Source organism: Pogona vitticeps, chromosome 2, assembly GCF_051106095.1.
Source record: "Pogona vitticeps strain Pit_001003342236 chromosome 2, PviZW2.1, whole genome shotgun sequence".
NCBI lineage: Eukaryota > Metazoa > Chordata > Lepidosauria > Squamata > Agamidae > Pogona > Pogona vitticeps.
The window spans coordinates 123149194-123428191 of NC_135784.1; the positions used below are offsets into that span (position 1 = coordinate 123149194).

The following is a 278998-nucleotide window of genomic DNA, read 5'->3' on the forward strand; positions in this document are numbered from 1 at the left end:
TACCTCCATGTTTCAAACAAGTGACCCCCAACACAAGACACACACACAAAAATACAATTTTAAACAAAGCAGTGAACTTTTCTTGGTGATGAAGTGGCCAAGAGAGGAGAGGCATGTTAAAGTCATCCAAGTTCTCTCTGGTGTGTCTGCTGAATTTATACACCTGTAGCAAACACAGGGAAGAATCATATTTTATTTCAGTATATTAACAGCTTTCCCAATTGGTGTCCTCTAGATTTTTTTTAAACTACTGTATAACTCTTGTCATTCCAGATCAGAATGGCCAATGGTTAGTGATTTTGGGAATTGTAGTATAAAAAAATCTGGAGGGTGCCAAGTAGCAGAAAACTAATATATATCTCTTAATGTCATGGATGTATGATTTGAGGTATCTGAGAGTTTATTTGGAGAAGTATGTGTGTTTAGATCCTACTTACTTCATCAAACTTCATTCTCCCCTCACTACCTCAATAATAATCTCAGATGGGAAGTGCCAGTAGCTCTTTAGTCATGACAGTGCCACTGAAAACCAAAAGGGAAGTGTCAATGTGCTTGTGGGTCCCAGGGTTTCTACAGCACAAAAGATATTTTTAAAAAAACTGATAAACACCTTGCAGAAATGACAGAATGTTGAATATTGGTTGGAAATGAAAAATAGAAAATTAGTGGATGTCGGAAGGACGTGGGATGTCCTGGGGAAGGGCATGTCTGGTCTGCAACATGGGAGAAAAGTAGACGTATTAGGAGGTGAAGGAAGACTATAACATTTTATTACATGCAGGAAATCAAATAGGTTGAATCGAATAGGAGAAGCTAGGAAAATTTGACACCATTTTAACCTCATAAAATATTACTGGGAATCACATTTTATGTTAGTATGTTTTTAAAGTCTCCTTTATGTTTTGTTCTTGTGAAGAACATAGGATTCATTAGAAGACCCAGCAAACTATGGTGATACTATGGTGTAAAGAAAATCATCTCACACTTAACATCAAAAAAACTAAAGAACTCATAATTGATTTTAGGAGGAAGAGAAATGTACATTTACCACTGTACATAAACGGTGAGGAAGTGGAGAGAGTTGGTAGTTTTAAATTTCTGGGTACTTACATCTCAGAGGACCTCTCATGGACTATAAATGCCAACATGCTAATAAAGAAGGCACAGAAGAGGCTGTATTTCCTGAGAATGCTCGGGAAGTTAAATTTATCACAGCATTTACTTCTGTCCTACTACCGTAGCGCCATTGAGAGTGTCCTAACTTATGGCATTCTGGCATGGTTTGGGAGTAGCTCTGTAGCGGACAAAAAAGCTCTACAGAGAACCATTAAAATTGCCCAGAATATCATCGGGCTCCAGCTACCAACCCTGGATGACATCTTCACATCCCGCTGTCTGAGGAAGTCACACAGCATCCTGAGAGACTCTTCCCATCCTGCTTATAACTTTTTTGAACTGTTACCGTCTGGCAGAAGATATAGAACAATTAAGACTCGGACCACACGTTTTCTAAATAGTTTTTATCCTAGAGCTATAATTGCAATTAATAATGAGCTTAAAGACCACCAGTAGTGAATAATTAGTTGGACTGTGTTACTTGGCCTGAGGTGTAGATGTTTGTATTTTTATTGGGGGACTTCTAGTGGGTGGGGAGTGTTTGGGGAATGTTATGTGTGTGCATGTGTCTGGTCTCTGGGTGTCTGTGAATTTCGTTGTATGGTATACTGTGTATATACTTACAATGACAATAAATTATATTATTATATTATTATTATTATTATTATTATTAAAACATTCTGTATACTGAACAGAACACAGGTTTGGGAGCCAACAGAGTTGGACTCTTGTTCCCTGGATCTTAACCTTCCCTCTTTAAAATATGATCTTTAATCAGCACATGATGAGATAACATAGGCACCAAAGTAAATAGTTACTCGCCAGCTTTTATTAGTGGTCTTTAGCAGGTTATTACATCAGAGATGAACCAGAAAATCATCAGAGATGAAACAGAGGCACATGTTTCGATCCTTTTTATATATGTGTGCCCCCTAGATGTATGTAGCAAAAGCTATTATACAAATGGACCCAGGAGAAAAATCACAATCCTTGTAGAATCCTACTGTCTTCCCATCTGGAAAGCAAAATGAACAGAATGCTACTGCCAGTTTATACATGCCTAAGGGAAGTCATGTACTGTAAGTCTTGGTGGCAAGTTCATGAGATCAGACCTGTGCCCAGGAATATACGAAGAGCACCTCTTCAGTAAGCAATAGTTTGCTGCCATGATTTCTGCAGTTTCTCATATAGAAGTGTAAAGCAGAATTAGGATTCTGGCTAATGCTTTCTTAAAAGCATTAGCCAGATTCCTAATGCTACCTTAATTTAATTTTAGTCTAATAGTTTTCAGTCAAGACTACTGACTCTTCTACTGTATTCTAGTCTGTCTAATTCTAGGAGCATAGTTTGGGTCTTTTTAATTGTGTCTGCATTAGAGTCAAGCCTTAAAATTGCATCACAAAGTAATTTACCTATAATCAAATTCTAGAAAATATTTAATTTGCTGTCACTTTCTTTCTACTATTTTAATCTCTTCTGATTAAATTCCACCTTCTGTCCTGTTTGTTGGAGCATAATACTATCCTTAGATCTGATCCCACTGTTAACTTCACCATTATGAATGGGTGATTACTGTCTTTCCTCGTGTTAACTGTTCTGTCAGAGAATAAATGAACCTTCCGTCTAGAAACATCCACATAGTTGTGAGCACTACTTGAATATGCAGAAAATAAAAGGGTATACTGTGTTAAATTTATTGGAACCTATAATCTGCAGATCAAACATATATTATCCTAAATAAGATTAAAGTAGTGTTATTCATGTTTTTACGTCTGGATTTCCAAATCTAGGGAACTCTTCAAAAATACCACATGGCTCAGAGATTTTAATGGTAATGATGACGACCCATCCTGGCATTAATATTGCCTAACAATATGATGAGAGTACTTGGAAACCTCAAACCCAACTCCTCGAAATAATAGTTCCACTGTAGCCGTATGTCTGCATTATAATACTGGGAAGAAGTTGCAGGTACATGAACATTTGTCATAATTATCACTGTGCCACTGGTAATAAGCTTTACCACCAGAGAGTTAGAAGATCATAGTAAACTATCAATCAGTCCACCACCCCATCCCAGCTCCAACTTAAACAAAATGGTAAAACCTTCTGTGGCTAAACCTCCTCTGCTCCTATTTTTTGTTCTCTGTGCTAGCTCGGCCTATGTTGTAAATCCTGGTAGTATATCTTTTTATTTACCATAAACCATGGTTCTTGCAATGATATCACTTCATGTTTTCTATCCATTTTCGTGTACTTTGGACTTCCATCCAGATATACAGTACTCCATGAAAGAATATCAACAGCGCTATTAATGTCTTTTTAATGTCACTACCATGTTTTGTCCACAAGTGAGCACTCTTCAAAATTCCCTCTGCTGGTGCAAAGGGTCAAAGCAGGTTGGAATCCTGCTGGTTAAACTGTCAACTCATGTGACTCAGAGTTAACCTTTGTCTCCCCAGATGACTCCAATACTTTCACCAATATTGTGAGCCCAGCCTAAAGACATTTGACACCAATTAAAATGGGTGTTTGTTGATACTGGAAGGACAGCATTATCTGAAAAAGTAATGTAGAAGGTAACTGTGTTAGTCTGTTGTAACAATTTACTGTATACTAGCAATAGTAATTAGTCTTATAGGTGCTAGATAGCTATATCCGGTATAAAGCACTAGCTGAGCAGCAGGCAAGGTTAACTAGCCTTTCTGATAATCCTTTCTCATAATCTTCCAGATAACACATGGCAAGCCAGGAAACTGGGGACCTTGCACTAGATGTTCTGTTTGTTAACTCCTTCCTAGAAGTTCTCTATTTGGTTTAGCTAATGAGTAGATTGATCTCTGCTGTGACATTTACTGTAGCCTTGCCAAGCAATCTGTCCTCCTGCTCCTATAAAGTTTCCTGAGCGTCTTGTTCCTTGCTCTGCATGTTATCGGCTGTTGGGCTAAACCAAGATTGCCCACAATCCTCTTTTTGCTTTTATTGTGTTTTAAAGGGTGTGGACTGTGCACATTTGGCAGAAAGCAATGTTAACTCCACCCTCTCCATTGCCTCTTTAATCACAGAAACATGACTGTCTGAAGATGGGAAGGCTGTTAAACTTGGCTACCCTATCCATGTTGAACCAACATTCCGATCAGGCTTCTAGCTGATGTGGAGAGGACACCTGGTTATAGCACTCAGTAATCCAGACAGTTATGTTTCCATAATTAAAGATACAGTGGAGTAATGGGTTGAGCATGGTTCCTGAATTCATATGGGCTCCACACACTTTAAAACACAACTGAATAGGGCTTCTGTGTAACTTTGGCTACAGTGAAGCATGTCTTGGTTTCAACCAAAATATTTTGACAATGTTGGTTTTTCCTTGAAAATGCAAGCTAGAGCAAGCTAAGTTTCCAGGTGGGAATAATATTTCCTGTGTTCTTGGTTCAGTGACAGTAAACCTTTCAATTTATATGACATACATCATTATATATCTGTAAAATATGGGACTTTGTCTTGGGTTTTTTTGTTTTTTGGTATTGGGAACTCTAGTAAAAAGAAGGAATTTTCCCAAGCTTTGCCTGTTAACAAATGCTTTTGATAAATTGTAGTGATTTTCCATCCTTGGCTTTTCTTCTTGCAGTTAAAAACATCCCTCTTCCCTATCTCGGTGTTTCGGTTACCCATCTCATATATCTTTCCCTTTCCTATCATAAAATCTTTAAAAGCTTCAACCCATTTCTAAGATGGGGAGGAAAGGGAGATGGAGGAGACAGAATTTTCATTTGAACTTTCGGGTAGGTCTGGATGTCCTGTTTCTGCTTTCTCAGAGACTGCTACCACAGTAGTATGTTTGAAATTTGAAAAGGATTAAAGGGTATAAAGTTAAATTCCTTTTTTCTGATGTGCTTATGTGTTTATTTTGTGACCAGGGCCTGAAAATTCTGCCCAGTCTTCCATTCCCAATTCAGAGTGAAAACTCACATCTAGGAAACAGCTCTCACTCATAGCTGAGAGGAAAATGGAAAGTCGCCATGAGTATAGTTGGTCACACTGGTCTGCCATATGCAACAGGAAAGCAAAATCATTGTAGACATCTGGGATGTCAAGGAAGCAATGGTCTGCTCGCACTTGCTTAAAAGAATACTTGTGCAGTGGTTGCCGCATCAGCCACAAGAGGGGGTAAGCCCCTACTACCCCATAGAGTATTACCAAAAACAGATAAGTCGTCATCAACTTCTGCAGAATGAAAGCCAGGCTATGGGTACAGAGGAAAGTAGAGTAGCCAGTGAGGTTCTCTGTGTTCAACCAGCAAACATGCTTGAAGGAGATGGACCCTACGCAGTTGGAGGTATAGCCCAGCACAGTTAGAATTTTTATCACTTTGAAGATTGTTTGTCCCATGTAAACCATGTAAATCAGACTAGCGCCTTCAGTATGCACTCTGAATCTGCGGATTTTCTCAAAGAGTGCCCGTCCCTGTTCCCTGTCCTTCCGGTCCAGAATGGGAGAGGATGAAGGGGAAATCAGTTGTTCTTGACACCCTCCAGCATCAGTGGTTTTGGGTAGCCCTTGGAAATGCTGGCAAGCCATTTCAGAAAGAGCCTTGGTCGTCCAAGGTGACTCAAAACATTTCATGAGGATGGATAAGAAATGTTCAATCTTTGATGAGGTCTTAGGGTACCGGAACCAGAAGTTGCTGCTTGCCATTAACAGAAGTGAGTTGCCAAGTGCAAGATAAGGAAAGTACTTAGAAAGCCAAGGCAAAGTTTTCTGATAGCAGACATGGTTGATGTACAGGTACTGCTGGTAATCAAGGTTGATTGAACGGCCACTGTTTGCAGCAGGAAACACTTCTTTGATGGCATGATCTCGAGCTCCAACCTTGGATGTAGCTGCTGTGGACTCATTTAATTTGTCATTCAGAGGCAAGCATGTCATTTGGTCAACAGAGATGAGCAGGGTTCCTGAGAGAAGAGAAACCATCAGCATTGCCAGTACTAAGTAATCCATCAGGACATCCCACCAAGGTTTTAGCGTTTGGAACCGGGCATGGCTGTTATTATGGAAGGTCACTTCTGTCAAGGTAAACATATCTAGGAGAAATAATAAGAATTCATAAATCCATTAATCTCTCTCCATTTCCCAGTAATAAAAGAGCCTGGGTGCTTCACTCAGGATCAAGACAGCTCTGGATTTGCAGCTGCATGTTATATTATCAAAAATGGAGAATCAAGCATTTTTGCTTTTCTTGTTACTGGCATCGCAAGAGGTTCCTGCAGGCAAAGCATGCTGGAAACTCATTTGAATGTCCCCAGACCCTTTCCTCTTTCACTCCATCTGAGGAATAGAGATGGAAAAGTTAGTTTTCAACTTCTTCTTTTTTTCAAGTTCTAGCCAGTAAAAGAGATTTTTCCAAACTCTGCTTTTGTAATGTCTTGCCTGATGAAAATCCTTCATAAGAGAGAGAGAGAGAGAGAGAGAGAGAGCGAGAGCGTGTGTGCGTGCGCGCGCGCGCGCATTTTTATTTATTTATTTATTCATTCATTTATACTTGGTCTGCTTTTGGTTGAACTAGTAAACTAGTCAAATCCCAAAGAACTGGCTGCCTAGAGTAGTCCACCACGACTAGATAGGCGGGATATAAATTAATTAAATAAATAAATAAATAAATAAATAAATAAATAAATAAAACTTTTAATGAGCTGCCTGTTATGCCAGAAAAGGCCAAGCCAGTGGAACCTCTTGGAAAATAGTAGTTACGTTTTTGATTTGGGATCTTAGAACTCTTAAGATCCCAAATCAAAAACGTAACTACTATAGTTTGGCTTGTCAGTATAATATAGGCAGTGTTTTCACCTTCTGGATTATAAGTGTTTGCTTAACTTTATCTTTCACACAGAAAGCAAACATGGAGCTGTTACAACAAGAATATATGCAACTATTTTTCACATATTGGCATAATTAATTGTCCTTTATTCCACATATTTCCTCATAAGCCGCCCAGAGACCTTCGGGTAGTGTGGGCGGCATATAAGTTAAATAAACAAATAAACAAATAAACAAATAATAATAATAATAATAATAATAATAATAATAATAATAATAATAATAATAATAATAATAATAATAATAATAATAATAATAATAATAATAATAATAATAATAATAATACCGACAACCTACTTCACCCTGCAGTTTGTGCCAACTTAACCATATAGGGTTAAATATAACATTATACAACTGAAACTTGCTCACATACAGTAATGTGAACTTCCCTTCCCTTCCTCTCCCCCGCAACCCTCTGTGTTCCCCTAAAGTGTCTGAGAGAGTTCCCCAAGTCTCTGGAATAGGCAAAAGGTAAAGGAGAAGTGAAATCTGATTGTCCAGTGATGATGTTCCACTGGCAGAAGGAAGTCACTGCATATAAACCATAATTTTTATATGCACTATTATAGTGTTGTGTCATATTTTAATAATACTTTTAAATATTTAAATAATAAAAGTTCTCCATGCCTCAGTACAGTATTATTTTAAATTCTAGCAACCTTCTCAACTGCTGGTTTATTCTGTCATAGCCCTTCTATGATAACCCTTTATAAGTGGAATCACATTTTAAAATATTCAGGTCACTGGTTCTTTTTGCCATTTTATTTCTCCTGTAAATGTGAACAACATAATATAATGCTTGACAGTTAAAATATTCGTATCTTAAGAACTTCTTCCCCCTAGATTTTAACACATAAATTCATGCCTTAATCTAATCACTGATTTTAAAGATAAATATATACATAAAATCCCTGAAATTCATCACCAGACTTGTATTTTTTTTATTCTATGTAATGCTTTTGGCACAGAAAAGGAAGATATCAATGCCCAAATTAATAATATTTATGAGAGATGGAAGGCCATGATAGATTGTGGAATTGTTCAATATACTTGAAAATCTCTAGAAATAATACAGAGGTGTTAATCAAGACAAATCAATCTTTAAGTCAATGGGTCAGGAATGGAGCAATTTGTGGTCTTCCAGATGTGGCTGGAATATAATTTCCAAGCCCTCACCATCAGTCATGCTGCCTCAAGTTGACAAAAGCTGGGACATCTATAGAACCACAGTTTCCCCACTGTTACTGTAGCTAAATAGCAACAATTCTCTCTTATTTCATACAGATTCTCATTATATCCCTGTTACTCTGAGGTAATTAAGCTCGGTGGGGCTGAAGGCCATCTGTCAAATTTGCCAGGAGCCCAAGGGCTGTACTCCCAAGGGGCAGAGCTAAAGGGGCTAAATTTGTGTATTCAGATTCTTTCTTTCTAGAATAATTAATACAGTGGCTAAGCACTGTAAAGTTTGCTACAATCGTTGTTTGTTACCTGAAAAATTAGTTTCACTAAACAAAACATTTTTAATTCAACAACCCCACCCCATGTCCAATTTTTTACATTAATGAAAGGATTTGAAAGGTCCTCAAAACATGGCAGTACCTTCATATCCTCCAAAAGGACACAAGTAACTTTTGAGGCAATTTTGCTTCCCCCATCCTTGAGGGATGGGGCCTCAGAATGCAGGGGCCCACCAAAATGGCCCTAAGGGCTGCATGAAGCCCACAGGTCACATGTTGCCCAGTCTTACTATGACAAGACTTTACCACACAAGAAGATGAAGTGGAGAATGTGTGATTTTTAGAAAATGTTCCCACTTGCTATTTTTCTTTCCCAGCTTTTTGTATACCCCTCTCATTTTTCAAGGATGGCTTGTTGTGTCCACAGACACCTCTAAGAGGGGTTTCAGAGTATTGTCTTCTCTCCAGGGCTTAGTGTGTGGTCCAAATCATAAATAGATAGGTTCAGAACAGGTAGAAACATGGCAGGCATGGGACCTATGGTCTTCCAGTCTCCCTTAGGGGGCTGATAAAGCCTCTCAACCCCCCCTCCCCCAAGATGACACACATCTGTTTCCTTTAGTGAATCAAGCACACATTTAGTTGGTGTATGTGAAAGCTGTGATAAAATCCTAGTCTGAATAGAAGTAAAAACGACAGTTACTTCAAGTATACAGATAAAAAGTAAAGGTACCACTGAGCATTAATGACCTGACGAGAGCAGGATACAAATAAGTATATGCTGTATAATAAATTAGTGGAGTAGTTTGTACTGAGTTTGTATAGAGACAGGAAAAACTTGTGATCTCTACAGCTCAGCCTTCCCCAATATTTTGACTATCAGCTCCTGCCCACATGGAATGGAAGTCGAAATCATCCAAAATGACTTCTGAGGGGAAAGCTGCTCTGGTGGTAGCACTTGCTTCAGCCTTGGTCCCCTCTTTCATCTACTGCTAATAGGAATCAGCCTTTAGGCCTGTGCCATACAGATAGTGAAGACGCTCTCTCCTTCCTGTCCAAATAGACCAAGCTAATGTCGTCAGTTGCTCACAATAGTATGGTAGTTTGCTCAGATTGGTGCCAAGTAACAGATAGCTTTTAACCGAGCAGTCCTAATCCTGCCTGAGCTCCTTGAAGCAGGAAAAGAGGTAGCACTTTACTACCACTACCAAGATGTGTCAGAGGCTTTTCTTAAACATAAATTGGAAGTATGGTTTTAGCATATACATGCTCAGGACACACATATATCCAGGAGTTGTGTGCTTGAGCCTGTCCTCCCTCAGGTCTCTCCCAGGCCCTGTAGATCCTTCAGGTGACCCTGCCCATCGTCTCTGACTTCCTTCCTTCTCCAGCCTGGCATTAGTTTCTCACCTGCAAGCCGTCTAGTACCTCCCCTGCACACAGTCTTCGCTCTTCAGGAATATCACCATCTCTGGGTTTCTCCATTGGTTGTGATTTTAGCTTGCACACCACACTTCACTGTGGCTGTTAGTGCATGAGGCTTTCGTCTGTTTCCATGGCAGCTTCATACAAAAGAGAAAAATCGAGAGGGGGTGGATGGAGGGAGTGAAGTGTTTGCTTGTTAGCCAGGACTCATTTGCTTTCAAAGCCCTTGCTACCAAATGTGACAAATTTCCTCAGAATCCCTTCACCTTTCCTTTTGCCCCTCAGGCACATACAAAGTAAGCAAGGAATAAAAGAATCTGCTAATATCATTTAGCAAGTTAATCACGGACATTACATTTGCTTCATTTACTCCCATCTCCCTAGGAGCTTAGGGAAGCATATGCTGGGTTGCCTTATCCTACTTTTATTCCCACAGTCCTGTGAGACAGACTCACTCCTCTGAGCATGTAGATTTAATGACTTCAACATCAAATCAGAGGGTAACTACATGGACATTTCTCCCACTGTTTGGTCCATTGTGGGTACAGGCTGGTTTGCTCCTTTTGCTGGTGATCAGATGATGTAATTGCTAGAATGAAACAATGTCCCTACACACACTTTCTGGGACCCTGTCAGGGGCTACTCTTATTTAGATGCGGGTAGTATTCCTCCATTTTGGGTTCATTTCCAGGATATGTAATCACTGGCATCGAACCAAAGCAGATGTTCCTGCTTTTAATTTCCAGCTGGTTTCAATTTCCCAATATCATTAGTGACTTCCACAGACAGCTTAAGCACGTAATGATATTGGGAAATTGAGAAATTAAAAACTTAATCTGTCTGTTCCTACATGGAGCAGAGGGAGGAAGCAAAGGTGGTGTGTGTTTTTTTAAGTCAGTTAGGGCAGTGTGGATGTGCTGTACCTTTTAGAGAATTTTTTTTTTTTAAAAAAAAAGCTTATTCCAGAAGCAGGGGGGATTTTAGGCAACTAAAATGTAATGGTTAGAGACTGGTTTTCTCAAGTCTGGAGGATGTCAACTGCAAGTCAGAGCGGACACCAACTGCTGAGAAGAATCATGAGAGGAAGTGAGTGGAGGGGCAAAATGAAGGTGGTTTTTCTTTGCTTTTAAGGAGGTTGATCAAATATGAAATGCACATGCCATGTGGATGCAAAGATCGTGGTGCATTGCTTAACACCAGGTAGAGGAATAGAGGAACAGATGAATCACGGAGCAAACAACCCACCCACCCCACAAAATTGGCAAAAGTCCACACACAAATGGATGTAGTTGTGGTCCAGAAATCTCTGTCCTGAGAATAGACTTGATTCCACATTTTAAAAAAATGGGAAGTAGCAGCTTCTTGATTCCCTGCAGTTTACAATACCCTTACCTTTCTTGTCAAAAGGAAGCCCACAACTAATAGACAGCATAGAGGTGCAATCCCAAGATAGTCACAGTCTCTCTCTAATGTGCCGTGAAGAATTGGCTATTTTCATTATACTTCAAAATCATGCCTTGTACAACCTCAACAGATTTTATTTTTATCTTGATTTTATCAAATTCATCTTGCAGCACCTCAAATAGTGTCAGCCGCTAGGTGGCAATAAGAGGCAACAGAAGACTTCAGAACTGTCTTAGTGATAAAATATCAGGTGTTTGAGGGGGATACAGGCACAAAAGAAAGCAACTTGAGCTGCCCCACTTTACCCCTCAAGCAGAAATGTAAATCCAGCAGTCATCCAACATCCAATCAGTGGTGGAAATCAGCCAGTATGCATGTCGTCCTTCAATTTCATCAGCTTGACCCTTTTAAGTCTGCAACAGTATCCGTATGACAGATATAACAGAATGACTCCCAGAAAGGATTCCAGTAGTTTTACTAGACCACTTTGTGCTGCAATCACTGTTTCACCTCACCTGAAAGCCAGTTCGGTATCTTCTGCAAGCTTCTTCAACTGTTAACTCCAATCAGTGGTCATAAATGAGGCTATTTAAAGGCATTTAGAAGTTTCTGAAGTACTTTGCACAGAATGTGGTCTGCAGTTGAGTGTTACTGCATGGAATAAGTACATAGGGCAACTGTTGCAGGGGGGCCACCGAGCCTGAAAATGTTTCCCACCCTTGATGTAGTTAGTGGTCAGTGTAGGATTCACACTTGTGGGGGAGGGGCTGAATTCAAATCTCTACTCAGCCACAATACTTTCTGGGTGACCTTGAGAAAGTCACGGTCTCTCCACTCCAAAACTAATCTCCTGGGGATTATGAAGCCAAAAGGTGAGAACCAACTATGTTGCACTGTGTCCTCTGGAGACAGGGTACAATACAAATGTAATGTAAGGAAATATGGGAACCACATACGTATGTTGCATTTCGAAGGAGAGGCAAAAATGTATTGCCTCTCCTTCGAAACAACCCTTAGGCTAAGGCAGGGCTAGGAATATGCGATTCTTCAGATACTGTTGTCCTGCAACAGCTGATGACAGTTGCAGATTAATTACACTCTGAGGGCCACGCATTCACTGCCTCTGTGTCAGGTGAATAGACATTTTTGTGTCTATTTGGCTTACAAAAATGGGTCCACAGTTACAAAACTGAGAAATAAGTTCCCATTACTTAGTGCATACTGCTGCTAATACTGAAGGTAATATATAGCCCATGTGGCTAGGAGCTGTTGATCTCCTTCATGAATTTGTTTAATCCCTTTTAAATCTGTCCAGATGGATGCCCATCACTACATCTTGTGGCATTGAAATCCATGAGGTATTTATGTGTTATGAAGTACTTCCTTCTGCCTATTCTGAACCTACCATTTTGCTTCATCCATATTCTACTATCATATGAGGACAAAAAAACTCCTATACCTTTTTTCCATGCCTAATTTTACAACTTTTTCATGTCACTCTTTACTTAGAAGAAAATATTGCAGTGAGGTGTGGGTGAAGATTGCTTCTCACATCCTCTTCTACCAGAGAAGCACCCCATAGCCAAGACTCTGCTGTAGGAACATGCCCATCAATGCAGCATTAGCTGGGACTCAAGCAACAAATGCACCAGAACATTTCAATAAAAAGCACAAGTACACACACACATGCATATATAAAAATAACTATAATAATGGACTTCTCTGGTGCAGGCAATTCTTTCTCATAAACGAACATTCTTGCAACTCGTCAGTTCTGAAAACTAGTTGTTATTACTAACAGTGCCACTTGCTGCTTTTTTTGTATTGTTTTGTTTACTTCGTTGAGACTTTGCTCCACCTGAATATCAGGTTTTCAATTCCTAGCAGTCTCCATTCCTTCCTAGTATGAAAGTTTTCCATCCCTGCCTTGGTTCCAGCCTGAGATGGATCATTGTACTAGGGCCACCCAGTGGCATGAAGAAAAAAGGTGGGACGTTTTATAAGATTTAGTCAGTCAGACACAGCCAGATCCCTCTATGCACTGTATCTGGGTGATCAACACTTGAGAAGGTCCCTTAGCCCTGCTCTGAATCTCCTCATCAATCGTCCTCCATTCTCTCCCTGACTTCTAAAGGCAATGCCTCATACAGATTGCTTTCCACCATGAGGCCACTGCGCTTCAGGGCTGGGCACTTGCCAATCTCTGAGGGCAGGGCATCAAGTTGGTTCCCTTGCAGCTCTAGCTTAGTGAGCAAAGACAGCCAGCCTACACGGTCAGAGAGATGGCGCAGTTTGTTGTGTCCCACTTTGAGGACCTTGAGTCTCTTGCAGAAGAAGATTTCAGTAGGCAACTCCTCTATGGAGTTGTGAGAAACAGCAAAGTAACTGAGGTTTTGGAGAACCCCCAACCCAGGAGGAATAACCTGGATGTTGTTGTGAGAAAGATCCAAATAATTCAGCTTAGTGCATAGGAATAATTGGGTAGGGAGGGTCTCAATGCGGTTGTGGCTGAGGTCAAGCTCCTCTAAGGTCTTAATCTTGCGGATATGGTCGGGGATGTTGGTAATGTGGTTGTGCCAAAGTCTGAGGCACACTAGCTTGCGGCAATGCTGGAAGCTGATGATCTCTTCAATGGAATACAGCTGGTTATCTCTCAGGTCTAACTCCTGCAAACTCACAAGGCTGAAGACAGCATGGGGAATACGGTCCAAGTTGCAATTTATCAGCTTCAGTTCTTGCACACAGAAGAGCTTCTTCAGGGTGTTGAGACTCATCAGCTTAATCCCATCATTATGGATCCGGAGCCTCTGTAAATGAGTGGCAAGATCAGCCACGCTGGCTGGCAGTTTGGACATGTTGCTATGCAGCGTCAGCACCTTCAGGTTCCTCAGCTCACGCATGCATTCCAGACTTCCTGCTCGGTTTGTCTCCTGGTTGAACTGCCCCACAATGTACAACTCTTCCAAGCCTCTCAAGTTGTAGGTCCATAGTGGTATGTCTTTTATATCATCAAACTTCACAAGCATCACCTTCAGGTGTTCACGGAAGAACATAAGAGATGTAAAATTCAGCTTAACAGGGGTGTTGATCAGTGCTAGCTCTTGGAGGTTGACCAACTGAGTCACTGAGTTTGGGAAAGTAACATCCTTGAGGAGCTCCAGTTTCAGGGCCTGCAACTCAGTCAGCTCAAAGGTGGTGTCAGGCAATCCAGACAGCATGAAGAGATGGAGTTCCAGCCGGTCATGAGCATTTTTTTGCAGCTTCTGTCGCAGCTTTTCCACCGTCCACTCATAACTGAGATTGAGCTGCTTGAGCTTGAACTCACTGACCTCAGAGAGGAAGACAGCAAAGCGCTTGGAATAGAGAGAGTCATACTGGTCTATGAGGTGGAGCATAAAAGCAAAGTCATTCTTGACATCAGGGATGTCCCAGATGCCTGTCTCCTCACGGGCAAAGTCAAAGGAGTACTCTTTGAGGGGTCTGTGAAAGAGCCAGTAGAGTGTATAGAGACAGGTCATGCCATAGATGCCAAGGAAGCAGATGTAGCAAATGGCCAGCTTGGAGAACAGGTGGGCTTTAGTGTGATTGCAGCAAAAGTGATCGTAGCCTGTCATGTCCTCCATCTTGATACTGCATGGCACTATGAAGCTAATGTTGGGAATCAGGATGGCATTATAGGTAGTAATTATGAGAAACTTGCAGACTTTGAGGATAGTTTGACGGATGTACATGGTATAGAGAATGTCTCCTTTTTCGACATGGAGCCGAAACTTCTTCACTTTTTCAAAGAGAGCCTTTGCCTGCTCACCTTCCTTTTTGTCCAACAGGCTCAAGGAGGAGGGGGAACCTGTAACCTTCTTCTCTGCAACCGATCCCCTTAAGGGAGAGAGTTCCATTGTCTCATTACCAGGAGCACTACTTTTCCATCTCCGATCCATTTTCTCTGAGCTTACATTTTCCTCTTCAGATACTTCTGAGATGGCTCGGGTAGTCCAGGGTGAATCAAAGCACTTGCTCAGGATTGAGATAAAATGTTCAATCTTGGAACTGGTCCCAGGAAATTTAAACCAAAAGGAGGCACACACCATGAAGATGAGGGTGTGGATGACAACCAGGTAGGGAAAGTATTTGGCATACCAATGAAGAGCTGTCTCGTAGCACATCTGATTGATGTAATTGTACTGCTGGATGTCTAGGTTGTTCTGTCGGCCACTCATTTCCTGGTAGGCAGAAGAATGAATTGGCTCTGAAGCACTGACTCGTCTTTTGGTGAAATCTTCGCAGGTTACATCACTGAAGGCTGTACCATTCGCAATGTGATTGGGAAGGCAAATAATCCTGTCCTGTATGACCTATAAAGTCAAGTAGGAGAAGACGAGGAACATGACATATTACAAAGTAAAATACAATGATTACGATAAGGTGGAAATAAATGGAAGAGCCCCAGTATGGTTGAACAGAGTTTGCTACTTCAAGCAATAGGTGGAAGATCACATTTTTAATACATCAACATCGCCAATGATAGAAATCTAGCACAACAGGGAGAGAACCTCTTTCTCTCTGATGCATCAAGTTGTTATTGTTTTTACATATAAGTTTTGATTATTTTTAAAAAACTGGGGATCATTACAAATGGAATTAGCCTCAACTGCAGTCTGACCTGATATTATCCAGCGTTACCACCTCATTATGCTGCACTTGTAATCAGAATAAGCCTTATTTATCCTTGCCAACAATGCCATCTTTTGGGCCTCCAGCTCCCAAAGAGTTGACTGCAAAGGACCACGAGCACCTGAAAAGGATGCTGCCAGTCCAGTGGTCTTTTCTGCACCCACCCAGAGTGTCCTCAACAGCTTTTTCTCCCACACTTGGTTCAGCGTCTACTCCAACATTCCACTGGGAAATGCAACTTAGGCTCCCGCATATTCACTTACCTGCAGAGTACAGCCGAAAACTCCTATCATCAGCATTGCAATGGTGAGGTACTCTGACAACACATCCCACCATGGCTTGAGTACCTTGAAGGCAGGCTGCTGGTCTGTGAACTGCTTGAATTCGGCTACCGGGATCATACTGCCTACCAAAAAACGCCAATTGGTTAGAATTGTTCATATCTCTTCTTCCAAAACTGCAGATTTAATCTGAAATTGCTGGCTTATTTCTGGCCGCAGGACCTATATTATTTCCTTGTTTCCTCCCCTATGCATCAACAGGTAAGATACTAGCTCTGCAAAACACATATGAAAGATTTGGCCTGATCTTCAACCTAATACCTTCTACAGTATATGTGCTAGATTACAATGTCCATTATCCCACCTGTATGGCCAGTGATGATGCTGGTTTGCGATAACAGGAGATGCAGGCCAACGTTACTGAAGAGATGGCTATCCATGAGAACTAAGGCTATTGAACTGGGAGTACACAAAGAGGAAAATAACTTCTAAATCAAGGCCTGCCCTAAGACACTTTCACAGCTGGTATGTCTATGAGGATTCATCATCCAGGTGAAGTTATCTAGAAGCTGAGCCATGGCAATTGGACTTCGTTCTTATTAGGATGAAACATTTCCCTACTCATCCAAGGAGCTTCTTCAGTCTGAGGAGAGTTGGTAGGAGATCCCTGATATATCCTCCACTTGGTCTCCCTGGTTTGAATAGGCTTATTAGATGGACAAAGAACACTCATTTGATGACCAAGATGTACTGAGAGAGGGGTCAGGGAGACCATACATGTAGAAAATCCCTCAGTCAACAAGGGTGGAGGCCTTAGATACAATCTGTCTCCTATTTATCACACTACCCTTTCATCCATTCCCAGAAAGATCAGGACCAAACACACCAGAAAGGCCACTATTGACAACTGTTAAGGACCCATGACAATGGGTGGAGAAGGACAGCAGCGTGGCATTTTCACTCACATACCCCCCCTCCTTTGTCCATCTAAGGAGCCTATTCAGACCAGGGGGAAGTGAAACCAACATATATCAGAGACCTACCAACTCTTCTCAGACTGAAGAAGTCACTTGGATGAGTAGTGAAATATTTCAGTAAGAAAGAAGTCCAGTTGCCATGGCTCATCTTCCAGTTTCACATCTGAGACAGAAATGAAACTAACAAAAGGACTCTCTTTGTCTCTGTTCATTCACTCACCCATCCACTCATTCAATTTGTATCCCACTCCCATTAATGTCACGGCACTACTCTGTGGGTTACAACTCATATACAGTAATATAAAAAAAAATGAGAGATGGGCAGCTGTGATCTTGGACAACAACTATCATTGATCTTAGTAGGCTAACCTACAGTAAGGTATCATGGGGGTTAAAGTGAAGATCATCATTCCTTGGTATAAGGATCCTCTGAACATTTTTTACATTAACTGCTATCTTTTTGTTGGGCTTGTTCTTAGATCCGCCAAAGAGGTAAGTTTATCTCAGTACTGGGAAAAGTTTGTTCATATGCCGCTCCCGCTAGCACTTAAAACACAAATAATTCTTCCAAGGACCAGCTTCGGGACAAGCTTCCTAGTAGGTCAGTAAGAGTGCTACAGAAGAAATCTCCCAGGCTGTTACCTCTCCCTGAGGAGGAAAAAAACAACCCTACTATTACTGGCTCATATTTACAAATGTCTTTAAAAACAGCAGTGGTGAAAGCCCGGCTTCCTCCAAATGTTGTTAGAACCACATCTCCTCTCAGCCATGACCATCAGTCATGCTGATGGGATTGGTGGGAATTTGGAGTCAAGCCATGCCAGGAGAGCATCAGGTTTGCCAGTCCAAAAGTATAGAAAAATAAGATGTGCCAACTCTGGTTCTGGGAGGCTTTGCTTTAGACAAAACAAAAGACAACCTGGTAAGTACTTCTCAACTTTTCTAGCAACCCTTCAATTTATTTATTTATTTATTTATTTATTTATTTATTGTCCCCAAATGAACCGATGCTGCTTATAAGTTTGATTTTGAAAAATTACAAGCATATGTCAGTGCTACATAGTAGCCAAACTTAGGGACTGCAGATTGATGTAAGCAGGAAACATATGTGGACACCGTCATTTGGCTCGCCCCAACAGCGATCCATATACCCATCTATACGCTTGTGTGGACAGGCCCACGGCCTCCTATAAAAACTTATCATAGATGTAAATGTACAATCAGGTTTTCTTCTAGGACAGTAAGAATTACTCACAATATAGAATTCATGTTGACCGTTGGTTTGTTTTCAAACACTGCCAACAAAAAAAATATAATCCTTGGATGGACTGAAGTAGATATATTGATTTTGTTTGCTGTAGGTCACACCAAGTTTCCTCATCCTTTTTTCTTTTGGTCAGTGACCAGATGGCACTGAGCCTGAGTAAACATTACATGTATATCTGGGCTATGGTTGAAGCCTCTGCAGGGATCCCCAAAGAGGAAGACCCACAATGATTCAGTTACTGTACATTTGTGCCCAAGAAACACCAATAGAATGGAGTGGTCTTTGAAATTCTGGTTGCTATAGTAGCTCTTCTCCCACAACACTGATGGGTAAGAGTTCGCAGATGTCAGACCAGCAACAAGAATGTGCCAAAAGTATCTAAGTCCAACATCACCTTTGTCCTACAATCCAGAAAGATCTTTTGGGGATAGTAATAACAGAGGATACAGCTTCTTCTACTTCCTTTTCTGCAAATCTAATGTCCTCAACAGTGGCTTCTCTTGAACTTTTAGAACCAGAGAGTAGCATGGCAACACACCAGATACCCACTGAATCCTGCCCCTACACTTTCAATATAGGATGCTTTACTGGTTTTCATGGACCTATATTACATGTATACAGCTCTGATTTCTAAACACAACCTTGTCAGCAAAGGTACAACCCGTTAAACGTGTGTAAGATTGAGAGACTTGTCACATATTTTCTTATGCATTATTGTTGCTTTCAACTTACAGGTTTTCAAGGTATGTTAGAGGTTCAAGGAGTAATTTGCCACTGCCACACACACCCAGTGAAATTCATGGCCACACAGGGATTTAAACCCAGGTCTCCTGAGTCCTAGGATGGCATTCTAGTCACATCACATTGTATCTCTAGCTGTTGTTACCCACACAAATTACAGAGGGAAGGTTTTACATATCCAAACTGTGGTTAACAGATTAAGGTTTGGGGGGTGGTAAGTGTGCAAAATGTAGGCTAACAAGTAAATGTGCCTGTATTTCTCTAGACTCATTATTCTAAACAGGATTGTCAGTACTGTGATTTAAAAGATGTAGAGTGCAGTAATCAAAATATGACTCAAAATGGTTTGAGTCATATGGTCCCCATAGCTGGGTTATTAAAATGGTGTTCCCTATTCCTTACATTCACAATATACATGGGTACTGAGCTAATCCTTATCCTGAGGACTGTTATTCCAAATGGCTTTTTAAAAAAAGAACAGAGAAGAACAACTGTGGCACAAGTTTTTCTATTTTTCTTTCCTTTCAGGAGCAGTAGAATATGGTTTTTGTTATTGGCAAGATCCAATACAGCCACTGGTCATCAGGATATTACCAATAACTAGGTGGCAGCTATACACATTACTGTACCCAGCTGGTAGGCTTGGGTTGTTCAAGGCCCAGCACAGGAATAACCCTCAAGAGGAACTTCTTTCACTTTGCTAAGAACCTGCATGTGATTTTCTTTAGAGCAGCTCAAGACATTTCTGCTATCTGTGCCCCAGGCAAAGCTGTGAGTGGCACCCTCCCCCAGTCAAGGCATAAACATCTCACAAGGGATTCCTCCCTCTCCAGATAGAATAACAAAGGGAATGACTAACAATCGGCTGCCTTTTTATGACACCAAAAGCTTCCTGAGGTCACTACTTTGTTCTGACTGATGGTTGGCCTGGCCTGGCCTGGCCTTAGGTTCTTGCATAAGAATGTGTCTGAACAGCTGCAACAGTCATTGTCTTCCATAAAGTTGGGGTTTGTGTGAATGCTAAAGCAGCTATTTACATACCTCTGCAGATTACAATTAAGAAAGAGCAGCCAAAACAGAAGGGCTGAGAAGCAGGGCAATTTTCACCAATTAAGCTAATCCAGGTCTTGATGGGGCTTGTAAAAAGTTAAGACTTTTTAAAAACTTGTGGTGCAATTTTCCATGGCAAGATATCTCAGAACTGGAAGAATTTCAAGGAATCCTATCTACTAAATCTCCCAACACAAAGGGAAAGGGGTTTTAATAATATGTGTTTTGGTTCCCAACCTGTCCTCCTTGTAAAGGCAAAATAATACACCCCTGCCAAAAGGGAAGAGAGTAGTAACCAGATATCTGATCTTGCCTCACACATATACACCAGACCTGGCCCTTCCTATGGTTCTGTCTGTCCATCTCTCTCAAAAGCTGAAAACAAAACCCAGGAGTCTGTTCTGACTCCAATCCAACTCTTCCTTTCCATTCAGTTCTTAGAAGGAATTAAAGATTTCTGAAATAGTAAAAGTGAAATGCTCACCATCGAAGGTCACCAGCTAATTTTGAGAGTCAGACAAACCTAACCTTCCCCCTGCAGACAAAGGTTTGATTCTAAGGGGCCTTTTGAAAATAGCTCAGTAGTAAAAGGAAGGAAGTTTTATCCGTTTTCCCCCACCCCCAGGATTTTGCCTGTTGCTGCAAAAAGTAGGTTAATACAAATTACGGTACACTTGTTAGCTTTTAAAGTGCCAGGACTCCCGTGTTATTTGTTGCCACTTCTCATTAGCTACTGCAAAAAAAATTAAAAAATATAAAAAATATAAAACACCAGGCTCGCTTCCTACCCCTCGGAGCGAAAACCCGCCTTCTCTCACCACAAGATTCAGCTCTTTCGGCGGAGTGGGCGGGGCCCCACGAGCACTGAAGCTCCTCCCACCATTCAACTCAGGTGTAAACCTCGCCCGGCGCACGCTGCTCGCGGCGGACGAGAAGCTACGGGCACATGTGCAAACCCTCCAAGAAAATAGCTCGCATTTGTCGCAAGCGGGAGGGAAAAAAACGACTGGGAGAGAAGAAAACACTTTCCACTTGGCTGGAATTTTTTAAGCTTTCTGGAGAAATGGGAAGATCTTTGCGCCTGACCGCTTCTGCGGCAGTGGCTCCCGATAAGAGCAACAGAAAAAGCGGAGAGCCGTTTCTGAAGCAGGGATGCGGAATACATTTTTAACAAATAAATTGAGTATCTAATTCGTTCCGGCATGACGTCTCGCATGCCATTTCTAGCTATAGAGGGCAGCAACACGATTAGGACTCTTCGATCCAAGAATTTGTTCGCGTACACTCAAATCCGAGTAATCAGGTGACAGACAAGAAAGATTGTCAGAGTAAAAAAGGTACATTAGGCAAAGGGAGGGTTTTCGATCCAACTGGCTGTAAAGGCCCTTAGCATATCTAGCTCCGCTTTGTTCCCGCCAGAATAACTACAGTAAACACATTCAACTTTAGCTTATCTCCAGTGATTGCGTAAACAAAGGAAAGGGTAAATCAAGGTGCTCGAGTTTCGTGGCATAGACATGAAAGGACCTCTCCCAGTCCCAGGTTCTGCCTGCTGGGAATTTTGAAGCTCACCCCAAGAATAGGTAGATGCTGAAGGGACCACAGACAGACAAAAGTGGGAGACGGACACCGTTGGCTGCCTTGCTCTCCAGATTATCTACTCCCCTTCTTTCTAGATTTACGAGCTATTTTTCTATGCCACACCCACCCTCAACAACCTCTAAGGAAAGTAAGTCTCTAAACAGAAAGAAAAGCAGAGCCAATCCACGTTTGTCTGCTATGGAAATCTCTAGCCGGACAGTGGCGGGAAAGGGCTACTGGTCACACAGCAAGAGGGCACCGATGAGCCAGGCTAGGTTAGATAGCCTCTGTAGCATCCAGTTTACCCATGTTATAGTGGACCAGACAATTCTTCCACGTATTGTTTTGAGTTTACCTTCTCTAAACTGTTGTTAATCCCACAGCTTCTCCGGCCACCTGGCCTGACCGAGCACCTGATCTCTCTGCCTCACAAGATATGCCAAGCGTGGTCCCTGGGGAAGCCAGGTTAGTATCAGCTGGAATCGAAACGCTCAAGCGAGCTTTAATGGCCTTCTCTTCACCTCTCCCTGTACTGTGAACGCGCCCACAACGCGTCAGGGCCGCCGCCGGCGCGCCACCGCACTTCACGCGGCTGCCAGGGTCCTTTCGAAAAGTTGCGGCTTTGCTCCATTCGCGGCCTTAAGGCTCGCTCAACCTGTTTTCAGGGAGCATCCCTGGAAGACGGGCGGTAGTAATCCAGAGCGGCCCTCTGAGCATGCGCGAGTCTTCTGCGAGTTTTTGGCGAAAGGGCTTCCAAGAGCGCAAAGGGACCGAAAAGTTTAATTTTGGACGACAACTCCCAGAATTCCTCAGCTCACACGGCCGCCCTGTCGGGCTAAAGGGGATTCTGGGGATTGTGGTAACAAAAAAAAAGTAACTTCGCACGTCTCCTCAGGTTACGCTGCAAACTCCGAGAAGCCCAACATTAAGCCTGAGGAGGGCATTCCTATGCCAAGGAACAAATACTGGGCAAGGGGAGAGGAATCCCTTCAGCTGATTGTTTCAATTTTGCCCCCGGTCTTGAAGACTCTCATCGCCGTTCCGACCACCTGCGAAAGAGAGGTTTACCCTCCGCCACGCTTTTCGACTGACGTGCGCTAGAGTCGTCACCGCGCCCTTGGCCGGGACAAAGCCGCACCCGCACTTTCGGGGGCGGCCGCTCCCTCGGCGCCGGCAGGAGCTGCCTCCAGGGACAAAGGCGGGCGGCGCCGACAGCCCCAAGTATGATCGAGGGGAAGGGGTCCGTCTCCGCGAGGCGCCTTCCACGTGAACACCGCGGCTCCGGCTTCCCCGTCCAGGCGAACTTTGCCTCTCCTCTGCCGCCTTCTCGTTTGCACGCCGCTGAAGAAGCGAAGCCAACCGGGCGGGCGGCTTCCTCTCTTCCTCCCTTCTCCCCGCCCGCCCCGTCCTGATGGAGAAGCAGCGAGCGCTTCAGGAACCGCCCCCGCGAACACCTTCACACGCCCGTCGAGCGGCTCCTGCTGCCCCCCACCCCGTCCCTTCCCTGGGTTTCCCCCCCAACCGCTTGCCTGGCGTTTACGGCCTCTCCGTCCGGGCGGGACTCAGCCACCTGGCCGGGCTCTCCTGTTCCGGCCACCTGAACCGAGCGATGGAGGCCCCGGCCCCCCGCGTTGGCTTCCCCGGGAGCGGTGTTGTCGTGTGCTAGTCGCTGCGCCCGCCTCCGCTGGCAGGCCTCTCCCTCCCCGAGCGCCTGGCACTCCCGCCTTCCTCCCCATCGCCGCCGTGGGAAGGGAGGGAACCTCACGAGGAGCCGCGACACCCGCGAGGAGCCCGCCCCGGCGGCCCACGCAACGCGAGGAGGACCAGCCCGAGAGGGGCCCGGGCGGGAAACCGCCCGCTAGTGACGGAGGATCGTGAAACTGTTGCTTGGAGACTTTTGCCTGCCGGTGGGTCACGTCTGAATCAGGCGCAAGGGTGGGATTCGAATTGGGTCGATTCTTACGACGGAGTTTTAAAGCGCCGCCTAGTGGCGGCGCCCGTTGGTAGGAAATGTGCCCAAATGTAGCTCAAACAGCCGACAGGTCGAGAAAAGGGCAGCCGCGTCCCCACCCGTAGAGTCACCGGGAGGGTTCTGAGGCCTCTTGGGGAAGCGGGCTGAGTTGGCCGGTGGCTGGCACCGCAACCAGAAAGGAGGGTCTCCATCGCCCACAGGGAGTACAGAGGAGAACGCAGATTTGTACGACATGTACAATACAATGTGAATTTGTCAGTGCAGCTGCAGAAGTGGACATGAGTCTTTATTTATTTATTTATTTATTTGAAATAGTTTTCTCCCTTGTTTTTTTTCTTTAAAAGATCCAAAGCAGCTTACATAATTAAAAAAAAAACAGTATTTAAAAGCTAAAGGTGCTAAGTATATAAGTACAGTATTTAAATAGAATTAAACCAGTATTATATTAAAATGGTGAATAGAATCAATATTAAAGCACATTTAAAACAGCAGAGCACAACAATCCATTCAGAACCCCTCTCAGACCACCAGTCATTAAGGAAAAGCCTGCCTGAAGAGAAAGGTCTTTGCCTGCTTGAGGAAGGACATCAAAGACGGGGCCAGCCTGGCTTCCCATGGGAGTTAGTTCCAGAGTCTGAGGACAGCAACAGGGAAGGCCCTCTCCCACCAAGTGCACCTGAGAAGATGGTGGGACCAAACAGAAAGGCCTCCCCTGATTATCTTAATGCCTGGGCAAGCACATAGAGGGAAATGTGGTATTTTAGATAGCTTGGATCCAAGCTGTTTAGAGCTTTATAGGTTAAAACCAGCACTTTAAATTGTGCCCAGAAACAATGAAGCTGCTGTGATGGGAACTATATGTTCGCTATAACCACTCTTTGTGGCCCTCATAGATCTTTCAAAGGCCTTTGATTCAAAGGCCTTTTAAAAATACTTCCCAAGATTGGATGTCCACCCCGGCTCCTTATCATCATCAGGTCCTTTCATGAGGAAATGAAGGGCACTGTAGTTTTTGATGGCTCAAAATCAGATCCCTTTGACATCCGAAGCGGAGTGAAACGGCTGTGTCCTCGCGCTGACCCTTTTTGGGATCTTTTTTGCTGTCGCTGAAGCACACCTTTGGAACTGCAACAGAAGGTGTCTATCTCCAGACTAGATCAGATGGAAAGCTCTTTAATCTCTCTAGATTGAGAGCAAAGACCAAAGTCCAAGTGAAAAGCATGTGGAACGTCCTCTTTGCAGATGATGCAGCCATTGTTGCCCACTGCTGAAGACCTCCAACAACCCACAAATCGTTTCAGCAAGGCCTGCCAAGACTTTGGACTAACAATCAGCGTGATGAAAACATAAGTCATGGGCCAGGGCGTAGACTCACCTCCCTCTATTACCATCTCCACGCAAGAATTGGAGGTTGTTCATGACTTTGTGTACCTTGGCTCAACAATCTCTGACACTCTCTCCCTAAATGTCGAGCTGGATAAACGCATTGGGAAAGCAGCTACCATGTTCTCTAGACTCACAAAGAAAGTATGGCTGAATAAGAAGTTGACGGCATATACCAAGATCCAGGTCTATAGAGCCTGTGTCCTGAGCACACTCCTGTACTGTAGTGAGTCCTGGACCCTTTGTGCATGGCAGGAGAGGAAGCTGAACACGTTCCATATGTGTTCTCTCTGATGCATTTTTGGTATCACCTGGCAGGACAAAGTTCCAAATAGAGTACAAGTCCTAGAACAAGCTGGAATTTTTAGCATGTATACATTACTGAAACCACAATGTCTACGATGGTTTGGACGTGTCGTGAGAATGGCTGATGGTCAGATTCCAAAATATGTCCTGGATGGAGAATTAGTGCAGGGAAATCGTCCCAGAGGGAGACCGCAGCTGCGATACCAGGATATCTGCAAGTGGGATCTGAGGGCCTTAGGAATGGACCTCAACAGATGGGAAACCTTGACATCTGAGCATTGAGCCTGGAGGCAGGTGGTGCATCACGGCCTCTCCCATTTTGAAGAGACACTTTTTCAGCAGGCCGAGACAAAGAGGCAGTCCTGAAACCAGCAAAATCAGGCAGCTGGACGGGGGACAGATTGAATTTGTCTTCCGTTTGGGAGGGATTGTCGCTCTCAAATTGGCCTTCTAAGCCATACTAGATGCTGTTCCAAGACCTCCAAGAGCACGTTACCATAGTCTCTCGAGACTGAAGGGTGCCTACAACCAGTTCACCCGGTTAACAGTCTGGTTGTGGCATTTTGGACCCTTTGGAGTTTCGGAACACTTTTCAAAGGCAGCCCCTCATAGAGAATGTTACAGTAATCCAACAGAGAGGTAACTAGGGCATGTGTCACTGTGGCCAGATCAGACCTCTGAAGAAATGCCTGCAGCTGGCTCACTAGTTTTAACTGCGCAAAGGCACTCCTGGCCACCTCCAAAACCAGGGCATCCAGGCTCAGAGACGAATTCAGGAATACTCCTAAGCTGCAGACCTGTTTTTCAGAGGGAGTGTAACCCCGTCTAGCACAGGCTGCAGCCCTATTCCTTGATCTAGTTTTCGACTGACCAGGAGCACCTCTGTTTTGTCTGTTCTTGTTCATTATTTTAAAGTCATGCATGGAGTGGGCAGCCTTTCAAAGCAGTAACACCTTTGAAAGAAAAGTTTTCTTGGTGCAGTCCTTGGGTGTGGCCAGTCACAACCAACCAGTGCTTGATGATAGATGTGACGTGCAGCATGCCTTATTAGCTTCAGTGGCCTCCATATGTGGCAGTAGCAGCTTTGCTTTTCATCTGCATTCATCTTCAGTATGCAATCCAAGGGAGTTACTAGGGAGTAAATCCCACTGAAGGCAGTAGTACTTATTTCAGAGTAAACATGCACAGGATTGTTCTGCACTTAACACACCAGAAAGTATGCTTTCCAACTATTCTTTGCTGAGTGACTGACTCATCCTTGAACATGTGAGTTTGGAAGTTGAGCAACTCAAAAATTCTGCAAAATAAGGAAGAAGAATTGCAACTTCTCTGATTTCAGATGAAACAGCAACTATCTGTGGTGTTTGGCCTGGCATAATAAATTTACCCACTAAAGTGTTCAGCCTCATAGGCCAGGTTAATCAACCAACTGATGAACTCTGTGCCAGTGCATCCCCAGTGAATTAAGTTTTTCAGCCATCCAGCTGTTCTAGATGGCACTGGATGTCAGTGGAGCCCAATCCATGAGGTCATTGCTCTCCCCATGCCTGGTGGCTAAAAAGGGCAGTTGAGGCCAAATTTTCTGTCTAGCACAGAATCAACTGCAATAGTGCAGAAACGTGCTCTAACAGCCTAAGAGGCTATTCTTCAATTGAGTTGTATTTGAGGTGTGAAATGTTCAGAAGTTGTATTGTGCTGCCACTGCATGGGATGAGGATGTGAACAAATCAGAATTAAAGGTGGGGGTCGGAGTTGAAATAGACTCAGGGCAACTGCACAATGGGAAAAGTACAAATGGATCTGCTGTTTTCCTGGGTGAATATCTTTTAGTAAACCACACAGGAATCAGTAGAGACAAGGGAAGAAACTGGCAATTAACCTTGTTTGCAGCTTGTTAAGGTAGCACTGTTGTGGCTGTTCAGATATGTAGGAGACACAATTACAGCAGAATTACCATAACAAGCCGCAAGGCTGACTTCATACTCTCTTCCCCCCCCCCATCTCCTAGGGCATCAGAAAGAGGAAGAGAGGGGAGGGGGAAACAAGCAAACTCGGGTGGGAGGAGAGAATTCAAACAGCAACCAGTTTCTCCACTGCCTTGCTTTTCTCAGTGTTGCTGTTGTGAAGTAGAATGGCTTGAAACAGCCACATACCCCTCCCTTTTGGCTCAGGCAGGCACACAATCTGAGCTGATGCAAATGCATTCACTAAACAAAAGTAGAAGGCCCAGCAGTGGAGGTAAAACATTTTGATTGAGAGGAAAACCTACATACTAATTCACATTGGCTTTTGTGTCATGTAATTGACAGAAAATAATACAAATCTGACCATCTCAATCCTGGAGCATTTCTTGTATTATTTGCCATTGTAGCCACCCTATAACATGGCTAGGCTATCTTTTTGGAAGCCAGCATCTCTATTGTTGATGTCAGCTTTTCTTCTTCCATTGGCCACATTGCCTTACCAGTCCCAGTGGGCACCAGCCACCACTGCTAGATCCTATGGAAGGTCAGACTAGTGTGTCTTTGTATTGTGAGCGAGTGGAATCTTTGGCCTCCCAAACATTTTGGAGTTCAGCTGTCATCAAACTCACCAGGTCATCCTATGATAAAGGTTTATATGAGGCATCAGGTGTGGGGACAAAAGCTCTCTCTCCCCTGTTTTAGATTTCAGGGATGCTAAGTCATTTCCAGGGGTGGGGACCCATGATTTTCTCCCCATTTCTGCAGGCATTGCTGGGTGAAATCTGATACCCGCTCACCTACCAGTGACTCTGCAAGCCTGGATTCTCCATTTTAGGCCTGACTTTAACTACAGATCTTGGGGCTAAAGCGTCTGGTTCAATTGTTGGACTTCTGTGGTTCCCCTCACCCTCTTTTTGAACTGCCTAGCTTGAGAACTCAAAAGGGTGCACATTAGTATTGAATTGTGGTTGGTTCTAATAAATCGCAGTTGCCCGTGTGTTGATTTTCTTTTGCTCTGCTTGCCTAAATCACATTAGTCCCATCAGGCTGACAGAACTGGGTGAGTCTGGGAGCATATGTGGTGCTAGATCTATTCCATAAGCCATGTCCACTTTGTGTAGTGTTTCATTTCCAAAGCCAAAGTGGTTGAGGCCCATTTTAGGTTGGAATTTAGAGCTGCTAATGTGAAAGCTCTACCTCTTAATCTTGGGGAAAGATAAGTGGACTGATATTATACAGAGACTATGGAAATCTCTTCTGTATGTGCTCTGAAATATACTCTTTATTGCTACTTCATGTGCTCCAGAGCCATCCTTTTGCACTGAAAACATATTTTCAGGCTACGCCTTAGAAAACCCAGAGTTTCAGGTGAATTGGAAAGATGCAGCATCATATTTCGTGTACTAAGATTGTGGTTGCAGGGAACTCTCTGTGCGTATTTTAGGGCAATCATAGTTACCAGCTGTCTGGTAACTCTGACTGTTTTGCCCCATAGGTTTGTTGCACATTCCAACATTTTACATCAAGTTACTACAGGAGGAAACAATGGCAGCAGCATGATGGATATAGTTTCACACTGGGTGTGCAGGAGTCTTTTATTCCCCTACTATGGGATGATGCTTTTCAGGAATTCCACTGTAACAGAGATCCATTCCATGGTTGCTGCCATGAAAAGGTAGATATGACTCTGATCCCACAAATAAAATGTAGACCCATAGCTGGGTTGAAAAGTTTTGGGTGCCAAAATTCCCTTGCTTTTGTAGAAATAAATAATTGAATAAAATTTACAGTACAACATAATTTATGCTGTATAAATCTGATGATATCATCAGATGCAGTGATTTCTCAGAAATTAAACATTTCCAATACCCTCTCTCCCACAAAGTCCTAAGGCACTCTTAGATCCCTTCTATCAAGGGGAAGCCATTGGTGGTTGTGGGACAGGCAGCGTCTTTAGATTTTGAAAATTGCTGCCAATGGGATGATTAAACCGTTGATGGCAAATTGTGGAAATTAAGGAAACACCGCCACCACCCCCCAATCCTACAGCTTCCCACAATGAAAAGGATCCCTAGTGAGCCTCAGGACTTGTGGGGGCAGGCTCAGAAATTTTTAATTTCTGGAAAACTGCTGCAGCTGATGATATCATTAGCTTTATGGAGCGTCAAGTTACATTGCTGGATTTCAGCCACTGTGTAATCTATCTTCAGATTCCTTTCCATGAGGAACACATAACAAAGGCCTCAACTATTACGCTGGCATCATATCCACTCCAATCTGGATTGTCAGTAGTTCTGAAAGCCAACTCCTTGTAATCTTTCAGGAGCTCTTCTCCCCAGGTGAGAGATGCTTTTACATAGTTTCAGTGATAAGGATCTCACTCTCGTATCTCTGCGGCATTTTTGTGCCAACACAGAAACCCCAAACAAAACCCCTTTTCATTCAGTGCCAGCAGCAGTCCACTTCCCCGGAGTGGTGTGTGGTCCCTGGGCACTGGTGTACAATGGTGCCAGCTGTCTTATAGTGGCTGTGAGTCATTCAGGGTACCGTTGGTGGCAGATGTACCCAGAGATCATTCAGTCCCCCTGAGATGCAGCTGCTTCTGGGTTCAGGCTCCACACTGCTGCTGGCTACCCTCGCCTAGGGCAAAGGGAGAGGAAAATAATCCCCTCTCTAGCCATTACGTAAAATGTTTGCAGCAAGCTTGTATAGACAAACCCTGTGCTAAATTTTGCACTTGCTTACTGGAGGCAAAGTGACTTATAAAAGGTACTTATTATGTTCTTGAGAAAACTGATCTTTAGTGCCCAGAATGGGCTCAAAACCTTTCATTGTCTGGAATAAATTTTCCTGACCCTGATCTACCTCTAAACAGACACACTCAGATCGTCTGTGGCATTTTGCAGTTCCCTCAGTGGGAAAAGACCATTTTCCCTTGACAGCAATGGGTTTGTGGGCCAGGGAGCTGGAGTCTGTGCTGCCACCAATTTTCCCCTCACAAGAGTCTGAACAGTGCAGCCGTGTGCGCCAAGGCCTGGATCTCAGTCCCTGGAAGGAGCTGGTGAATGACAAGAGCCTAAATGGACGCCAGAGCATTGAGAAATGTGGCTACTTTATTCCCTTTAGTCTGGCTTCATAACTGTTCGCCCTCTTGTATTAATGCTTTTCCCAATAAAGTTGTCTAGCTCTTGGCACTTCACGCATTTATTAATACACTGATTGTGACAAATCCCTAACCTTGGCATAAATCACCATCCTAGATTTATGATGTGTAGCCTAGTCCTATGAACTGTTCAAAAGTAAATCCCAATGACAGAGAAATTCTACACGTGCTTTACTTAGAGTAGCACTTGTTAGGTTCAGGGGGATTTATTCCCAGATAAGTATGCGCAGGGTTGCAGCCTGAGTTATTGGCAAGATGATACACAGCAAACCTGTGCAAGTTTATTCAGACTGAATATTATATGTTTTCAGGGGTGCTTATTTCCCAGAAAATGGGGACTGGACTTTCACATTATTTTAAAATGTGATTAATGTTTATTCAACCCTGAAGAGACAAACCTAGTGTTGAAGCTGGTCCTCTTGGGGTACCAATCTCACTCTCTAGGGTCCCCCAAATGGCAAAGCTCCTTCCCAATCATTTATTGGTTTTTCAAAATCTCATACAGATTTCTCCCCATTTTAAAAGTCTGAAATGGTTGTTCTAAGACTTAAACAAAACAGTAAACACATTGAGATAAAATAGATGGTGCTTTTCGTCATAGCCTTTGCCTCCATGCGCCACTGGCATGCAACTTCTCTCCTAGGTGTCTGAAACAGAATTTGGTCCCTGTTTGAAAAATATTCCCTACCTTCAGTACTCCCTGATCTACTCTAGGATACCATCTTGGTTTCTTAAAATTGTCTGGCAAATCTCTGGTCCACAGCCCTGCACATACCAAATGACTCTGCTTACGCTGAAGATCCATGCGCTTCCATGGGGCATAGGCTGTCCTTCATCTGCTCTGACCTAGGCTGATCGCACTTCTGTGGAGGCTGGTACTCGTAGGGTTACTGATGCCACTTCCACTCCTTCTCACATTCTCTCATGGGCCCCGTTGTGGAGAGATGTTTTTCCTTTGTTTCTGAGATGCAAGAAGCAGCCATGGCCCCCTGCACCTTCACCTTCATTGGTTAGAACTACAATCCTATAATCTTCCATATTTCAATGTAATTCTCCAGTGAGCACCACCTTTCTTATTTTCTCAGGATTCTGAATGTGATTTCATTCCAAAAATGAGGTATCCTTAGCTAACCATTCTGATATTCTGATATAACTTGGCTTCTATTCACTCTGCTAGCATAACATCTCAATACGCCATTCACACCCGAGCTTCTGCGCTCATCAGTTTTAGTATAGCCAAGAGGATCTTTATTAATGCAGCATGAGTGTAGTGGAGACTAAAAACTGAAGCTTGGAAGCAGCAGCACCAGCACGATGAATCATGTAATGAGTGATAGTTAATCGTAGTCAAACTATGCCTTGCAGTACCAAAAGCACCACTGATGAAAATGGATGGGTGACACGAGGCAGGCACAAGCTCACCCCTTCCAGATGTTCACTACTTTCTAATAACAAGCATCTGCCAAGATTTACCTATCTACCTGCCACCAGTAATGATTTCCTTGCTGGGCAGGCTGAAGGAGATTCAGGAACAGCATTATCAGTGTGTGGCTTACTTTGGAGATGAGATCACTGTATATCCATGATGTAGTGCTTGCTTTATTTACAAATACAGTATTCAAGTAAAGCATGCATAAAGGCAAACAACGTAAGCACTTCCACCAAACAGCACTGCTACATTTTAAGCCAGAGAAAGTTAGATGTGTTACAAGGTATTTTTAGACTTCATAGCTAGCTAGTGCTCTCTCTCTCTCTCTCTCTCCCTCTCTCTCCTGATTCCCTTTGGATGATGGCTGTAACTCAGTGGTAGAGCACAGCTATGCATGAAAAATGATCAGCCAGGCTATCAATGATTTAAACCTATGATAATTATATATTATGCTCAGTGGCAGAGATAGGATACTGAGGAACACAAACCACACAGGAAGATGCCATTCCACCCCAGTCTGGTGTGTGGGCTTCTCATATGTGGCCACTGTGGAAACATAACACTGGACTAGGTAGGCCTTTAGTTCTATCCAAGCACAGCTCTTCTGCTCTTATCTCCAGGGAGGATGGGCAAAGCCTTATCTGAAACGCTAGAAAACTGTTGTCAATCACTACAGAGCAGCCTGCTTCAACAGAATTACTGTAAGCCATTTTGATTGATTAGATCATTCGGTATCTCAGGCTCTAGTGAATGATTTCACATGGTGACCATTGCTTTGTGGTATCAGCACCTTCTTCCACTATCATGAGCTTATTCCTTCATGCTAGACATGGGGAACCCTGACCAGGATGTGTCTGAAAAGAATTACTTCTGGAACAGCTTTTTCCAGCAATAAACAAAAGTACAAGACTGGGTGTTTTCTCCAATTCCTAAAACCTGACTATTCACACGATATCTAGAGGGAATCTCCCATGTCTGCACTTTTTATCCATGATGTACTGGGAAGAGGGCAATGTGGCAGACGCCATGGATATTAGACTCTGAACTCTCAAGTTTGCTGGTATTGCTTTGAACCACCGTGGCTGCAGGCTAGAGGGTGGCATTATAGCCATTCGTTCTTGCTCAGCGATACAGAAGAGGGTGGTGATTGTCCAGTCAAATGATAGAGCTGGCCTTATCAGTGAGCAGAGTGAGGCAGCCACTTCAGACTAGTAAAAGACAGCAACTTGTTAGCTGCTTACTTTGGCTAAAACCCTCTTTAATTTAACTGCACGTGTGACAGTCTTCTGCACACATGATTGCTCCTTCCTCGTTGTTTACTACTCCCTTATGCAAGCAGATACTCCCATTGATTTGAACGGGTTGATCTCAGGTGTACACAATGGCAAGCTAGAGACGGAGTGTGGTGCAGAGTGCTTGGCACTAATAGATAACAGTATTTGTTAATACAGTATTTGTTAATACTGTATTATATTTTTCCAGTCTGAAATTGGGAAATGCTCCTAGGATTTATTCCATGGCCAGCTTTGGGTTCCGTGCAGCTTGACTTGGGTAGGAAGCACCACCAGCCACTCTGAATCTAGCAACACATTGCTGACAGGCTTTCCCATATCTACACATGTGACTATAGATCCCCTGCACTCCTTCAGGCTTTCTTCATATGCACACTGCAGGCAATGAAATCTTCACCCTTTGTCTGCCTTGCATATCTTCCGCCTGCCCCAACTGCAGACTGCCAGTTGAAGTCCAAAGAGATAAAAGTATCTAAAATAGAATATTAAGGTTTTCCAACATTTCCATTCTGTCTAAAAGAAGCTGCAGGTAGGTCCAAATTGGCTTGGAGCAATGATACTGACGTGGGAAACTTAACCCCCCTCGTTCAGTGTCCTTGATCTGTATCCTTGAGGCGTAACATTTTCTTCCCAATAAAACTTGCTATTGGTGATAATTAGCTCCACAGTGGAAAATGGACAAGTAGCATCATCATCATCATCTTAGAACTGTAGAGCTGGAAGGGGCCCTATGGATCATCAAGTCCAGCTCTTCTCCAGAAAGCACTGTGGGGAATTGAACTCCCAACCTCTGGCTCCACAGCCACAGGCCTAAACCACTAGACAAATAGCTGTCTATTTATTTATGGAAGGATTTGGGACAGGGAAATGGTATTGCAGGATTTGCCTTCCACAATACCTGATGGAAACTCGTAGGTAATAATGAAGATTTGGGGATACACAGTCATGGAACTCTTGCATCTCCGTTTGTTTGGTTTGATCTTGCCTCTTCCTTCAGCCGCCCTGCCCTTGAGCATGGTTACGTTAAAGACAATCTTATCAACAGTCCTTGCCCTGGTGAGGTATTATCTGTCTGTGTTTAGGCTGCAGATTACACCTTCCTGCTCCAAGTAGTAATTTTGAAACTTCTGCATTCCAGGAACTGGCACCACGACAAGGAATGTACCATTGTGGACCTTCATGGGATATTGCAGATGAAATTCCAATGCAAAGCGGCCCCACTCAGCTAATTCTTCGAAATAAAACCTACACAGGCTGCTGCTGGCCTGCATCACATCACTCGGGGTGGGGGGTGGGGTGGGGTCATAGTACCACACTCTAATTCTCACTTAAATCCATTCCAGAGTCATTGATGGGTTGTTATTTTAGGCCAGTAAATTGTTTTGACTTATGGCAATGCTGTGAACAAATGACTCACCTCCCAAAGGTCCCAGCATTAAAAGCCTTGTTTGCATCTTGCAAACTAAAAAAACTAATCCATCACATGCTTGGTCTTCCCCTTCTCCTACTTCATTCAGTTCCCCCCCCCCCCAATATTCCTGCCTTTTCTGATGTGTTTTACCATCTCATGATATATCTAAGTATAATACCTCTCAGTTTAGCAGTTTTGATGAAACAGAGCCATTGTTTATGGGGGTTTTTTTTACCAGAGTGGAAATGTTTCTTGCCCCATCTTTAGCTCCAGAATCTCCCATGGCTTTCCCCAATCTTTCATTTTCTTGTTTTTTTTCCTGCGCACTGCTAGGACGTTGTCAGGGATAAGGAGTACCCTGGACACTGTGTTTCAAAACCCAACAACATAAACAGTTGTTGTTTTTTAAATAATAGTTTGGCCTTAAGGTGATATTTGTTCAAAATCAAGGTTTTCACCAAAGAATGTGAATGTGTCTCAATGGTCAAGAATGGTTAGCCCCCACTTTCTTTGGGGTGTGTTTGTGTGTCATCCACAAGGGCTCTTGACACAAAGATCTGTTTGGAATGTTTGGCACAGGGTTGCTCTCAGAGCATGGGCAAAGTGGCAGCAGGAGAGGGAAGATACAGCCGTGTGTGTGTGTGTGTGTGAGAGAGAGGGGGGGGGGAGGGACAGGCAAACAAATGGAGATAGCAGCCAAGCAATGCCCCTTGCTTTAGGGACTCTGTTGCTATATCTGTACATGAGCCGAATACTCTGAAAATGCCATAGGCCTCCAGTTCCCCCTTCTCCAAAGGAAACCAGCCCTCAGATAGCCCTGCCCGCAGACCTCTCACTGTTTTAGGGAAGTGGGAAACATACATACATACATACATACATACATACATACATACATACATACATACATACATACATACATACATACATACATACATACATACATACATACATACATGTTTGTTTGTTTGTTTGTTTGTTTGTTTGTTTGTTTGTTTGTTTGTTTGTTTGTTGAATTTCTGCCCAGCACTATCTGGCAACTAGGCCTCTCTGGGTGGCTAACAACAGTATAAACAACAATATCCCTTCACTTTGAAGTACACCCAGTCACCAGGCTCAACAGTGACTATAAGGATACAACATCCTTGCTCAAGGGACCAGCACTTTTAAAATACAGCCTGCACCATGTTATTATACACAGGGGAGGCAGGCTAGTCAGAAAAATACTTCTGTGTCCCACCAGGCTCAGCAGTTCTGGAATCTTACAAAAAAAAGAAAGCGCTCATCTGTGAAATAGTTTTCACCCAGGGCCGTTAACCTGCATTTAACTACTGTACATCCATTGACCCATAAATTAGTAGAGTCATCATGAGTCTTAATGGCTAGCAAATACAGTATCTGAACTGAAAAATGTGTTAGACTGCAATACCCATCATCCACACTATTTGTAGACACAGAGTGAGGAAAGTGCCCTAAGGTATGTTCTAGGTCAGTGATTGAAAAGATTTTTTTTTAATGGAGTGCAGTTCAGGTCCATTTATCAAAATACGGGGGCAAGTGTGTATTTCCTGCTGTGAGCACACTTACAGTATATTCCAAAAATGAGATTTATTTAGAGCAATGTGCACGTATAATCTGATGTGCAAATTAAGCCCATTTTGACAATTTTTCATGATGACCAATCATGGAACAAAGCAAGCTAATTTGCAATATAGGGAGGTGAAAAGGCATTGTGCTAAAACAAACATATTTTACCAATTTAAAAATAATGGTTTCTAAGCAAGAGCTGAATGTTTCACCTGCCTGAGATAGCAGCCAAGGTACATTTGCAATATAATCTATCACGCTTCTTTCATTTTCTGAATCTAGCTTGAACATCTGTTATTTCTCGCTTCATACATGGTAAAAGGTCTTTGTTATAAAATCTTGAGCATTTTTTTTGCAAAGGAAGTTAATGGACTGGTCTGATAGGCATCTCCATCCTTACTCTTCCCAGTTTGGGGGCCATTGTTTTGTTTTCCATCATGGTGTATTCTTGTTAGCAGTTTGATAATACCTAACTCCAAGCCTTCCTTTTTTTTCTTATTTCAACAGGTGAGGGGACATCTTTTGGAAAACATGCACACAATGTGTCCATAGAGTTTTCAGTCCAAAATAGCTTTTCTTCCTCAAGTTGCCTACCCTAAGGGAAAGGTTTGGGAATTGGAGAATAACTTTCTAGTCTGCATTCTGCAGAGCTGGCATGGCAACATTAGTTTACCTGAGAGGTTAAAAATGTGTAAGTTTTTCCATTGTATGTGTTGCACTTATTCACACCTTTACTTCAACATTTCATTCACTCTAAAACAGCCCTTCAAAATATTTTGGCAAAAGGGACTCCAGCCACATCCTAGCTGTCCTTATTTCTGTCCTCCCCAGGGACCACAGTACTGTACAGATCATGTATCCTCTAGCACTGGGCGATTTTACATGAGGGATGTTTCTGTTGGAATTTATGTATAGTATATGTATACTTAAGCTTCCATTTTAAAAGCCCAGAAATTCAATTCCTTACAAAATCTCCATTTTATGAATGTGGGATATTGTGCTTCTATACCTACAATTCAAAATGCCAGAAAATGACCCAGTATTGCTGCATTATATCATGCCTGCATTGCCAACAGTGTGTGGCAGCACTCAAGATGGTCTGCAGTAGGGGTCCACAACCCCTGGTCTGCAACCCATCACTGGTCCATGGCCTAGGCAGGACTGGGCCGTAGACACAGATCCCCTGCCCCCCCACGAGCACCCCCCCATTAAATGAGCACTCCTCCCCCGCGTGAGCGTGCAACACCCACCCACAAGCGCCCTGCCCCACTCGAGTGTGCCACACCCCTGCGTGAGCATACCACTCCCCCATGCGCACAGACCCCCCTGTGTGAGTGTGCCACACCTGCCACAAGCGTGCCATGCCCATCCATGCATGGACGCCGGTCTCCCAACCAGTCAATGGTTGGGAAAAGGTTCAGAACCACTGTTCTACAGGATACCCTCTTGTGCTCATTACTATTCACAAAGAGACTCAAAGCAAGGGAAAATCCTAGAAGCTGACTCCTTTTTTCACAAATTGACCACTTCTCACCCAAACACAAAGCAACGCTCATGGCTATTTTTTGACAAAAAAATATCTATTGCCTGGGGAACTAAGTATTCCAAATGCCTAGAATAAATCTGTCTTTCAGATCAACTCTGTGCACTGAAATACTCCTTTGTACATCTGGAGGGTACTGGATTGTTAATTCCCATGGAATTTTTGTGAATGTGTAATGCCTCTTTCCCATGCATCCCAGCACATAGCACTCCCAGACATCTGTATTGAAAACAAAATCTCTTCCAGAGTCCTTCTTGTACTATTCAGGGCCAATGTTCTTTTATGTTCAACAGCTGAGCACAGCATATCCAAATTTAAATATAAGGCTGAAGAAAAGGCATAGATACTTGTTGCAAAAATCTATTTTTAAATCACTCTTAGGTCTGTGCACTGTGGGTCTTTCTTTGCAAAATGGTGCTTACTGGGGATTTTGGAAAGTAAGTGAAAAATCTTGAATTATGGCATCTGTATCTAATCTAGTTATTTCATTTTGATTTCTTGGATCTTGTGGAACATAGGTTCTTAACCTCCGTCCACAATGTCCTCAAATGGGGTCTGTGAAGGCTTAAAGAAATGTTTTGCAGTCAAGAGAAAGAGAGAGAGAGAGAGAGAGAGAGAGAATGAAATGTACAATGAAGTCTTAATTTCCCTTGCTTGTTTGTGTAAAACTTGGCTTTGTATGGAATCATTCCAATTAAAAAATATTATAATAGGATTGTGTGCCTTAACAGATTAACTAATTTCTCACTTGTCTCTAAATTTGAAGACCCTTCAGGAGAAATGTTAAATAAATATTTGATGCACTTTAGGGTTTTAAATCTTAAGTCTTTGTGGACCATGGCAACAAAAGAAATTTAAAGGGGATCCGTGGTAAAGAAAAGCTAAGAATCACTGTTATGGAAGATATCTCTCTTCTCTCCTTTTTGTTGTTCATTTGCATTTCTTTACAAAGATAGTTATGATAATATGCTTTATTCTCACATGCAACATGCTGCATTTAGGTTTTTGACCATATTTCTCTCAGTTTTCACTTTTGTTTCTTGCCTTTCATTAGCCATCTTAAGAGTTTCATTGGGAACCCATTAAGGCTTTTCTCCTCTTCTGACTATAGGATAATCTTTTTGCATTATGTATTTCATGGTGGGTTCAATCTACAGATGTTCTAATCTAAGGTCAATTGAGTTTAGTAATGTAATTCTGTTCCTGGATCCATTCCAATCGGGCTTCAGGCCGCGCCATGGAACAGAAACGGCATTGGTCGCCCTGTGTGATGACCTATTGAGGGAGGCCGACAGGGGCAAAGTGTCTCTGCTGGTCCTCCTCGATATCTCAGCGGCCTTTGATACCATTGACCACGGTATCCTCTTGGGGAGGCTCTCCGAGTTGGGAATAGGTGGCTTGGCATTGGCCTGGCTCCGTTCCTTCTTGGAGGACCGTCCCCAGAGAGTACAGCTTGGGGAGAATGTCTCGGCCCCTTGGAGCCTCAATTGCGGGGTCCCACAGGGGTCGATCATCTCCCCAATGCTGTTTAACATCTATATGAGGCCGCTGGGGGGGGGGGGGTCATCAGGAGATGTGGAGCACAGTGCCATCAATATGCCGATGACACACAGATCTACATCTCCTTTTTTCCAACTGCAGGAGATGCCGTTCTGTCCCTTCGGCGTTGCCTGGAGACTGTATTGGAATGGATGCTGGAGAACGGGCTGAGGCTGAACCCGGACAAGACGGAGGTAGTGAGGGTGGGCGCCCCCACACCTGGGGATATGGGAAGCTCCCTCATTTTGGGGGGGGTGACTCTGCCCACCAGGGATGGGGTCCGCAGCTTGGGGATCCATCTGGACCCGGCGCTCACTATGGAGACCCAGGTGGCATCCGTGGTCCGTTCCGCTTTCTTCCATCTTAGGCGGATAGCCCAGCTGCAGCCCTACCTTGATGTGGGGTCTCTCACCACTCTGGTGCATGCGCTTGTAGTCTCAAGATTAGACCACTGTAATGCGCTCTACGTGGGGCTACCTTTGAGACTGCTGCGGAAACTACAGGTGGTGCAGAATGCGGCGGCCAGACTACTCAGTGGACTGAGAAGTTACCAACATATCTCACCCACTCTGGCCGCATTGCATTGGCTGCCCATCCCATTCCGCATCAATTTCAAAGTGTTAATGCTTACCTATAAAGCCCTAAACGGTTTAGGACCTCGATACTTGGCGGAACGCCTTCTCCCACCAAGATCTACCCGTGTCACTCGCGCGAGCCAGGAGGTGAGGCTGAGGAGCCTAACGCCGAGAGAGGCCCGAAAGGAAAAGACCAGAAACCGGGCCTTCTCGGCGGTGGCTCCTCGCCTTTGGAACAACTTACCCCCTAAGATTCGTGCGGCTCCCTCGCTGGGCATTTTTAAGAAACAACTAAAAACACTGATGTATAGGCAGGCCTTCCCAACAGAAAACCCTTGACGATTTTTCCTTTTATTTTGTTCTCTATTTTTACTATGTTCTACCTATAATGTTGTAAAAATTATATCATTGTTTTTTATTGTAAGCCGCCTAGAGTGGTCGAATACGATCAGATAGGCGGGATAGAAATAAAATAAATAAATAAAATAAATAAATACAGCAGTGGTCCCCAACCTTGGGCCTCCAGATGTTATTGGACTTCAACTCCCAGAAATCCTGGCCAGCAGAGGTGGTGATGAAGGCTTCTGGGAGTTGTATCCAAGAACATCTGGAGGCCCAAGGTTTGGGACCACTGCCTTACAGGGTCTTTAAATTCTTCAAGAATGTTGTTTACATTTGGCACTGTGATTGTTTTACTGTTCTGCTTTTTTTCATCTTTGCTTCAATTTTTGATATCAACAGTTCATGATGTGTACCATGGTCTACCCTGATCTTGCTTTTGCAGAGGGAATAGAGCTTCACCGCCTTCCATATTCAGTTCTAGATATTGGCTACCTAGTGGTGTGCAGTTGTCTCTTAAGTTGTCTAAAACAGTGGTCGAGAAACAGGGGTAAATTACCCCAAATGGGATAAAAGTGAAAATTCTGGGGGTAATGAGCAGAGTGCTACCCCCCTCTCTCCCACCCACCCCCACCCTCTGCAGCCAAACCTCAAATTGTAAGCCACCTGTCCCTGTTACTTCCTTGGTTGCAGCAGGGCACTTGTAAATCCTCTGTTCTTTCAGAGATTGGAGATAAGCCTGCTTGGTTACAGCTGGGGATTAGCCCCGGGCAATCAATCCGGGGGCTTCTGAATGAGTGCTTCCTCCGGAAATGACTGCAAGCAAGTAGGAGGAGGGAAAGGATCAGGTTAACGAGGGAAGGAAGGTACGAGAGACGGAGGGCTTCATCAACCTTATTTAAATGTATGGAGAAAATGTATGGAGAAAAGGGAGGGAAGGAGGGTGGAGGGTGGATGGATGTGTGTGTGTGTGTGTGTGTGTGTGTGTGTGTGTGTGTGTGTGTGAGAGAGAGAGAGAGAGAGAGAGAGAGAGACTGACTCAAAACTATGAAAAGCAACAGGCAAGCAAAGGAGAAAGCTTGAATTAAGGTGGAGGGAGGGTGGCTTTTTAAGGTGCTGTCTAGGTTTATCATTGCTTTCCTTCCAAGAAGCAGGTGTCTTTGAATTTCGGGGCTGCTGTCACCATCTGCAGTGATCATGAAGCCCAAGAATGTAAAATCTGTCACTGCCTCCATATTTCCCCCTTCTATTTGCCAGGAGGTGATGGGATCAGTGGCCATGATCTTAGTTGTTTTGATGTTGAGCTTCAGACCATTTTTGCGCTCCTCCTCATTCACCCTCATTAAGAGGTTCTTTAAGTCCTCCTCACTTTCTGCCATGCTTTTGTGTAGTCAATGAAGCAGAAGTAGATGTTTTGCTGGAACTCTCTGGCTTTCTCCATAATCCAGTGCATGTTAGCAATTTGGTCTCTAGTTCCTCTGCCACTTCAAAATCCAGTTTATACTTCTGGGAGTTCTTGGTCCACATACTGCTGAAGCCTATATTGTAGGATTTTGAGCATAACCTCGCTAGCATGTGAAATGAGTGAAATTGTGCAGTAGTTGGAGCATTCTTTGGCACTTTCCTTCTTTGGGATTGGGATGTAGACTGATCTTTCCAATCCTCTGGCCACTGCTGAGGTTTCCATTGATGATGATAAAAAAGCACACTGGTCCTTTGATATTGGGCTGTGGCACCAGGGTGGGTGACATGATCTTTAGCCTGGTTTGTTCCTTTTTGCACACCACACATAGAATGATTAAAGTGGTAGGGAAAGCCCCCCCCCCCCAATTCTGCGTTGGCTGTCTCTAGCAAGCATGTCATTGCTAGCACCACTCTGGCAGCCACTGATGATTAAAACCTCTGCGAGCTAGCAAAAATTTAATGCAACTTTCTAGGCACATTGGACACCTTACTACTCCCTATACCACACCATGGCTGGAGTGCAAAGTGTTCCAGCAAAAATAGTGCACATCTTTATCAAATTTGGTGCATCCTGCTAGTTCGGTACACAGCCTGTGTAGATTCAAGAATATTTTAATTCAAATAATGTATGATTTCGTTCCTTTCTAATCAAGGGGTAATGTTGGCGTATATAAATTTTTGGGGGGGTAAAAGGTAAAAAAGTCCCCTGACCCCTGGTCTAAAGAATGTATTTGTAATAAACAAATTGTTGACTTCACAGAATTGTATGTGTTACTCCTTTGCTTCATTTCTGACTGCTTGGCCAAATTCTCCAATGATATTTGATTCTGTGTTTTTCTCTGTGTTTCCATTCTAGTCACCTATGATTATCAGCACATATTGCTTTGGTGCATTCTTAATTTCCCCCTGGACAACTGTATAAAAACTTTTAGTTTCTTCTTTATCAATATCTCTAACTGGAACATAGATTTCAGTGATGGTTACACAGATATTATTCAATCACACTTTCCACTGAAATCCCCAAGTGCTCATGAAACATTTAGTGTCATACTCTTCCTTCTGCGTTTTTAATTATCTGATTGAAAATATCCTATTCCACTCCACTTTGGTTCATTCATATCAAATTATCACAATGTTTAATTGTTCCATTTCTTGTTTTACTATTTTGTGTTTACTACTAACATTTCATGTTCTAATTCTATATGCCATGCAGCTCTGGACATTCCTCTATGCATAGCAACAATTACATGTTCTAATCATGTTGATTAATCGTGTTGATTAGGACACTTACCATTTTCTCCTCCCAGGTGGCTGATTGAGGACTTTCCTACCTGGGAGTCTTATATTCCAACACAATCTCTTGTTTTGAAATGACTCATCATTGTGTTTTTTTATATATAAAATAATCAGAAGTGGTCTGCCACTGCTTTCTTCTGCACTGCACTAATAAAAGTCAGCTTCAGTGTTACTCCCATTGTCTATGAAAGATCCTATGTCACTGTAACTTTTCAGTGCTCTCACTGCCCTATAGCGAGCCTTTAAGAATTTCTCCACTCCCATTACAACTGGAATTGTCAATTATTTTCTGATGATACAACTGTTAATTGCTGAAGATGAGTGAACCTTGATCTGATATATCAGCTCTACTCACTCTACCTCATAGGTAGACCCTGGTAGGAGGTTGATAAGAGGTCTTTGTTTGATGAAATGGATGGAAAATTCAGCTGGCAGACTTCCATCATGAATTTTTGGAATTCTCATTTATAATTTTTCTCCAATATCAGTGCATGGCCTGAAGAAGTGGTCTTGACACATGAAAGCTCACTGGTTTGGGGTGTGCGCGCGTGTGCGTGTGCGTGTGCGTGTGCGTGTGTGTGTGTGTGTGTGTGTGTGTGTGTGTGTGTGTGTGTGATGTCTATTGTGGGTGTTATACTAGTGGATTATCTGTGTTGGCATGGGCTGGGCATTGGATTAAGTTTGAGATTCCTTCAAATTCTACAACCCTTAAGTAGCCAAAATGGGACCATCTACATTCCACAGGGCAAGCGGGGGCAGGGGAGTTTCCAAGGTGTTCAAAAGTGCAAAGTCTTTATTAATAAGGAACTGAAGGAAAGGGGTATTCTACCCCCAATGAACACAGCCCAGTGAAGAGAGTTGCTACAGCTCTCAAAGATACTGAGAGAGTTCGTAAGAATTGCCCAGAATGCAAAACCTTTGAGCGGCTGGCAGAGAGCAGCATGGTGAAGCCTGCTTACCCTCTGCTGGTGGGAAGGAAGATACCAGGCAGAAGCAGAGTTGGGCTCTACAGTGTTATATCAAAGGGAGCAAGTTCATGTGCCTGGCATTTATCCTGTTTACTTAGAGTAAAGGAAAAGGCTGTGTCCTCCCTCCCTTGAAGGCATGCATTAGTTGTTACGTTCAGGAGTAGAGCACCAAAAATATGTTCCACAATGAACAGAACCATTAATTCTCTTCCCCTTGTTATTTGCAAATGAATGTGCATTGGAACTTCTTTATCAAAGCCAAACACTGCACTGAGAATGGGCAAAAAGAGAATGGGAAAACAGCCAGAGGGGCCAGTAACGTGGGTAAATGTGGCTTACTTAAATCTAACCAACGGAGCTGTCCACCCTCGGCCAGAGTAAATACCTGCAACCATAGGTGAGCTACAGCCTTCTCAGGAATACAAAGAAATGATCACTGGGAAAAGTTCAGCCTCCCTGAAAGCAAAATGGCTCCATTTCCTCCCATGTGGAATGCATACATATCAAAGAAAAGGGTAAGGGTGGTTTCTCATGAAGCTGCCACAGACTGGAGGGTGCTTATCATGACATAAGATTCCCCATATAGCAGTTGCTCCACACAGTGGGACTGGTTCATCCATACACAGGCTTGCCATACAGCTTGGCTCCCACCAGGTGCTTTATTTCCCTGCTGCTGCAAACCAATGTGTGTTCATCCACAGAACAAATTGTACCGCCACATGGGTTGGCTCAAATCAGCTGATTCCACAGAAAGCAAGCTTGGCATGGAATTCCTCACAGGAGAGCATGGCAGAATCTAATCTGGAATCTTTTAGAATGTAGAGCCCATGCACACGAGCAAACAATATGGCTTGATGAATATTTTCCCGGTTTTATTCGTTGATGCATCTATATTCGTCTATACAGTGGTGCCTCGACGTACAAACTTAATTGGTTCTGTAACTCTGGTCATAACTTGGAATGGCTGTAAGTCGAAGCGCCATTTCCCATTGAAATGCATTGAAATGCAATTAATGCATTCCAGCCAAAGGGGGAAAAAATCAACAACAACAGCATCCAGAGCGAGCGCATGTTTTCTCATCTCGGAGACATACTCAGACCACGCCGCTCACATTTGGATCCCGTTACTGTGTAGAGACTCCCGTTCATCAAGATGAACCTTCCCTTGTTGAGCTTCCCCTCACTGAACCCAAAGAGATAGGGTTCCAAGTGACAGTCTCTCCCTTAACACACTGCCTGCCTGCGCCCACTTCTCTGCCCACCCACCTGCCTGCCCACCCACCAGTCCTCCTGAAAAAAAAAAGACCTGCCTACTTGCCTGCCAGCCTGTAAACCTGCCACTCAGTCAGAAGTCCAGCTGCCAATTCCAGTCGCCACATCAGGCCACATTCTGAAGAAGTCCTGCCTGCTGCTGAGTCCAGTCAAGTTCTCTAGTCCATCAGCCCCCTCCAGCCTCCTCAGGCTATCTTTCAAAGTCCTACCTGCTGATTCCAGCCTCCTCGGGCCAAGTTCTGCCTCAGTGGCAGGGTTGTATCCTGAATGCCAACGTGGCAGGTCCTGGAAGCCTTCATCGGCAGGGGCCTACTCAACAGGCTGCAAGTCCTGCCTGCTCCTTGGGCTTGATTCTCAAATGCTGCTGAATCCAGCATCCTACCCTCCTTGGGTGGCCCAATGCCAATGTGACAAGGGTGACCCTTCCCTCTCTGGGCATCCCTCATGCCAAAGCAGGGTGACCCTTCCATACCATCCCTGGGTGACCTTCATGCCACAGTCTACTGTGCTGCCATGTCTGTGCATAAGTGCCCTATGGGGGCCAGAGTCTACTTTGCTGCCTTGTGCCTCACTGCCCAATGGGGCCAAACTCTACCTCAATGACAAATACCTCATTGCCTCCTGCGGGCAAACTCTACATCACTGCCAAATATGATGTTGTTGAAGACGAACTCTACCTCAGTGCCTCATGCCTCTGTGTGCCTGACAGAGACAAATCAAACTCCTTCAATGCCATCTGCTTCTGTGCCACGTAGTGAACTATCCCGGGGAACCCAATTTGTGGGTGAATAACTCAGATGTCTGATATCCAATCTTCCCCAAATTTGGCACGCATGTTGGGGAAAGACATAGGAAGCCTTGGTGCAATTTAGGACTCTCTAAGTACCTGGGGGAACTTCCCTGGGGGTGTCCTCCTTGTGACTATATAACTTAGGGATCCATTACCCAGTGTTCACACCAAACTTGCTGTGTTTGTAGAAAACCATCGTAGGAAACTTCCCTGCAAATTTGGTGTCCCTAGGTGCTTGGAAGCCAGTTGTATAGCATTTTAAAGTGAAGACCAATTGACAAATCGATTCATCATTTTGCTGATGATTATTTGTAAATTCGTATTTGTTGATTCGTTCACCTTTCCATTTTTTAATTCATCCCCATCTCTAGTTCAGACTGTAGTCTCTGTGTGTTCGAACTGGAATTTGGGCGATCCAGGTTCATGTCCTCACTCACCTTGTAATAGTAGTCCCTATAAAATGGGAGGGAGATGCAGGAGATGAAGGAGTGACCTTCAGGTCACTGGATGAAAGGTAGTGTATAAGCATAACAAATAAGCATAAAATATTAACAAAATGAGGTATCTCATCTTGTGTATTTGACAAGCTATCAGAATGTTACCAAGCATTAGATGCACATGGGCGGTACATTCACTGAATTTCAATGGCTGCAATTTGACCCACACCTAATCTGTGTGTAACTTAGAGTTGTGCAGTCAATCAGCCCTCTCAGTGGAGGGGGGGTAATAAGTGGGTCTGAAGCACTTGAAGAAACAGCGAGTGCAAAGCACATTACACTGCAATCCCATGTAAGTCTTCTCAGTACTGTACACTTATCTGAGTTTAGAAGGACTTACTCTCAAACTAGGATTGTGGTACTTAAAACTGTCTTTTTGCCTGATGGTTTTACACACACCCATGTACTCATCAAAAATAGTGTTCAAAGCTAACAATAATAGAAAGGCAGGAAAAAAATCTAATATAATTAAAACAAACATATCCACTAAAATTCATAAAAGCACATTATATTAGAAGAAATAAGGAATAAATGATATATCTTACTCAAAACCAAATTCAGCAAGAACCCACTACTCAGGGTAAGTCCTGCAGAGGTCTGATGTGCCCACAGTGACACATGGTTTAGTTATAGCCCAGCTGAATTATTGTAATGCGTTCTACATGGGCTTGCCTTTAGAAAGTGCTTGGAACATTCAAAGCGTCCAAAAGTGAGTGTTAATCAGGGCTAGTTACAGGGATCAAATAACTTCCTTATTACAGCATCTCCACTGACTGCTGATCCGATCCTTGTTCTAAGCGATAAATCCCTAAATGGCTTGGATCTGCGATATCTCAAGAACCATGGTTCCATATGAGAGACTGCCTGGGTGTTAAGATCATCAGGGGAAGCCTTTCTCTCGGTCCCACCACTCTCACAGGTGCATTTGGCGGGGACACGGGAGAGGGCCTTCTCTGTTGCTGCTCCCAGGCTCTGGAACTCCCTCCCAAGGGGAAGCCAGGCTGGTCCCATCTCTATCCATCTGCGAGTGGGCAAGGCCCCTTCTTTTCAAACAGGTTTTTCCTTGGTGACTGACTGTGTAGGAGACAATAAATAAAATGTTTTATATGTTGATGCTTTTACATAACTTTAAAATATATTATTATCAATTTGTCTTTAAAATCTGAATAATTAGTGCTTTTAGCTTTTAATATTGTGTTTTTAATTACGTAAACTGCCTCAAGTCCATTTTTAGGGAAAAGGTGGAATAAAAATATTTTAAATAAGTATGCCACACTGAGTACCTCAATTCACATTTACCAGGGAGTACATAGCATTGATTTCCCATGTTTGGCAAGGTATGTATAAAATTGTGCTGTTAATTAAGCCTTCCTCTTCAACACCATTGTAGGTTATTCTGAGTCCACTTTAGAATTGTTCCAGGTTTCCCATTTCAAAAAGAAGTATCTCTTTATAGCCTTGTTGCCAGAACTGGTCCTGATCTAAGATAGAATGAGGCTGTTGCCTCCGGTGGCAGATACTGGTAGTGATGACCACAGCAAGAACGACTGCAAGATATTGGAAAGCAGAGCTTTTTGTGTGCCACATGGCACATCCTGTGGCCCAGGGCTGCCCTCAGAAGTAGTGAAGAATGCTGATAAAGAAAAGCACAGGAGACTGTGCACCTCTGGAGGGCGACTGAGATTATCTGCTAACAGCTGCCCCATGACCATTCCTGGAATGCAGCTCAACTGCCATGTCTTGTCAGCTTCTGCACATAGAGCATCTCTTTGCCTCTAATGGAAAATGTCAGGGGCTGGCCTTGCTTCTTGTTTTGGTTTCTGCTCTGCCCTCGTCTCGATGCCGACAGCTAAACTGGAGCAGCCACAAGGTGGGGTCTGCACACTGTGATGTAGCTGAGCTCTGTGTGTATATGTCCAGGAGGGAAGCAAATAACATTCCAGATCAAAAGGTCTGGTCTAGTCTGGCCTGGCCCTCACAGTAATGTGCAAAAAACCCTTTATTGTGACTGGCCCCACACTTTCCTTTCCCCAAAGCTGGAAGTCAAGAAAGCTGGCTCAGATCCCCTGTTTCAGGAGAAGGCTGTATATTGTAGGCTGCTAATTGAGAACAAGTTGTTAAATCTCAGAGAAACTGCTCTGTGGAATTTCTGAGAGAAGGCAGTGCCAGGGGGCCAAATTCTGTCCATGCTAATAGTGTTGACCTGAGTGTTGCGCTGTTATTAATAGGCAGTGTGTTTATCAGGGTTGCATTTGCAGGTAGAGATCGGGTGACCAGGCTGTGCTGACTTGCTGCCTGATGCCAAGGAGCTGGTAATTAGATCCCTGGGCCAAGCTCCCAACATGCCCCATTTTTATCCTGTTCGTAGGAAACCCCTAAACACAAACACAGTGTGTGCTGTTCATAATGGTCCTTGGAACTCAGTCCTTCAGAAACAAAATAGAACTGGGCAAGGGACTGGCCTTATCGTAACCTCTGCAATGCTGCTCTCGCTAGAACAGCAATCCTGTTCTCACTTAGTCTCAAGCAGGCGATGTTCAACAAAGTGAGAACGATGTCTGAGTAGACTCATGGAGGATTCCGCTGTATGTTGTGGAAGGGAACATGCGGCCCTCCAGACGTTGCTGGACTGCAGCTCCCAGGAGCTTTAGCCAACTTAGCCAATGGTGAGGGATGATGGGAGATGCAGTCCAGCAACATCTGGAAGGCCATACATTCCTTCCACTGATGTAGACTCTTCCGTGCAAACAGTCCTGATGAATTTATCTCTGTTAGAACAGAGTTTGTCTTATACATACCAGTTAAAACTAATTGGAAGTAACCAAAGGTGACCTATAATCTAGAGGGCTGACTCTCCCTGAAATTTTAGCATGAGGTGCCCCCTTTCTCAGACCATGAGCTGTCACTGGAAACAACCAGCTGATGTTGTTACATGATATTTTTTGAGGAGAAACACATTTATTTAAAAATATTTTAAATAAATAAATCAAATAAACAATGCCACCAAGTTGCTTTGGGCTTGTGGAAATTCTAACAGGGGTTTTGAAGTGTGTGAGATGTTCAGGGAGCACGTTAACCCCCCACACACACACACACACATGAGTTTCATGGCCAAGCATGGATTCCAACCTAGGTCTCCTGAGCTATAGATTGACGCTCTGTCCACTACATCAGTGGTCCCCAACCTTGGGCCTCCAGATGTTCTTGGACTACAACTCCCAGAAGCCTTCGCCACCATCTCTGCTGGCCAGGATTTCTGGGAGTTGAAGTCCAAGAATATCTGGAAGCCCAAGGTTGGGGACCACTGCACTACATCATACTGGTTCTCAAGGGTTTTTAAGGGATGTGAGATGTTCGGGGCCTCATTTATCAATGCCAACCACCAGTGAGTTTCCACAACCAAGTCAGGATTGGAACCCAGGTCTCTTGTGTCCTAGTCCAACATTCTATCCATCACACTAACAGTTCTCATAATAACCAGTTACCTACAATTAATTCCTTTTAATATAAACGAACACATAGCAAAGTTACCTTACAAATGTAAATTAATGAGATATAATTTCATGCTTTTTGTGGTGTAATGATAACTTTAATCAGTTTTATAATTACTAAGGGGCTGCAACCTAACTAAATGATAAGGGCAGACTATCAGACAGTTCAAGTAATAAAGTCTTGTGGTCTGATGAGTTGACAGTGAGATAAATGGGAGGAAAGTGTGTTATGTACCACAGGTTAGTGGCATGTAGCATTCAGATTCTGTTAGGTTTTCAGAAATAACTTAAACTATGTTAGTTACTTTTCAGAAATGGCAAAATTAAGAGTTACCTTTAAGAAAGCAACTCTTATGGTAACAAGCAACTCCAGAGGGTCAAGGCACTATAACTGTAGCTGATTACTTTTGAAAAGTAACTTTCCAAGCTATGTTGACCTATTGTTCCAAAGGTCCATCTACTGTACTTCGTAGTCACGAGAAATTTTAATAGGTGGAATGAGAAGTCAAATGATACAGTAGAGATGGTAGGCTAGAGAAGAGCTGAAGCCTCTCTGCCAAGATATTGTGGTCCTGGAGCCCATAAGCCCTGCCTGGCCTCTTCCTCTATTCTCTCCCGTCCATCTTGCCACCACTTCCTAAGCTCCTTCAGTTCCCTCGGTTGTCCCAGACTGAAGCAGCCCCTCCTTCTCCCTGGTCTTTGAATATGGAGAGCTTCTTTCTTTCTTCCATCTCTTGCAGACTGTGTGAGCCTCTGCCGTCTCTCCTCCTGGGCTCCCAAACAGCCCTGCTGGCGGCCTGGCCACCAACATGCTTGCCTGCTGACATGCAGCCCTTTCCGTTCCCCAGGAGCTGGTGATGTTTACCTACAGCCACTCCACAGAGGAGGAGGAGGAGGTGCCAGCGGCCAGGAGAGGTGGTGGAGAGGGAGTTGCGCACACACAGGCCGCTTTGTCCGGGGCGGGAGCTTTGGCTGCAGAGGAAGCTGCCTGAGGGTTCTGCAAGCATCCCAGGAATCCCACAGCACACACACATACACATACACAGAGAGAGAGAGAGAGAGAGAGAGAGAGCACTGATGGATGTAAGGGGTGTGCGTACTGGGGATGGAGAAGGAGAGAAAGGGAAAAGGGGCAAAATGGGTGGGTGGGTGGAAGCAGGGAGAATCCGGGTTGCTTCCTATTTGTAGCAGCTTCCAAAGGGACAGCAGTGTCAGTCTGTTGTGTCCTGTGGCATCTTAAAGATTAACATGTTTATTATGGCAGTAGCCTTCAAGGTTTACAGTCCATTCTACCAGATGAAGGATATTTGTGTAGCTCTTTGCTTTTTTTTCCAGCAGGGAAGGGTCAATCTCTTTCTCTTCTTCAGGCGAGACTCAGTATTAAAACAGAGGACTGAATGTCGCTAAGTTTAGTGCTCTCCAAAGACTGGGTCAGTCCCCAGCAGTGGTGTTCTTCTTTAAAGGATTTGTTGATCAATGTTCATTGCTGGTAGACCTGCTTGTCCTTGGATACACTACCATCAGGACTCTGACCTTATCTGCTCCCTCTGGCCGGCAGATTTCAACCAGAGCCCTGCCTTAGTCACTTCAGATTCCCAGACTCCCCCAGAAATATTCTGGGAATTGCTCACTCTGCAGTCAGGGCACCCGACATTCACTTGTTCTCCAAACCCCAGTGCACCATAGCAACATTCAACACTTTTGTTTCAAGTAGGAAACTTAAAAGAATATATATTTGGTGAGATGTGGGATGCTGAAGGATAGAATATGATCTTTAAAAGGTAAAAAGGAACTGTGTGTAGCTAAAATGTAAAATACGGTTTATGCTGTAACATTTGGGCCATGTCTAGGACACTCTCATCCGGGCAATAGAATATTTCACAGCATCTAATGCTTATGTGCATTAGATGCCGTGAAATAGTCTACTGCCCAAATGAGGGATTTTGCTGTCTAGGATAAGCATGAAGGTGCTGGTCTCAAATTACTTTTATAACCCTTTTATATGGTAATACCAATGTTTTGTCTTGTTCGTTAGATTCCCACACTTAAGCTTGAGAAATGTGTTAATGAGAATGCCCTTTAGACAGATAGATAGATATCATTTTCTTCATGACTTCTTGAACAAACCTCCCTATCTCCCTCCCTTCCTTAGGTATGCTCCAGAAGTTCAGTGGTTCTTAACCTTTGTTACTCAGATGCTTTTGAACTGCAACTCCCAGAAACCCCAGTCAGCACAGTTGGTGGTGAAGGCTTCTGGCAGTTGCAGTCCAAAACTCCTGAGTAACCCAAGGTTAAGAACCAATGGAATCACACAAGTCTCAAGCCATTGGCTTCTACACCGTGTGGAATCTACATTACAGATAACTTTCCCAGAAGTGCAGACAATAACACTGGGGGAAAAAACTTGTGCTAAATTAGAACTGGGTATATAGACATTATTAGGTGCTGCTGTGTTTCTATAAATTAGATTTCATCACCTACTTGAAGATGAATATATACTAAAATATCATGCACAACAATTATAGTTGTAATTTTATGATTTTATATATTTTTATACTGTTCTGTTTTATTTTGTAAGCCGCCCCGAGTAGACATGGTCTAGAGGGGTGGGGTAAAAATTAAATAAATAAATAAATAAATAAATAAATAAATAAATAAATAAATAAATAAATAAATAAATAAATAAATAAATAAATAAAATAAAATAAAATAAAATAAAATAAAATAAAATAAAATAAAATAAAATAACAGTAACCGTGTTTCCCTGAAAATAAGATAGGGTCTTATATTAATTTTTGCTCCAAAAATGCAGTAGGGCTAATTTTCAGGGGATGTTTTATTTTTTTTTTCATGCACAACAATCTACATTTATTCAAATACAGTCGTGTCATCTTCTTCTGGTTGCTGCATGATGGTGGAGGTGGGGTTTCACTTAACTAGGGCTTATTTTGGGGGTAGGGCTTATATTACGAGCATCTGAAAAATCATACTAGGGTTATTTTCAGGTTAGGTCTTATTTTTGGGGAAACAGGGTAGTAAACCGAGTGTAGCACCAAGGTGAAATTTAGTTGGCATTAGCCCTTCTGCTCTGCATTTTGACAACAGGATATCCACCTTAAGACTGTGACGATGTTTTTATAAGCCAGGATTTTATTTTTATTTTTAAAAAGCTTATGTCTTGTACCTAAATGGCATTAAAGTATAAGCACCTTGGGAGGGCATTCCACCGCTGGGATGCCACTACAGAAAAGCCCCCTCCACTTTTGTAGCCACTGATGATGAAGGTCATATCTGGAGAAGACATCAGCCAGTGACCTTGCTGCAAACATGTTGAAATGGGAAGATATGTCATATAACAATTACGTGCCATCAAGTCCGTTCTGACTTATGACAACCGTTTCCATGGTTTTCTGGGTACAGAGTCCTCACAATTGGTTTGCCATTCCATTCTTCTGGGGATGGTCTGGGACTGTGTAGCTTGCTCAAGGCTATATGGGCCCTTCTCCCAGAAGACATACTGGGGAATTGAATTCCTGATCCCAGGCTCCTCATCCTGATGCTCTAACTCTCTGAGTTCTCCAGATACTTCTTCAGATAATAAGGTCTCAAGCCAATTAGGATCTTAATGGTAAATACCAGCACTTTGCACTGGGTCTGAAAATATAAAGGCAGCTATAAAAATTATTTCAGACTGGAGACACAGTATAATCAAAACTCTGACTACTCCACTCTGCGGTAGCTGACATTTCTGAGATGTTGTCAGATACAATCCTTTGCATACAGTCCATTGCAGTAATCCATTTAAGATGTTACAAGAGCACAGACACTTATGCCTAGCGTATGAGTACACAGAAATCACATTCTGATTCACGGCCAGTAAATACCCATCTTTTTTTAAGGGATCATCATGCATTTCTTGGTCAGCTTCCTCTCCTCAGTGGTGGAGCAGATGTTTTCTTTGACCTTGGGAGAAGCTGTGATAAAGATGATATGAAAATCAATAGGCTAATACAGTACAGTACAGTTATTCTTCTCATCTGTGACAGATACTTTTTAAAATATAGGCATTACTATCTCAAAATTTATTTTAGTTAGCATTAGCCCATTATTGTTTTGATGCACATCCTGGACAATGTTTGCTGACAGGAAGAGGAGCACCCCTTGTGTCTCGAAGGCTTTTCTCAGCACTCAAGTCATAATATTTTATATGTCACAAAAGGTTATTTACCCTCCACATTTCCTACTAGTCCCCCCTTTCCCTAATTTAGTGCTGTGCAGATTATAATTCCTACAAGCCTTATTACATGACCAATGGCTGGGCATGAGGGGAATGACAGTCCAGATTAGCTGAAGGCATCCGTTTGGGAAAGGCTGCCTTTGTGCAGCCAGATCAACGCCAAGTGCTCCATGGAATGTGCTGTGTGTAGCTCCCATGTGCCATAAACAATGCACCTCAAAATTCTCCTTCACGTTCCAAATACCTTCCACGTTGTATCTTACATAATATTTTATAAATGCCATCACTGAATTATTAAGCTCCCCTGCCTCCCAGTATTGGAGCAGCCAAATGAAAAGAGTAGTAGAATGAGAGCGAAAGTACTATGATTCCTACCCCATACCTGAACAATTCCCTATTTTGTGCAAAAGTCTTAAAAATTCTAAATCTGATGGCAAGCCAGGAACACACATTCACTAGTTGGGAAGAGAAAGACTGAAACCACTGGAGAAATACTTCTTATGAAATGTTCCCTGCACAAAAAGCAATCTATAATGAACTCTGGAGAATATTAGAAACACCCCGATGACTAGGTATCTCCACTGGGTTCCTTCCAACCTCAGCAAAGATTCCTGGAGCTGAAAGAGCAGGTTATATCTAATCTCCTCTTTGATCCAGCAGCTTTGGAACATGTGGTCCCAAAGGAGACCAGCAAGAATTTTATCATGGATCAAGTATGAGCTTCAGAGCTTCAGCAGGAGGTTTTGACCATTTCACTCACCTTTCACCTTCTGCTAGTTCCCGTTTGCATCATATAGATTCTAAACAATGCTGGAATGAACAGTGTCCCACAACACTCAACGGCATGAACTCCAAGGGCCTATGAGCAGTTTCCTTCCTGAACAGGATCCTGTTGAGAGGACTGGGACAGTTTGAGAGAAGTGGTAGCTATGATGAGTTCTCCAACCCAAGCAGTACTGGGTTATTTATTGTCCCTTCCTGTCCCCTTATCTCAAGTTGGCTGCAAAACAATAGCATTGACAACTAAGAGAATATAATGCTTCCCAGTGTGAATCAGCTGCTCCATTCTCCTCCTGATGAAGAGGTTGTGACTCTGGCTTTCTGGGGCTGAGCTGGAGCTGGCTGGATAGCTGTGGGGCTTTGGAGGACCCAACGTGACTCTGTGCACACGTATGCAGGGAAAGCTTCCCGGTACCATTTTTGTTGCATCTTTTATCTAGCAAATTGTCACCACTGAAACCTCTTTTCTGCCGGAGCCATTTTTATAAATCCATCAGTCATGAGAAGGGCAAGGGCTGAAGCTAACGAAGGCAGGTGCAAAACTCAGAAGGGCCCACCCAGCTGGGGCCCCTCCCACGGCTCTCGGCTCGGGTCCTCAAGGCAGCCAGTTTTGTCATTCTAATTCTAGCCTGCCCTTTACAAAGATATTAATGGACACCAGTTCCTATGTGTAGGGAAAAGACAGATCAACAGATATGGATGGAAAAAACAACAACCCTGTATTTTGAGGTAGCCAGAGCTAGGAATAATAATCAGGGCAATGTGAGTTGTTAGCAACGGAGCAGTTTATTGTATGTGACCAATGAATCTAAGCGACTGCAGTTTCTCTTACTTCCTTCTGGGAAATTGCTTCAGTGAACTTGTTATATCACAAGCTCACTATTAGGGCCAGCCCTACCATTAGGCAGAGTCAGGCAACTGCCTCAGGAGACAGAGAGGCTGGGGACCAGCAGTGGCAACCCCTGTTCCCTTGCCATGCCAGACCCCATGGAGCCACTTCCTTCTCTTAAAAGATGCAGCTGTTTGTGCCACACAACCTGTCCTCCACCTATGAAAATAGCTTGTCATGCTCAGGTTGGGTGGAGGGTGCTGCTGCACTGCCAGTAATAAACTAAGATTGATGTGCCAGTCCAATCTGGCTTTATACATGGTATGAACATGTGGAATTTTTTTTAAAAAAAATCATTTTTAAAAGTTTTACAAATTTGTTTAAAATGTTTATTCCCTGCCTTTCTCCTCAAAGGGATCCCAAGCGACTTACAATATTAAACTACCTTAAAGGCTAAACCAATTAAAATATTTCAAGAGAACTAAATGGATAACACTAGTGAATAAAAATATGTTGAAACCACCCCATTGATTCTCAAGCAGCTGTAACAAGAGAGTAAAAAAGGAAGGATTGAACCATCAATGGGGAAATATGGGGAGCCCTCATCCTGTTAACCCAATGAACTGAGGACTTGCGTAGGCTTTGAATCTGACCACATTAATGACTATTGAGCATTCCTGATTTATGATGTGTGGGAATCAGTCCTAGCCATCAGTTGTGCCAATGTAGAGAAGGTCAAATGAAGACGCGGAGCTTCAAGGAAATGCAACAGATTGCTTGAAAGGGGAATTTTGGGTGAACTGCTTCATCAGCGTCATTCTGGTTATTTGAAAAGAAACTTATATGGTGGCCTTTCATTCACAACTGTGATCTTTCTATCTTTCGAGAAGGTCATCATTTGTTAGGCAGAATACACACGACGGTGAATGGCCAGATTAAATTACACCAACGCAAACCTGTTGGACTGAATTGTATCGAGTCCTCTCTCTAAGGAGCTCAGCCCATGGGGGTTCCGGCTCCTTCGCCCGAGTCTTACAGCAGCCCTGAGATGGGTACTTGCCCGCAGCCTTCCCACCGCCTTCCTTCTGGCGTGAGCTTTGCACAGCACGCTGTTACACCTGTTTTACGGGCAGGGCGAAGTCCTCTTGATTTCAAAGATGCTTCCTTCTTAGTCCATGTGCCTAGGACCGCCAGGGTAGGCGCTTTTCTGGAGCCTAAGAGCAGCGCTGCACTCGTCGTACCTTGTTCCCCTCCGGCTCCGTGGGCCTTTGATCTGGCTCCCGCTGGCAAGCAAAAGGCTGGGCTCTTTTCGTCCTCCTGCTTACAGTATTTTCCTTCTCCTTCCCGGGATTCCCCCCGCCCCCGCCGCCTCGCTCTAATTTGTTTTCTGCATGTCAGGCATGATTGCGGCCGGAGCTGCTCCTCACCCTGGTATGCCTGTGCGCTGGTGTACCCTATGGGAGCGGGAGCCTTATTCAGCAGTCTGCATGAAAGCACTCCTCTGCGAGCGGAACACCCTGGCGCGCGCGAAGCTCCGCGCGCATCGCCTCGGAATGCACTGGTCTTCTAATTTTATGAATGATTCTATTCATTCGGCCCCTCCCACCTCGCCAAAGCCCCTCCCCTGGAATGTTTGGAAGAGCGCCACCGTTGCTATTGGCTGACAAGGAGGTTCCTATTGGCTCCTAGCCCGGCAGAGGGGAGGGGCCCCGGTGAAATATAAATACAGAGACAACGTAGTTGCTTTGTAGGTAGTGAAAAGTTGCGCAATAAGGAGTGCGTGAGAGTGTTGGGCGCTTACAGAGGCGAGAAATATCGGGGATTTTTTTTCTTTCCTTTTGCAGCAGTTCCTCTTTGCTGTTTTCGTCCAGAAGCCTTGGGAATTCGTTTCTCTAAACTTTTTTTTTAAATTAGTTGTCATTTTCTGTGCGTGTCATCTCTTCTCATCGGGCAGCAATGCAGCTCGCTGCCCTACCTAGTGTTATTTTCCTCCTGTGCCTCTCTCTGGTGAGTAGCCCTTAGCCAGCTCAGCCGCCTTCCCTTTGGTAAGTGACTAGGACATGCGACGGTGTTGACAAATGATGACAGCGAGCAACAGTCAGCCAGACCCGGGAGGCGGAGATCCTTAAGAAAATTTGATCAAAACCTGGAGGGCTCCCGCTAAATGCAAGTTCTAGCTGGCCCGCCTCCCTCTGCTGGCTCACCCAGGCAGTAGAACTGGTTGATCCTGATCACTCCGAAGTAATCTGGAGTAGAAATACTCCATGTAGATGCACGCGCGTGCGCGTCCTGCTTGCCTGCTTGCATCCCGAGTGGGCGCTGCCGGGCGCCGAGTCCCCACGTCGTGCTTTTGGACTACTTTCCGGGTGCTCTCCCATCGCCGGTTCGGAGCCGAGCCGAACCGGAAGGTTCGCCCAAATCCAGTGTTTTTATCTATCGCCCTGTCCTGAGTGAAGTCAGGAATAGAAGCGCCCCACAGTGTTGAAGGTGAGGCTTTCCTTTCGCCTGCCTGCCTGCCCCTTCCCTCCCCCCCCGCTCGCATCGCAGAGGATTCCCGCGACTCGTCACTCGGGGGCGGGCGCTTTGATCCCGGTCGGGAATTTCTTTCGGCGGTTTCTTCGCGACGGAGCGGGCACCGGCTCGGGGGGGGGCGGACGCGCGCCCGCAGGATTCCCGGGGGTGGGGAGGACTAAAACGGAGGAACTCCGGGCCAGGCAGCTCCCTCTAGGAAACTCTTTTCGGGCTGCACGTTTAAAAAAAGACATTCGGCCAGCAGGGCCGAGCCCATCGCCTCCGCAGCGGCCGCGGAAAGGCGACGGTTTCAGCTCGCCCTGTTCCTGCCCTGAAAGCGCCCCACTGGTGCCGAGTCGATCCCACAAGCCGCGTGGGGCGCAGGTGGGGCGGAGGGCTCCCGTCGGATCTCCCTGGGCGGGCTCTGTTGCCCACTCACTCACTCTCACTCCCCCGCCGCCGGGCGCTTCCCCCTCTCTCCAGGTGGCCTGCCGCTGTCCCGCCACATGCCGCTGCCCCCCCGGCCCACGTCGCTGCCCCCCCGGCGTCAGCAGAAGGGTGGACGACTGCGGCTGCTGCCAGGTGTGCGCTCGGCAGCTCAACGAGGACTGTGACGAGCTCTCCCCTTGCGATCCCCACAAGGGCCTGGAGTGCAATTTTGGGGCCGACCCCGAGGCCCAGCGAGGCATCTGCTGGGGTAAGAGGGGCGAAGGGAGGGCGGGCGGGCATCCTTGGCCACGCACCCCTGCAGCGCCCTAGCTAGGCATGTTGGCACCCCTCGGCAAGCATCCAGATCTGAGACGTGGGCGGGGAAGAGAGTGAGGTCACTCCCCACCCACGCAAGTAAAAGAAAGTGGAAGTGTGTGCCCCCCACAACCCTCTCAAAAAGAAAAATGAGCAGGACCGGAAGGTGTTTCTATTTACTTTCCGAACACTGGTCTGCAGATTCACCGCCAGATTTTTGGTGCCCTGGCCCAACCTCCAGTTGTTCTCTCCTCCTTACAGGCCGGGCTCACCCGGTACTCTTGAACACACATTGTTTCAAGAAAGGTAGGGTCATAGCTATGTTGGCACTCCATTCCATTAAAAACATGCTGGCCGTTTTTGGATATTTCATCTGCAAAAATATGACAACCAGTGTTTTTAGCTCCTTTTGCCATTTTTTAAATATGAAATTAGAATTGTAAAAATAGTGTCTCCTGCTGAATGGTGGTGGCAATTGTTAGATTGTTATGTGATGCCATCAAGGCAGCACCTTAATGTGTGTGAACTCCACATAGAGGTGCTGGAGAATTACTAGCATGATCCCCAGAATTGTGTTGGTGTTTACTTAACATTTTTCATAACCTGCCAAGGATTGTCTGGAATTTGAGTCATGGCAAGTGGACTTCTTTCGAGTCCACTTGCCATGGACTACTCAAGTAGCTTCTTCAGCCATGGATGAGTACTTGGACCCTTTCAACCTAACAAGAAACAGTTGCCATGACTCAACTTTCCGAGAGCCACACCTGGATGATTGAGAATCTTCATGGATATATTGCCAGGGACTGGTTGACTGAGCAGGCATGTCACCAAGACACCTCATTAGTTAGACTAAATCAGCCACAACAGGTTACATGAAACCTGAGAGGATTCTGGCCAATAATTGTCATGTCCAGTGAAAAGAAAAGGATCTTGAAGTTGTGTGATCCTGAGGGTTTGGGAGAAAGGGTTTTAGCTCTTCAGCACTGGGATCCATGGGAAAGGGAGATGCAAGAGAGCTCTTAAGGACAGTGGTTGCCTGGTGCCTATTGTGGTTGGTGGGGTGGAAGGCATAGCAGCCTTTGGGTGACAGTCAGGGCCATTGCAAATGTGGGTACTCATATATGCATGCCTCCCCACAGGCAGGCAGGCAGGCAGGCACTCACGCACATAGATACAGGCTTTCATATGCCCATGCACATATGCATGCACACAAACGCATGCATGAAGACAGGGATTCACTCACACCATTTCTTCACCCGATCAATTCATTCCTGTCACAACTTAGGTAAAGAAGAAAAAAAGTATACCTCTTCCTGCCCTGCGTTTGAAATTTTTCTACCAGCTGCTGCTTCCCTCTATGGCTGGTTTGAAATCTTGGTTTCCCCATTTGCATTCTGTCTCTTCTTTCCTTTCTGCTGCTTCCTTCTCCTCTTTTTCTGTCACACACACTTGGACAGAGTGTGATGAGGTTGGGAAATGGGCAGGAAGGGAACACAGGCATGTCCCTTGCCCTCCACCTCTGATTGAAGGCAGAAAGGAATAGCATGGCCGGGGTGGCCTCCGCCTGAGCTGAGACAGGGTCTCATTTGTTGTTCCTTGTGGCGCAGTGGTTAAACCGCTGTACTGCAGCCAAAACTGTGCTCACGACCTGGGGTTCAATCCCAGGTAGCCGGCTCAAAGTTGACTCAGCCTTCTGTACTCCCAAGGTTGGTAAAATGAGTACCCAGCTCGCTGGGGGGGGGCAATGTGTAGCCTGCATAATTAACTTGTAAACTGCCCAGAGAGTGCTTGAAGCACTATGGGGAGGTATATAAGCAGCACGCTTTGCTTCGCTTTGCCCATCTGATCTGTGGTAACTTCTCTCCCAAGGCTCTATATAGGCAATAAAAACAGGTTGTACCCCCCCACCATCTCTCTTTCTTTCTTTGATATTTGAGATTACATTGGAGACAACACAATCATCCTACCACCCTGAAAACTCCTGATCTCATATGATTTGGGAACTTACACAGGATTGGACTAGGTTAGTACCTAGATGGAGACCAACTGGGAATGACTGGGATCCTCCAGGTAGAGACAGGAGAGAACCTTGCCTGGAACCCTGGTCACAGTTGACAGTGATTGGCGAGGTGGGCCAATGGCCTGACTCAGTATAAGGCAGCTTCTTGCATTTCTAGCTTTCTTTCTGCAAGGGCCTTGTTCTCTTCTCGAGACTTCTTCAATGGTATATAGAAGTTATTTCTCTAGGGCTGAGCCCTGTAGTTTGCTAGAAAGTGTGAGAAGGAAGGTCATACTTCTGGAACACATGGTGTGCTGAGGAGAGAGCAAGTGAAATGAGACATCATGACATCCCTGAAGGCCAGTGCAGATTCTCCAGGATCGACGATGTCCAGCAGAAGGCTCCCAGCTTGGAGCCCATGTCAGCCATAGGCAGCTGCAACTTGATCCCAGTCCATGTGAGCTGTCGCATCCTGTTTTCACGCGGCTATTTAAAGCTCAAAACATTATCTTTAGAAAAACTCAATTCTGTAGGTCAGCTTTCTCTTGTTTTGATTGTTGACACCTTGAGGACGTCTATGTTTTCCATGTCTGCAAAATGTAAATAAGATATTCTAGGTAAGCTTTGACATAGACGAAATGCAGAGCTCGGAAAAGTTACCTTTTTGTTGGGTGGAAGATTCTGTGAATCACAGTAAAAAAAAAAAAAAAAAGAGTGGCTTTTCCATGTTCTGATCAGTAATTGATAGACTTTTGGCTTCCAGGATCTACTCCTTCCATGCAACTTACTCTTTATCAGAAGCCTCAGGAGCTACCAACCAGAGCCTGATGCAAAGAGCACGTCCAAATCGGCGTGTACTGTAGCTCTCTATTTGGATGGATCATTTTTGGTGCTGTTTAGTTCAAATCAAGTTACAGTCTCCACACTGTGCTTGACTTAGAGTGATCCATCCCACCAACCCCCTTTTTGGGCACAGTGCCAGGGCTGGAGGTTTTCTGGCGCAATTCAGAGCGCTCCTGATTAATTCATTCTGTAGCCTGTGTGGATGGTTCGTTTTCACCCTAATAGAACTGTGGATGGTGTAATCTGAGGTGACAACCTAAGTGGGTTGTGGCGTTGAAAGAGATGATTAAGAATTCCCTTTCCTCTTCTTTAACCTACTCTAATGTTTTAAATATATTTTTCCTATTGATGCAGCACTGTTCAAGATAAATGATATACATTGGCAGTATTATGTGTACCATGCATCGCTGTTTCACTATGACACTTGCTTTCTTTAACAATAAAAAGTTGCTGCAGCTCAATAGGAAAAGGTTAAGAAGGGGGTCGGAAGGGGGTGTCATTAATTGAAAGGGGAGCAATTTGGAGTGATCCAAAGACCTGTCTGAACCGCTTCTTGCAGGAGGAAAAATGTTGATAAGTGTGAACAGAAATCTTGCTCAATTGAGAGATAACATAGATTGCACTAAAGATAAGAACCCTTTAAGTCCAACTCAGAAAGCTCTAATTACCCCATCGGGATGTGCCTACAGAATTCAACACCTCCGCAAACTTATTCCTTCCCCCCCCCAAAAAAAATGCCTTGTGGGCAGTGTCCCCCACACCCAGCATTTCCAGGTTACTTTCTCTGACCTGCTATGCCATCCTTGCTGCCTGGTCACCATGAAGGTCAAACCCTGAAAGCAACAAGGACTCCTGTGGCACTCTAGAGGCCAAGGGCAGAATCCTGTCTGCAAACGCAGAGCATTACAGCAGTGTAGGCAGAGTGCTCCACCCTTGCTCCAGTGACTTCTGGCTTGCAATTACATAAGCAGGAAATAGCCCCATGGACAGGACTGGGTTTACCATTTGTGCCGGGGTTACTGGATTCCCCTTCTTATAAAAGCTGTGGGAAAGGAAGGGCCATCTACGTCACAGACAGTTATGCACATGGCAATGGACCACCAGGATTCTGGCATAAGAAGTTTTATTTAGCACAAGCTGTTATGGGGTGTTGCAGAGCTAGCGAGATATGCTGAAGGTCAAGGGGGTGCCTTTATTTTAAAGGACTCCTGTGGTCCAACTTTATTGGTCGTTTGCCACAATGCAATCCACATGGTTGAGGGAAATCTTCCAGATGCCTCTGGTTTGATTCTCTCATGTAATGGATGTCTAGTGTTTCCTTTAAATAAATAAATCTTGACTGCCAAAATAACATTTTCTTTTTTTCCCCCTCTCCTCTCCCCTCCACTTTTCTGACCTCTTCTTTCTCAGCCAAGCAAGAAGGCCGGACCTGTGAATACAATGGCCGCATCTACCAGAATGGAGAGAATTTCCAGCCCAGCTGCAAACATCAGTGCACTTGCATTGATGGGGCTGTGGGCTGCCAGCCACTCTGTCCGCTGGAACTGCCTCTAGCCTTGCTGGGCTGCCCTAGCCCCCGGCTCCTGAAGGTCCCTGGCCAGTGCTGCAAGAAGTTTGTGTGCAACAAAGGATCCAAGAAGTACAGAGGAGTAACCTTCGACTACAACTCCCATGGGGAAGCTAATGACAATGAACTCGTCTACGTGGGCAAAGGGGGACACTGGAAGAACCTGCCAGGTGAATGGGCAGGGGGAGGGACTGCTCATGCCCATCTGCAGTGACTGGAGGAGAGACGCCACCCATTTATATGGAGGGTCTGCTGTCTCCTTCAGGGAAGTGGCCTCTACAAATCCCACCATCCTTAGCCAGAACAGAGAGTTTTCAGTGGAAGGTGCCAGGGTGGGAGAAGGCTGTTTTCACATCTGTATGGGGAAAAATATGATTTGCCTCAGAGAAATATTCATATAATTTTTTGGAAATGTGGAGAAAATTGATGGGAAGGGCTCTATAGTTCTGAGATTGATGATAGGATGAGAAAAGAGATTACTCTAAGGATCTGCTTAATAAATGTTTGTAGGGATTCTTCTCTACCTTGGGTAAGAGGCATCAATACAGCCTGGATCAAAAAGCTACTCAATAAGTGGTGCGCTGGCTGACAGCACTTGCCCTGTAGGAACACTGACTAGCAAGGAAGCACTAGTGTCAGGTTACTTCTACAGAGTCTGTCTCTGTGGGCCTGGCACTACAAACAGGCAGGACAAGGCAGCTGCCTCAAGGAGCAGATTTGGGGCGTCCCCAAAAGACACCAAATGATTAGCTGTTTGATTTGATTTTGATACTGTTCATCTTCATTCAGGGAGATGGGGGGTGGAGTTGCTACCTCTTGCTGTTCTGCCCTCACATTACGGTAGGTTGGCCTCGTACATCCATCACAGACAGTGCCATGAAGAATAATCTACTTAGAGATATCAAGCTGGGATGTTTATCATTTGGCTATGTTGCAAGGCATAAGGGTCATCTGTTGACTGTGTGGTGCTGCTGTTGAGTGACAAGCTTGCTCCTTACACTGGTTGTGGCAGCTCCTCATCCATGCCTTTCAGATGCAGTGTAGGGAGTTAGCAGCAACTTCACTGAAAATATTGGTCTTCAGTGTCCTATTCAGTTAATATAAAGCTATTGTTACAAGTCTGGGGCCACAGTGGGCTCAAGCTACAGATATGCCATCTGCCAAATCCTTCTGCAGACAGCAGCCTGTTCATTAATTCTGTTGGAATCCTGACCTCACTTTGTTCCCATCAACCATCTTGGTGTCCTTACCTCCTTCCATTAAACTGGAAAGGGCTAACAGAGTGAAAGCACCTTAATGTGTTGTTAGCAGTGAAAGTGACAGTCTCTTCCATATTTTCCCACCCCAGTCTTTCCAGTTGTGAGCTATCCCTTGTAATGGCCATGCATTTTATAGGGGTTTGGTCCATTAGGTGTAACACAAAATCTGAAGAACTGCTAAAACATTTTTAAAATACAGATCAGCACAGTTGCCTGTACGTATTTTTTTTTTAACTCTCCATGTAGGTGTGGCCATGAAGTCCTGTGGACATGGCACTTTGGCAATGACATGTTGTGAGAATAAGCACATAAAATGCAACCAGCTAAGCTGTACAGTTTTGCTCCAAAAGCAGACAATGGAAAACTAGCACTTGTGCTGGGGATTGCATCTAAACAGGATTAGGATCTTGAACAAAATAGGAATTACTCTTTGCTCTTTCAAGATCTGACTGGATGCTCCTGTGGGTCAAGAAATGAGATCCTTCCTTTGACTTTCTTTTAATTCCCATTTTTATTTCTGTAGCTAGAAGGGTAGAATCAGAAAACATTCAGTCCTGATCACCAAGTACCGGTACTTATCTCCCTTCCGTATCAGGTTCTTGACTGATTACAAGGCCTCCTCTGTAGTTTCTAGTGCTTAAATAGGGATGCACAAGTTTTCTTCCCAGAAAATGGGTCTTGCACCTCCCGAGGCTAAGGCAAGATGGGACTTTTACCCCTTGCAAATATCTACTCAGTTTTAAGTAAATTTGATGGGTTGTGATAGTCTTTTGACAAAAGCAACAAGAAATATTATGGCGCCTTAAAAGCTACCAAGTTTTATTGACATAAGCTTTGGTGGATTGTAATTGACTTTGATGTTTTTTCATATTTGGCATCTGATGAAGTGGCTGCAATCTGGAAAAGCTTTTGCCAAATAAAACTTGGTATTCATCACAATTTTTTTCATTTTTAATGGTAACAAATATTTTAAAAAAATGATCCCTTTCCACAAATTTCTGTTCAATTGGGCTGTGTTACACATTGATTTTATTTTGCATTTTGGGTCTTCCTGACAAAGGTTAACTACATAACGACTGTTGTTTGTCTCTTCCTATTTTAAACTCTTTGTAAAAAACAAAATCCTTCTCAGTCTTGTGGTTGTTCGACATCATATAGGGGTGCTGTTTCCTCATTGGTTTTCTTCGTGCTCCTGCTTTTGAATCATTATGAAAGTTGAATAATGAGACTTCCCCCTCCCCTCTCATTCTCTCTCTCTCTCTCTCTGTAGCATGGAAACTGCCTTTCCAGAGTCACATTGCAAAACAGCAGCACAAATGCTTGGCTCAGACCACACAGTGGTCACCGTGCTCTAAGAGCTGTGGTTTTGGCATTTCCACTCGTATCTCCAGTGACAATCCCCAGTGCAAGCTGATTAAAGAGACTCGCCTGTGTCAGATCAGGCCCTGTGGGAAACCTGATTTTACCAAACTAAAGGTGAGGTGGTGGAGGGGAGAGAGTTGGCACTGCTTCAGGGCCTGGCCTTGCATGCTCTCATAAAGCACTTAAAATGGTGGGCTTTCTCAAATCAAGAACTGAAAAATCTAATACAGGGTTGGGCAATACGAGGCCTATGGGCCTCATGCCATCCTCAAGAGGCCCAAATGTTCTGCCAGCATCCCTGTAGTCGCCCCCCCCCGGCATTCCTCCACACCCCATTTTTTTAAAAAAAGGACTCTAACAGGAAGGCTGAGTGCCACAACATGAGTTCCCTGGATTGCCAATAGGCAATGAGGCCTACTGAATTGTAGGAGGTGTATGTCTACCTCTACTATATGGCTGGGCAACAGTGGTTCTTCCTGTTTTAAGATACAGCTTCCAGAATCCCTCACCATTGGCTGTGCTGGCTAGGGCTCATATAAGTTGTAGGGCCAAAGCTTCTGGAGCAACCAGCTGCCCACCACTGTTTGGGACATAAAGGAGATAAATTCCCCAGTTGAATTGTGAGACACATGTAATATTACAGTGTTCTCATTCAAGAGCAGGTGACACTAGTTAGTTTGAACAGCAACTCCCATAATTCTAAGCCATAATCCTAGGGATGATGGGAGTTATGACCTGTAACAACAGGAAGATACCAGGTTGTCTGTTCCTGTTCAGATTCACAGGGCTATGTTGACCAAGCTCCAACGAATGGAGAACCATCTGTCTATGACCCACTGTTTTCTTTTTCTCTCTTAGAGAGGCAAGAAATGCCTGAGGACGCACAAGGTGCAAGAGCCAGTGAGGTTCACCTATGCCGGCTGCAAGAGCCCACGGCGTTATCAACCCAGCTTCTGTGGGGCCTGTCTGGATGGGCGTTGCTGTGTGCCGTTGCGCACACGCACCCTGAGCGTGCCCTTCCACTGCCCAGATGGCAGCTCCTTTGCCAAGAACATCATGATGATCCACACTTGCCAGTGTGGCCCAGCTCACTGCCCGCCACTGAGTGAAACTGCTATGGGCCCACAGTACCAGCTGAACGGCGACACTCACAAGTTCCTGGAGTAACAGACCCTCCTGCTGCTGCCACTTCCACCGCTGCTGCCGCCGCCACCGTTGCTGCCGCTGCTGCTGCCTCCTCTGCTGGCAGTTTGTGAGCTGAGTTGATCTCCCAAATGATTTTGGACCACACCCTAAGGCCCATCCACTTGAAACTCTGTTCCAGACCAGCTACCGTGCACATGGAGACAGCTAAAACTCTGAAGGCAACATGGATTTGGGAGGTGCTCCACGTCCTCAAAATATGGGGAATGCATGTGCTATATAGGGGAGTCTTGAGATCTACATTTTTTTGGAACAGATACTGTGGGTTTGTTCTTTCTGTTCAGTCCATTAGGCTCAGGCTGGACCTAGGCCTAAAGTGACCGCTGAAAGAGTCAAACCAAGAAATCCTTCTGTTGTCATACCATACTCATAAAGCTTCAGGTTCCATGGTTATAGTCCCAGGTGCTGGCAGGAAGCAAGAAATGTGGCCTCTCTGCTTTAGGGCTAGCTATAGGACTTCCAGTTCAGATTGCCACATCCCAAAGAGTAAAGCACAATACAAAGCTGGAAAGAGTAAAGCACAATACAAAGCCGTTCAACTCAAGAAGGGGGCTCAGGTCTGCCAGAGGTGTCCCTAGAAGAAGTGTAGATTGGGAGCTGGTATTTCACCCTATGAATGCAGAGTTAGGAAGAGAGCTGATAAAAGGTTGAAACTCATGGGTATTTATTTATTTATTTTTTACCAAAAATTTGTTCTAGGAAGTGGCAAAAATAGGGAAGGCTTCTTTCGAACCCATTCTTCCTCAGTTGCCTACTGTCTATGCCTATGCTTCTTCTTCTGTTTGAAACATTGCTTTTCACCCTTGAAGCCAAAAGGCTGCTTTGCTTCCATCTCAGACATCCCAGTGGTGAGGTCTTTCCTGGAGATACCCATGGGCAATTGTCTTGCAGAGTAATACAGTTTTGCAAGAATATTCTGGTAATTCTTTTGTGTGCATATTGCACACAGAGCCTCTTCCTCCAGATTGTGCTTCAAATGTTTTCCAGCTCATCCTGTTCAGAGTTGCCGAAAAGCTTTTCAGCTTGGCAGAAGTTAAAAACAAACTTAAAATCAGAGACAAAAATCACAGTAAATACACACTTTATAAGCTGGACACAGCCAAAATTGTTCTTGAGACCTAAAACTGGTTTGAAAGAGAATTTGTTGCTTGTGATGTATATATATACAGTAATTGGAAACAATGCTTTCCTCAGGCTGCTTTCAGTCCCCTTCTAAACCTATTATCTGGCTCCAGGGCAATGCAAGCTGTTTCCAGCAATAGTGGTTTGCAGTAGGTAGCCTCTGCCTAAGTACCATCTGCTCCCCAGAAAATAATTCAACCCCCCGTCTTGGTCAAAAAGGACCCCTTCCTACAATTATGAAGGCACTTTTAAATTTTGCCCTGCTCCCTAAGTTCCTGGAGAGCAGCAAAAGGGATGGAGAGAAGAAGACAGTGCAGTGTTGAAAAGGATTTGAAGCTTGTCGTCATTCTTGTGCTGTTAGCAGGGGAGGAAGGAATCTATATTTATGACTGCAGTAAATTAATCTTTGCTAAAAGGTAATGTTATTTTATGTACATTTTTTTCCATAAAGGAAAGCTTTAGTGCTGATTTGGAGTGATGGCTACTTAGCTTCATAATGAAGCCCCCCCAAGCTTTGTGTTATTTAAGCAGCACTTCAGTTCGATCCTTCCCACCTAGATTCTTTGGTGGTGTGAGAATGAAGTGTTTCTCCTTTACTTTTGTATTTTATGCCTCTTTCTGCCAGATGGGCAACTTTGGTATGGGAAAAATGTTGGCCTTTCAAAGAGAGAGAGAGAGTAGTCAGAGCATCCACATTATGCACTTTTAGCAGTCTGATACCATGTTACCTGTCGTGATTCCATCCTATGGAACCCTTGGATTTGTAGTTTGGTGAGGTATTGAGAATTCTGTGTTATAGTTGAGGGGTTCAGTGCACTAGAACTCTATAACAGAACATTCTAAGCACCTCACCATACTACAAACTGCAGGATTCCATAGAATAGAGCCATGTCAGTTTAATGGGTGTCAAACTACTCTGAGTAGTATAGACAGATGGCATATTAGTGGGCTTGATATAACCTCTAGAACTCAATTTATTGAGGTACATAATAGTGTAGACAGTTTATAAGGGTGGCTGGACCTCTGCTACTCTTGATTGAAAGGAAAATTACCCAGGAACCTGTATCCTCCAGAAAGGAGTTAAATTTGACTGATTATTTCACATTTGAGATAGAGGAGCTGCTGTTGCTGCTGCTTTGCTGTTGTGAAATGGAATTCTAGATTTGTTTACACAGATATATGCAGGAAATGATTTTGCAAAACTAACCAGCCCCGATCTTAATTGGGAAGCTCTGTTATTTTAAAGTATACTCCGGTTTTTAGGCTAGAGTTGCCATTTGGCTTCTTTAAGGTTTTTAAGGAGAACCCCACTTTTTTTGCTTTGCTTTATTTTTATTTTCATTATGTATTGAAAATATTTTTACCCCACCTTGCTCCTTAAAAAAGGACCCAAGGCACCTTACATCATTAAAAAAAGACAATACTAATACTAAAAAGGATGAAATTTTGGATAAGTTTTCATAGATAGCCCTACTTCAAGAGGTCTGGGAAAAGGACCCTGCAGATGATGTTGCTTTACATGTCCTTCCTTACTTGACCAGTGACTTGTGCTGGTAGAGCTGATGGGAGTAGAAGTCCAACAACAACAGGAAATTTACTTGCTCCCCACACCTATTTAAATAATCCTTCTAAGACTATATAAATGCAGTCATTATGAAAATTGCCAGAATATGGCATCTCTGAAGACACCAGGATTTTAATTGGATCTCTGACTGAATATGCTCTCATGAAGTAGAAAATAATAATATTCTTTGTGGGACAAAACTCAATGATGAACATGTGAGCATCAGGAGCTGCTTTACGTGATCTGACTGTTGTTCCCCCATGATTTTACATGTCAAAAATGCTGTTCTATGAAATGTTAACCGATTCTACGCTGAGGTTTTGAATCTGGGAAAAAGAAACAAAAAACAACTTCCAGGAATCAACAAGGCCTGGAAGAAAAAGATTTGACAGCACTAGTATAACTTTGCTGCCATCTAGAGGCCAGCTTGTGGCAGAGTCCAGAGTTGGTTGCCTGAACAGCGAACAGGATTTCTAGAATTAAACGAGATCAAAGCCTCTGGCTTTGAAGAGGGATGGGCAACGCATTGCCTCAAACAATCAGCATCCAAGTTCAGACCTCTACAATGATTACGTTTCTTACAGGAAGGCCCTCTCCACCAGGTCCATGAGAGCAGTCACTGGATGATAGTCTGAATCTTGTCTTCTCAAATACTTGATTTCCCCCCTTTTTGGACATAAAGAGAGGTGTATCTGAATGGCAAGCAACAGAAATTGAAGCCTAATTCTAGGCATCTGTTTGGAAGCAAGGCACTTGCAACAAAATTAAACTTCTATCAATAGACTCTGCCAGCCCAGAAGCCTTGGTGTAACAAGTGGCTTAGCAGACACCAGTGAGTACACTTAGAGTTGCAATGATGGAGTGCTTTGCTTGATAGTGCTGTATAATTTCTGCAGCCTTTGCCAATGTGACAATACAGAAAACAAATCTTGTTGATTTATGCTGATTGTAAATGATGCCTGGAGAAGTGGAAACGAAAATGGATGGTATTTACATTTGCAAGTATAAGCGTTAAGTACAGTACTGTAATATCCTTTCTTTGCATCAATCTTGAGCCCTCTGGTTCCCTGAAGAGCTACACTGCAATCCGATAATGGAAGTAGGTAAATGTTCTGCCCACTGAGGCCATTAGATCTAGAACAATACTGATCCTGCCTGGTGAGCATGAGCATATATTTAATGTGCAACTTGCTTGTGCATTCAGACTTTTTTTAAGGGTTTAGTGCCTTGTTAAACATGGAATCCCAAGACGTCTCTGTGGCTTGTGAAAAATGAACCAGGCATAATTGTCAGTTGTGACTAATGACCCTCTGCTTGTATCTGTTTTTATTCTTGTTACGATTAAGAGGCACGTTGCAACTATCCACCTCTTCTCTTATTCTCTTCTTCTTTCATCAAATTAGTTGGCTTTATTTTTAATAGATCTTTGTATTACAGTCATAAGTGCGAAAATTGTCATATATTTTAGAGATATGTGGGCATCTTTGCACCCTTATTCAAGATTCATTACATAGACAGTTCTAATCCAGGTGATGGTTTGTGGAGGAAGTAAAGAGCCTTTAGGGTAAGGGAGTCATGAAGGATGAAAGGATAAGCAAGAGAAGGACCCTGGGGGGAACTTTCTTGTAGTTAGAAGTATCCTACTCTTCCTCCTCCTCCTCCTCATCACAGAACTGAAAAACTGGAAGTCACCCTCTGGATCATTGAGTCCAGCTCCTGTTAAGGAGGCTCAGTGAGGCCAACTCTGACCAACTTCAGCCAAATCATGCAGATATTTCACTTACTGGTCATTGTAGGGTAGTTTTGTCCACAGTCTGAAGGCTACTACCAGATGGTAGCAGCCATAGGATATTTTGTTAGGTTTCAAGCACTCTGAATGAGACTTCACTGACCATAGCTTGGTCAAGGCCTTGTATCAAGAACTCTTTGATGACTAATTCTTTGGGGGAGTTCGGTGACACTGGTGGTAAACAAAGTCCTTCGATTATGTTTCAGATGTGGGTTATAAACAGAGAAGAGACCTCAATGTTCCACTAGCACGCAATGTGGAATGCAACCGGTCTTGGTAGTGGCATGTTTTCCTAAGTCTGCCCCTACCAAGCAACGGCTGCAGTTAGATGGAGGCCCCATCCGGCTATTGAAGCAAGCCAGGATTTGTGTAGTTTTCATAATTTGTCCTCTTTTTGGCATGTGGAAAGAAATCCAAACAACTTGGGGGTCCAAGATGGTCCTCAGATAATGAATTGTATCATGTCCTCTGGTTAGTAGCTGGAAATGTTTAGATTTCTGTTATGAGCAGTGGATTTCTGAGGTGGAGTTACGTTTTTGTCTTAAGTCAGAAGTACTGTATGCCCACTACGTCTCAGGGGAGAAGGAAAGAAGCCCTTGAAAAAGTTCACTAAGATTTCCATAGCTTTACATCACCATTTACCAGCGGCGAAGTCTGCCAGGTCTCACTTCTCTACCCTTGTCTATGTGTGAGCATGTGCATTCACATGCATACATAAGACAATGGAGAATGCATTTCATGAAAGCACACAAAATAATGTGCCACCATAAATCCACCACACATCTGACAATCTTATACAAGTGACATCCTTCTGGAATGTGCATTTGTTGTGTTGTCACGTTGCCTCCAATTTATAGTAATCTTACAAATGAGTGACCTCCAAAATGTCCTTGACAGCCCTGCTCTGCTTCTGTAAACTCAAAGCTGTGGCTTCCTTTATAGAGTCAATACACCCCATATTTGGTCTTCCTCTTTTCCTGCTGCCTTCAGCTTTTAGGAGCATTATTGTCTTTTTCAGAAAATGTTGTCTTATGATGCACTCAAAGTCTGACAGCCTCAGTTTCATCATTTTTGCTTCCAGAGAAAGTGCAGAGAGTTCAGGGTTTGATCTAGGATCCACTTGTTTGTCTTTCTGGCCTTCTAAAGTATCTGCAAAGCTCTCCTTCAGTACCATATTTCAAATAAATAATTTTGTATTGTTTTGGGTTTCTTCATTATCCAGCATTCACACTTATACATAGTAATCAGGAATAAAAAAGTGAAGAAGATTTTGACCATGATCTCCAGTGTCACTCTTGATGGTTTTTTCTAGTTCCTTCATTGCTGCCCTTACGAATCCCAGTCGTCTTCTGATTTCCTGGCTGCAGTTTCAACTTGGAATGTGCATACTGATATTGAATGAACTCATTAAGAGCTTGTCTACACAGAGTCTTTTGGAGCAGGCTGGTGCAGGCTAAATAGGGTCACTTGAGATGGGTAGAAGTCCAGTATGCCATTAGATGCGATCTTCACATCCAAACAGCATATGGGACCTCAAGCAACCCTATTTAGTCTGACTTCTTCTGCTGTCAATTTGCCATATTGTAAAGTTTCTTAAGAAGAGAACCACTTCAGGATACTGGTAAATTGAACATTTCCTTTGCTCTTTTGTGGAGGGGCAGAGGAAGTTTAAAAAGTCTATTAGGACAGCACAGATGTGCTGCATCAGATAGATAGATAGATAGATAGATAGATAGATAGATAGATAGATAGATAGATAGATAGATAGATAGATAGATAGATAGATAGATAGATAGATAGATAGATAGATAGATAGATAGATAGATATGAAAACTTCCTTCTGGAAGTGGGAGAAGACAAGAGAGGGCAATAAGAGACATTTTTGTGGATTCAGCTGAAGACAGATTCTCAACTGGGTCTTTAAGACAAGTCAAAGAAAAGGGGGAAATGCCCATCCTTGTCTCCTCCTGCTTCTAGGAGGAAGTTTTCAAGTTTTAAATTTTTTGTAAGTAACACTATGTATATCTGTCCAACCCTAACAGAGTCTCTCTCTCTATATATATAGGCATGGAGGATTCAGCGGCCCATCACCCCCAAGGCAGAACCCCCCCTCCCTCAACAAAGAAAGGGGAGGTGCGGGCCTCCTCCCTAGACACACACACACACACACACCACTCTGACTTTTTCTAGGGATGGAGCCGCTCCTAGGTGCAGCCAGGAGAGAGACTGTTTTGCAGCCACCGTCCTTTTTAAAAAAGGGGGTCAAACCCCACCCGCGGAGCACTTGTGGACTTTGTGGGCTTCCTTCAGGGCCACCAAAAAGGCTGAGTGCTCCTTTAAAACAAACAAACAAACACCTCACAAAACAATGAGGAAGTGTTTAAACCACAATCTTGGCAAATTGACAGCTGAAGGCGCTCACATTGGTTCCTTTTCACATGCACTGGAAATGAACCAAAACAGAGTTCTTCTACCAACACTAAAAAAAGTTGAAGCTCCTGACAGGGACCTGGAAAGGTGCAGGTAGGAAGCTCTGGGGACAGGCTGGTTTGCTCCAGTGGCTCTGTCATGTGATTGCCAAAATAAGAGAGTGAACTAATCTAAATACAGTACTCATCTCATAGCACCCGAAGACTTAAAAAAAGAATTGTGAATCTCAAGGAAAGAAGCCACCCATCCAGCTTCACCTCGCCAAGTGATGGCCACGCACGTGTGAACCAGCCCAGTAGTGTAAATTTCCTTTTGGATGTGACGAAGATTCGCAGGTTGGCTGATCCCACCCCGGCAGCGGAAAGGTTAACAGCCGCTCCACCCACGCCCCCTTCCCCGCCCCGGTCGCCCCCTATTCACCAGCTGCCCCCACGCCCAACAGCTGCCCCCTGCCCGCCAGTGGCTCAAGAAGACCCTCGACGAGGATGATCAGAACCCCCCCCTCCAGCCCCCTGCCCGCCTCTTCGCGCGAGTGACATCATCTCTTCCAAATCCCAAACGGCGCTGCCATTGGCTAGCCAGGTAATTGAGGAGGGGGGGCCACTCCGGCTTTTCCCCCGACCCCCCCCACCCGACGCCTCGCTGGGTGCTTCGCCTGCTACTCTCTCTCACACAACACAACACACGCCCAGCGAGCAAGCAGTGCCTGCCCCCCCCCCCACCCCCGGCGGTAGAAAAGGAAGGCAGCCCTCCTCCTGCAGAGAGAGAGAGAGACAAAAGCCCTAAGCCGGGGCTCCCTTCGCGGGGCGGCGGGGCCGGAGAAAGAACGGTTGGCTCGGCGGGGCGCGAAGGAGGTACAGTAACAGCCGCCAGCAGCAGGCGGGCGTCGGTCGAGGGGGGCGCCCGCCGGTTCCACCCGTGTCCCCGGGCAGAGAAGCAAGAGGCGAGGCTGCCGTCTTCCCCCCCCCCTCTCCAAAACCCTCTCCTCTGGCTTAGCCGACGGGGATTTGAAGGGGAGCGCGGCGGGGGGGGGGGGGAGAAAAGAAAAAGACCGCCTGCTGCTCGGTCGCCCTGGGATCCCCGCCGCCCGACCGGACTCGCCCATGGCGGCAGGTGCAGAAGGGAGAAAGAGGCGCTCCCCCCTCCCCAATCCCGCGAGGGTCTCGGGCGGGGCGTGGGCTTTGTTCGGCTGGGCGGGCGGGTGGGAAGCGGGTCCTCCCGGCGCGAGGCGAGACACCCCCCCCCAGCCGGACTGGGAGGGTTTCCCCCTCCGGGCGGGAGGACGCGCCGCTCTGCCCTCTTGTCCGCCTTCTCGAGCGGGAGGGGGCTTTTTTTGGGGGGGGGACGACACCGGTGGCAAGCGAGACCCTGCGGACGCCCCCCCTCCCCTCCCGCTCGCTCCTCTCGGGCTGCCGGGTGTTTCTCTCTCTCTCTCTCTCCAGAGGCTCGGGTTTGCTCCTGAGGAACCTGAAAGGGGCGTTTTGCTGGGTTTTTTGGTTTTTTGCTTTTTTGAAAGGAGGGCTCAGCCTTTTTTTTTTTTTTTTTTTTTTTGCGGCCGTGAAGGAAGCCCCGCAAAGCCCACAAGTGCTCCTCGGGTGGGGTCGCCCCCCCTTTTTTAAAAAAAGGACGGTAGCTGCAAAACAGTCTCTCTCTTCCTACTGCGCCTAGGAGCGGCTCCATCCTTGGAAAAAGTCGGAGCGGGGTGTGTCTGTGTGTGTGTGTCTAGGGAGGAGGCCCGCACCTCCCCTTTCTTTGTTGAGGGAAAGGGGGGGGATTTCTGCCTTGGGGGTGATGGGCCGCCGGATCCTCCGTGCGCAGAGCCCCACCCTCGGCTGCTTTGTGAGAGGGAATATAGCCTCTCTTCCCCCCCTCCACACACACACATACACGTGTTGGTAAGGGAGTCCGTTGTTTAACGCTGAGAGGTTGCGCCCTGGGAGCGAAGGGCAAACTGAACTCTCAAGTCGGCCTCGCAAGTGGATCTCTCAAGTGGTCCTTAGTTTTAAGAGAAATCACCGACCCCTTTTTACGGTTCCTGTGGGCTCATATATAGTTGCCAGTGGACTAGCGGGGTTGCATCTTGTCGCCCAACTTGCACACAACAAGACCCTTAATATTCAAAATGGCAGCAAATACTGTAATACTGCTCCCCTTTCACAAATGAAAAGTTAGTACGAGCACGTTTCTCCCCAACAGAAATAGCCCCCCACCGTCTTTGGATTTTCTTGTGTCTCTGAACAAGAGAGGCAAGGCAGCTGGGCTAGAGAAAAAAAAAATCTCCACGGCAGATAGAATTTAACTACAAAGTGGGTGGGATTCAGGTGGGTTGGCAGCTCTTAGAGGGATACTGAAGGGCACTTGTCAGTTATTCCAGGGGGGAAAATGTTTCTCTGGGGATGAAGTGGTTGGAGGAAGTCTTTGGGGAGGCCTGGGTGGAGACATAGAAAAATCTGCAAATTGAAAGAACTTTGCTACATGAATGCATGAAGGAATAGTGTGAGTTCTTAAAGAAAAACAGGTGGGTGGGTGGGTGTGAACCAGAAGCTGTTCTTGAATGAAAATAGGGGGGGGGGGCTGGTATTCTAAGCACATTTTGTGAGTTTCTGAAATAACAAGTAACTGCTGAACTAAGTGCCAACCTAAACTGCAAGATTAAATGCAAAGGCACAGTCATTGCTGATGCAAATAAAGAACCTTGATTCTTGAAATTGCATGGCCAGTTACCAGATTTATCAATGACAAGGGACAAAAGCCATGGAAATAACAGCAGAGAAGAATTTGGGGCAACTTAACACTAAATTTCCAGGACCAATTGAAATGGCTGATTGGTGATAGTTTGAAGCTGTAGAGCCGCCTTCTGCTCTTGAAGGTACCTGTATCTTGATATTAATTGCTTTTGTACTTATCTCATTTATGGAAATCCACCTGGTGGCAATATTACAATTATTTTAGCATTAGGTTGTGAAATATTTATATCCCCAAGCATTTGAGGGGAACTGATTGATTAATTTTGTCTATCAATGTCTATCATTTTGTTATTATTTAAGATAAGTTTAGATTTATTTAGTTTGGATACATAAGATGCCTTGAGTCTTTTTTAAAAAGAAAAAATGGATTAATGCATTTAATTTCTATGAATCACTAACAATCAGTGACCATGACTGCATCCTTACATTGATCCTTTGTGGGGGTGCCATTCCCAAGGTTGCTAAGCCACATGGGTGTTCTAGTGAGGGAAAACTCTCCTAGCATCCTGTGGCTGCTTCTGAGGGAAGGAGCAGCCACCATTCCTCCTCTTTCTCATTATCATAGAGAGCTTGCTATAGAGGCCTTCCCTTAGGCCAATCAGAGGGCTTGATTAATTCCCTTTCTCCAGACCAACCCTAATAACATGATGTAACCACTGTCCTATCTGAACTCTGTCTACTTTCTGTAATGCTGTCACTACCTGTGGTCTTGTAATGTTAATAAAAGAGCAGTCTCCTGGGGGCGAGGGGGAGAGACCAAAGGCAGAACGTCACAGACGGAGAAGACTTCTCATTCTGCTTCCTCGCTGAGTCGCCCACCAGGAGTACTGCTGGCAGACATCCATCTGTGTGTGTGTGGCTGACTTCTTTAATCTATTGCTAAGAGACTCTTTGCTATCCATTATCTGGTGATCACCACAAAGCCCATCAGCCTGCTCATTGCCTGAACCCAACAATCCATCAGAATATCAGCCCTTGGTACATAGCTCGAAGAATCAACATGTGGATGGATGTGGTGTGCTGGTAAGAGAGACTAGTTAATTATAAATCTGTAAACAGAACTCTTCTTTCTGGGATACATGGATCAAACAATGAAGACAAAGGAAGGCAAACTAGAGTATTCCAAAAATGTCCCTGACATAGTTCTACTTTATGGCTTTACATAAAGTTGAAAGAGAGAAGTAGTGCAAAAAAACAAGGTTATAGTAGGTGGAGAGTTAGAAACATGTTCAGCCTCTGACTGTTACAAAAGCAGCAGGTTTTCCCATGGGTCTGCTCTGTGCTCAGATGTGAACCAAACTGTGGGCTTTGCTGTTGGAGATGATGCATAATTATAAAGGTGTCACACTCTGGGTTGTTCTGGGTTATATAAGCAACTAAATAAAACATATGAAACAAATAAACCATTTATGATAGGAGTTGTATCAACTGGATTTGGAAATTCCAATTTTAATATGAACAACTTTTGGCAGTCATTTGGAATGAGCTTTAGAGAATGCAAAGTTGTATTTTAATGGACAAAATGTATATATGTGGAAAGTGTAGATTGCATACTACCGGTTATTACTTAAAATAAAACAGTTAACTATTGTGATAAATCAATACATTGCATTTCTTCGCCCAGCATGTTGTTCGTCTGTGGAACTCCTTGCCACAGGATGTGGTGATGGCATCTGGCCTTGATGCCTTTAAAAGGGGATTGGACAGATTCCTGAAGGAAAAGTCCATTGCAGGTTACAAGCTATGATGGGGCTGTAAACTCTCCAGGGTTAAAAGGAAGGTACCTCCAAATGCCAGATGCAGGGGAAGGGGTATCAGGAGACAGGTACCTAGTGGTCTGATGTGCTCCCAGAGGCATCTTCTGGGGTCACTGTCAGATACAGGGAGCTGGACTAGATGGGCCTTTGGCCTGATCCTGCAGGGTCATATTCTTATTCCCTGATAGCAGGACATCTGAAAGACTACTGAAGACTTCAGAACCAGCAGACAAGGGGCTGGAGAGGGACTTGTGTTTAGGAAGGGAGAAAGTCAAACTGAAACTTGATAGTGGTTTTCAGGTCCCAAAAGATTACCTGTAAAGCAGATGAGAAGACAAGTAGAAACAAAGGGCTCAAACAAAATATCATCTTGAGATGATGGCAGAGGAGGACAAACTGCTCCCTACCCTGCACTGTTTGGCAGTGGCTGAACTATGGTGGTAAATCCTGTCATCTGGTGGTTTTGCGAAGGAGTGGGAGTTTTTATGTTAGGTGTGGCTGAAGTCAAAGGGAATTGCATTTTTGCAAGCAGTGGGTGCTAGAAAGTCTCTTCTGGTTGTGCCGAGCCTTGGGTTTGCAAAGTCAGCTTCTGCCTCTGCCACCCTAAAACTCATGGTGACCATTTGGTAGTTTTTGAAACTGCTGGAGTTTGAGGTCAGGTGGACTTCAGAGGGCCTTTAAAAGGATTCCTTTGACACCTCCGAATAACAAGATGAGGAAGTGAGGGTGTGGGCAGACCTTGCACCCTTATGAGCCTCTTTGCAATGTTTTCTCTCTGTTTCACTCTGAGCAAGATGGCGTAAGTTGCTAATTGGTGAGTGGAAGTTGTCCTGATTTCACACACTTTTAGGTCGTAGCCTTGGTTTGCTGTTAGTGGGCAATAAGACTGTGAATTAAAAGGGGGGGGGCTGTAGTGATGGCTTCTGAGAATTTTAAAACTTTGATTCTGCAGGGCAGAAGGCAGGATGTAGGAGATGGAACTGACTTGTGAACTTCTTTAAGCTTTTGTCCTTGAGCCAATTCAGGTGTTCCTCAAACACCAAAGCAATTTGCAGATGGCTGCTTGATCACCCTGGGCCCAAGCTGCCACAACCATGAAGTCACTGCGGTCTGTTGGGAAGCAACTAAAGCAAGAACAAAGAAAGATAGGGGGACAGAGGCGCTATGCACTTAAAAGTGTTGTCAAGGAAATCCTGGCTTAGCTGGAGTAGGTGATCCTGGATTGATTTCTATCGGAAGGAGAAAAGCCTGGTTTAAGTAATTGATTTAAATAAATCTTCTTTGTCACATATTTTCTAAGCGATGGTGCAAGACTGATCACTGAGATATGTTAATTGGTAGCTCATCTTGGAGAGGTAGTTAGTGCCATTTTTAGATCACTTCATCTTATTAATTTAGAAAATTGTAGTATCTAATAGAAATATTACCATTGTCAAGTCACAGACAATGCTATCTGTACAGTTGGAATGATAAGACATCAATTACAGGGCTCTTGGTTTATGAAACTAGACCTTGAATAAGTACATAAATGACTCCCATTTTCTGTTCCTTCCTTTCCATCTGACGGCTGTCCTTGAAACATACACACGTAGTTATAGGGTAGGCACGCATCCATCCAAGAGCATGTAGGTGCTTTATGCGGCTAATACGCCTGTGACTGTCCCTCAGGGAAGCCGAAGGGGTTAAGAGTGAATAGTGCTTCTCTGTCTTCTCTTAACTCGGCCTTGCTTGGCCCAAGCACATCCACACAAGCAATGTCTCACTGGGCCTGTTTGTTTGTCATGAGGTTTTAGTTGCAGAGGAAAAGGAGCCCAAAGTCCTAAACCTGAGGCAAGAATTCGTAATTGCTGTTTAATTCTGGATGGACTAGAGCAGAGGTGGGCAATTGCAGTGGGACTAAGGCTATTTTTCAGATTTCCCAGCAGCCTAGGGGTCATGCTTCTGAAAGGAAAAGAATTGGGGGGAGGGAAACTAGCCAAAGAGGCTAATTTGCATATATTTTTATGTAAAGGTCACGGCAGTTATTAACTGAGAAATGGGTTTAACTTTTAAAAAAAAATTAAGCGAAAAAGCTGCATCATATCCTCTAGCAGCTAAATCTTTAAAAATGGCGGTGTTGTTACCTGACTGGATAGCTCAGTGATTTGAGCAGTTAGAGTTTGGGTGTTTGATTTCCCCCCATTGTGTCTCCTGAAGAGCCAGCCAATGTGGCCTAGGGCAAGCTGCAGGGCAGTCCCAGCGTTTTCCCCCAGAAGAAGGGAATGGTAATGCCACTCCTGAATATGCTGTACCTAGAGTACTCTGGAAAGAGTTGCCATAAGTCAGAATCACCTGGAAAGCATACAGTGACTGTAAGTAATTGAATTTTTGAGAGTGGAATAGAGCGATTAATTGATTTTCTGAATCTGTGAGTATAGGGTTAGCTTGCATAATGAGATTTAGTTTTAAAGGTTAATTTTAAATGGGAATTGAGATAGTATTTTATGATTTTTTAAAAGTATGAATAAAACATTGACTTAAAATTTTTAAAGCCATGTCAGTTTAAAAATCCAATTTTTAATTTTAAAAAATGTTATCCACCCTGGGTAACCCTGTACTACTAGAGCAGAGCACAGCCGTCCCAGCACCAGGTGTGGTACGGCAAATGTCAGAGCTGACGTTAGCTACTGGTGCCTCTGTCTCTTCTTTCTGAAACACCTCTACAAAGGTAGTAGGTCAGTATTCTCAGGAGCATCCCAAAGAAGATGGCACTGGCTTCAGCATCGCCAGGTGCAGATGCCTTCCCCCCTTGCTAGCAAGAGTTGGGTGGGAAGATTACAGTTGGAGGGTGTGCACACATTACCCAAATCTGATGCTGGCACCGACTGGTGGAAAGATGAGCATGGGCCTCCCCTCGAGGTGAAAAATTTCAAGTTTGGGGAGCTTGGAAAGAGCTGGAGCTTAACCCTGAAATGGGGCCTCTTCAGTTGTTAACATGTCCACCTTTGAACCCATTCCAATTTGTCTAAATTCTTATTCTTAAAGTGTAAAGACCCGAAATGGATGGAATTCTGGATTCTACACTTTAAGAAGGATATAAACAAAACAGTAGTGAGTTCCAGAGGAAAGCAACAAATCTAGTTAGAAATCACAGAAGCACAAGAACAGTGAGGAAAGCTTTCAGTGCAGTAACTAGGTGTGTCTAACCCTGGAGGAGGGAAGTTCTGGTGAAAGATGGGAGGTCACCACACGGCATAAGTAGAAATCGAGGATCTAGTTAGAGGAGAGTAGATTTGGCTTAATGTCAAGGAAAAAAATTCATGGTAAAGAGCAGTTTGACAATGGAAATCAGGTGGTGGGGCATCTCTCTTGCTGGAGTTCTGATTCTGGTGGTATTTCGGTCGGTGAGAGGAGAGGGATCTTCCAACTGAATGCTTTTGGGCATGTGCAAAATACTTTTCCAGTGATAGTGAGAAATCATGACAGGTTCTAGAATAGCCAAAGAAGTTTTTTTTTTCCTTAGTGGACTATTTGGAAGATCTGAAATTGTGGAGATTCCACATTACTGCCCAGGCAGTAACAGTTGCTTAGATGTGTGTGTGTGTGTGTGTGTGTGTGTGTATGTAGATGTGTAGATGTGTATATATGTATGTGTATGTATATGTATATATATGTGTGTATATACCATATTTGCTGGCATACAGGACGACGGCATATAAGGCGACCCCCCCAACATTTCCACTCAAAATATAGAGTGGACGGCTCTGCTGCGATGCCGCCGCCGGCTGCCCGGGGCTATGCCCGGGCCCACCCTGGAAGTTCATGGCCGGCGACGAGGAGGGGAAGCGGGTGGGGTGGAGGAGGAGGGGTAGTGACTCTCCGGCGGCGAGCAGGCAGCTGGCTCAGCGGGGCGGCAGGCAGCCCGGCAGTGGGCTCTGGCCACTCAGGCATGGCCAGTTCTACTTCCCTCCCTCCGTCTGGACCGGCCGCCTGCCTGCCCCCCTGCCTTCCTCCCTGGCCGGCACGGCCCCCGTGTCACTCACTCAGCGGTGGTGGCCGCGGCTCCTTCCTGGACCAACTGAAGTGCACCCGGCATATAAGACGACCCCCCCACACACACTTGGAGGCATGTTTTTGGGCCAAAAGTTGTCTTATACGCCGGCAAATACGGTATGTGTATGTATGTACCGTATATGTATGTATATATGTTTGTTTGTGTGTGTGTGTGTGTGTGTGTGTGTGTGTGTGTGTATACACACACTGTACTGTACATATACTGTTAGATATATATACTGTACTATCTAACAGTTGCTTAGAATGTGCTAAAAGCAGGCAGTCTCAAGCCTTCTGTACAAATTTGCATTGGGTATAGTCAGAATCTAATAAGGAGACAGGAAATGCTGACAGACTCCCCATTCAATCAGCCAGTGACTTAACACAGTTACCCAAGGCCTTCCTCCTGCCCTGCTCTACATGCTAGTCCTGGATGCATCAATTTGGATATAATCCCTAGTGATTGCATTAAATGGGTTCCAAGTAAATGTATTGAGCTGGGTAATATCAGTGTACTTTTTTAGCTGTCCACGCCATGCCATGGGCTATCCAGTTATCATGTACAGGTAGTTGATAAAAGGCTTTCATGTTTTCTCTCTTCCTTGCCAATTTCAGTGCATGTGGATTTGAAATGGAAGATCTAATCTGTTTGAGAGCTGGTTCTAAGTAGTGCAGTGAGGTGAGCAACCTCTGTTTTGAAATAAAACATTTTTCATGGAACGCAGGTTTCAAATTAGATGGTGGTTGTAATATGCCGTGTAACATCTGAAATCCTGTTTAATTCTATAAGGTTCAGTAGCAGGGAGCTCACCATCAAAGGCAGCCTTCTTTACTCTGGCACCCTCCAGATGGGTTGAACTGTTACTTCTGATATCCCCAGCTAGCATGGCCAAGTCTAAGTTGCACAATGGGAGTTGTAGTTCAGGTGATCTTAAGGGGTGCTGTAGAAACATGGTCTTCCCTCAGAATATTGCCAGTGATGTGTCTGATGTATCCTAGCATGACTGTCTTCTTCCAAGAAGTCAGGAGGGGAGGGAAACAGACCAGAGGATAGTGAAGAAATACCTACCACTTGGTGGTTTCTCCCAGAACCATGTCCCCCATCTGGGGTGCTCTGTGAGGTAGAAACGAGAGCTATCCTATACCTAAAATATCTTCAGGGCATACAGGGTAGCCATGGCTCTTGGTGAATTGCGTTGAAGATTTGTGAGGCTGGAGTTCTTGCTGCATTCCAGGCAGACACCTGCCAGCCCTTATGGCTGCCGTGAACGGTCTCCCATTCTTTGCTACCTCCACTGATTGGTATGAGAAGGACAGATGGGACTGCAAAGTGGGCAGACCCAAGCTAGTGAACAGCCCTCCCTTGAGCGTCTTGTGGCTTCACCTAAGGGGAGATGATGGGCAGGGCTTTCTTGGAACAGCCAATAAGGCTCCCATCTCAGCCAGCTACTGCCGTGACCTTGGTAGTCCAAGAAGACACGTTCGGTAGTAAAGTCGGGTTGTTCTTTCTCTGGTCTTGTTGCTGGCGTCTGCCAGTGTCAGTCTTCCTCTTCAGAAGATAGTTTTGTGCGAACAGATGGCTGCAAGGATATGTTTCCTTGTGCACATTGTCTATCCCCACCCACCTCAACCTCCTTTTTTTCTTTTCTTTTGTACTTCCGTTCAGACGCCCTGGATCAGGAGGCAAAGCCTGGAAATATTCCTTTCTTGGACTCCCAGAATCCCCTGGCCAGCCATGGCTAGTGAGGGCATTAGCCCCAAAACATCAGTTCCAGAGCTGTGAGATAGGGTTTGCCATAGTTGGTGCAGGCGCCCCCCCACCTGCCCCCGTGTCTGTTGGGCTGCTCCTTGTAAGGTTTCGGTTGTGTCATGCCTTTGTTCTCTCCTGCCATCCCAGGCCGCTCGGTGAATACGGTTCCTTGTCTGGCTACTCTGAGGGATAGAGACAACCTGCCTGGTGCCCTGTGGTGCAGAGATGGATGGCACAATAGCTGCCAGTGGAGGCCCAGCAGCTTTGCAATCAAATGGCATGGTCACCAGCAAGAGAGGAGGGACTCCCATTGCCTGCCCCCCTGCAGCAAAGCAGAAGTCCAGCAAGAACCCTCAGCTGACAGCCCAGCCTCCCGGGAGGAAGCAGCCAACAGGCCTGGCATCTCGCCCTCCCACGGTTCCTACTGGTGCCGCCAGAGTGCTCAACAATGGGACAGCTAGGAAGGCCAATGTGTTGCAGCCCAAACAGCCAGTGCCCAAGCCCAGTGCCGCCGCCACTGCAGCTACCTCCAACTCATCAGCTAGTAGGATGACTGTGAAGAAAGGAGTGGGGGACAGGCCCAGTGGGCTGAAGACTTCAGAAAAGCTGAGCCAGGAGACAGAGGTGCAGCAGAAGACCACAAAGGGGACAACACAGTCAACCGCTTCAGGTATTCGTTGTCAGCTGAAACGTGGGCATAAATATGTGAAGTTCTTCAGTACACTGTAGGCATCCTTGAAGGGTAGGGGCTATGCCTGGCTTAAAGAAGGCTGGAATCAAGGCAGAGTTCTTTCCAGAGGCTGCATTGCTAGTGATGTCTTTTGCAGTTCCAAATAGTACACCAGAAGTTTACATTTTGCATTGAGGGCCAAATTTCTGTTATGAGCTCTTGTTGAAGAACAAAGCCATGAAAGTGTCTGGGGTCGTTTCCCACCAAGACAATGAAGCTGTTTGGGTTTTATTCTAGGTTTTAGAAACATCACTAAGCATTGTCTTCAGACTTAGTTCCTGTAGCACTGAGGACTGGAATGCTTAACTGGCCTCAGCTAAAAAACTGAGGTTCTTTTGGGTGATAAATTCCAGACTTGCATTCCACCATGGAGGTAGAAATGAGAAATGGGCACATTTCCGACTCTGACAACGATGCCATGCTCACATCCTCCCTGAGGTTCTCCTGCAAGAGAAATGTGGAGGCAATGATAAGTCTCCTTTTTATTATTCATTGTCTAGTGAGAGTCTTCGGAGCATCTGTTCCATGCTTTATTAAGCCATTGACGTAGCCAAATACCACCTTTTTTTTTTCTTTTATTAGGCCCCAAGACGACTACCACAAAACCCAAGAGATCTGAACAAGCAAAGCCCTCCAGGTACAATGTTGGGTGCTGACTTTGCTGTCTGTTACAGAGGCACTAGCTGAAGGTATTTACTGTCATAATTGAAGGAAGGATCCTGACCCAATAGTAACTGCCAGGTTTGCCTTGATAGCAAGGGCAGTGCTTTGAGGTGAGGATGATGCATGCAACCTGTTGTATTCCATTGTGTTTCTTCCCTGTCTTTTGTCCACGGAGCTCAAGTTGGCATATGGCCTCCTTCCCTCCTCTCTGGGTTCAGCCCTGTGAGGCTGAGAGAGTGACTGGTCCAAGATCATCCATGAGCCTTATGTCTTGAGTAGAGGATTTGAATCTGGGTCTTCACAGTCCCACAGTCTATCATAAGGTAAAGGTTCCCCTTGACATTTTAGTCAGTCGTGTTCGACTCTAGGGGGCAGTGCTCATCCCCGTTTCCAAGCCGTAGAGCCAGCGTTTGTCCGAAGAGTTTCCGTTGTCATATGGCCAGTGCGACTTAGACCCAGAACGCTGTTTACCTTCCCACCGAGGTGGTACCTATTTATCTACTCGCATTTATATGCTTTCGAACTGCTAGGTTGGCAAGGAGCTGGGACAAAGCGACGAGAGCTCACTCTGTTGCATGGATTCGATCTTACGACTGCTGGTCTTCTGACCCTGCAGCACAGAGGCTTCTGCGGTTTAGCCCGCAGCGCCACCACGTCCCACAGTCTATCATAGGGGTCATCAAAAAGGTGGATCCAAACCCAGGAGAAGGAAAGTGCTCATAGGGAAGACAGAGTCAAGGAGAGCCTTTTTGACAGGTGGAGCCTCTCCCATGACAATCGAGGGGGACATGGCTGACGCTTCCTTACTTACGAATTAAAATTAAGGCTGGGTGGATACAAATATGTTTTTAAGACCAAATGGATTTAAATCAAAATGTAAATTTAAAAAATAGTGTTTTTTAAAATTAAATAATTGAAAGACTCTTCATTTTTAAAATCATGATTTAAATCCATCCTGGATTGAGACTTTTGCCTTAACACCTGGATGGGGCTTCTCTCATCTTAGCTATCGGATTAGAGACCAGCTGGCATGAGGAGGAAAGAAAAGAACATCAGGCACACAGAGGGCACCAGCATGTGTGCCCATAATGTACCAGGAGGGATTCATGCTAACAGTAGAATGGGAGGATGCCCATTTTTTGTAGTTGAAGCCAAGCACCTTTATGGTGAGGCAGAGACTTTAACCGTAGTTGGGTTTCAAACTAAATGTTCCGTACATGACTCGTTATCTTATACTGGTTCCATGCGCATCTATTGAGGGCACTCCCTGTGCGGTTGCCAAATAGGATATTGGGATACTGTCTTTGTGGTAAGAACACAGCACTTGGTAGTATAATAAACACTCCATTCTGGTTTCCAAGCTTCTCCAGATTGTATCACATTCAAATACCATAGTGGAACATGTGAGCATTTTCTAGTTCTACTCTAGTTATTCCCTTTAAAATCCCATCCTGCCTATGATCATATCAACAGTGAAGTCCTTCTGCAACCTAGTTGGCTGCAAGCTCTGTATTGGGGTTGTATCTGGGGTGAAAATTGGCTGAATTATGCTAACCAAAATTAGATGAATCCTCAACTTTTTTTTTGAAACTTCTGATGTTACAAATCTTCAAAAACAAAAAAAACCCAACAACAAAAATTTGCCGGGATGGGGGAAGGTTGCGATTATCTCTTAACTCTGTACCACACAGGAAATGCCATGGGCTCTCATTCATTCACGGGGCTTGGGGGGGTGGGGGGAGCAGAAGGGGAGAGGAAGTACAGCTAATCTGGGCTCACCTCCCTGTCCCATTTGCTTTGAATACTGGAGGCAGTTTCAGGTCCAGAGAATGGAGGGCTGAATAGAAGAGATGAATTGTAAGCTTTTATCAAAACAGGAGTTGTCAGAGTTTTGATCCTAGTGACTGAAATGTTTGAAGCTCTCTTATCTGTAGTTTTTTTTCCCCCTCATGTCACTGCAAGCAGGGACTACTGCTGTTGCCGGGGTTGCCTGTGCACATTAGTACCCGTTGGTTGCCAAAGATGTGAATTGCAAGCATTTGTTTGGATGCACTAGGATGCTGGCCCAGAAGTGGGGCCCCCTCTGCTCTACAAACGCTGCCCCTTGCATAATTTCTCCCCTTTTCTGTTTTAGGGCTTGGTTGCCAGGAGCTAAGAATGCGGCTTCCTCAGCTCCGAGCAGGGCGCTGGCCAGTGACAAAAGTGGGGGCAAACCAAAGCAGACAGCACCACCTGCTGGTCAGGTTTTAGCAGTGCAGCAGCAGAAAAATAGTGTGCCTACTGCAAGTGGTATGTAACATTATTACAGTAATAGGACAGAGGTGAATTCCCCTCTGTGGTTTATGAAAATGCTGAATATTGCTATGTGTAAATAGAAACATGCAGCTTACCAAGGAACTTGGAAGATATATGCGTATGTGCACACATACTGGGTGTAACTAAGATGCAGCTGGATAATGTAGCTTAAAGAATTATCCATAGCATTTAAACAGTGTTTTGAAATGAGCAAAGTATTTCGTCCTGTTCTGTTGAAGTCTGAAGGTTGCAACCTTGTAAGCCAGCTCAGTGTTCTCCCTGTGTTGCGAAGAAGGGGCTGGGAAGGGGGAGAACCATTTGCCTAGGCCTGTAATGGCAGAGGAGGAAGCCTAGCAAGGGACTTTGGTGGTTTTGTAGCACAGTCTCTTAGACACAGTGGCTGAGATCCTGTTGCATGGCCCAGTAAGTTGCTGCTAGAGGAGGCCCATTTGAACCAATGGAACTTAGGGAGGAGCTGATTCACCAAATCCCCATTGATTCAGTGGGCCTGCCCTGGTTGTGACATATGACATCAAAGAAGAGGATTTGAGCCAATATTATATTATCTCTTGCCAGAGAGCTAAGTGGTGCTGCCTTTTTCGGTGGAAGCCATAATAGTATACTTGCAGGTATTAGATGATTTAATATTGGGGGTTATATTTCAAGATGGGCTTGGGGACAGTTAAATGTTAATTTAATAAGTGAGAAGGGTTGCAACAGTAGTGATGACTGTACTTTTTGCTATAAAACCAGTTAGAGAAGCTCTTTCTAGAGTGCAAGAGAGAGTAATATGAATTGCTCAGGAAGAGACCTTGGGAGAGATCTCTTTTCAGGCTTGGAAATCCCCAGGATCCCCTTGCTTGTGTGACCATGGTGGCTGGGGAATTTTGAACTTTCCCCTGCTCTGTAAAAGGACCCCTCACCTGGCTGAGGATCCCAATCTGCTTTACAAAGACACTGCACTAAGTGTAGCTTTTTGCAGTTGATGCAGAAGACTTACAGTGCCATTTGTTGCTCCAGGTGCTTCCAGAGCTGCCACTCCGTTGAAAGGCAAGCCTGCCAGCTCCAATACCACTGCGAAGGTGCCGTTTGCCCCAAAGCAACTGAAAACCGTAGGCTCAAAATTGCAATCTGAGCAGAATCCTGGACAAAGGAGTGTAGCATCTGCAGCTGCGAACAGCAAGCTTTCTGCAAAGAAGTCTTCAGAACCCCATAAGCCCAGAACCCCCACCAAGGCAGCTTGTGGGAGTGTCAGTTCAGCTACCCCACCAAGAGCCTTGGCTTCTTCTCCCAAGGTCCCTCCTTCAAGAGGTAGCCCAGGCAAGAAGCCTTTGAAGAAAGATGCTTTTCTTAACCGAGAACCAGCTCTCAATCAAAGTAAACTTCAGAAGGCAGCTGTTAAAGAAAAGGTTATCAAGGTGATCGCTGGGCAGGCAGAAAGCATTTCCACAGAGGATTCAACGCCTCTAGAAAAATTGGATGCCACAACTGTGGTGGAGGCTGTTGGCCAGCCAGCCTTCCAAGAGGCAGTGTCAACGGTGGGCAAGATAGAAGCACTGGAGACCGACCACATTGTGCCAAGAGATTTAGAAAGGGAGGATAGTGTTGGACCAGTCTGCATGGTAGCAGAGGAAGTGCCCTCTCCGGCAGTGCCTCAAGAAGAAGCACCCCCTTTGGTCTCTCTGGATCCCCAAGAGAAGAAGGTCTCCTCTCCTGGCCAGGCATCTCACTTGGCTGCCCCAGAGGGTCTGGAACTCCCTAGTGGTTGTGATGGGGTGCTGGATGTGGAGACAACGTCCCCTTGTGAAGCCTCCTCACCCACTTCTCTGGAACTTGCTGTCCGGGCTTCCTCTCCTCCCACAGAATCCCCGTGGCCTGGTGGTGAAGGCTCTGAGAACTTGGAAGAAGCAATGTCTCTGTCTCCTGAGACAGCCGTGGTAGGTGAGCAGCCTTCCTTGTTTTCTGACACAGAGGAGGCTTGTGAAGATATTCTCCATCTCTCAGCTCCCCTTCCAGACTTCCAGATGACAGCTAAAGATGATGCTCCCTTGCCAAGCAGTGAGGAGGGGCTTCTTTCTCTTGGCTTCTTGAGGTTTGAGGCTGGGCCTCTTGAGGAGAGCAAAGCGGATCGTGGCTTAGAACTGTCGTCAGGGGAGTTGGGCAGGTTGTCTGCCCTTCAAGCAGAGCTCTGCCCCTTTGCCAACCAGGTAGACCCTCCTCTGAAAACTCTTGCACGACCTGTGGCAGCTGAGCAGGATGGTGAGCATGGCATGGAGGAGGTGGAAGAGGTGCCGCGCCTCTCAGTGAGTCCAGAGGGAGAGTTGCTGGAGGGTGTGGCATCTCCGGAGGGGGAGAGCGAAAGGTGGAGGAGCCCTCTGGATCTTGGAGTCCCCGATCCCAAGGTCATGCAGGAGGCCGCCGCTCCTCTACAAACGGAGAGTCTTCCTCTAGCTGTCGTTCACACTGCCGATGAAGCACTGGAGGAGGAGCTGTGTAGGGGAGAACAGGTGGTCCTCAGTGAAGTTCTCAAGGACCAGCCTCCTCTCTATCTGCCCCCAGCTGCAACATCACTCCCTGGTGAGTTCATTGAGGAGCCTTGTATGGGCTGGGATGACCATCCTAGTTCTTTGAGTGAGTGTCCCAGTGTTGACGGGGAGGAGGAGGAGGAGGAGGAGGTCATAGTCTCAGAGGTGTGTGTGAGTCACCCGAAGGAAGAGGAAAGTGAAGAGCAGGGCGAAGCTGTGGACTTCTTACTCCGTTTTTCAGGAGGGGTCTTACCAGGTGGTGGCCGAGGGGGGATTGCTGCTCAGGGGTCGATGCCCAAACCCCAAAGCCTGCCCTTGAAGAGCCTGGAGTTGTTGCAGGGACATACTGCACAGCTGCCTGAAGTGCCTGAGCCGAAGGGCTTCTCCCCAGAGAAGGGGGGCTCCTCCTCCAAGTCCAGCACTTTGAGTGGACCCGACCTGGCGGGCAAGAGCAGCAGCGAGACGAGCACGCCCGAGGAGCTACGGGAGTACGACAGCAGCTCCGGAGTGGAGTCCAAGTCGGATGAGAAGCTGGAACAAACCTGCCACCATCTCCTGACTCCCCTGGAGGGCTTGCCTGGGGAGCTGGACCTGGGCATCCACATGGAGAGAGGAGACGATGAGGCGGAGACCCTGCCGGCTGATGAAGTCCTGGGAGAACCTCTGACGGAGCCCACCGTGTCCTCGGAGGAGGAAGCTGAGCTGGACGCAGATCTCCTGAAGGAGGCGGGCTTTGCCAAAGCGGTTTGCCTGTCGGCCTCTCCTCCCCCGGGCAAGCAGCCCCCCTTGCCCCATTCGGTGGAGGAGTCCGACGAACTGGGCTCTGGTGATGCCGGCACAGAGACCCCGGCCTCGACCAACTCCGCCGCTTCCTCCGATGTCTTTGGCGCTTTTCACCTCCATTCCACCGACAGCTGCGGCAAGAGCCCTGGCCTTTCCTCCCTGGAGGGCGAGGAGCATTCCACAGAGGGCACGAAGGACCATCTCCCCAAAGAGGCCGGCAGCAAGACGCCCTTGGATTGGGAGCATCCCTTGCCGGTTGCTCCCATGCCCGAGAAGATTGGCGGACAGGATGAGGGGTCGTCCCAGCCTTTTGCTGCTGCTCATGGCTTGGCGGCTGCAGGTAACGTATAGAGGCACCTGCCTTGTCTGTGTCAGAAGTGCCAACCTGTGCTCTCCCTCTCCCTCTCTCTCTCTCTCTCCCTCTCCATGTGCAATAGTCCCTTGTTGGGGGAAGGGAGACGGCCCTCCCTTCCTCCGTGTGTGTACCTGTTCCATTTCTGTTTCTCGCTAAGCAGGCCTACTTTGTCTTTGTGTGTTTTGAAATCTTTTCCCCTCAATCCCTTTTGCAGACTTCCTCAGGAGAAGCTGTGTGTATTTTAGCGTGTTCCTGAGAAAGGAAAACTTCATAGCCTTTTGACGTGTTAAATAAAGCATCACTTTGTCTATCTGATCTGGCCTGTCTTGTTTTTCCAGGCGACCTCTCCCCCCCCCCCCCGCTGCTCTCGGTTTGGGCTTGGAAGTGGAAGGTGACTCCGGGGATTTCAGGGTGGGGTGTGTGAGGGTGCTAGGTGAATATGGCAGATGGGGCTAGGAAGAAGATACCATTTCCAGTCATTACAAAAGCTTGCTTTCTGGATTAGATGTGGCCAGAAAAGGTGGGGAGATGAGGGGTGTTATCTCTGACATGGGCCGTTGTGCCTGGCGGAAGCAAAACATGGGGACCCAGGCAGATTCGCATCCAGTGCGCAAAGGGGTGAACAACGTATGGCCTTCCAGATGTGTTGTTTTTATTGGGACTGCCGTTTCTAGGTACCATAGCCAGTGGCAAGAGGTAATGAAAGCTGCAGTCTAACAGCATCTGGAGGATGACTTGTCTGATGTAGAATTTTGACCCATCAGCAGAGTTTGCTCATCCGGTGACACACTTTTGATTTTCTTCACTCTTGAGCTCGACAGTGGCAGCTTCTAGCACAGCAGGAGTTGCTGTGCTGTGATCTCTCACCACTGGCTATAATGGCTCAGGCTCGGGTTCAGGCTCCTTGGCATTGCAGTCCATTCACAACTGGAGGGCTGATACATCGCCACTCCTGCTCGAGGGTCTCCCTTTTTCTCTCTTTCTCTCGAGGATTATGGGAGTTCCTTGTGCTAGATCCTTGTGCTAGACAGACTGGTTTTAATGCAGTTTTAGTCTCTGGATGCAACACATTATTGCCTTCAACCTCTGTGAGTTTTTGCCAAACATGGGTGGGGAACCTTTGGCTATCCGCATGTTTGGCACAACTCACTCCCACTGGATCTCCTGTCTGGGGCTTTTGGGAACAGAAGACCAACACAGATGGAGAGTGAAAGATTTCCCAAGTCTCTTGCAGACAAATATGGGAAGTAATGTATTGGCTGAGCTTGGCAGTGAGAGATAAGAAGGGAGGAAGGAAAGGAAGGCAGGCATGCAGGAAGGCAGGCTGGCTTTTGGAAGCAGTGGGCCTTTCGGGGAAAACCCTGTTGAAATTCTACTGACCTAGGAAATCCATGCATTATGAATCAGTGGTGGATGAAGGGTCATGAATGGACAAATAACCCAATATTTCTTCCTTTTTCTCCTCTCCTATGGAAGAGCCCCAATAACTGTTAACTTTAAATAATACAGGGGTTTCTCTCTCTCTCTCTGCTGGATACATCCTTGGTTCCACTACTCATTGGCTTAAAGTAAAATCAAGAGATCTAAAGGATAGATGGGAAGTCAGGACAAACCATTCCTGAGAAAACAGAGAACATTGCTGACACTTGACCTTCTCTAACCGTTTGTGATGCCTCTCCTCCACAAAGGTGGTTGGCAGCAGATCCTTTGGGCAGCAGCTAGGTAGGAGGTTGCTTGAGTACCCCGATGGAGACTTTAAGATCCTTTTTAAGAAAGTAAGTCCAGAGTCTCTTCCAAAAGCGGCCCTGGTAGTTCATTTGGTATCTTATAAGGGGAACTGAACTAGAGGAGGGAGGCCCAACGAGGCATCTGAACCCATCTTCAGAACCAGCACATTGAACCATGGCTTCCATAGATCGGTAACGTTGGGAGTGCAATTCTTGCTAGGGGAGAATCCAGTTCTTGCTAGGGGAGAATCGTGGCCAATCTCTATGTAATCACCCTGGCCTCTTCCCCCCCCCCCCGTTCTTTTGTTCTTGTCTGTCACTTCCTCTCTTTGTTTGTCCCCCTCCGCCCTGAGGGCCACTTTTTCCAACCCAAGCTCCTTGCCCTGTTTGTAGGTGACAGTGGGACTGGCTTGCCCTTCCCTTGGGGACCCTGTCCATCTGAGATCCTCTCCACTATCTATGAAGTAGAAAGTGGCGCTGAGACGCCTGGCCCGGATGAAGACGGGAGGAGTCGCTGCTTGCGGGCCACCTCCCAAGACCAGGCTCTTCACCTAGGAAACATCCCAGCCACAGTTGTGCAACAGCTCATCAGCCGGACGCTGCTCTTCTCAGCAGAGGCACCTCCGGGGGCTTTCGGTGGGAAGGGGGCCGTGAGCAGCGAAGCAGAGATTAGCAAATGGACTGAACTGATCTCCCCTCTGGATGAGTCGCGGGCCAGCATTACTTCTGTGACAAGCTTCTCCCCAGAGGACATGTCATCCCCCCACGGGGACTGGACTGTGGTAGAGGTAGAGACCTTCCACTGAATTTATTTTTTTTCTGAAAAGAATCTCCCTTCTGGTGGATGTCTTGGCTCTTGCAGCCAGACACATCTTTCCCAATATATATATATAGGTTTGATTCAGATGCACCTTGGAGTCGAGAAGTATTAGCAGTCCGAGGCTGACTTTGTAAGACTCTTTGTTCTGTTGGCTTCTATTGTTCAGCACCTGGGGAGCGGTGCCTACTTTTGTCCTTTGCCAGAAGCTCTGATTTTCCTCTCGGGCTGCCTGTACCTTGGTAGATCTTTTTTAGCCCTCTGCATTTGCCTGAGCTTTCATCGGTATAGAATGTTTTTCTCTCTACCTTAGGATCCAGAATCTTCAGGCCATGCTGGGTTTGAGCTCCCACAAGACCCAGACCGTCTCGGCTCATGAATGAGAGTCGTGGAAGTTAAGAGTCCAACAATACCTGGAGGGTCATTCTGCAGCATAAGGGCCGATGTTGCTGTACTATACTCTTTTGTTTGAGCCCGTCTTGTACCTCATTCATTGCCTGGAAAATTTACAAAGCAAAAACCTACCACAGTCCTTTGGGTAAACAAGCCATGTTTTCTCAGTGACAGCTGACCTCTAGCTGTGGCGGAGCAGCCAAATCCCATAAGGTTACCTAAGGCTCTAAAGTCCAGGAAGGATTCATTAGGGAGTCCTGGTCACAGAAGGCTGAGAATTCCGGTTCCCCCCCCCCCCCGCCTACCTTAGCAGGAGATGATCAGCGGCAGCTGGGGAACCCTTCGGAAAAACTGCCCCCAAGAGAAAAGTGTATATATCCTCTTCCCCTGAAGGAGAAGGGAACAAGTAGTACATGAAACTTCTCCAACTGAGGAGGAAATGCTGTTTGAAATTTTAAAAAAAGATGGCAAGTTTCTGTATTTCAATAGCAGATCAATCCCAAGCCACCTGCCTCCCTCTGCAAAGGTTTGGCTATTGCAAGAGGCAGCCTGCACATGGAAGAGCCTTTTCCAGGGTTGGCATGTTCTAGAGTAGCTGGAAACCTGGACCTTGAAAAGTGGCAAAGGAAGGGGGTTATTAAGAACCCAGTGGAACATTACCTTACAAAGTGCCCTTTCTTTGGAGCCTAAATTTTGATCCGAAATGTGTCTGTTTGGGGTGGAAGGTTCACTCCTGATGCAGCCAGTTACTTGCACCAGTGCTGGCCCTGGCTTCCAACAGCACAGCTCCTCAGTTTTTTGTGTTAGAGCCTATACTTTTTGTTGCTTCATACCAACTTTTCTGACTTGGTTAGGAGCAAAGGTGCCCTTGTCCCTCCTTGCCCCCAAACGGGATTCTGGTGAAGCAAACCCTGCCGTCAAATCAATTCTGACTTACGACGGCCCTTTTCAGGATTTTCTAGGTAGGGAATAAACAGCAGTGGTTCACCGTTCCCTCCTCCTGGGATTGTGCAGCTTGCCTAAGGCCACACAGGCTGGCTCTACTTGTAGGAGGTACAGTGGGGAACTGAACTCCCAACCTCTCCCTCCACAGCTAGATACTTGGGTTGAGGTAAAACGGCATCTTTTACACTGCTGAGAGACTCCTAGAGCTAGCCAGTACCAAATGGGACAGGGCTACCACCCTTTAGGTGAACGGCAGCTGTTAAAAAGGACAGCAAGGCCATGGGTGTGGGGGGGGGGCTCCCTACCCACCCACACGTTCATGTGAGTCTTTCCTCTTAGCAACAGCAACTGCTTGGTTGGCACACGAAGGCACTAGCCTAACTGTCCTTTTTAATTTCCTGCCATTAAAGTGGAGATGCAAGCCTTAGGATGCCCAATCAATGGCATACAGGAATCTTGGAGAGAGGTGGTGTCTCAAGATTAGTCTAGAAAAAAGGGGTAATCAGTGGGCAAGGTCTGTCTTCAGGTGGCCAGTGTTGCTCTAACCCTACCTGGTCTCTCGTACTGGAGATGCATGTCAGAAATTGCTCTCTGCCCCAAACATAGGCTTTTATCATTGCCCTGACTCCATTTCACCAGAATGCCAAAACTTTGTCCAATTGTGTAGCTTCATTTTTATTATTTTTAAGGCACCCCCAGTACAACTCTTGTTTTTTTTCCTATGCCTGCTTTGCACAGAGAGATTGACTTACTGCCAGTTACATGGAGGAATTATTTGTAGTAATGTCCTTGGAACAGAGCCTTATTAACTGTATCAGGGTGTTGATTTAGGTGTGTGTGTGACTACTTTTGTAATGTAGTAAATTGTTAGTGATAAACAATGATAGGTTTTACATTTTTCAAATAAAGGTGATCTTTTGTGTTTCTTTTATTGCCTGTCTTCAAAATGGGGATTAGGGTGGGGGGAGTACATTCAGGCTACATGAGCTTATCATGGCTCTTTCATTTTGGCAGCTGGGGGAACTGATTTCAGCCCTAATACCACTGCTAGGATTTAGGTTATTTTAGGGTGTGACTAGATGGCAGAATTATATCCGTCTGGATTGTGCTAAACAGTCACTTTGAGGTGCACTTGGGGCAGTCCTTGCTTCCATATGCAAGGAACCACCACGCTGTATCTCAAGTGATCCTGTTCAGCTTGATTAGGACTTTCTTTTTAAAGGGAAAACTTCTCATTTAAGATTAAGCAACTGTCTGGCCATCCCTTTATTGAAGCTGCTTAAGAATCTTGAGAAATGTAAAGCTTCCTTTCTGCTTGCCTTTGGAGGGGAAAGAAAAGGAAGTTTTGCCATTTTTCTTAATTGCTGCTATCATAGCAATGCTTTGAAAGGATTTATTTTAAAAAGCCACCTTTCAAAGCATTGTTCATGTGCTGTATTGGTTAGCAACAATTAAAACTAAATGGAAAGCTTTGCCTCTCTTACCCTCTGCAGGCAAGCAGAAAGGAAGCTTCATATTTCTCGAAATTGTTAACCAGTTTCAGCAAAAAGATGGCAACCCAGCCAGTTTAGCTTGATCCCAGCAGCCACCCATCCTGGAACGAACCAAAATGGGAGTGATCCTACCTGCACCAAAACTAACAACAACAAAAGGAGGAGCCAAAAAGGTGTGGGTGGTTTTTGAGCAAGAGTGAACTGGTTTGCAATGGCATGTATGTCATGTGGTCAGTGGGGGGAAAAGAGTGGATGAGCCCAGACCAAACTGCGGGACAAATGGCCATCTGATTGCACCCTTAATCTTATCTAACGCCCTGTAAAACGGAAGTCATTCCCTGGCATATTAGTTTAAATTTCAGCTCCCAGGTTATTCCTTCTTTGGGTGGCATATGATCTCTGCTTCCTCCAAGCAGCTGCCTTCCTGTTGCATTTCTAGCCAGCAGAGTGATTCTGTGGGCTACAGACATGGCAGTTGAAAGCGGTATCAGACTGCTGTAACTGTTTCATGTAGATACAATAGATGTGCCCATCATCTCTCAACTTGGAGTGCAATCCGGTCTCTCCCCCCCCCCCCCCCATTCAAGAGTTCCCTTTGTTTGGCCTCTGCCTTTCCTGTCCTGTTTTCTGTACAGGTCAACAACCAAATGATCCAGTTATCATTCAAAAGGGCAGAGCAAGAGTAGCTGACATAGTTCTTCCACTGAGGCTAGTATGCGATTAAGAGCCTGAAGGCAGGGTTTAAAAGATGTAATCTCCACACACATAGAGGCTGAAGATTAACATGTAAAAACACCTTGACTCCAGCCCCACACTGCCTTGCCCTAGATGACCCAAGCACTGCCAGCGTTCATGGAAACAAATGAAGAGATGGTGTTGATGGGTTTTTGAGGGATTAATACTGTCTTCAAGCTAAACCTACCTTACTCACACATTCACAGAGCTTGCGGGCAAAGGGTTGACTCAAATCCTACATGGGTTGGCTCCGAAAGGCTAAGTGGCAACTTACCCCTTCAGTTTAACATTACTGACATCTTTTTTTTAAAAAAAGCAATGCTTGTTTAAATGTAAATTCTGTGCTCTTTCTGATCCATTATTGCCTTAACAAGATTTTAAGCAAATCACTTGACAAACCAGCCACCTTAGCAGCACCCAATGACTTGCAAATGTGGAGCCTTTCCAGGAGCTAAAGGTAAGTGTCCTCCTCTCTTGGCAGAGCCAGGTGGCCTGGATTGCCTTTGTCTCAAGTTCCTGGGTAGTTAATCGCCTTCCTACCCTCCCCCACCCATTCTGAATTCTGGTGAGCATATACAGTAGGTAATGTGCGGTTCTTTTTTTTAAAAGACATGGTACAGGTTAGGTTTTGATATAATCAGTGTTGTCATAGAAAGATTTCTCCCACATAACACGTAGTAAAAGTTTCGCAATGACCAGATAGGCGGGATATAAATGGAATAAATAAATAAAATAAATAAAACATTGGCAGTGGTTTCTGTGGGGCAGGGCTGGGAAGGACTGGGGGGGGGTGTTCTGCAATACTGCCCCAAGCCCCAAAGCGAATTGCTTACCACTTTGTTGCTAGATTATAGTCCACAGTGCCCCTGGTTTTGAGCAGTCCAGTAAGCAAACTAGCCCTATCTTCCAAACACAAAGAGCATCAAGCAAGTTTAATGGCAAAAATCTGACTCTGATCTCATCTGGAAAAAGCTTCTTATATAAAGGAACTTTGGAACATATGTGGTTAACATGCCCAAAAGTGGAAATTTTCTGGTCAGAGGTAATTTATTAATTGGAAAGTATAACCAAAAAAAAATATCTCAAATTAAACTTTGCTATTTTTTTTTCATTATTTGCGGGAGGGAACGAAAACATTGTGAATAAAAAAACTAATTGTGAGTATATTAGGAGGAGCCCATAACAGAATTGCCCAAGGACACTCAGGACTTGTCCTTGCAAAGATTTCAAAATAGAATATGGATACTGGCTCTGATGGAAAAACTGACCTATCACATTAAACTCTCTAGAGGTGAAATAAAATAAGATACATTTATGGAAGTATGGAATCCCTTGTTGGCCTCTGGTGCAGGAGATCAATTGGAAAACGGGCTGAAATGCTGGTTAGTTTGAATAACTGTAGGGTTAGAAGTAGAACTTATATAAATGTTTAAACAGTATACTATAGATAAGAAAATTATTGGAAATGTAACTGTATTTATAGGTAATTACTACTTTTTAATTTTTTGTTATGTGACCTGAGGATTGTAACTTATAATTTTTTTAAAAACCGCCGGGGGGGGGGGGAGAGAAACTTCTTATATGGCTGCTTCACTGAGGAACAGCATGAAGGGATTAAAATTCTTTACCATTCTTCCCTCTGAAGCAGATCCCATCATTTAGAGATATTGAAAAGCTTCAGCGCTGGTTGCTATTGTTGTGAAAAGAAAACTGGTACCTTTTATCTAGCACTATCCGCTCTTTAAGATTCATTTAAAGTTGTAAAAGAAGGAACATAAAGGGATTCTGCTTGCTTCAGATCAGTTTTATCCACCTTTGCATCATCTTACCCACGGATGCCAAATGCATACTTTCAGTAGATCCATAAGGTTTCCCTTGTTTGCTTCTCCACAAGCATCTGGCATTCTGCTTCTGCAGCCAGAGGCTTTTTTTAAGAAACATGTTCTGGTTGGGATCAAACCTTGGAAAAGGTAACTTGGAACTACCAAATTCGCTTTTCCAAATTGTGAGCTACCAAACATACATTTTCCAAATTCTGCTAGGCATATACACCTCTCCACAAATCCATCATTACCTCTGACAACAAATCCCATCTATCTGCTATGTAATACTGCCTTCCCCGGTTCGGTAACTTGCCCACACAGGTTGGACTAGAATTATCTTTATTCCTAGGTAGCATTGGTAATGGCCGTAGTGGCTGCGGATGGTAAGGGTTGCATTTCCACACCACCTGGGAGGCCGTTATGGAAACTCAACCTATGGCAAGACAAAGGACTTTCTCCTGCCTGCCCTGAATTTACTGCCAGTCATAATATCTGGGCAACTGTGAGCTATATGTTCTACACTGTACAATCAAGCCCCTTTAATTTTTTTAAAAAGAGGCAACACATAATGTTAGCTTTTTCTCAAAGGCTCACTTTGGTTTCCCTTACTTTGCATACAATGCAGCATGCCACTGAAGCAATTTGTCTCTCAACCCCAGGCAATGAGCTTACATAATATCCCTAAAACAAATGTTAAACAGAAACATCAGCCCATTATATGCTGGGGCGTGTTCTGGCTTCAGGCACTACTGCATTTAATTGTATATGTGTGTGTGTGCTGACCATCAGGAAACAAATGTTTCTGTTTCTGTTGATAAACCCATCATCAAAATTCCACCTCCTGAGCTCTAAATTAGTTTTTTTTAAAAAGTATACCTTGAGCCAGCATTACTTTCTTTTGTAAACAGAGATCTTAGTCACAGGGAGTATCTGTGGCATAGCTGCAAAGTTGTACTGTTTACTGTTTTACTATTATGTCCTTAACATCCATCATATACTTCACTTTCAGGTGGGAATGTGGGCTTCACTTGGATCTTTAAAAAGCTGATGCATTATGGGCATCATTTGTTGATATGTGCTATCAAGTTGCCCCAACTTATGGCAACTCCATGAATTGAGCAATCTCCAAAATGGCCTGAATTGAACAGCCCTGCTCAGCTCTTGCAAACTGAAATCTGTGGTTTCCTAGGGAGTCAATCCAACTCATCTTGAGCCTTCCTCTTTTCCGGCTGCCTTCCACTTTTCCCAGCATTGTATTTTCCAGCAAATCCTGTCTTCTCATTATGTGCCCAAAGTAGGATAACCTCAGTTTCAACAGTTTTGCCTCCAGGGATAAGTCAGGCTTGATCTGATCTAGGACCCACCTGTTCATCTTTCTGGCAGTCCAGAGTATCCGCAAAGCTTTCCTCTAGTACTACATTTCAAATGAATATATTTTTTTCCTGTCAGCTTTCACACCCACACATGGTGATCAGAAATACAAGTGTGTGGATGATCTTGGCCTTGGTCTCCAGTGACACATTTTTATACTTGATCTTTTTCTAATTCCTTCATTGTTGCCCTTCAGAGTCTCAAGTCTTCTTCTGGTTTCTTGGCTTAAAAGTCTCCATTTGGATTGATGATTGACCCCAGGTAAACAAAATCTCTATTTCAATGTCTTCACTGTCAATGTTAAACCATACATACAAGATGCAACTATGGATCAAGAATTACTTTGATAGCAGCTGAACTGCTGGCACAGCTTGGCAACTCAATTTCACTATCTTGATCTTAAAAGATGCCTTGTTTCTAAAATGCTATGGTCTAGCTCACTGGTTCTTAACCTGGGGTCACTCAGATGTTTTTGGACTGCAACTCCCAGAAGCCTTCACCACCAACTGTGCTGGCTGGGGTTTCTGGGAGTTGCAGTTCAAAAACATCAGAGTAACAAAGGTTAAGAACCACTGGTCTAGCTGACCTTCTCTCCAATAAAATCAAACTTTAAATGTAAGTTTAGGGAAGTGCTTCTGATTCTTTTAAAACAAGGCTTAGCAACAGTTGCAATGTGAGAAGATGCTCATGGCCCTGCAGCCCTATGCTCAACCCCCTGTATTCACCATTACATCAGAAATAAGCTTCCAGCAGCAGCTGCATGAAACTGTGTCCACCCCAAAAGCTATACAAAGTGACTGAGAAACCTATGCAAAGAGTACTAAAATACAGCTTTTTCCCCTGATTAAAATGGTCGCAATTGGTTCATAAGAGTTGTCATTTGCTTTTATATTCATTAGATAATTATGCTGGCCCAATGGGTGAATATTATGTCGACCACAAGATGCATTATTCTGTAAATACACTTTGAATTAAATGTGATTTCTTCAGTGCTTACTTAACTCACAACTTTACACATCCTTTTTAAAGCTCATTCTTCTGTGTTCTCAGGTTTGTTACGTGAGCTGATGATGAACCCATTACAAGGCTAATTCAGCATGCTGAAAGCTTGCTTTAGAAACTGTTGTCACTTACACATGGATGACCATACAGCAGAGTCCTTCGTTTATATACTACAATGTACAATCAAGTGTATGTCAAGAATGATCCCTGATCATGAAACCACTATTAGGGCTTTCACAAATTATTTTAGTATTGTTTTGCAATGCTTCACTTGTGTTCTCCCTATGCTGAACATTTAAGTCATTCAACCCAGCATGTTCCCTCCCAGGCCTAAAGGAGAAACCTTCAAGCTTGCTGCACTGGAACAGCCTTATCTGTTGCATTCAGCTTCATCCAAGCCCTGCCCACCCAACATTCTGTCCTATTTGGGGTCAATAACACTGAACCAGAACATCTGCCCCATCCAATAGCCCTACTCCTTCCCTAAAAAGGAGAGTGTAAAGGGCCCAGAGCCACGCCTACTGTCGAGTCACCCACTCTGGTTTCTACAACATGCCACTACCACCATTTTGGACAGCCAGCAGCCAATGAACAGAATATATGGGTAAGACATGTTAGAATGGGGAAAAAAATCTTGTTTTTTATTCTCAACTCTGGAAAGAATAGTAGGGTGTTGTGCAATAAGGGGCCACATGGAGCCAGAATGTAAGCCCCAGAGGCACTTCTGTGCTACAACATTGAGGACTTCTGCTTTCAAAATCCAAATAATATGTTTCTAGCCCTCAGGGTCCTACAGAAAATTTTAGGAACATAAATTCAGTGTGTTCCTGTCTAACTCCACACTCCTTTAAGTATGCATGGGGAGGAGGTATCTATGTACAATTCTCTTTTGCCCAAGGCATAGCAGAACAGGAGAGATGCACTGTGTACCCACTGATCCTCCCACTGCACTACAGGCCCATTTACTTTCTAAATTTAAACTAGTGTCAGACCTGATCTATCAAGGCTCCCAAACAAGGAATTCTAGGTAGTGAACCTTGCCACTTGGTCCGAGGTCTCATAATCAAGAGTCCTCAACACCTTCTATGAAGCTCCAGTTCCCATCATTTTTCATGCAAAGCCATCACAGTTAAACTAGCTCCACCTTAATCTGTGAAACAGACGCTTCCTAGGGAACTAGAATCCTTGTACTGTATTATGTACAGTGTGCCCCCTGAACATCACAAACGTTCATGTAATGTATAGTGTGCCGTAGATCACTGGTTCTTAACCTTGGGTTACTCAGGTGTTTTTGGACTGCAACCCCCAGAAGCCTTCAGCAGCAGCTGTGCTGGCTGGGGTTTCTGGGAGTTGCAGTTCAAAAACATCTGAGTAACAAAGGTTAAGAACCACTGCCGTAGATGATCCCAATTTCACTCAGTCCTTGAAGTGTGCAAGAACCAGCTTACTGTGTTCAGTACCCTGCCTACCACGCCATGTCAAATTGCCCCCATCTTCATGGGCCTGACCTGGCCTGTCTAAACAAGAGGAGGTCCATGCTTGGTCTTCTTGACACACAGCAAGGCTCCTGACCAGTTTTTCTCTAGCACGTTTTTTTTTTTTGTTCCAAAACACCCCTGACGCGTTTACACTGCTGATATGGGCAGCTATGGTGCCTATATAAGATCACCAGCTGAGTTACTAGGAGTGACAACAGGTACAGTTCCCATTGCCACTATCAAATGCTTCTTTTTCCGAGTCCTAGGTCTTTTATTTTAGAACTTGTGTGCGTGTGTGTGTGTGTGTGTGCGCGCGCGCCCGCCCGCCCGCGTGCAATAATTACTGCACTTTTACCATTGTGAATTACAATACTAGCAGCTGAGCCAGAAATCCTTAGGCTTTCCCCGACTCACTCCCCAACAACTGTGGGCTAGTCAGATTAGGTCATTCTAAGTCTTTTCTTTCCAAAGACAAATGAGCACCACCACCAGATGACCTTCTTCCCCTCAAAGCAGAACACAGTGCATTCTACACAGAGGCCCAAATCCTCTTATCTAGTTACACTGGTGAAGCACAAATGGCTTAGCTTTGGAGCTCAATTGGCCTCAAGTTAAGAAATCACTGTCCACGCGGTCTGCTACATACTGAGTTGAATGGCTCAGTGTGCACCTGACAATGTATACCCTGGTTTCTTAACTTAGGGCAACTTCCTTCTAAATGTTATGTCATTTGCGTCATTATACAAGAGGATTCTGGCTAGACACTTTCATTCCCTTTCACACACATCTTCATGAATTGTTCCATTACATTCCACAAATGCGGAAATACTAAACCAATCAGATTTTTTTTTTCAGTTTTAAATATTTATATTTTTAAAAAATGAGAAGGAAGAAATAATAAAAAGCAGTTGACTCTGGGCAACGACCATGAAAATTGGAAGAAAAGCCTACCCAAACAGAAAAAAGAGAATAAAAAGATACTTGATTGAAACCTCCTGACACCTCCAGCAGGTTCTATGTTTTTTTTGTCTTATCAATCACAGCAAGGAAGGGGGCAGTTTGGGCCACCAACTGCTCCTGTGATGGGAAAGGAGGAAACAGTGGGGGTGGGGTGGAGGAATGCTGAAGCACAAATTATCTCAATTAAATTGAGGATGGGTAGAAGAGAAAAGCCACTTCTCTGCCTTTCCCAAAACAGGCAATGCACTGTAGCAAGTGGAAAGCTTGGAGTAGGTTAACACAGAGAGGACTGGAGAAGAAAGGAGTTTGGCAGCCATTCCACCCCAGCCTTTTCTACCTCTGGTCAGTCGGGGTGGTGAGGAGCCATGAGGGGTGGGATCATCACTTCTCCCTCCCTCCTTTCACAATATCCAGTCACAGCCTCTGCCATTTCCACGCAGATGTCACTTTGCTTTCAGAGGCAAAGGAGGGCTAAAAAACCTGTAGATGGCAGCGGATGTCAGCCCCCCCCTCCGTTCTCCCCTTTTCTCTCCCCTCCAAACTCTTTCTCTCTCTCTCTTTCCCCAGTTCCCTCCACAAGCTGTGGCAAATCCCTCCTCATCCCATGAAGGAGTCGCCCTCGTCCTCTTCGAAGTGGCACTGCTGCAGCACCTTGATGTGGTATTCATAGATCTTGAGGGCAGGTCCCAAGCGGATGGACAGGCCTGTCAACACATCCGTGCGCTGCATCAGCAGCAGCGACTTCCCATCGATCTCCTGCAGGGGAAGGCAACACACACAAGCACAACGGTTCAGGGCTATAGGGTGAAGGAGACTCCTAGCAGGGGCAGTTCCTCCTCCCTTTCCTAGGATACAGAAACAGAGAGCCAAGACCAACTGACTTGACCAACATATAGACCACTGGTTCTAAACCTTGGGTCCTCAGATGTTCTTGGACGGCAACTCCCAGAAGTCCTTGCCAGCACAGCTTGATGGTGAAGGCTGCTTGGGAGTTGCACTCTAAGAACACCTGGGTTACCTAAGGTTGGGAACCACTGATCTAGACACTACTAGCAGAGGGACAACCCTGTTAGTAACCCATTGCATCAAACCCAACAGAGAGTCTTGTAGCTTCTTAAAGACAAACAAGTTAGTTGTTATTTTGTTTTTTGCCATAAGCATTTTGTAAGCTATAGCTTACTTCTTTGGATGAAATAAATTGCTTTATCTGTGGGTTGGGGCATAGCTGGGAGATTTTTGTTCCGGAAATGGACCTTGTTGCATCTGCTCCTGAGAAGTATGCATATTTTAACCTCCTTAAGATGGAGGGTTACTATTTTCAAAACCCTTGTGAAACAAGCAAAAATTGAGGAGTGGGTATATATTTCCACTGGCTGTTGCCTACCAACCAGATGTTAGACCCAAGCAAGACTTTTGTCGGTACCCAAGAAATGTCCAGACTCCTGTCAGCCCTCAAAAAAACAAAAAAAGTTTCACTTGTAACATTTGTTTTGAAGCTGCCACCAGAAGAGTATGTTTTTGTGTGTGTGTGAACACAATGCACAGCTAATAATAAGACACTCTCAGAGGAGATTCCAGATTTCAACATGACATACAGACATGTGGCCCTAAAGTACAAATAGGGAAGTAATGCCTGCAACCTGCCAGCAAGATGGACCATTCCAAGTGCAGAACCCTGAAGAGTGAAACGCCAGCAGACCCCCAAGGGCTCTGGGCCAAGACAGAGGGCTACAGAAGTTCAAACTTCCAGACACTGAATAGTGGCCAATGAGCCAGCTTGGTGGGAGGAAGTGCAAGGACACACACACACACTCTGAATGGGGACATACAAACATATGTTACAGCTGGCATCACTGCGCTCCCAAGGTGGGCTCACTGGCTTCTGGTCGGATGTACCAGACCTTTCCCAAGACATAAGCTTAACAAAAGCAAGTTCTGCAGCTGCACAGGCCTAATGGTTCTAGCACACGGCCCCAAGTCACTCAGAATCTTTCATGACAACAGTTCTGCTCAACCTTTTAAATATGGACTGAGTTTTTAAAAATATGTCATAGAAACTAATGAAAGCCATATTTTATCTTCATCACTTGATATCCGTTTTTCTAAAATATAATCTAGAAAAGGTTGCAAAAAATGTCTGATGGGCTGGAGGAAATGATATCACAGGCAAGCCCTGGTACCTGAGCAAAAGCAGATACAGTACTTCCCTATTATTTTTTAAGTGAATAGCACATCTGAAGCACTGGTGGGTTACTGGGGTCAAGGGTGGGGGAGACTGATGCCTGAATCACATCTAAAATCTGTAGTAAGCACTTCTATCATTTAGAAAATGAAGACATCAGGGCAGCAACTCCATAGTGACCGCTTTTTGATACACCTTTGTTTATATCCTCGCTTGTGCTTTATTTGTAAACAACCCGCAGCGTATAGGGCGCCTGTGCTACCAACCCCTGCTCTTAAGGGGGGGCATTTTCAGGGCATTATATTTTACTTGAGGATCAGCTTGAATGTAAATCTCCCAACCTTTCTCTGTACACTCCCCAGTCCTCACCTGGTCTTGAAAGGCAGATGCTTGCTCAGGAAACCCAGCTTCTGTGAAATAATCCACAACATCAGCCACGGTCCATTCCACAGGGTCAGAAGGCTTCTCCTTTACTGAGCTACAAGGAGGAGGAAGAAAACAAAACAAAATACAGACTCACAGATGTGTCAAAGCTTCCTACTCCATGCAGAATTAGAGGCTCCTCCTTAGCCACATTTGGGCATCGGACCACATACATGCAGCCCGTCTGGTAAAGAGAACCCACTGCTCAAGTCAGGCTTGTGACTCTTCCTGGCCATATTACATTAAAAATTATTTCTGACAAGCTGGCTGCAGTTATATTCCCAGCATGGTTTACAAGATTCATAAAAGACAGCTGAAGTGTTAATGCATGGACAGGGAGGGACAGAGGGCGGCACTCTGTCTTGTAAGTACCCTTGGCACAAAGCCATGCAAAGTCTGTCAAAGGTCAAAAACAGCACTTTGAATTGGGCTGAGAAATAGCCAAAGACCCAGCGCAGTTGACACAGCACAGGCATAACCCAAATAATAACATTCAGTTTCAGTTAGTAATCCAGAAGCCACACTGTGTGCCAACTACAGAATGCGAACAATCTTCAAAAGCAGCCACTACAGCAGTCTAAACTATAGATGAATAGAACATGAAGAGTCAAGTCCAGGATAACTGCATGCTTAGTCTAACAACTGGAAAGGAAGGGCAACATTGGGAAGCCGGCACCAAAACACACACGACAGAAGCTGCATGCCAGCCTTAACAAACATTTCAATTCCACTAAAACTGTTTTGTGAACAAAATGAGGGAAACAGAATCCTTCCTTTCCCTCCAATGTAAAGAGAAGCAAATGGAGGAGAAGCTTGCAGGAGTCACTTATCGCTCATCATTGCTGAGCTGCTTTCGTACAAAACCCGCCTTCAGGACTAGTACTGTAGGTCCTTCCCGACCTTTGACCCCTGAGACCAGCTTCTTTTCTCAGGTTGTTTAGCACCAGAAGGATAAAGCCACGAAAAGCAGTTGGCAAATGGAGGCTGCCATGTTTGCAGTGGCACAGGGCAAGGGGAGGGGTCAGCTAGTTCTGCAAGCTTCCCTACGTGCCATTACACTCTTCATCACCCCTGAAGAAAGTCTGCCTGCTCTTTGCCCAATCCCAAGATCAGAGAGCAGTTGTGGTGGAGAAGGAGTCACTCCAGTGCAGGTACATCCTTCTTAAGACGGGCCTTGTCATAAATTAACTTCATCTCCTGCTCAAAACTTACGTGCAGCTGAATGGTCTCCCATCTGCCTGGATGCCAGGTCTCCCAGGAGAGGAGGGCACAGAGGGCTCAGCACCTGCAACAGCTGGTGACACTGGGGGGGGGGGGGAAGGGAGAAAGAAGGGTAAAGAGGATTGCAAATTTTAGGCAGGTCCTGGATGAAACTATGCATGACACTTCCCTGTTGCAATTTTTTATTTCATTTAAAATATTTTTACCCTACCTTTCTCTTTAAAAAAGGATCCAAGATGGCTTACGTCATTAAAATAGATAAAAACAATAAATCACTCAATTATTTAAAAAGATTTAAATATACGTTATATTAAAAATGATAAATATAAGCATTATTAAAACAGATTAAAACAACAAATATACTAATCGTCCCAATTTTTTTAAAAAAACCCTCTTAGCCAGTCACTAAGGGAAAGGTCTTCATATGCTTGCGCAAGGACAGTAAAGATGGGGCCAGCTTGGCCTCCTGTGGGAGGGAGTTCCAAAGACTGGGAGCAGCAGCAGAGAAGGACCTCTCCTGTGTCCACATCAGACACACCTGTGAGGGTGGTGGGACCAAAAGAAAAGCCTCCCCTGATTATCTTAACACATGGGCAGACTCATAAAGTGAGAAAGCCTTTTAAGATAGCTTGGACCCAAGCCTTCTAGGGCTTCATAGATTAAAACCAGCCCTTTGAATTGCGCCCAGAAGCCAATCACCAGCCTGTGAAGCTGCTCTAACAAGGGGGTTATGTGACCCCTGTAACCATGCCCAGTTAACAATATGGCTGCAATGTTTAAACCCACTGAAGTTTCCAAAAACTGCCTAAAGGCAACCCCACATAGAGTGTGTTACAAGAATCCAGTTTGAATGTAACTGAGGCATGTCTCACTCATGGCCAGATCAGGTCTCTCAAGGAGTGCAAAGGCACTCCTGGCCACTGCTAAAACCCAGGCTGCCAGGCTCAGAGATGAACCCAGGAGCAACCCCAAACTGCAGGCCTGTGTTTTCAGAGCGAGTGCAGCTCCTTCCAGCACAAGCTACATCCCTTTTCTCTTAATCTGCTTTTTGACTGACCAGGAGCACCTCTGTCTACTGCAGTGTTTCAGGATTAAGTTTCAGTTAATTCACCCTGACCCGGTCCATTACTGACACCGGACACTTTTCCAGAACAGCTTCCTTGGATTTCGATAGAAAGGAGAGATAGAGCCCTGGCTATGAACCATCCACCACTCCCCTCAAGACTCCCCTGCAACCTCTCCAAGCCTCGCTGCAAACTTCACAGCGGCTGGAAGAGAAACAGCTTTCCCAGAACAGTATATTGTTGCAAACTGACAACATTTTCATGCACAGCATTTGAAGGTAGTTTGGCCTTGAATGAGCAACCTTAGCTTTACAAAAGTCCTGCTCCTAACCTGATGGTGATGATAATAGTAATTTTAGAACTGTAGAGCTGGAAGGGACCCTACAGATCATTGAGCCCAGGCCTGTTAAGGAAACACAATGGGAAATTCAACTCCCAATTTCTGGCTCTGCAGCCAGATACCTAAACCACTGAGCTATCCTGATGATACAGGAAGTCAGATTTAGGCTGAATACCAGGAAAAAAAATTTCTTAACTGTTAGAGCAGCGAATAATGGAGCCAGTTACCTCTGGAAGTGGTGAGTGCTCCAACATGGGAGGCATTCAAGAGAAAAGTGGCGAAGCATTTGTCACGGGGTTGGACTTGATGCTCCTTCCAACTTAATTATTAAGTAATTAATTAATTAATTATTAATTATTCTGATTCTGTGATCAGGACTGATCCCGTTGTTTCAGCAGTCTGCATTTTCAGGACACTGTCCATATGGGACAGACTGAGGAGATCATCATGATGAGCCATGTGCACTTCCAAATCTGCCACCACACCACCTGAAGAACGTTTTATACTCCAGAGCATAAACATGAAGGCCTGGAGTTGATACTGAGAAACCAGGATTTTTTCCTCACCAGTCTGGATGAATTTTCTTGTAGGCCTTTGCATCTCTGGCCCCATAAACATAAACGTAACTCCTCTATCAATGCCAAATAATACCACTTGAAATGGGCTTCACCATGATGATCGTCTGCCTCCCAGGGCAGTCAAGCCTGGCCATTAATTCTCCCAACCCCCCCCAACCCCTCCCCACCCCACCCTCTCCCATACCTGCTCTGTCTGGTTGCTGGTAGGTGCTGCCATCTTTCTTGCTATCCCCCAGGCGGTGACAGGCACTTTCTCCAGGCCAAGAGGCCTTTGCATGACATTGCTCATTTCCTTCGGGGTGGGGGGGACGCTCCGATCCTTTCCTCAAGGACTGCTCCTCTTCGAGGGAGCGCAGGTCTCTGGCGAGGGCGCCACTGGGCTGGGGGATCTCTTTCCCACCATGCTTGCTGTCCTTACAGTCCCCATTCAGTTGGCCTATCCCTGGTCTGCCATAATTGCTGGCCTCAAAATCCTGTGCCACTTCTGAACCTTCGGACATAGTGGAGACTTCATCTTCTTCGTCTTCTTCTTCTTCCTCACCTTTGACCTCCTCGCCTGCTTTCTACAAACATCAGAAGACATAAATCAAAACAGAAGAATAACCCAAGCTCTACTTTCACAGCACCAAATGAATGCCTCCAATTTGTCAGATTTAAGGCTCTTCTGCCTATGTTGCTTCTCCCTCTCATATCTGTTGCCATGAACTGCAACCCAACACATACTTACCTGGAAGCTCCACTGAATGAGCAGACAGGTATACTGCTGTACTGTTAGTCACCTCTGATGGCAAATCTCATTTTCCTAATGCAAGCTACCTTGGTGTTATACCGTAATTTTAGGCACAGACTCTCCTCAATGATCCAGCCTCCATTTCCCTTTTGTGTTTCAACTACAGTATGTTGTTTTAGGACAGGTGACGCTGCCAGTCTGAACAGTGCTGAGATCAGAGGCCTCTCAAGTCACAGTAAAGGGCCTCCCATTAATGCCACAATATGCTTTAAAAGCTATTTGAAACTGGAGCAAAGAGTCTTCTAATCCAGCAAGAATTAAGGAGCAATTAAACTTTGCCTGCACCATTGCTCCACTAGGCTTTGTTAGCCACCTCTTGCCCAAATGAACCCAAGTCTTAAGTACTGTACTGCCTGCCATCTTCCTTGGAAAAAGCTTGCCAAGGGGACAGAGAGACAGCCAAAAGGAGGTGCCTTTTACTCGACTGTAATTGTATTCCACCCTTGATAATTGCTGGGTCTCTTTGCTGGATTTGGTTACATTCCAGAGCTGGTTGCACTTCTGGGCAGACCCACAAGATTCTTCCTTTTGTCCCCCTCCTCCATCCCCAATATCACACTTGCGCTGGCTCCTTCGCTCACTGATTGACCGCTCTCCCCCCCCCCCCCGGCGCGCAACTCCACACCACCCCCTCTCGACCTTATTGGAGGTTACAGAATCCTTTAGGTCAAACACAAACTGACTCTTTGTTCTGTGTTTATATGGAGTCTGGTACGACGGCGGGTGGGGGGGGGGAAGAGGAGGAGGAGGGGGCGCTGTTGTGGGCCCAACGCACTTCAGCAACCACAAACTCGTGGTCTTGAAGCACCACACGCAGGTAGGTGTGTCGCGCGCGTCTTCTCCCCCCCCCCCGGCCACATGCCCGGAAAGGCCACTCGTCACGCCGGAGGGGCTCCCCCAAACTTCGCTCCCAAGCCGCGCGACTAGCCCGGGAGTTCTCCCATCCAGCGACGGGCTTCTCCCCATACTTCGGAAAGGCACCGGGGGGGGGGAGAGAGAAAGAATACTACCCCGTCTGAGCGTAGGCACCAATCCCAGCGCCCCCTCCTGTGCCAAAGCGATTTGATTGGGTGCTGCCCATAACTCTTCCTCCCAGACACACGCACACCTGCACGAGCGGCCGCTGACAATATTTCTGGGGGGTTGGGCGCCTCCGCCTCCGCCCTCCCAAAAAAGCGGCTCCTCTCTGGCGAGCGCCCGCCCCGCCCCGCCCCGCGCCCCCCCTCCGGCGAGCGCTCGCGCCCCCCCCCCCAAGTCCCCCGCGCGCGCACTCCCCTCGGGTCTTGTTTCTGTCCGGGGAGGACCTCACCTGTTCTCCTCAGCGGGCGCGTCCGCCTTTGCACCGCACCAGACGCTGCCGCCGGCGCCCCCGCCGCCACCCCCCCCTCCTTCTTCCTGCCAACCCATCCCCCCATGGCGCGCCCCGGCCGCCCCTCACCTTGTTCCTGTACGCCCTGGCGTTGGGGGCCCGGGCCTGCGCGCCTCTCTCTGCCCTGGGCAAGGCGACGTTGTTGCCGCTGCTGCCGCCGCCGCCGCCGCCGCCGCCACCCAAGCGGGTCTTTTCCAACCTTTCCTCTTGGAGTAGCCCCTGCGCTCGGCCTCTCGTCACCCGGCCGCCCCCCGGCGCGGCGCCGTCGCCGCCCAAGTAGCGCACAATCTCTCGCAGACTCACGGGAGAGGACTCCTCCTGGGCTGGGGGAGGCGGCGGCGGCGGCGGTCTCTCCCGTCCGGTCCGACGAGGAGGCGGCGGCGGCAGTGGCGGCGGCGGAGGAGGAGGAGGCGCCGGCGGCGGCGCGGCTGGCTCTGCGCGAGGCGCTGCTGCACGGTGGGAGGACCGGGGCGTCGCGGTGGCGGCGGCGGCGGCGGCGGCGGGCGCGCTGGGCGGGGAAGTGCGGGCCGGCCGCTGCGGGGCCGCCGGACTGGCGGCGGGCGCTCCGCCTCGCCGGGGCGGCTGGACCCGCGCAGCGTTGCGGTACGAGATGCTCCCCTTGTAGCTGACGCGGAGCACGGCGCGCTGCTGGATGAGCTTTTCCAGCTCGGCGCGGGTGCGCTCGGGTTCCGGGCCGTGCCGCCGGCGCACCATGCGGCAGATGCGCTCCAGGTCCGGGCGCGCCTTGCGCGAGCGCAGGGAGTCGATGGTGTCCAAGATCCACTCTTGATAGCGCGGCGCCTCCTGGCCCGGGGGCGGCGGCGGGGGCCCGGCCATGGTGTTGCCGCCTCCCCCGGGGTTTCGCTGCCCCCCCTACGCCGCCGCTCCGCCTTGGCCTCAGCCGTCGCCCGCACGGCGCGAACTAGAGACCCTCCGCCCGGCAAGCGCGGCTGCTGCTGGAAGCGGCGGCGCGCGGGCTGGTCCGGGCAGCGCGAGCTCCTCCCTCCCCTTCCCCCAGCCGCACGCGCCGCCGCCTCCACCACCGCCCGAGCGGGACCCGCAGCCGCTTAAGGAGGCGCTGTTGCCTCCCGTAGCCTCTCTTCACTTAGCGGCTTAAGGTGGAGCGGGAGAATTCGCCGTGTCCCCCTCGGCGGCCGTGCGACTGGAAAGGGCGCTCGCCGGCTGCTTCCGTCAGAAGTCAGCGGCAATCCTGGGTGGAGGGGGAAAAAGTCCGCCTCTCTTCCATTTATAGCAGCGAGGCTCAGCGCCGTGGATTTCAGCGAGAAAGTGAAAGAAAGGTTTCCTTCGCGGCCGTTTGTCCTGCAGCCATCGGCGTTCTCGTTTCACGCCCTTCTTCGCTCGCCCAAATTGCAAACCTGCCCCCCACGAACCTATTCCGTAAGCCCGTTATTCCTTCAGGACCCCGGCGGTGCCGCTCCGCACCCGCTTCTAAAACGCCCCATTGCTGCTGTGTGCTATGCTTGCCGTTTGCCCGCTTGCCTTTCTTATCTCCACTACAGCACTGAAATATGGCAAGAGTTCAGAGCCTCTATGGACATGTCCCTTACAAAGGAATGCAGGGGACAGTCAAGAGAGAGAAACGAAGCGGGCAACAAGCGCTCCTTCTTCTTCTTCTTCTACAACCTTTCCTTCTGCAACTCGAGACATTGATGTTTCAGTTTTGGACACAGTGACCCAACCCTGGAAGCTGTGCGGATTTACTTTCCAGCAAACAGAGGAGGCCGCGTTACTCCTGTTGTTGACATGAGCGACGGCTATCCCTACAAAAAAAATGTGCTGCGTTAAATTCACACATGTGTCCCCGTGTAGAACTAGAAGTACAGTATTAAGAACAGGCATTCATCAGGGTGCTTATACTCTAATAGACTGTTTGTGTTTTGCACAGGCGGAGGTGCATAATTGGAGGACGTAACAAAAGGTGTTACTTTATAATGAGTGAGGGATTTGTGCCCTCCAGATGTTGAAGTGCAGCTACCTTTAGTCAGTCAGTTGTGACAGATGTTGGGAGTTGCAGTTTGATACTACCTGGGCATTCCCCATGCCCACTTTATTACAGTTGTCCCTACAGTATGTTGTTATATTGTTTTTACTTTTATGAATTATTGTTAGCCGCCCAGAGTAGACTTTGGTCTAGATGGGTGGGGTATAAATTGAATAAATAAACACATAAATAAATATAAGGAGGATAGGAAAAAGGAAGGCCTAGCTGGTTTTGTATGGCTTCAGAGCACACAGATTGGTTGAACTGTGACACCACTGACAAATGATAATGTTCACTGGGTCAAGAAAATAAAAAAATAACTGTGCTATAAAACTGCCCTTGGACCAACACAAATCTGATGTCACCCCCATCCCATGGTAGGCAAACAGCCTACACAGAAATATTTAATATCTGGCATATATAGAAGCAGTAGAAACAGAAATCAGAATCTATGTATATTAAGAGGACATTCTTCCTTGGTGATTAGATAGGCTGGAAATGAGATGAGACTTATACAAGAACAACTGAGGACTTAAAAAAAAAAACTCTGTATTCAAGCCGAATTCCTCTGTGGTCAGTAGATTTCATTTGTGCTGCTTTCCAGTGATGGGTTCCACAGAAACACATTTAAGGCTGGCCCAAGGCATTTTGCAGCCTAAGGCAAAAAAGCTTTCCACACCATCAAGGTACATAGTACTCAAAGTTAGTTCAATAATTTTGGCATTTCAGAAAAACTGTGCAATAATATCTCTAGAAAGAAGGAAGGAGAAGAAAGACGACTCTTTGATGCTCTTTCAAGAAGCTAAAATCAGCTGCTGGAGGTATGTGTGGGTGGATGTGGATGTATGTACCCCTCACACAAATATACATACATATACAGTATACCTGATAGTACAGCATTTTTGTAGGCCCATCCCTACCACTGAATCAAATGAGATTGATTGATTGATTGATTGATTGATTGATTGATACATACATACATACATACATACATACATACATACATACATACATACATACATACATACATACATACATACATACATACATACATACCCTGTTTGTGCCGGAGCACTATTCTGGGCAGTTTACAGACAGTTAAACTACACAGAACTAAATACAACATAAATAGCAAAAACATAGTTGAAAAACTTAAACAGTGGCACAACCAATTTTCAGAATGAGGCAAGACTGGAGACGAGGCATTCAACCAGAGCTGATGTGAAAGGCCTCTATAAATGGTGTTTTTAACTGCCTCCTAAATGAGTACAGGGAGGGGGCCAGAAGTAGGTCCTCTGGGAGTTGATTCCATAATGTAGGTGCCACCGCCAAAAAGGCCCTACCTCTAGTAGATGACGTCCAGGCCTCTTTTGGGGTGTGTAAATGAAGGAGCCTCGCCTGAGAAAATCTGGTGAGTAAGACAGATGGGCCCAAACCATGAAGGGCTTTTTATGTGGATGTCAGAACCTTGAACCTAATCTGGGACACAACAGGTAACCAGTGGAGGCTGGCCAGCACTGGGGTGATGTGATCAAATTATGTATCATCGCTGTCTAGCCTAAAAATCAGAATAAAGCTGAAGATAAAAGACTTAGAACAAAGTTTGTTAGAGATGCAGAATACAGAAACCCAGACAATGGCATGGGGACTTGGCCATACATACATGTACACACACCATGTTTTTGTCAGTAATGGCAATTATATTGCAGTTTCATGCAGGGGCCCAGCAGAAAGGCAGTTCCTTTAACTCAGTGAGGAAGTCTACAGAAAATCTTACCAGCTGATCTTTGTAAAAAAGGGGGGAGGGAAAGGAAAAAAAAAGACAGACCCAGTGTTGCTCTTCTAATACTGAATCTGCAGTGCTACACCAAGTTATTATAATTTTCACTTAGGACTCCCATCAGCGACTGGGCAAACTACTATGAAGTTTGCTTGGTTAGTAATAAAACACTAAGATCAAGTTGGTAGCTTTCCATAGCTGAGTATCCCCAGTTCCCAATGCAAATAAAAAGGTACAAAGTCCTGCTGATAATCTATAATTCCACTATATTTTTTATTTTTTCTGTAACTAGAATATGTTCACCTATAATATGCATCCTATGACAGAGGGACTTGCAGACTATCTTGATTAATTTCCCAGCTATCCTAGAGTCACAGGATTTAAGAATGATGGGGATTGTGGGCAGGAATGATGGATCCACCTCTCTGTTACTGATGAGAAACAGAGGTACAGGAAGAGGAAGTCATATGTCCATGTTCACCAGCTGAGTCATCAACAGGAAGTGGTCAGGAGTGAACTGCCTTCTCAGCATCTCCTTTCCTTAGCCTTTCTGATTGTAGAGGTGGACATAAATTAAGTACCCAGGCCTTTTAATTTTATTATTGTTTTCAACCCAGCAGTCGATGTGTTTTACTTTAGAACTGTAAGTCCAGCAAATTAGCTGTTGCAAACCAAAGCATTGTTGACTGCACAAGAAATATCAAGAGCCACTGCTTTGAAAAATTACAATGGTGTTTTGTTACTGTGAGTTTCTTATGTGAAATATCAGATTCAAACACCCAGGTATTTGTTAGCAAATAACTAAAAGGCTTTCAGGTGTCCTGAATACAGAGAAAGGTGTTTATCTTTGCTCTATCTGTACAGATATATCAATACATAAGCTTTGTGTATATTAACCTACATAAAAGTGCTTTTTTTGTTGGTTGTTGTCGGTTTTTTGGGCTCTTTGGCCATGTTCTGAAGGTTTTCTTCCTAACATTTTGCCAGTCTCTGTGGCCGGCATCTTCAGAGGACAGCACTCTGTGCTCTGGTCAGTGCTGTCCTCTGAAGATGCCGGCCACAGAGACTGGCAAAATGTTAGGAAGAACAACCTTCAGAACACGGCCAAAGAGCCCAAAAAACCCACAACAACCATTAGATCCCAACCATGAAAGCCTTCGCGAATACATTGCTTTTTTTGTTGTTGCAAAATCCAACAATCTGCAGTTCCTCCAAAATCCTGCTATGAAGATACAAATCCAGCTTTTAAAACCTTAAAGGTGTCTGAACTGTTGTGACATGATTGCAACTTGAGCATCATTCTCTACCTAGCAAAGCCTGTCTTAGGACCAAGATGGGTGTTTAAAAGCCAGTGTCCACATAACTCAATTTAATAACTTTGTGGGTTGAAATGTAATCTAGCCGTAGAGTCTACAGTGTCACTAGCAGTAGGATGACTTAATGGGCAGGGTTTTAAAAGCGGCAGGAAATGTTAATTTTTTTGTCCTGCAACTTTATACCTGAATTTCTCTGCAATTTTTAAAACTTTCAGTAACAGCGATCCTCAAACTTCTCTTAAGTAGTTTTATTTAAATACAGTAATGTATATTCTAAGCAAATTGTCTCTGCCTTACATGATGAAGAAAACAAAGTTCTCTATCGATAGGGGCTGGGCAGCAACTAAGTCAGAAGATCTATCAGAAGAGACAGAAGTACTATGAAAGAAGTTTCTGTGGGATAGAATGTATTTGAATAACAAAAACCTTACATATTTATCAGAGGCAAAAGTGGATTCTTTCAAACCATTTTCAGAGTTTTTTGGGTGTGTGTGTGTGTGAAATTAATTGATTTATGACATTTGGATTAGAAAATGAACGGCCGTCCTCCCCACCAAGAACACTTACCTTTATGCAAACTGGATATGCACCCAGGATGCTTCAGAATTCAGGATTGTGTTCCTTCCTTGTTCAACCCAATTTTCACAGAATGTCCGCTCACTCTCCAGGAGACAGTTCATCACTGCGTACTGCATTCTGTGGCTTGGTTTGAATATGGACGTCTGTAATGCCAAATGCAGTAAAACTAGATTGCATGTCTCTTGTAAGAAAGAGTCTGTAGCAGCAAGCCAAAGTGCACTAGAACAAAACAGTAGCCAGTTGTGTTACACAAACCAGGTAAATCTCCAGTTAATGTGAATATAGTAGGAAAAAAACACAACTTTTAAAACTCAAGCTGGAAAAGACTGCCATCAAGAAAGTAAAATGTAGATTATGACGGACAAATATTGTAACATATATTGAGTCAGGTGGAGTGGCTTTATGTGTTGTTGGAAAGTAAGGTCTTTCAGCTTTGACCAGAAACCAAGACTTGAAAAACCAATGAAGACATTCTGCATAAGTTGTCCTTCTAGTAATTAGGGTGACAAAGGATTCTAACACAGAGTCTCTATTGCTAATGAATGAACCCTAAATTTCAAATCTGAAAAGAACCTACATATATTACTTCTTTTTAAATGGCTTCTATTTTATACTTAACACCTGAATGGTGTTAAGTGGATTCATTTTATTTATAAGATTTTTAGCCACACCATTACCAGCGGTCACTGAGTGGCATTGTTGTTTAGTCGCTGAGTCGTGTCCAACTCTTCGTGACTCCATGGACCAGAGCACGTCAGGCCCTCCTGTCTTCCACTGCCTCCTGGAGTTTGGTCAAAGTCATACGAGCAGCGTACAACAGTATTAAAACTTTTAAAACATTTTGCAGTGGAAGACACACCTGTGTGTGCTAAAATGTGATTACAGACTGGATGACCAATTCTATGTGTGTCTGTTGTTTTGTAATTAGTAGGGTAGGAGCTTCCTATGGACATGAGCAAGTTATAGTACCTAGAAAATATTAACGTTCAGGATTAGAGAATCTGGCAGTTCTTGGGTTCCTATGTAAACTTCAGATAACTGACACATGATTGAACTTCCACAGCCATTTGATAACTCACTGTTTTGTTTCCTTCTTTAACTTGCTAGTGGACATAGCAAAGTGGAGGAGGGGGAATTAAACTTTCTTAATATATAACACCATGTTATACAGAAAGAGTAAAAGTGGTTGGTAGTTACAAAGTAATTAATATATTTCAATGATTGATATACCTACAGTTGGTTGGAACGCGTAGGACCCCACTCCATGTACCTTCCAACAAGCCAATCAATTCATAAATCTTAGGTAAAGATCTTGTATTAACAGTTACCAGAACATCATGTGAGCACCTAGATTATGTGGGGTGATTCACCACTCTTTAGCATCTGACATTCTGAAAGCATGGCTGCTGCCATCTAAGTCAATGTTCAGATTACTCTTCACTAGTCCTTCCCCATTTCTTTTCTATCCTTTTACCGTTTCCTATTTTGTGTTATTTCAGGAACAGAATTTCAGAATTTTTTTTAAACAAAACTTTATTGGTAATAGTCTCAAATAAGTTTACAACAAAGCACACTGTTAAAGAGGAAGTAGGGTTTGTTTGTTTTCTCAGTGAAACAAGTTTGCTGGATTACACAGAAGTGTTTTGTTTTGTTTTCCCTCGAGGCAGGGAGCTGATGGGTATTCAACTCCTCTTCTCCTCAACCCAACCCAGAGGGAGCTGATGAGCTTCTTGGTGGGAAGATAATGGTGAAGAGTTGGGAGGACAAGACAAGCTTGTCAGCTCCTGACAGCGCTTCGGTACATGTTATTTAATTCCTCTGTCAGTCCAAAGAAGCCTGCTCTGCTCCCCAGCCACGGAAAAGAGAACTGAAGAAACTGAACTGGTGAGTACAGAAATAGTGTGGCTGGATAGGGGTAGGTGAAGACAGAACACAAAGAGGCATTGCATTAGGAAGGAAAGGGGAAGTCAGAACAAATCCAGGGAGAAAAATGAGCTGCCCTTCCTGAACACCCCTGGAGTCACAGCTCTCTCCACATCCATGTATCAGAGAAGACTCTAAACTGATGCTACCTCTTGTTCCCAAAGGGAACTGCAGATAAAAAAGGGCCATCTCCTTTGTCAGCATTGTTTTTAAACCTTGCTCCTCTCAGAGCAAAGCTAAGCCTTTCATTCACCCCTTTATTGTCCTGGGATACAAACACAGAAGGTGGATGGAACACTTAGTGGCAAAAGTCATGGGGACAAAGGGACTAGAAAGATGCCAGCAGCTAAGGTTTGGGATGGTCTGAATAAGGTCAGATGTCTAATAACCCTCAACTCTTCCTGTATTGTTCCCCATTGACCGATACCCCTTTGGGTAGTGGCAGTTAGCGACTATCTGAAGCAGTGGAGGTGGACTTAAGAGGCATTTTAAATGGTGGGGGCAAGGAAACAGAATGGGTATATGCAGACAAATTCAGACAGGATTCCTTCTCTTGAAATTCCTGCTCCGGTTGGCAACTGTTCATTCCTTCACCCTTCTGCACCTGGGAATATTATTGCCTCCCTTTTTGAAGCCAGGGGGCAAAGACAAAAATAAAGTGTATTTTCTATCAAAAAAACCAACAACCCAACCCCAATTTCGTCATGCTAAAACCCAGCTGTTTTTACAGAGTTAAAATTCATGCTGAATTTTATTTTAACTGTGCAGGAAACTGAGCATATAAAAGCACTGTCCCGCCTAGACTGTTAAAACCTTTTTTTTAAAGCCAGTCAACTATTTCTTTAAACTTTTTTCTTTAAAGTTAATAAAAGGAGGCAGCCAGATGGGGATATTGATAAAACGATGGGATTGTCCCAGAGGGGGAGGGGTGAAGGTTTGACCATTAACCCATGGAGTGCTGGCCTACACACCAAAGTGCAGCATGGATGTGTTGACTTCTTCCCCTCCCCCTTTGATTTTTGTTTGTTTGCAATGCCCCATGAACCAAACCTCTACAGGTGGTGACAAATGGCAAAAGATCCCCTTCTTTATTTAAAAAAAAAGCACCACCAATAAACCAGGGACTCTGATTAGGATTTGTGTATGGGTTGGAGTCAGTGTGAAGAGGAAGGGAATTTGTTTAAAACCTGCCCAAGAGTGGCTGGGAGCCACACTGTAGCCTGCGGTGGGAGGCAGATGGATGGTATCAGGACGACAGCCTTTCCCACAGCTTCAGAATGAACTCCCTTTTCGTTCTTCTGCCCAAACAGTTCCAGGTGAACCCCAACACTCTCCCACCTCCCAAAATTAACATATAGGCAAGGAATTCTGGCCTTTTGGCTGATCAAATCCAGCCCATCCATTTCCTGGGCACACAAAGCAAGTGGGGAGAGGACTGGCCCTAAAATTCTGCAAACTCCTTGGCGCACTTCTCCGTGACGGATACTCGGATTTCCTCTTCTTCATAGTCATCAAAGTTACTTGTGTCACCTGGGCCTTTGCACTTTGGTATAAAGGGTGCTTCCACCTATGAGAGGAAAGAGAGTGAGGGATTATTACGGGCCAAGGCTCCACAAACTGAAATGAGAAGGCTTATTACACCATTAACTGTGAAATTGGACTTGGTCTCACTGATATAATCAAGTGGGTGGACAACACAAGATTCCTGATCACTATGATGCCATGGGCACAGCTCCATCCATTGCATTGGCAATGACAGCTATCCCAACAACCTCTCTGAGAAATAACTCTCCTATTCATCTGGGTTCAATAGGTGGCTAAAAGAGATGTGCACATTCATTTAACACAAACTTGCTCTTTTTTGGTTGTCAAGTCAATTCTGATGCAATACGCAGATGTGGGTGCCCTGGGACTGTGCAGGTTGCCCAAGGCCTCACAGGCTGGCTCTACATACCTATAAAACAGATTTTTAAAGCTGATTTGTGGAGAGGAGAGCAAAATGTGTGCTTTCCATTAACTAACCCTCCACAGTCAGCTACTTTAAAACTGTTTTTCCTTCAGGTTAGCTCTCTTCTATTACCTTAGCTTGTCTAGGGAGAAACTGCTTCAAACATCTAAGTTTTAAGCAGACAAGGTGAAGGAGGGAGTTGATTTTATGATAATTTTCTCTCACACTCCACCTGTGATTTGCAGGTAAACAGGCATGACCATGTCTTCTATCCTTATCAGATGCAAATATCTACACTGGGCTGCCACTTCCTTTCTCCAGTTTATGTTGATCCCAAGCCTCAACATTTTTCATTTCCAGAACTGTCTTCATGTTGGTTACAAGCAGCACAGAAACCAGGAGTAGGAAGTGTCTGGCATTCCTTGTGGTGCTGGACTACAACTTTCATTATTCCTAACCACTGACTACGTTGTCAAGGACTGATGGAAGCACAAGTCCTATACCATCTGGAGAATGACACATTCCTTACCCTGGCTTAAACCACAAGACACAACCTACTACTTTGGCACCCTGATGCCACCAACTCCTGCCAGTGCATAACTAAGAGGCAGGAGCTATTCAATGTGGTAACTATGACCAGAGACATAGCAGTGTGTTTAGCTGAAAGCAGATCCTTTTCATAATGATCTCAACACCAAAAGACCTGCTTCAGTGTAATACACTGCTGAGGTATGGTAGTGCAACTGCAGACCTAGTAAGGGTATATGCAATTTTCCCTAGGCACAGAGACCATCTTTGCATGAGCTGGGAGTCGATGGGAGAATAACTGTTCATACCACTTCTGGTGCAGGGTACTGTTTGTATTTATGCTGCTCTGGATTTCATGGTTCAATAAAAGCTGTTACGCTTTTCCTTGACTGTGCATATGTAGTACCAGGCATTGGTGTTACAGTTTAGTGGCAGTTTAGGACTGACAATCTCTATTACTGTAGTGATCCTATACCCTGCTATGGCTGCTCACCTTCCGTTGATAGATGGCAATCCAATCAGTGGTAGCAAACCACTTGTGATTCTTGATGTCATTGACTCCATTCTTGAGGTTGCCAAAGCGTTTAGTGAGGTCTACCTGGAGCAAGTTGCGCAACAGGTCCTTCAGGTCTGAGCTGAAGTGAGATGGGAAGCGAACCTGGAAGCAAAGTCAACAAGTTATCCTTTTTATCTCTGAGGGAAATCTGAAAGCCACAGCTAGAGAGAGACCAAGCATGATTCATTCCGTCCAATAGTCAAAGCCACCCATGAATAGCAACGACAACATTTACTACTTATTTGGGATCCCACACTAGTTATCTGTTGCATCATGCACAGTCCAAGGGATTAATGAGTTTAGTCTTACAAGAAATTCTGCCCATCATGAATTCAAGAAACAAATAAGTACAGACTTTATTTTTGCTGACCACTCTTGATGAAAGAGGGGCACATGGAATTCTTGTAGTGACTAACAGCAAACATGCCTTTTTCTCTTGTCCAAAGCTTCTCCAACCACTCTGCATCTCACAACTTTACAACTTGCTAGTACACTACATGGGAAGAAAGTGATGACAAACCTAGACAACATCTTAAAAAGCAGAGACATCATCTTGCCAACAAAGGTCCACATAGTCAAAGCTATGGTTTTTCCAGCAGCGATGTATGGAAGTGAGAACTGGACCATAAAGAAGGATGGCTGGCGAAGAATTGATGCCTTTGAATTGTGGTGCTGGAGGAGACTCTTGAGAGTCCCCTGGACTGCAAAGAGAACAAACTTATCCATTTTGAAGGAAATCAACGCTGAGTGCTCACTGGAAGGACAGATCCTGAAGCTGAGGCTCCAATACTTTGGCCATCTCATGAGAAGAGAAGACTCCCTGGAAAAGTCCCTGATGTTGGGAAAGTGTGAAGGCAAGAGAAAGGGACAACAAAGGACGAGATGGTTGGACCATGTCATTGAAGCTACCAACATGAATTTGACCCAACTCTGGGAGGCAGTGGAAGACAGGAGGGCCTGGCATGCTCTGGTCCATGAGGTCACGAAGAGTCGGACATGACTTAACGACTAAACAACAAAGTACACTACATGAGTTCCATCCCTTCAGCCTGACCATTCAGTAACTTGCTTTACTTTGGACCTGGGCACAACGTAGACTGAGGTTTAATGTAGAGCTTTAGGCAAGTTGCAGTTGACCAACAAGGATTTCTGACTCCTAGTTGTTTAACAACATCAAAAGGACTCTTCCCCTGCCAAATTATACTGCTGAAGTAGGTTACCCAATTATACTCCTAAGTAATCAGGAGCAGATCTGGTGTGAAAAGACTGTGGGCTCTCTTCAGTACAGAACTGAATTACTCTTAATCTTGTTTTAAGTACTAGTTGGCTACTTGTACGCTAATTCCATTATTCTCTTGATCAGCATATGAAATCTTGTCCTACAGTGAGATCTAACCATTCCCAATGGATAATCATTATCCATTTTGTTCAAGAATCTGTGCTGTGTCACCACTGTGACCGACCATTTTTAATCTATTCCTAATCTATTTTTAATCCATCATTTAATCCAACTGTAACCCAACTCCCGCCTTATAAAAGGTGTATAAAGATGTCTGTTTCCCTCTGAAAAGAAAAAAAGGTGACTTGATTTTTAAAATGTTCACTATCAATGTCCCCTCATCTCTGCTGCGCAGGAGCCTCACCTGTCTGCACTGGGGGGGGGGTGTTATCCAAAACCTGGAAGTAAACAGGCATCGATCCCGGCTGCCACTGTGTGGCACCAATGGAGCTCTGTGCCCCTGTTCATCTTGGAAGGAATGTTGTTCACTATGATAGTCTGATATTTATTTAAAATATTTATATATCCCACATTTCCTCCAAGGAACTGAAAACAACTAATCCTTACCCCAACCCTTGGCTTTTGTTATCCAGTAAATTGGTGATTTGGACATAAATCCAACATTCTGAACAGCTTTCCTCAATTTGGTGTCCTATAGTTGCTTCAAGTCTACAATTTCCAGAATCCCTTGTTGGATAGGCAGGGAAATTCTTGTGGTTATAATTGAAACACATTTGAAGAGAACCAGGTTGGGGAAGAACGCTTTAAGCACTAGCTAGGTTGAGCTTTTTGATGGATCGCGCCATCATAAAACAACACTGTAGCAATTTTTATACTCATCCAACTAACTTAATAATTCCACTGGCCCAAGTGGGTTACTAGCCACTCTAAAAGAAATCAGGAACTATTTCAACAATGTAGGACAAATCCTTCAATGAAGGACAATAGCAAGGACCCATATATCACACCAGGAACAGGTTTGTTCATGTACAACTCTTGTACTACCCTGTTTCCCTGAAAATAAGACCTAACCTAAAAATAAGCCCTAGTATGATTTTTGAAAATAAGACCTAACCTAAAAATAAGCCCCAGTATGATTTTTCAGGATGTTCGTAATATAAGCCCTACCCCAAAAATAAGCTCCAGTTTAGTGAAACTCCACCCTCCACCACTGTACAGCAACCAGAAGATGACATGACTGTATTTGAATAAATGTAGATTGTTGTACATGAAAAAAATAAAATATCCTCTGAAAAATAAGCCCTGTGTTTTTTGGAGCAAAAATTAATAGAGGGCCCTGTCTTATTTTTGGGGAAACACGGTAGTGTTCTTCTCTTTGTTACTGGGTGGAAGTAGAGGGAAGATGTTCTTCAGATGTCTACTTTTTTTGAAGGGTGGATTCCTGGTGATTTGCCAACGTTTACATGGAGATTGTCTTCTATCCTGCCTCAGTCCTTATGGTCACAATACATATTTAGGGAGTTTATAATCGTCTCAAAAACTTGGAAGTGACAGTCAGTGTGAGCTGCATGCTATCCCCTCCACTCTGTTGTTACCATATTTAGTCTTCAACCTTTATGAAGCCACTTTGAAGTTTCTGGTCATTTTAAGAATCCCTTGTGCTGCTTGGCTTAAAATTGCCTATGTCTTTTTAGGGGACTTAATGGAAATGGGCTGACTTCAAGTTTTTTTTTTTTTTTTTTTTTTTTTTTTGAGACTGGGCTACGATAACATTACTCCCAGAATAATTCAAATTCCATCGTGTCAGTAGAATCTGATCTCATATCATTTACCGTATTTTTCGCTCCATAAGACGCACCAAATTTTTAGGAGAAGAAAACAGGAAAAAATATGTTTTCTTCTCCTAAAAATTTGGTGAGCCTTATGGAGAGGTCCGTCTTATGGAACACAAACTAGGGCCCTTTGGAGGCTCAGCCAGCCCCCACCCCCGGAGGCCAGAGGGGGCAAAATCGCCACCTTCAGGGACTCTTCTGAAGCTTCCCAAGCCTCAAAAGAGTCCCAGAAGGTGGCAATTTCGCCCCCTCTGACCCGGGGGGCAGGGTGAGCCTCCAAAGGGTCCTAGGGTGTGTTCCAGGACCCTTTAGAGACTCACCCTGTCCCCCCGGGGGTCAGAGGGGGTGAAATCGCCACCTTTAGGGACTCTTCTGAGGCTTCCCAAGCCTCAAAAGAGTCCTAGAAGGTGGCGATTTTGCCCCCGCTGGCCCCGTGAGGGGTTAGGGGGAGCTTCGCAAGGGTCCTGGAAGGCTCATTCGGACCCTTGTGATGCTCCCCCACCCCCCGCGGGGCCAGAGGTAGCGAAATTGCCACCTTCAGGGACTCTTCTGAAGCTTGCCAAGCCTCAAAAGAGTCCCAGGTGGTGGCAATTTCGCCCCCGCTGGCCCCGTGAGGGGTTAGGGGAAGCGTCGCAAAGGTCCTGGAAGGCTCACTCAGACCCTTGGGAGGCTCCCCCCCGAGGCCACCTTCGCTCCATAAGACACACAGACTTCCCACACATACTTTTTTTTGGGGGGGAAAGTGCGTCTTATGGAGCAAAAAATACAGTACTACATGACTACAGTGTTAAAGATTATTTAAAATATGATGGAAGTTGTGGATCAATATGGAGACAAAGCTCATGTTTTCCCATTTTCTCATAAGGAAGTAAGATGCTACACATAAAAAGCAACCTTGAAGTTTTCTAGATCTGTTGTTACAATGGTGGGAGCAATGAGTGATGCCAACAGGGACATTTTGTGGGTTTCCATTCATAGATTGCTGAATTACACAAATATTCACCTGGCATGTAAAGGGCATGTCTGTGCTTCATTAAATGTTGGAAATGTGCACAGTGAAACAAACTCATTGAAGAGATATAGTAGCAATATCTGGTGTGTGCTCAAGGCAAGGAATGCATTTTTCTTCACACAAAAGATGGCCATCACCATCTGATGACTTACAATGATCATATCTCTGCAAGCCTATCAGCCAGAGCATTACCTTTCCAGAGACAATTTTCTCATAGATCTGAATGGGCTGGTCTGCAAAGAATGGGGGGTAGCCAGCGGCCATCTCATAGATGAGGACACCTAGGGCCCACCAGTCCACAGCCTTGTTATAACCCTGCAAATAGGAAAGAAGGCTCAGGTCACAAACACCACAGAGGGGCACAAAACGGCAGAGGGTCTTTGAGCTCCCCTGACCCCCAGAGCAACTCAAGGCAGGATACACTGTCCCCAAGTACAAACGATTCACCTTGCTCAGAATGATTTCTGGCGCCAGATATTCTGGTGTCCCACAAAGGGTCCAGGTTCGGCCTTTCACTCGTTTGGCAAAGCCAAAATCTGTCACCTGGGGAGAAGAGGAAGAACAAAGGAGGTTTTGTCAGCAGTACAACAGAAGCAGTGGGTGATCCGCTCCAAGCACAAAGCCGAGCACAGACAAGCGACTACATTTAGGGTGGGAAATCTAGAACAGAGGAGGGAAACTTCTCTTTCAAAGATCAATTACTGTGATCATTTTTGAACAGGTTTATTTTCCAGGGATATGAAAAGTGTAATTTTTGACAATTTGGAACACATTTGATTCTTTAAAAAAAAAAAAAAAAAAAGGTTATTTTTTTAAAAGTGACACACTTCCTGTACATTTACATAAATGATAAAATGCTATCCCCTACTCTCATTTCATGTGTGTGTGCATCGTAATCCCATCATTTTCATTACTAATTACTTAAGCTTGGCAAGCCCCAGTTGTTTCTATGCGTAAACACACTGATCACTGTAGATGTTCAGGGAAAGGAAGTACATGTTGTGCTCAAAGCACACAGATAGGGACAGACACTCCTATGACACTGGGCTGCAGGATCCCAAGGAATGGATAGAAGTGGTATTACCTCAATGTAGCCCTGCTGGTCGATGAGGAGGTTCTCAGGCTTCAAGTCTCGATAGATGAGATCTAGTGAGTGCAGGTACTCAAAAGTCAGCACAATCTGAGCAGCGTAGAACCGGGCATGAGGTTCACTGTGAAAAAGGGGGGAGGGGGAGAGGGGAACTGTTCTCAAAAGCTACCTTCAACCAATGTGACCTTCAAACTACGCCCTGCCCCATGATCTAGTACCAATGAGTCAGCCACGCCTCTCCTTGCATTCAGTATACCCTTGAGCCTTCAAGTAAAATTGTCTTCCTCCAATCTGATGCTCTCTAGATGACTGGAAATGCAATTCCCATCATTTCCAGCCAGTATGGCCAATTGCAAGAGATACCGGATGCTGTATTCCAAAGCAACTGGATGGTGCCAGGTTGGAGATGGCTGAACTGGACATCCAATCACATACTTTATCTCCATTATTCTCCCTCCATCCCCAACATGACAGACAGAACAACTATGGGCAATGCAAGCAGAGGGACCTTTGCTTCTTCTGACCCTTTCCAATCAATAATGAGGGCACCCGTCCCAGCCAGTAATCCCTTGGAGGGATGCACTCAACTTCTGTGGACCCATCAGGTCCAGTCACTTGCCCATCAATGTTAAGGACAAGCAGCTAGGGCCAATGCCATCATCGCTGCACAGAAAGGGCTGGCCCGTTCCTTTCACTTACCACTTGCATACTCGGGAGCAAAAGTGTTACTCTGATGTACTAACTTAGGCAGGAATTGTGCCTTTCAACATAGAAAGAGCCCCCAAAGCTATTTACAGTTTTTAAGATGACTTAAACACTTTACAAGAGAAAAGGCAAACTTAAAAATGGGGAATAGAATTATAATGTTTTAAATTACTTAAAGGCAAAGGAGAACAAAATAGGACCTAGTGAAACTAAACAAGAAGGGAGAGACTTCCACATCTGAAGTATAATTGCAGTGAAGCTCCTGACTTGTACTCCCACTAAACCAGCCTCTCCTGAAGGTGAGGTATACAACAGCACCTCCAAAGCAGATCTTAATCTACCAACACACTCATACAGGAAGAGACTGTATTTTGGACAACCTGGCTTCAAACCATTTAAAGATTCATGGGGGGGGGGGCTGGGAAGTAGTATCTTGAAATGAGCCCAGAAACAAACTGCAGCTCATGCAGTTGATATAAAGCTGGTATAATATGGCCAACACAATGCAAGCTAGAATGCAATCTGTCCACCATCGTTTGCATTAGCTGCAATTTCTGGACAGTTTTCAAGGGCAGTTCCACATACAGTATGCTACAGGAAGGTTAAAGGTAAAGGTTCCCCTTGACAATTTTTTGTCCAGTAGTGTTTGACTCTAGGGGGCAGTGCTTATCCCTGTATTCAAGCCATAGAGGCAGCGTTTGTCCAAAGACAATCTTCCGTGGTCACATGGCCAGTTCGACTTAGACATGGAACGCTGTTACCTTCCCACCGAGGTGGTCCCTATTTATCTACTCGCATTTGCATGCTTTCAAACCGCTAGGTTGGCAGGAGCTGGGACAAGCGACGGGCGCTCACTCTGTCACGTGGATTCAATCTTACGACTGCTGGTCTTCTGACCCTGCAGCACAGAGGCTTCTGTGGTTTAACCCACAGCGCCACCACATCCCAGGAAACTAAGTGTTAAAAGCAAACACAGTTTCTTATACATTCTTCTTCAAACTGTCTAATGTCCATGGTGGTAGCCAGTAGGGCTGGCTAAGACTGTAGAACAGTTCACCCAATCTTAAGCACTTTTACAAGAGAAAAAGGACATCTCTTGCTTCCTAATCCAATCCCTATGCTTTAACTCACCTGGGAGGAGCATGGGAAATCCAACAGCTAGCTGTTCTGTTCCCATAATAAGAGTACTGTCCTGAAGTTATAGGGATAGAGAATACACTAACCTGAACCTGCCAATCCGTCGTAGGTGGGAGAACATCTCACCACCTGGGATGTATTCCATGACCATGTACAGATTCGTGTTATCCTACAAAAAAAGTGCAGAAAGAAGTAAGAGGCAAAGAGTGTGTAGGCAGAAGGTCACAACTTCCTCATTTACAAAATGCTTTCTATTCTATACAAATACTCAAGCTACACAAATGTGCTCCCAAATAAATCCACAGATGTACTCTAGAAAACATATCAGGGCAATTGGGAGTGGGGAGGGATTCTCGTGTCTGATACAGAATTCACTATTTCATGTTACTTTGTCTATTGTAATATTTTATACTGTGTATCTATTGTAGCATATCCTACTTAAATACTGTGTATAAAATCTGGGTTTACAGTACATGTCCTTTAAATTTCCTTTAAAAATTGAAGCAAATCTCGTATCTTTATAACGGGGGGGGGGGGGTGCAGAGTGGAGACTGCAAAACATTTACACTGATTATGGACCAGAGGTAGCTAAGGAACAAGTTGCAATGGTTCAGAGTACAATGCTTTGTTTCTTCTCCACTTTGTTTCTTCTCCGCTGATCTTCTATTGCTGCCTTGTCCAATAAATTCAAGCGCTGTATAACTCAATGACAAATGTGTATAAATCCCTCTTTCTGCCCATCTTTATTTATTTGTATCTGTTTCTTTGACAAAGTTGATCTAATAGTGGACAGGGCATTGTGTTTAGTTCTGTGTTCTGCACAATATCCCATCCTGCCACAAGACTTCTGCAGTCGCTTAAAAATGCCTCTAAAAGGTGTATTATAAATTACTAAAATAAATTGAAATATCTATCAGTCTTATAAGTTGCTCTTACTAAAATGGGATGAACTTTGAATGTAGTTAGGTATCTAACAGTAAAGCTAAATCATAAGCATATACAGTGGTGCCTTGCAAGACGATGTTAATTTGTTCTGCGAAATTGCTGTTAAGCGAAAACATTGTCTTGCGAAACACGTTTTCCCATTGAAATGCATTGAAAACCTGATAATCTGTTCCAATGGGAACGGATTGTCATCGTAAAGCGAAAATTGCCACAGGAAGCGAAACGTTAAGCGAAACGTGGTTCCCAAGCGAAGACAGCAGTCTAACGAAACAGAGCCCATTAAAAGACTCGTATAACGAAGCAAGACCAAGCTGTCAAAAACATCGTAAAGCGAAAAACAGGGACCTAAAATTTAACCGTCTTGCGAGGCAAGGTCCCTAACATCGTAAAGCGAAAATTGCCCATAGGAAACATCATTAAACGAAGCGCAAGATCGCTCCGAAAACCTCATCGTAAAGCGAATTCGTCGTTATGTGAAGCAATCGTCTTGCGAGGCACCACTGTACTGAAAATAAGTCCCATTAACATCTGGGTAACTAGCCACTGTCTGAATGTACATTTAATTCTAATACAGTGGGGTCTTGACTTGAGAACTTAATCCGTATTGGAAGGCGGTTCTCAAGTCAAAAAGTTCTCAAGTCAAATCTGCATTTCCCATAGGAATGCATTGAAAACCATTTAATCCGTATCTGCTCTTTTCCGTCCATAGAAACTAATGGGAAGCTGCTATTCCGCCTTCGACCACTAGAGGGGGATATTTTGTTTCTTTTTTTTCTTAGGTCAAGAAAGGTTCAGGGAAGGCAGGGAAAATACAGTCCCGGCAGTCCAGTACCAGGCAGTCTGAAGCCTGTCTCCCAATCCACTCTCTAAACACTGGGAGGAGTGAGGAAGCAGACAGGCACCCTTTTCACTGGCCAACAGTTAACTGAAAGTTCACTTTTTGCACTTTCCCTGCCTCCCACGTGGGTTTTTTTCAGTTCTTAACTCAAATCTAAGTACTTAAGTCAAGTCAATATTTTCCTATGAGAGTGGTTCTTAAGTCAAAATGTTCTTAACTCAAGTCGTTCTTAAGTCAAGACCCCACTGTAGTTTAGGACCTCAATACCTGTCAGAACAAAACAACTATTTGTTCCACCTGCTCTTCACAGTCCATGATGTTAAGAATAGTGACCCTGTAGGCCAAAAGAGTGTGATTCTCAGTGTTGGCCCCGTTTCTTTGGAATAAACTTCCAATGGAGGTTCGACAGGCTCCTTCCCTCCAAATATTTAAGAATCAGGTATGGAATTTATATTTGAAGTATGTCTTTGTGAAAGGGAAAGGTCATAAGCCATCAGAAGAACCAATTTATTTTTGGAGTGGAATGGGGTGAAAAGGGATTAAAAGGGTATTTCTGGTCACCTAGTTCCGAGGGCAAGGTTGGCACAGGAGGGAAATTATAGGTGTATTGTTATACACATTTTATGTTAGTGTTGTCATTATTAACTTTCTTTAATAAAATTATTTTAAAAAAAGAAACAGGTGAAAACTAGACTTTAAAAAGTGGCTTTTATTAATGCTGACCTGGGATTTAAGTTATTTGACTGTTAATTTTTAAAAAAATCAGGTTTGCTTGTAGCAGTGGAAAAATTATTTGTTAGTTGATAATAGATTGTATATTTGTGTTGTACTGGATATTATTTGACTGGTTTTACTGTTGCAAACCACCCAGAGTGTGCTATGCACTCAGATTCAGGGCATCCTTCAAGAGAGACTATGGTAACGTGCTGTGAATAGAGGACTTGGAACAGCGTCTAGTGTGGCTGAGCAGGCCAATATGAGAGTGACCATCCCTTCCACACTGAAGACAAAACAATCTGTCCCCTGTCCAGCTTCCTGATTTTCCTGGTTTCGGGACTGCCTCTTTGCCTTGCCCTGCTGAACAAGTGTCTTCAAAATGGGAGAGGCCATGATGCACCGCCTGCCTCCAGGCTGAATGCTCAGATGTCAATGTCCCATCTGTTGAGGTCCATTCCTAAGGCCTTCAGATCCCGCTTGCAGATATCCTTGTATCACAGCTGTGGTCTCCCTCTGGAGCGCTTTCCCTGCACTAATTCTCCATACAAGAGATCTTTTGGAATCCAACCATCAGTCATTCTCACGACATGCCTAAGCCAATGTAGTCATAGCTGCTTCAGTAATGTATACATTCTAAAAATTCCAGCTCATTCTAGGACTACTCTATTTGGAACATTGTCCTGCCAGGTGATACCAAAATGCGTCAGAGACAACGCATATGGAACATGCTCAATATGCGTCAGAGACAACGCATATGGAACATGCTCAATTTTCTCTCCTGCCGTGCACAAAGGGTCCAGGACTCACTGCAGTACAGGAGTGTGGCCAGGACACAGGCTCTATAGACCTGGACATTGGTATATACCGTCAGCTTCTTATTAAGTCATACTCTCTTTGTGAGTCTAGAGAACATGCTATCTGCTTTGCTAATGCGTTTATCCAGCTCGACATCTAGGGAGAGAGTGCCCAAGATCAGTGAGCCAAGGTACACAAAATCATGAACAACCTTCAATTCTTTTGTGGAGATGGTAATAGAGGGAGGTGAGTCCACGCCCTGGCCCATGACTTGTGTTTTCTTCAGGCTGATTGTTAATCCAAAGTCTTGGCAGGCCTTACTAAAACAATTCATGAGTTATTGGAGGTCTTCAGCAGAATGGACAACAACAGCTGCATCATCAGCGAAGTGGAATTCCACATGCACTTCAGCTGGACTTTGGTCTTTGCTCTCAATCTAGAGAGATTGAAGAGCTTTCCATCTGATCTAGTCTGGAGATAGACACCTTCTGTTGCTATTCCAAAAGCGTGCTTCAGCATGATAGCAAAAATATCCGAAACAGGGTCGACGTGAGGACACAGCCCTATTTCACTCCACTTCGGATGTCAAATGGATCTGATGCTGAGCCGTCAAAAACTACGGTGCCCCTCATTTCCTCATGAAAGGACCTGATGATATTAAGGAGTCAAGGTGGACATCCAATTTTGGGAAGTATTTTAAAAAGGCCGTCCCTGCTAACCAAATCAAAGGGCTTTGTAGGATCTATGAAGGCCACAAAGAGTAGCTGTTGTTGTTCCCTACATTTCTCCTGCAACTGTCTGAGGGAGAATACCATGTCAGTGGTGGATTTATTAGCTCGAAATCCACACTGTGATTCCGGATAGACTCTGTCTGCAAGCACCTGGAGTCTCTTCAACACAACACAGGCAAGCAGCTTCCCTACAATGCTGAGAAGAGAGATGCCATGGTAGTTATTGCAGCTGCCCCTGTCTCCTTTGTTCTTACACAATGTGATGATGTTTGCATCTTTCATGTCTTGTTGTACTCCATCTTCCCTCCCACCAAGACAAAAGATTTCATACAGCTCAGTGGTGATGAACTCTTTACAGAACTTCGGCAGGGATATTATCCTTCCCAGGTGCCTTGCCTGAAGTGAGGGAATCCAAGGCTGCTTTTATTTCTGCTAAAGTTGGTTCGCTGTCCAATTCTTCTATGCACTATGGAAGCATTATGAGCTATGGTGTAGTATACAAGTTAAATGAATAAATAAATATATGCCTAAGATACTATTTTCATCTTCAGGATATAATGTCAATTTACTCATTCCGACTTTATTCCGATAGAGTTTATAATCTTTTGATATCTTATTGCCTAGAGCTGCCATAATGGAGGTAAAGTAGGGATGTCTACTTTGTAGGATGGGACACTGGTGGAGAGTGCACATTTCTTGCGGGTGACTTTTCAAACGAATGTTGTGATCATGGCTCTTTGGGTGAAAGCCACAAAAATATAGTTTGCACATTAAAAAAAAAGGCTGGGCCTGGCATAGGTGGGATCCATTTGCTCTTTATATTATTTTCATGTAAGTTAACTAAAGCTCCTGGAAACCATGATCAAAAGCATATCGAATAGCTGTACCATGGGAGACATATGTTTATCTTGTTACACTGCATCATTCCTATTTACACTCTCATTATAATGGCTCTATATTAGCCTTATTAGGGCTTCCTTATTCTCACAGTAACCATGTGTAGACCTGCAAAAAGCAATTTAATTGTCTGAAAGTGCTTTGATGCCACTTTTCACTGTGTGGTGGATCCTTTCTGTGGAAAGCAGCATCTAGCAGTTCAAGCAGGAGCTTCTTTCAGTACTGAAATGCTTCCCTCCCTGTACACCTTTCTGGAGATCTCATGTTTCAAGAATCTGTTGCAGGCAAATGGACACAGGTAATCCATCCACTGAGGCTGCATCCAGAAGGGAGCTATGTATTTTCTGCACAGAGGGGCAGCACTTCTCTAGAAGGCAGCTGGACACCACGGCACGGTGGAGTCGTCAGGAAGCTAAGAATCATACCAGATCCAGAAATATTAGGCAATTGGTTTTCTCAGATGCTGTGATGAGAGAGGAAGTGTAGGCTCCACAGTTAAGAGAGCACATGCTCTACTATCACTCCTTACCAATCTCTTCCTCTGTGGCTGTGGTGGAATCTCCCTTTAAGGCAAGGAATCATTGGCAAGAGAGTGCTGCTAGTGTTGTAAGGAACAAAACTGGCTCAAGAAGCGTCCTGATGTCCTCTACGGGACATGGGGGCAATCCCCTCAACATTCCTTGGGTGTCCCCCTCCCCCATTTTTTTCAATTTTGTTGGGGGGGGAACGGCCACTTTAAAAGGGTAATTCTTTAATTGAAAGGAAATCCCCCCTTTTTTTCAAGAAATATTTGGGAGTGTATGGGTTATAGAAGCAGGGGAGATACGTCTCTGGAGATCAGCCACCCTCGGCCTGAGAAGCACCTTTTCTATTATGTGTATGCCTAAACAGATCAAAGCAAAATAAGCAACACGACAATAGGAACTGGCAAGAGGTAGAGAAAGCATGATGTCTTGCTACTCTTTCAGAACAAGCTGAGGACACAACGTGAAGGCAGGGTTTCATTCAACTGCCCAGTAACTCAGTATGATGACACACCCACTGCGTTTTAGTCACTTCAGATGCTCAGGAATCCTGTGGGTGTGCAACGGAGAGAGAAAAGGGGATACTGGCACTTGACAGCACCTACCTTGAAAGAATATTCTAGCCTGACAAGGAAGGGGAAGTTCACAGCCTGAAGGATGCGCTTTTCGTTGAGGGTATGCTCGATCTGCTTCAGCTTAACAACCTGCAAGACAGGGAAGAGGTTGGACAGAATCAGGGACACATTTCTCCTCCATCTGCAGCATCTATCCATGTGTGTGGCCAAGACTCACTTTCTGCTTGTCAAGGATTTTCATGGCAAAGTAATTTCCAGTCTCCTTGTGCTTCACAAGCATCACCCGCCCGAAAGAGCCGGTACCCAGGGTCTTGAGCCGGTCGAAATGATCCAGGCTGGCTGTGTTCTGAAAAAGGAGAAAAGAAGCAGCAGAAGAAATACATGCCCATCACATTGTGCTCTATGTTTCAGGATGTAAGGAAGCATTTGAGTGGTCTGGGGTGGGGTCCGAATTAATCTGCCTGAAATATCAACCTTCAAGTAGCATCATGTCTACCCTGCCATATTAGAGCAGCAATTGTTCTAGAGGAGGCGATGATAGGGAGGTAGGAGATATTTAGTAAGATGTATGAATGTAGTTTTATATATATGTATATATATGTTTTTAGTGTTTTTAGCTTGATTTTATGTCTCCTAATTTACATAATGTTCTTTACTTTTGCTGGTCAATGACCGTAATAAAACATTTATTATTATTATTTTAGAGGAGGGACTAATCTATGCTTGCTGCTGTCACCAGCAGAATTTTTGGGACAAGGAACATAGTCAAGAATTTACCACCAGGGGTCGCAAAAGATGAGTTTTTACAGAGAGAGATACAGTTCAAAATCCTGTATGTCAGTAGGAAGAGAAAGGAACCTAACTTCACATGGAATGCTATCTGTTTATATTTAGCAAGGATGGTGAATATGCGCCCTGCAGATTCTGCTGAATTGCAACATGCATCAGCCATCACCAGCATGGCCAACACTGAGGGATGAGGAGAGCCATAGTCCAACAATCTGGAGGACGACATGTTCCCCATCTCTGAAATATAGCCACCAGTACTCACCACATCATAATAAGTGGGAAGTAAACCACAATATATCTTCATTGTGGGTAGCACAAAAGTATAAAAATAACCACACACCACCCTATAAATCACAATAGCTATAAAACATACCTAGAAGTAACAGCCTATGTGTGTAGGATAGATAATGTCACAGTTGACCGGCAACAAAAGGGGCAAGCCTGAGAACTGTAACATTCAAATTTCAGGGCTAATGATTTACACAACCATCCTATTGCTACTGAACTCTTATTTTAGTAGTTGTGATATAGGAGTGATTTGCTAAAACACTGTATGTGTGAGTAGAACAGCTGATAACATTGCAGAGAAGTAAATACTTGTTTAATGTTTTACATAGACTGCCAACCATAGCAGTTTAAGTGGTCAGTTGAAGAATTTTGACTTCTTCCTCTAAGACATGGCCTGGGTTCTTGACTTGAATTATTTTGACAAAGTGTTATTATTTATTCCCATGTCATACAAGCATCCAGAAAGCTGGCAAACCTTGTGGTGCTTCTTACCCGCTGCATCCTCCACATTATCCAAGATCTGCTCCAAGCAACAGGTAAATTAATCCAAATATGGCTTTCTTACATCCAAATCATTCTGTTTATCCAACCTGTACACCCCAGTGACACTCAAATCACTTCCATAGAAAAGGCAAGTCAACTTAGCTGAATCATACCTCTGTAGAGGGGAAAGGACCTAAGGGTCATCAGATTCAATTTTCTGCCAAAACAAGAACTCCACAGCTAAACTAGCCCTGACAGATGGTCATCCACCTTTATTTAAAAACGCCTTGTGCAGGAGAGCCCACCGAGGGCTTTTAAAATCATCTATTCCACTGTGAAACAACTCTTCAAGATGTTCTTCCTAAAGTCTAGTCAAAATCTCCTTTTCTAATTTAAATCCATCAAGTATAAACTGGAGACTAGGTCATCTGTTTCAGAAACAGAGTCGCAACTTCCCTGGTATGGCAACATAGCCTGGGTGCAAGAGTCAAGACTGTTACATACAGCACTGATGTTACCTGTCTGTCATGGGTTTGGAGGGAAAGTTCCATCCTATGGGGAGTGGAAGGCGGGACATCAGGAGGAGGGGCTGTACTGTATATATATGTGGAGCGTGTGTGGAGAGTGGAGGAGACGAAGCAGCAGCTGGGAAGAAGAAGCTGGTGTGGGAGTCTGTGTGTCAGACAGGGTACTACTGTGTGTCAGTCAGTACCAACCTGATAGGTTCAGGTGTCTGTATGGTTAGCCAGAACTGATAGGTTCAGGGTCTGTGCTTCAAGTTAAGTGTTCTGTGTGAACCAAACTGTGTGCATGTATGAATGAGACTAAGCCACGTTACTATATCTTATTCACCTGATCATTTTATTTTCCCTGTGTGTTGTATTTAAATAAACCTTATTCTTTTATTTGTTGAAAATCCATCCCTGGTCTGTGTGACTTCTTATAGGGAATGGTTGGTGGCAGCTTAGTGAAACTGTGGCATATCCCAGTAGGTCTGGGTTTGTCACATTGATTGGTGTCCAGCGTGTGGGATACGACTGGTCCAGTTGTCCAGTGGTCCAGCAAAGCCTTGGCAAGAGTGCCCAGAGCAAGGGGGGTCTAGTCAGGGACAATCTGAGAGTGCGTAGGTAATCTTCTAGGTGTGCCTCACGGGGGGGTGCACTAGTAGAAGAACGTGTAACCTCAGATTGGGGGCTAGATTAGGGAGCTCTGAGGCAACCTGGTTTTGGCGGGAAAAAAGCTGAGGCAAAACTGTGAAATAGCAGTGAGCTAGCTTGTCTGCTGAGAGGCCTAGCAGAGGGGGGTAGACTCTAGCTCGCAACTGTTGCAAGTTAGTGCTGAAGGACAGCAGCAATCTATAGAGAAAGCTGGTTCTGAGGCAAAAAAAAAAAGTGGTCGCTTTATTTTGAGGCTTGACTTTTGAAAGCAGCCTGTGCTGGGGGGGGGATTATGCCCTTGACTCGAAGCCAAATGGCAGAAATGGGTGAAGTGAAAGACCCCCAGGTTGACCAAGGTTCTGAGGATGAATTTGGCTCAGTGCAAGGTGACAGCACGGGAGAACAGAACCCAGAACTCAGGAAAATGCTCATAGTCCAACAGCATGAACTGAGGATGAGGCAATTTGAAATGGAGGAAAGGGAAAGAGAGGAAAGATTAGAAAGAGAAAAAATGCAGGAAAGGGAGAGGCAAAGACAATTTGATCTGGAAAAAGAAAGAATGGCGTTTGAGTTAAGAAAATTGGAACTGATGAATCAGAACAATAATAACAATAGGGATTCTGAGGGAGGCCAATTGTCTAAGGCTGACCTGAAGAAATTCCCTGTATACCACAAGGGAGATTGTCCTGAGGTGTTCTTTTCCTTAGTGGAAAGAGCGTTTGTGGACTTCTCAGTAAGGGAAACTGAGAAGATGATCATCATGCGATCTTTAATCAGTGGCAGCCTTGCTGAAGTTTATTCAGAGATGCCACAGGAACTGATGAAAGATTTTGCAGAGTTTAAAAAACTGGTGTTTGCCAGACATGGGATAAATGCGGAACAGCTGAGGCAAAGATTCAGGTCAATCACCAAGAAACCAGAGCAGACTTTTACCCAAGTGGGGGCCCAACTGGTGAGGCTGCTAGAGAAATGGATATCTCAGGAGGGGACAGAGACCTTTCAGCAGCTCAAAGACTTGATAGCGCTGGAACAGTTCTATTCAGTCCTGCATGGGGAACTGAAATTCCAGGTGAGGGAAAGGAAACCGAAATCTGTGGCAGAAGCAGCCGAGATCGCAGATTTTATTTATCAAATAAGAAAACCCTTAGGTGCTGAGGGGAAATCTGTAGGTAAACCCAAAGAAACCTACAGCAAGTACTCTCAGGGACCAGGGAAAAGCCAGCAAGGGGGAGGGGCCCATGGTGAAGGGAAGCCCTCAGACATGAAACCAAGACCTCAGATTTTGGAGGGAAAACCAAAACAAGATGAGAAAGACTCAAAATACACCAGAAAATGTTATTTCTGTCAGGGAAAGGGCCATCTAATCTCAGAGTGTGAGAAATTAAAGCAGCTAAAAGGAATTGTGCCTCAGGATTCGAGTGGAACCAAGCCGAAAGCTGTGTTCTGTGTCCAGAAAGAGCAAGGCTCATTGTCACTGAGGGAGCCTGTTGCCATGGCTACTCAATCTGGAACAGCTACATCTGCTGATCAGGCTGAGGAAAATGGTCCTCTTGTAGAGGTCAGGCGCTGCCTACTGGTGAGAACAGATTCTCAGTTGTTTGAAACCGCAGGGGTGGACGTAGGAATACTTGGCCATCAGTATCGGGGGCTGCGGGACACTTGTTCTCAGGTGACCCTGTGCCATCCAGATATTATTCCTAGGGAATATGTAATCCCAAATGAGAGCATGAAGGTGGCAGGGATTGAGGGGCAGGTGATCTCACTGCCAGTAGCGGAGGTACCTGTGAACTTTCAAGGCTGGAGGGGAGTTTGGCGGCTAGCGATTTCATCGACTCTGCCAGCAGCCGTGCTCGTGGGAAATGACCTGGCTGAACATGCGAAATGGGTGCTAGTGATTACACGTTCACAAGCCACCACGGGGACAGTTCAGGGGGGTAATGATGAGCCCGAGACGGAAGCAGGTGGGGGGAGTTCAGAAGCTGTGGTGGAAACCTTAACCACAGACAGCAGATTTGGACAAGAGCAAAAGGCAGACGCCACTCTCCAAAAGTGTTTTGAACAGGTGACTGACGCCCAGCTAACACCTGAAACCCCAGTGAGATTTCTAGAGAAAAAGGGGATTTTGTATAGAGAGACCCTGAGGAATATCTCAAAAGGGGGAGATGGGATCAGAAGTCAGCTAGTGGTACCTGAAAAGTATCGCCCCACGATCTTACAAAGGGGGCACTCTGACATGTTTGCTGCGCACTTAGGGGTGAACAAAACACAGCAGAGAATCACACAGAATTTTTACTGGCCTGACATAGGGAAGCAGATCAAAGAGTTCTGTAAACAATGTGATGTGTGTCAAAGGCAGGGGAATAGCCGCGACAGGACCAAAGCAAAGTTGTGCCCTTTGCCTGTGATTGACACTCCGTTCAAATGCATAGGGGTGGATATTGTGGGACCTTTGCCCAAGGCCACAAAGAGGGGGAACAGGTTCATTCTCACCATTGTGGACCATGCCACGAGGTACCCTGAAGCCATACCCTTGACTAACATTGAAACTAACACAGTGGCAGATGCCTTGGTGGGGTATATGTCCAGGATGGGATTTGCCTCAGAAATAATCACAGATTTGGGAGCATCGTTCACATCGAAGCTCATGAAACGCTTATGGCAAATCTGTGGAATTAAGCACAAGGAAACCACTGCCTATCATCCTGAAAGTAATGGGTTAACTGAGAAGTTCAATGGGACTCTAATGCGCATGATTAGGGCTTACTTGGCAGAGAATCCAAACAATTGGGACCAGAAGCTGCAATCCCTTTTGTTTGCTTATCGATCAGTGCCACAAGCCAGTACCGGGTTCAGTCCGTTTGAACTTTTATTTGGGAGAAGGGTGAAAGGGCCCCTTGATTTGATCAAACAAAATTGGGAGCAGATCACCCAGGATGACCCACAAGACGTTGTGACATATTTAGACTCTTTAAGGAATGACCTAAAGAGAAACCTAGAGCTAGCAGCAGAGACCCTGCAAGCTCAAAAGGTCAGGCAGAAAGCTTGGGATGACCAGGAAGGCAGGGAGAGGCACTTTAACCCAGGGGAGGAAGTGCTTTGGCCTAGGCCCTGCAAAGAGGACAAACTGCAGCTGGGTAGCCCAGAAATAAAATACTTGGGTCACATGGTAGGGGGAGGAGTGATAAAACCCCTGGAGGCCAAAATAGAAGCTGTTCGTGATTGGCCCCGACCCAACACCAAGAAAAAAGTCAAATCATTTCTTGGGTTGGTGGGCTACTACAGAAAGTTCATCCCGAGGTTTAGCGAGATTGCGGCTCCGCTGACCGATCTGACGAGGAAGAAGGCTGATGACCGCATCCCGTGGACCAGCGACTGTGAGGGGGCGTTCCAGAGGTTGAAGCAGGCGCTCATCAACTATCCAGTGCTGCGTGCTCCAGACTTCGACCGGGAGTTCATCATCTACACCGATGCGTCTAACAGCGGGGTAGGAGCAGTTCTTTGCCAGGAGGATGAGAATGGTGACCAGCATCCAGTGTCCTACCTGAGTAGGAAACTCCAGAAAGGTGAGAGACATTTGGCAACCGTGGAGAAGGAGTGTCTGGCAATAGTCTACGCGATCCAGAAGGCCAAGCCTTACATCTGGGGAAGACATTTTGTTCTGTGCACTGACCATTCACCACTGCAATGGTTAAAGACAATGAAAACCCACAATAGCAAACTTATGAGGTGGGCTTTAAATCTGCAGGACTATGACTTTGAAGTGAAGGTGGTCAGAGGGTCAGTGAACTGTGTTGCTGACGCCTTGTCAAGAAGACCTGAAGAATGAAGACGGCGAAAGAAACATGGACTATGTATATATATTGATGACAAAAAGTTAAATGTACCTGTTTTTTGAACTTGGTTTGTATGAATAAAGGTAAATTGATGTAATGTATATGGTAAATGTTTAAATGCCTAATTGATATGGTTAACTTAGAATGTAAGTATAAGTAAGTATGATATTGTATGTATAACTGTTGTTGTGTGTTTTATCCAGGTTGTTTTTTTGGGAAAAAGCACCTTAGCTTTCCCCCTACAAAACAACTTATAAAGAGGGGAGGTGTTACATACAGCACTGATGTTACCTGTCTGTCATGGGTTTGGAGGGAAAGTTCCATCCTATGGGGAGTGGAAGGCGGGACATCAGGAGGAGGGGCTGTACTGTATATATATGTGGAGCGTGTGTGGAGAGTGGAGGAGACGAAGCAGCAGCTGGGAAGAAGAAGCTGGTGTGGGAGTCTGTGTGTCAGACAGGGTACTACTGTGTGTCAGTCAGTACCAACCTGATAGGTTCAGGTGTCTGTATGGTTAGCCAGAACTGATAGGTTCAGGGTCTGTGCTTCAAGTTAAGTGTTCTGTGTGAACCAAACTGTGTGCATGTATGAATGAGACTAAGCCACGTTACTATATCTTATTCACCTGATCATTTTATTTTCCCTGTGTGTTGTATTTAAATAAACCTTATTCTTTTATTTGTTGAAAATCCATCCCTGGTCTGTGTGACTTCTTATAGGGAATGGTTGGTGGCAGCTTAGTGAAACTGTGGCATATCCCAGTAGGTCTGGGTTTGTCACAAAGACCTTCACTTGCGGTGTCTCCATTAGCAACTGGGGTTAGACTTCTGACAAGATCCTTCACAGGCTCCCTTAAAAGTGACACTGGTCTTAAAAACCCCCAAGCCAAACAGAACCACCCAGAAACAAAAGAATATACCCAAAGGACCATCTATGTACCCAGCACTAAATCTAAACCAAGGCCCTGACTATACAACATGCACTTAAATCATGGATACCTGTCAGCCCTAATTTAAATACAAAATGAACCCACTGGAAGTCACTGTTTATCTTGACACACTCCGTGTCACTTTCACACTAGGCCTAAGGGTTTCCAACAAGGATAGCAAGACCCAGAATGTGATTCTGAGATGACGCAGCAAAGGGGAATGACCAAGAAAGCAAGTGCATCACCATACCTGCGATGGGTTCTCCCATTTCTTGAGAAACTCTTCTTTGGCTTTGGCAAGAAACTCCTTCACTGCAAGCAAGCACAGGCAGGGAAACAGCATTAACAGGAAGGAATGATGTTTTGAAGACCTGAGCTGCTGAGTACTCTTCGGGAGTCAGAAGGGGCTTCACTAGGAAACATCCCTTAAAATCCTGTCTCCTCAGTTCCTTTGGCAGTGGTGTCGAACTGTGGCCCTCCAGATGTTCTTGGACTTCAACTCCCAGAAGCCTTCACCACCACCTCTGCTGGCCAGGATTTCTGGGAGTTGAAGGCCAAGAACATCTGGAGGGCCACAGTTCGACACCACTGTGAGGTATCACCAAGGATTCAGTTCAAGTAGAGAGACACGATATTAGAACTGCCAATAGGGGTAAGTACCTAAGTCGGTGGTTCCCAACCTTGGGTCTCCAGATGTTCTTGGATTACAACTCCCAGAAATCCTGGCCAGCACAGCTAGTGGTGAAGTGGTTATAATCCTAGCGGCAGAGAAGTCACACAACCAAAATCAGGGGTTTGGTTTCAGCAATGAAGCTCTAGAGATTATGACACACCCACTGTTGGCCTGTTTTTGGGAACAGAGAGGGAAATCTATACAGCCACTGGAATAAGGAAAGCAGTCAATCACAACTGCTCAACCTGAATCAGCTTTCCAGCATGCTGTTTATCTGGCAGGTCAAAACACCAATAACCCCTAGAGCCCACAATGGTATCCTAGCCATTTACAGTGGTGCCTCGCTTAACGAGTGCCTCGCTGAGCGATGAAATCGCTTAATGAGGCACTCTGGGCCATCGCTGGAGCATTCGCTCAGCGATGGCCCCTATGGCGATTTTTCGCTGTGCGATGATCGCTAAGCGATTCGCTTAGCGATTTTCACACAACGAAGCGGGGGAGAACAGCTGATCGGCGGTTCCAAAATGGCCGCCGGAAGGTCCGCGCCGCATTTTCGCGCCCTGCCCTCGCTTACCGAGGGCGCGAAAATGGCGGCGCTATGGAGAAACATCGCTTAACGGTGAGTTTTCAAGCCATAGGAACGCATTGAACGAAGTTCAATGCGTTTCTATGGCTTTTTTTATTCCGTTTAGCGATGTTTCGCTATAGCGAAGGTTAATCCGGAACGGATTAACCTCGCTATGCGAGGCACCACTGTAGTTGCAAAGAGGCCATTGCAAAGCCTTAGGAAGGGGGGCAGAGGCCCCAATCTTTACGCTTCACTTCCAAGCATCTTATCACAAAGACTTTGAGGAGGCAGAGCAATTTGGAGAGGCAACGGACGGCTGTATACATGGAATTAATAAACCTGGGCCAAAATCCAGAGAACACATGGCTTATTTGCAAGAACAAGTTTTTGTGTCCAGCTTTTCCCTGCAGAAGCTGCTCCTCAGAAATTCAAGAGCAATTCAGGGACTGAGTGCAACAACTTTTAAAAGACAACAAGACAGACCAACTGGCATCATTTCCTCTGCTTTATGGTCACTATGCCAGGTAGCCAAACCTATTCTTGGAACTGAAAGCTGAGGAGCCCCTTTCAAGAATGAAGTTTGGAGAAAAATCTGGGCATGCACAGGGCCTTTCAGAACAAAGCCAATAACTTTCAGTCACATGATGCCAGGATGGCTGGAATCCATCAACAGCCCAGGGCACTTTTCTGCATTTTTCAAACAGGAGTGAGCCACACAAAGAAAAGCAGTTCCTATACAGCTGGAGTCATCTTTAGAGAGGTCACAAGGTCATCCAGAATGGAAAATCTGCCCACTGATGATCATTCTAAATGATGACCACAGCAGCCAATGGACCAGTCACTGCATACCACACAGTCTTCCCCAAGCAGGTTGCTTCTAGAAGTCTTGGGAGACAAGCCCCAGTTACCTTTCAGGACATGGGAGTTGTGGTCCAATGTATATGGAAGCTCCCAGGGTGGGGAAAGATAGGATAGCACTTTCCATCTCCTATTATGGTGCCAAACCTAGCCCTGACAACCAGGGAATCCTGGGAGCCAGTCCTTGGAAGAGCAGCTTGCTAACATGCTTCATGTCTCTAAGTCAGACAGAGATGCATTTTTACACGGGTTGCAGATTGTTTAAATCTGGTTTTTTTGAAGACACAAGATTGTGATGGCATAACCGTCATTACAAAGAGAATTCCAGAAATATTACTGTGGGGGGGGGGACCCACTACTTGATGGCCCAACAGAGTGTCAAAAAGCAAAGATTATCTTCTGAAGAAACCTAGTATGTCATATGTAGCTATATTTAAGAACACTCAACCAGGCAAGATTGGCTTATATTAAAATAGCATTTTCTAGGTGGTGGGAGGGGAGAAGAGTTCTGAAAATGGAGCCAATAAATAAAAAAGGCTCTGAAATTATAGAAATCTTCCAGAAAAAGAGAAAAGTGGAGGTGGGGAGAGCTCTCCCTCTCTAACATTCATCCATTTCCCATAAATCCTACCCCATTTCCTCTGTTCTAACTGCCCAAGAGTGCCATTAAGAGTGCCCCACACGCTCTTGTTACTTTGAAAAATCAACAGGTATGAACAGTACTGGGATTCACGGCATAATTGATTACATAGATTTGGCCAATTTTTAAAAAAATCAAATAACCCCATGGAAATTCTGCATATTACACATGCTTGACATCATCCCTGGTTCATGAAGACTTTTGTTTAGACACAGATGAATGTTTATGAGGCTCTGGCAACAAGAGGCAGTTTCTGGAACTACTCCAAGGCTGGGCTTTAGAAGGCAAGGGCATTGCTCCATGTTGGATTTGCAAAGCTTAGGAGGCTGGGCTCCCAACTGGTCTGCCCTGCATCTCGGTCTGGGCAAGAGAGTTCTGCTGATGATAAAATGTTTGGAAAAGACTGGCAACCACAATAAACCTACACTGTACTTGTTGCTAAACCCTAACCCAAACACCCTATTTTCTAAGATGTGGATTCAGTTACCTCAGAAATGAAGCCTTCAGAAGCTCTCTATTAATTCTCCATCAATTAGGGTTAAATATAGCATCTATCTGCTTAAGGGATACAGACACTGAATTGACCCAAAAAGCCCTTCTCAGCTGTGCCAGAAAATACACTACCCACTGCAGGAACATAGCTAGGAAGTCAACTGCAGGGAAGCTGGCCCACCACTCCCCCCCCCCCGCCCGCCCGTCTCTCCCTCGACTTTTTCCCCACAGCCATACCGCTCTTTCCAGCTCCCTCAACATGGAGTAGGAGTGGGAGTTGAATCTGCTTCAGTGACAAGCAGCAAAGGCTTCTCCTCCTGTCCTTCCCCCATATCACAGAGCTGCTGCCCCTTCCTCCAACATCAATTCCTAAACAAAGACAGGAAAACGGAGGAGCCTCTAGAACCAGAGATGTCGAGGAAGCCAGTCCTAAGGCGCCAGCTTCTCTCCTCCCCACAGGACAGGTGCCTTCTAAAGGCAGCAGTACTGCCCAGCCCCGGGGCCCAGTTGGGAGAGGTTCTCAGAGCTGTCCCCTCACCCATTTCTTTCACACTGCAGCACTGAGCCGCTGGATTTCCCCGAGACACGCACACAGGCAGACGTGGAGCTGCAGCTCAGCCTGTCTGACCTACTTTCTCTTTGTCTCTTGCTTCATCCGTATTACTTACAGCTTACACCTTCCTGCACCGAGCACAGCCTCCTTCCCCACCCCTCCAAGAGACGACTGCTGCCACAAAAGGGAACTCGGACAGCTTCCTTTCCTTTGCTAAGGCCACCACGGCATTATATTTAGGTTCCATGTGGCTCTCCAAGAAGCCCCATACTCCCCCTCCATCTCCAGAACGCTTAGCTTAGCCAGAGGGACCTCAGACAATGGTGGAACACACCCAAGCTTTCAGGCCAGACCAAGTGCTATGATCTCATCTGACTCCCACCCCCTTGAGCAGCTGGCCGCTCTTGCGTCACACCCCAGAGACCCCAAGTGACCTCTAATAATCATCAACTCCTCTGTGGTGATGGTGGGGAGGGGGACAGGGAGGGGCTCCTGCTGCCTTCTTGGAAGTTATTCTGATATCCAGACTGAGGGCCAGCCAGACACAGGGTGGGGGTGGGGGCTGAACTTTTATTTTGCTGTACAAGGAGAACCTCTTGTTTGGTCTGGTCTAGCTTCATAATAAAGCTGATGCCATCAAGGTGGGGGTGGGGGGAAGCATCCAAGCTGTGCAACATGAGAGGCTTAGACAAAAAGGTACGTTGGCATACACAAAGAAACAACAACAACAACAACAAAAATATATGACAGGAAAGTATCAAGAAGAAAAACAGATGCACTTATTTCCCTAGCAAGTGAAACTGTGGCCCAGGTTTTAGCTGACATTTAGATGACACAGAATAAAACGGCCACAGGGTTGATGTGTCCTGTCAGCAAACAGTGGGTCATTTTGTCTGGATCAGGGGTTCACAAATCAAGGGGTATTGTAAGTAAAGTTTCTGCTCACAAACTCTGTGGGCAAAACTCCCACAAATGACTACTCTGGTCTTTAAATAATATAAATAAACATTGCCCAGATTGGTCCTTCCATTTTCTATTTCATTTCTTCATTTTTTTGGTAAGGGGGGACTCCCCAAGTCCCTTGGTTCAAAAACAACTGCTTATGGAGTCTGGCAGGAAATTTTTACCCCATTCAGTTTTTAAAACATTTTGGGAAGGGGCCTCTAGGTGTCTTTGGAGAACCACGTGTTGCCACTCCTGTTCTAGATTTTATTTCTGACTTTGCAAAAGGATCTTATCTGAAGCCTCTACTAAGGTGACTGCCCAGGAAATACCTTCCAAGGGGCCAAGAACACCTTTGACAACATTAGTCCCTTTGTTCCACAGTCAAACTGCATTTTGGTACATATTGCATGCACACCTCCCTTGCATGCTCCATTTCTTGTATTCATTATCAACCATGAAGTTCAAAGGAAGAAGACATAGTAAAATGACACTCTCAGCTTAGGGTTGCTATCCCCACAGGTTTCCTTGAATTCCTTGGAAGGACAGAATACGGCAAATATAAATTCACGTGCACTTGGGAGACTGAGCATTGCCTCCCCCACCAAGCCAGGTACTGGTGGAAAACGGGAGTCCAACAACACCTGAGGATCAGAGGACCAGCACCTGAGGATCAGAGGACCTGGCTTACAGCTACTAAAAGAATCTGCCTCTCACAGATGGTTCTACTTCCCACTGTGCCAGGGACCACCCACTCTTTCCCTTCAGCAATGACTTTCTTAAACTGATTCTGCATGACATGGAACAGCGCTCACTTTCACTTGCCCTGAAACTTCTGCCTGTCTAATTACTGGGTAACTTAACACCCTAATGTTTAGAGAACGAATCTCTTTCCCCCCCACCACCACTCTTCACACCATTCTCAGTTTTATAAACTAAGTAAAAGCGACCCTTAAGCCTATCTTCAAAGGAAAGTCCATCTAGTCAAAACATTTCCACCAGTTCGTTTGGTGCTTCCTTCCTTCCTACAAAAATCATTTTTGAAACCTGGCCACTGGAACTGCATATGGTGCTCTGGAGATTTATAATGGTGTTCTCCTTGTTTCATTTTCAGTCTTTTTCATAGTAATTCTCGGTCTCAGATTTGCCTCTGCAGTACCACACAGAGCTGACATCAGTGAGCCTTCTTCTGTAAGCCCAAGTCCTCACTCTCAGTAGTGACAGCTAATTTAGATCCCATCAGTGTAGACTTGGGGATATATATTTTTTTGTCCTAATGTGCAACACTATGCACTTCCTGACTTTGAATCCTATCTGCCATTCTGTGGTGTTTCCAAAACACCCAGCCTGAACAGTGCCTTTGAAGAAATACTCAAAATATTTTGTGGTAGCTGAGTTTTTTCTTCAAAGGATGTTTTAGAGCAACACTGGTATGGCAGCAATCAGCTAGCCCTGTCCTATTTTAAAAGGCATCCATCATGCTCTACATTTAACTCCCTTCATCTCATCACAATTTTGTGCATTTTTGGTTTTTGCCTTGCTTTTAAATAAATGTGTTTTAAGTGCTGTACATAGATTATGCTGGGACAGATAGCTTCCAATCTTTTCTAAGCAGTGGAACACAGGGACTTGTCCTACATTGTTCAAGTCTTAATCACTGGTCCATCTACCTCAGCACCACCACAAGCACTCAGTGGCTCTCCAGCCTTCTCGATAAGCATCTTTCCTACCTGGAAGTGCTTGGGATTGAAGTCAGGACCTTCTGCAAGAAAACACCCACTACAGTAGTGATCAATGGCTCTCCTATGGGTAGTAATCCCCCTCTTTATTAAAGGCATAATATAATGTGCTCAATTCTGTTGCTCATGGGATCCAGGATCTATACTAAAAAGAGTGAGGCAAGGCAGATAAAGGTCTCACTTCTGAAGCATTTTAAGAAACTAGAAGGGCTAAGAACGTAATTGCCAGAAGACAACTGCATTTTTAAAAGTCTCTTTTAAAATGTGGCTGGGGAGAGGGCAGGCTTGATTTCAATTTTAGCCTTTTGCTACACGTATCAGATTTTACTACTGTTTTAAAAAATTCAGTTGTTTAAGCCAGCCATTCTTAAAGACGGCCATATGGCCCCTTGGGGACCCCTGGCACACTTGAAGGGAAAGACTGGAAACAGTTCTTCACATAACACCTTATAAGGTCCATTATGTGACTTCTACAGTCCCGGTTTAGTTTTTCTTTCTTTCATATCGAGTTTATGGCCATGGCCAAAAAAGGGTTGAGAATGGCTGGTTTAGACACTGAGAAGATTATTTTAAACAAGTTAAAGTCCTAGAGACCTGAGTTCCTAGAATTAGGGTATAGCTCCATCGTTACAAGAAAATATTCTTCTTGGAAGCACCACTTATCCTGCTGGGCACTTGTTATAACACCCGTGAAACAAGTGGAATTGTACTCCATGCCTTATTACCCTTAACAGTAATTTCAAGGTCACTGGCAAAGCTTAACTAGTGTTAATTTGTTCATTAACACTACACATCTCTCTCCTGTTGCACAAGCAAATGTAAGACTGCAAACTCCTTGAATTAGGGGGAATCTGTATTTCATGATATGTTGCTTTGTGCACTACTTTCACGGCACTTAATACAGAAAGAACACGAGAGACCTTGCAACAGAAGGGAGCAATGCATTCCCTGATCCCAACAGCACAGCTCCTGTTCACAACTCCAGCCAGCCCACAACATGAGACTTTTAATAGTTTGGAATCTGTGTGTTTTTATTTCCCGCCCCACCTGAAATCTCCCCAAACATCTTGAGGGCACCATGGGAAAGCTATTTTAGGCCCACAACATTATGAACTAAACCCTATGTTGCTATCTTTCAATGAAAAAAAGATGTTCTTTCAAATCACATATTCTGCGTACAGTACTAGGTTCCCCCCATGTAGGTGGAGATCACCACCCTGTTTGAGGGAAGTTCTGTTCCAAACAGAGCAAAACTCAGCCATCCAAGTTCCATATTGGATGAAAGGATTACTATAGGTTTTCATCTTGTTGTCTGGATTGTACAGAGAAAAGATGGCCTACAAGGGACCTTCCAGCTCTGTGACTTTATGAACTACAATGGTTAGTTGTAAAATAGCCACTGGTCCTCAGTGGATTGGGATCCCAATTCTGGTTACACATCAACATATGGAACAATTCTAAGTACCATTTTCTTTCTCTTTTTTAAAAACTAATTTTTTTCAAAACAAGGAGGAAGTAGGGTGAAAACAAAGACTGTGGGCTAGCTTTTTTTTTTAAAAGGAGGTGAGAGAATGAATCAGAAAAACAGGGGAAGAAGGAGAAAACTGGGTAACATGCAGTTGGTTGGGCTTACTTATACGTTCTTGTCTGCAAAGACTGAGGACTTAAAAGTAGGTTGTTACGCATTTATTTAATTGCTTTGAGAATCTCAAATGTTATTTTAAGCATACTGCTTAGAATGAAAAATACACCCACCTTTAACTGTGAGCTCCAAGCTGCATGATCAAGAACTTGCCAGCAAAAAGAAGTATTTTAGAAATTCAAGAAATTTCTATCAGAAATTAAAGATGAAGAGCTATGCATGAAAGTGTCTTTCATCTGACCGCTAGATGGCTCTTGTACCTTTCCTGTGATTTATTTCTTCTACTAGGTGTTGTTAAGAGACAGCATGCAGAGATGGGTGGGCTACCGGCAAGATTCACCAAGTATTGCAGCTGCCCCATTTACTCCCTTTCATGCCCGTTTTGAACCACCAACAGAGCCAGAATTGACGGCTGAACAAAAACAATACTAATACTGCTAAATTGTTGGAGGAACAAAAGCAACATGAGCAGAAATATATGATGTGCTTTGTTTTGACAAAGTGCCAGGTGTTAAAAACAACACTTTTTACAAAAATAGTTCTCCAATACCGCCGCTGAGGCAAAGGCACCCTTGTAAAAAGAAATGCATGGAAACTTCTTCTATTAAACATCAGTTAAGTCAGACTCCATGAATCCAGCTTATGGAAACCACTCGGCTGTGTCCAACTGCAGAAGGGCCTAACACACTGACCAATGCCAAGGTAAACACCAGAGGATAGTGGGCTAATAGAGACAGTAATCTTTCTAAGTCTCTGGTATCTCCTTCCTCCCCCACTGTATCCAAACATAACTAACTATCCTTAGGGCTGGGGAATTAACTGAGCACCCCACCCTTAAAACTGCTGAGGCCAGGCAACTACTTTTTTTGGCCCTGATCTTCACACAAACTCCAACTTCAAGAAATTTTCCCATCAAGCTTACAGACTCATTCATCATGCAGAAGCTGCTGTAATCATGACACACTACCTCACTGCTTTCCCTTCTCCCCCTTGGAGAGAAACAAAGCAACTATTTTTCACCAATGGAGATTCTCTTGTTCAGCACAGAAGGGCACCCTGAGAAAGATGTAAGAGCTGAAAGGTCACCAATAATCCAGATGTAATATCTGTTGTGAATGACTTCTATAAACACGGCAAACAAGAAGCATCATTTGATAGACATGATGCATTCTCTGCAAGTCATTCTGTAAGTTACCTTGGGTGTGGGGGAGGAATGCAACCTTCATATTCCATTCCTTTTCCTTTGGACTTAAGCTTAAGAAAGGTCAGGGTCCTTAATAATACACTTGGTGAGAAGGGAAACACAAAAGAAACTGGAGGAGAACTGCAAAGTCAGAACGTTCTTTATAAAAGGAAGTTATTTTGTGGTAGAGCAGAAATGGACAAAAATTTAAGAAGATTGATGGCTGAGCCCATTTGTGTTATTAGGGCAGATGGCATCTTCTGTATAAAGTAACAACAAAGTCTAGATGACTCAAGGTCATGAACTGTGGCACATGACAGAAGAGGAGGAATCTCTTGGTTACCAGTTGTCCTGGCCAAAAGAAACAGCCACTTCGCACTCCTCCCATGGGGATGCTGGAGCTATTAAATAGCTGAGTGTATGCTGTCCATGCAAAAGGTCTCAGGTTCAAGCCCTACACCTCCAGACAAGACTAGGAAAGACTTAAAGAGCAACCAGTAGTTGGCATAGACCCACCCCCAACTGTGGCTCTGTGGACCACAACTTCAATTGGACACACAACATATTGTTGGGGATGATGGGAGCTGTAATCTAAAGCACATGAAAGGCTACAAATTGGGAAAGGTTGGTGATAATGAGCCAGACAGACTCAGGGTCTGACAGTAAAATGTAGCTTCTCACATTGCCCCTCCGACATGCAAACCTTGTCAACTATTAGGGTCCTGAAGCCAGGTACAGGTAAAGGTTCCCCTTGACAATTTTTGTCCAGTCGTGTTCGACTCTAGGGGGCAGTGCTCATCCCCGTTTCCAAGCCATAGAGACAGCATTTTGTCCAAAGACAATCTTCCATGGTCACATGGCCAGTGCGACCTAGACATGGAACGCTGTTACCTTCCCACCGAAGTGGTCCCTATTTATCTACTTGCATTTGCATGCTTTCAAACCGCTAGGTTGGTGGGAGCTGGGACAAGCGACGGGCACTCACTCCGTCGTGTGGATTCGATCTTACGACTGCTTGGTCTTCAGACCCTGCAGCACAGGCTTCTGCGGTTTAGCCCACAGCACGACCACATCCCTGAAGCCAGCCTTGCCTCAAAATCCCCATCATCCAGGACTCTGAACTGCCATCAGAAGGAATGCGGCGTTTACACCAGGAACATCAAGCATTTGTAACAAGCTCCCAGAAGATGTATGGCAATGTGTCTCAATGTTATGCTTTACACATCCAAGGCATCTGATGAAGTGGATTATTTGGAAACTATCTGCACTGTTTCTTATTTGTATTGATCTGCTGCTTCATTTGGAGGCAACAATGTTGCTTGTTTACTATTTTAGTCATTATTTTACTACTACATACTAGAACTAGAATGTACTAAATATTTGGTTTATATCACCTCAGAAGAAGATGCCCCCCCCCCCGCAAAACAGAACAAATCCTACCAATGGCCAGCTCCTCACCTACACTCCCCACACCTTCTTTCCACTGTCTGATTACTTTCATCTTCTTTGCCACAGCTTTCACCTCAATGCTGGGCCTTTCCTGCAGCCCACTCTAGATGCAATTTGCACTCAGAAAATCCAATATGCAAGGCAGAGATACCCACTGTAGGCATACTCCTTGTAATTTGGTGACTACATGCAAATGTCTGGCTCTTTTCTCATTGCCAAGAGTTGTACCAAAAGATAGATAATTCACGCTCACAAGTATAATGTTACCATTCAGAAAAAAAATTAGAGTGGACCCTCGACTCACAGACGGCTCGACTTACAGACTTTTCGAGTTACAGACTTCTCTGGCTGAAAAAATTAGTTTCAACTTGCAGCCAGAGAATCGACCTACAGACCAGAAAAAAACCAAAATGGAACAAAAATGGAACAAAAACGGCCGGTTATGGGATTAATCGGTTTTCAATGCATTGTAGGTCAATGGAGACTCGATTTACAGACTTTTCGACCTGCAGCCACCGTTCCAATACGGATTAATTCCGTAAGTAGAGGGTCCACTGTACTCTGGGAGAAAAAATTGAAGCCAGCCCTAGGAATATAGCATGGAATGGGATTACTCTGGATCTTGACCACGATTCTGGACATGAAATCATAATTTACACTCTGCCTTCCCATGCCAGCAACTGGAGAATTAAAATCAAGGTATTTGCCAACACAGGGAACCTCCCTCTTCACAAGGTTCCCAAAACAACAACAAAAAGCTATAATCACCTTGGCTAACAAGCCCCTTGAGGGGCAAGCAATGACTCTGGCTCATAACAACTGTGATCTCAGAGGGATCTTTAAATATCCTAAGAGTCCAGACCCAAAACACACCAATACCAGCTTAAGCCCACCCAGATCCTTTCAATGCATTTTTCTCCATTTTTGTGCCACCACCCAACGGCTTTATTATACAGTAATATAAGTTACTGTAATGTATCCAGCATAAACTATGAGTCAGTAAATAATGTGGAAACCAACTGGGAGATCTGTCTTTTCAGCAAAGTGCAAGAAGTCTAGAATTCTATGACATCTCTGCTGTTTCTGATAATTTCTAGAAGATATTCCATGGTCTGGAGACGAGAGAGTTTAAATCAAATCATGAAATTGCACAAACAATTCTTTTCTTTGGAGACATCGCATTCCAGTATTTTGATGGTTTGGAATATCTGGTTTTAATTTCATTCATTTATTCATTTTTAAACCCTACACTTATATTTCGATCTTCCTCCAAGCAGTTCAGATGTCACAGTTTCACAACAATCCTATGAAGTAGGTTAAGCTGACACACAGCAACTGCCCAAAGTCACTGAGGGAACTTCGTGACTGAGTGGGGATTGGGACCTGGTATCTCCACTCTCAGTTCAGTACGATAATCATTATGCTGTGCTGACGTTTATCATTTACTATGGACTGAAACATGAATGCTGTGATACTTTGGGGAAGAAAATCAGTTTGCAACACACAGCTTAACTAGAGCCCTGGAATCAGTCCGGCGATCTTTCACTTGAACTTGGAAGTGAAAAGGAAGTGTTTCCAAGTATAATCATAAGTTCACAACCCACGATTCTGACCACTTGAAATACATAGGTTACTTCCTAAAAGTTACTCAGCCATGGCATGGACTACTACTTCTCCTTCACTGGAAGTATTTAAGGAGAGGTTGAATGGCCATCTGTCAAAGATGCTTTAAGCTTCAGCAGGGGGTGGACATGGTTACCCTTGAAGTTCCTTCAAGCTAGCTCTATGGTTCTGTGATTGTAATGCTCTGCCTAAATCTTACTCTGGATTAAGTTACAAGTCAGAACGTATAACATCTAGCTATGCATGAGCTGCAGAGCATAGCCTGTATAGAGAGCCAGTGGTACAAACTGGATTTCCTGAAAAAAAAGTTTGATAAGTGGTTACCCTTGGGGAAGGGGAAGTTTGCTAAAAGAGAGTATTAAACGCATAACTAGAAAGTCAGCCAGTATTACTAACACATACAGTGAGAGGTGAGTGAACCCTTTCCTCCTTACCTAACTCACAACAAAAACTTTTAAAGCCAATTCTCTTACACAGCTTTTTTAAAACCAGGAAAGCTCCTATGAGTTTGAGATGTGTATAAAATACTCATAAGTATTCCGGTGGGGGGGGAGACCCTCTTAAACATGGCAGAAAACCTATTCAATTTCTTTCATGGTGTTCAGCCAGGAAGAAGCATGGGTCCATCCCCCCCGCCACAATGCAATACACCACAATACACCAGATTGTGTGTACATTGCTAGGCTTTAGACAGATTACCAGCAAGATATGTGCGTGTAGCCATGTAGATTCTGAGACATTCCCTAGTTGAACTTCCTTTCATGATGCCGACACCCCCATTTTTTTTTTTTTTATGATTAAGGCCTCTTACTGCATATGCAATTCAAGGGTTTCTCTTTATATGAGCATTTAAAAAACCACATGCATGTTTCAGCAGAAACAGACTACTGTATATCTAGAACTATACTCTGCAAGTAAAACACAGACAAGCTAGTCCTCTCCAAACAATGGCAACAGCTCTGAGAAATGTTCAAGGTTTTTTTTCAGGAAGAAAGGGGGATAAGTTCCAAAGAAGGTGGAAATGTAATCATAATCATTTTCATCATCATTGTCTTAGAACTGAGAGTTGGAAGGTATCCTGTGGATCATTGACTCCTTGTCAGGGAGGCACAGTGGGAAACTGAACTCTCAACCAACCTCTGTCTCTGCAGTCAGAGACCTAAACCACCGAGCTATCTAGCGGTTCTTCATTAAGGATTATTCCTCCAAGGCCAACCATTTCCATGGTTCCCTCAAAGATACATGAAAATCATAGCTGCATGTGAGGAGTACAGACCCAGCTGTTTAAAACGTATACTGCACTGGATTCCACAGTATGTATGGAATCATGCAACCCACAGGATCGAGTCTCACAAATCATTCAACCCATCTGTGTCCTTCAACTGCAAAAGCCCTTTTCTCAATATCAGGTACATGAAGCAGATCAAACCAACATCTTGGGAGTAGGGAGTGGGGAAGAGAAGGGGAAAAAAATCATCCCATTGTTGCTTACCATCCATTCACACCCCCATTGTTGCTTACCATCCATTCAGTGGCCCTCAACCCTCAGAGGTCCACCTGGCGGCCCTGCTGTTTCTGCAGCTACAAGCATACAGTTAAGAGGTCACAACTGATGGTGGGGAAGGACTGACCCAATCGCTCATGGGGGACTTTGCCCCTGGTGACAAAAGCAAACACGACCCCTGCCTGGAACTCAGCCTGTTGTGGAAGCCAAAAAGAGTCCCGAGCCAGTACAGGGTTGAGTACAGTTCCAGGGTATGCCTGTTCTGCCTTCTCTCCCTTTCTCGCGAATGCATCGATATGAGCCAGGTAAAACCCAACTGAAGGGATCCAGCACAATATTCAGAAAGTCTTCTTCTAGCAATACCAGCTGCTCCCTCAGACACAGCAGGCTCTGCCTTGAAGATCAACCATATTTTCAAATCCTGGGATTCAAAGTCAGAGAGATGAGATATACCGAGGCAACGCAGTCCTGAGTCAGAGAGATCCACTGTGCATGCTGTGTGCATATCAATTCTTCTCAATGTCACAATTCTGGGGAACAACGGTTCTGTAAGAGGGACAGCTGGTTACAAAACAACAATGCCTGCCATCAGCATACAGTGTGGGGGGTGTGGAGCAAAGGATCACATGATGGCAATGCAAAGAGAGCGGGGGGCAAGGAAGACACTGCCAGTCAATGGAGGCAATTCATTTACAGGCTTAGGGCAAAACCCTGCCACAGATCTTGCCCAAGCCAAGACCGTTGATCTCTGTTATTAGGCAACCAGTGTTTGTGTGCTATCAGGTTATACCTGTAGCTATCCTTTCTACTCTGGGCGAGGGAGACAGCTAGCAGAAAAGGTGGAAGATACACTTCAAGACCAGGCTGACAGAAATAGGGGGGAAAAGGAGCAAGGGGCGCCTGGCTCACAAGGGCTCCTTCCAGTCTGCAATCCTCTCAGAATGCCTCTTGTCGCCAGCCTGCCCTGTGCCCTGTTCTGCGCCCTGTTCTGGTTCTGTTCTATCCCTTACACTTACGATGGTGCCTGTGTGTGCTGAAGGATGTTACTAAGTTGCTCAGACAAGAGGAAACCCTCAGAGATCGCGAAGGTGGCACCTCTTGAAAAACAGAGCAGATCTTGCCAAGGACAGATATCCTCATGACTCCTTCCCTTTAAGAAAAATGGTGAACACAGACAAGATAATGTATAAAGGATCACTTCCCAATCTGAAAGAATCTGCCAGGGGATGTGGAGAGCTGCTTGCTTACACCTTCCTGCAGGTGAAAGCCAAGAAGACAATAAGGCATGACAGATACATCATGGCAGACTGAGACAGCTGCCAATTTATAGCAGGCTTCACAGCATGGCATGGCTCTCTCAGTAGGTGAAGGCACAATAGCAGTCTACTTATATGGGCACCCACACAACAGTGCCAAAGCACAAGAACAACACACATGCAGGGGATCCTATCCAACTTAAGTACACCCTACAAACTGGCACTGAGATCACACAGAAGCAAACATGTACAAAATTTGTGCCACACTACATATAGGAAATGAGCGATCCACATATATTTGGTACAATAGAATATCAGGAGACCTAAAAGCCACCAGTCCCTCCTTCCCCAACCCCAAACTAGAGTAATTTTGCAAGAGCAAAATAAGAGAACCAGGGATGCTATGCCTTGATACTGAGATAAAAGTGACCTTCCAATGCCCTTCTCACTGAGCTATCCAGGCAGCTACTTGGATTTTAAATCCATGGCACGGCTGATTCAAGATTAGCCATGTCATGCTGGGAGCAGGGCATACAAAACCAACCTCCTTCAGGAAGCACCATGAAAGGGGGGGGAAGGGAGAGATAGGTGCAGACAGGGGATTAGCATCTTCATGTTGCTGCAAAATTTTCGAAAGTGTCAGTCCTGGACAATGGGCAGAGACACACTGAGGCTACACTTTAGGCAACAAAATAACTTGGATAGGCCCTGGGTAGATTCCCAGCTCACTGCTTAATGTTTTTCTCCTGCCAATGTGTAAACGGTAACTGCAGAGTCCACAGGTGTTCCAGCAGATGCATTTTCAATGATGGAGGTTGCTTTCTTGGCAGAGCTGTCAGTTTTGTGATTTCAGTTTTTCAAAAGCAAAGCAGAATGTCCCTGCTTGTGCTGTCATTTGGTGGATGATATTAAGGAGCCCAATTTCATTTCAACTATATTTTGGAGGTCCTATTTGCTGTGCTGATCCTTTTGAGACAGCTATCACAGTTTCTTTTCTTGAAAGAAAAATAAAGCATTCTAGCTATTGAATTCAAATTCCCTAGCTTTAAAAGTTTTACGCCATTAACATTCATTGCTATTCTTCTGCCATTCCTCTTCCTATTTTAGAATAATTTACTTGCAACTGCTCATGGTTACTTTCTCTTACATGGCCACGTTTCACAGTCTCAAACATTTCCTTCCTGTTAGTTAGATTCTGCTCTAAAAATAGCACACCCCTCACTGTTTACTCAACTTTCTGAAGCAGTCATTTGTCCAGAACAAAGTAGGAGGTGTTGTTTATGCAGTGTTCCATTAAATATGGTTAGTTCTTTTGTATTTCATTTGGTATGGAGTTTTTAAGATGGTACAGCCCTTTCCTGGTAGCAGATGATGATTTCAGAAAATACTTCATATCAGGCAACAGCACTGTCCAACAGCCAAACACTACATCTTACACAGCTGACAAGGAGAATCTATATGATGTCCTTAGAACACTAGAACTCCAACCAATATTGCATGTACTCCGATTACTCTTTTAATGATCTCGTATGTTATTCAAGTAATCAGAAAACTAATAGCCACCTAGTTTCTAGAATGCTGACCTTTTCCTTCAAACTATGTGTGTTGTTCTGTTCAAGCAGGTCCTTCTTATTCTTTTTGCAGAGCTCTCAAAGTTTTGTTTGAAGATGTTTCTTGATAGGAATTTCAATCTACTGAAATATGATTATTCAAGCTTCTATCAATTTTCTTTTGTACTGCTTACTATAAAACTGCTCAGAGCAACAGCTTTCTAAGAGTGCTTTTATAACAGCTGACATGAGGAATGGGCTGCAGTAATTAGGAGTCACACTTCAAAATTCCATCCCATGGACAAAGCACTTGGAGTTTCTGCTTGACTTTGATTATGAATAGGATCCGTCATTAAGATAGGACTTCTCACATCCCTGAAGAGCCTTTGATGCATTCTGAATCTTCCAATTGTGGACTTTATGTTTGTCAGAAGTATGGACAACAGTCCAAGAGCATAATAAACATCAACCATTTGTCCAGGACTTGAAATTCTAGTTTCAGTGAACTTTGCATCTCTATATTCTAGCCCATTTTCCCATTTTTACAGAGGCTTACACTACTTTTCTGCTCTTTTCATAGCAGCTACAGAACCTCTTCCCATATTTCAGAAAAAATATTTCTCCTGTGTATTGCTCTTTCCTCATCCTCAAGATGCCACTCTTCAGAACACTTCTAATATGGCTACCTATCAGCACCCCAGGCACAAAATCTGTACTCTGTGTGTGTGTGCATGTGCGTGCGTGCGTGCATGCATGCGTGCGTGTAAGAGAAAGAGAGGGAGGGAGGGAGAGAAAATAGTTTTTGTCAATTCACAACAACTGCTACTGCTACTGCTACTGCTACTGCTACTGCTACTGCTACAACAACAACAACAACAACAACAACAACAACAACAACAACAACAACAACAACAACAACAACAACAACAACAATAATAATAATAATAATAATAATAATAATAATAATAATAATAATGTGCTATCTAGTCCATTTTTACTTATGTCGAACCTTTTCAGGGTCATATAGGGAGAGAATACTCAGAAGTGGTTTACCATTACAATCTTCTGGGGGCATATTGGGACTGTGCAGCTTGCCCATGGCTACACAGACTGGCTCTTTTGCTAGAAAGAGCAGTGGAAAATGGAATTACTAACTTCTGGCTCTAAGGCCAGATACCCAAATCTACATTTCCAGGCAAGAGGTTTTTAATGCAACAAGTACCCGTGTCACATAAAGTTCACACAAGTTCCCTTGAGGCCATGTTCTTTTCAAAGTTTACTGCATATTGTCAGTACTTGAAATGACTGACTGACCGACACACACACAGGGCTACTTTCTGTAGTCTCCGCATCAGCTCTCCCTCTGTTCAACAGTCCCCCAACCCTCTGGCTGAAAAAAGGGAAATGTAGAAGATTGTCATTTTCTACCTGTTGCTATGTCCCTGCTGCCCGGCCTGAAGTTGCTGCTTTTAAAAGTTGCTTTCGTTCCTTCTTTCATAATACATAGGCCACCTCAAATGAGAAATAGGCAGGATAAATAAATAAAAACCCCTGTATCTTGCATCTCAGGACTCAAGTTCTCAACTAGGTAGGCAAAACATACTGGCAAGTGACATGTAGAGACAAGGAAGGTGACATTAAGTTAACTTTGCTTATACTGCTGTGTCCATAAAGCCCTGAAGCATGGCATCAAAAATTGCAAGTGATAGCAAGACTTGCATTAGGAATATTCTTCATGAAGCTATGCATGTAAGATAATAGAATGAAGACATTTACAATCCTGGACATAGAGGCAGTAAGTTATGGGGTTATGGGACTGAAAACTGTCAGTCCCTGGGTCCTTCTGCAGATCCCACCAGCACCTCCAAAACAGAATTGGCCAGAAGTCCACTTCTGGTTTGGTAAATGGAGGTGGGAAGACAACATCTATCTCAATGTTGTGCATTTAAAGACATAAAACGAAGTGCAGCAAGGACCTGTGGATGTAAAGCAGAAATGCTACTCTTGGAGGCTTCCAAAAACAGTGCCTTTTTTTAAACCATTTTTTCCCAGCAAGTGGATGTACCCAAGAGGGGCTCTGGGCCCACACAAACAATTTTGGAGGACTGCATGCCACTCATGGGCTATTATGATTCTCATCCTTATTGGATGAGGTACCTTATGACATGATGAAAGAACAAAATAATCCAAATGTATTAAGGCAAGAAAGAATTGGAACAACTTTTGTTTCCTTCCATAATGCCCTTGAACAGAAATACCTAATAATTATAAACCCATCAGATCAGTCAGAATTATTTAACACACCACCCAGAGAAAAAGATTTAATACTCAGCAATCTTGAATGTTTTAATTTCATCTTGGCTACACGTTGTTTTAATACCATCAGGCAAGCTTGGTAAAAGGCTCACCTACACTCCCTGGCTGCACATTGGTTTTTAAATCCCTCAACTGTGATGCAGCACACTGTCAACAACACAATTTCCAGTGTTTACAGCAACCAGGCAACACTGGGAGAAGAGAAAGACAAAAGAAGGATTTCACTAATGCTTGCCTTGTTTTTTTTTTTTTTTAAATATTGGGATGCAAGCTTAGATGCAGGGCAAAGAGTGTGTGCCACTGCTGGACAATTGACATAAATGGTCCTGTTGATCTTCAGCAACACAACTACTTCAAACACCAAGAAAGCAAGGCTGGAGGGACAGGACACCTGGGGCTTCTTTCAGACTATTTCTATGCCAGGACATGTCGATGCAACAGAACTTGAATGGGCAGCTTTGGATAGCCTGGGGGCCACACCAACCCCATTTTCAATCTCCCATTACAAGAGAATGTTTAAAAGTCTAAATGTAGAAAATCATACCACTTTGTGTGTGCATGAACAATATATGCCACCAACACCTACTGAAGAGATCACAGGTGGATTTTATTTAACACAATGCAGTTACTGCATTGTAGACATTCGAATGCTGAACAACCCTATTTTTACTGTTTAGTTACTGTTTTGTTGAATGCGTTGTTTGTTCCAAGTCTAATGTCTAAACAATAAAAAACAAACTGAACTGGGCTTATGTCATTTGCTGTCTTGGGTGATCATCTCATGACCCATTACAATAAACAAATACCAATTTGGCTTTTATTACACATGCACAAACAGCTAGAACATTGTTCTGCACAGTCAAGTCACATCTGACTTTTGGCGATCCTTTGTAAGGTTTTCAATGTAAATAAGATATCTAAGGAGTGTTTTTACCAGAGGGCTCCCCGCCCCACCACACCAGTGAATTTCAATGGCCTAGTCATGACAACAACACAAGTCTCCTGAGTCCTAATAATTTTTTTTTTACATTTTAGAATTTGTATTAGTCCTGAGTCCTAATCTGTTACTCTGTTTGCTGCACTTGGCTGTCAGAATTTTAAAAGGTCTAAAAATTTTGGATAGACTCTGCAGGTCCAGATTTTGAGTTGTTACCTATTAAAAGTCAACCACAATGTTTAGACTGCTTTTCTGACAATGGCTGAACAGCTAGGATTCAATACCACACAGATTCTTTGGAGCTCAACACTATCCTAGGAAAACATAAACATATACATGTCACTAATTAACAGACCTCTATTTTTTATCAGACTGGGGTAAGCCAGAACTTGAGTTCACCACCATGGCAAATATTCTGTTGTGGTTTTGCACTGGCTCTTGGTATGGGTTCTCATCTACAGAAAACATTGCTTCAGAAGCTGTTGACTTCAGACTCACATGCCTACCCAGGAAAATAAATTCAGATTCAATTCACTCATATACCCATGCTGATATGATAAACTACATGTTTGGTTTAAATAGGCTTCAGGTACCTGCTACTATATTCCTATGTACCAGACCTCCAATAGAACACTGAGGCCCGCATGAAATATTGCAACAGTATATCTATCGTATTTCCCCGAAAATAAGACAGGGTCTTATATTAATTTTTGCTACAAAAACACATTAGGGCTTATTTTCAGGGGATGTTTTATTTTTTCATGAACAGCAATCTACATTTATTCAAATGCTATACAGTCATGTCATCTTCTTCTGGTTGCTGCACAATGGTGGAAAGTGGGGTTTCACTTAACTCGGGCTTATTTTGGGGGTAGGGCTTATACTACAAGCATCCTGAAAAATCATACTAGGTCTTATTTTCAGGGAAACAGGGTATTATCTGGAAAGGCCCGGTTCTCACTTGCAATATATGCTAAAGTACATTGGGCAGGAATAAAGGAGAGAGACCACATGCTGATTGTTTGGCACCCTTTTTGTTCTCCCTTTGCTGTCAGAAAACCTTTTTATTTAAGCAAGCTCTGGACTATCAAGTTAAATCTGCTGTTGTTTTAACTGTCATTCTGCTCTCTGACCTTTTAGTTACAGTAGTTCTTATCTGCTCTTTTATGTTTGCATGTTTATATTCTTATGATTTCCCCTAAATTGTTAGTCATCCTAAGTGCCAGTGGCAGAAAGGATAGCAAATAATACAGCATACTGTATATGTGGGTGATTGCAAACCTGGCCAGGCACAGAAGATCTAAGCAAGCATAAACAATACTGCGCTAAAACCCTGACACACAGTAAAGTTTTGGAAAAAAATGAGTTCACCTTCTAACTGGAATTGACTGAGGCACAGAGGGGAGAAATCAATACTCTGAATTTGATCTGTGACTCAGTAGTACAGTATCAGGGTGTGGGAACTGAAGACAATTTTGAACATGGACGACAAACTCTTACATAGCTCAACAGTATCCCTCACAGCATCTGGCTGGCCAGCCTTAACTGTCCAAATGTTTTCTTTTCTTCTCTGATACACATCCAGAAAACATCTTTTGCACAATTATTTGATTGAATACAATTGGTTAGCCCTCTTATAATTCATATTTAGGGACACAAAGGTGTTTTAACTGCTAAGTAATTTTCTGATTTTCTGGCTGGACTACCAGCAATGAAAACATTATACAGGTAGAAATGACAGAAGTCAAGTCCTACACGAAGGCCACCTTTTACAGAATTCACATTCCCATGGAGGAGTCTGTTCACTCCAAAAGGACTGTCCTAATACCATCTAATCACAGGCCAGTATTCTTTCAGATCATCAGTTCTACAATGAATTTTGCATGGGCCCTGGAAGCCAGGACTGTCTCTCCTCCCCCTGCAGAGACTCTTACATCTTGTGACTCCGCCTCTCCAGCAACCCCATTGGTCCATGCAGATAGTACATTAATATTCATGACCTGGGCAGATGCCACACCAGCTAATTCAGATAGACTTCATTAATTCATTTGGAATGGTAGGTGAAACTGTTGCCTTCTTTCCCCCTTTTTTCTTCCTCCCTTTCCACAGAATAAACCCTACTTCATATTTTGACATTTCTTCATGTTGTTTTAAGAAGAGACTTTTTTATTAAACCATCCCATACCAACAACCACACAGTTGCAAATCTACCATATATGTTCTTAGAGCTTTCAAAAGGCATTTTCCTAAGCTCTGTGATTCTAAGGTTTGGGAAAGAAAATGTGAAGCACTGTTCTTTCTATTGCTTCAGAGAGCAGGATTGAAAGGAAGGGTTCTTTGCACCAGGGGCTCAGAAGCTCTCCAAGCAGCTGGACTGATCATGATGTGTCATGAAGGCTCTTCCTGACTGGTGGCATCCTATGAGTAATTTGTCTGGTAAGAGCAGCCCCTTATGAAGAACATGTATTTGCTGCCAGGGAAAGTCATTCCTGTTACCAGATATGTCATTACATGTTTACATTCTGGAACACAATTTAATGCATAGGCAAATCACTTATCATGCAGGAATTTCCCACAAACAATTCTAATGAGCTGTTTCCTGTGACTTCTGTAAAGCTATTTCCATGGAACAGCTAAAGATTTCATTAGAAACCCATGAGACAACATGGAAATCTAAACTTTTCATTCAGGTTTCTGCTTTGTTTAACTGACCCAGGGAGGCTTTGGAGGTATGCAGGAAACCAAGAGAAGCAGCTGGCCCAGCTAATGGTAGCTCATGGGAGTGATGGCTTAGGATGTCAGTAATACCTAGGCCAAGAGAGCCAACACCTCAACATCAATTTCTGCTTCAGCTAATTTTCTAAGCCAGCCTGGCCTTAAGGCCTAGTAGAAGAAAATCCACTGACAGACCCTTATCTGCCATTTCCTCCTCCACAGTGGATGAGAACTAAGCATTCAGAAGTAGAATGCTTGTTTATTGTGGCTTAAGCTGCCAGGTTTGCCAAACCAATATAAACTCTATGAAAGACAGCTGCATTGAACTCTGGGTTTGGATAAGGCAAAGAATACAAACATACATAGCTAACAGTTCTGGATAAGGGGAGGGGGGAACTGCAGAATCTCCTTGTTTGAAAGATCATCGGAGAATCTAACACAAATATTTCCACAGTGTTCATAAGAGTTGCCTAAAGTCGTCCTGATTTAAGCCAGCATGCATTCTTCATGAGAGTTTAATAAACATGAAATCCAGGGAATTGGCAAACCCAGAAAAATCTACTCGTATTGCTGGGTTGCTTTACTAGCTATCACCAATGAGACTGCAGATGACTGGCCACATGTCACTTGCAATTTGTTACTCTAAAATACCAGCCTTCACTATGATCCTCTAAGAAAGTGTCCCCCTTTTTTTTAAGGGAAATGTGGAGGAACACAGAGGAACCACCCATTTCGCTCTGATCACTGGACCTGCTGCAAAGAAGACACAGAGGTTCTATTCCTTTACTCCAGGTACAATAACCTACTTCCTTCTCAAAGAGAAGATTTCCATGCTTTTGGTTCTGAATACTTGCCTTCATGTGCAAAGGACTCAAACAAAGCACTAAGGAAATGCTAATGCCCAAAGAGGAAAGAGGCCAAAGAAAAATCTGGCATCAAATGCTCTCCAAGCTTCTATTTTAGACCATACTGCAGTGCCAAAACATTATTGTGACAGTTTTGTTTATACTTGAGGTTTCAACATCAGACCGTATTCACTCCCCTCTTGCTTGAAGGAGACAGTCAGGTACAGAAGAGACTAAACTATGGAAGGCCTACTTCTCAGTCCCAACCCAACATCTGAGATAGAAATCTAGATACTGTCCATCATGGAAATATAATATGACCTCACATCAAGGCAAGAACTAAAGCCAGAGCCCTGGATGATGATGGCAGAAAAGAGCAGAAGTTAACAGTGACCAGCCCTTGCCTCTTATTCACAGCGCTCTGTCAATTGAAAACTGGAACTCCCTAAAAGTACAATCAGTAATTTAAAATGAAATAATATAAGGCAATCAATTCCTAAAATTGGGAGCCGGCATTTAGAAGAGAATTTGCTTCTTAATAACAGCTTGCCTGTGAACCATCACCAAAGTGCTGCAGCTCTCCCCCAAGGATAAGTAAACTGCTGTTGGTAATCAAAGTCTAGATTTTTCCTGGTTCGATAGCCCAAAGTACACATTTTAGTTTTGTTCAGTTTAGTTAAAATATTTTTACCACACCTTTCTCCTTAAAAAGGATCCAAGCCATCTTACATCATTGGAAGACAATATTTGCAGCTGAAAACAATGAGTATAGAACGGATATTTACATCATTAAAAGACAGCATTTGCAGCTAAGAACAATGAGAATAAAGAAGCAACTTACATACTTAAAAGACAATATTACAGCTAAAACAATAAGTATGCAAATATTATAAAGGAACAAATACCACTTTGAGAGATAGTAAACACAAGTAGTACTAAAGACCCAGTCAGAGCGTAATACATAAAAATCCATCTGAAAGTCACTCATGTAGCCAGTCACTGAGAGAAAGCTTGCATGAAGAGAAAGGTATTTGTCTGTTTGCAGAACAGCAAAGATGGGGCCAGTCTGGCCTCCTTTGGGAGAGAGTTCCAAAGTCTGGGAGTAGCAACAGAGAAGGCCCTCCTGTGTCTCCATCAGACACAGGTGTTCAAGGAGGTGGTCATGTTTGTCTGTCTCAGCATCACTAAAAAACAGAAGAAGGTTTGTTACATCTTTAAGACTGACAGACATGTTTTAGCACCAGCTTCTGTGGACTACATTTTCCTGGATGCACAAAGTACAACATCCAACCTCAGATATGTATGCACATTGTATAAGGTTGTGGATGACAATAGCATCAGGCTGGGCTCTTAACGGTGTATATATATATACGAATTTAAGTGACACATCAGACTCAAATGCGTGATCCACTTCAAGGTGATTGAATGGTAAGCTCTCAACTTGTGTTTATGCTAACAAGAGACAATAGGAACTGCTGTCCAACAATATATGGACACCCTAAACAGCCTGCACTTGCCATAATTCAAACACTGTTTTTAACAGGAAAAGCCATTTGAGGCAAGAATAGAGAAATAGCAGGGAAGGGGCACCTTTCCTATGCACCATTTCCATGCTTCAAATCCTGTCCAAAACTTAATTTCTGCAATAGGGAGCTGTGCTCAGTCCCTTATTATCTTTCTGATCTCAAGTGCTCCAAACTTACCAAAAATGGATTCACCCATAACAAAAATGGTTGTTCAGTTAATAAAGTATTAACACATCTAGTGTAGGCCTGTCTCCAATCTCATGTCAGGCAAATTACTCCTATCTGTGCTATACTTTTATTTTTTGCAAATGGCACTCAATAATTAGAGTGTATGAAAGTGGTCTTTCACCTGCAAAAGTAAGAGGTAACCGAAACAGGGTCACAATGCTGAATGCAACTTTCAACAACCTGCAAGTAGGGACAAAAGAACTATTCCAGTAATCGCTGCAAATGAATAGAACAATAAAATAGGAAAAACAAGAGATCACTTCATAAGATCTAAGAAACCAAAGGAAAATGTAAACAAAGATTAGAAAGATCAACAGGGGTATGTTTCATCTGAACACAATAAAACAAAAACAGGACAGAATCAACATGCAAAAGAACTATATACAGAAGAACTGCAAGGACAATAATTTCATTAAAGAAGAATCCTTTGGTAAAGGACTAATTATTTTAGTTAGACAGTGAAGTGAAAACTGAAAGCAACTGGAAGAAATAGATAACCAGAACCATTGTATTCCTGCGTTGAGCAGCGGGTTGGACCTGAGGGCCTTGTAGGCCCCTACCAACTTCACTTTTCTATGATTCTATGATAGGATACATAGAGCTACTTTAAACCACAGAATCTATCAAATTCTAACAAGAATGAAACAATGGCCACAGACTGGAAATGTTCAGTATACACTCCAGTTCCCCAAAAATGGAGAATGCAAAGACTGCAGTAACCACAGGAACATTACATTAATTTCCAATGAAAGGTGATACTCAAAAATTGACATCAAAGATTTTCACGATATATATAAAGCAAGAAACACCAGACATTTAAGCTAGATTCAGAACAGGTACTATTCATATTGTAAATACTGTACTTGTTACCCAAAAGTCTGTTGCTTAGCACAGTAATGCACACTAGAGTAGGCCCATTGAATCAATGGGAAATTTAATGAGTCAGCTCCTCCAAGTTCCATCAAACGTTACTGCTCTTAATAAGTTTTTAGTACTGTATTGCTTTTGTTTAAAATTTATCAGTGCGATATTTGTTTATTCCTTTTAATATTTTTATACTTGTTTTTAGCTTTAAATAGTATCTTTCAATTATGTAAGCTGCCTTTATATACTCATAGTTTTTAGCTTTAAATATTGTATTTTAATGATGTATGCTATCTTGGGTCCTTTTTAAGGAGAAAGGCAGGGTAAAAATATTTTAAATAAATACTCTAACTGCAATTTAGCATAATAAATTGCACTATAGTAGGCTTTTTTGAATCAGTGGACACTTGAGTCACCAAATCCCAATTGATTCAATGGGCCTACTCTAGTACAATTTGCTATGCTAAACAACTGGATTTTGGGCATTAGCTACTAGAATGTGTTGAAGAACTACAGAAGAAAATCAGCTTGTCCTTTTTCTAGATAACACTTAAGCTTTTGGCTACTTGGATCAATAAAAACTGTGGGTTCTTGTAAAAGAAATGGCTGTGCCACAACAGTTGGCTGTCTCAGCATATAGCCCTATGTTATGCACAAGAGACTACTATTAGGACACAATGGGGAGAAGGAGAATGGCTTCCAGTTGAAAAGATATCAGACAAGATATATTTTATCTTCCCGCTAGTTCAATTCTTATGCAGAACACATTATAAGGAAAGCTGGATTAAATTCAGATGAAGAACACTGGTGGAATGATACATCAATAATTTAAGACATGCAGAAAGGTCTGTATTACTGAGATTTGAAACTACTCCTGATGAAGGTTAAAGAAGAAAGCACAAAAGCCATATTAAAGTCAAACATTAAGAAGATAAAACACTAGCTAACAAAGAAACTGAAATGGTTAAAAAAGATTTTCTATACCATCAATCCAAATAGACACGAGAGCTCAGAAATCAGAAGATATATGAAATTCTGAAGGGCAATTATGAAAGGATTTTAAAATATCACTAATGGTGTGTCACAATCATCTTTATTAGTATTCCCAAATACTGTGTATGGATGTGAAAGCTGGACAAAGAAGGAAGCTAACAAGGAAAAGAAATCAGTTCATTCAAAATGTTGGCCTGGAGGAGAGCACCAGTAAAAAAAAAATAAGTAGGTTCTACATTAACTCAAATCTGTACATTCCCTGAATGCCAAAATGACTGAAGTGAGGCTATGATATTTAGACATACCACAAGAAGACAAGACTCAACTGAAAAATTATGCTAGTAAAAGTGGCAGGCAGCAGAAAAAGAGGAAGACCTAACATGAGATGGATTAGTTCAACAGAGGAAACTATGGCCTTTAGCTTGCAAGACCTAAGCAGGACTGTTCATGATAGGACCTTATGGAGGCCATATATTTACAGGGCTGCCATGAGCTGAAAGTGATGACATATAAGAACATTGTTGCACTGTCATTCTGTCCATTGTCTGAATCCCAACCTCACCATGAACTCCCCACCACTACCTCTATGAGGATACGCAGAAATACAAATGGCATTACATAAGCACTCCATGTATCTGAGGAAGTGGATTTTGATTTGCAAAAGCTCACACTGAAATAAAACTGCTAGCTTTTAATGTGTCACAACATTTTGTCTTTTGCCCCCTCCCTTTTGCCTTTAATCTGTCAACAACAACACCAAGGCCAGCAAGGATTTTCATACCTTGTTGGCTATGACGGAGGAAGAGTTTAAGTAGGCTTAAGAGCCACTGGGGCTGCTCTAAGACCCAAATCGCAGTGGCACGCCCGGAAGCCCTAGCATCACTACAGGGAGTACTTTGAAAGCAGACAGCTTAGCATGAGGAATGAAGAGGACTGCAGTCACTGCCAAAATGGCTGCCAGAACTATAGGAATCACCTTTAGACTAGCCTTCTTTGAGAAAGACTACAAGCTGGTTACATGGCCCTGTTCCATACTGTGGCACACATAAATGCATGGGCCCCAAGAATGAACAGCAGCGGAGCCTTGTTTTTACGCATTCAGCTAGGGAACAGAGCCTCATTTCGCACACACTCCAGTCCATTTCCAGACCCCTGCGAATCATGTTCAGTTGCCAACTCACTCTGTTCATTCCAGGTAGCTGTGTGCTCCGATTCATAGGCTGCATCTCCACCGCTGGATGCCCCCACATTGGTCCGTGGTCCCCAGTAAAAGATCCGCCCTGCCAGACTCTCCAGTTTCTGCAGTGCCGACATCTTATACCCTTTGTTCTTGCTGGAGTTTTGGGAGTTCACCTCAGCTCCATGGTTCATGTTTCCCTTTATACTAATTGTCAGTTCTTTCGCCTGCCTTGGCTCTGCTCTTGCAGCAAAAACGATCAGGCCACACTGTCAAGATCTTGGAGCACACTCTCCTCAGTCATTGCCATTTGCCAACAGGTAGGGGCAGTGCTTCTCCTGTCCCACCGCAGGAAGAGAACGGTAAAGACAACAACAGGAGAACAGTCCCAGTCCCAGCCTCAGCAAAGCTCTTTACATTCTCCTCCAGCTGACTGAGACAGGCATTTGGCTCGAGCTGCTCCTGACTTCTAACCGGGAGAGAATTTCCATCAAACCCACCTCCTCGGACCAAAGTGCTCATGTCAGTTCAGCAACCGGCATGCAGCTATCCAGGGCAGCCATCCATGTGCATACCACGATTTCCCCACCCCCACAAAGTTCAGGAAATCTCCAAGAGAGTCCATTCCGTAGAGAGGGTGAGAGCGACGAAGTGTGTGTGTGTGTGTTTTCATCTATGCGTGTATGCGTTCAGAAACAAAGACAGGGAGCCTGGTCACTTACACAGCTGGTCAGAGGGTGAACAGCAGGCAGATCTGATTAATACAGAAAAAGGGAGGGAGGTATGCCAGATCAAGAGTAGTGAGGGCCGCGCAATAAAGCTTAAAATAGCTCTGAATCTCTTTCACCGTCAAGCCTAAAGGTAGGGCAAATAAGGCTCTCATAAGATACGGAAGTCTTCCTACACAGGACAGAACTTCAATAGGAAAGGAAAAGTAGCAGGTGCTTTAGGAGAAGAGCTGTTTAGTTAGCTTTTTCAATGGGATGACAGGAGGCCAAGCACGTAACTGGTATTCTAAATCAAACAAGACAAGGTGCAGTCCACAAGACACATGTGGAAAGGAACTGCTTGTTCAGGCCTGTACTCCCTTGAATACCCTACAAACGTTTATTTCTAAATACTAAGATAGCATTTAAATGCAAATATTCATTTGTATAATGCCACCCACCACAATCAAGACCTGTAGAATCCATTTCAAAGCAAGCCTTTGATAAAGTTCATATTGAGTACATTAACTCAGGAAATGTATGCATTGCCGCAGTGTGTCAGCAGGTATCAGAAGAGAAACCAGTCATTTGCTTCTGAATGCAACCTTTGCTTCAGCCTTATCCCAAGGTTAAGAGGCCAGTTTTAGATGAAGCCGTCCACAACAAAGAAGAAATGAGTTGGGGAAAGAAAGGACAAGACAAGGATCCCCTCCTCACAGACTTGCTTGCCAAACAAATCTAGGTTTAGGACAAGAATTCAAAAATATCACAGTGGCAATCTGGAGGCTAAATAAAGCACAAAGGGACAGGAAAGAGTTATTGCTTTAGACCCGCAAAGCGACGCAAGACATAACTGACCATACGGCCAAACAAGTGCATCCACAGGAAAAGCTGGGTCCAAAACTGGAAATCGAAGTCCAAGTCACTCTCCCATGTACTTTGAGGACAGCTAGGCTTGGTGTCCATATCATCATTTCCAGATGGCAGCTCTGTTCCCTACACTTTCAGTGGAGATCCAGACGCAGACTCTCTTGCCAGTCCTTTGAACATTGCAACTCTTTGTCTTCCCCCAAAGCATGTCGGGTTTGCCATTCAGAGACTGTCCACAGGGCAAGACTGCACTTCTGGACAAGAAGAGCAAGCACAGTGGCTGGGCAGCTTGCAGTATTGTTTCAGGAAAAGCCCCAGAGGAACAGCCTTGAAATGGGAAGAAAAGAGGCTGGGCACAGTGCCAAGTTTCTGCAAAGCACTTAAAGGAACAGACTCCTGACTCTGCATCTGCACAAACAGCACTCATGAAAAAAATCCAGCTCCAGCACAGGGAACAGGCAGACTATGGGTTACCACTGCTACTGAGTCCAGGACCAGTGGTGTATCAGTTTTAAGAGTTAAATTCTTTGAAAACGGTAACGGAAGGAAAGATGATCCCTTGCTTCTCTATAGCCCAACAGTATCCAAGTCCCTTCACTGGGAGGAAAAGCAGCATTAAAAGTAAAATGAAAATAAAATAAAATAAAATAAAATAAAATAAAATAAAATAAAATAAAAGAAAGAAAGAAAGAAAGAAAGAAAGAAAGAAAGAAAGAAAGAAAGAAAGAAAGAAAGAAAGAAAGAAAGAAAGAAAGAAAGAAAGAAAGAAAGAAAGAAAAAGAAAGAAAGTCTCCCCAACCACAATGCAACAGCTTGATTCAGGACATGTGACATGAATATATCCCCTTCCTCTTCAGTCAAATCTGACTGCTGTAAAAGTGCTGCTTCCTGGTCAGTGACTGTCCCAATAAAACTAATTGGCCACATGGTTGGAAAATACTTAAAATTCCTATGTGTTGGCAAGCAATTTTTGAATACTAATGACATATTTTCCAGTTGTGGCTAATGGAAAAAGAATACTTTCTAATTATCACTCACAATGGTACAAATCCATCAGATGCAGCTTATTCAGATCTGCTGCTAATAAAACATCACCATAGTCATTTCTGAATGCAAAACATTCAGATGTGCAGCTTTATGACTCTTCACATTACTGAACGTCAAATAAATCAATGTAGGCCAATGGAGGAAAGTAGAAGGGAAAGGAGTAGAACAATCAACCAGTTTCCTTCAGAGACTATGACTTGCAGGCAGCAGTGGAAATCAAGCACTCAGAGGGTCTGATGAACTGTTGTTAGGTTTCCTAGTTCACAAGAACTCAGGAACCTTAATCTGTGACATTAACAGAAGGAGGCTCTTGCATTCACAAAGACAATAGGGGGTTAAAATTGTGCAGGTGAAGCTCTATTGCATCAGGTGAATTTTTGTCATCTCAGGAGATAAACCTCTGGTGGGTTCAGCACAAAAGCTTAAAATATTTTTAATGAGCATGCTGGAATAAATGCAACCAGCCACACCAGCAGAAAGCAATAGTTTTGTAAGAAGACAAGGAGCAAACTTAGGTCGGGCAGATAGAAGAGTCCTTGATGTACTCTGCATTCTCAGCAAGTCTTCTACTTTCCATGCCTCTCTGACCTAGTTGGGCTTAATCTTTTGCTCACATGCAAGTTGTATAACCAACAGCCCAAACAGAGAGAGAAGATATGACTAGATGAGTAATCAGTTTGGACTGAGTTCCAATGGACTGTACATGTCAATATGAAGAAAAGAAAGCCAGCAACCCCCAACATAACAATTTATATTACCTTTTCCAATACGACTAGACTTAGATGATTCCAGTCTCAGCCACATCCAATTTTACAATGGGGACAAATAGACCAAAATTAACTATTAGAAACATATACACCCCTATTTGGCAAAACAATTGCAGAAGACCATAAATTACTAATAAATGGATAACACATTCTTTTTTAAATGTGCATCTTTCATAACTTGAAAGGGGAGAGAACTGCAGCAGCTCAAACTGGGACCCTACCTAGAGCAAGGATTGGTAGCTTTAAACTTTGTTGTAGCCCAGTTCCAGATTGGTGGATCCATGCCTGCTATTTCCACTGGAATAAAAGCTTCTGAAATTTTCTTGCTATAGTATAGACTATTTGCTTGATTATGGCAAGCAAATTCCAGGTAATGGAACCTGCAGAGCTACTTGCTTGGCCTGGAACACGAGCTTCACTTGTCCCAAAGAATGGTTCCCCAAGGAGTAGTCAAACGGCTCTGCTTTCTAAAAATGTCAAGTGTCCTAAATGCTTGGAAGCTTAAATGCCATCTCTACACTCTTCTCATTATTCCATACTTTTCAGTTCGACCAACTTGATAAATATAATCCGTTTTCATTAAATAAGCAGTATATTGTGTAGGTCTCTGGCTGCAGAGACAGAGGTTGGTAGTTCGATTCCCCCCTGTGCCTCCTTGACAGGGACTGGACTCGATGATCCATAGGGTCCCTTCCAGCTCTGCAGTTCTGAGATAATGATGGTCATTAGAATGTACAGGACATCTCTTTCTAACTGAATCCCAAAACAAGAAGACCTTCTGCCCTGGGATAGTGAGTGTTCAGGGGTTGTGGATATTGCAGGGCTTTTGTTTTGCTTTCCTTTTTTAATGGGACATCCTGCCAGCAGATTATTTTGATACTTCACTATCTCACTATGATTAAAATCATTTGTCAGTTACTGAGTGTACACATCCATTAAAATGGCTCTCTGGGAACTTGGATCATTCCAAATCTGGAAGACTATAACCTACAATTCTGAGTAGATGCTCAGAATATGCTCCTTTAAGAATTAAAATAATTAGAAAGGTGCAGTTCCTATGCAGAAGCTTCAAATGGAGTGTTCAGAAACACTGCAAGTGCAACATGCAAGACTGCATTATCAAATTTAATCCCTCTTCTAAACAAAATGGTTCATGAGACAGCTCACATTACCAATTATTAAAACCACATCAAACAGACCAATAAGTGGCAAACATCAAATAAAAATGAGATAAATAGCAACATCAAATTACTTTAAAAGCAACTGAGAAAAAAATATCTCTGGAATCTAAGAGACACTGAAGACAGGATCCAGCTACTGGCCAATCCCCATCGATACTTATTCAGGTATGACAGCAGATGAATTAAACTCATGCAAACAGCTTGCACACATTACACCCTGAACCTTTGCTGCTGGACTTGTCCCACACATCAGATAGACTCAAATATGAAAATATGACTTTGCATATTAGCTTCCCTTTGGCATCTTCATATAGTCCAGAAATTATAGTCCAGAAATGTCATATGGGGCTACTACTGCAGAAACGGCAAAGGAACTAGTACACTTACAGATATTATGTTCTTATAAAAGTAAGCTAGATCCCTTGTGTTCATTAGCCATTTCCAACATTTGAACAAGATTGTGGTAGAAAGCTGCAGATTTTATCTTATCCTCCAGGTAAGTTTCCTGCACAGCTCCTGCTGCATATTTTCAGAAGCATGTCAAATCCCCTGTACACCTGGAGACTTAATAGCAAGAAGAGATGGATGTAAGTGCCTTTGTGAATTGCCTTAATTTAAAAAGTGTAAGCAAATAAGTTTATATTTCAGTAACATGCAGAAATGGATTTGTGCAGCAAACTTTCCGATCACTACAAGCTTCCCGCTAAGCTGGGTGCATGCGTACGCACACAAATCCGCTTCCCTCCATGCAGCTGCCTTCCTCCTCCATGCAGTGATCGTATTAGGTTCCAGTTGTGATGGAACCCAGAGTGCGGGGGTGGGGTCGCATGAGAGAGAAGTTGAGCCCCACCCAGCAGGGCTGAAAATCAGAACGATTCAGTACCAAACGAAGAATCCACCAATATCTTTAGAAGATTATTAAAAGCATTAACTAAGCTTTATTCCAATACTTGCTGCATCAGCACATAAATGCTCAGGATGACACATTAAACAGGTAAACGAGGAAAAGTTGAAGCAACACTTCAGAAATGGAGCACCATGTATTTTCAATAACCATTTCTGATTTTTAAACTCATTCCTCAAGAAGTCTATGGTTTAAGGACATCCAGCAGATTTTTAAAATAATGATTGTTCTGCAACTGGAATGGTAGTAGAAACAACCCTTCAAAAATCTTTCTGCCATGCCAAGTGCTACAGTGATCTACCACAGAAGCTACTAAGAGTCACAAAATTTGACACTGGGTAGTGTTAGTCAGTGGAAAGTACACCATAGTTGTGGGCTTTATGTGTGTGTGTGTGTTTAAACAGTAGCTGCAGGGGTGCTAGAATTACGGTTAGGACTGCAGCTGACTCCTTTGCTCCTCAGACAATGCTGAAAATCACAGTGAAAATGAGGGGACATACATCTGCTATTAATTTTTTAAAACCCAACATGCTAGCTAATTACATAGTCAACATGATGCTTAGTTTTGCCCCAGAGGTTGTGATAAAGAGAAGCATGGTACAGCCAAATCAAAACATAATGAACAGGAATGTACAGCATTCACCTTACAATGGCATTTCTCTCTAGGCGTGTGTCTTTGCCAGCAAGTAGTGTATAGTGGAAGTTACACTAGCTGTTTCATTTCATCCACCAATCCATTCACCAGTTGACAATTTCATTAGCCAAATTATGTTTTCCACTATAATTTATTCATGCGTGTCAAATAAAAATTTGGGATCACTCTGAAGCTGCTGCCAAAAAATCAGCAGCACAATTGCCAAATCAAATGATCTGTCACAAGAAAGAAAAACTGATAGCCTATGGTTAAAGAAAATTGCTACCAGCAATGTGACTCTTGATATTGTACTTCACAGAGACGAGACTTTTACAAGGAACCTATTACTATTAAATTAGAACACATTGCATATGGCAACTGGATACTTAATATAGCAAGATCTGCATGGTTGATACAGCTCAGCTAGTCAGAAGTGAGTACAGTAGGCTGTAACCTTGCCTAAGTATGATTTCTGAACAATTAAAAACTATACAGCAAGTTCAGGTTTTTGATGCTTGCTCTTAACAAGTCAGCTCTAACAAGGGATGTGTTGGCGTTGCGGGTTAAATCACAGAAGCCTCTGTGCTGCAAGGTCAGAAGACTTGCAGTCGTAAGATCGAATCCACGTGACGGAGTGAGCTCCCATCACTTGTCCCAGCTCTTGCCAACCTAGCAGTTTAAAAGCATGCAAATGCAAGTAGATAAATAGGTACCACCTCGGTGGGAAGGTAATGGTGTTCCGTGTCTAATCACGCTGGCCACGTGACCATGGAATATTGTCTTCGGACAAATGCTGGCTCTATGGCTTGGAAATGGGGATGAGCACCGCACCCTAGAGTTGGACACGACTGGACAAATTGTCAAGGGGAACCTTTACCTTTACCTAACAAGTCAACTCAAGAAGCATGGTGGAAAATGAGAAGCGCCTGTCTAATGCAAAGCACAAAAAATTATCAAGCTACACGTATCTTAACAGGAGCCCAAAGTATGATGATCCTTTATAACATGCTTGAGACCTCCCATAGCAATACATATCCTTTTCTCTCACAATCTAATCCTTTAAAACAATGGCTGATTATCCCAAAGTCATGCTGGACAAGGTATTTCCAGCCTCTGAGACAGCAAGATGCACAGCATAAAGTACCCTGTTTCCCGGAAAATAAGATCTAACCTGAAAATAAGTCCTAGTATGATTTTTCAGGATGCTCGTAATATAAGCCCTACCCCAAAATAAGTGAATGGGAACGGATTACCGTCCTTAAGCGAAAATCCCCATAGGAAACATCGCTAAGTGAAACAATGTTTCCCCCAACGGAAAGCCATTGAAATGCATTGAAGCTGACTCAGTGCTTTTGAATGGCTTTCCGATGTCTGTTTTCGCTCATTTCTAAGTGTCTTAAAATGTTTGAAACCTGTTTTAAATGCTTGGAATCGGTAGTACACCTTGTGAAACCTATGCACACTTAGTTTGGCTTTGTTCTGAGTCTTCATTAATTTTTGGCAATTTTTTGTTTTTCCCTCATTGAAAAGCATTGAACTGTCTGTCTAATGCTTTTCAATGAGGGGAAAACAAAAAATCACCAAAAATTAATGAAGACTCAGAACAAAGCCAAATTAAGTTTGCATAGGTTTCACAAGGTGCACTACCGAATCCAAGCATTTAAAACAGGTTTCAAACATTTTAAGACACTACAAATATATATACAATGTTTCATTTTTCAAAGTTTCTGCAGGGTAGTTTGTAGCACCCATGCTCAGTTTTACACTGAAGTGACTGTTTTTCTCTTCTGAAAGGCCATTTTGAGGATTAATAATTCAGCCCCTGAAGCCTGGATTCCTTCCAAATTAAAAACAAAAGCAGGTGGGGCCAACCATTGTCTTTCAAAATAGGTAATATTGGTCTTTCCAATTTATTTGATCTGTCTTAAATCTGGTCATGTTTAGGGTCACCTATTTCTGAACAGGGGGGGCAGTTTTACTTTAAAAAAATCATAACTTGAAAACCTTTTGCCCAATCTTCCCCAAATTTGGCACAGACTGTTTGCTCCACCAAATTCAGTGCTGATCTGAATCAGAGTTTAAAACATAATTTTTTGTTTGTTTGGGCTGCCCCCAGTTTTAGAATTGCTTTATAGAATGTTGATTTGCTCTGCCAGTACATGATCACTGCTGCACTCTCATGCAGCTGTAACACTCTTTTCCACCACATTCCTGCAAAGCCACTGTCTAATCCCAAAGGCACATTCATGTGCTAAGAGGTTTTGTTCAACTATTTCTCTCCAAACAAATACTCTCTGACCCAGTTGTACACAATCAGTATTAACATTTGAACACACTTCCACTGGTGCGATTACCTAGCCTCATTCATCTCTTTTATAACTAAGGCATTAAGGGATAGCAAGTTTATTTATTTGCAAAATAAATGAAACACTTATTTTCTCCCCCTTCCAGAAATAAAACTAAACAAAGAACAACAAAGAGCACAAGCAATATACTCTGTCAATGATTAAGTTACTGAAAATGCATTTGTGCCCCACATTTCCTTTCATAAATTGGAAACAGTGGTTGAGTCAGACATTCTGAAGCTGATAAACCAATCTTTAGCATTTTTGCAAGGCAGGTAGAATATCCCCCTCTGGTGGCTGGTCCACACAGAATAGTGCTAAACTATGGCTGAACAGATACTTATCCCTCTATAAAAACTCTTCTCACACCCAAGTGTGCCTTGATTTTTCTCTTCACAGATACTGAGATACCTGGGAACAGCTCAGCCAGGATTAAATAATGCTTCTCAATTTCCTACATTCAGCCTATATTAAAAAGCAATGGAGTAAGCACTGATAGCTCTCTCGTGAATGCACACCCCAATGGGGTTAGGGGATTTGAGTGTGTCAGGGAAGCTGAGATAAATGCTATTAGAACAATACACTTAGTTCCAAGTATGGGCTTTCAAGGGAGTCACTCAAGGTGGAATAGGCAAAGCTGAGACACTAAATGGAATTATCAGCAGAACAAAAAGTTAGGTTACTTACCTGTAATTTTGGTTCTTCTAGTGGTACTCTGTGAATTCACATAAATGGGTTATCCTGCGCCTGCGCAGGAACGTCTGGAAGATTCTAGAACTTAAGAAAAAAGAGTCAATTAGCTCCCCCCCGCAGGGTATATAAGCCCCGCCTCCTCCATCTTCCTTTCAGTTCCCTAATCCGCCATTACCGTAAGTTAGATAAGCATGGTATCATAGAAAGGTACCGTGACAGATAGAGGGGAGGAAGGGAGGGATGTGTGAATTCACAGAGTACCCCTAGAAGAACCAAAGTTACAGGTAAGTAACCTAACTTTCTTCGTAGTGGTCTCTGCGAATGCACACAAATGGATGAATAGCAAGCTATACTCACCGGCAGGAGGGCCGTCATGGTATCATAGATGACAGTATCGCCCGTCCAAACGCCGCATCATTTTTGGCTCTGACGTCCAGTCGGTAGTGTCTGGCAAATGTCAGAGGAGTAGCCCAGGTGGCTGCTTTGCAAATGTTCTGCAGTTGGACACCTTTGAATAGGGCTGTCGAGGTGGAAACCGCTCTGGTGGAATGTGCCTTTAAGTCCTCTGGAAGAGGTTTCTTGGCTAGCTGGTAAGCCAGGTGAATAAGCTGAACAATCCACCGTGATACTGATTGAGAAGAAGCAGGAGCACCTTTGCGTGGTCTGTGGTAACATAAAAAGAGATGCGGAGAGCGTCGGATGGACTTGGTGCGGTGTAGGTAGACGGCAAGGGCCCTTCTAACGTTAATTAAGTTTGCGCTCCAGTGGTGTGGTTGGAGAAGGGAAAAAAGTTGGAAGCACAATGGGCTGATTGACATGGAATTCTGACACCACTTTTGGGAGGAAGGAAATGTCCATGTATAAAGTAACCTTATCTGGGTGCATCTGTAGGTGCGGAGGGTCCGACCACAGGGCAGCAATCTTGCTTGCTCGTCTGGCTGAAGTAATGGCTACTAGGAATGCCGTTTTCAAGAAAAGCAGTTTTTCAGAGCATGTAGCCATTGGTTCGAACGGAGGTTTAGTCATGGCCTCTAGGACCAGCGGAAGGGACCACTGGGGTGCAATGGTTTGGGAGGGTGGTCATATGTTTTGGAGACCTTTTAAGAATCTTTTAAGTGTAGGGTCAGAAAAAAGCCTCGCAGAGTAGGAACGAGGAGGTTGGTATGCTACAATCACTGAAACGTAAACTTTAAGCATGGAGTGAGCAAGTCCCATATTGAAGAGATGCAGCAAAAAGGCAAGTACCGTACGTAGAGAAGCTGGTACCGTGGCCATGCCCTTAGATTGGGCAAACCTGGTAAATGCTTTCCATTTGCCCTCATATAAGCGTGTGGTAGAGGGCTTTCGTGCATGGTCTAGCACCTCGCGGAAGCGGGGGTTATCCTCCATGCTGTCAGGCGAAGGGACTGAACATCGGGATGGAGGAGAGCCCCATTGTCCTGTGACAGGAGGGACGGTATCTGAGGTAGGTGATAAACTTCTTGTGCTATTTCTGATAGGTGAGCGAACCACGGTTGCCTCGGCCACCAAGGGGCGATGAGGATTGCGTATGTACCATATCGCATTATCCTGGTCACAGTCCTGAGAAGCAGTGGTATTGGAGGGAACAGGTACGTTAGTTCTCCTGACCATGGTATGAGGAAGGCGTCTCCCAGGGAGGCGCCATCCATGCCCACTCTGGAACAGTATCGGGCACACTTGGTGTTGAGATGGGACGCAAGAAGGTCCAAGGTAGGCTGTCCCCATCATTTGCAAATGTCTAGAAGGACCGTCTGGTCTAATGTCCACTCGTGCATTCTGGTAGGGAGCCTGCTCAAGTGGTCCGCTAGAGAGTTGTCCTTGGAAGCGATGTGGATCGCCTGTGGGAAAACATTGTGGGAGCGACACCAATTCCAGAACTTGATGGTCAGCTGGAGGAGACACGTTGATCACGTTCCACCCTGCCTGTTGATGTGGTGCATTACTGTGGTACTGTCCATTACCAGTTGCACAGCATGGCCCTGGATGCGAGGGAGGAAGGATTGAAAAGCCTTCATGACAACTATCAGTTCTAGTTGATTGATGTGCAAGGTCCTTTGGGTTGTGGTCCAAAGACCGTGGGCACGGAGGTTCTGGCAGTGCGTGCCCCAACCTGAGGGGCTGCCGTTGGTGACAACCTGTATGGACAGGTAAGGGGAGTGGAACAGTCTTCCCCGTGACAAGTTGCTGGATCTGAACCACCAGGCGAGATGCTGCGCTACGAGAGGGGGGATTCTCAACCTCTTGGGACTGCTGGTCTGTCACGGGATCGAACTGAGTGATGAACCAAGACTGTAGAGGTCTGAGTTCGAGTCTGGCGTACGGTACCACCACGGTGGTGGATGCCATCAATCCTAGAACGTGTTGGATGTAGTGCGCTGTAAGTACAGCGCACGGTCTGAGCTTGCTCACAGCTTTTTTGATCTTTCGAATTCGCTCTGGTGGAAGAAAGGCCTTTGTGCGAATAGAGTCCAGGGTTGTTCCTATGTAGGAGACTACTTGAGAAGGTATGAGATTGGATTTTTTGCATTGATTTTTAGTACTAATTTCTTTAGAGTGGACAGGGTGAATCTCGTGGCTGAGAGCGCTTCGTGATAGGATCGGGCCACCAGAAGCCAGTCGTCAATGTAAGGAAAGATCTTTATCCTTTGGGTCCATAGGTATGCGACGACTGGTGCCGTGCATTTTGTGAATGTCCTGGGGGCCGCTGAAAGCCCGAACGGCAAGGCAGTGAATTGGAAGGTATCATGGTGGAACCGGAACCGGAGGAATTTTTGATGAGACGGGTGGATGGAGATATGAAAATATGCATCCTGCAGATCGATGGGGATGAACCAGTTTCCCTGAGATAAGAAGGGAAGAATGGAATCAAGGGTGAGCATACGGAATTTCTTGTGAGGTATGTACCGGTTGAGGTCTCTTAAGTCCATGATGGGCCTTATGCCCCCATCGTTCTTGGGGACTGCAAAGTAATGTGAGAAAAATCCATCGGTACTGTCAGATGGAATTTGTATTATGGCCTTTTTAGATAACAGGGATGAGATTTCCAAATGCAGCGGCTTGGAAAAGGGAGTAGGCCTGATTGAATTTGATGGAGGGATACGGAAAAATTCTATCCAGTATCCATGTTGAATGATACTAAGAACCCACTTATCAGTAGTCTTGTATAGGAGGTAGATTCATGAGAATTGCTTACTCCTATGCTGAGTCTTGCGAAAGGACTGCTTAAGGCTATGAAAGTGTTGTTGCTTGAACAGCGGTGTAGGAAGCTGCTGAACTTGGTAAGTGCGGTCCTGCTGTTGCTTACTGTACCGAGAGGGCTGGTACTGAGTAGACGATTGGTACTGTGGCCTTTTGTAGGCAAACTTCTGGTACCTATACAGCTGGTATGGTATGTAAGATTTCGCTGTCTTTCTCATCTTATGGATATTGTCCATAGTCTCATCAGTTTTAGAGTTGAATAGTCCCGCAGCATCGAAGGGAAGTTCTTCGATCTTGGTTTTGGTCTCTTCAAGGATGTTGGCTGTTTTAAGCCAAGCGTGGCATCTAACAGCAATGGCAGTCAGCATAGATTTAGAAGTGATGTCATCTGTGTGTTTTGCAGCAAATCGCTGTTGCCTGGTAAGGGTGTTAGCCTCTTCATAAATGTTAAGGGCTTCTGCCTTTGCGGGGTCAGGCAGTGATTGCAGTACTGGAACTATCCTGTCCCACAAGTGCTTCTGATAGGTGCCCATGGCAGCCTGGTAGTTAGCAATTTTAATCAGCATTGCAGTGAACGAATACACCTTCTTACAAAAGGTGTCCGATTTCTTTCCGTCTTTGTCAACAGGTGTAAATAGTACGTGATGATCTAGTACGTGATTTATACTGAGTAGTTTCGACCACAATAGAATTTGGTGAAGGATGCTTGGCCAGAAATTCAGAGCCCGAACCATGAGTCTTATAGTGGTGCTCAAGCTTGCGTGGCACCTGTACCAATGTAGGAGGTTTGTCCCAAGAAGATTTTACCAGCTGAAACTGAGAAGGAATGAGACTGAGGCTAGGAGGAGAGGTTTTGCTCCATATCATGGAAAACAAGGTCCCGTTCTTGTTGAGGGATTTGTGCATCAAGCTGTAGGGTTTTTGCCATCCGCATAATAAGCTGTGCATAAGATGAAAAGTCCTCTGACGAGGGCTGAGATGACAAGCCTTGGGCAGCAGTGTCAGGAGCGTCAGAGTCGGTGGAAACCGTAGATGGATTAGACGACTGTGAGGTGATCAAAGGAGAGCATCTCGGTACTGCGCCTTCTGGTGCCATTTCCACATCCGATTGGGTGGACTGGGAGAAGGACACAGTATTGTGGGCATCAAGACCGGAGTAGAGCGTCGTGGCTGCACTGTACTTAGCATGCTTTGGAAGTGCTGTAGGTACTGTAGGAAATTGCCCCTTATGAGATGGTGCATGAGGTGTAGAAAATTTCTGTTGAGCATGTGGCTGACACGGGATAGAGGAAACCACAGTATGGTGCCACGGTACTTGTGCCTGAGGCTCCGGCTGGTAGGCATAGCCTGGGTACTGACACGGTTGGAACGGAGCATAAAAAGAGTGGCCAAACTGTGGTAGTCCTTGCGGACGGTACCCATCGCCTCCATCCCGAGGCTGGCACGGAGCGATATTTTTGCGCTTCGCGGTACGCTTTCTAGGAGTTTCATGATCAGACTCCTGTTCAGATGGAGACTCGGTATCAGCCCGCCCTGAGTATCAAGGGCTTGAATGGGCAACAGCCTGGCTGGCGTCTGGCTCAGCCTCAAATCGGCATGAGTTTGGTATCATGCACATATGTTCCTGAGCCGTATGGCCTAAAGGAATGTGCTCCTCTGCATCAGAGAGTCCAATAGCTTCCCTCGAAGACTCCTCGAGCAATATCTTTTTTTTTTTTAAATAATTTTATTTTATTTAGGAACAGGGATAGAGGGTACAGAAAGAAAGAGGGGATAGGAAAGGAAAAATGGTTTTGGGGGATAGGAGAGCATAAAGTATAACATCATCCAATCAATTCATATTACTAATACATATCAACTTTTTGCTTTTTCACAGTTTGATTACCCTCCTGCTTTTATCTTATCATTTAATTTTAATTTTATTCTATGTTATTCCAACATTGTCTGGTAGCTGCTGCCATTTATACAATACATCCCATCGTTCAGTTTCTTTTTGAATTGAACAGTCTTTCAGCCCATCTGACAGAATATCCATTTTTTTCACTTCCCATATTTTCACCATAAGATTGTCTGGTTTCAGTGTCTCTGCCTCCTTAAGATTTTTGTCATAATGCTTTTTAATTTTGGAAGCTGCATGGGTCACTGGATAACTCTCTACTGCATTCATATTACCTGGTGTCATGTCTAATACAGACGATTCTAAAGTCTGTACAACTTCATTTAAGTTTTGTTTGGCATCTACTGTCCCCTCTTTCGTCCCTTTCATCAAATTTTCTATTTTGCTAAGACCTGTATTCACTTGCTGAAACCCTGTTAATATTAGCCTTTGTATATTAATCTGCCATTCCTTTTCTATTTCTTGCACCACTATTCCAGAACTTTGGGATTGAACAGACCAAGTCTCCATTTGTTCTTTTGAATTTTTGGGGTCCATCTCAGGCTTTGGGGTTTGTATAAATACCACAATAATCACCCCCTAGAAATCCTTCCACAGTTTCCACAATTTTATCAACAATTCAAACCCCTCATCATAAACCTCCCCTTAGATCTCCCTCCAATCTTTGTCCAAATATTGTAGTATAAAAATCAACTTTTAGCCCAGCAAATACAATATCAATTAGAACCGTGACGCAGTTATTTCTTCTTCTCCTGGGTTCAGCAAGCTTCTATTATTAAACTCACACGTGGTCACAAACAAAACAACAGTCACAGAGTCTCAAACTGTCCAGTAGATTGTCCTTGGAGCTCGTCTTGTGATCTTCATTAACCCCTTAATGCTCCTTAGTCCAGTTGGCCACGTCAGCTCCTTCTCCCGAAAACCACCAGATTCTATTATTTATAGTTCACAAAGTCCAGAGAAGGCAAAGAGTAACGTATCCCAGCCACACTGCATCCACCGAAGTCTCTTAAATCCAGTCAGACGGTGTTGCTGTCTGGGATTCTTCTCCAGAAACATAAGATTTATTTTTCCATCTCAGACTCTCGGCTTTAGAATCAGCCTGGCGTTTTAATAGTTCACTTGGAGAAGCTTAGTTTCGCTTTTGAGTCAGACTGATAAGATAAACCCGCCGCTGCATTTATTCTTTCCGCCAAATATTTTCATTCTTATTTCAGCTTAATGAGGCTGTTTCATAGATCAGAGGCTTCGGCTTACTTACTTGTTATATATTTTTAGTTTATATTGATTGCTCTCCTCTCCCCCGGTAAAGGGTTCCTCGCGGCTCAGTGCCAAAAAATGGCGCCCGCTCCAATCCGTGCACGGTGATTTCTTCAGAAGAAAAAAGTCCGGGTCTGCCTCCCTTTCTTCTCCTTCTGCTGCTCACCATCTGCTTCAGAGAGACTTCTTCTAGACTCTCCTTTGATCCCCATTTCAAAAGGGGGATCCCGGACCGGAGGGTTCCAGCTTTTCCAGAGAGAGCTCCTCTCTGGAGTTGCTGGCAGCACCGCAACAAAGCCCCGCCTCCAGTTTTTTCTAAGACTCCTCGAGCAATATCGAAGGAGCGGGAGGAGGTACAACAGGCAACTTAGCCGGTTTCTTCACACTCTTTGGCTTATCAGCAGCCTTCTTTTTTGCAGGGCGTGAAGGCGGTTTGGCTTTTGGCGGTTTGGAAGCGTCCTTAGCCTTAACCTACCCAGACACGGTAAGCAACGGTTGATCGGCCGAAGAGTCCTGCTTAGAAGCCTCAGCACGCGGAGGGGACAGTGCTGTGAGGGAGGTGCTTTCCATGTTTGGAGACAGAGTCTTTTCGTAAAGGAAAGCTCGAAGTCTTTGGCGCCTCAGCTTAATTGCTTGCTTTGAAAAACCTTTACAAGCAAGGCAAGACTGATCTTGATGCGATTCTCCAAGACAAAACAAGCATTTATTGTGTCCGTCTGATAAAGGGATTTTTTGAGAGCAGACAACACACTGCTTGAAGCCCCGAGGGGCCATAAACAAAAGAAAAAAGGGGGAATCGTTGATCGAGGGAGGGGGGAAACACGACAGAACAAAAGAAGTAACTTAAAATCAGCAAGTTTTGTCGAATAACCGTTGAAGTAAGATAAAGTAAATAATAAAACAAGAGAAAAAGGTAGCTAGCTAGTAAGTACTTAACGGTCGATAGCTCTGCTCTTCCTACATCCTACAGGAACGGCAGAAAAAGAGGAACTGAAAGGAAGATGGAGGAGGCGGGGCTTATATACCCACGGGGGGGAGCTAATTGACTCTTTTTTCTTAAGCTCTAGAATCTTCCAGACGTTCCTGCGCAGGCACAGGATAACCCATTTGTGTGCATTCACAGAGACCACTACGAAGAACTGATAGTTTCAGTGCTGGTGGGGAAGGAGAAACTCCTGATGGGCAGCTACTCGACAATGGCAGAAAGTAACACTGGCAGAGGATCTTTCACAGACAGTAACAGTGAAACACTGAAACTAACTCTTGTTAATAATACTCAGAAAAAGGGAATGCTAAGCCATTTCTTTAACCTTGAAAACTTGGGAATGAGCAAGATTCATACACGAGAAGTATGAATCAAGGTAAACCTGAACGCTAGCAAGGTTATGCTCAAAATCCTACAAGGCAGGCTTCAGCAGTATGTGGACCGAGAACTCCCAGAAGTATAAGCTGGATTCCGAAGGGGCAGAGGAACTAGAGACCAAATTGAAAACATGCGCTGGATTATGGAGAAAGCCAGAGAGTTCCAGAAAAATATCTACTTCTGCTTCATTGACTATGCAAAAGCCTTTGACTGTGTGGACCACAGCAAACTATGGCAAGTCCTTAAAGAAATGAGAGTGCCTGACCACCTTATCTATCTACTGAGAAACCTATACATGGAACAGGAAGCAACAGTTAGAACTGGATATGAAGCAACTGATTGGTTCAAAATTGGGAAGGGAGTACGACAAGGCTGTATACTGTCTCCCAGCTTATTTAACTTATATGCAGAATACATCATGCGAAAGGCCGGACTGGAGGAATCCCAAACCGGAATTAAGACTGCCGGAAGAAATATCAACAACCTCTGATATGGAGATGATACCACTCTGATGGCAGAAAGTGAGGAGGAATTAAAGAACCTCGTAATGCGGGTGAAAGAGGAGGGTGCAAAAAACAGTCTGAAACTCAACATCAAAAAAACTAAGATGGTGGCCACTGGTCCCATCACCTCTTGAGAAATAGAAGGGGAAGATATGGAGGCAGTGACAGATTTTACTTTCTTGGGCTCCATGATCACTGCAGATGGAGACAGCAGCCATGAAATTAAAAGACGCCTACTTCTTGGGAGCAAACCTTGACAGCATCTTAAAAAGCAGAGACAGCACCTTGCCAACAAAAAGTCCGAATAGTCAAAGCTATGGTTTTTCCTGTAGTGATGTATGGAAGTGAGAGCTGGACCATAAAGAAAGCAGACCGCCGAAGAATTGATGCCTTTGAATTGTGGTGCTGGAGGAGGCTCTTGAGAGTCCCCTGGACTGCAAGGAGAACAAACTTATCAATTCTAAAGGAAATCAAACCTGAGTGCTCACTGGAAGGACAGATCCTAAAACTGAGGCTCCAATACTTTGGCCATCTCATGAGAAGAGAGGATTCCTTGGAAAAGACCTTGATGTTAGGAAAGTGTGAAGGCAAGAGGAGAAGGGGACGACAGAGGATGAGATGGTTGGACAGTGTCATCAAAGCAACCAACATGAATTTGACACAACTCCGGGAGGCAGTGGAAGATAGGAGGGCCTCGTGTGCTCTGGTCCATGGGGTCATGAAGAGTCGGACACGACTAAATGACTAAACAACAACAAACCTGAACCTCTAAAGCACATTTTCAGTCAATATTTTATTCCAGAAAGACAAAAATCAGAAACAAAATGAGAAGAAACTGTGTGGCTCTCATACTGAGGCAAGATACAGCACAGACAATTAGAGGCTATAATGCAAAGTCTGACCAAACAAGAGCAGTCATTTCTTGGAAAGCCTATCAAAACAATCATCATTTAAACCTATGGTCCAACTACAGATAATGAAAAAGAAGAAACCAAAAGCCTCCTGCAAATGTCCAGGATGAAACTGATGACATGCCAAAACAGGATGTGCTGATAATCATAGGTGACTTGAATGCAAAAGTAGGGAAAAAATGCAGTATCACACATGGTTCGAGAATGTAGCCTATGAGTCAGGTATAAGGCAGCAAAAATACTTAAAATTGTTTGAAACTAGCAATCTGTTTATCACAAATAAATGCTTCAGACAACTGAACAAAGAAGTGTACACAAAGACATCCTCAGGTGGTCAACAAAAAAGTAATATAAAATGCATAATTGGAAGTACTAGATTGAGAGGCGGCATTCGCTCTGCCAAAACAGGATCAGGAGCAGATTATGGTACTATCTATAAAGTGTTATTATCAAAAATTAGAGTAAAGCTGGAGAAGAGAAAAAAGCCAAATATAATTTAAATAACATTTATGTGGAATTTTAAGTTCATGTAAAGAACAAAGTTCCATGGCTAAAGGGAAGTGACCATGAACAAGAAGAACTGTAGACTTAAGTTTTATGATTTAGGAACACTATAAAAAGATAGTTCTTTCAATCAAAAGAAAAGAAAAACCTAAATACCTGTAGATGACAGATGAAACACTTAAAATGTTAATGGCAGACAAAAAGTAAAAGAGGTAACAGAAGCAGGGTCAGAACCATAAGTGGAGCTTGTCAGCAGATAAAGATAAGGAAACTATGACAATAATAAGCACAAATAAATAGCAGAAAACAACAGAAGAGGAAAAACAAGAGATCTCTTCCACAAAATCCAAGAAATTAAAAGGAAAATTTAAATCTAGATTAGCCATGCTGAATGATCAACAAGAGGACATATCATCTGATCAGGGTGAAACAAAGAGATGGATGCCAAGTACTGAACAATTGTACAAAAGGGAGAAAAGTATGACAAATTTCTTTCAAGAAGAATCCTGTGATGAGGAACTTGCAACTTTAGGAAGCAATGTGAAACAAGCTCTCAAAACATTTAGAAGAAATGGAACATAAAGTTGAAAACAAAATAAAAATAAAAAGTAAAGACAAAAATGTGGTGGCATCTTAAAGACTAAATTTTGTGGTTTTTTATGTGATCTTTCATGGCCAAGTTTCATGGCCATGTCATGACTTAACTTCCAGATAGTTTGCAGAAAAGTCCATCGACTCTAAATAGCCCATCTAATCAGCATTCATGTTGCTCTCCCACTGTTATATTACCATTATTATTTTACCATTATTAATTTATGACAGAGGTTCTCACATTCTTTACAGCACAAAAGCTTCTACTAAAGACTTGCATATCAAAGAAACGATCATCACCCACTGACTTTCTCACCTACCAACCAAGATCTCTGAATTGATATTTTTATCTTGATGTCATGTATAAATATTTGCTATGTTATTTCTCCTTCTCCTATGTCTGATGAAGTGGACTTGGCCATGAAAGCTCACATCAAATATATATATATAAATTAGTCTTTAAGATGTCACCACATTTTTGACTTTTTATTTTTATTTTGTTTTCATCTATAATGCTTGCACAGATTAACACAGCTACCATGTATACAAGAACATAAAGAGTACATAGGATACCAATAGAACTATTCCAAAGTAACAATCTATCAAAATCCTAACAAAAATATGTCAATTAATATGGAAAACAAAGTATGTGTATTGCAAACATTCAATATCCATTCCAGTCCTTGAGAAAGGAGATGTCAAAGCATGCACTAAATATGGGACCACTGTATTATTTCCAATCAATGATCCTTTGTGCATGCGCGCAGAGCTCCATCAGGACTGCACAGCAGCAGCTGGTGTTGATGCCTGTTTTCTTCTGTGTTTCGGGTGGAACCACCACCATGGGCACACAGGGCACGCAGTGGGACTGAATATAAGAGGGAACATTATTTCCTAAGTAGGCAAAGTGATAGTCAAGGTTTTGCAATAAAGACTTTCCCCCAAAATAGAGAATGAAATACTTGGCATCCAACTCTGAGGCATTCAAGATCATATCACAAATATATGTTGGCTACTGAAGTGTACCAAAGAATTTTGGACAAAAGTCAGTCTGTAGTGTATACAGTCTGTGTGGATCATGAAAAGCTATAGATTGTTATAAAAAAGGGGATGGGCCTCCACATTTGATTGTCCTGATGCATAACCTTAGTCTATACTGTACTCTGGACAAGATGTTACAGTTAAAACAGAATACAGAGAAACAGAATACAAAGGGTAAGACAACACTATATTTTATCTCCCTATTTGTTCAATCAAGGTAGGCTTCAGCAGTATGTGGACCGAGAACTCCCAGAAGTACAAGCTGGATTCCGAAGAGGCAGAGGAACTCGAGACCAAATTGCTAACTTGCGCTGGATTATGGAGAAAGCCAGAGAGTTCCAGAAAAATATCTACTTCTGCTTCATTGACTATGCGAAAGCCTTTGACTGTGTGGACCACAGCAAACTATGGCAAGTTCTTAAAGAAATGGGAGTGCCTGACCACTTTATCTGTCTCCTGAGAAACCTATATGTGGGACAGGAAGCAACAGTTAGAACTGGTCATGGAACAACTGAGTGGTTCAAAATTGGGAAAGGAGTACGGCAAGGCTGTATATTGTCCCCCAGCTTATTTAACTTATATGCAGAATACATCATGCGGAAGGCTGGACTGGAAGAAACCCAAGCCGGAATTAAGATTGCCGGAAGAAATATCAACAACCTCCGATATGCAGATGATACCACTCTGATGGCAGAAAGTGAGGAGGAATTAAAGAACCTTGTAATGAGAGTGAAAGAGGAGAGTGCAAAAAACGGTCTGAAACTCAACATCAAAAAAACTAAGATCATGGCCACTGGTCCCATCACCTCCTGGGAAATAGAAGGGGAAGATATGGAGGCAGTGATAGATTTTACTTTCTTGGGCTCCATGATCACTGCAGATGGAGACAGCAGCCCTGAAATTAAAAGGCGCCTTCTTCTTGGGAGGAAAGCGATGACAAATCTGGACAGCATCTTGAAAAGCAGAGACATCACCTTGCCAACAAAAGTCCGAATAGTCAAAGCTATGGTTTTTCCTGTTGTGATGTATGGAAGTGAGAGCTGGACCATAAAGAAAGCAGACCGCCGAAGAATTGATGCCTTTGAATTGTGGTGCTGGAGGAGGCTCTTGAGAATCCCCTGGACTGCAAGGAGAACAAACCTATCAGTTCTAAAGGAAATCAACCCTGAGTGCTCACTGGAAGGACAGATCCTGAAGCTGAGGCTCCAGTACTTTGGCCATCTAATGAGAAGAAAAGACTCCCTGGAAAAGACCCTGATGTTGGGAAAGTGTGATGGCAAGAGGAGAAGGGGACGACCGAGGATGAGATGGCTGGACAGTGTCTGCGAAGCAACCAACATGAACCTGACACAACTCCGGGAGGCAGTAGAAGACAGGAGGGCCTGGCGTGCTCTGGTCCATGGGGTCACGAAGAGTCGGACACGACTAAACGACTAAACACATTTGTTCAATCTGTATGCAGAATGTATCATACAGAAAGCTGGATTAGATGCAGATGGAGGACTCAAATTTTGTGAAAGAAATATTGTTAATGTAAAATATGCTGATGATACCATATTACTGGCAGAGAGCAACAATGACTTGAAATGATTCCTAATGAAGGTGAAAGAAGAAAATGCAAAAGCAAGACTGTACTTGAATAGTAAGAGGATAAAATCATGTCTACAGAACTTTTATATAACTTTAATGTTGACAATGAAAATTGTTAGATTTTCTATACCACAGTTGAATCATCAATCCAAATGGTGACAGCAGCTTAGAAATTGGAAGAAGATTGAAACTTGGAAACGCAGCTATGAAGGAACAAGTATGAGGATGTGTCACTGGAAACCAAGACAAAGATCATCTATACTGTGGCTTTACTACTAAGTATGGAAGTGAAACAAAGGGATAGTGGACAGATTGACTTGGAACCTTTGGTTCATCTCCTAATGTAGGGGTGGACAATCTGAAGAGTTCAAGGCCCCCCCGAAACAGATGTTCACAAAGAAACTGCCAGTGCAAATCCACTGCTGAAAAAAGGTGACTTGACTTCTAGACATTCCCTGCATTTCAAAACTACAAATTAACCCAGCTGAAAACCAGAAAATATTCAATCTGAGTTAATATTTTAACTCAGATTGAATATTGAATATCATTCATTTAATTCATTTAAGGTAAAAAAGCAAACATAATTTTCAATAAAGATAAATACTGTGAACTGGAGTTAGCCACTGTAGCTTAAACAAAGCGGTATCAGTCTAAAGCTGCAGATAACATAAGAAAGTGGCTGGGAGATGTGCTGCCACTTTCTGGGAATGCACTACAGGCTTTTTGGTAGCTTTTTGAAAAAAATAACCTTAAGAGGGGCTGGTGATAAAAATGTGAATTTGGGGGGGGGGGCACAAGATGCCAACTACCATACTTTTTCCACAGACCTGTTCTGGAATCAGTCCACAGATGAATCTGCCATGTGCTCAGATAATCTGGCCATCTTACCTAGGCTTTCAGGGAGATGTTCAGATCAAAATAGTACCTTTGACAACAATATGCCTGTCCGTAAGACAGACACACAGGTAATGGTTACATAGCACTGACCTGATGTCTAATACTATAGGTGGGGAACGTTTGGCCCTCTGGTTGCAGTTCTCATCACTACTAGCTAGCAAATATTGAGGAATTACCATGGGAACTGCAGGCCAACATTATCTGGAGAGCCATATTGCTTGCCATAGCCGCCTATAGGCAGTACAAAGTCACATTATTATTTATATTGCTTAGGCCCATATGGGCTGCCTGCTTGGGACGTGAGGGCTGTCACTGAGAACTTTAAGCAAGTTCTTAACAATAACCATGAGGAGCAGAAATTTTGAAGGAGAGTGAGGGAACAGGACTGCTTGGCTGAATCATTCTATTATGTGTGAAGGACTGAGGGCAGGGACTGGAAACAGTCAACCACAGGATATGTGAGGGCATCCAAAAGGTGGTCCACTGTGCCAAAAGCAATTTGAGCAATGGGACGATGAGTAGCATACTCTTCCCTGTTCAGTTCATGGTGTTGATTAGTTCTGCTTCCTTAATGGCAAAAGAAGACAATGTAGGTGGTCAGTACAGTGGTGCCTTGACTTACGGACACCCTGACCTACAAACAATTTGACTTACAAACAGCTCTGGACGCTAAATATTGCTTTGAGTTACGAACGGAGCTTCGACTTATGAACGGAAAAAAAAACTTTCCTGCCCTTTTTTTTAAAACCTAAGTTCATCTTAGGTCAAAAGGAAAAAAAAGAAAAAATTCTCCCCCTAGTGGTAGAGGATGGATTAACTGGCTTTGCATTAGTTCCTATGGGAACTACTGTAATGTTTTGACGTACGAACAGTGCCTTGACATAAGGACAAAAAACAGCCGGAATGGATTAATCAGTTTTCAGTGCATTCCTATGGGAAATGGTGCTTTGACTTACGAACGTTTTGACTTACGGCCACCGTTCCAATACGGATTAAGTTTGTAAGTCAAGGCACCACTGTATATTGTCCGGATAGGAGAGAGAACTCCCATATTTCCCAGTGCTCTGCCTTCCCCTTGCACTGTATCCTGACTAAAGAATTCAGAGACTGAGGTACCAAATCCCAATATTTCTGTGGTGTGGAGAAGGCTAAAGGAAATTAGCTGAGTGGCTCCAGAAAATTGGCCTTCAAACTGGTAGTTACTACTGTATTTAGAGATGTAAGTAATACAACTTCTGGCACAAGTTGTATTTCCAACTGAGATTTCTGCAACAACCTAGAGGAGACAGAAACTGAGCTGAGACCAATTTTTTCCTCACAAAGACTAGTATGGTGGAAAGGCCAGCTGGTGGGTTGCATCACATGGCCTACACAAAGAAAGCTATTTGAGGAGACAGCCACCCTACGTAAGTTTAAGCCCCCTCTGCAATTCTCTTGCCAGATTTAAGGAAGAAAGCCCCAATCCATTGTGGGAGAAGAAAAAGGAACTTCCTTCTCCCAATGTCTTCCTTTTTAAAAATGGATAAAGGTAGGATGGCTTTTCAGATGTTTTTTTCTTTTTCTTTTCTTTTTTCCCCCTTTTTCTTCTTTTTGAGTTTTGCCATCTTGGAAACATGCTGGTTAGAATTAATTGTAATAATTGTACTATATATGTTTATTTTAATGTGTGTTAACCTATGTAAGCCACCCCAAGTAGACGTAGTCTAGAGGGGCGGGGCAAAAATCGAATAAATAAATAAATAAATAAAAATAAACTGCCCTTCCCAGTTAAGACTGTACTGTAGCTCAAACATCCGTACAGATAATGTTTCCCTGTATTTCACCTAAAGCCTCTTTTATCAGTAGCAGAAGCAAATGATTTATAAGAGGTAGTCATGTTAGTCTCTGCAAGCTTTGCAGGAAAACCCCAAAGGAAAAAAATAGTATAAAAAAGACAAAAACCTGTGGCACTGTCAAGACTGTTACAGTCAACCCTCGATTTACGAACTTAATCCGTTCCGGAAGTCAGTTCGTAAATCGGAAAGTTCGTAAATTGAGCCAGCATTTCCCATAGGAATGCACTGGAAACCAATTAATCCATTCCAGCCGAAGTCCTCCAATGGAAAAGCAAGCCAGGTGGCCGAGGAGAAATCGGCTCCCTCCTTTCACCTGATGCTGAGTCCCCTTCGTGCTAGCTGAGCTCAGCCCGGCGCGAAGGGGACTCAGCATCGGGTGAAAGGAGGGAGCCGATTTTTTCCCAGCCGCCTGGCTTGCTTCTGAAGCCAAAAAGGCAGGGAGAAAGGGCGGGAAGTTCGAACTTCCCACTCTTTCTCCCTGCCTTTTTGGCTTCGGAGGTTTCAAAGGGCTTCCTCCGACGTCAGAGGAAGCCTTTTGAAAGCTCCAAAGGCAGGGAGGAAGGGCAAGAGATTCGAATTTCCCGCCCTTTCTCCCTGCCTTTTGGGTTCGTAACTCGACCTGTGTTCGCAAGTAGGGTCTGCTACTTGTGATGAGATCGGGTTCGTAACCCAAAACGTTCGCAACTAGGGCCGTTCGTAAGTCGAGGGTCCACTGTTTATTTTAATGTGAGCTTTCATGGACAGTATGAGAAATCATGTTGGTCTCAAATGCTGAAGAGAAATCTGAGAGGGTTTTCTTTTCTCTAGCTGGGACCTAGAACTTCTGTTAACTTGACCTCTAATGGATAAGAGGCATTAACCCCTTCCTGTTGGCTCTATTCCCCTGCAGAGGAAGAGTGTCTAGACTTCTTAAGTATCGTTATATATACCAAATGTCTTATTAATGCTGCTAATTCTACCAATTCAATGTTGTCAGATGAATTTGCAAATGCTAAATCGACTGCAGCATTTCCCTTAAGTGTGTACTTTTTCTGCAACAACTGATAATTATAGAAAATAAAAAGTTATAATATCATAATCCTAGCATTTCACATTTCCCCCAGTGAGGTGGGGTATTGCATTAATTATGTCCATATAAAAAAATGTCAGAAGTTGGTTGCAAGCTCCGGTACAAATGGACAAGATAAAGTAAATACATTTTAAGTTTAGTGGCACCTTGTTTCAATTCTTCAGCTCAATAGAAAAATACTGCTATTCTATTGCTATTTTGCAATTATATTTACACAATTTCTTTGTCTTCTTCAAGTTCTCATTCTTATCTAATAACAGCTCCAAATAACAGCTGCTTCTTGCAAAGCCACATTTAATTTTGCACACTTCCTTGGGAAATTAAAAAACACACACAAAAAGCAGCAAAATCTACTTCTTTGTTGTGGCAGGGAAGAACTTCTGCTAAACAGAGAATTGTTATAACAGACAAAGTTCAGAACAAGAAAAAGCAGACAATATAAGGGAAAATGGACTATTTCCAACTCTGCATCTACAAAAAGCATATCTATCAAATAAAGATACTCAAGTTTCACTATCACCTTCCTGTACAATACTTATCATCAAGGAATGGGCAGAAGGTCAGTCAACATCTGCTAGTAGTCCTCCAAGTGAGGTGAAGTAGATAGGCAAAAAGTTTTGTTGCCATTGCTCAACGAATTACACCTCGCTCCACTATACTGCAGGGACACCCAAGACGGACAGGTCATAGTGGAGATTTCTAAATGCGATCTACCTGGAGCAGGAACTGGCAAGCCACTCCAGTATCTTTGCCAAGAAAACTCCACGAACAGAAACAAAAGGTTAAAAGATATGATGCTGGAAGATGGGCCCCTCAGGTCGAAAGGCGTCCAACATGCTACTGAGGAAGAGTGGAGGACAAGTACAAGTAGCTCCAGAGCTAATGAAGTGGTTGTGTCAAAGCCGAAAGGACGCTCAGCTGCAGATGCGCCTGGAAATGAAAGGAAAGTCCAAAAAATACTGCACAGGAACCTGGAATGTAAGATCTATGAACCTTGGGAAGCTGGATGTGGTCAAACAGGAGATGGAAATAATAAACATTGACATCCCGGGAGTCAGTGAACTAAAACGTATGGGAATGGGCAAATTCAATTCAGACGATTATTATACCTACTACCATGGGCAAGAATCTCATAGAAGAAATTGAGTAGCCCTCATAGTCAACAAAACAGTGGGAAAAGCTATACTGGGATACAATCTCAAAATGATAGAATGATTTCAGTATAAATCCAAGGCAGACCTTTCAGGATCACAATAATCCAAGTTTATGCACCAACCACCAGTGCTGAGGAGACTGAAACTGACCAATTCTATGAAGACTTACAACACCTTCTAGAACTGACACCAAAGAAAGATGTTCTTCTCATCACAGGGGATTGGAATGCTAAAGTAGGGAGTCAAGAGATAAAAGGAATAACAGGTAAGGTTGGCCTTGGAGTTCAAAACAGAGCAGGGCAAACGCTAATAGTGTTTTGTCCAGAGAACAAGCTGGTCATCACACACACTCTTTTCCAACAACACAAGAGGCGGCTCTACACATGGGCATCACCAGATGAGCAATACCAAATTCAGATTGATTATGTTCTCTGCAGCCAAAGATGAAGAAGTTCTATACATTCAGCAAAAACAACACCTGGAGCTGATTGTGGCTCTGATCAACAGCTTCTTATAGCAAAACTCAAGCTTAAACTGAAAAAAGTAGGAAAAAACACTGGGCTAGTCAGGTATAATCTAAACCAAATCCCTTATGAATACACAGTGGAAGTGAAGAACAGATTTAAGGAACTAGATTTGGTGGACAGAATGCCTGAAGAATTATGGATGGAGTCTCATAACATTGTATGGGAAGCAGCAACAAAAACCATCCCAAAGAAAAGGAAATGCAAGAAAGCAAAGTGGCTGTCCAACGAGGCATTACAAATATTAGAGAAGGGAAACAAAATACAAGGGAGATAGGGAGAGTTACAGAAAATTGAATGCAGACTTCAGAGAATAGCAAGGAGAGACAAGAGGGCCCTCTTAAATGAACAGTGCAAAGAAATAGAGGAAAATAATAGAAAGGGAAAAACCAGAGATCTGTTCAAGAATAATGGAGATATGAAAGGAACATTTCGCGCAAAGATGGACATGATAAAGGACAAAAATGGGAGGGACCTCACAGAAGAAGACGACATCAAGAAGAAGTGTCAAGAATACACAGAGGAATTATACCGGAAAGATCTGGATGTCCCGGACAACCCAGATAGTGTGGTTGATGAACTTGAGCCAGACATCCTGGAGAGTGAAGTCAACTGGGCCTTAGCATGGCTAACAACAAGGCCAGTGGAGATGATGGCATTCCAGTGGAACTATTTAAAATCTTAAAAGATGATGCTGTTAAGGTGCTACACTCAAGTTTGGAAAACTCAGCAGTGGCCAGAGAACTGGAAAAGATCAGTCTACATCCCAATCCCAAAGAAGGGCAGTGCCAAAGAATGCTCCAACTACCGTACAATTGCACTCATTTCACACACTACCAAGGTTATGCTCAAAATCCTACAAGGCAGGCTTCAGCAGTATGTGGACCGAGAATTCCCAGAAGTATAAGCTGGATTCCGAAGGGGCAGAGGAATTAGAGACCAAATTGCTAACATGCGCTGGATTATGGAGAAAGCCAGAGAGTTCCAGAAAAACATCTACTTCTGCTTCATTGACTAGCAAAAGCATTTGACTGTGTGGACCACAGCAAACTATGGCAAGTCCTTAAAGAAATTGGAGTGCGTGACCACCTTATCTGTCTCCTGAGAAATCTGTATGTGGGACAGGAAGCAACAGTTAGAACTGGATAGGGAACAAGGTTGTATATTGTCTCCCTGGTTATTCAACTTATATGCAGAAGGCTGGACTGGAGGAATCCCAATCTGGAATTAAGGTTGCCGGAAGAAATATCAACAACCTCAGATATGCAGATGATACCACTCTGATGGCAGAAAGTGAGGAGAAATTAACGAACCTCTTAATGAAGGTGAAAGAGGAGAGCACCAAAATGGTCTGAAGCTCAACAACAACAACAACACAACAACCCTAAGATGACGACCACTGGTCTCATCACCTCCTGACAAATAGAAGGGGAAGATATGGAGGCAGTGACAGATTTTACCTTCTTTGGCTCCATGGTCACTGCAGATGTTGACAGCAACCACATTAAAAGATGCCTGCTTCTTGGGAGGAAAGCAATGACAAACTTAGACAGCATCTTAAAAAGCAGAGACCTCACCTTGCTGACAAAGGTCCGTGTAGTCAAAGCTATGGTTCAGTAACGATGTATGGAAGTGAGAGCTGGACCATAAAGAAAGCTGACTGCTGAAGAATTTATGCTTTTGAATTGTGGTGCTGGAGGAGGCTCTTGAGAGTCCCATGGACTGCAAGGAGAACAAACCAATCCATTCTAAAGGAAATCAACCCTGAGTGTTCACTGGAAGGACAGATCTGAAAGCTGAGGCTCCAATACTTTGGCCATCTCATGAAAAGAGAAGACTCCCTGGAAAAGACCTTGATGTTGGGAAAGTGTGAAGTTAAGAGGAGAAGGGGACAACAGAGGACAAGATGGTTGGAAAGTGTCATCGAAGCTATCAACATGAATTTGACCCAGCTCCAGGAGGCAGTGGAAGATAGGAGGGCCTTGCGTGCTCTGGTCCATGGGGTCATAAAAAGTCGGACACGACTTAACAACTAATCAACACTGAAAACTAACTCCTAGGCTTAGAATTCTTTAGCTATATGACTTTTGCACCTGCCTCTGTATGGTACATCCTGGAGTTCTCATAAAGCAAACAAAATAAAAACCAACTATGAGGTCTGCCTACTCCTGACTCAAACATTTATTTTCAGGACTATCAGTCTCCCACTTTTCTCCATTAATTGTATTTCCTGATACTCTGGCAGAGGAATTCAAAATATGAATTCATACACCTGTCATATTCTACTCCAAGATGTATTACCTACCATCACCACGTTCATTACAATAGTTATTTAGTGGCTTCTACAGAGTGACCAAAATCCTCTTTTGTAGTAATGCTGGCACAACACTAAAAACATAGCTCTTGGAAGCAAACAGCCTCCTGTTAAGAAGTCACCATAAACAGTATCTGTTGCTCCCTGAATTGCGTGACTCAGTATGCAATAGGCTGTGATTTCTGAGCTCGAGAATTTTAATTCCCAAGAGCTATGTTGTTAGTGTTACATAGGCATAACCATGCAATAATATTTTGGCCAATATTACAAAACAAAGAAAATCAAATTTCTTTTAAAGAATGTAATCTTTTCTGACCTGCCAGAAGTGCAAACCTACAAAGGTCAGCAAGAAAGATCCAAATATTCATATGGGCAATTATTATGTTTGATTGAATAGTATTTTAATAATAAAGAGGTCTATCTTTTCTCAAATTAGTGAGGCTTTAAAAACCAGACAGTGGGTAGTACCTCAAATCTGGTCTTCACCCACCTAAGAGCTTTGCTCAGGCCCAGATTGGGGCCATTTCATATTGGAGTGAAAAGAATTACTCAGTTCCCCTGAAACCCCCTCCCAAGAATATTAGGATTGTCACCAGAGAAGGCCACACCCCTGCTTTGGCCTGTGAGGGCAAGCACCAGAGATTTCAGGCCTATATCTCCCCACACACACACCCCCTCCCCCGAACGACCCAGCCTGGTACTCCCCCTCACCTCCAGCCTCCATCTTGCCAGTCTGGAACGTGGCTCCTCTGCACTTGGCCTACGGCTCCCCAGAAGGGTCAATCCATACAACTGCTTGTCAGTACTCTAGGTCCTAGGAGATCAATTCCAAGAGGCAAAGGGGAAAACGCACTCCACTAAGGACCTCTAAATGGATACTGTAAGAAATCAGACAGAGGATCAAACCCTTCTGGAATCAAGTTAACCAATTAGGATTCTGCTTTTGCCACACATTTTAAGACGTGTAAGCAGAAGGCACCAGTCAGGCTTTTTTGCCTCAACTGATATCCTGCAGAACAGAAGGGTATGGCCAAGACTGCAGCTTCATCACACATGTACCCAGTACCATTATTCATTTGGGTGGGAAGTTTTTTTTTTTTTTTTACTTAGAAGTGGTACCTCCTGTGGCTAGGAGTATCTTTTTCCAATTCCACCTGGTGTGTCAACTGTGTCATTTTCTGTAAATCAGAATTTTACCACCTAAAAGATTGACTATGAGGTGGGACGACCTTGAACAGTGTTCTGAAACATCGGCCAGTTTGCAAGGTACTGAAATATGATCTTGGGTGATCAGAGTGTTCAACCATAACTATTACAACTCTTCAGTCTAATCCAGTGGTTCCCGACCCTTTTCAAATCATAACCCCCTTTTATAATAGCCAAAAACCCTGTGACACCCCCACCATATTTGCATAAAAAGGCATTTTTAATGGGGTGACATGATCCCTTCTTAGAAAGTAGAGGCTTCTTTCTACTCCATAGGGCCTGTTTTTCATACATACACATGAACATTAATATCCTGCTCTGAAAGGTCAAGGAAAAAATTATTTAACAAGGGAGACAACACATATGAGGAGACTTGCAATCCTCTAGAAAACCCTTGGAAGGGTCACGACCCCCAGGCTGGTAAACACTGGTCTAACCTATCTCAAGGGCAGTGTTGAAGACAAAGGAGAGAACCATGTACTTTCTTTAGACCTTCTAGAAGGAAAGAGTCTAAAAATGTAATTTTAAAACTTAGTACTGATATTTTTTTATAAGTACTAGTTGTTGAGAAAGTATTCTGTTCCCAAATGCTTCAGTTTGTTACTCATTTGATTCTGGATCCAAATCAAAATGCTAACTTATTATCTTTAAATGCATAAACTTGATACCACAGTATCAAAAACATACATCCCTCAGTAGAATTCCCACATATACATGTACAGTAGTGGGTTTAACTGAAGTGAGGCACATGTAACACTACATTGTTTGGTGTGGTGAGTACAGAGAAACTAGATCTCAATTTTCTAAGGTGATACTTCATCTTGCAAACACTTTTTCTGGTGAAAAAGTGTTGTAACCTGCTTCAAATCTTAATTTTTAGGAAGGTGTTTGCATTTTCATTAGCAACATAACCAGTTGCATTCTCTTTGCTCTTCATTTTTTGGTATTATATTTTATTAAGGCAAGGGCAACTTTTACAAGCTAGACAAGAAGGGTTAAGAGTGACTAAAATAATATTGGATATTGTAATTGGACAAGATGTAGTAGTGGCACACTTCTTTTCCACCCATCCACATATATGAAGTCTTTGACGAAAAGACTAAAATGAAATTTTTGGCCCAAATTGCTGGCAGGAGCAGAGTGAAAATGCTCTGTTCATGCCACCATTTTAAGCATTTTTAGCTACTCACTAATATACATAGTGTGCTATTATTCAGAAAGTAGGGCTGATCAGTGGAGGGGTCACTCAAGGCAGTTTGTCCAAAACTGTTGATTAAACAGCTTCTGTCATCAGACATCACGGAGATGAGCAGTTTCAAACACTACTGTGCAGACAAGCTTGCTGGTGATTTACTAGTGCCCCCTGCAGTTGTAAGTATAAAATCCTCTCCTGATCTACTTTTCCTGGAAACTAATCAAGATAGGCTGAGCAGGAAATGGACTGACAAACTTCATGTGTAGGAGGACTCAAGTCAGCATGAAGCAAACTGCTCAGTGCCTGTACCCATAATCACTTACTGAGAAATACCAATTCAACTCAAACTATGAATTCTACCTTAACCACATGAAAAGGGAGTCTTTGAGTTTGTGACTATAATTTGAGCAGGTTATCCGTTTTAAAACATCAACAGAATATGCAATATCATGTTTTGCTGTTTATGGCGTCTCTAATATACAGTAGAACTGCTGATTTCCTTAGTTTTCTTATAAAACCAGTCATTGAAACAGAAATCAAGAACTTACCAATGGCTACTAATGAGGACTGTAAGTGGTATCAGCTGTTGGCAGAAGCTAATAAACCCTGAAGTTGTTCCAATAATTTGGCCTGCATGTGTTCAAAGTGATGGTTTGTTCAATCTTTAGTTCTAGAATCAAGAGCCTGAGAAGGCCTGAAGCCATCTAGCCTTGAGCTCAACCTCTTCACTGTAGTTGCGAATTAAACAGGAAAAAACAAGAGTCTGTGAGAGAAAGACTCACACGGGGACTAAAACAAGGCAACTGCCTATGACTCTTATAGAGAACATGGGACTATCTAAGAAATTAGACAAGTGTTGCCCAGTAATCTTGATGAAGCTGCATTTCCTTCATTGTATTCACCTGCTTTAAGTGCAGGGGTGGAGAAAGTAAAAAGGGCACTCCAGGGACATCCATGGTTCACGAGAACAAAGAACTTTCAATGTGTATATACAATCTATGTTAATTGAAGCAACTAACAAATCAGGAAGAATTCAAGTGAAATCTAGGGCAGTGTATGGATGGTTTACAGACTGTGGGAGTTCAGAGGGCACCCGTCCTTCAAAAACAACAGAACAGCATCCACAACAGGGAAATAAAGTAACCAAGGTTATCTTGGGAGCCCACTGCACAGGAAACAGCAGCCCACTGTTAGGTCAATCATGTCTTTCAACAGACAAGCCACAGAAGAGAGCAAAGGTTGCTAGCACCAGGATCCAGAACAATACTTGCCTTTGCCAAGATCAGCAACTGTAACCTGTTTAAGAGGATCACCTACTAAAGATGGAGGATCTCATTGAGAGGAAGATGGTGAACAGAGCAGGAATTGCTACCGCTTGGATAACTGTTTCTTAGAGAGAGAAGGTGGGGAAAGGAAAGAAAGACCGCCTTTTCTATAATCAAGGCTAGAGAGAAGACAGAGAAATTGAGAGGGTCTTGTCCCATTTGGGCATTGAAGGTACCATTACAGATGGAAGCAGTGATAGGCACAATGCCTAATATATACAAATCTTTTCTTCACAAAATGTTCCCATAAAGAAAGTGAGACTGAAATGATGGACTTGCCAAGGCTTTTGACCAATGTTTGAACTTGGATCTAGTGTACATAAAAATACCACCATTGTTGTACCATAGTTAGATGAGAACAAAGGAGAGATACTTGGGTAATGCAAACCACCAAGTGTGTTTAATCTAAATAAGTTATTAGGAGTTCATCATGAATTTTGCTCCATCCTTCAGATTTCTTTGTATTTGCAAATTGTTCCAATAGAAGTAGATACTGAGAGCAGCTTTCATTTCTGTTTGCAGTGTGGCATGAGGCACTGCCATGAGGAAGGACAGAAGGTTCAGTTTGCTAGGTCACACAGTCGCTGATTCACAGAGAATTAGTTTAAATGGCAGAAGATGTTCTTAATTTAGTTATTTAAGAATTGTTCTCCAGTGGTCAAAAGAGCTGTCCTTTGGGGTCTGTTCGGGGTATAAAGGATCCTACTAGCAGAACAGAGGAGGCATTAATTGATCCACATGTTGCTTTCAGATTCTCAATTGGTTCATGGAGCAGACTATAGCTCCAGAAAGGCAGAATGAGCACCTCCACAGAGCTCATCAACTAAGCTCATCATTCAAGGGCATCTGTACTTGCTTAATTGACACTCAATCACAACAGTGATTGGCTGGTTCTCTGACTGCTCTTCTCGTGACCGCAACATTTGCACCATTTAAGGAAATGCAGGATTCTGAGACATTTATAGTGGACAGAGTGACAGACTAGGACTCAGGAGACCTGGATTCAAAATCCCTGCTGGCCATAAAATCTCACTGGTGGGTGGCACTGGTAAAATCATTCATTATATATTTCAACATATTTTAGAAATCCTGTTAGGATCAACCTAAATCACATATGACTTTATATATTTTATTCCTGATCACTTCAGAACTTGGGTTACTTCTTCCACTTGGAAAGAACTGTGCCTTTAACAGTTGATCTAGGACCAAAAAAAGGGCAATTCCACTACTTAATATCTGCTTTACATACAGCACATGGACCTGCAAAGAAAACATTTTGGCATTCTTATTTAGAAACCAGGGAAATGGGCAGCATTCTGCTTTTGAATTATCCTGAACAACCTTAAGTAACTCACACTAAAAAGAGAAAAATATCCCATATGAAAAAAATTCTAGATTCTATAAAGGACTGAGCTTAGGATTGTTAAGCCTCCAACCAGATTCATTAATGCTGCAAGTTGCACGCTTCAACTATCCATCTTAGCGTATAGTAGAATGTGTTTTTATTCTGACAATGCCCACTTACAACTGAAGCAAGAATCTAATTCATGTTAGCATTCAAAACACAGGCTGAATGGAGTATAGTTGTTCCTTCTTTATCTATGATGTATGGATAATATAAAACAGTATCCTGAAACTCCAAAATATGATACATCATATGACACACTTGCATACCCCACCATGTTTGAAACACCTATTCATTTATATTGTGTATGCATTTGCAACGGCTGTAACTCCCCAGACTGTGTGTGTGTATGCAATAAAACACTTCACATCCCAATCTTACCAAAACATTCTATTATTTCATTCTGATCTTCAGTAGCAGTCCCTTTTAATGTCTTCATTGTCTATTTGAGAGTGTAGATGACCTACCAGTTCCCAAGATGTGTGAAACATTTGGAATCCTCTTCCTGGAAACAAGATGTTAGAATCTAATGATTAAAAGAAGAGCCAGGATTGCTGGATCCTTAGCACAAGAATCTCAATAATTCATGTAAGCTACAGAAGAAAATAGAGTTTATTTCTTTAAAAATCCAAACCCAAATTTAACTGTTTTTTTTTTTTTTCATTTTCTTCTCTTTTCTTCTAAAACCTTACTTAACTTTAAGGAAATATTTTTAGTTTGCTGTAACTCCTACCCATGGGGGATTTGCTTTGGTAATTTATTGGAAGTGAGCTCTAGTTTTATAATTTGTTTGTCATTTTTATATTATGAAGTGTTTTGGAACTATTCTGAGGGTTTAAAAAGTACATATTTTATAAATAAATATTACAAAAACAAGGCATATTCTAAAAAACTATTTCCTAAAAACCTGATGTATCTATATACTCTAAAACCAGCCTTCTCAAAAATTTAAAAAAAGGAAAGCACTCCAAAGAGATTCCACTGCTCTGTACTTGCTTGTGAAACCACCAGTATACAATTTCCACAAAAATCAGACTCATCATTCTGTGACACGAAAGCAACAGCGCTAATCAAAGCATAAAGCTATCTTCCAGATGTTCTACTCTTCTACACAGTTTCATGGAATAAACTGTAGAATGTGGCTTTTAAAAGTGGGCCTAGATATCTTTAAACATGAGGTTAAGGAAACTATTTTTATAAAGTTCTATCCAATCTCATGGAATGCAGCAGAATAAAACAGAAAATACATCTCAGAACAAAGGAGCTTACAGTCTAAATGCATACCAGCAAACAGGAGTGGGGTGGGGAGAAAGAAGCTACTGCTAAGCTTTCACATACAGCACAGCTTCTTATACTGCTTGGCCTCACTATACTGCTCTTGGTTAAGAGACAGGTGAATCCAGAGAAAGTGATAATTCAGCACCAAGTCTAATAAATCAAGAAATATCAACATTCAAGCTTAAAATCAGGTTTCTGGTCCTCAAGTCTGCAAAAACAGCTCTAAAGGCCTGAGGAAAATGACTTGGGAAACAATCTTTAAAATTTTAAAGGATGAGGCATACTAAGCAGGGTTTGCAGACCTCATAGCTTGCATTGCATTGCCCCCACATCCAATTTACAAGAAGTCAAAGTACATAAAACATAAAGAGACATCTATAAAACATGAAGAATTAAATTATTTTGGACAAAGACTATGGGTTGTGTATTTGCAAAGGCTTTCATGGCCGGGATCTAATGGTTGTTGTGGGTTTTTCGGGATTTTTGGCCGTGTTCTGAAAGTTGTTCTTCCTAACGTTTCGCCAGTCTCTGAAGATGCCGGCCACAGAGACTGGCGAAACGTTAGGAAGAACAACTTTCAGAACATGGCCAAAGAGTCCGAAAAACCCACAACCACCACTATGGGTTGTCTTTGACTAAAATGTGAAAAGGGATTACATATCACATATTTCTAGCCATGCTTACTATTATTTGCATTTTTACCAAAAATGTTTCTGTTTTGAGTGGAATAAAAATGTGCATTTGAAAAAGTTCAGTTTACCAAATTATCTATAGTTCTCTATGCAACTCACTGCATCTTTACTTATAATCAATGTACATTGGCTGGAACTGTCAGCTATATTACTTTTCCTCTGGTAACAAATAAACTGACTGATACCAAGCAACAATCCGTGACCATCCACAAATGAAATTGTCTTTATCTGAGCTTCTCTATATGTGTGAAGCCCACTTCTGGATACCTCCCCACGGACACATCTAAAGTTTAGCAGGTACCTACCAGAAGCAAGTCCTTTTCAATTGTGCTTCCAGCTTTACAGAAAGCCCCCCTTAAGGAAGTCTGCAAAGTTCCAAGGCTTTGGACCTTTAGATGCCAAACTGAGACCTGAGGATGTGGACAGGGTGCTTGGATCTGTCCGTTCTACCACCACTCTGCTTGACCCTTGCCCATCTTGGCTAATTGGAAGATCTGTCAGGGGGGTTCGCACCTGGGTCCAGGAGGCCATGAGCGCCTCTTTGAGAGAGGGAGTGGTCCCTACCACCTTGAAAGAGGCAGTAATTCGGCCACTCCTAAAAAAGCCTAACCTGGACCCAAGGCTGGTGGTTAACTACCGACCAGTGGCGAACCTCCCTTATTTGGGCAAAGTGTTGGAGCAGGTTGTGGCCGGGCAACTCCAGGCGCTGCTGGATGAAACAGATTTTCTGGATCCATTTCAATCAGGTTTCCAGCTGGGTTTTGGTACGGAGAGTGCCTTGGTCGCCCTGTACGATGACCTTTGCCGGGAGAGAGGGGGAGTGTGACCCTGTTGATATTCAAGGACTTCTCAGCGGCTTTCGATACCATCAACCATGGTGTCCTTCTGGATAGGCTGGCTGGGCTGGGAGTTGGTGGCACCATTTTATGGTGGTTTCGCTTCTTCCTGGCTGACCGTGCCCAGAGGGTGGTGCTGGGGGACATTTGCTCTGTCCCATGCATTTATGTAACAGAGTTCCTCAGGGCTTGATACTGTCCCCCATGCTGTTTAACATCTACATGGGAGAGGTCATCAGTTTTGGGCTGAGGAGTCAGCAATATGCTGACAACACTCAGCTCTACCTCTTGTTTTCCACCAACCCAGGTTAGGTGGTTTCTGTGCTGAACTCGTGTCTGGACCTGATAATGGGCTGGATGAGGGTTAATAAACTGAAACTCAATCCAGACAAGACGGAAGTGCTGTTAGTGGGTGCTTCACTGGACAGGCTGGAGGGCCATTTCCCTGCCCTGAACGGGGTTATGCTCCCCCTAAGGGACAAGGTCCACAGCCTGGGGTACTCCTGGACCCCAGTCTAACACTGGAATCCCAGATGGACTCAGTGGCCGGGGCGCCCTTCCTTCAGTTGCGGAAATTGTACCAGCTGTGGCCCTACAAGGACGAGCGGAGTCTCATGACAGTTACACACGCACTGGTAACATCTCGTATAGATTATTGCAATGCGCTCTACGTGGAGCTACCTTTGAAGATGGTCCGGTGACTGCAACTGGTCCAGAATCGAGCTGCATGGCTGGTGAGTGGTGGGGACACAGCAAGCCGATTCTGTTTAAATTATATTGGCTACCAGTTGCTGCCCGGGCCCAATTCAAAGTGCTTGTTTTGACATATAAAGCCCTAAACAGCTTGGGCCCTGGATACCTGAAGGCCTGCCTCCTTCCATATGAACCTACCTGGCAGTCAAGATCTAGCCAGGGGACGCTTTTGAAAGAGCCGTCCCTCAAGGAGGTAAGAGAGATGGCTTGTAGACAAAGGGCCCTTTCGGCAGCCGCCCCCAGACGATGGCACACCATCCCAATTGACGCTGATGACATTTCGGTGCCAAGTCAAAACCTCCCTGTTCCAGAAGGCTTTTAATTGAAATATCAACTGTGGGTCCTGATGGCAATTTTAAGAGTATATATTTTAATTGTTTTATCTTTTTTTACTGTATTTTAATTGTTGTAAACCACCCAGAGACCTCTGGGTAGTGTGGGTGGCATATAAGTCAAATAAAGAAAGAAAGAAAAGAAAGAAAGAAAGAAAAGAAAGAAAAGAAAGAAAGAAAGAAAGAAAGAAAGAAAGAAAGAAAGAAAGAAAGAAAGAAAGAAAGAAAGACAGACAGACAGACAGACAGACAGACAGAGATAGATAGATAGATAGATAGATAGATAGATAGATAGATAGATAGATAGATAGATAGATAGATAGATAGATAGATAGATAGATAGATAGATAGATAGATAGATAGATAGATAGATTCACCAGAAAAGTTCAGGCTCTTCAAGTATTTTGGGATTACTTAACTGCTTTTCTTCTCAGATGTAAGCACATCCTGCTATATACTGCAACATATTTGGCTTTTGCAACAGTTCCTCGTGATGTATTTTCTGTTTTAATATTTTACTGTTCCAAAGTTCTAAAGTGAGCTGCTATGAATGTAATTAAAACCAGTAATAAAATGTAAATATGTATCAGACCAACATCCACAAGACCCTCCTAAAATCATATACTGTATCCCGGAAAACTACTTGCACTATTACATCTATTGGCTAGATTATCAAAATCCATTTAATATTTACAGCACTAATTTATACAATTAAGTAAAAATGTATTATTTCTTTAAAGCAGTGGTTCCCAACCTTGGTTCCCCAGATCTTCTTGGACTACACCTCCCAGGAATCCTGGCTAGCACAGCTTCTGGGAGTTTAAGTCCAAGAACATCTGGGGAACCAAAGTAGGGAATTACTGTTTTAAAGCAAACTGTTATAGAGCTGAAGAGCTTTCGTGTGACACTGCACAATCCACCAGATCAACCTTTCCTGACTTGGTACCTTTATGATGCACTGGACTACAATTCCCCATTATTGCCAGCTAGCATAAACCATTCATCACATGGAGGAAGGATTATAGAGGATTTTGGTCTGATACATCTGGAAAACCCAATTTGGAGAGGGCTATGGTAGGTAAGACTAATTACTCCAGTAGGTATTTATCAGTTTTCTACTTTAGAGCTTGTCTATTTCAAGAATGAGTTCATCAAAAGCCCAGTTCATATATGTACCAAAATAGTTACTTTCTCAGTTTTGCCTGACAAATCTGTTTTTCAAAAACATGCTTGCTTGGCATTTTGTAGAAAACCTAGCAGCTCAAACCACAAACACCTGGGTGTCCCATTTAATAATAGCAGTATTCAAACCGTGCTTCCATCAAGTGTTTAAAAAGCTTCACACATATTGTCTCTTCTTAACTGTTAAAGTCATGCTCAGTTCAACTGACACTATGCTTTGTTTTGCTTTTTAATGCAGTCAAATATTGTAGAAAAAAGGATGCAGAAACACAATTAGGAGAAAAAATTGTCAGCATAGATCCTTCATGGATCAGATTATTTATCTGAAAAAAAAAGGCTGTGTAACAATAACAGGGGCACAGATCTAATGTTGTTTCCTCTACTAATTCTGCTCAGGTACGCTGATGGCAACAGGAGACAGACTGGAATGGCACACATACTTGGACAGGAACAAAAAAAGAGGCAGATGCAAGCATTCTATGATAATATTCTAGTGGGTCCAGACCACCAACTCACATCTTAACCTCATATGGACAATGGCTGAAATCCTGTGGTTTAGGATAGTTAAGTTGCACTAGGATCAGAGGGATTTGGGAAGTCAGCTCCTCCATAAGTTCCAATGAGTCAAAGGGACCTGCTCTAGCTGTGATGTACTTTAGTGCAGTACGTTGCAACTGCAGTAGGCCCATACACCTCAATGGAAGTTACAGAGGAGTTGAGTCACCAAATACCCACTGATTCAGCGGACCTACTCTAGTGCATCTTACTATGCTAAGCAACAGAATTTCAGCTCATCTTTCAAGTTCCCATCTAACATTTCAACTCAATTGTTACTTCCCACTAGCTGCTAACCAGATTTCCCTATGCAGCAGTCTGGACAATTGATCCTATTTCTACCATGGAACAATATATAAAAACAATTTCCACTAAGAGAATTCTGTCACTTGAGGCAACAGCTTTGGTGATGCTTTATAGACACCATCAATATATCTTTGCTTGCAAAAGCTTAAGAAAAAACAAGGGGTAGATGGTCATAATTGTGTCTATACAGGATATCAAAATACATTTACAGTTCTGAAGGGCTTATGGAATTCAGTTACAACTATAATCATCAACTTTAAAGGGAAGCACCTACAGTCGACCCTCGACTTACAGATGGCTCAACTTACAGACTTTTCGAGTTACAGACTTCTCTGGCGCAAAATTTAGGTTCGACTTGCTGTATTTCTTCTTCCATGTCTTGATCTTATAAACCCTGCATCTAAGCTTTGTGACTACAGTGGAAGGGCTGGTTATATAATTTTTAAACAAAGTAACTCAAGAGCCAGATCTGTTCAGAGATTAAAGAGTTCACCTGTCCCCCACTCCATGGATCCGAAAGGTATCTCCAGGATGACAGGGATATCTAGGGATCCCTAGAACCTGGGAGGAGTGGGGTGGCATAGGAAACTTTTAATTCCCACTGTTATACACTGACTGCTGGGGGAGATAATCACTTTAGACCAGGGGTCTCAAACTCAATTTACCTGGGGGCCACTGGAGGCAGAGTCTGGGTGAGGCTGGGCCGCATCAGATTTTCCGCCAAGCAGAGCAAGAGCCCGAGGAAGCCACCCAGGAGTTTCCTTAGTCCTCCTCCGAGGAGGAGGAGGAAGGGTGTGCGAGCCCTCGTCACTAGCCACAACCCCCTCCAGCTCCTTCTTCACTACTAGCAGCAGCAGCAGGACGAAGAAGCGGAGAAGAGAGGGAGAGCCGGCGACCGCCTAGCGGGGGGGAGGGCACGACATAATTTTTTTAAAAAAACTCACAGAATCGCCTTGCCAAAGGAGAAAAGCCCCCATCCGTACCTGCAAAATTAAACAGAATGGGGCGGGGGGGCCACAGGTGCACATGCGCGCGCACACACACACACGGACGTCTGGCAACCTTCCTCTGAAGGCCCCCCTCAAAAAAAGGCACACTCAGCAGCAGCAGCTACCCCCACCACAACAGAGGAGCAACCTTTGTGAGGCAGCCTCCAGAGCTGAGGTGGCTGAAGCAGGACAAAGAGGAGGAGGAGGAGGAAGCACTGCTGGGTGCTGAGGCAGCCGCTGGCCGGGCTGGTGCTGGGGGTGCCGAGAGAGAAAGAGAGCCAGGTAGCCACTTCCCTGGAAGAGACGGTGGCAGCTGCTGTTGGCGGCTTGGAGGCGCTCTTCGAGGCCAGGCCAGGAGCGAGCTCCGCTCTCAGGCATCGCTTGGCTGCAGCTCGGGGAAAACGGCTGGCAGCATGCCTCGCTTGCCAGCTCTCCCCCAAGATAATCACTTCTTGCACCCTCCATCCAGAACTTAATCCTGCCAGGGAGCAGACAGTTGGGCTGGCTGGCAGGCTGCAGTTCCAGATGGAGGGTGCAAGAGGCGCTGTCTTGGGAGAGAGCCAGCGAGCAAGGCGAGGCTTTTTTTAAACTCTTGACAGCAGAGGCCGCGTGGGCGCGTTGGGGGGCAGGCAAAGCAGGGTCCACAAACTATCATCCGCCGGGCTGCAAATGGCCCCCGGGCCGCAAGTTTGAGACCCCTGATTTAGAGTTTTGTGTCATCAACACGCGGACAACACCCAACTATCTCTCGGTTTATTTTTCTGCAATGGATGCTGTTCCATCTCCTGAGCACTGTCTGACTGTGGTACCGGAGTGGATGGGGACTAACAGACTGAAATTGAATCCAGACAAGACAAAGGTCCTCTGGGTGGGAGCTCCTGCTGACTGTGGATTGAGGGCTCCCTTATCCTTCGGGGCCCCAATCTCTCTGCTAAGGATGAGATTGACAGGCTGGGCATTCTTTTGGACCTGGTGCTGTCGATGGACACTCAGTGTTTGTGGTCCAGTCTGCCCTCTTCCATCTCAGGCAGACTGCTCAGCTGCATCCCTACCTTGACAGCAGGTCCCCATCACAATGATCCATGCCTTGACAGTCTCAAAAAATAGCTATTATAATGCCCTCTAGGTGGAGCTGTTATTAAGACTGATCCAGAAACTGCAGCAGGTCCAGAATATGGCGGCCAGACTAGTTAAGGGATTCAATAAATACCAACATATTCCCCCAATACTGGCCGTCTTGCACTGGTTACTGGTCTGTTCCTGGTACTGGTTCAGGTTCAAGGTACTGGTCATGATCTATAAAGCCCTAAATGGGAGCCTCAGTACATACTTGAACACCTCCTTCCAGGAGGGGCTGTCTGCCCTACCCATGCATCACCGACTGGGCAGCTGAGGATGCTGACCCCAAGGTCTGGAAGGAGAAAATAAAGCAATCGGACCTTCTAGGTGGTTGCTTCCCTGCTCTGGAATGAACTGTCTGCCCAAATTCGCCTGTCCCCTTCCTTGGAGATTTTAAAGAAATCTTTAATGACATTTTTATTCTGACAGGCCTTCCAAACCATACCATCCTAACAGTTCCACTGAGACTACAGACTATTTGCATAACACCTACAGCTATTGCCTGATTTTAATTAATTTTAATGTTGTTGTTGAATTATATGTTTCATGTTGTTTAATGTTGTACACTGCCTAGAGTGACAATTGGTCAGATGGGCAGCTTAGAAGTTTAATAAATATTTGGGTGGATAGAATATCTAAACAGTGCACAGCTGTCTGTTGAGTCCTTGCTATTCCCAATCACATTTCCCTGTTCTTTCTCACATATACACAGTTCTCTTTGCCAAAGAGAATAAATGTAAGGTTCAAAAATAAAGACAACCATACTTACATAAGGCAAGTACAGCTGCACAAATTATTGATTTGTGCAATTTATTTCTAATACAAAATCTAAAATTTTCTGCTTCAGGAATATGCGTCTTGTTCTCAGCTGAATAAATAGAATATGAATCAGGTGCTTGATATTCAAGAAGGCCAAAATTTTGGCTCATCTTAGGTTTAGTAAGTCTCTCTAAATTTGTGGATAATGATAACAATTGTGAAAGGGAAGAAAGCATGGAATGAAATAAGAAATGCATTAACCACGGTGTGCTTTACAGTACCATGGCAATAAAAATTTCAAGTAGTTTAAAAAGCAGGGGTTGGAAGGGCAGCAATTGATTTATGTGTCCTGTGTCCTACCCACTTCTCTTCCTATAGCAGGAACGGGGATATGTATCACTGGAAGCCAACTCCCACCAGACCTACCAAGTATGTCTGATGGAAAGGATGAAGGGTGTTGCAGTTGACATCTGGAGAGCTGCACCCTCCCCACCCCGGCTGTCCAAGAACAACTTTGGAAAAATAATTATCTCAGTCCAAGCTGAACCAAGGGCTCATTGGGTAAAATATACTAGGAAAGAACATTTAATCAGGAATCCTACATTCTTTCTATTATTCTGGAAAGAGTTCTAGATGACATGATAAAGCAAGAAGTGAGCCAACACGTACAAAACACAGACATGGCTTCTGTTTTGCTACTTCGAGGTGTAGATGAGGCCCAGCAGTCTAAAAGGTCTCTTCCTAAAAAGCCTTAGTTTTGCACTTTCCATACTCCTTAACATTACATTTCCCCCCTGCTCTTTCTCTCATGTTGAGGGATCCTGGAGAAATGAGAGGTGACTCCTTATTTAAAGAACAGCATGGGCAACTAGGATACTCAGGCTCAATATTCTACCACACCATAGATTTCCTATTCTATCGCATACAAATTACTTCTCATCATTGTGCTGCAGTTTTGTTCTTTTTAAATCCATGTTCAAGGGTGCTGATGCAGAAAATGTATAGAAGGGTACCAGGTGCATCAAGTTTAAAGAAACTTGTATAGTCTAGGGTGCTTCCAGACAGATGGCTCTTAATGTAAGCAATCAAATGACAAAGCACATCTATTCCAACCTTCCTTCCTTTTGTATATTTTTAACATGAAAGAAACTGTGGGAAAACCTGAGAACATCACAAACATAAGAAAGCACTGCTGTTTGTACCACATGTAAAAATCTATAAACAAAGAAAACTTCAAACTAAAAAGCCTTTTCCAGAAGCTCCCAAATAATAAAATAAACAACACTAATACAGACCAGGGTTTTTTTTTATGTCCATTGCTTGGGCACAGTGACAGGTTTAGAGGAAAAAGAGCCCTGATGCTATGGGTTCCTCAGGAAGACAGATAAAGAGAAAGAACTAAAAGGGGGGGGGGTGGGGAGAAGAGAAAGTATGTTTTAAATGGCTCTCATGAAGTCCTGCTGCAGCTTCGTGTGTCGTCCTGGAAGTCTGCTGATGGCTACAAGAGCTGGCTTTCCACTCGAAGTACAGCAATCCAACCAGAACTCTCTGCCTTCCATCTATGTAAGCTATATGGAGACTTTCTTGCTAGGATTTCCATCTGAGGGCCACCTTCCTGCCTGCCTGACCAATTCAATTTGCAGTTCCATTCTGTGGCTTCCTTTTGGGGGATGGGGAAAACATCCAGGTATGTGTGTGTGTTGTCCTTCTGTAATAAGGAGCCTTCATTTGCATTTAAAGAGGCAGCTGTCTATGAACACGAACCTGTCATGCCTGTCTAAAAGCAATAGCAAAAAGAGTTAGCATCAGTACATATCAGTCTATATCAGGCACAGTACAGAGTAACCTTAGTTATGAAAATACATTGTGTGTGTTTTTTAAGACTTAGATTTGTTTGATATACTTGCATAGGAACACTATTATACCAAAAAAATAGGCAAAGTAAATGTTGTTAATAGATTTGAAATATATAAGCATGACCAGAGAAGACACACCAGCTGCACTTAGAAAGAGGCAGAAAGAAAAGGAAAAAGGAAAAATAAGGAGCCACAGGAGAAACGCACACATAGGTTGTCCATATCAAAACCGCTCTCCCCGGAAGAATAAACACCCACGTGGGCCCAATCGGACAAAGCATTAAAGGAAATGCTCTAGTTAAAGGAAGAAAACGTTAAAGGGTGGCCTGTGCTTGAGTAGCTTAGGAGAGCGACTTCATGTGGAAAAGCTATTCCGGCCGGTAACGAAAGAAAGCGGGGGCCGAGGGAGGCATCAAAGCGGGGGCGAGAACCTCGCCGGATCATCGCCGCAGGTTCGCCAGGCTTTCACATCAGCCCTCCAATGCCTCTTGCGAGTCCCAAACCGGGCACGAAGCTAACAGCTGTTTACCGCGGAAAGTGCAGCTTTGGGGAGTAGGAGGCGGGGACGAGGAACCCCACAGGCACCCAGGGTGGAGATAGGCGGACCCCCCGCTCAGGCGGGCCGGCCGGCCAAGGCTTCCAAGCAAGGCTCCCAGACCCCCCACCCCGGCAACCCACGTTGCTCTTCTGGACGCGCTCTCCCAGCCCACGGACCCCGGGCGCCGGGCCTAGGTCCCTCCCCCGCGCCATTCCTGCCAGCCTCGCGGGTGGGGCGGGTGCTCCTGCCTCTTTCCCAGCAGCGAAGGCGCTCCGGCCCGCGCTTCCCCTGCAGCTCCCGCCGCTCTCCAGAGCCGGCTTTCGCTCATTCCTGCCCCCCGGACTCACCGCTCTCAATCTCGCCGCCCTTCTTGGCCGTGGCCGCGTTGCCCATGACCAGGCGGGGCCGGACGTGGGTTTTGGGCTGGGCCCGCGGGGAGGGGGCGCTCTCCCCGCTCGGTCGGTCCAGGCGGCAGGAGGCTCCGGCTGGGCCCAGCCAGGCCCAATCCCCCCCCTCCCCTGCCAGACCCGGTGTCGCCCCCGCCCCCCTCTTCCCCTGGCGGCCGGAGCAGCAAGGGCGCCGCCCCGGTCTCGCATACGATTGGCCGCTCAGCTTGCTCTCGCTCGCTCGTTGGTTCGGTGGGTACAGTCCGCGCTGCTATTGGCTCGCAGGCCCTGACGAACGACTTCCTCATATGCGCCCACGTCCTTCTTGCGCAAAAAGTGTCGGATTGAAGCCGTACGTTTTTAGTCATTCCTTATCATTGGTGAACAGAGGAGTTATGGTCCCACCCCTTTTGTGTGTACCGGCTACTTGGGTAGGCCGGGAGATGAGGGCGCAGCGTTCTATATTTAGAACGTCGAGATTGTCGGCGTTCTAAAGGAATGCCTATTGTGAAGGGTGGAGTTCTGGCGTGGATAGAATGCCTGGAGTCAAGAGGAAGCGAGCAGGGGCGGAACTGGCGGTTATCAAACAGGCAGGGCCGTGAGCTTCAGGGCGCTTTGAGGGGGGGATTTGGAAAAGAAGTCGATGCAGGGAACCCATCGTGTTGCGTATGTGGGGCTCCCTCTTGCGCAGACCTTTCTTATCGTCCTCGATTGACCGGTAGATGCAGCTGCTTGGCGGTGGTCTAATTAGCAGTGCTCGGATTCGGAGGATCCATATGCTGTCGAGCGTGTGCACGGATTAGTAAATGCACAAGACGCTTTGAAAGCTTCTTTCGTGCTTGCGATCAAGTTGACATCTAAAACAAAAGTGGGTGTTTTCGCCGCTTTTGAATGTATGGAAACGTGTCCACATCCATCCATACTTATTATTCACTAATTTAAATTTTCACAAGCGTGGATTTTCCAAGTCTTGCTAAAGTTGAAGAACTACAATAACAGGGGATGGGCTTGCGGCTTATGTAATGAGCTGATCTTATGCAATAAGATTGAAACCTGGTGTATTGTGCATTGCTGCATTTTGTGACACACGGAGTCTTTGGGGTTTTTTTATAAGGGTTTGTGCCGAGCACCTTACATAATCAACGTAAACACACTGGAGAGTTAACATGAGCAGGGCTATGTTTAGCCATTGTTAAGCCTTCAAGAGGCAGGTGTATAACATCACAAATCAGCAAAAGCAACAGATGTATTATAAATACCAAAATCTTTACTATTTGTTTCAGAAAATTGTTTCCCAGTTTGTCTTTTAACTGTGCCATAACTCTGTCCACCACTGGATAATGCTTTTATTTGGATCAAACGGAACGTAATGGATGTATGCAAGCTTTTGAGTTCTCTATGACTCTTTTTCAAGCAAAGTGGCACAGCGTTTTAGGAGATGAGGAAAGAAATAGAGACGTCCCTAAATTAGACAAAATAGATAACATGGCAACTTACTGGCTTACAGGCCTTTTGTCCAGCTGTGTTTATGACGGAACTTCAAAAGTCATTAAAGATTACTGTACATGTTAAAATCTGGTACGATCCAGATTACTTGTTAAAACTTGGTGTGCTATACTTTGATCCAAAAGTAATAGTGTGACAGTTACGCCCATGTGAATGTGAGAGGGTATTTCATATGTTCCAGGACATCCATATTCCTGGCACTGAAACTTGGTTTGAGATACCATGTCTTTTAACTGTGCCACAGTATCCAGCTCTGTTTGCCTATCATCTTACATAACTTCTGTACATAGAAATTACCATATGATGCTGTTCTAGTCAGGATGTGACTACACTCTGGATACTCTTAAGTTTTAAAGGGAATAAACTTTACATTTAATTAATTGTATCTTGGTTGCTTCAGTATGGTCCTTAGTAATTTGATTCTGGGCAGAAAAGACAGAATTCAAATTAAGTCAATAATTAACAGTGCATCTGAAATCTGAGCATTAGGAGCGAATCACATCTTAATAAATTAATTCCAAGTAGTTATAAATATATTGTACAGCATTTCCAAATGGATGTCAGGTTCAAATTGGAAGCTAACAAATAATCAAACATAAGTATTATGTTAACAAATAATCAGACATAAGTATTATGTCTTAGGTCCCTTTGCTGAGAGAAAGACAAGGTATTAAATAAAAATAATTAATTTACCAATTATAATACTTCAGCTGTATCTATTGAATTTCTTTCAACCTGTTTTCTGCTGTGTGACATCAAGACTATCTCTAATACTGTATTCTTGCAGTAGTATTTTTGGAAAATATATGCAGCAAAGCAGCCAAGAACTAACCAGGACTGTTATATTTTAAATTAGTTTTGTAATTTGAAATGGGTGAGCTATAGAGGCCATCTGAACACTTCACCAATGTAATCTGTTCTAAACAGATGCAATCCTAATGGAATCGTCTGTAAACTGGAAAGGATAAAATGGAAAGCCACTCCCAGCTGTCACACTGGCAGAAAGTGATCTCAGCAACATTTTGTGGGGTTAAGGTGGCAGTTGTCTTTTTGCTGCCAAGCTGCCTGCCCTGGACTTTCTGTGATTGCTATGGGAGGCCAAAATCTCATCATAGAGAGTTTTTTGCCCCATTTAATCTAGCAATGTATGGCTTTGATGCATTAGGTGGTGGGTATTGGCTGAGGGACATGCTGAGATAGTGTGCCTCTGGGCTAGCTTTTGTTTAGGTGTCACAAATAAGGGGAAAACATCTTCATGGGAATTTCAGTAATCATGCTTCTGGACTGTATGCCCACATTGCCAGAATGGGCTTCTGAGGCACCTGAACTATTGGCTGGTCTGCCAGTAGGTAGAGTAAGGGGGTTTCTTCAGATAGCAGGTGCCGGGAGGTGGCAACAAGGTGTTGGAGGAAAACGTGGCATAGTGCACAGCTGGCCATGTGCCTGCTAAGCTAACCGGTTGCTTCCAGGTGCTGTAGGAGATGTTTCTCCGTTCTTAATATTCAAGAAACATCCCACTGCCTGGTTGGCTTTTGTGCATGGAAGAGGATCAGGGGCTATTTTGCTCTTTATTGGAAGCATAAAAATGCCTTGGATTAGTTGTTAGGCAGCCTTTGTCATGGTTAGAATGTGTTTGCAGTGGATGGCAGGGCCTCAATGGCTACCTGCCTTTGTGGACAGGCTCTGAGTGGGACTCTACATTGATTGCTGTCAAGAACATTTCCCATCCCCTACGTACATGCTGGCTGGCATCTTTTCCAGCCCCCTGGAGAATTGAGTGTAGATTATTTTCTGCAGTAATTCTAGCATATCAATTTATTCAGTAGCATACCAGCCTCCTTGCAGATCTCTGCATTTTGGATTACTCTGTTGGTGATCGTTGATTTCTGTTAAATAATGTTGAGAGTTACAGTTCTACAGCATCCGGAGGCTCTGTCCAGGGATTACTCAGAGTGCTTGCCAAAGTAATTCCAATTTACCTTTCACGGCTCTGTTCTGTGGAATCCTGGGATATGTAGTTTGATTAGGTACTGAGAAGTCTTTGCTAAAGAGCTCTAGCCCTTGAGTTACAGCAGAGAATTCTAAGTGCCACCCAAGGCTGCAAAAAAAAATAGGATTCCATAAGGTGGATTCATGGTAGGTAAAGTGGTGTCAGACTGCTGTAACTCTGTGGTGTAGATTCACTCTTTGCAGAGAACAGGATAGGCATAGTGGATTTAACTGGTTTCAGTTTGTAGTACAAAGTGCACCCAAAAGATCCCTTTAGTTCTTCTTTGTGGTCTCTGTGAATGCACACAAATTTCTGCGCCTGCGCAGGACCTCTCAGAAGTTTCTAGAGCTTAAAAATGTGATTAGTAGGATGTTCCCCTGTGGAGCGCATGCTCGGCCCGCCTGAAGTCCCCTCAGGTCCCGTTAGCTGACGCTTAGGTCAGACCTATCTCGACGAGCTAGAGCAACTTTTCTCGCGATCGGTCTAGTCTACCTTTTTCGTGCCTTCAGGCCTACTATTTCTTTTTCGTTGATGTTCCCCCCATGAGTTATTCTTTTACTTCTCACCTCCCTCTTAATTTAGTTTGTCCCCCTTTCCCCCCAATCTCCCTTCCCCTTTCCCCCCACTCTTTTATTGCCCCCCCAGGCCGTTTAAGATACCGCTCTCAGATGGCCACGACCATTGTCTTTTTCTGTCTGGGTGAGCAGCACTAGACACAATCCTGCCCGGAGTGTAAGAAACTTACTAAACCGGCTCTGAATCTCTGCAGCGCTTACGATCATACCTTTGGGAGAAGTCCTTTCATCCATCGGCTTCCCCCATGGAATCCACCTCACCTCCTGCTCCTAGACAGGACCCGCCTCAATTGATATCGAGCCCGACACGTTCTCCAAAACCGAGAGATCAATCCAAGGCATCTTCGAAATCAAAACCAACATTGACGTCAAAGAGCTCCTTGACCTGTACCAAGGACCAATCATCTAAGAGTAAAAAAGATAAAGTTAAATCTATAAAGTCTAAAAAACCATCTCTACCCACCCAAATAGATCAACCTCAGACAGCCTTCCCTTCACGGATCTTAGAAGAGTCTTCTAGAGATGCTTCTGACTCTCTATCTGAGAGGGAAGGTATATCCCCTTTGCCTCCCAGCCAGCCTCCTCCTTCGGCAGAGAGCCTGTCGCCTAACATTGGCCTCTTAGTGCCTGATGTACTCTCCAGCCCGGCCTCGGCCCTTTCTAGCCCTGCATCTTCAGGCCAGGCAATATCGTTACAAATCTCTGGCTCTGAATCACCTCATAGGTCTCCTCACAAGCACAAGTTGAAGAGACGACATCAAGAACCCTCTCGATACCATCTGCAGGTTGATTACCAAGATCCTTACTATGTTCAATATGATCCATGCCGTCACCAAGAGGACCTGACTGAGCCATCTTACTATGATGAACCTAAAAGAGTTTGATACACCTTTCCCTGTCCGCCTCAACACTCTCCTTCAGTGTCAACCTTCTCCACCCGGACACCAACACTGTATCCATGCATCCAAGACGGTGATTTTACCTCAACCTCATACAACTACTGTACTAAACCAGCTCTTAAACGTACTTCCCATGCAACAAATCAACTTCCACCTAAATAGTCCCAACATTCCTCAATCACTACCATCTCCTCACATCATTGACACCACATTCTGTCACTTCAAGTTACCACCACTTACAATGGTCCACTTCCTTCCCCCACTGATACCAAAAACCGTTCAATGACTTTACCCCCTCCCACATCGAAGACTTCAACTTCCATAATCCGACAGTGGTCACTATCATCCGACTCTGCTGTTTCTGAACATGATCCATCTTCTGATGTCTCGCAAGAGTCTCCTTCCAACCTTGGATGTAGTAGAAAACCACCCTCCTTCTCACATCCTATTCACAACTCATGCTAAGGATGGCTAATCTGTCAACTTCCACCTCCCAAAAAAGATCTGGTGTTCAATGATATCAGTCAGGACAAAACTCCTCCACTCAGTCTAGCATTTATACCAGCAATGTTCAGTCTGGTCAGAGTCCTGGGACAAACCACCGTCTTCTCTCCAAATCTCCAGGTGAATGGAAAACCACTACAAAACTCATGATTCCAATACGTCATTCTTGACAAAGCATCCAACACTAAATTCTGTTATTGTAGAGTCAAACCAGTCTTGAGCCAGGAATAAATCATCAGTAGCCCCAACAAATAGAGAGGGCAGAAAATTAGACATATTAGGCAGACACCTATATTTTTTAACACATTTTCTAATGAGAGTTGCTAATTATCAAGCTGCTAAGGGGACGTGGTGGCGCTGTGGGCTGAACTGCAGAAGCCTGTGCTGCAGGGTCAGAAGACCAAGCAGTCGTAAGATCGAATCCACGCGACGAAGTGAGCGCCCGTTGCTTGTCCCAGCTCCCGCCAACCTAGCGGTTCGAAAGCATGCAAATGCGAGTAGATAAATAGGTACCATCACGGTGGGAAGGTAAACAGCGTTCTGTGTCTAAATCACACTGGCCATGTGACCACGGAAAGATTGTCTTCGGACAAACGCTGGCTCTATGGCTTGAAGAGCGGGATAAGCGCCGCCCCCTAGAGTCGGACACCACTGGACAAAAATTGTCAAGGGGAACCTTTACCTTTACCTATGGGAGCATACCACAGACAACTCTGGAATAGAATTCTCCCAGTTCTCCAAGCAGCTCCTGAAGAATCTAGAGTGGAAGCGCTGAAGCTTCCACGTTGGCGAAGCAACAGCAAATCGTCTCTAGACATACAGTCAATGCTGCATCCAAAGCTATGGCTACTTCAATTGCTCTTAGACGTCATGCCTGTCTTTGGTCAGTGGGTATCTCCGATGATGCCAAGTCACGTATTGAAAACCTTCCCTTCAATGGTACAGGCTTATTTAATGAAAAAACTGACAAAGTCATGAACAATCTCCATAAAATCAGAAAGACAGCCAGACCATACTCTATGCAGCAGACATACCGCTAACAGTGCTCTCAATGGCGTTGACAGCCTTTTGTACATCAACCATTTCAGCAACAATACAGACCGTACAAAGCCCAACTATCAGACATACCTTTTGTAAGTCCATCTACATCTACCTCTTCCACCTTTCAACTGATGCCTCAGCGGCGTCAACCATTTCAACACCCATAGAAGAAGGGTAAGCAGTACCCCTGACTCTTTCCAGCCTGAGGTCCACAGCCACCTTCCATTTCAAACACGCCTTCAACCTTTCCTCAGATCATGGTCTTGCATTACAAACGACAATTGGGTACTTTCTATAATCCGTCATGGCTACCTGATAGAGGTACATCTTCCGCCTATACACTCCATACTCCCCGGCCCTTCAAGAAGAAGTCCTACTTCTCCTCCACAAACATGCTACCATCACAGTTTTACCAACCATTCTTCACGACGGTTTTTACTCCCATTACTTTACAATCTCAAAAAAAAGACAGAGGATTCCATCCCAATCTGAGACATCTCAACAAATACCGTACATCCAACCCAGATGTTCCAGAATGGGTACGCTCAATACCGTCATCCCTCTTCTTTCTCAAGGAGATTGGTTTGTCATAATAGATCTACAAGATGCATATTTTCATATTTCCATCCATCCACGTCATCAAAAATTCCACTTCAATGGCACCACTTACCAGTTCTGTTCCCTTCCATTCTGCATATCCACCACACCATGAACCTTTACCAAATGCCTGGCACCAGTCACTGCTCACCTCTGCCTACAAGGCATCACACTCTTTCCCTACATTGACAATTAGCTGATCATGTCAAACTCTTACCAAGGTGCCTTAAGAGACACTCGCCTCACTATCGACACTCTGACGGACCTCGCGCTCAAGGTCAACTTCACCAAATCTCGGCTAGAACCAGCGACCTACATAGGCGCACACCTCAACTCATCTCAGCAAGAGCTTTCCTCCCACAAGAGTGGGTAACCAAACTGAAGATAGCAGTCCAGCCTTTCCATCCCTTTGCATCGGTATCAGCACACCAAGCTCAACATCTTCTTGGTCTCATGGCTTCTAACACATCAGTTATCCAACATGCCAGGCTCAAAATGAGATCTCTTCAGTCTTGGTACTTTTCCCTATTCGACCCTATGACAGATCCCCCTTCAAAACATCTAACAGTATCCAAAGAATTGGCTCTTCAACTTACCTGGTGGACTTTCCTCCCACACCTTCTCGTTGGACGTCCATTCACTGCCCTTCAGCTTATGGTCCAAGTCGCCACTGACGCCAGCCCTTCTGGATGGGGAGCACTGTCAAGGCCACAGAATCCATGTTCTCTGAAAAAGAAAAGAACAGTCATTCCACATAAATATCTAGAACTCTTGGCAATCATCAAGGCTTTCCGCGCTTTCCAACCAATCACATGATGCACTGTCCAACTATCCTCAGACAATATGACAGCACTGTATTATGTAAACAAATAAGGAGGCACGTATTCTCTTTCTCTGCTGTACCTAGAAGATCACCTTTGGGAATGGTGTTACACCCACCACATCTTTCCAGTTGCGGTCCATGTTGCCACACAAGACAATTCTCTCGCGGAGCACCTCAGTCGTATTACCACCACAACACATGAATGGACCTTAGACAATGCTATATTTGCTCAAATCTGCCAAGTTGGAGTGAGTGTGGTCTGATGGTGACTGACCTTGAGTTGGTCCCCTTGTCATGGTCAGACCACTACCTAGTAACATGCAGCCTCAAAATGGCGTTCCCCCCCTTGCAGGGAGCAGGGACCTATTTCTATGATCCGCCCTCGAAGGCTACTGGATCCGATTGGATTCCAGGATGCCATGAGAGGGGTTATGGCTGACCTGGCTGGCACTCCTGTTGAGGCTTTGGTTGATAGCTGGTTCACTGCTGCCACCAGGGCTGTAGACTGCACCTAAACGCCCCCTCCAACGCAGAGCTCGGCCAGCGCCCTGGTTCAACCAAGACCTGAGAGCGATGAAGCAGTTCAGGAGGAGGCTAGAGTGCAAGTGGAGGAAGAACTCGATGGATTACAACTGGATAGCTGTCAGGGTCGCGACTCACCTTTACCTGGCCAAGGTAAAGGCTGCTGCTCGTACATACTTCGTTAACCGGATAAGCGAAGCGTCCAACCAGCAGGCAGAGTTATTCCGTATAGTGCACGGCCTATCCGGAATTGGTCTGAGTGATGGGCCTCCCCCTAGTTTTTCACTGGACCAATTTGCAGCATTTTTTCAATATAAACTGGAGGCCATCCACCAGGATCTCTCTCCTTTTTTAAATACAGTGAGTCAAGCAGAGATGTCCAGCGCTCCGTCTTGCCCGGTAATCCTTGATTGCTTTCAGCCTGTGACGCTGGACACTGTGGACAAAGCGCTTGACTGCTGTCATGCCACCACCTCCTCCCTTGATCCTTGTCCAGCCTGGCTGATCAAAGCAGCCAGGCCTACAATGACAGAATGGGCCACAGCGATAATTAATGGGTCTTTCCTTGAGGGCAGGGTTCCTCTTGCCCTCAAGGAGACACTCATTAGGCCCATAAGAAAGAAACCCAATTTAGCGGCAGACGAAATTGGCAATTATACGCCCGTCGCCAATGTTTCTTTCATCAGTAAAGTGGTGGAGAGGGTGGTGGCTGACCAGCTTCAGGCTCTTTTGGATGAAACAGATGCCCTGGATCCATTTCAGTCGGGCTTCAGGCTGTGCCACGGTACAGAAACGGCATTGGTTGCCCTGTATGATGACCCATTGAGGGAGGCTGACAGGAGTAAAATATCTCTGTTGGTCCTCCTCGATATCTCGGTGGCCTTTGATACCGTCGACCACAGTATCCTCCTGGGGAGGCTCTCCGATTTGGGAATCGGTGGCTCGGCTCTTGCCTGGCTCCGCTCCTTCTTGGGGGACCATTCCCAGAGAGTTCAGCTTGGGGAGAGTGTCTCAGCTCCGTGGAGTCTTAACTGTGGGGTTCCACAGGGGTCGATTATCTCCCCAATGCTGTTTAATATCTATATGAGGCTGCTGGGTGGGGTCATCAGGGGATGTGGGGCATCGTGTCATCAGTACGCTGATGACACACAGCTCTATATCTCCTTTACACCAACTTCAGTGGATGCCGTCCGGTCCCTCCAGTGCTGCCTGGAGACTGTACTGGAAAGGATGCAGGAAAATGGACTGAGACTGAACCCGGACAAGACAGAGGTCCTGAGGGTGGGTGCCCCCACTGTTGGCGGCTTGGGCGACTCCCTCTCGTTGGGGGGGTGACCCTTGCCGCAAAGAGTGGGGTTCGCAGTCTGGGGATCCATCTGGACCCGGCGCTCACCATGGAGACTCAGGTGGCATCGGTGGTCTGCACTGCCTTTTTTCATCTTTGGTGGATAGCCCGGCTGCGACCCTATCTTGATGTGGGGGCACTCACCACCATGGTCCATGCGCTTGTAATCTCAAGATTAGACCACTGTAACACGCTCTACGTGGGGCTGCCTTTGAGACTGACGCGGAACATCCAAGTGGTGCAGAATGCGACGGCCAGACTCCTGAGTGGAGTGAGAAAATACCATCCCATTTCTCCTATTCTGGCTGTGTTGCATTGGCTGCCCATTCGGTGCTGTGTTGACTTCAAAGTCCTGATGCTCATGTTTAAAGCCCTAAACGGTTTAGGGCCTCGATATTTGGCAGAACGCTTACTCCCACCCAGCTCTACCCATGTCACTCGCGCGAGTCAGGAGGTGAGGCTGAGGAGCCTGACGCTGAGGAAGCCCCGGAAGAAAAAACAAGAAACCAGGCCTTCTCAGCGGTGGCTCCTCGCCTCTGGAACAACTTACCTCCGGAGATTTGCGCGACTCCCTCGCTGGGTATTTTCAAGAAACAACTGAAAACATGGATGTTTAGGCAGGCCTTTCCCCCCCCCCCAGTTAACTCCTAATTTTTCTTCCCCCCTCTCTATTATACTCTGTTTTCTTGCCATCTTAGAGAAAAAAACTTTCTTTCCTTTTTTCTAATTTATGAAAACTATGTTATATGTGATGTTATATATATACTTGTTTATTTTGTGTGTTGTAAGCCGCCTAGAGTGGTCGTAATTGACCAGATAGGTGGGGTATAAATGGAATTAATTAATTAATTAATTAATTGGTAGAATGTTCCTACCATCGATGTTTTCGCCACTCACAGGAATTAAAAATGCATCCAATACTGCTCCTGAGCTGGGAGAGGCGATGGTTCCCTGGGAGATGCTTTCATAGTCGATTGGGGAACCAACCTTCTATACCTTTTTCCTCCCATTCAGCTCATCCAATGCACAGTAATCTGGCTACGCCAATTCTGTTCCAATGCCATTCTCCTCGCCCCATGTTGGCCCCAACAACCGTGGTTTACTCACCTGCACACGATTTCGGCAGACCTGTTTCACCTTCCCAGCGCATCCTGTGATAAGTGGTTGGAAAGCACGGAAGGCCTTGATGATAGCCAAAATCATCCCTCCTAACTCAGGACACCTGCAGGATTCACCACCCCAATCTGGAGTCCCTCAAACTCACAGCTTGGAGGATTCTCCCTCCATAAGAGCTGTTCTAAACAAAGCTAGGAAGCCTTCCACTCAGCTTCTTTATAGTTGCAAATGGAAGATCTTTCCTGCCTTTGCTGCTTCCAAGAGACTCCCAGCAACACCAGCCTCTTTAGAGATGCTTCTTAGCTTTTTGTTGCACCTTTTCCACATGGGCTTATCTCATTCTACTTTAAAGGTATACATTGCCGTTATCATAGCCCATCAGCCACCAGATTCCCAATCTGCTCAGCTTTTTTCTCATCCTACTTTAAAGAAATTCCTTAAGGGCCTTCAAAATATCCATCCTTCTCAACGTCCTCCACTTCCTCAGTGGTCTCTGCAAACAGTACTCAATGCCCTTACTCGGCCTCCCTTTGAACCTCTGGCTACTACCAGCTTCAAACTTCTTTCTTTGAAAACCTTATTCCTCGTAGCCGTAACCTCAGTCAGACGGGCCAGTGAACTGGCAGCCCTGAGAGCCAACCCACCATACCTTCAATTCCACCCGGGCAAGGTCACCCTTTATCCTGATGTCTCCTTTCTTCCTAAGGTCGTCTCACAATTTCATCTTAATCAACCTTTGATTCTTCCTTCTCTATTCCCGTCACCAATATCGGACCTCGTGTGCATGCTCCATACTTTAGGTGTTAGATGTTCTTTGGCATTCTATGTTGACAGTCCTTTAGGAAATCTCCTTGCCTTTTCATTTGTTTTTATGGCCCTCAATAAGGGCTCCCATGCATCCTCATAGATTCTATCCAGACGGATAGTCCAAACCATCACTCTCGCCTGTTAATTGTCCGGCAAACCATCTCCGGACGTTATTAAGGCCCACTCTACCAGGGCTTTCTCCACTTCTACTGCCTTTCTATGTGGCATAGACGTCTCCCATATCTCTCGAGCGGCTTGGTCAACCCCCTCGACATTTGTTTCTCACTGTTGGCTAGACGTCAGAGCAAAGAATGAAGCTGGCTCCGGCAGAGCTGTTCTTACCTCCTTTTTGACATGACATCCCACCAACCGGTAAGTGAGCTTGTTAGTCACCCATTTGTATGCATTCACAGAGACCATGAAGAAGAAAGAAATGTTACTTAACCTGTAACCATGGTTCTTTGAGTGGTCCTCTCTGAATCCACACATCCTGCCTGTCCTTCCCTCTGTCCGTCATGTTGTGGTCTCCATTTATTTTTCTGACAGCGACAGACTTTTTGGGAACTGAGGGGACTTCAGGTAGGCGGAGATTCGCTCAACAGGGGAACATCCCACTAATCACATGTCTTTAAGTTCTAGAAACTTCCGAGAGGTCCTGTGCAGAAATAACCCATTTGTATGGATTTACAGAGGACCACTCGAAGAACCATGGTTGCGGGTAAGTAACTTTTCTTTTTGTGAGGCATTTCTCTGTCTTAAACCTCAACAATTTTGACTTTGCAAAGGAGGGTAGACTTAATATCAAAAATACTTCCAGATACCTCTACCAAAAAAATAAAAACAGCAGCCTGCATTGGCCTTTGCTTTACCCTGGTGCTTTCCAGTTATATTCACCTATGTCAAGGATAATACACATATTGTTTTAAGGTCCAAGAGCATCTTATGATCAATTTGTAGTGAAAGGAAACTTAGATTTTCCTCTACGGGGATGCAGGGGGTGGGGGAATCATTGAGTACATCTCAGCTTTGATCAGCATGGAAGTCACTCCTGCCAATGAGATGGCTATGAGATGGAATTTATTCCCAAGAAAATGTGGCTCCTGTAGTGGGCAATGCCAAGGACCAGACAAGCAAATGGCAGCACCAAGGTCATACCAGTGTAGAAAATAAGCATCTGATTAAACAGAGAAAGATTTACATCTTGCCCATAGCAGGCTGTGAAATTTAGAGTGGTGCCATCAGCTTTATTTCCCCGTGGAGATGAGATTAAACAAAACACAAAAAAGACAGCTATTGTGCAGCCATAAGTTTCCCTTCTGTTGCTGTAAAATACCAGCATCTTGGAACAGCAAATACATTACATGAGCAACAGGGGCTAGGAAGTTAGGATAATTTTGGAGTCTGGAGCATTGTGAGCATCCACAGGGAATCTTCCAGCCTCTAACAGGGGCAGTGCAACAGAAGAACAATTCTGGTTAATGCTTCCCATTTAGAGGCAGAGCTGCCTTCCAGAAACACATGCTGGTGCTCCTTAAAGTGCATGTAAATGTAGGTAAAGCTAATTCAAACCTGCTTTCTTTTTTCCTGGTGAAGGCAGCTGGTGCCAACATGGGTTAGAATTACAGTATACCTGCTCTATACGAGCACTATTACAGTAGTTCATAGAGCAAGTAAAAACCACAGTGCAAATCAGTGCTTTATTATCACAATCTTGCCCCACAAAATATCCCAAATGCACTGACCAGATGCAGCAAAACAAGGAGAGGCAAGAACAATAGGGTCAAGGTCACACTGGCTCCCCATATGGGATCCACAAGTCTCTTCCCTGTTTTTGCAGGCCAGAAACACTTTCCAGGTTAGACTGGAAATTTAAATTCCTGAACAAATTAGAACAATGCAGTTGCAAAGCAAATTAGCCATATTGGTGTTCAGTGTACAAGGTCAAATAGGGGCTCTTCCAACCCCAAAAATGCAATGTTCATAGTATGAACAAAGTATTTATTTATTGATTTGATTTGATTTGATTTATTTATTTATTTGATTTATACCCCGCCTATCTGGACTACCAGACCACTCTAGGCACCTATCATTTGCATGGGAGACAGGACTACTGTAATACTTACAGACACTCATCTGGTGGCCCATGGAAGAGAGAACCTAACTGAACAACCAAATAGGAATCATCAAAGCTGGTGATTTGGTATTTCTTCTAGGCCCCAGACAAGGAGGTTATGGGTGGCCAGGTGGCCTAATGAAAACTGTTGTGAAAAAAGTGGCAGCTTTATATGTTAGATGAACTGTATCGCTGTTATTAATACAGAACAGTCATCTCATTTTTAAGTGTGTGTATCCCACTTCTAATCTAAATCATCCACAGGGCCCATCATAAAAATCCATACCACCCTAAAAGCAGTTATAAGCAACAAAAGAAGTGGCAGAACAAGAATCTGATAATTGCACCAGAAAAACTAGAAGAGCATCAAACACAAATCCACAAACACTGCAAAAGAAAATGCCTTTGTCTAATACCTATAAGCCTTTCTATGTCCCACTGCCAAAAAGGCAATTTCCCCCTCTGACAGAGAATCAAGGAAGTGGAGGTGGAGTTGTATGAGGGAAGGCAGTCCTTAAGATGCCCTGAGTCAAAACCAGCACTTTGAATTGGGCCCAGAAAGTGAGTAAAAAAAAATCAGAACAATGTCTTAAACTCATTGCTGTATATTCCTGGCAATTTGAATTGGGCTTTTAGTATAGACGCCTAGGACTTGGGCCCATTGCTGAATAACAGCTGGTTGGGATCTCGGTACCTGACAGAACGCCTCCCGCTCCAATGAGAGCAGCCCTGTTGAGAATATTGATCCCGAGAGAGGCTCAGAAAGAGAAGACCAAAAAAATGGACCTTCTTGGTGGTCGCTCCTCATCTTTGGAGTAATATCCCACTCAAAATTTGCTTAACCCTTTCACTGGGAATTTTTAAACAATCACTGAAAACATGGCTCTTCAGACGGGCCTTCCCCGACCTTATAACAATGTAACGTAGTGTCTGTTCCAGTGTTTATATTAGCAGTTCTGCCACCTTGCCTTTAAACTACTTTTAATTCTTTCTAGTTAATTTTATGTTGCTTTGTGTATGTGTTTGATTTTGATTTTGATAGCTATTATGTTTATTATTTTTAAATTGCTGTTTATTATGTTTTTATAATGTTGTAAACTGTCCAGAGTAGCCTTGGCAGCCAGATGGGTGGTATACCATATTTTTCTGTGCATACACCCCCCCAGTGTATAAGACGGCCTCCTAATTTTGTCCCTTGCCAGAGGCAGAGGAGCAGTCAATGGGCCGCTGCAAGGGGCGGCCCAGCGTGGCGGCTCCTCCGCCTCTGCCTCCTGCTGCTGCTGCCTCCATCACCCAATCACCTCCTCCAGTGCGGCTTGCTGGGGATCATCTCCAGCTCATGTCGCCGCCACCTTGTCCCCTGTCCGAAGGGAGCCCACGAGTGGCTCTGGAGGAGGCGATCCAGCGGCGGAGGCAGCAGGAGCAGGAGGCAGAGACGGAGGCAAAGGAGCAGCCATGCTCGGCCACCACTTGCTGCTGCCCATTGACTGCTACCACCACTGCTGCTGGATCGCCGCCTCCAGCACCACTTGTGGGCTCCCTTCTGGCAAGGGACAAGGTGGCCACATGAGCTGGAGGTGCGTCCCGGCAAGTCATACTGGGGGAGGCAATCGGAGGGCGGCGGCAGTCAGTGGGCAGCCATGAGAGGCGGCTAAGCGCAGCTGTGCCTTTGTCTCCGCCTCCTTCTGTGTATAAGGTAAAGGTAAAGGTTCCCCTTGAAAAAGCAACCCTCAATTTTTTCTCTAATAATTTTAGGGGAAAGTGTCATTTGATACACGGAAAAATACAGCAAAAGTTAAATAAATAAATAAATACATCAAACATTGATACTCATAAAGAAAACTAAATAAAGTTTGAAACTGAAAGGTGTGGTGGAATTACCTTATTTTTCTTAAATGATTATAAATGAATAAATATACCAAGTATGAGTTGTTTTAATTTTTGGTGTGGAAAGAAGCATGTTATGATTAAAGGCCAAAACCCTTCAAAATAGGTTAAAAATTGACTTTTCAGATTGTTACACTAATTTTAACATCTATTCCCCCATTTTTCTGTCAGCACAGCGTTTTACAGCATGGAAGCTACAGTATTTTGAAGAGAGCATAGCTGGTGAAGCATGAGGCAAGCTGTACCAAATTGAGCCTGGGGTCTTAGCCTATCTGGACCGGTAAAATCATTATAGCAGAAAGAAAACTAGCTTCCCTTGTCACTGGGATTCCCAATTTGTACCTCTGAAGTAGAATAATGGTCTGAAATCCTGTAACAAGTAAACACTTGAAAAATTATATAAGATTTTTAATGTAATGCAGTCTGTTGTTTCTAAATCGGGGATAGGGAATGTATATCATGCCTCATTATTGGCCGGAGAGACGAGATCAAATGGGAACTGGGAGTTCAGTAACAACAGCATTTGAAAGACCATATGTCTCCTCCACCATACACATAATACTGTTTAAAACTCTTTAGCTGCCCCATTAATAACATTGAGATGTAAGGATTTCAAGGATAGACTTAACAACTGAGATTTTGATACTGTGCTGTGGCAACTGTATATCTTCATAATTGATATAAGGTTCCATGGCTACACTTTGAAAGTATGTACTATCCAGTGGAAAGGAGGGAGATCCAAATTTATATGAACTGAATAACTTTCAGTGTAAAGTGTGTGCGTGGGGGACTTCTGCCCATTGTACTGATAAAACATGATCTGAGTCTTAGCCACGCTGGAGCCAAGGAACATCCAAAAAGGGAAGAAAGAAAAAAGTCCAATCTTCTGCAAGTCATCTGCTGATAATCCTGTGCTTCAGAAAGAAAAGACCTCCAAAGTTACTCTCTCTTTGCCCTTAAGTGCCATATTGCTGAAATATGTTTGGCTTGTCCTTGGCACACATTAGCAACTGGATAAGGCTGGCTCATGAAGATGGGAGGTTTGTGCAAAAATAAGATGCTTTTCCATAAATAAAAAAATTAATGCTTCCAACCACCTTTTCCCCATCCCCAGCATATGGTTATTTTTTTTCATTCATAGTTTCCAAATCCTCTTGTGCCAAGAGGAGTTATATTAGATACAGCTTAAAAGGAAGGTGACCTTGAAAAGGATTTCAAAGATCCACTTTTTTTCCCTGAGAAGGAAAAAACAGTTTGATAAGCATATTTCTTACTGGGTTCTTTATCCAGCAGGAGAACACAAACATAGGGAAAGCTCACACTGTTTCTCTCCATCAATACTCTTAGTAAAGCCATGCTCTTGCTATAACACACACCCCTCATTCCACTACTGAGCACAGAGTATGAGTTGTATTGACAGAGAATAGTAATACTGCAAAGGAGTGCAGGTCATTCATCCCTTTTGTGTAGCAGAAGGCTGCCTAAACAAATGTTTCACTGATTCCTAAGAAAAAGGACATTAAATTTAAGAAATTCCAAAAATCTGGGGACCCATCAGACGCATTTCATATATTCCTAGAGTTGGTTTACTACCTCACTTTTACAAAGAAATTGTGTCAATGTAAGATTTTATCAAAGTTCTGCTTTGAAGTCCTCAAGCTTTATGGATTTAATTTGGGGTCAGTTAGCAGAAAACATGCTCTCAGCAAGGCTCTTCCTGTACCACCTCTGGGCAGTAGAGAGTCAATTGCAAAGACAAAGCCAAGAGCTTCAAAGGTCATCCATTTGTATTGGCTATGGGGAGATCCATTTTTAGGAGACCCTCATTCCTCTTTAAACTTACTAATTCCTGAATTCTACGACCCATAATGAACCCTCAGACCACTAGTTCAGCAAAACCCATCAATGCAGATCATTTTTTGTTTTCAGTTACACTTGAATTGCCTGAACTACTTGCCTTCACAGAACAAGATTTGTTGAAGCACACTTGCTCTTAAATAATTGGGTTCCAGCTACACAGAGCTGTGTACACTCTACTCAGCCCTTTGAGTTGTACCTGAAAGTAAACTGAAGTCACCACAAACTGCACAGCTCAAGTACATAATGGACTCTCTGTAGCCAGGATCTTTGAACAACAGAGCAGCTTGCTCTCTGAGGCAGCCACAGCTTAAAGAGGAGTTCAAAGCAACACCAGATCTGTGGTCATAAGGTCATGAACAATTGTGACAAATGTGAAATAAATACCTAACTCTGGGCCATAGGTTGCATTCCTAACAAATCTTGCTCTAAGATATTATGTGTGACGGAAATGCTGGCAGACAGCAAGGAAACAATACTATGTAGCATACAAAAGAAAAAAAGAAGTGAGACTGTTGTAAATGAAGTGACTCTCTGGCAAAGAAGTGACACAAAAAGGAGTACATTTAAAGTAATTATTACAAGCAGCCTTCTTTTAAAGAGAAATAGCTTGGGACAAGTCAAGACCTTTTCTGTGAAGAAATCCATACACCCTTAGAGCCTGTGGTTAGAGTATAGGTTCCCAAGCTGGGGGTCATGACCCCAAGGGGGTTGTGAAGTGTTTTCTGGGGGGGGGGGGTTGTGATTTTTTTTTCAGTTGCAATTATTTTTATAGGAAATTTCACCATGAAGGTTTTCACATTTATTTATTTCCCAGATTCAAGTACAACCAATCACATTAAATGTCAGGTTAGAATTATATTCTGAAAAATCTATTTTAAATGGATTTCCTTTACCCTATTAAAGTTCCTTTTTATGCAAATATCGTGGTGGGATTGCAGGGTACTTAGCAATTATAAAAAGGGACTGAGAGTTAAAAAAGTTTGAGAAACATTGGTCTAGAGTCAGAGCTCTGTCAAGGATCAGTATTACTCCCTCAAAGATAACAATTCACACATTTGTTGTCTGCCACATCTTTGCTATAAGAATGAAATCTCTGACTCTCTTCCTAGAAAATATCTGAATGTGTAGGCCAGCTCTGAGTCACCGAAGTGCTGTCTGCTTGACAATCTCTTTGTCTTGAAGGTAATTTATTACAAGTACGAATGTTCATTGCTTTGGTGTTCTCCAGGTCAGGCAATGTAGGTTATATGACATACAAACCTATCTCTTGAATTTAATAGATACTCATACAGTATCTGAAGTGAATTTGAAAGGGACCCTTTGCCCCAGCTACTTTCTTTCTGAGGTAAATGTAGCAGTGTCAATGACAAGACTCTGTAGTTACCGCATACCTCTTTACAGTACTTATTTTGATGTATGCAGTTAAAACATGTCTCAATTCAGGCATTTTATTCTGGGCCTTTTCTTGACTTTATATTGCTCCAGATGGTCTCAGATTGAAATTACCTGTTGTACTACTATTTTAATGTATTTATTACTGTACTGTATATTATACTGAAAATTGTTTTGAGATGTTTTGGTTTGCATGATCTGAGCAATGCTGTTAACGATAAGACTTTTGAGAGGTTTTATATAGTCACTCCACATCGGAAGTGATTTGATGACTGTGAGAAGGAAGATACAAAAGAGGAGAAGAGTAAGAGTGAGCCATCCCCTCAAACGTCTTTAGAGGAGGAGAAAGATAGAGATATTGGAGAAAAGGTAGAAGAAATAACAATGAAGATGGAAGGGTAAAGGTGGGAAAGGAAGAGGGGCAGGAAAAAGGGAGGTGGATGTTTTCCTCAGGTCAGAGGAGGGGGAAGGCGGGGGGGGACAAGAAAGGTGGTGGTCTTACAGGAGGAATGGACAGAAGGAGAAAGTGAGCCACACCTATTCAAAATCCCATAAAAAGGGATAGGGGCAGAGAACTTGAAGGAGACGGAGAAGCTGAAAAAGGGAAAACCGATAATTGAAGGACTGGCGCCTGAGGAATGGACAGTCTTGGTCTACCTGGGAGGTCGAGGTCCCTGGAAGAGGGTAATTCGTCCAGGACCAGTCCAACCTCACGGGACCCCCCCCAAGGGAGAATGGTCATGTCATCCTTGCTGCGGGACGAGATATGTAGTAAGGAGTGGATGTAAGAGAAAGCCAATGGATCAGGAGCATTTTGGTGAGTCGATCCGGTAAAGAGAGACTCTTATGAGAATATGCTACCTTTGTTATGGGCAAACTTGCCAGTTAATAAGGAACCTACAGATCCTATAGAAGTGGTAATTGAAAACCCAGTTGATGTTAATAAAAGTTTATTCAAAGAAACTCCTGTCCTGTCGTTTCCCGCCAAAATAAAGTACTGTCAGATTTTGACAAACTTGGAGTTTTTTTGAAAAAAACTGACCAATTATATAGTGACAAGAGAGGTGAAATGGAAACTATGAGAAGATATAGGCAGCCAAACTCTGATAACATTGAATAATACCACCTCCAGTCACACAAAAAAAAAAAAGTCATTTCACAGCTCTAAATGAGCTTGTGTTCTTTTCATTTTCAAATATTTTAACAACCAGACACAAAACCCCTTTGTATGCTTGTCTGGCCAGAAAGGTGTTAAAAATTATCCTCCTGAGAGTCAGCTAGTTGAGTCCTAACTGAGTTAAAAATTCAGACTGCCCCACACCTGGAAGCCGATTTCTCAGGAATCTGGTGTCAGAAATTTTGAGAATGTTTACTGAAAGTACTCAAAGCTGGGAGAAACAGAACTGTTCTATGCTTTTGTAAGACAGATATACTTTCAATATGTAATGAAATTGTATGCCAATTCCCTGGAGATATTTGGTAAAACATCCTCCTTTCTGGAAGACTATCACTCCATTACTCCCTGAAAGCAAGCCTTTTTTTTTCTCGTCCTTTGACTCTGCCTCTGTGACCTTTCATCGTGCTACACTTCCCTGGCACAAAACAGCAACAATGTATCTACTTTGGAACCCTCTTGCTGGTAAACCTGGTAAATGTTCAGTTTATAACAGTGTTTTTCTTTTTTGAAAGGCCCTTTTTGAGGATTCGTATTTCGGCCCCCAGGAGCCTAGATTCCTTCCAAATTAAAAAAAGTAGGTGGTGCCAAACATTCTCTTTCAAGATAAGGAAGTTTGTTCTTTTCAATTTATTTGATATGTTTTAAATCTGGAGAACATTTAAAGGTGCTTGTTTCTGCATGAGGGGAGATTTTCTTTTACAAAATTGTAAGTTGAAAACACTGTGCCAAACATCCCTCACATTTGGCAGAGCAAGAGCAAATTGCTACATCTGTGCCAAATTTGGTGTTGATCCAAAGTTCAGTTTCAGAGTTACAATTTTTGTTTGGGCTTGTAGAATATTGATTTATTCTGCCAGCACAGTAACATCGCTGTACACTCTTGTGGTGTGATAATTTATTGCAAGTGTATATATCACTTAGGCATGATGATACCACTCAGACCTCAGAATAGTTTCTTCCAAATGCTTTATTGGTTGGACATCCATTCCACAATGTGAACATCTTAAAAGACCTGTATATATCTCTGTGATACAAATGTTAGTGAAAGACAGATCAAGTACCAAGGTATGAAGCTTATATAACAAGGAAGCAGGACTGGAAGAAACTGGAGATAGAGATGGGGACTGTTTGATGTGCATACATTAATTTTCCCCCATAAAAAATTATAATAGGCTCAAAACATTTGTAGACATACTTACTGTAGGTGGAAAGAAACTAATGTATGAAAGCTGATTAAACTGCAGGCCTTAAGAAATGAGCTTGTTCAACATTCCTACAGGTCAGGGCATTTGAGGAGAGATTTGTAAACTTAGCACCTTCCCAAAGAAGTTGACTCCATTTCTGCTGACTCTGGAGTTGGAGAGGGCATCTTGTGAGATAGTGGCATAAAGGGCAGCTGGTAAAAGGTAAAATGGGAACTCTCAAAGGCATGTTACAACTTTCACATAATAAGCAGCCCATTATGGCTCCTACTTCATCTTTCACCACCTTTAATACTATAAAGAACAGTGCTTGAAAAACTGGGACAGATCAATCAGCCTTAAAAAGAGAGGAATCACTGCAATATCACTGTTTTGTGCTCAGAGCAACTCCCCAAGGTTTAATTCTTTTTGAATGAAAAACTGTAGAGTCCAGGTCCCAAGAAGAAATATTATGGCAGAACTACAGTTGTACAGTCAGGAAGGATAATCCGTTATGACTGCAGTAGGAAAAGAATTCTGTCTATAGATATATTTAATTTGTGACTTCAGTTGCCAGTGCTGACCACAGGTACCCAAATGGTCCCTCCCATATTCCCTACAAAATTTTGTAGACGGTCTTTTGTGCAGTGTCTTAGTTTGTTATGCTTAAATCACATACAGTCCATAGAATTCTCAGGCTGCAGACTCATGGAGGGAGCCAACCCTTTGATGTAGGCACAGCTTGGAGACAGGAAGCCATCAGGCTCAGGGTCTACATTTTCAATATTGTCCATTTGGTCTCTAGGACCATCCCAATTGATGTGGAAGCGGGTGACTCGGGGATTTGAGGCCAAAATATTCCTCTGCAACTGGAAGTAAGAACAGTCAAAGTTATACAAAGTTTTGATCTACAAATGGATACATGCTACAATATTTTGCCTCTCATTTCTCTTTTTCCCTTTAATTTTGCTAGCATGCTGATACAGATTAACAGGGCTACTTCTTTAGAAAAAATTGAAGTTTTAAAGAGAGTTAATGGCTTAAATGCTGTTCTATAACTTATGTTCGCCCAAGGCTGGTGGTGTAATTAGTAGGGATTCTAGTTAGTTAGGCATCCTTCAGTCTCGAAAGACTATGGTAACATGCTCTGTATAGAGCGCTTGGAACAGCATCTAGTGTGGCTGAGGAGGCCTTCCACACTGAAGAAAAATCCAATCTATCCCCTGTCCAGCTCCCTGATTTTGCTGCTTTTGTGACTTCCTCTTTGCCTCGGCATGCTGGACAAGGGTCTTTTCAAGTTGGAAGAGGCCGTGATGCAACGCCTGCCTCCAGGCTGAACGCTCAGATGTCAAGGTTTCCCATCTGTTGAGGTTCATTCCTAAGGCCTTCAGATCCCGCCTGCAGATGTCCTTGTATTGCAGCTGTGGTCTCCCTCTGGGGTGGTTTCCCTGCACTAATTCTCCATACAGGAGATCCTTTGGAATCCGACCATCAGCCATTCTCACAACGTGCCCAAGCCAACGTAGACGTCGCTGCTTCAGTAGTGTATACATGCTAAAAATTCCAGCTCGTTCTAGGACTACTCTATTTGGAACTTTGTCCTGTCAGGTGATGCCAAAATTCTGTGGGAGGCAACGCATATGAAAGGTGTTCAGCTTCCTCTCCTGCCGTGCACAAAGGGTCCAGGACTCACTGCAGTACAGGAGTGTGCTCAGGACACAGGCTATATAGACCTGGATCTTTGTATGTGTCGTCAGCTTCTTATTGAGCCATACTCTCTTTGTGAGTCTAGAGAACATGGTAGCTGCTTTGCCAATGCGTTTATCCAGCTCGACATCTAGAGAGAGTGTGTCAGAGATGGTTGAGCCAAGGTACACAAAGTCATGAACAACCTCCAATTCTTGTGTGGAGATGGTAACAGAGGGAGGTGAGTCCACGCCCTGGCCCATGACTTGTGTTTTCTTCAGGCTGATTGTTGGAAATTAAACATTTCCTATCTGAGGCTCCTGTATAATCTCTATCATTGTTGGGGAACTATGGAATGGGAGGAGGAAGTCTTTACTTACTGAAAATCACTGGCACAAGGATGACTTTATTGCTGGCAACTATTTTCAATAATTAAAGACTTCCTCCTCCCTTTGATTCCTATGGCTTTCTGACAATGAAAGAGATTTCACAAGAGCTGTGGGAGCCTTGGGACAGAAGTAGTAAATGTTCAGTTTTAAAAAAATCACCTGGAACAGCATTTCAGTAACTATTATTTAATTATAACATTAAAAGGTACCCTATCCTGAAGGGACTAGTTTCACATCTATTTCTAGAAAGGAACTGCTGCATGCCGAGTCAAACTGTATGTAAACCATATTAATTCAATGACTCAAATTGGAAGTGGGAACTGAGATTTTCCTGCACCTAGCCTAAACACTCACTGAAAATACTGACCAGTAAATTAGAATCACTGAGCAATTTTATTCCCATGTAGTTGTCCCCCTTAGTACCTGTACTCCAGCTGAGAGAGTCCTAAGTACCTATAGGCGGGGTCTGATCTTATGACATCAATGTCTCACCTGGGAAAAGTCTGGCTTGAGGGGTGGGTTCTCTCTTAGCTCAGGGTCTAGATATTCATTGTTAACATAGTATCCGATGCGGATGAACTCCTGTCCCAGATAGGTGCAAGTGATGAGTATTACTGTAACTCCTACAGCATCACTCTCAGGGATTAGATCAGGGTTGGGGGCATTGGCCTGAAAGGGAAAAAGAAATTAATGACATTTGCATCCTGCCCTTCTTCCAAAGAGCTCGGGATAAACATGAGATGAACCAGTGAATTTCAGCAGCCTCCATCTGAGCTCAGTGTTCTAGCAAGAACTGTCTTGAAAGTAGATACCAAATGGAAGTGGCTATCCATGTTGTTAAGAGATGTAAATTCCCCTTTAATGCTCCCACAGATCTTCATTCTCTGTCCTATCAGAACCACATTTCATATTAGTATCAACAATGCCTAATCACCATAAATTAATTTGCAAACTTTGTCTTGTGCCCCTGTTTTCTTACCATTGGCATAACCATTTTCTCTAATTAGCAGTTCCCACTCTTAACATTCCAGAAACACTTCTTCAGTCATCAGAATCTTCAGGGCTTTTTTGCATTGTAGCTCAGGAACCATCAATCTCAGCATTGTCCCATCCTCTTGCTAAGGCTCCCTTCTAGTCTAAACTGATAGCACTTTTTTGTCTTTGTCATTTCTCATATATTATTTACTTCCTTTCTGAATCATTCTTCACAAGTTAACCTTGGCCTTCTTCAATCATTTATCTGATTTTCTAAATTATACCTCACTTCCCTATAAAGATTTCCATTATAATTGTCACCAACTAATCTGGGACCCAAAAAAAGTCCAAGAGTTGCTATATGTTGGAATCACCTTGACTGCTGGATATGCAGTTATTATTTTAATGTGGTGACCAATTAAATGTCACCAACTAATTCTGAGATGTATTAGCAGTATCGAAATAGGAGACAAAAACATTATTCAAATTCCACTAGTTTATCCTCTCCTGGAATATTTTATACAACAGGATTGGGGAATAGAGATGGTGGTATTCGTATACGTATACCCCCCACAGGTGGAGATAATGAGGGTCCGGCCCCCTGGGGCCAGACTGACCAATCACCATTCCTCCACTGCCACAGGTTCTGTGCTCCCTTCGTATTGCTCCGGAGCTCGCAGTGGATTATCCACTCCTGGTAGAAGGCAGGAAGATGAGCCTCTCTGCCAGGTCGAAGAGTGGCTAACGCGTCGCAAGCTCCAGAGCGATAGGGAGTGCGGAGCCCGGGGCTGGACCCTTGTTATCTGCACCTATGTGGGTATATTCGTATACAGTACAAATACAAATATCCCCATCTCTGGAGGTGAATCAGTTTTGGGAATGGCAGTTCCTAACTTTGTCATATTCTCCACACAATAAAGGAGAAAGATAAATACATCCAGCTTCCTATACAGGAACTCCTCAACTCCCTATTGAGGGTGCAGAGCTTTGGGTCCCAATTTGTTTTGAGGACTACAGCAGGCCAGATTATGCCAGCAGTCTGGGGTTTCCTTTCACTGCTGCATATGTTACCACTACAGAAAAGGAAAAATAAAAATGATAAGAATGTGAAAAGGCCACTTTTCAGTTTCCCTTCTGAATCATACTTCACAAGCTAATCTTGACCTTCCTCAATCACTTATCTCATTTTCTGAATTCTACCGCCTCATTAAAATGTCCATTGCCAAAAAGAAGAGAATGTACTATTGTTTTCTTGGTCATTGCAAATATGGTAAGCAGGAAATAGTTCAGATTTTTAGTTAGGGCACACATTAAAGCTGCTATAGAAAACTTGTAGCTCCAAAAATCCTTGGACACCAATTTCCACCATCCCAGATTACTGGCTGTTTGCTCGGCCTATTGTGAGTTGGAGGGCAACAACCTTTGGTTCCAGAAACACCTAACAATCAGAATAAAACCAAAAGCCATTTCAGATTTACACCATCATATTACAGCGATTTACAGTACAATCCAATGCATTTTTATGTGGAACTAAGTCCCACTGTTTTTACGGGGGCTTACTCCCAACTAAGTATGCCTAAGATTACATGTTTAGTCCTATCTCTTCTCCTATATTCTGCTGCTCATTTTTTTTCTCTCCCTTTCTCCAAGAGGCTGCTTATGGCTTACTTCAAAGAGAAACATATGTCTTCCAGCTGGAACAGGTCCCACCAGCACTGAGTCAAGAACTTGGTCATATTCCTCACTCTCTGCAGAGCCCACATAGATGATCTTCCATTCCAGATCTGAAAGAAAAAGATAATTGATAGAATCAGGTGGAGTACAGGCATCATAATCCTAGTTTGTTTATTTATTTAATTAGATTTATACCCTCCCATATAGACAAATAGTCTACTCTGGGCAGCATTACAAAATATGAAAACAATAGAACCAACAAACATGCAAAAATCTAAGAAGTAAAAATGTAAATATTGAAATACAGCAGGAGGGAAAGCCTGCCTAAATAGCCATGTCTTAAGTTTACTTCTAAAGACCCCCCAGAGAGGGAGCCAGGCAGATCTCTATGGGCAAGTTGTTCCAGAAGTGAGGGGCCACTGTTGACAAGGCCTGGTTCTTTGTTCTTTCCTTCTGGGCCTCCCTTGGCATTATGCCTGGCTAGAACGAGTCTCTAGCAGAACTGGGTGGGAGAAGGCGCTCTGCCAGATATCGGGGTCCTAAACTGTTTAGGGCTTTATAAGTAATTGTAAGAACTTCGAAATCAACTAACTGCGGAGAAGTGCATTACCATTAGAAAGAAATTCAATAAACTGAGAGCAACAGTGAATTAGTATCAGTGTTGGTGGATGTATTTGTTCAAGATCAAGACTGACAATTTCACTAAGCAACCCAAGACAACTGTTAAATCTTACAATCTCCAGTATGCCCAATTCTCTTTCAGAAGTCTTCTCAGTTTCAGCATCAGATATGGAAAAGCAGTATTTTATATGAAGATGAATGTAATATTTGCAGAACAGAAGAGTTATTCCACCAGTACGCTTACCACATTCAATACAGATGTTTTATTTGGATCTTGACCTGCAGAAAGTTGTTTGCAGGCTTGCAGCAGAAGGTAGCTGAACACAGTTCTAATTGGCCAGCACCAATCAAGACTCACTCTGTAATCTTTAGAATAATCTTATGGTTTTTAAAAGTGGTTTCATTTTTTAAAGGTGTGAAAAAAACGTAATATGGTCTTTTAATGTAAAAGAAAATGCCAGGCAGCTTGCTTGAAGCATGAGACTGAAGCAAAACTGGTAAGTTTATTCAGGGTTCATCCATAACAAGTTAAGAAAACTACAAAGACAGAATGAAGCCAGGGTCCCAGCTTTCATGAAAACAAGTATTTAAAAAAAATAAGAGCAGCACCTTTCTGTCAAAACACCACTAAACCAAGTCAACTCTATTCCACATACAACAATCTCATAGAAAATACTGTAGAATGGAGGTCATGGAAGGTTTTATGTAAAATAAATGTCAAGCAGAGGTTAACATTTGATACATCTAAAGAAGTGGCCAGTATCCTATCCTCTACTATCTCACCTAGAGTGCAGACCTATTCATTCAATTGCTGATTCCTATGTCAACACTTTGAGATCTTATTGTAGTTTTTACTAGTAATATATTACCTACTGTAGTTTTGACACAATAAATGACATTCCAATGTCTGTACACGTTTGCTTACTGCTGCTACACTCTATGTACAGTGGTGCCTCGCTAAACGATGACAATCCGTTCTGCTGAAATCGCTGTTTAGCAAAACCATTGTCTAGCGAAAAGCATTTCCCCATTGGAATGCATTGAAACCTGTTTAATAAATTCCAATGGGGAAGAATCGTCGTCTAGCGAAGATCGGCCATAAGAAAGCCGCTTTGTGAACTGCCGATCAGCTGTTTAAATCGCTGTCTTGCGACGCTTAGGTCCCGAAAACACCTCTTTTGCGAGCACGAAGGGAGCTGTCAAAATCGTTGTCTAGTGAAAATCGGTTTGCGAAGCAGGGACCAAACATTGTCCAGTGAAATTCCCCCATAGGAATCACTGTTCTGCGAATCACTATAGCAAAAGCAATAAATCAATGTCTAGTGAAAAAACTGTCATGCGGGGTTACTGTCTAGCGAGGAACCACTGTATTTGAGGAAGTGGAGAACAGTCCACATATGTTTGTCAAATAAAACTTGAAAGTGCTACAAGACTCCTTGTAGTAATAAATAAATGTGTTGGTCTTTAAAGGTGAGACAGGAGTCATGTTATTAGTTCTGGTCAGCTACTTCTCTGGAAACTGGTCACAATGAAAAGCACCTGATCTCTAATGACCAGCCAAATACATCAGCAAGCCTCAGATAATATTCACCTGAGATTTGCAGGAATACCACTTACTGATACTGCAATACAACCTTCCATGAGCCCTGTAGTTCTACAACCCACAATATCTATTCAGTTTACCATGAAACTGACTTTCAGTGACTGCCCCAGGACAGTTTAACTGTTAGTTACTGAGCTGCACATACCAGAGTTATCACTAGCTAATGTGGCTGACGCTTCTCTAGAGATTAGGAAGCCTATCTTTTGCTCTAGGGACAGACAACGAAGCTTAGAAACAAAGGATATTCAAAATTAATCTTTGGGAAGACGTCGCTCGGCCAGGACCAGAACAGACGTGCAAGAGCACCGCTACTGCCAGATTTGATCAGGAAATCTCAGGCGTTCAAATGAACGGGTGGTCCCTGGTAGGCTTTGCGCTTTCCCCACACTCCCATCAGCAACTGGGCATACTGTATTTTATTGATACCCCACCTTTCTTTCCAAAGCCCAAGGCAGCAAACGCCGCTCTCTCCCTTCGCCACCACTTTACTCTCATCCTCAGAACAACGCTGCTAGGTAGGCTAGCCTTAAAAAAAAGGGGGTGGCTGGCCAAGCACGACCAGTGACGTTCAGGACCAAGTGCCCATTTGGACCGCGGTCCGGCTCCTCCACAGACCTCTCTCTACAACCACACCGGCCTGGGGGGGCGGCGGCAAGGAGGGCTCTTCCTACCAGAGCCAACATATGCGGCCCCAAGTTCTCCCCCCCAACCATACACCCCCCCCCGCTCCCAGTGGGAAGACTGAAGGCGCTCTTCCCTCCACAGCTCAGCCGGTTCCTGCCTTTCCTCCGGGACGCCGGAGAAAATGGCTTGGGGGGGGGGAAGAGAGAAGGTCGTGGTGGCGGTGGCGGGATGGGGAACACTCCGAGCGAGGGGCACCCCCTCCCTGTCCCCGACTCACCCTGAGGCAACGCCTCTCCGCACTCAAACTGCACCTGGAAGCGGAGCGGGTGGCCGAAGGGGCTCGGGTTCTCCAGCAGCGACACTCCCAGGACCGACACCCGCGCCATGACAAAACTCGCCTGCCCCCCCCTTTGCCACCAACTGCTACTTCACTCCCGACACCCCCCCCCACCGTGACAGAAAAAGCTGCCCCGCGCGCCACCGGCTCAACGACGGATCAGCGCCGCCGCCGCTCCTCGGGGCCAATCGCCGTCCGACAGCCGCCGTGCCACCGCCAATCCTCTTTCTTCGCGCCGGAATTGTCCCGCCCGCTCCTCCCACGGGGCCAAGCCCTGTTCCGTTCTCGAACCAATCCATCTCGCTGGTTCTGTCCCTGGCGGGAGCCAAATCCAAACAATCAGCGCTCGCTTCCGATTTCTATGCCGCCTCTCCCCCCACCCCCAAACGCGGCCCTGTCTTCCTACCCTTCCACCAATCAGCGCGTGGCTTGGCCAGCGCCCCCCCCCCCGCTCTTTACGCGCGCCCAGAGACGACCTTCCGCTTAGAGGGACCAGGGAATCCCATATAAAGGGAGGTTAAAAGCGGAGCGAGGGGATTTTAATTTTTGCAAGTCTAATCGTATTAGGCACGTTTGTGAAACTTGCTGAATTTTAAGGGGGCAGTTCGATGGCAGAAGACCTTTGCGGTCTAGATCACTTAAAGACCCTGCTTATCCTTTTCACTTCTTGCACGTGATCTTGCAGCCCCGAGTGCAAAAGACTAAAATTTTAAGGTATTAGGGTTACCCATTATTATGGAAGTGCCCTGTGGGATGAATTCATTGCTGGGAGGGGATCAGCACAAGTCTGAGAGTAGTGACACTAAAAAGCAGAATGTATAACAGCAGGGTGTAACTCAGTAAGATGCTGGATATCTTGAAGATTCATGTGGATACAGAAATGAACTTTAATAAATAGAACCAGGGGCATCGTGTCCTATGACTAGTAATGTGAGTTTTTTCATAGACTCAGATAAAAACATGGGAATTGTCCAAGGCTGTGGCATAGAAGATTTTAGCACAGAGACAATAACTGTAGATGAACATGTGTTGTATGAAAATAAGAAAAACAAGGTAGGATCTGGAAAAGCAAAGGGGTCACTGTCCCAAGTGAGATGGCGATACAGCGCCCCTTGAGTTAATACACCATGAGAAGTGTGGACGTATGAAAATTCAGACACCACATGGTACTAGGTATATGCTCATGATAGCTCAATGGATTAGTTATCTGGCTGCAGAGCCAGAGGTTGAGAGTTCATTTCCTCATTGTGTATCCCAGAAGAGCCAGCCTGTGCGGCCTTGGGCAAGCTGCATGGTCCCAGGGTGCCGGCAGAAGAAGGTGTATTACATAACAGTTGTAAGTTTGTAAACTTCCAGATCCAGACTGATAGACACCTTGAACATAACACACCAGACATGGTAGTAATAGAACAAAGAAATGTCTGGATCATTGACATTGCAATTCCAGGGGATGCCAAAGCTGAAAATAAAGAATCTGAAAAACTAACAAAGTACAGAGACCTGGCAGTCGAAACATCTCACCTTTGGAAGAAACACACTTCAGTCATTGGGGCTTTGGGGACAATATCCAAAAAAATTCACACAGTACTATAAGCAGTTGCAGACCCCAGAAATTGCATAATCAGAACTATAAAACCCGGCGATAGGAACAGCATACATACTGCGCCGATATTTAACAGATACTTAAGTTTTTGGTTAAAACTTGTATGTATCTGTTACATAATACCAGTCAATGCTTTTATAATTTTGACTGTGCCTGGTGTTTTTTCATCATCATCATCATCATCATCATCATCATCATCATCATCATGTGCTGTTAACTATTAGACTCCACAGCCTATAACATCAGAGAAAAGCATTTCTTGTATTAGTTTATTGTTGCCTTATTTGTCATATGTGGACTTCGTTGCTTCTCAAAGGATACCTACAGAAATATGAAGGCTGTTGTCAAAGAATACAGTATTCAAAAACATATGAAGAATACTATGATGAGACCTCTGCCCAGCTTGTGAAGCATGCATTTGATCTTGAGGAGGTCCAAATGTATTGTACGTGCTCCTCAGGTCCACTTTGTAGCCATGCAGAGCAGAACCTGTAGCACTGTGGCACTTGCTGTGTGGAATAACCCTCCTTGACAAATCTGACTCCCCCCCCCCCGAATTCTTAATATTATTAGGCACATGTTGAAAATTCACCTAGGTATGCATGCCCTCCTGATATAGTCCTACCTAATGTCTACCACATGGTCTTCATAAATTCTGTATATTGTGCATATTATATGTTGTATGGCATTTTAATCTAAATGGTTTATGAATACTCATAAATAAATGTTTGATTATATGGTATGAAGACAAAGTAGGCCATAAATCACCTAAGGAAAGAAGCAGATGTACAAGAGCTGCGAGACATCCCCTGCTGTCTTCAGATACACACTGAAAGGGAAGACAATAGAAGCTCTTTTCTCAACCTGAAATAGTAGATAGTAGAACTCCTACAGAATCTTGAGTTAACTCAGCACAATTACCACAGAAGCAAGGTAAAAATAGGGAACAACAAACAGTAAAGAGGTGACTGATAAGCTCCTGAATAGTACAATAACAAAGAATTGACGTCGTTGCAGAAAGACCAGTTCATCAAGCAAGGATCATTGGGTCACTGTCAACAGAGTGCTCAGATGCCTGAAATAGAACCGCACATCTGAAGCTCAAATTGCAAGCAATCACCAGCCCAAACTGATAGAATATGTGGTCGCAATAGGGCTAGGGGCCCCATAGACCAGAGCTGTACAAATTCTGTACTTTGAACTTCAAGTGTATTCAGTGGTGGTGGAAGTGTCAGTGAAAAGCAAATTATTTCTGCTTTCTTCTACTGAAGCAAAATACAGTAGAAGCAAATGAAGAGTTAAATGGTTACCTCGGCTACTGCTGGACTTTGGGATAGATGAACCAAAGGCTGCCCAAAGGTTTGGGGCACCATTAAAATAGATAAAGTTCCCTCAGACTGAAAAGTTAAGCTGCCAAACTAATCACCATAATATGGAATATTATGAGCGGGAAGAAACAGAGCAAGGACTTGCTAACCTCCAGTCTTCTCCAAAGGAATAAATGGTTGTACAGTATATGTTCTCTGTAATCCCATCACTGGTGAGGCTTCTAGTGAGGACAAGGCGAATACCTCAGAGGAAGACTTGTTAACCCCTAACACTTGGCTTCTCTGAAGTAGAAGACCTCACAACTGCTGTATGTGGGGGGGGGGGAACAGATTCAGATGAGTTTCTGCCCCCTCCACGCTGGGTAAAGGTAAATGGTCCCTTGACAAATGTCCAGTCGTGTCTGACTCTAGGGGGTGGTGCTCATCCCTGTTTCAAAGCCATAGAGCCAGCGTTTGTCCATAGACAGTTTCCGTGGTCACGTGGCCAGCACGACTAGACATGGAACGTTGTTACCTTCTCACTGTGGTGGTACCTATTAATCTACTTGCATCTGCATGCTTTCGGACTGCTAGGTTGGCAGGAGCTGGGACAAACGATGGGAGCTCACTCCGTCACGTGGATTCGGTCTTACGACTGCTGGACTTCCGACCTTGCAGCACAGAGGCTTCTGCGGTTTAACCCAGCGCGCCACCATGTCCCTTTTCCCTCCACACTGGTCCCTGAGAAAAGAGGAGAACAAAGGCACAATGTTCTGATATTAAATACAAGTCTGCAGCAGAGGACTCCTCACAAGTAGGGGATCCTCAGGAGCAAAGTGTATCTATGAAAACAAGTCCCTGCTCACAGGGAGACACAAGTCTTCCTAATCCACACGTGAGCCTGGGTGCTGTTTGTATCAGAACAACTATTTAAGCCCAGTTTCTCCCATGCCTCATTCTGGGAACACTTTTCAACACAGTTTGTGCCTGCGGAGCTCTACAGGATTCCTTGTCAACTGGACTATTTATGGTCATGCTTTATGTTTCTTCTACCTTTGGCAATCACAATCTCTGCTGGCTGATTACTGTAGGTAGACTGTAGATCATGGCCTGGATACTCTTTGTTTGAAACAGTATAATTGGTAGGACTTCATTGCCTCTCTCTTCTGAGCCTCTGTAACTAAGCAGAAGTGCTCTTAATATTCTTAGACTTTCTGGAGATGGGGTGAGGGCTGGGGCAGCTACTAGGAAGCAGGACACAGGACATTTAGACAAGTCTTTATCCAGAGACTGTTGTCAAGAATTCTGAGAGAAGATAAACGTTGTCAACCTGTGCACATGTCATTGGGAGGGAGTGTTGGAAGTGGAGCTCAACAATGCCTGCACTAAGGACATCATATCTACAGGGAGAATAACAATAGATATTTGGGCTACCTGGTGTATTTCTCCCTTTAACTAGTCTCATCTGCCTCACCTTTATGTAAACTGATATTCTCTGCTGAAGACTTCCAACAACCCATGAATTGTTTTAGTAAGGCCTGCCAAGACTTTGGATTAACAATCAGCCTGAAGAAAACACAAGTCATGGGCCAGGGCGTGGACTCACCTCCCTCTATTACCATCCCCACACAAGAATTGGAAGTTGTTCATGATTTTGTGTACCTCGGCTCAACGATCTCTGATGTCGAGCTGGATAAACGCATTGGCAAAGCAGCTACCATGTTCTCTAGACACACAAAGAGAGTATGGCTTAACAAAAAGCTGACGGCATATAGCAAGATCCAGGTCTATAGAGCCTGTGTCCTGAGCACACTCCTGTACTGCAGTGAGTCCTGGACCCTTTGTGCACAGCAGGGGAGGAACCTGAACATGTTCCATATGCATTCTCTCCGACACATTTTTGGTATCACCTGGCAGGTGATATCACAAGTCATGGGCCAGGGCGTGGACTCACCTCCCTCTATTACCATCCCCACACAAGAATTGGAAGTTGTTCATGATTTTGTGTACCTCGGCTCAACGATCTCTGATGTCGAGCTGGATAAACGCATTGGCAAAGCAGCTACCATGTTCTCTAGACACACAAAGAGAGTATGGCTTAACAAAAAGCTGACGGCATATAGCAAGATCCAGGTCTATAGAGCCTGTGTCCTGAGCACACTCCTGTACTGCAGTGAGTCCTGGACCCTTTGTGCACAGCAGGGGAGGAACCTGAACATGTTCCATATGCATTCTCTCCGACACATTTTTGGTATCACCTGGCAGGATAAAGTAGTCCTAGATCAATGGCTGAAAATATGGCAAAATAACATAAAGCTTACAAGATTGGTGAACTTTAAAGAGAATATATATAAGATGCTTTATAGGTGGCACATGACCCCAGAAAAATTGTCAAAGATGTACACAGATATATCAAATAAGTGTTGGACATGTGAAACACAAGTGGGAAGCTATTATCATATGTGGTGGTCATGTGGAGTAGCGAAACAATATTGGAAAAGAGTGCATGCTATGTTGGAACAAATATTGCTCTGTAAGGTGCCATTAACCCCAGAATTGTTTCTATTGAGTATGATACCTGAAAATATAGATAAGTCAAAGGATTATACAGTTATATACATAGTTACGGCAGCCAGAATTCTATATGCTAAAAATTGGAAAAGACCAACGGTACCGAAACAAGAAGATCTTATTGAAAAGATACGGGCCTTGGAAATGGACCTCAACAGATGGGAAAACCTGACATCTGAGCATTCAGCCTGGAGGCAAGCGGTGCATCATGGCCTCTCCCATTTTGAAGAGACACTTGTCCAGCAGGCCGAGGCAAAAAGGCAGTCCCGAAAGCAGCAAAATCAGGGAGCTGGACAGATGACAGATTGTTTTTGTCTTCAGTGCGGAAGGGATTGTCACTCTCAAATTGGCCTGCTCAGTTACACTAGACACTGTTCCAAGTCCTCCATACAGAGCACGTTACCATAATCTCTTGAGACTGAAGGATGCCCAATTTTGAGGGTGACTTCTCTTCTTCCTGTCTTCTCACTCCCAGGTATATAGCTAGCTAGATGTGGCATCCCAAACGTATCTTCCTATTTCTAGAGGGAGTTTCTGTAATAAAGTCTCTTCTACTTTTGTTGTCTATTTTTAAGTCCTGGCCTTCCATGTACATCCAACAGTCAATGAGAGGAGCAGCAATGACTGAATGGAACTTGAGTTTTACGTGGTATGTATGTTCTGCCTAGAGATATGCAAGATGTCATACATGGCTGGCCTTACCATTAAATAGAGCAGAGATGGAGAACCTTTGGCCCTCAATGATGTTTTGGAAGACAGCTCAGACAGTATTACACTACTGGTCATGCTGAGTGGGGCTGATGGGGGAATTATAAGGCAGAGACCCTGGAGAGCCAAAGGTTTCCTTAATCCTAAATTAGAGGTTGAAGACTGCTGTGAGCAGCTGATTATAGATATTGTAAAATAAATACATCAGACAGAGAATACTCCTAGTAGTTGTAAAAAGCATGATGTGACTATTTGGATAGGATTACCCACAGCAGGGACGTCAAGTCCCACTTCAGTGATCTTAACACATCCAGAGTTGTTATCTTTGTGCTGCTAACAGCAGAGGTAGAAAGGACAGCAGTCCTTCTTTTTATAAAACTGTTCAGCAGATGGCTGATCAGCTGGGAAGTTGGAAAAAGTGAGTGTTTGGGTGTCTCTTGAGCTGAGTTAGTTACACAAAGAACAGCTGAGGCTGCATGCATGTGATGAGTTGTCCGCTATAACTCAAATCATACTTCTATTGGTAGTCTGTTTAGCCTTGTGTGCCAGTGCTGCTCGCAGTAAGCGACGTGACCCAGAGTACTGCTTACACAATTGTTTCTGTTTTTCAACCAGACTTTGCATCTGTTTGTCACATATGCATTCTTCGGGTTTCCATTTTTCAACTGCAGAAAGAATTACTTCATAATATTCCCCTACAAGGAATTCTGAATGACCAGCAGATGCAGTAGTTTGGAAGATACAGGAATATGGAAATCTGTGAACCACACAATTTTGCCTCCTGCTTTCCAGGATTCTCCTTCTTTTACTCCACCTGGCCAAGCCCCACACTCACAAAAAGCAAAAGTAGCAAAGCAAGGGCTTGTCTGCATAGGCACAGTGGAGGGCTAACTTGGGTTGCTTTAGTTTAGTCAGAGGTCTGGTATGCCTTCTGGTGCAATCCTTGCATCTAAATGGCACATGTACCTTAAGTAACCTTGTTTGGTCTGGCTCCTTTAAGAGGGAAAAGAAAAGTCTGTCCTTGCCTCCTCCTATCTCCTCCCGCTTCTGGGAGGAAAATTTCAAGTTTTAAAAATTTTCTCTAGGCCAGTGGTTCTTAACCTTTGTTACTCGGATGTTTTTGAACTGCAACTCCCAGAAACCTCAGCCAGCACAATTGGTGGTGAAGGCTCCTGGGAGTTGCAGTCCAAAACTCCTGAGTAACCCAAGGTTAAGAACCAGTGCTCTAGGTGATGCAGTTCACCAGTGTTGCCCTAACACATACATAATTCCTATTGATTCAAATGGGCTGGATGTAGTTATGCTTTCGTCGTTGTTTAGTCGTGTCCGACTCTTCGTGACGCCATGGACCAGAGCACGACAGGCCCTCCTATCTTCTGCTGCCTCCCGGAGTTCTGTCAAATTCATATTGGTTGCTTCGATGACACTGTCCAGCCATCTCATCCTCTGTCGTCCCCTTCTCCTCTTGCCATCACACTTTCCTAACACAGTGGACCCTCGACTTGCAGACGGCTCGACTTACAGACTTTTCGAGTTACAGACTTCTCTGGCTGCAAAATTTAGATTCGACTTGCAGCCGGAGAATCGACCTACAGACCAGAAAAAAACCAAAATGAAACAAAAATAGAATAAAAACTGCCAGTTGTGGGATTAATCAGTTTTCAATGCATTGTAGGTCAATGGAGATTCAACCTACAGACTTTTCGACTTACAGCCATTGTTCCAATACAGATTAATTCCTTAAGTAGAGGGTCCACTGCATCAAGGTCTTTTCCAAGCAGTCTTCTCTTCTCATGAGATGGCCAAAGTACTGGAGCCTCAGCTTCAGGATCTGTCCTTCCAGTGAGCACTCTGAGTTGATTTCCTTTAGAATGGATAGGTTTGTTCTCCTTGCAGTCCAGGGGACTCTCAAGAGCCTCCTCCAGCACCACAATTCAAAGGCATCAATTCTTTGGTGGTCAGCTTTCTTTATAGTCCAGCTCTCACTTCCATACATCACTACAGGAAAAACCATAGCTTTGACTATTCAGACTTTTGTTGACAAGATGATGTCTCTGCTTTTTAAGATGCTGTCAAGGTTTGTCATCACTTTCCTCCCAAGAAGCAGGTGTCTTTTAATTTTATGGCTGCTGTCTCCATCTGCAGTGATCATGGAGCCCAAGAAAGTAAAATCTGTCACTGCCTCCATATCTTCCCCATCGATTTCCCAGGAGGTGATGGGACCAGTGGCCATTTTTTTTAATGTTGAGTTTCAGACCGTTTTTTGCACTCTCCCCTTTCACCCTCCTTACAAGGTTCTTTAATTCCTCCTCACTTTCTGCCATCAGAGTGGTGTCATCTGCATATCGGAGGCTGTTGATATTTCTTCTGGCAATCTTAATTCTGGCTTGGGATTCCTCCAGTCCAGCCTTCAGCATGATGTATTCTACATATAAGTTAAATAAGCCGGTGGACAATATACAGCCTTGTCATACTCCTTTCCCAATTTTGAACCAATCAGTTGTTCCATATCCAGTTCTAACTGTTGCTTCCTGTCCCACATATAGGTTTCTCAGTAGATAGATAAGGTGGTCAGGCACTCCCATTTCTTTAAGGACTTGCCATAGTTTGCTGTGGTCCACGCAGTCAAAGGCTTTTGCATAGTCAATGACGCAGAAGTAGATATTTTTCTGGAGCTCTCTGGCTTTCTCCATGATCCAGTGCATGTTAGCAATTTGGTCTCTAGTTCCTCTGCCCCTCCGGAATCCAGCTTGTACTTCTGGGAGTTCTCGGTCCACATACTGCTGAAGCCTACCTTGGAAGATTTTGAGCATAACCTTGGTAGCGTGTGAAATGAGTGCAATCGTACGGTAGTTGGAGCATTCTTTGGCACTGCCTTTCTTTGGGATTGTAATGTAGACTGATCTTTTCCAATCCTCTGGCCACTGTTGAGTTTTCCAAACTTGTTGGCATATTGAATGTAGCACCTTAACAGCATCATCTTTTAAGATTTTTGCTTTACTTTTATTTTAAGAGTTATGCTTTACTTTACCATAATACCTACAGTTAGCCCACTTGAATCAATGGAACTTACAGAAGAGTTGACTCACAAAACTCCCAATGATTCAGTTGGTCTACTCTAGTATGACTCATTACACTAAGCAACAGCATTTCAGCCAGGGCTTCATTTTGGAGATAAAACAAAGGCTGACATCTTGTTTATTTTTTTTAAATAGATGTATCATAGGAATCCTTCAGTCTCGAGAGACTATGGTATCGTGCTCTGTATGGAGGACTTGGAACAGCGTCTAGTGTGGATGAGGAGGCCAATTCGAGAGTGACAATCCCTTCCACACTTAGGACAAGTACAATCTGTACCCCGTCTAGCTCCCTGATTTTGCTGCTTTCGTGACTGCCTCTTTGCCTCAGCCTGCTGGGCAAGGGTCTCTTCAAACTGGGAGAGGCCGTGATGCACCGCATGCCGCCAGGCTGAACGCTCCGATGTCAGGGATTCCCATCTGTTGAGATCCATTTCCAAGGCCTTCAGATCCCGCTTGCAGATATCCTTGTATCGCAGCTGTGGTCTCCCTCTGGGGTGATTTCCCTGCACTAGTTCTCCATACAGGAGATCCTTTGGAATCCGACCATCAGCCATTCTCACAACATGCCCGAGCCAGCGTAGGCGTTGCTGTTTCAGTAATGTATACATGCTAGAAATTCCAGCTCGATCTAGGACTATTCTATTTGGAACTTTGTCCTGCCAGGTGATACCAAAAATACGTCGGAGGCAGCGCATATGGAACGTGTTCAGCTTTCTCTCCTGCCGTGCATGAAGGGTCCAGGACTCACTGCAGTACAGGAGTGTGCTCAGGACACAGGCTCTATAGACCTGGATCTTGGTGTATGCTGTCAGCTTCTTATTGAGCCATACTCTTTTTGTGAGTCTTGAGAACATGGTAGCTGCTTTGCCAATGCGTCTATCCAGCTCGACGTCTAGGGAAAGAGTGTCAGAGATGGTTGAGCCAAGGTACACAAATTCATGGACAACCTCCAATTCTTGCATGGAGATGGTAATAGAGGGAGGTGAGTCCACGCCCTGGCCCATGACTTGTGTTTTCTTCAGGCTGATAGTTAGTCCAAGTCTTGGCAGGCCTTGCTAAAACAATTCATGAGTTGTTGGAGGTCTTCGGCAGAGTGGGCAACAATGGCTGCATCATCGGCGAAGAGGAAGTCCCGCATGCATTTCAGCTGAACTTTGGTCTTTGCTCTCAGTCTAGAGAGATTAAAGAGCTTTCCATCTGATCTAGTCCGGAGATAGACACCTTCTGTTGCAGTTCTGAAGGCATGCTTCAGCATGACAGCAAAGAAAATCCCAAACAGGGTCGGCGCAAGGACACAGCCCTGTTTCACTCCACTTCGGATATCAAAGGGATCTGATGCTGAGCCATCAAAAACTACAGTGCCCTTCATTCCCTCATGAAAGGACTTGATGATGCTAAGGAGTCGAGGAGGACATCCAATCTTACTAAGTATTTTAAAAAGGCCATCCCTGCTAACCAAGTCAAATGCTTTTGTAAGGTCTATGAAGGCCACTAAGAGTGGCTGTTGTTGTTCCCTGCATTTCTCCTGCAACTGTCTGAGGGAGAATACCATGTCAGTGGTGGATCTATTTGCTCGAAATCCGCACTGTGATTCTGGGTAGACTCTATCTGCAAGCACCTGGAGCCTCTTCAGCACAACACGGGCAAGCAGCTTTCCTACAACGCTAAGAAGAGAGATGCCACGGTAGTTATTGCAGTCGCCCCTGTCTCCTTTGTTCTTGTACAATGTGACGATGTTTGCATCCTTCATGTCCTGTGGTACTCTACCTTCGCTCCAGCAAAGATGAAAGATTTCATATAGTTCGGTGGTGATGGTCTCTTTGCAGCACTTCAGCACTTCAACAGGGATGTTATCCTTTCCAGGTGCCTTGCCAGACGCAAGGGAATCCAAGGCCGTTTTGATTTCTGCTAAGGTTGGTTCACTGTCCAACTCTTCCAGGACAGGGAGACACTCAATGTTATTTAATGCTTCTTCAGTTACTGCATTCTCTCTGGAATACAGCTCAGAGTAGTGCTGCACCCAGTGGTCCATCTGCTGTGTTCGGTCCTGGATGAACATGCCTGTGGCAGACTTCAGGGGAACAGTTTTCTTCTGTACTGGACCTAAAGCCTGCTTGATCCCATCATACATTCCCTTGATGTTACCTGTGTCTGCTGCTAACTGTATCTAAGAGCAGAGCTGGAGCCAATAATCATTGAAACATCTCCTGGCAGTCTGTTGGACTTGGCTACGAGCAGCTCGAAGAGCTTGCAAGTTGTACTCACTAGGGCAGGCTTTGTATGCTGCTAGAGCTCTCCTCTTATCCTTGATGGCTGGAATCAACTCCTCCGAGTGGGCTTCAAACCAGTCGGCCGTCTTTTTGGTCTTCTTGTCAAATGTGGACAAGGCAGTGTTATAAACAGCGTTCTTGAAATGTTCCCAACGTTCAGGTGCACTTGCCTCAGCTGGGCCTGGAAGGGTTTCCTCAAGCGCTTGGGCAAATTTCTCCACTTTTCTTTGATCGTGAGTCTTGCTGATGTCAATACATGGTCTTCCTTCCTTTTTCGTGTGATATACTCTCTTTGTTCGCAGTTTTACTCTACTACACACCAGGGAGTGATCAGTATCACAGTCAGCACTCTGGTAGCTGCGTGTGATCGTAGTGCTAGGAAGGCTTGAACGTCTAGTGAGGATCAAATCGAGCTGATGCCAATGCTTGGATCTTGGATGTGTCCAAGAAACTCTGTGTTGAAGCTTTGTATTGAAGAACGTGTTAGTGACGCAAAGACCATAATAGCAGCAAAACTCCAGCAAGCGTTGGCCGTTTTCATTCATCTTTCCGATGCCAAAACGGCCTAGATAGGTGGGCCAAGAGTTGTTGTCAGCACCAACTCTAGCATTAAAGTCTCCAAGAATGGACAGTGGCTCTCTCTCAGGGACTATTTTGATAGTAGCAGCCAGTTCGTCGTAAAATTTGTTTTTCACTTCTGTTGTGGATGACAGCATTGGTGCATATGCGCTAATGAGGGTGACCAGTCCCGCTGATGAGTGGAGCTGCAGACACAGGATTCTTTCACTCCCCATAGTAGTTGGAACAATGGATCTCAGCAGAGTATTTCTGACTGCAAAGCCCACACCATATTCCCTGGTCTCATTTGATGGTTTTCCCTGCCAGAAGAATGTGAAGTTTTTTTCTTTGACAGATCCCAAGTCTGGCAATCTCGTCTCCTGCAGGGCAGCAATGTCAATCTGCAGTCTACTAAGTTCCATGTCAATGACAGCTGTCTTGCACACGTCATCTAGTTTCTGCAGGTCGTCAGAAAAGCCATAGTCAGAAAAGCCAGGGGTCATTGTCCGTACATTCCAGGTGCCCAGCTTTAGGGCAGGAGTTTTCTTACGATTGTTGCATGGTGCACGGTTATCGATCTGCTTGTCGGGTTTCATCCTGAACCCCACGCACCCCGTGAAGTTAACAGACCGTGGCGAGGTAGCACCTTACTGGCTGGGGGCTGCCCAGCTTAAGGCGGGCGGTATCTACCTAGTGAGGTGCAATGACCTCTCCCACCGTCAGAAGTAGCCCCTGGCGTCCTGCTCTACGCCAATTGAGCAAAGACTTATAACCGGTAACTGCTACTTCCCGTGTTGTTTCGACGCTGTATGCGAAGCTGGAGTGTCCTCTCCAGAGCACGAAGCCTGGGTAAAGCAATATGGAGGACAGGCTGTTACCCAGGCAGCAAATCCCCCCTCTCCACGTCACTGAAATGTTCCAGTGGAAAGGCAAGAGCCAATACAACTGGTTCCAGCGACGTCGCAGGAGTTGACAGAACGACACGAACTGCCTCCGGGACTCCAGCTCCGGATTTTGCCTCGAGGTTATCTCCTGAAGCCTTTTCTATCGGTGGATATAGCCACAAGGCAGTGGAGGTTTGAAATTGGAGTTTTCCTTCTCCTAGATGGGCTGCCTTCCAAGGCTGATGAGCCCCATCCACCCGGCAATAGATGTAACATCTCTCTTAAAATTAAAACTAAAACCCCACATTTTTTCCACATTACTGGTTAGCTATTTTCCACAGAAGCACAGGGATATCACTGTTATTATTATAGCTAAACCTGACATGAGCTACAGAACACTCAAAATCCATAATCAGCAATATTTTATATACAGTATAAAAGAAATCACATTTCAGTTTTGCTCCATAGATCTTGGGACGTAACTTATACATTTAGACATGATGGCTGTGTCAGCTGAATCAAATTACACATGAGGAGTATCATAGTTAAGGCAGTTGCTCCTAGCCCTTGAATATGCAGCGTGACCTCATGAGAACAAGTGAGTTGAGAGAACACCATAGTACTGGTATGATATTAATACAAAACTAGGCACTGCTATCCGTTTCAAAGGGAGCAACACTGCTGTAACTTTGCAACAGTAGGTTTCCTACAATGTCACATTTAAATCTGGCCTAAGGAAATAGCAGTTTTGCTTTCAAAGGCAACTGCATCTCAGCATGAGTGAAGGCACACTTAGGCAGCGAGAGTTTATTGCTTATTTGGACAGATTACTATGAATCCCTTTTCTCTTTGCCACACTAGAGAATGTGTTTATGTCTGCAAGCATGTGGTATACTATTTATTTGTCACTGTTATATACCATCAGGTCTCTTCTGACTTCGTCGTTGTTGTTTCATCGTTTAGTCGTGTCCGATTCTTTGTGACCCCATGGACCAAAGCACACCAGGCCCTCCTATCTTCCACTGCCTCCCAATGTTGTGTCAAATTCATGTTGATTGCTTCGATGACACTGTCCAACCACCTCATCCTCTGTCATCCCTTTCTCCTCTTGCCGGCACACTTTCCTAACATCAAGGTCTTTTCCAAGGAGTCTTCTCTTCTCAGGAGATGGCCAAAGTACTGGAGTCTCAGCTTCAGGATCTGTCCTTCCAGTGAGCACTCACGGTTGATTTCCTTTAGAATTGATAAGTTTGTTCTCCTTGCAGTCCAGGGGACTCTCAAGAGCCTCCTCCAGCACCACAATTCAAAGGCATCAATTCTTAGGCGGTCAGCTTTCTTTATGGTCCAGCTCTCACTTCCATACATCACTACAGGAAAAACCATAGCTTTGACTATTTGGACTTTTGTTGGCAAGGTGATGTCTCTGCTTTTTAAGATGCTGTCAAGGTTTGTCATCACTTTCCTCCCAAGAAGCAGGTGTTATTTAATTTTGTGGCTGCTGTCTCCTTCTGCAGTGATCATGGAGCCCAAGAAAGTAAAATCTGTCACTGCCTCCATATCTTCCCCTTCTATTTCCCAGGAGGTGATGGGACCAGTGGCCATGATCTTAGTTTTTTTGATGTTGAGTTTCAGACCGTTTTTTGCACTCTCCTCTTTCACCCTCATTACAAGGTTCTGTAATTCCTCCTCACTTTCTGCCATCAGAGTGGTGTCATCTGCATATCGGAGGTTGTTGATATTTCTTCTGGCAATCTTAATTCTGGCTTGGGATTCCTCCAGTCCAGCCTTCAGCATGATGTATTCTACATATAAGTTAAATAAGCCGGTGGACAATATACAGCCTTGTCATACTCCTTTCCCAATTTTGAACCAATCAGTTGTTCCATATCCAGTTCTAACTGTTGCTTCCTGTCCCACATATAGGTTTCTCAGTAGATAGATAAGGTGGTCAGGCACTCCCATTTCTTTAAGGACTTGCCATAGTTTGCTGTGGTCCACGCAGTCAAAGGCTTTTGCATAGTCAATGACGCAGAAGTAGATATTTTTCTGGAGCTCTCTGGCTTTCTTCATGATCCAGTGCATGTTAGTAATTTGGTCTCTAGTTCCTCTGCCCCTTCGGAATCCAGCTTGTACTTCTGGGAGTTCTCGGTCCACATACTGCTGAAGCCTACCTTGGAAGATTTTGAGCATAACCTTGCTAGCGTGCGAAATGAATGCAATTGTACGGTAGCTGGAGCATTCTTTGGCACTGCCCTTCATTGGGACTGGGATGTAGGTTGATCTTTTCCAGTCCTCTGGCCACTATTGAGTTTTCCAAACGTGCTGGCATATTGAATGTAGCACCTTAACAGCATCATCTTTTGAGATTTTAAATAGTTCAACTGGAATGTCATCACCTCCACTGGCCTAATTGTTAGCCAGGCTTTCTAAGGCCCACTTGACTTCACTCTCCAGGATGTCTGGCTCAAGGGCAGCAACTACATTGTCTGGGTTTTCCGGGATATCCAAATCTTTCTGATATAATTCCTCTGTGTATTCTTGCCATGTCTTATTGATGTCTTCTGCTTCTGTTAGGTCCCTCCCATTTTTGTCCTTTATCATGTCCATCCTTGCACAAATATCTCCAATATCCTGAACATATCTCTGGTTTTTCCTTTTCTGTTATTTTCCTCTATTTCTTTGCATTGTTCATTTAAGAAGGCCCTCTTGTCTCTCCTTGCTATTCTTTGGAAGTCTGCATTCAATTTTCTGTAACTTTCCCTATCTCCCTTGCATTTTGTTTCCCTTCTACTCTCTGCTATTTCTAAGGCCTCGTTGGACAGCCACTTTGCTTTCGTGCATTGCCTTTTCTTTGGGATGGTTTTTGTTGCTGCCTCCTGTACAATATTACGAGCTCTATCCATAGTTCTTCAGGCACTCTGTCCACCAAATTGGGTTCCTTAAATCTGTTCTTCACATCCACTGTGTATTCATAAGGGATTTGGTTTAGATTATACCTGAGTAGCCCAGTGATTTTTCCTACTTACTTCAGTTTAAGCTTGAATTTTGCTGTAAGATGATCAGAGCCACAATCAGCTCTAGGTCTTGTTTTTGCTGATTGTATAGAGCTTCTCCATCTTTGGCTGCAGAGAATATAATCAATCTGATTTCGGTATTGCTCATCTGGTGATGTCCATGTGTAGAGTCGCCTCTTGTGTTGTTGGAAAAGAGTGTTTGTGATGACCAGCTTGTTCTCTTGACAAAACTCTATTAGCCTTTGCCCTGCTTCATTTTGAACTCCAAGGCCAAACTTCCCTGTTGTTCCTTTTATCTCTTGACTCTCTACTTTAGCATTCCAGTCCCCTAGAATGAGAAGAACGTCTTTCTGTGGTGTCAGTTCTAGAAGGTGTTGTAAATCTTCATAAAATTGTTCCATTTCAGTCTCCTTAGCAATGGTGGTTGGTGCATAAACTTGGATTACTGTGATGTTGAAAGGTCTGCCTTGGATTCGTATTGACATCATTCTATCATTTTTGAGATTATATCCCATTACAGCTTTTCCCACTCTTTTGTTGACTATGATGGCTACTCCATTCCTTCTGCGGGATTCTTGCCCACAATAGTAGATATGATAATCATCTGAATTGAATTTGCCCATTCCTGTCCATTTTAGTTCACTGACGCCCAGGATGTCGATCTTTATTCTTGCCATCTCCTGTTTGACCACCTCCAGCTTCCCAAGGTTCATAGATCTTACATTCCAGGTTCCTATGCAGTATTTTTCTTTGCAGCATTGGACTTTCCTTTCACTTCCAGGCACGTCCACAGCTGAGCATCCTTTCGGCTTTGGCACAACCACTTCATTAGCTCTGGAGCTACTTGTACTTGTCCTTTGCTCTTCCTCAGTAGCATGTTGGACGCCTTTCGACCTGAGGGGCCCATCCTCCAGCGTCATATATTTTAGCCTTTTGTTTCTGATCATGGGGCATTCTTGGCAAATATGCTGGAGTGGCATTGCCAATTCCTACTCCAGGTGGATTGCGTTTAGTTGGAACTCTCCACTATAACCTGTCCATCTTGGGTGGGCCTGCACAGCATAGCCCATAGCTTCTCTGAGTTACTCAAGCCCTTTCGCCATGACAAGGCAGCAATCCATGAAGGGGTCTTCTGACTTAGGGCACCCATAATAAGATTTATATGGTATGTGAGATATTGAAGGAGTATTTTCCCCATTGCCACTCCATGGTCAGGCAATGAATTTGTGCCCAGGACTCCAAAGCTGTCATATAACATTCTACCTGTTCCACCACAGCAGCTGGAGGATGTTTATTGATTGCATTGATATCTTGCCTCTTCTCTCGTGAGTAGGTCAGGGTATACGGCTCTCCTCTTCTTCACTTCAGTCTTGTCACCACCTGGTGTGTGAGGGCAGGCTAAGAAGGAATGACTACCTTTACATTAATTGATAAGTTTCATGATCCAGTGGGGAATAGAATACAGATCTCCTGAGCCTCAGTCCAGTACAGTGGACCCTCTACTTACGGAATTAATCCGCATTGGAATGGTGGCTGCAGGTCGAAAAGTCTGTAGGTCGAGTCTCCATTGACCTACAATGCATTGAAAACCAGTTAATCCCGTCTGTAAGTCGAGGGTCCACTGTATTCTAACCATTATGCCATCCTGAGCACTGTAACTTTACAGGGACATGTGGGAATAGATAGCTATGTTGATCAGATTGTGCTGCTTAGAACGGATGCATACCACAGGCCAACAGAATCTGGATTTCCTACCCTAAAACAGATGAACCAAGAGGGATAAACCTATACATACCCATCAGTTTTGGGAAACTGTGATGCCTAGTCTTCCACAAAGTTGAATGCATCCAAGTCAGCCTATTTCAATAGACCTGGACATGTTTATTTGCATAACATTCGGTCATACAGGGACAGAAACTCGGTTTGATTAGATCTGTAATTAGATCATGGCCTTATATTCAGACTTGTTACCTAGCTGGCTGAACTCAATTCTCATATGTTCAGACGCTTGGGTTGTTAGACTGAAGAATGGGTGTGGGAAGAAAGCAAGGTTGAGTCTTTTTAGGATTATCAAATGCAAAAGTTTGATTTATTTATTTATGTCCATCACTGACACAAGACACTGATTTGGAATGGGAACAGCTTCCTTGGAGTTAGAATGAAAACAGAAATAGAGTTGACTGTCCTCAGCATACTGATGACACCAAACTCTAAAACTTCAGACAACCTGTCCTAGTAGTTTCAAGTAGATATTACATAGCATGGGGAACAAAACATGACCCTGAGGGACACCAAAGGCCAAGACATCAAACAGGTACCCCCAGCACCACCTTCTGAGTTTGCTTTTCCAGGAAGGACTGGAGCCATCGTAGAACAGTGCCTCTAAGTCCCATCACACAGAGGTGGTTCAGGAGGATCCCATGGTTGATGGTTCTGAAAGCCACTGAAAGGTCCAGCAGAACCAATAGGGCCACACTCCTCAGGTCTAGTTCCCAGTATATGTCATCCACCAAGGCAACCCAAACCATCCCTGTCCCACAACCAGGCCTAAAGCCAGATTGCAATGGATCTAGGTAATCTGTTTCATCCAGGAATCCCTGGAGTTGAGAAGCCACCACCCAAAATAGAATACGTTACCCAAAATGGAATATTGGAGGCAGGCCAATAATTATCTAATACAGTAGGGTTCACAGAGGGCTTTTTCAGTAGAAGAGTTACAGCTGCCTCCTTAAAGCATGCCAACAGTGTACTGTACTGCAAGGAGGCATTTAATACTCCTCTTACCCACTTGGTCAGTCCCCTTAGGGTTGCTTTTATAAGCCAGGAAGGGCAAGGATCCAACACGCATGTGGTGGCTTTCTCTCTCCAAAGATCCTGTTTGTATCCTTAGGCTTTACAGATTGAGAAGCATCCATTATAATGGGATAAGCAGAAGCTACATTTAAATCAACAGGACCTGCAGAATGTAAGTCGGAGAAAATCTGAGCAACTTAGTCTCCAAAATATTGGGAAATTTTTATTATTCCTTTCAGCTAGCAGAATGCGAGGTAAAATAACAAGAAATGACAAGAAAATGTGGAGATATCAGCTCAGTCTCAGCCCCTGCCCATTCCTTTGGTTTCCTTTTTCACACAAACTCTTTGCATGACAAAAGTACTCTAAAAGCATTTAAAGTAGAAAATATTGGAGGAATTTTGCCTAATTCCTTTTAGTTAGCAGCTAGCTGTAGCACAGGGAAAACAGCCAGCCCCTCTTGTTCTCACAGCGACTAGGCGATTGTATATTAAATCATTCCACAAGTAGCTTAAGTAGAAAATACATACTTACTTACAGTTGTGGAACTTCAGTTACAATCAGAAAAGTAAAATATAGGAAAATTGAGTCTCCATCATGTGGTAGAGATGTCCTCCATGCTTGCTATATGCTTGGAGATCAGGAAAGGAGAAAGAGAGAGAACAAACAAAACGGATGGAAACAAACAACAAGAAAGGGCAGGGCCGGTCTCAAGCCCAGAGAAAAGGGATTTTGCTAATTGTTTACTAGCAAGGTATAGTTATGTTAGGCTATTACTTTTCTCCAACAGATAAAGCTATCTTTACTTATAGTTACTATTTGTAGTAACAGTCAGTAGAAGGAAAAATGGGGAAATGGAGTCTCCACCATGTGGAAGAGCCTCCCATGTTTGTTGTTTGGTCAGAGGTCAGAGGAAAAAGATGTATCAGTAACAAGGACAATAGAAGCAAGAAACAAAACAGGAAGAGGGGGTGGTAAGGTAAAGGTTCCCCTTGACATTTAGTCCAGTTGTGTCCGATTCTAGGGTGCGGTGCACATCCTCGTTTCCAAGCCATAGAGCCAGCATTTCTCCGAAGACAGTTTCTGTGGATATGTGGCCAGTGTGACTAGACATGGAACGCCGTTACCTTCCGACCGAGGTGGTACTTATTTATCTACTCACAGTTTTTACATGCTTTCGAACTGCTAGGTTGGCAGGAGCTGGGACAAACGACGGGAGCTCACTCCATTGTGTGGATTTGATCTTATGACTGCTGGTCTTCTGACCTTGCAGCACAGAGGCTTCTGTGGTTTAACCCGCAGCACCATCAGAGGTGGAAAAGAACTTTACTCATCAAATGAGTGGCAAAGAACAATCATATTTGGTTGTAAAAAAAAATCCCTTGCACTGATATACAGTGTTAGTGCATACAAGATTGCTATTATCCCAGCATAAATATCATGTAAATCTTTCACAGTGGGCTGCTGAGTGTGGTTTTCAAAATAAATAAGATATTTAAGGAGTGGTTTTACCAGTTCCACTCCCCCCCCCCCCCGTGAATTTTCATGGCTGAGCGAGTTTCAAACTTAGATCTCCTGAATGTTACTTCATCACTCTATCCATTATTTACCACAGTGGGTACCCCTGCAGTACTACATAAACAACTTAACACTCATTCCTCAAAATACCAAACCAGGAACTTTTGGCTTTTGTATGCCCCCGTACTTCCATGTATGCATACCCATAGGCACCAGCATATAAAATATACATGCTATATTCCTAAACACTAAATCCTGTGGTATTTGTTTTTTTCAATTTTAATAGTAGAAATAATCTTGCTTATCTCCAGAGAAACCTTGAGATTCCTCAGTACAGTTTGTGGTAGTAATGATAATAATTGTTGTACTATTTATATAACTCCCCCACCTATTCCAATTGGTGCTGAGGGAGCTTAACATAAAAATGAAGCCATAAAACACAATAAGGATACATTAGAAAGTTATTTTTAAAATCATTTTAATAAAAGCAGTAGTATTTGATGAGATAGTCTGTTCAAATCCCTTATAAACTTGCAAAGCTGCTTGTGGCTATAAGCCCAGGAGGGGGAGGGAGCAGAGAGGGAGGGAAAAAGAGAAACCTACCACCTAACAGCTTGTAATGTTTGTAGGTACTGTACTGGTAAGTGGTTTAGATAGCAGATAATATAGACCAATTAATAACTGTCCACAAATAAGCAAATAATATGTGAAGAATCTCTAGCCATTCATGGAGTCTGTGATTCACATGCTAATATAGCGTAATGAAAAATAAACTGCTCCTATCCTAAACCACCATTGTTGAACACAGCATTCAGACTTAGTTATGGAAAGCTGGACTTGCCATCCAGCATTGAGCCAAGTGTTCTGAAGCCAAATGAAATATTCAAGATTGGCTTGGGTGGAACTGACAATAGAACGTGTCGTCTGAAACATATGGAAGACTTCAGGTACAGGAAGAGAGGTTGTCTGGGGAGGGCATGATGGGAGTCAAACTTCCTTGACAAAAATCACTGCTGTAATGGGGACATGAGAAGGGGGGGAATGGGAGAAAGTAGAAGAGGAAACTAATGGAGAGGGCTGAGAAGAAAGTGAACAGAAGAAAGAGAGGATTGGGAAGGAGAACATCTAAAACAGAAATTGGAAAATTGTGGCCCTTCATATGCCTTTGGTCAAGGGTTAGAGGCTCTGGGAGCTGTAATCCAAATGCTTTAGAGGACGAACATACAGTACCCCTTGGCCAGCTGGGAAAGGCTAATCTGAACCCAAAGCCCTGGAAAAAAGCGATCTCAGAGAAGCTACCATGAGGTACCATGTGGTATTGCATAGTGCTGTGCTGGGGAATGTGTGGCTCTCCAGATGTTAGATGCCAAGTCCTACCAATTCCAGCCTGGTCAATGGTACATCTGGGCACTTCTGGGGGGGGGGGCACAGGATCCCTAGGCCTGGTTTAGTGGAAGGCACACTGTGGCAAGCAGGAAAAGTTGTGTTACTAGCCTCACAGGTAGATGTAGTTTCCAGGTTGCCCCCTTGTCCCACCAATACCAGATGATAGCACTCCACAGAAGTCCCAGCTTCTGAAGAGAGTTGCTTCCAAGAGCTTCTCCCATATACACCTCTATAGATTGATATGCATACTTGGCTGCCAAAGCACAGCTGTAACTGGTCACAAATGAGGAATAAAAATAAATTCCTTTTTTGCAATAATGAAGGCACAGTGTCACTCTTTTTGTAAGGGTAATTGTTTTTATGTACTTTTATAATTGCAGGGGAGCAACTTCATTGAATTAGTGGAGGAAGAATATAATAATATAACACTAATCGAACTGCAGAGCTGGAAGGGACCCTATGGATCATTGAGCCCAGCTCTTGTCAAGGAGGCAGAGTGGAGAATCAAACTCCCAACCTCTGGTTTCACAGCCCAATACCTAAACTGCTGCAGTTTAATCACATGGTTTAAGTGCTGGCTTGTGCTGTCCTTCATGTTTTGTTTTGGTTGTTAAAATAATAAGATGTGGACAGGAGAAAAATGTATTTTGTACAATAGGTAAGCAGTCTGGTGCATTCAGATGCAGTTTTTTAAAAAAAAAATACTAGCCTTCTTTCCCTTTTTAATTTTGTTGTTTATCATGGAAACATTACTCAACCAAAATGCAGAAAGCAAAATCAGCTTTTAGCACACATATTAACAGAATGTGCTTTAAATATTTTGTACATTAGTGTATCCCACTGTCCTATTCTTGTATAGTTGCAAGAGGGTACTTCAGTGAATCAAACTGAACCCAAATAATTTTTGTAGAGTGGGAGAAAGGTGCTGCCTGCACAGTCCTTAGTAATATACCTGAATAGGAGGAAACATATATATCCATAAAACAAGTCTCATTTTGAAACTTCCCAAAGAAATTGGCCATGGTGCATAAGCGTTTTTAAGTTACTTTTGAAGAACTAGAAAAGGAAAAAGTGCAACTATCACTCACAACTTTGGGAGCTTAGAAGAGTTACTACAATTATTTGTTTTTAAAAGGTAACATTCCAAGCCCTTTGGTATGTTGATGAGTTGCTTCTGACTCAGAAGGTCTTCAGGATTTATATGTAAGTATGGGCACAGCTCAGTGGTTCAGGTATCTGGGAGTTGAGTTCCTCACTGTGCCTCCTCTTAGTTGAGCCAGCCTTTGTGGCCTTTGGGCAAGCTGCACAGTCCCAGGATGCTCGCAAAAGAAAGGAATGTTAAACCACTATTCAGGAAAGGGTCGCCGTAAGTCAAAATGGACTTGACAGCATGCAATCATTATTATGGGCATTGAGATGTTAGGGGGGAATGTGCACCTGACTTTTTATACTCTCACCACCTTTCCTGTCCTGATGCAGGGGCAACTCAAGAAGAAGTGAAACTCAGTTTCCACCATTCAACACAAGAGGATGCTGCTGAGACACTTTGGGAAACAAGTGGGAAACAGGTGGGAGGGAGAGGAAGCTTTTCTCCACATAATATCAAATGTTTTGTAGAAAGCCTCCAATTTGTGGTTTTCTTATTGAGAAATTACCAAGTTTTCCTGTGGGAAATTGGAAGGGCCGTGATTTTCTTTATTTCACACATCAAGGCTGTTTTCTAATAATAAATACGAAAGCCTTGAAGACTGTAAAAAAAAAAATCAGCCCCCTCCCATTTTAATAATTTTTGCTATATTTTAAATGTGTAACAACCCCTGCTGAGTGCTCTCAGTCAGCACAATATTTAAAAAATATATCACAAAACACCAACATAGCTGCAGTATGTGATGATGATGGGGCTATCCACAGACATCCAGCAGATCCTTATGTGTCTTTACGATGTGCCTCTTCTTGCCTTGTTTTCTTTTGATATATTTTCCCCTCTTTGTTCCTCTGCTGCTTTTCTGTATTCCACGCGAGAAAATAAATTATAAACAAAAGAGGCATTGTGAGGAGAAGCAAACTGCTGTTTGAGGTATCTTCTTGGGAGTAGATCTGCAAGCGTTTTCTTCTATCTGCCAGGACTGTTTTGCTCACCAACACATTTACTAACTATGAATTGCCCTGCCCTGCCCTTTGAAGTACAAGTACAATGGCATGTGTTATGTCATAAGAATTCTATGGGAAGAGTTTGCACCTTTCTAAAGAATAGCAGGACCTGTGAGGGGCAGTCCCATGATTTTCTCCAGAGATTTTTTTTAATTTAAACTCAAGACTATTGTTTTTTCTTATTGAGTCAATCCATGTCATATTATTCTTCCTCTTTTACTGATGCCTTCAAATTATCTCAGCATTATTGCCTTTTCCAGTGAGTTCTTTCTATAATATAGGGTTCATAATAACCTACCTTAGAAGGTTGCCACAAGCATTATTGAGGGAATATGTACAGAAAATTCTGAGCTTTTCTAACTCCTATCTAAATTAAACACAAAGTTAAATTATTATTATTAGTAGCAGCATATCTTAGGAGGATTAGCTGCTGTAGACTGTCACTTACATCAGATGTGGGGGAAACTAGCCATCTAGATATCATGTTGTAATTCTCACAAATCAGCATGCCCAACTAACCTTCCCAATGATGAAGGACAAGAGGAATAGTAGTTCATCAATATTTAGAGGGTCCAATTCTCCTGAGTTCTAGTCCAACACACTAGCCATTGAGTCCTGAGTTCTAGTCCAACATACACCACACTGCTTCTATTGCCAATTGCTCAAGAGACCTACCAGTAAATCCTGGTCTACTTACTTGCCTCCTCTGCCTTAAGCTTCCTGCAACCTAGAGTGACCCTCTGAACATTAAATGGCATGTGTCCATTTGGTGCATGGTCATTATTCCACAATGTGTTGACAAAACAAATCCAGGCTGGATTGTTGCAAATGGACCAAGCACCATGTGCTGGTGTGGCTGTTCAACACTGTGGACCAGGACTATTATATATTTCACCCACCCACCCAGAGTGCACCAACAGTGCATATCCTCCTGCCCTTCGCCCGTTTCTTTGTTTTTGCCCAGAAGGTCCGCAACCCAATGCTTCCAGGTGCTCCTGCTCCTCCCCCACCCCAATATATGATAGTTAAACCTGTTCAGGGTTTGGGGTACACAAGCTAGCAAAATGGAACATCTTTAATTGCTCCTTTGTCACTCCTGGAGACCTGTTAGAGAGCTGGCAGTGAGCTTTGGACCAAGCCATCCATCGGGCAGCTCTTACATTCTCACTGGAGGGTTACATTAGAAATTTTAGCCAATGTGGTGTGTAGGGCTGCGGCTGAGCACATCACCCTGTCGGAGAAGGCTGAGCTTGAGTAGCCTCATCATCGGTCGTGTAAATGGTTCCTGGAAAGCTCAGTTGGTGTGCCCACGGACTTTCCCTGATGAAAGCTCATGGGGGGGGGGGCTCTTGCCCTTAGGCCATCCCATCCTGTGCATTAGGTACCAGTAACAGGGGCTTATTCCTGTCGAACGGAAGGCTGACCCTTCCAGGGAAGTCTTCCCCCTTGAGTCACCTCCTCCTCCTCCTCCTCCTTCGGAGCCTAAACCCATCTTCAGCCTCTTTCTAGGCTGCAGGGAGTTGCCCCCCCTCCTCTCCGTTTTGCAGACGGCTGTGCGGGAATTGCCTGCACGGCTGACTGGCAGGGAAGGAGCCAGCTCGTCTGGCATCGATTACTTTTTTACTCGGTTTCATGTGAAGCTTTTAGACCCTGGGTAACTTCCCAGGAAGGGAGAGGGTGAAGAAGGGGAGACTATGGAAATGTGGGGCAGCTGGGGTTAGGCCTGAGGCTGGCAAGAGTCCAGCGCTCATGGAAAAAGGGAACCGGCTGAGAAACAGAAATGGCAGACGGAGTCCACAGAGGGGAGGGGAGGGGGAGGGAAGACTAGGATGTGTCCGTCCACTTTAAACCTTCCCCAGCCTTGATGCTCACCAAATGTTTTGGACTCCAACTCCCATGATCCCTTGCCATTGCCCATGTGAGCTGAAGCTGAGGGCAAATGTAGCGGAAAATAGTATCTGAAGGGCACCGCGCGTGTGTAGGATGCTCGAAGGCAGAATTATTTTAAGGATTTTACTACGTACGAGCAGGAGTAATCCACCAGAATATCAAGCCTGGCTTGGGCAAAATTCCTGAATGGCTAGTCAGGTTTTTGGCCAGAACGCCATCCACCATTCTGAAGCTTGTTTTGTCATTTGAGGACACCTGGCTTTTGTTTAACTCCACCACCACCCCACCCACCCAAAAATATGTTTTAATGTGAGCACTGACCACAGATTCCGGCACTGCCTCTTTGCCAAAATGAAGTTTTATTTTCCCTGTGTTATTTCGGAAATCACTTCATGATCTTCTGGCAGCCGGCTTCACTGAGCCAGCGTGCACCTCCCACAGCCTCCATGTTTATGTTCCATGCAGTTAATTACAATTGTTTTTTAAATGAGACACTTGCACGTTTGAGGAAAACACATTGTGGTATTTGTTGGAATGATGACACACCAGATCACCTATGGATGTTGAATTCTGCCATGCAAATTCTGGTCTTGGGCTGTCTCTCGAAAGCTTCTATTCCATGTGTTTTGTTTGTTTAAACAGTGAGGAAGAAAAAAACCCCGAAGGTTTTGTATTTTTCATAGTACTGTATATGAAGATTTAAAAATTTCAAGTAGAATTTTGGAATAGCCCAAATGAGTAATTGGAAAAAAAAATTCTTTGGGCTACAGCTTCCAGACATACACAGACACACTGCTAGCAAGGGCACAAGCTGAGGAGTTCTGGAACTAGTAGTCCATAAAAAGGAAATTTTCCAAGCTTTGTACCAGATGATTGCTGACTTTGGCTGCTACTACACTGACAAGCTGAACTGAACCGACTTGGCATTGCTGTGGTTTGATTTGCAGTCTGTTTTACAGTTCAATTTACTTTTAGCGGTCATACAGGGGCCATTAATTGATTTTGGAGCTTGTGTCGGTACTGGCTTCTCATTGCAATCTGCATTTCAAGCCACTTACTTCCTTCCTTCCTTCCTTCCTTCCTTCCTTCCTTCCTTCCTTCCTTCCTTCCTTCCTTCCTTCCTTCCTTCCTTCCTTCCTTCCTTCCTTCCTTCCTTCCTTCCTTCCTTCCTTCCATGCTAATCTTTTTGTGGTTTGCTGTCAAGCTTCCTGGTTTTTAAACAGTTGCACAGCGGTAGAGAAAAGGCGGTGGCTTTCTAAGTTCTTCATACACAGAAATATACACACATATACATAACTGCCTACATCACCACTGTCCTTTTGGAGAAGGAAACAACTGACCACATGGTGATGAATCCATTCAGATTGTTCTGTCGAAAAAAAAGTAGAGCCCGCACCCACCAGCCCACCTCAATAGCAGAGAAGAAACTCCATGTCAGGAGCACAATTCGAATTGGATTTTGTGCCTTGTGATCAATAGAAAAAACATTCAAATTCATCAGTTTTATAACTGAAGCAAATCCCATGGTATTTTGACTGTGTAATTGTAGCCTTTGATTTATATTTGTATGCTTATTGTTTCTCATAGCTAAAAAACTAAAATATTAATCCCCAAACAACAAACCAACAATAATAACAATATTAAGACTAATAATTTTGATAATAATAGTAATGATACTTCCACTCCAATGTTCTACAGTGGGGTCTTGACTTGAGAACTTAATCCGTATTGGAAGGCAGTTCTCAAGTCAAAAAGTTCTCAGGTCAAATCTGCATTTCCCATAGGAATGCATTGAAAACCATTTGATTCGTATCTGCTCTTTTCCGTCCATAGAAACTAATGGGAAGCTGATATTCCGCCTTCGACCACTATAGGGGGATATTTTGTTTCTTTTTTTCTTAGGTCAAGAAAGGTTCAGGGAAGGCAGGGAAAATACAGTCCAGGCACTACAGTACCAGGCAGTCTGAAGACTGTCTCCCAATCCACTCTCTAAACGCTGGGAGGAGTGAGGAAGCAGACAGGCACCCTTTTCACTGGCCAACAGTTAACTAAAAGTTCTAATTTTGCACTTTCCCTGCCTCCCACGTGGTTTTTTTTTCAGTTCTTAACTCAAATCTAAGTACTGTATGTAAGTCAAGTCAATATTTCCCTATGAGAGTGGTTCCTAAGTCAAAATGTTCTTAACTCAAACCGTTCTTAAGTCAAGACCCCACTGTATTCATATGAAAATTTAGAGTGACTTTCAGAAAAACAGAAACACAGTAAAGACATTTAATCACAACTATAATTAATTGTCGTACTCCTTTCCCAATTTTGAACCAATCAATTGTTCCATATCCAGTTCTAACTGTTGCTTCCTGTCCCACATATAGGTTTCTCAGGAGATAGATAAGGTGGTCAGGCACTCCCATTTCTTTAAGGACTTGCCATAGTTTGCTGTGGTCCACACAGTCAAAGGCTTTTGCATAGTCATTGGAGCAGAAGTAGATGTTTTTCTGGAACTCTCCATGATCCAGTGCATGTTAGCAATTTGGTCTCTAGTTCCTCTGCCCCTTCGGAATCCAGCTTGTACTTCTGGGAGTTCTCGGTCCACATACTGCTGAAGCCTACCTTGTAGGATTTTGAGCATAACCTTGCTAGTGTGTGAAATGAGTGCAATTGTATGGTAGTTGGAGCATTCTTTGGCACTGCCCTTCTTTGGGACTGGGATGTAGGCTGATCTTTTCCAGTCCTCTGGCCACTATTGAGTTTTCCAAACTTGCTGGCATATTGAATGTAGCACTTTAACAGCATCATCTTTTAAGATTTTAAATTGTTCATCTGGAATGCCATCACCTCCACTGGCCTTGTTGTTAGCCAGGCTTTCTAAGGCCCACTTGACTTCACTCTCCAGGATGACTGGCTCAAGGTCAGCAACTACATTGTCTGGGGTGTCCGGGGTATCCAAATCTTTCTGATATAATTCCTCTGTGTATTCTTGCCACCTCTTCTTGATGTATTCTGCTTCTGTTAGGTCCCTCCCATTTTTGTCCTTTATCATGTCCATCTTTGCACAAAATGTTCCTCTAATATCTCCAATTTTCCTGAATAGATCTCTGGTTCTTCCTTTTCTGTTATTTTCCTCTATTTCTTTGCATTGTTCATTTAAGAAGGCCCTCTTGTCTCTCCTTGCTATTCTTTGGAAGTCTGCATTCAATTTTCTGTAACTTTCCCTATCTCCCTTCCCTTCTCCTCTCTGCTATTTGTAAGGCCTCATTGGACAGCCACTTTGCTTTCTTGCATTGCCTTTTCTATGGGATGGTCTTTGTTGCTGCCTCCTGTACAATGTTACGAGCCTCTATCCAAAGTTCTTCAGGCACTCTGTCCACCAAATCTAGTTCATTGAACCTGTTCTTCACTTCCACTGTGTATTCATAAGGGATTTGGTTTAGATTATACCTGAGTAGCCCAGTGGTTTTTCCTACTCTCTTCAGTTTAAGCTTGAATTTTTCTACAAGAAGCTGATGATCAGAGCCACAATCAGCTCCAGGTCTTGTTTTTGCTGACTGAATAGAGCTTCTCCATCTTTGGCTGCATCGAATAAAATCAATCTGATTTCGATATTGCCCATCTGGGATTTCCATGTATAGAGTCGCCTCTTGTATTGTTGGAAAAGAGTGTTTGTGATGACCAGCTTGTTCTCTTCACAAAACTCTATTAGCCTTTGCCCTGCTTCATTCTGAACTCCAAGGCCAAACTGTTGTTCCTTTTATCTCTTGATTCCCTACTTTAGCATTCCAGTCCCCTAGAATGAGAAGAACGTCTTTCTTTGGTGTCAGTTCTAGAAGGTGTTGTAAATCTTCATAAAATTGTTCCCTTTCAGTCTCCTCAGCAATGGTGGTTGGTGCATAAACTTGGATTATTGTGATGTTGAAAGGTCTGCCTTGGATTCGTATTGACATCATTCTATCATTTTTGAGATTATAACCCATTACTGCTTTTCCCACTGTTTTGTTGACTATGAGGGCTACTCCATTCCTTCTACGGGATTCTTGCCCACAATAGTAGATATTTTAATCATCTGAGTTGAATTCGGCCATTCCTGTCCATTGTAGTTCACTGATGCCCAGGATGTCGATATTTATTCCTGCCATCTCCTGTTTGACCACCTCCAGCTTCCCAAGGTTCATAGATCTTACATTCCAGGTTCCTATGCAGTATTTTTCTTTGCAGCATTGGACTTTCCTTTCACTTCCAGGCGCATCCGCAGCTGAGTGTCCTTTCGGCTTTGGCCCAACCACTTCATTAGCTCTGGGGCTACTTGTACTTGTCCTTTGCTCTTCCTCAGAAGCATGTTGGACGCCTTTCAACCTGAGGGGCCCATCTTCCAGCGCCATATCTTTTAGCCTTTTGTTTCTGATCATGGGGCGTTCTTGGCAAAGATACTGGAATGGCATTGCCAATTCCTACTCCAGGTGGATTGCGTTTAGTCGGAACTCTCCACTATGTCCTGTCCGTCTTGGGTGTCCCTGCACGACATAGCCCATAGCTTCTCTGAATTACTCAAGCCCCTTCTCCACGACAAGGCAGCAATCCATGAAGGGGACGTGAATATCTTACTAAACAGTGTATTCCAAAGTCTGAGGGTATTGCTGAGAAAGCCCTACCTATTTTGTTCTCTTGCTCAGTCATTGTCAGTGATAGCAGAGAGAGCAGGAACCCTGAGGCAGATTAGAAACCCTGGGCAGGATAATATAGGACAAGACAGACCTTGAAATAACCAGGCTCTAGACTGATTAGGGCTTTAAAGGCCAAGACCATATTTAAAAGGATTTTTAAAAGAAAAAAAATCCATGAAATAGTAGGACACTGTTCCAAGAGAAAACAGGGTAGATTTTCTGTGCTTTCCTTTCTCCTTTTCGTTCTGCTTCTCCTTTTTGTTTTTAGTTTTTAGATGTTTGCTAATAAAATTAATAATACAAATTTCTGTAACAATTCATGAAATGCAAAACAATACGTTCCATTAATCCCTTTCTCATTCCAGTAAATAACAAATATTGCCATTACCCATAAGATTTATCTGTTCCTTTCAAATAATTTCTCTGCACCCTCTGAGAATGTCAACTTAGTTCTCCCCCTGCCTCCCCCCCACTCTGTTTGAAAGAAGCAGTAGGAACATTTCCACCCTTAAGTGATAACAGCAGGGAAGTATGTGACCTCCAAAAGTTAAAAATACCATTTTTAAAAGTTCACAATATGGTGGGAGCATGGGAGTGGCAATAGCTGTGCCACACATTGTTAATAGAGATACCAACAGATACCATGATGCTTAAATGATTGCCTTCTACACAGGCACAGTTACCTAGGATGTGCTAATTTT

At 44.0% G+C, this 278998-nt stretch overlaps 6 protein-coding genes and 3 long non-coding RNA genes across 25 annotated transcripts; 4 read left to right on the forward strand and 5 right to left on the reverse strand.

The window, feature by feature from the left end:
• Positions 1-1923: 1923 nt before the first annotated feature.
• LRRC8E (leucine rich repeat containing 8 VRAC subunit E) lies at positions 1924-23705 on the reverse strand. Of its 6 annotated transcripts, none has more exons than XM_078385862.1 (4): positions 23374-23705; positions 16211-16349; positions 9858-15628; positions 1924-6197 (listed from the first exon to the last, which is right to left on the reverse strand). In XM_078385862.1, the coding sequence occupies exons 2-3, from the start codon at positions 16346-16348 to the stop codon at positions 13376-13378; spliced, it is 2391 nt and encodes a 796-aa protein (XP_078241988.1). In that variant the 5' UTR covers position 16349; positions 23374-23705; the 3' UTR covers positions 1924-6197; positions 9858-13375. The 6 variants fall into 6 exon arrangements, with proteins under 6 accessions (XP_078241988.1, XP_020656053.3, XP_020656054.3 ...); XM_020800394.3 differs by having other exon boundaries at positions 16211-16353; XM_020800395.3 differs by lacking the exon at positions 23374-23705 and adding an exon at positions 22200-22627 and having other exon boundaries at positions 16211-16353.
• Positions 23636-37204, forward strand: LOC144586884 (uncharacterized). Its single transcript, XR_013541958.1, has 2 exons — positions 23636-23751; positions 34492-37204. It is a non-coding gene; the product is annotated as an uncharacterized LOC144586884 (long non-coding RNA).
• Positions 37205-57729: 20525 nt separating this feature from the next.
• On the forward strand, positions 57730-71504 carry LOC110082636 (CCN family member 1). Its single transcript, XM_020800322.3, has 5 exons — positions 57730-57975; positions 58963-59176; positions 63476-63802; positions 66162-66367; positions 67112-71504. Exons 1-5 carry the CDS (start codon positions 57925-57927, stop codon positions 67418-67420), a joined length of 1107 nt encoding a protein of 368 aa, XP_020655981.3. The 5' UTR covers positions 57730-57924; the 3' UTR covers positions 67421-71504.
• Positions 71505-74829: 3325 nt separating this feature from the next.
• PRR36 (proline rich 36) lies at positions 74830-96806 on the forward strand. 7 transcript variants are annotated; one of them, XM_072990322.2, is made up of 7 exons: positions 74987-75215; positions 83513-83576; positions 84795-85317; positions 85960-86014; positions 88175-88329; positions 89356-91983; positions 94119-94807. In XM_072990322.2, exons 3-7 carry the CDS (start codon positions 84873-84875, stop codon positions 94529-94531), a joined length of 3696 nt encoding a protein of 1231 aa, XP_072846423.2. In that variant the 5' UTR covers positions 74987-75215; positions 83513-83576; positions 84795-84872; the 3' UTR covers positions 94532-94807. The 7 variants fall into 7 exon arrangements, with proteins under 7 accessions (XP_072846424.2, XP_072846423.2, XP_072846421.2 ...); XM_072990323.2 differs by lacking the exons at positions 74987-75215; positions 83513-83576 and adding an exon at positions 74830-74943; XM_072990320.2 differs by lacking the exon at positions 83513-83576.
• A 6118-nt stretch (positions 96807-102924) lies between these two features.
• On the reverse strand, positions 102925-118296 carry SAMD1 (sterile alpha motif domain containing 1). Its single transcript, XM_020800404.3, has 5 exons — positions 112779-118296; positions 110735-111113; positions 108560-108650; positions 107294-107402; positions 102925-105498 (listed from the first exon to the last, which is right to left on the reverse strand). Exons 1-5 carry the CDS (start codon positions 113544-113546, stop codon positions 105340-105342), a joined length of 1506 nt encoding a protein of 501 aa, XP_020656063.3. The 5' UTR covers positions 113547-118296; the 3' UTR covers positions 102925-105339.
• Positions 118297-121371: 3075 nt separating this feature from the next.
• Positions 121372-218926, reverse strand: PRKACA (protein kinase cAMP-activated catalytic subunit alpha). Of its 6 annotated transcripts, XM_020800420.3 has the most exons (11): positions 218624-218818; positions 202662-202828; positions 144108-144169; positions 136597-136725; positions 136410-136508; positions 130444-130526; positions 128510-128636; positions 127873-127968; positions 127618-127740; positions 123279-123443; positions 121372-121876 (listed from the first exon to the last, which is right to left on the reverse strand). In XM_020800420.3, exons 2-11 carry the CDS (start codon positions 202672-202674, stop codon positions 121751-121753), a joined length of 1023 nt encoding a protein of 340 aa, XP_020656079.1. In that variant the 5' UTR covers positions 202675-202828; positions 218624-218818; the 3' UTR covers positions 121372-121750. The 6 variants fall into 6 exon arrangements, with proteins under 6 accessions (XP_020656079.1, XP_020656074.2, XP_078241990.1 ...); XM_020800415.3 differs by lacking the exon at positions 202662-202828 and having other exon boundaries at positions 218624-218926; XM_078385864.1 differs by lacking the exons at positions 202662-202828; positions 218624-218818 and adding an exon at positions 173696-186183.
• Positions 124457-127611, reverse strand: LOC144586882 (uncharacterized). The gene is made up of 2 exons (XR_013541956.1): positions 125691-127611; positions 124457-125647 (listed from the first exon to the last, which is right to left on the reverse strand). It is a non-coding gene; the product is annotated as an uncharacterized LOC144586882 (long non-coding RNA).
• Positions 218927-228149: 9223 nt separating the features above from the next.
• On the forward strand, positions 228150-239921 carry LOC144586883 (uncharacterized). The gene is made up of 2 exons (XR_013541957.1): positions 228150-233061; positions 234559-239921. It is a non-coding gene; the product is annotated as an uncharacterized LOC144586883 (long non-coding RNA).
• ASF1B (anti-silencing function 1B histone chaperone) lies at positions 239766-248149 on the reverse strand. The gene is made up of 4 exons (XM_020800321.3): positions 247847-248149; positions 244716-244831; positions 242565-242741; positions 239766-240866 (listed from the first exon to the last, which is right to left on the reverse strand). Exons 1-4 carry the CDS (start codon positions 247953-247955, stop codon positions 240669-240671), a joined length of 600 nt encoding a protein of 199 aa, XP_020655980.1. The 5' UTR covers positions 247956-248149; the 3' UTR covers positions 239766-240668.
• Positions 248150-278998: the final 30849 nt, after the last annotated feature.

Coding starts and splice junctions, on each gene's coding strand:
- SAMD1 (XM_020800404.3), bottom strand. CDS start 113,546: ATGGCCGGGCCCCCGCCGCCGCCCCCGGGCCAGGAGGCGCCGCGCTAT. Junction 108,651..110,734: donor CCAGCAACCAGACAGAGCAG/GTATGGGAGAGG, acceptor CCCCCCCCCCAG/TGTCACCAGCTGTTGCAGGT. Junction 107,403..108,559: donor GGGAGACCATTCAGCTGCAC/GTAAGTTTTGAG, acceptor TCCTCCTTGTAG/CTCAGTAAAGGAGAAGCCTT.
- PRKACA (XM_020800416.3), bottom strand. CDS start 172,324: ATGAACCATGGAGCTGAGGTGAACTCCCAAAACTCCAGCAAGAACAAA. Junction 128,637..130,443: donor CGACGGATTGGCAGGTTCAG/GTTAGTGTATTC, acceptor CCTTTTTCACAG/TGAACCTCATGCCCGGTTCT. Junction 127,741..127,872: donor CAGAAATCATTCTGAGCAAG/GTGAATCGTTTG, acceptor TCCTATTTGCAG/GGTTATAACAAGGCTGTGGA.
- LRRC8E (XM_078385862.1), bottom strand. CDS start 16,348: ATGATCCCGGTAGCCGAATTCAAGCAGTTCACAGACCAGCAGCCTGCC. Junction 15,629..16,210: donor TTTTCGGCTGTACTCTGCAG/GTAAGTGAATAT, acceptor TTGACTTTATAG/GTCATACAGGACAGGATTAT.
- ASF1B (XM_020800321.3), bottom strand. CDS start 247,955: ATGGCGCGGGTGTCGGTCCTGGGAGTGTCGCTGCTGGAGAACCCGAGC. Junction 244,832..247,846: donor CGGAGAGGCGTTGCCTCAGG/GTGAGTCGGGGA, acceptor TTTTTCTTTCAG/ATCTGGAATGGAAGATCATC. Junction 240,867..242,564: donor TCAAGCCAGACTTTTCCCAG/GTGAGACATTGA, acceptor TCTTACTTCCAG/TTGCAGAGGAATATTTTGGC.
- PRR36 (XM_072990323.2), top strand. CDS start 84,873: ATGGATGGCACAATAGCTGCCAGTGGAGGCCCAGCAGCTTTGCAATCA. Junction 86,015..88,174: donor GAACAAGCAAAGCCCTCCAG/GTACAATGTTGG, acceptor TTTCTGTTTTAG/GGCTTGGTTGCCAGGAGCTA. Junction 88,330..89,355: donor TAGTGTGCCTACTGCAAGTG/GTATGTAACATT, acceptor TTGTTGCTCCAG/GTGCTTCCAGAGCTGCCACT.
- LOC110082636 (XM_020800322.3), top strand. CDS start 57,925: ATGCAGCTCGCTGCCCTACCTAGTGTTATTTTCCTCCTGTGCCTCTCT. Junction 63,803..66,161: donor ACACTGGAAGAACCTGCCAG/GTGAATGGGCAG, acceptor CTCTCTCTGTAG/CATGGAAACTGCCTTTCCAG. Junction 66,368..67,111: donor CTGATTTTACCAAACTAAAG/GTGAGGTGGTGG, acceptor TTTCTCTCTTAG/AGAGGCAAGAAATGCCTGAG.